The following is a 288,358-nucleotide window of genomic DNA, read 5'->3' as shown; positions in this document are numbered from 1 at the left end:
AACATGATCGAATTTAAGTCATTTTAATAACAATGAATAGTCACCTATGCGTTACAATATAAACATTTATATTGATTTAAATTGCGTTTAATCGCCTTTATTTAAAACCCATAAATAAAGCTGATACTGTTTAGACTTTTAATTATTTAAAATTGTATTACAGCAGCACAATGCACAATGCAATGTAAATCGCTATCTTTGTCTTCTGTGTAATAATGTTCACCTCTCTGTCCAGCAAATAGTAATAATAATGAACTTTATTGTATATGGTGCCTTTAAAGGTGGCTCCTCAAAGTGCTTTACAGGTTAAAAACAATAACAACAATACTGTTAGGCTGGGCAAACTATTTTTTTTAAGAAATACAAAATGAGATATAATGATGTGTTCCGGCTTAGAAATTAACGAAGAGCATAACACGTGGACGGCGTAGTGGTCGGCTCTGGCTACTGTATACCGATGCACTGCAAATACAACCCCCCTCTCTGCGGGAGTGCTGGCTGTGATGAATTAAACCAGTTTCACAGGTATCTTCAAAGTAGAAGGGGGCGGGATTTCCAGAGAAAGACACCTCCTCCCTTCAAAAACCCAGTAAGTACAGTACTTACTCGTTAAGAAAGCTAGGCTCCTCAATGAAATTGGTGTAACAGTCCGGGCGTGGCAAGCTTCTAATGTCAACTCGACTACAGCGAAAGGAACCCTTCTTTCATTGGAAGACAATGAACATATTCTAGCCCTAAATGAAGCCTTTGTCACTAATGAAACCACTAAATAAAGACATAAATATAGAAATCTTAAGATTTTTAAAATACATGACTTTGCTAAAATTTATTTAAAAATAAAAATGATAACAAACGCCAGCGGAGAGAGAGAACAGGGAAGGGATGTTGGTTTTGCATAAGGGGCGGGGCTATGGAAATGATGTCCGTTTGGAAATGTGGAGTTACATGTTCTGGCTGTTTGTGAATTATCGTTGTTGAGTATGGAGTGTTGAGGTATTGATTTTGTGTAATGCTTTATGTTGAAAATTGAGGTGGATTTTGTTTATAATAAAGAGGATAAACTGGGATGGAAGGAGTTTTTGGTTTTGCATAAGGGGCGGGATTTTGATAATTGGAGGAATTTGAGAGAGTTTAATGGTTTGATATATTTGATTTTGTATTGTGGTTGTTATCTATGTTTTTGGTTGGTATTATGTTTATATGGTTGTTTTTGTTGGTTGGTTGTTATTATGGTTATTAATAATACGATCTATAGTTGAAATCTGAGCCTAAATAAAAAGAAAAAGCATTTTCAGAGAGCAATTACGCTGTGTTTATGTAGAATAAGTGATTAGGTTTATGAGCAATCTAATTACTTATTAGTTTAAAACGCTATATAAAATAAAGTTTATTATTAATTTGCTGGACAGAGTGGTGAACATTATTATGCATAAGACAAAGATAACGATCCAGATCAGTTTAGAAATCTGTGTACGCTGTAAGGTTTTTACTTCTTAATTAATCTTTTAAAATACACGAATAGAAAGAAATCCTCTTCCTGGTACAGTATGTATAGCAAACCAGCACGTCTTTTTTCTCCAATCAGAGGGGTGTCAGATGGTGTCAGCCAATCACCATTCTGAAGCCCTACCATAATCTCTGGTATGGGGAGACCCCAGAATTCTGTCCGATAGTTTAAGTAGATAGATGATAGATACTTTTATTGATCCCGTGAGGGAAATAAAGTAAATCATTTTCATTTTAGGAAATTATTATACGCTTGGTTAAAAGCAAAGGAGATTGTCTGTTATAGTGGACATAAAAACAAGAGTTCGCTGGCATTATATCCTAGAAGACACAGACCGGCGCCAGACTGGGAGAATGCCCACAGCGTAAAAGAAATTCCTGATGAACTAGGGATTGGACAGTTTCCAAGTGCTTGTACAATCGATAGAAATGTTCAAATAAATGTGCAAAAGAAATAAACAAAATAATCATTTATTTCTTTATCATATTGGCTAGGTAATGTCCTCTTTTTGAAAGTTAGTGGCTGTGTTTCTGCGTTGGGTAGCAACAAGTGACTGTTCTCAGGCGGAAGATGTAAAAAGCTTAATTTTCGCGTTAAATATATTTTTTTTATTAAAATTCATTCTATACAGCAATCGCATATTTGGGTACCGTTTCATAAAACTTAAATGCTTAAAATGTTTAGGGAGAAATTGAAGACTGGTGTGTATTTTTTCTTTAAAGACCAGCCATACACAGTACAGTTTACGTACATACAGTAATGTTTATGTTCCTAAATTAATATCGTTTATGACTTTCAGATGCGTTATGCTCCTCTTCTTTTTATGCTCAGCTACTAAAATTTCCCTTTAGTGGTAAAATTCCATATAAATATTCAAAACTAAGCGGATTAAAATGTGCACAGTAAAGAGATTAAATTATTAAATCTTTTCACTACCAACCAATGCACCACGAGTGCCCCTGTCGGTCATTTTGGCCAGCCAATCACTTACTGCGGTGCCCTGCGGTGGCTTGTGAGTAGTTTACTGTACCGCGGGTTTGTACCGTGCATTTTGAATGGCTGCATCTGTAATTGTACAAACAATCCCATTATTTGGAGCACTTTACTGTTATTATTTGAGACACACCTTGATTGTTCAGTGTAACTAAAAGGAAAAGTGAACTTTAGCAAACTTTTATATTTACATAGAAACATGGAAAAGTACCAGAAAATTGGATTATAATGTCACAGTGTATTAAATTGATTTATGGATTGTTTAAGAGTGAGATCTGCTCTACCATTCATTAGTGAAAAATAATCAAACAAGTTATCAAACAGTTTTCCGTAAAAGTCTGTGAGTTACGAAATAAAGCACACCAGACACTTTGCTTGCTTTGTGAGGGAGGTGATTTATATTTTGTTTTTATGATAATTGTATAACAGATCTAGCCAGTCAGAATGAGCGGGGGATATTTCAGTACTTTGCAGTTCAGTGGCTGTGGGGTAACACAGCCTTTTTTTAAATTCTCAGTTGTACTTTGTAAAAATGCCAGGTGGAGCAGCGAAAGCATAATACACTCCTAATGTACACACAGTAGATGGTAGTTGTAGCTAAATATAAAAATATATAACAATATTCCACCTTCTTCATTATATTTTATGCATATATAGAGTATATAAAACAGTTATAGCTTGTTTGTGAATGTGATGTGCCTTTTCCAGGTTTACAATCAAATTGAGAAAATCTATATTTTGTCTTAATCCAAATTTCAGAAGCCAGTAATCAGCCAACATTTTAACTTTAAATTTAAAACTTTAAACCGTATATTGTACTGTACAGTACTGTGCAGTCCAAAGACTTACTGAGTGTGTATATATGGATGAATATTATTCAAGTCATGTTTTTATGATTAAGGATTTCTTCATGGAATTCTTTAAGTTAAACAAAGGAGGGAAGAAGGGTTATTCTAGGGTAACGTAACTTGATTACATGTTATTTATGTTATGTTATTAAATGTTACTGTTATTGCTATTGTGTTACTGTCTATTGTCTTATCTTCTGTCCTATTTATATACTGCACCTGAGTGACTAATGAGAAACACTTTTCATTATATCATGCACCTGTGTAAGTTTAATGACAATAAAGTTGAATTGAATTGAATTATTTTTACAATTGCTAGTAACCGGAGACCTTCTTATCAGTATGTTATATCTGTAAACTGAAGAGTTATAGAGAAGACACGTAGAATCTTTTTCTGCTTGGAATTAACCCTTAGTGTGATTTAGACCATTAATCGGCTATATAAAGTTTATTATCATACATAGCTTGTTGCGAAAGCAATGTGCCTCTTTCAGATTTAGATCTGCATTAAGAAAATCTATATTTTGTCTTAACACAAATTTCAGCAATGAGAAATTTAACTTTAAAATTTGATTGAGAAAATATTTCACACATACTGCACTGTAGTGACTTTGAAATCATATGGTATCATACTGTATATAGAGTATATTGATACAGTATATGAACACACTGCTGTCCATTGCCATGTATGCTACTGTTATATCTGTGGATCTGACTTTATGGGACTCGCATGTTTGGGGGGGGCATGGGGTTGTATTGATTTTATATTCTGAATGAGTCCCTGAGGCATATCATCCAAGTTACATAAATATAAAAATAAACCTTTGATGAGTTTGCATAAGAGAAAAGGGTACCTTTTTAGAGGCTGTGTACTGTGCAAAGTACTGTATGTGAATCTGACAAACAGCTAAAGTTGCTTAAATAATTTTAAAGTCTGTCTGATTTTACCATAGCTTTCATGTAATTAAGCGGAAAGTCACCTTGCTCTTACAAGTGGCTCTGACTTTTTGATTGGATTTTTTCACCTTTATCACCTTTGTCTGTTTGGGGGTGGGGGTTGTCAAATTCCTCAATTTCACATCTGATACGTCCCCAGCAACCCGAGAGACTAAAACCCAGTATCGATAAAACATCTTCCTTATTTTTAAAATGTATGCAATAGTTCTAAAACCACTCCAAAGTCGGGCACAGAGTAAAATCCTCTAAACATAAAGACACTATGGACACCACAATTACCTGTTATACAAAGGACTATTACAAACTAAAACCACCCCAAGAGCAGCACGCGTGAATCAAGAAAAAAATATCAGGTTCACAAACCAGATCAAAGATCCCAAACAAGCCCCCAGATATATTACATCCCCACTATAGTTATGGCAAGGTGAAATTGGGAAGCTGATTTTTTAAACACAATTTTAAAAAAATCATAAATAAGAAACAATGGCAAGTCCCTGCCTAACTTAGACATTGCATAACTTAAAAGCTGACATTTTAAACAGTAGAACCTCAATTATATTCGCCATTATATTAACAGTTACAACAGACACAAATCTTCACACAAATTGGGGCGGTGCGGTTGCTCTATAGCTGGAAGGTTGCCGGTTCATATCCCGTGGTTGGCAGAGGAATCCTACTCCATTTGGCCCCTGAGCAAGGCCCTTAACCTCAACTGCTCCAGGAGTGCTGTATAAATGGCTGACCCTGAGCTCTGACCCCATGATTTTCTCCCTTTCTGTGTGTCTCATGGAGAGCAAGTTGGAGTATGTGAAAAGGACAAATTCCTAATACAACAAACTGTATATGGCCAATAAAGTGATCTTATCTTATCTTAAATCCAAAACATTTTTAAACAGAAGCTGTTATTTCTACTTCACACCTGCATGTCAAGATGCCCAGCAGCTGTTTTGTTTGGATTGCACTATGAATGAGTCCCTGAGGCATACCATCCAAGGTTTAGAAATTATAAAAAAAACTTTTGGATGAGAGAAATGGATGTCATTTGAGAAGTCCTGTATTGCTTGCAAAGAATTTGATTTTGACAAATATTAGAGAGCTAATTTTGCTACTGCAGCTTATATCATTAAACTTTTCAGACACCTACGGAGATATCCAATCTAAATTTAAGTTCGGCTTCTTTCACAGTTATGCTAATTGTTTTTTTACAATTATTAAACTCTGGGATCCTGAATGACTTTAAAGAAGCCATTCTGTAGCTTATCTTTTTGGGATTCGATATATTATATTATTTGTTAATAATTATTATTGTTAATAATAATGATTATTATATTATTTATTATAAAATCACTAGCACCAACACAGTTGCTGCTGCTGTTCATATTCTCACATTAATATACAATGCGCTGAAATCTGCAACAGGCACCCCTATGAATTTTTAACACCTTTATCACCTTTGTGTGTGTGGGGGGATGGGATGGGACCAGTACCCTGCTATGAGAACATGAATGTGAATTTAACATTTAAATTCTGTGATATATAAAATTAATACCCTTATACAACCAGCTAAATACATATATCTGTAACATTAAAAGAATATTGTTAACCGCGCTCAGAAACTTATTGGTAGCAAATTCTTCTAAATTAAGAATCTTCATATTTCAGAAACCTTGTGATTGTTACACAAGTTTATGAAACATGACAATTTGTTACAGTTATGATCAGGAGAAAGAAAAAGTTTATTTTTTAATTTATTTGTGGCTGCTGCTATTGCACCTTTTGCAATGGATGGATAGTTAATCCTTCCAAATTGCTTTGTCTGTCTGTCTGGGTGGGAATCTCCTTGGCATCTGACACTCCTCTGTATATTTAAGTGACCATGAATATCAAGTAAATTATACTATGATATATATACTGATGGAAAAAATAATGCAACACCCCCTCCTCCACACTCTGTCCCTCCCGTCTGCGTGGAACAGGCTGAAGAGTGACTTGATGCCACTGCTGACGAGTCCATCGCAGCCTCTGATAGGTCGCCTTGCTGTAAAGCTAGCAGCATGGAGCCTCACTGTCCTGTCACTAATGCAGGCATTGTGTCTGCTGGCAGTTTCAGCAGCAGTAAGGGTGGCATATCTGAAATGATGTCTCAGATGGACCAGTCTGATGTGTTGGTCCTGCTCTGGTGTGGTCACTCGAGGGCAACTGGATCTTGGTCTGCAGATCCTGCTGGTCTGCTGAAACCTTCTCTGCAGTCGGGACACAGTGGAGAGGCTTACTCCATAGTGTCTGGCAATGCTGACACATGACATGCCTGCCTGCAGCATGCCAATGGCCCTCCCCCATGCTTCTGATGACATTTGAGGCACTATGGAATGCACAGAAAACTGACAAAGTGTGGCCTTTTTCTTTCAGTGTCCTAAGCTTTGAATTAAGGCCTTTTTAAAGGTGACCTGATCAGGCATCGTTCCACCTGGTCCTAGCTGGGTAAAAGTGCACCTAACGAGCTCTCATGTGATTGGCAAATTGCAATAGCTCTCTGCACAACCTGTATTGATGGTCAGAGGGCTTTAAACAAATTGACAACTTTTGTGAAAGTACAAAAGCTATAACTATAATATTCTCATTCCAGAAAATGTTGTATTTCTTTTTTCCATCACTACATATAAAATTAATAAATACTCCATCACAGAGGAAATAAAAATGAAAGTAAAGTCAAGAACTGAGAGTTCAAGTAGGGAGCTGAGTCAGCATGCATAGGCTGCAAAGGAACAAGTAAAAGTTTATTCCATGCTGAAATAGGAAGAAAAGATACACAATGTTTTGGCTGTAAATGTTTCTTTCAGGTGTAAAGAATAGAGAGTCCCAATTCAATTGCAGTCTAAACCTTCCCCCACAAACCCTCCCCCATTGCGATTAGGAAATACACAAAGAAAGCACTGAAAGCACTCCAAGGGACAATTTGTTAAAAGTATAGTCTGTTTTTTTGGCTACGATTAAACGCAGACCTTTTCACATGCTTCAATGCATGTCTCAGTGACCTTTTTAATACCACTTTTATATTCTAGATCAATGGTTTTCAACCTGTGGGCCGTGATCCCCCAGTAGGGGTACTGCAGGAGGGCCGTGAAATGATTGTTGTAATCAGGGCCGGCGCTATGGGAGGTGCAATGGGTGCAATTGCACCTGGGACCAGATCTAAGGGGGCCCATTGCTAACTTCATTAAAATAGTTTTTTTTCCGAAAAGACCATCTGTAAAATAAACGAACGAGAGTTCGTATATCTGGGGCGAGGAATGCGATGTATTTTCCAATAGCAATATTAGTCGGGCATATTTAAAATCAAAACATGGCTGTGTGGATGATTTGTAATTGGTCATTGGCATATTCATACCAAAATATGTAGAAATGGATAAAGTGACCTGTTCCCTTGCAAGACTGAGCCACAGACAAGCTTGCAGTTAACTAAGCTGTGTTCGTTAGTGTGCAACTTGAAAGCGATCAAGAAATGTAACTTGGGCAGCGAGAAACACAAAGAACAGAAAAGACCATTAGAGAGGAAAAGTTTAAAGTGGACTTTATCAACTGCTTACTGGACACTGTTATCAGAAGGACGTTTTTCTTTCTGGAGCAAATTCAGCCGTCTTTTGGGCATTTTGTTTGACATTCTAAATACTGGAGATAATTCAGCTGAAGCTGCAACGAACTTGCCTTGTTTTTAGGACACATTGCGGAGATCTGGCAACTGAATTAAAGTTTCTGTCTCATCTGCGCCCCAATAAAGTTGAAGTACTGTGGTATTTGGTCACTAAAGATATGAAATCCGCATTTCCAGACACAGTGATGGCATGTCAAGTGTTTTTAACAATTCCAGTTGGTGTTGCCAGTGCTGAACACTCGTTTAGCAAACTGAAATTGATCAAAACATATCTAAGGTCCAGCATGTCACAGGATAGACTCAGCTCTGGCTCTGCTGTCTATAGAGAATAGCACCACAAGGCAGGTGGATTTTACTAATATCATTGCTAAATTTGCTGCGACAAAAGCTCGACAAGTCAAATTGTAAACTTTTAAATAGCTCGTTAATAAGTACCAAGTTCAATATGTTAGCCTGTTTTAATTCTGCTCTCTTGCTCTGTGTGCACTGGTGGAGGGAGAAGGAAGGCTTTTGTATTTACTTGCACCCGGGCTCAAGTATGGGGTGTGCCAGCCCTGGCTGTAATTGTAAAACAATTAAAAATGTAATAAATATATAACATTATAACATTATATATATAATAAAAATAACACAATAAAAACATTTGTATATATTATGGCTTAGCATGCTGGCATGACGTGACCGCCATTTAACGTTATTATATGTGACATGACAAGAAAGCGAATGCAGAATGTAGTAATAACTGCCTAATTACCCTTCATGTCATGAATAAGTGGCTTGCGTTTGGTTCTCTTACAAGGAAACCGCTTCAGTGTCTTGTACCGATAACCCAAAATCCAAACCCAAACTAAAAAAGAGAGAATGGGAACTGAGAATGAGCCGCTGCCGCTGTGTGTTGTGTGTTCTGAAGTGTTATCAAACAAGACTTTAAAGCTGGACAAAATCCGTCTCTGCAGCCCGACATCCAGCATTTGGTATGTGTCAAAGAGAACCAGCCTTCTCACTAAGTGAGCCAGAAAGAAGGTTCTGTTTCCTGCCGGGTGTTTACTGCCAGGCTAGTTGCAAGCTATTGAGTGACTGTGCATTCATGCGTCCATTGGAAAATCTACATGTTGAATATAATGTAATGGATAGGGAGTTAACATATACTTCTGATTTATAATTGTTCTGATAGTTATTGGGCATATTTTTGTTTCTCACACTCTTCATAAGTTCATTGGCACAGAAGGCTACCCCATACTTGTGTAAAAATATTCAGTTCCTTTTGATTCCACTGGTTCAGTTTTGTATGACAAGGCTAACGTTAAGTAAGAGGGATATAATTAAGAAAGAGCTGTACTGGTGCCTTAGTTTTTACAATATTTTTTTTTATTTTTATTTAAATTTATTTATTTTTTGTGAGGTGCTGACTGAATGCCTTCTGTAATCAATAAAAGTCTTTGTAAAGCCATGTCTGTAGCTTGTATATGCATATTTTCTCTGATTACCGGTGTCGATTAGGCTACCGTTGAGTTATAAAGCTAGCCCATTGTGAGGATGGCCTGGTCCTTGTATGGGCTGTGGAAGTTTTCATGGTCGGTCATGTGAGCTGTGAGCTGTAATAGGTTGGGAACCTCTGTTCCAGATTAAAATTATAAAATATATTTACGATTTTGTTTTAAAGCTTGTTTTTACCTTACCATTGACGGTATCCACACTAGCAAACTCTTTCATGTTTATTATTGATATAATTAATAATAGCTTCCGTATTGCATTTAAATTGGAACATTTTTACAAGTATAAATTCACCAGTCCATCCATTTTCTAACCGCCTTATCCAGGACAGGCAGGGGTGCGACCTGTAAGTAACGCAGCATGGTACATTATGTGATTCACTGGCCAAAGACCATCAATAGGTGGCAGTTTTGGTGCATTAGATATTAATGAAAGGATTGCTTCATTTAATGTTTCCCTACTGTTTATCATCTTTAAATCCAGTTAATATTAAATACTTACATGTAATTTTGTAACTAAAGGGAAATTGTGGTAGCTGACAATAAAAACAACAAATGAATAACATATCTGAATGAATTAAATGATAGACCTGGAACAGAAGGACAGAGGAAAGACAAAATAGAAAGAACAGATTACGGATGTTCAACATGAGATTTGGTGATCTGCATACAATCAATGCTCAAGTAACTCTCACTGGTCTGCCTACTCTTTGAGAGTCCCCAGACTTTCCGTCCCTCATTCAAAACCTGCAGTTCTGGCCAGAATGTCTAAACCTTGGTCAGCGAAAGTAGGGGGCCTTGAGGTGATCGCTCTCCCTTATCCTGTTTTAAAGTCAAAGTCAACTTTATTGCCAAACCAGCCCTTTTGGGCTAGTTTATTAGGATTTTGTTATGGCATGCTAAAAATAACAAAGATACAAAAAAGAAACAAGAAGAGAAAGAAAAATAACAATAATATGCACATATCATATGCAAAATAATATCTGATGCTACATTAGAGCGAAGATAGAATCCACAATTTACCAATACACAACTTAATAAATACTTTTATAACAGTGTTGAGTTAAGAGACTGAATATCCTCTCGGTATGTGCTCTTCCGGAACCACTCTGTTCTAGATTTAATAAATCTTTCATTTCAAGATGAAAGATATTGTGCCAATCTAGAATCCAGAAACACATTGATTGCTTTACACCCATGTCAATTAAACTCTTAATGCCTACAGATGTCACATAAGAGAAAAGCTGCCTTCTAACTAAATACAATGCAAGTTAAATATCTCTCTCTGCACCCCAGATGCAACAAAACAAATGGGAGCCAATATCCCATTCTAACTGCGCTATTTTTTACCCAGGAAACCCAAGCTTCCTAAAAACACAGAATAGCACACTCCCTTTAAAAAGGTTGAAATACTTAGCTCCAGTCAGGTTTGGTTTCAGTGATCATGAAGTAGAGGCTCTCGCCTGGCGAAAGCTTGAGGTTCCTACTCCTCCGGACTCTTCTCTCTTTCCTTGATCCCTGCTTATTGTTTCTTCCTTCTTCTCCCCACTATGCTTTTAATGTGATCTTATATTGTGTGTCTCTGTACTGCTCCTTAACAATCATTAACCAACATCTTACCTAGGTATACTAAGGTAAACTTTACAATTGTTCCTGCTCAAGGGACACCCCAGACCTCCAGAAAACATCCTCTCAGCTTTGAAGCTATAAGTGTTTACTCTGCCAGGTCACTTTAGTCACTTTAAGCTGGAACAGCACCTTTAAAATCATTAGGTGGTGTAATCTGCTATTGTACCTGTATATATCTATGACTGTGACACATACTCAATAAATCAATAAAGACTGCCTTCCAATCACAAGGTTTAGCTTCCCTTAATCCCATGAGATTTGGATACCAGTAATGCATTATTTGGCCTAGCAAGTCAATTAAGTCCTCTTTTCATAGAATAAGAGATAACATAAAAGACAAATGGAAAAAAGACTAATTGGGATACTTTTTAGGTTTTAAAAGATGCTACAGCTGGGAAATCTGTTCTCTATATAAGCTCACTTGTGTTTACATATCTTTCCAAAATTTTTGAATTTGAATAGATACAGTACTACTGTTAAATGCTATAGTAATTCTCAGACTCAGGACTTGGAGGTCGCCAGCGTGTAACCAAAGGATCCACCTGAGGTTAGCCCAGCAGCAAGCCTCGTTAACCCATCGGGAATGCTCACCTGATCAACAAGTGAACTACGGTCGGAACCGTGGACAGATGAATATCAGTATTCAGGACTAGCACTACATCAGGAACGAACAGGTCTTCTTCCTGTCTAAAGAGTATGACCTGCTTGGACCCCAAGTCTCATGTGCATAAACTCTCGCTAGTAAAGCCAGAACCAACTAACTGGTCTTCAGAGAGTCACTGTCAGCGCGTTGCAGCAGACATCTCTTCATCCTTCTCCCCCACTCCACGTCAAACCAGAGAACGCCGATTGGACACAGCAACAGCCTGCAACTGTTTCTTTGTGTCCGCGGGAGTTCTGAACCACACAGATTGGATGAGTATTCAACATTCTGCATTACAGCTCGAGAATTCAATTGTTACCTCAACCCCAGTTGATATCAATTTAATTCCTATGAGTGATGTACTTGCTTTTCAGTATCTAGTGTAGAAGTTGTAATCCAAGTTCATTTACGAAAGAGTCTAAATGAATATGGTATACTGAATGTATGTCCCTCTTGGTTTGTAACTCTTTGTGATTGTATATATACCTTGTATTTGTATTCTGCTAACCCTCACTATAAGATCTGTTATGTTTATATGCACATTTTATGTATTAATAAATGTATTGTTGTGTATTAGTATTCGTGTGTGTGCGTTGCTGTTATCCCACAAGGTCGGTCTTCTAATAGCCATCAAGGAATCATTTTGTGACTCACTGCTACAATTAATAATTGTCCCAGTAAATGCAAAAAAAACCTATATTTATTGGTGCCTTGTGAAAGGATGCCTACACTAGTCACTATAGTCATGGAACGCTTGTCACGGATTCAATTTCCTTATTAATGTGATAGTTTAAAAAAAAACCTTAAAGACAAATTCTAATTTGAAGCTTTCCAGGACTCACGGACACAGTCAAAATACGTATCAGAGCTTATTCTGAAAGTATTGTAGTGGCAATGCTAGTTAATAAGACAGAATTAAGTGTTGCTGTGTTTTCCCAAATGAGCCCCATCTCTCTCTTCATCTCTGTGGTGAAGCCACAGAGAAGCTATTAATGCAGGCTGATTTAAAGATGTTTTCTTTTGATAAGGGACAGCTCCCAAATGGGGATGCACTTAGCTAAGCCTGGCTATCATGATCAATGGTCATCCATTGGCGCCTATCTGTCTAGGGAGTGCCAGATGGACATCTGGACTGCATTCCTAAGTGTCAGGAGTAAGTGACTCATATCTCACCTTGATCAACCAATCAGAGACTGGTAGGGCCGAGTAACCCACGTGGGACTCTGATGCCCATTAAACTTTCAGCCAATGAACGAGCTGAAGTTCCTCCAGGTAAAAACAGGCAACACAGAGCTCCAAGAACTATTCTAAGGACTATTCCAGTAGGAGAATTCTAAGGAGAATTCCAGGGGTGCGAGACAATTCCAGGTCAGGACGGCCCAGGAGCAGAAAGGCTCCCAAGGGCAGGCCATTCTCGCAGCGCACCTCCTGACCATCCTGAGACTCAGCCCGGACAACCATGGAATGGCCAGTGTGTCCGAGTGCCAGAACTTTCCTCTGTTCTAAGAGTCGAGAGCGGAGGTTGCCACGAGTAACCAGAGGATCCACCCGAGGTTAGCATCAGCAGCAAGCCTCGTAAACAGGTCGGAACTGTGGACAGCTGAATCAGTATTCAGAACTAGCGCTTCATCAGGAACGAACCGGTCCTCTTCCTGAACTGCTGGGACCCACAGTCATCTTTTCTCCTGTGCACAAACTTTGCTAGTTTCAGCCAAAACTAACTAGCCGGTCTTCAGAGAGCATCAGCAGCGCACCGTCGCAAGCTGCAACAGCACAGCTTGGCACCGAGCCACAGAGCGCGGATTGGACAGCAACAGCCTGCAACTGTTTCTTTGTGCCCGCAGGAGATCTGAATCCCCAGAGATTGGATGAGTATTCAACTTCAATGCATTACAGCTCGAGAATTCAATTGTTATCCCAACTAGTTGATATCAATTTAATTCCTAAGAGTTATGTACTTGTTTTGAGTATCTAGTGTAGAAGTTGTGACCAAGTTCATTTACGAAACGGTCTAAATGAATGATATACTGAACTTATGCCCTCTTGATATGTGTAACTCTTTGTAACTGACTGAATATATACCTTTTGTATTCTGATAACCCTCACGATAAGATCTGTTATGTTTATATGCACATTTTATGTATTAATAAATGTATCATTGTGTATTAGTACCCGTGTGTGTGTGCGTTGTTTGAGTTATATCGCAAGGTTGGATTCTAAAGCCATTAAAAGAATCATTTTGTGATTTACGGCTACAATTAATAATTGTCCCCGTAAATGCCCAAACCCCTACAGAACTGGTGCTTCAGAGAGCACACTACAGTATGTTTATTATTTTACTGTCACAATCAATCCATAATATTACTGTGCAAATCAAGACATCGTAATATCTCTAGCATTTGCATTGAATACATTATTTTGTGCTTACATAATATCCCCTTGCTCTCCACATTGTTCATTCTGTAAAACTCCAAAATAAACATTTTATGGAGCATTTTATGGTCAAGGTTTTAGAGGCTTGGTTTGAGGCAGTTGTATCTTGTACAAATCTCATTGGATGAACCCCATAAACACTGTTCACAAAAATTCACTTATCATCTCATTTCAGTCAAATGCTCTTCAGTCTTCTATTTGATTAATTTCAGCTGAACTCTGCAGTGAGGTGCCCTAAACCTTATGGAGCTCTAATGACTTTATTATCAGTGAATGATTCATTCAGGCTAAAAAATAAATCATAAATATGCCCCTTCAAAAGCTGTGAGGAATTTAAGTGCTGCAGCTGTACACATTCTGTCATCCTATTCATCCAGAAAGAAATGGTGGTCCTACTGGTGATTAAAATGGTCCAAATAATCTTTTTATTAACGAAATGACAATTATTTTGTCAATAAAGATTGTTTTATTAAAAATATGTCATTCTTGTTTTTAGTATACTTGTATGGTCAATCAAACACTACCTAGTTTCTTATTTACTCTGCAAAACAGTGATCCTTTCGCCTGTCTCTACATATCCACACTCCTACAAAAAACTCAGACTCCTCAATGAGTACACATACATTTTGAGTGTGCAGTACTTTAAAACAGTTACATTTGCCGCCAGTTAATTTGATATGATTTCAATCAAGCCAAGAAGAGCTCAGGTAGAATAGAAAGCGGAAGATCCTGAGGCTGACCAGGTGTGGTTGAAACAAATAATCATCTTTATTGTTTTTTTTCTCATACAGTAGTCATTTAACCTTTATGTTTAAAGTAAACTGTGAATGGTGATACAGTAGTTATTTTTGGATAGTGGCTGACTTTTATCTCCAAAAATATATGAACTCAATTTAATCATACTTATTACTTTCACATTCTCCCTGTAGTATGAAACACCACACAAGAGCACATCAACAATAATTGACCATAATAAAATGCAGATTTAGTTATTCTGGTAGAAAATAACTGACATGAATAGCTTAATGTAAATTCACAGTTCTTATATTTACTGTGTATTGTGTTTTGTATTATATGGTGTTCCAGGTGGTAATTTTGAGTGAAAGGGCTGTCTTATAGCTTACAATTAAAAGGGATGGGCCCTGTGTGGTTTCAACTGTCAAAAAACTCCAAACAAAACACAATCCATAGTCAAGGTCTAGAAACAACCCAAAATCCAGAACCAGGAAGGTAATCCCAGATTAGAACTAAAACACAATCCAAAGGCAATGTCTAGAAACAGGCCAAATTCCAAACCCAGGTAAGTAATCCAGGAAAAATAAAACACCAAGAGCAGGAACAACACCTAGAAACAATCCAAGAAACAATAAGGGAAAAAAACACAAGTACAAAAATCGAGGAGTAAAAAACAAGAGAAGGAACTAGGGCAAGAAGGAAAAATACTAGAATAGGAAAACTTCAGGACTGTCAGAATCTGGAGCTCAATGGAGAGATGAACAATACTGAACACAGCATGGTTAGGGAACAGGACTTAAATAGGCCTGAGGAGGGAAGGCATGGAGATCTAGGGACACAAGGCAGCTAGGAATTGGCTACAGATATCTGCATAGTCTGCTGCACAGAGCTGGAGTAGCAACTAAAGTTTGAGGTGCCCACTGGTGTCAAGATAGTGGAACCATAACATTGTAGAATGTATGAAAATAGAAATGCAAATGATTCTTTATCAAGAATTCCAGTTCAACACTGGCTGTATTGTTCAGTGTAGGGAATTTCAAACCCCTGCACTTGCTTCATGACAGTACAAGCTAAGGCCAAAGTTGATCTTTTTGTGTCTGAAGAAATGTACTTGTATATGTATGAATCCTTGACAAATGTTTCATTAATAAGTTATTTTCCACTTACGTAATAAGCTTTAATAACAAACTTACATGAAATACTTTAACATGACTGAAATTAAATGAGCACACTTTGCCATAAGAGGTTGTACTGTCAGACATCTCGGAAGCTAAGCATCTCCAGGAAATTATTATCTGATGGCAGCCTGTCTTCATTACTGCTCATAAAATGAGAAAATTGCTGTCTTGCCTGGTAGTTTAGGATTTTTGTCAAATTGAACTTGCTTCTCAGCCTGCAATTTGGGTTTCATTTTCTCAGTAGAACTGTATACCCCTCAAATGTGACAATTAATGTCTGTGTAAAACTATGGCCTACAGTCATTGATGCAGTACAGTCACATTCTGTTATTGAAATGAAAGCAGTTCATCCTTGTAGTTTATAGACAGAGCTGCAAGGAATTTCAAGGTTGCACTATTCTGGGGGCTTCTTGTAGAAGGCAAATCTTAAACAGGTCATATAAGGGAGCATGTTTTTATCTTGTCAGGTGGTTTGGATCTTTCAGAGGTATTGATCTTCCCTAAGGAGTAGGCCCCTGGACCTCAGTTTTCAGGACTTGACTGTTTATTCTTCCAACATTACAATACTGTTTCCACAACTAATAGTATTTGATCCCGGCAATCATCTAAAAGAAGAATATATTTAAATACCAATTACAATCATTGGAACAACAGTGTATTTATTTCTGTATATGATACATAATTCTGTATATTTCTCAATCAAAAATTAATTATATGTCATTTAAAGTGAAGGACTGAACACTGTTCCTTTTATTACACATATACAATACGTGTATGAAAAATTAAGATATGTGATTAACTCTTACATTCACTTATGTAATTATAATAATAATCATTTATGAATTGTGTTTTAAAGAATTATTAAATGTTAATTCTTAAATTATTATTTAAGAATGTTAATGTCCATACCCATTTCTTAATTTTAATTTAATCTGCAAATATGCAGAGTTGGAAAGGATTAATATACTGAGAATAAAGTAATGGTATGTAGTGGTTTTGTGATTTTACTGAGACAATTATTGATTGTAGCAGTAATCACGAGGTGGTTCGTTGTGGCTTTTAGAAAATCAATCGTCAGAACAACTAACAACGCACACACATGGATTCAATACACGAGATACATTTATTAAACATAAATTGTGCACCAAACATATACCAGTCTGCCTGGATACAGGCAGCAGACCTTACTGTGAGGGTTATCAATATACAAGGTATATAATCTCGAAGGGATGCAAACACAAATACACAACAGAGAATACACTTCAATATATCGTTTGACTATACCAAATCGCTTATCAGTGTTATTACCCACTGTTACACTAGACTCGGAAGAAAATACATTACTCATGAATTAAATTGATGACAACTTGTGTTGAGGTAACAATTAAATTCTCAAGATGCAATGTAGGACATGGGGTTTACTTATCCACTGTGTATGGATTTGGGATTTCCCGGCACGAACACCAAACCAGCTGACAGGCTCTGTTGCAACCTCTTTTCCAGCGGTGGTCCAATAGGCATTGTCCCGGAGTCCTCTGGCTACTGGCCAACCAGTCGAGGTGCAGCTCGGAGTAGGACAGGTGGAGGAATCTAACTGCAGTGCGCAGGGCAGTCATTGCTCCCAGGGGTCTACCAGCAGTCTAGTCTAGTTTGACTAGTAGAAAGTCTCTATGCACAGAGTGGGACCGCGGGTCCTCGCAAGTCACTCTTTTGCACTGGAAGAAAACTGGTTCGTTCCCGGTGCAGCGCTGCTTCTGAATAAGCTATTCAGGTTGTAGATGAGGGTCCAACTGTAGGCTGCCGTTGATCAAGCAGAGCATTCACGTTGGTAGAATTTTGAGTATGTACGGGATCCTCGGCCTCGCGCTTAGAACAAAGTCCAAGTCCCAGTGCATACAACACCGGTTGTCACGTGATGGTCTCTGAGGGTGCGCGAAAATGGCCAAGGTGAGCCCCAACCTGAGCGTGTGCTACCTTTTTGACCAAGACACAGATGTGTGCTGATTGGTTGAGAGTTTGGCGGGCATGGGAGACCATGCCCTGCTAGTCCCTGATTGGTTGATCAAGGTGAGAGATGAGTCACTTACTCCTAACACTTAGGAATACAGTCCAGATGTCCATCTGGCACTCCCTAGACAGATAGGTGCCAATGGATGACCATTGATCATGATAGCCAGGCTTAGCTAAGTGCATCTCCATTTGGGAGCTGTTTCTTATCAAAAGAAAACACCTTAAATCAGAATGCATGAACAGCTTCTCTGTGGCTGCACCACAGAGATGAAGAGAGAGATGGGGCCTCATTTAAGAAAGCACAGCAACGCTTAATTCTGTCTTATTAACAAGCACTGCTGCTACAGGTATGACTAGTGTCAGATTGTTACTTAACTCAAGTGGATATTACAGTAAATTCATGTTATGTGATAGGTATATCAAGGGTAAACAGGTCACAGAAAAACAGACAATAAGCACTTGTACTCTAATAACAGTGCTTAGTGTATGCAGGAGGGTGAATTTTATTACATATTCCTAAAAGAGAATTTTAGGAATTTTAGGGAGACATGAGTCAAGACTGTCAGGATTGATAAGACTGGTAAGGCTCAAGCATACTGGTCTTGGAAGGCATGACTAATTGCTACATAACTCCACTTTTAGTAGTTGATGGCAGCCTAAATGCACACTGATATATTATTCAAGTCCTGAGAACTAAATTGCTGACCATATGATGGTCCACCCGGACATATCAGCATCTCAACAGGTTAACAGTTGTCCTCATGCTACTAGTGTAACAATGGATTTTATTGTAAAATAAGACTGTGGCAATTGCTGTGGATGACCTGCTCACCAGACTTAAGATATTCTCAAAGGACTCAAAGGTTTAAATCTTAACCACACTATACAAAACCTCACAAAATAGCATCTGAAACAAGGTGGAATGTATTAATCACTGATGTACAGTTAGTATTGCTTCCAAAGGTAGGCAAATATTATAAATCTATTAAATCTATGAGTAGTAGATGTTGATCAACCCTGTTGATGATAAATGATAGTCATTATAAAATGTGTGATGTTTAATATATAATCTAAATGTTAGTACACCCACTACAGCCATCCTTTTCCTCCTAACTTTGCAAATTTGTTGCAGTTGTGTGGTGTTTATTTTATTGCTCAGGAAAGAATAGTGCACAAAATTATCACTTTTAACAGTTAATAATTTTCTATTTTTTTATCGATTTTGATTTTTTCCAGCAAAATATAAAGAAATCAAGTACATACAAGTTTTTCCATCACACATAAAACCTCCTCATCAACTTCCCTAAGTGGTACCCAATTCCAGCTTTTTGCAAAAGGACACCTTCAAGACTGTCAAACACCACCAATGGAGCTGCAATACTAAAATACTAAGATCTGACTGTAACATCAGTAGTACTTCAAACCTAAAATGTATTCCTTCTGATACCATGGATACCAGCAAAGTTTCATATAAAAATCATAATAAGCCATGTTTTATGTTATCCCATGTATTGTCTCAGGAAATAATTTCATCTGTGACATTCAAGTCCATAGTTCATATGAAAGCATATCAAAGCAGTGGCTGAATTTGTATATGAAATAAAATATAATAAAAAGACATAAAGTACATAAAACCAAGTGAGGAACAAACATTTATTTATATAATGGAAGTGTGATCTTGAAGAGAATTACATACATGATTTAATCAATTAAAGTCATTATCATATTATTTAAATTGTATTCTGTGATGCCACTTTGTTATTTTTTTTTCTTTGATGGAAAGAAGTAGGAGATGGAGTGAAAATGTTCCATGTCTCCACCATCTCTTAAAGTATTAAATCTAATTAAGCCAGCCATACAAATAAAACATTATTATCATTTTTATTATAGAATGTAGCACAAATTAAACATATTTCAATGGTCATGGTTGTCTCCTGTTGATGGCATTGGAAAGTTGGACTTTTTGTCACAAACTCACGTCACGTATTAGACTCACATCAGAAGGTAAAGTATAATAGGACTTCAAAATGTTTTAACACATTTATGTCATTGTAATAATAACACAGTATTTTGCCAAGATTATCATACTGGATAAAATTATACTTCTAGGTTGAAATGGAGACTCCTGCATACATCATTAAACTCCCAATGCCTCACTTTTTAATTTGAACAACATCTGCATAAAACTCTGCATAAAGCTAACTATGACATGTCTTTATATTAAATCTTCTAGCAGGTCTGCCAAGAACAAAGTGGTATTCATTGAAGAATAAAACACTCCACTGCTCTTCCTTTTTCCACCTAATATGTTATCTGGCTCACAATGAAAGCATTTTCATTTATCATCTGTCAGCATTTTATCTCTAGATGGCCTCTGATCATATTTCCTATTATTTCTTCCTTCCAACCATACTTCATAGGGGGTATTGTGTGGTGGCTCTGTGGCTAAGGATCTGCGCCTGTGGCTGGAAGGTTTCAAATCCCACAGCTGGCAGAGGAATCCTACTCCGTTGGGCCCCTAAGCAAGGCCCTTAACCCCACCTGCTCCAGGGGCGCCAAGCACTCTGACCCCAAGCATCTCTCCCTGTCTGTGTCTCATGGAGAGCAAGTTGGGGTATGTGAAGACAGATATAAGATATAAGATGTGAAGAAGGGATTAACTGATTCCTTTCTGCACAAGGATGGGACTTCTTGTGACACAAGACATTCCAGGCTCTACGTTATGGCAGGAAAGGGGGATAACTGATAAGGATTCCAGATGCCAGCTAAGAAACCCCCAGGGAAGGAAATCTAACAAGGACCATTAAGAGTGACCAACGTCTGTGAACTGGCCGGACACTGTGACCTCCCCCAATTACCATGGTAATGAGCTACGCCAGAAGCGGCAGAAAAGGGCTATATAAACTGGAAGTCTTGTACCGGTACTTCAAACAACACTTTGGTTTTATTGTTCCTTGCATGCAATAAAACTCATCTGTTTAACTGAAATCTTGGGATCCAGAACATATTTGTCTGTTACAACAATTTTTGGCGTCACAAACAGGATTCTCCAGAAGGCACAGGGCTTCCCATCGGCAGGAGAGACGGTCAGCGGACATAATATAAAGAGGTAAGGACTCCTCTTTTATTAAAAGTCCCAAATCTCTTGTCTGACCGATTGGGAAGTCTCTGCTCCCTGTGAGGATTGCCCGAGATGATGGAGTAAACGTGAGTTTCTGGATACCTCTGGCCCACGGATTGGCGTGGTGTGGTTTTTTGTTTTAAAGGGAACAGGAGGGAAGTAGATTATATCTATGTATGTTTTAATGTGTTTTCCTTATTTGTGAACATACACACACGCACAACACACCTCATATTAAAAGAGCAAAGCACTAAGTAGCAGGATTTAAAGGACATTGAGATCTGAGAATAGCTCTGACTGGAGCCCAGTGCGTAAGTCCACCCTGGGGCAAAAGCAGCAATGCTGGCATTCTGGGGATGGTGAATTACTGATTCAGGAAGAGAGTACTCGAGCCCTTAATTGCATAAGTGCAGGAATGCACAGGATTTCCAAGTGAAAGCATCCTCCTATGAGCCAGCCGGACTGGCTAAAGACTTAACTAAAGTGACTTGACAAAAACAAATGATGAAAAGCAACTTAAAGTGACCGGAAAATATAAGATCGTCTGAAATGTATAAGTACGTATGAGTACAGTACAGATAGACCTAAATGAGTTAGATAAACAGTTTTTGTATTTATATACAATTAGCAGAAACAAAAATTGAAATATATGGAGACAGTACAGTCCCGCAGTGGTTAGCATTTATGCTTTATACGGCTCAAGTACAGGGGTGATTCCTCATCAATAACAAGCGGATTTATTTGAATGGCTTGAAACCAGATACCGCTGAAATGCTGTAGATTTAGAGTTATGACTGGTGGACAACACTGTGAAATTTGCAGAACTGGATAATCTCTGCCGAAAGATATGGATTAATATGTACATGAAGGTGTGGGCAGTTTACATGGGGTGTATTCTACAGAAATTGGATAAATCTCAGAAACAAAACAGACAGGCTGACTGTGGGGAAATACAATTTACAATTAGTGTTAACAAAATATACACAACTTTTTAAGAGAAACTGCAGAAAGCGCATGCAGATGGCTGGAGGCCACAGGAGTAATGGGGCAGCTAGTTTTACTTGCTGAGTACCAGATTTTAACATTGACGTGCACTTATCACCATTTACAAGGAATTATGTATCAGAACATGTGTATCACGTGGCTTCACTGACCTCTGTGATCATTCAATATGTTGATAATATTCTGATTGCTTCCCCTGACGAGGAAACCCACAAGTCTGAGCTGCTTCAGGTTTCTAATATTAAGCAGTTATGATAAGGCCCTTGTGTGTCTAGGATTGTGTAATTTTAACAGGGCCTGGGTGGAATGTTTTTACGGGATTAGCACAACTCTTAAGAGATCTGCTTAAGGGGGGAGTGCAGTCCAAGGACAAGGACAAGACTGAGCCCAGTTGAGATCATCACAGATCAAACTCACTGGAGGGCCAAATTTGGCTAATGGATTGTGGAGTGCTAACTAATTCTCTGTTACAGTATTATATGTTGTTAACTGAAGCAATGCACAGGGCTCGTGAACAGGTGCTGTACGCTTGGGGACCTCCAGTAGAGGGAAGACATGACCTGATACCTGGCGAGTGGGTATGGGTGAAGAAGAGATACCCTGCCAGATGTTGCAACCCCGCTGAGGAGGGACCATATCAAGTGCTACTGACTACCGACTCTGCCATCTGAGTGACAGGAGATCGCTGGATCCACGCATCGCACTGTCACCGAGCCACCACACCAGAGACTGAGTGTGCAGAAAGAATGATGTTGTTACTGTTTGTGAAGATGTGAAGAAGGGGTTAACTGATTCCTTTCTGCACAAGGACAAGACTTTTTGTGACACAAGACATTCCAGGCTCTAAGTTATGGCAGGAAAGTGGGATAACTGATAAGGAATCCAGATGCCAGCTAGGAAACCCCCAGGAAGGAAATCTAACACAGACCATTAAGAGTGACCAAAGTCTGTGAACTAGCCGGACACTGTGACCTCCCCCCATTACCATGGTAATGAGCTATGTCAGAAGCGGCAGAAAAGGGCTATATAAACTGGAAGTTTTGTACCTGTATTTCGAACAATACTTAGGTTTTATTGTTCCTTGCATGCAATAAAACTCATCTGTTTAACTTCATCTTGGGATCCAAAACTTATTTGTCTGTTACAACATATGCAAAAAGACAAATTCCTAATACACAAAATTGTATATGGTCAATAAAGTGATCTTAAAGATCTTCTATAAAACATGTCATGTTAATTTGTCTGACATTTGTAATTTAAGTTAAAACATATATTTTTCAATAGCTCTTTCTACATATTCTTAAACAGCTATTTTGGAAAACAAAGCACTGAGCACCTGTGATTTTTACATATGTAGCCATTCAAAATGATTGGTAAAACCCCGTACCATGGGAAATTATCTGCAGAATACCACAGAATACCACAGTGTGTGATTGGCTGGCCAAAATGACCAACAGCTGGCACTTGTGGTGCATTAGTTGTTAGAGAAACAGTTGTTTCTTTTAATTTCTATACTGTGCATGTTTAAATCCATTAATATGGAAAGTTACAACTAAAGGGGAAGTTTGGTAACTGAGCATAAAACTAACAGGAGCATAACAGCACGAGCAGCATACAGGGCCGAAAAAGTCTTCTCCACTTTAAAGGTACTCTTCTCGTGGAAGAAGTTTCACCTCGAACGTTTACCCACCAGCTTACACACAGACATAAACTGAATAACAATACAAAAATTATTTGCAAGAATAGCGATAACAAACGTTTATAAAAAAACGTACTTGCAAGATTATAGTGATACTCTGTTATATTAAAACTATAGGCACTATAGTTTGAGGGACGCTGCCCACTAAACCCCTTTTCCAAACATCACAGCTGATACAATTTTATCTTGCCTCATGAAACCAAAATTCCATCTCAGTAATTGCACTGTGCGCCCCGTAGCTCACTCAATTTTCACACTCACAGTATAATAAAAATACAATACAATGATGAAAATAATTGTGATTCTCTCACATAAAATACCGTGCAAACTATATTAATGATTCTGATAACGAAATCAAATATTAATATTAATAATAATGTAATAACATGAATGAACCTCCAGACCATCTCCAAGATGTTCTGAAAGAGCTTGGGAATGCCCGCCAGCGCATTATGACCTTGTCATAGGGAGAAGGGAAAAAAACTGGTAGTGCTTGCGGTCATTTATTTCAGTCTCCATCACTTTGCCCAATCCCTACCCCCCGACAGACAAAGGTGATAAAAACTCATTAAAAAGCTTAACAGAGCCACTTGTAAGAGCAAGGTGTCTTTCTGCTCAATTAATTAAAGCTTCTGCATAAACATTTTTTAAATTCTTCAAGCAAAATTAGCTGTCAAAATTCAATTTTTATATATCACAACGTGTTCAATAAATAGAAAATATGAATGAGCAAATGTGAATACTGTCAGTGGTGGGTGTGAAAACAGTTCAAATGGTTTAAATCAATTAAAAAAACTGCATCCCAATGAAACAATTCAAGACGAGCCTTTACAACAAGTCTTAAGACTAAATAGTATATATTACAATAATAATAACAAAATTATATTAAAAACCACTGAAACCGAACTATATATTTTTTTGCAATAACAGAAGGGGTGTTCTTACTATGTATTCACAGAAAAAAATAAAATGTTATAACTTTTTATAAAGTACAGTGTATACATTTTATTATGTTAGAACAAGAATGTTAAAACCATAACCCACTGCAAGTTACCAAGTTAAAGACTTTGATACGTAAAATAGTTATGAAGAGGGTAAAATACTGTGTATGTTTTCATATTTAGCTATCAGTACCATCTACTGTGCGTACATTAGATTACTGTTTGCACAGTATTGCATTACAGTACTGTTTTCATTTTCAAAATTTACCTTTGGATTTTCTCTATGTGAATGTAAACCTCAAAAAGGCACATCACGTTCACAAGCTACAGTATAATAACAGTTTAAAATTAATGAAAGTCTAAAAATTGTACCACTTAAATTCTAAAATTAGAAAAAGATTGTCCCACAGAATTGACCAGGATTCGAAACCAGGCATTTTCTGGTAACAGCCCCAATGCTCCTCATACCCTGTTAAGCTTTTACAGCTGTAGTCGCATTCCTGAAAATTTCTAAAATGCTGTGGTCTTCTGCAGTCTACCGCAAACTCATGCAGCCGCTAAACCACTAACTACTGCAGTATGCCTAGCAAATTCTGAATGGCTGGATCTGTATATAGTAATATGTCCTGAGCTTAGTATTTTGTTATCTCAAGGAACAGCTATACTCAAACAATGAACAAATGTACCTTCTGGTTAGAAGATGCAAATGGCATTATTTCATTATGATTCAACAATGTTAAACTGTTGAATTAGATTAAAATTAGATGCTGTTGAATTCGAAAAAAAAACACAAAAAATTGTAATTATTCTATTTAATGCCTGACCTTTGAAATGTACCACACTCTGTGATTACAGTTCTTTCATTAAACCAGTTAAAGCTTGCAGTACTGAATTAAAGGTCACTAAATAACAAAATGTTTCTGATAAGAGATCTTATTGAAGAACACAAGTTTGATTTTATTTTTTTAACCGAACTTGGATATGTCCAAATGGCTCAGCGATTTACTTGAGGCCCCTCCTGACAACTATAGATTTATGCACATCGCTAGACTGGGAAGGCGAGGAGGTAGAGCGGCATGTAACTATAGTGATGATTTTAACTGTAAAAACATCTCTATTGGTCAGTTTTTATAATTTGAGTATGTGGCACTCACTCTTATATGTGAGACTTCTGTGCTGTTTGTTCCTATTTATAGACCTCTGAAATATAATGGTGATTTCTTGGGAGAATTTGCTGAACTACTATCATTTGCATCTACCAGCTATGATAAAATTCTTCTCACTGGTGATTTTAACTTGCATATTGATAACTCCTCAGACACTAATGTTATGGAATTCATTAGGATCTTGGAGACTCTTGACTATAAGCAGCATGTGGATAGTTCTATTCACCAATGTGGTCACATCTTGAACTTGGTTGTCAGTTAAAGTCTAGACACAAGGGTGTTACTAATATCTGATGTACTGATATCTGACCATCTTCGTGTATTCTTTCAAGTGAATTTACAAGTCAGGAAGAAAGTATCTGAATCTTATGTTAATAAACACTACGTAAATGCAAAAACAGATGAAAAGTTTAAAAGCATTTTAAATGTTTCATGGACAGCTCCCTCTTGCAACGATCTGGTTCATGCTCTAAATATTAAACTCAGGGAAACTCTTGACACTGTTGCACCAGCCAAATGGAAGAAAATCTCACTCACTCATAACAGTCCTTGGATGAATGAGGAACTACTTCAGCTTAAGAGAAATTGTCGCAAATCAGAGCACTTATGGAGAAAAACTAAACTGCAGGTTCATTATGAAATTCTGAGAGAACAGATTTCCACCTTCAATACTTCCATAAAAAGGGCAAGACAGTTGTACTTCTCTAATGTAATTAACAAACACAAAGATAATACCAAAGTACTTTTTTCCACCATAGACTGCTTAATAAACCCTACTTTTTCTAATATTTTTCTTATGATGTATCTTCTACAAAATGTGAAGAGTTTGCAATTCGTTTCCAAGATAAAATAACTTTGATTAGACAGAATATAGCTCACAATGAGTTTCCCCTATTGTCCTGATCAGCCACCTACATCTGTTATGAGATCTTTCTCTGTTATTAATCTTCAGACACTTAAAACTGTTACAGACAAATTCAAGTCTTCCACATGTGAACTTGACCCTATTACTACAACTCTTTTTAAGAAGGTTTTTGATTGCATGCAAGATAATGTTTTAACTATTGTAAATTGCTCTCTGTCAACTGGTTTTCCCAAATGCTTTCAAGACTGCCTCGGTAAAGCCTTTACGAAAAAAGATCCTGCTGTTAGCAATTTTAGACCTATTTCAAATTTTCCTTTATTAAGTAAAATTTTAGAGAAAGTTGTTTTTATTCAATTAAATGAATATCTGGTTTCTAACAATGTTTTTGAGAAATTTTAGTCAGGTTTTCATTCTAACCATAGTACAGAGATGACATTGGTCCATGTTGCGAATGACCTAAGACTGAGTGCCGATGTTATGACCCCAAGTGTCTAGGGGTAAAGGGGTGTAACATTTAGGATAATTATTTTGGAAGCAGGTGGGTTCTGGTGAGGGACTAGGAAGCGTGATAACAAAGGTGGGTGCAAAAGTGATGATTTTAAGTTGAATAAGTGACTGGTAAGACACGATAACACACAGGGGTAAGGAACTAGAGTGGTGCCAAAGGAAAAAAAAATAACGAACAAAATGGAGCTGGCTACGAAATGAAGGGAAAGCTAACCTGTCTACAAAAGAAAACCCGAAACACACGATCTTCGGCGTCTTCAACACCCTAGCTAACCTCTACTGACTACCCAAAACCATATGAGACAAATGGCACTCACCCGTACTAAACTAGTGTACTAATACAAAATCAACTAAGTGTGTAGAATGTACCCAACAACCTAAACTAACCTTATACACAAAAGTTCACACAAAAACACAAGTGAACTTGGAATACAAATAAGGGAAAACGAGAGTAATCAACAGGAACGGGGTACAAAAGAACACAAAGGTTGAACATGTAACACGTTAGGGCAAGGTAATGGCAAAACAAGGATAAACACGAAAAGTACAAAGAAACTAACAGAAACCAACAAAACAACAAAGCCGAAGCTATATGAAAATACACACACACAAAGCAAAACAACAAACCAACAAAACCGAAGCAAAAGCGAAGTGATAACCAAAGCGATATGCAGCAAAGCAAAACAAAACAGGACCGAAGTCAAACGAATGGCCTCTTTCCTGAAAACCTCCATGTAATATAGTAAATAAGATGCAGTCTGATTGGCTGAGAGGCTGATTGATTATGATGTCATAGGGAACAGAGTTGTAATGGTGGGCCAATGGGGAAGGGAGAACAATCAAAGGTCAGCAGTGTGGAATATAACAAAAAAAACACACAGACCACACACACTAGGACGTAACAGCCGATTAACATAATGCCTCTGTTTTGGTTTTACTTGATCTTAGTGCAGCTTTTGATACAGTTAATCACAAGATTTTCATCGACCAACTTGAAAACTGCATAGGTCTTTCAGGGACGGTTTTAGAATGGCTTAAATCTTATTTGATGAGTAGACAGTTTTTTGTTACTTTGGGAAATCAATCATCAAAAAATGTTGACATTTCTTGTGGAGTTCTGCATGGTTCCATTTTAGGACCTCTGCTCTTTTCATTAAATATGTTACCTTTAAGTAATGTAATTAGGAACCATGGGATCAATTTTCATAGCTATGCAGATAGTATATATACAACTGTATATCTCTATTCCATCTGAATTCCATCTGAAAAACTCCGTCAACAGACTAATTGGCTGTGTGTTAAATATTTCTCAGTTGATGTCCCAAAAGTTTCTACAGTTAAATCAAGACAAGATTGAAATGTTGATATTGGGTATTAAAATTCAGAAAAGAACTCTTGCAGGATAAATTGGGCTCCTTTGCTTCGTGTGTTAAATCTGAAGTATGAAACCTAGGTACAGATGCAGCCATTCAAAGTGCACGGTACAGACACGTACCGGAGGTAATTGGCTACGGCGTCGCGCATCGAGACGCAAGATGACGCGGGGTACCGCGGTACGTGATTGGTTGACCGACAGGGGCACTCGTGGTCTGTTGGTCTGTCGTAGAAAGATTTACAGTAAACATCTTTACTGTGCCCGTTGTAGTATTGAATATTCATATGGAATTTTACCACTGAAGGGAAATCTTAGTAGCTGAGCATAAAAAGAATAGGAGCATACTGCAACGCGTGTGAAGGCCATAAACAATATTAATTTTGGAACATAAACATACAGTATATGGCTGGTCTCGGTACTTTAAAGAAAACATACATGAAACACGGTTTCATTATGACCAGAATCGGTCTTGAGATATTTTTAACTTGATTTACAGTATTTGAGAGGTATGTCTTGACACCGATACTACGTAAATACTGCTCACGTATATGTATCTAGGTTTATATTATGCATTTCATACAGTCAAATTACTTTTGAGCAACTGATAAGAAGCGCGAAACGGTATGCCCAGGGCGTTTTAGTTTTCGTTTTGTTTTAATGCAGTGCAGTGGATTGATTAGAGATATCAAGTACATACAAGTCATTTTTTAAATGTTGTAGTTCGTCTTGTAAAAATGTTACGAGTACATCATCTGTCAACAATTACACAGGTTCTGTTTCCATATTGCGGATTTTGGTTACGTAATATTATTTTCTATTTTCACGTTGTGAATATATGATTTGGGCAAACAGAGCCGCAAAGAAGTACATTATGGGTTGTTGTTTTTTTTTTGCAGTTTTATCTAGAACAAGCGATGCTTAAACCTTTGTCTGATTCTTGTGAAACTATCCACACGACAGTTACAGTACCTAGGAGTTTACTTCAGTGATGTCACTGATGGGATGTTTCTAAAAATCCATCCTCTGTAAAACGTCTTCTCTAGTTGTCCTGCATATGTATTCGCTAATGAAGCTGTGTGTTCTGAGCCTGGTTCTCTACATTTCTGTATGAACCAGCTTAGAGGGCTAAAGACAGCTTGTGTTTAAATTGAGTGTAAGGTAATTTATGCTTCTCATGGTCATGGTCATGGTCAGCATTTATTATTTTACTGTGCTGTAAACTTGTTCTGTGCCTAGTTACATAATTTTATGTGTATTTTATGTAGTAGTTAATGTAGTTAGTCCATAGTCAGCAATCTAAACTTTATTGTTAAGCTTTAATGATTGATGTTGTACCAGTAACCTTTAGAAATACTATAGTACTTCACAAATGCTTTGTGTGTTTGGAAATCTTTTGAGTAAAAGCCTTATAAAAATAGGTTTAGTTTTCACAGGACATCACAAAGAAATAGGATGGTATAATTCTTATAATTGCTTAGTGATTGTATTTGGAAGATTATGAACTAAACAGACTTCAGGGATGCCAGTGGATCATTGTGCTATTTGGAATTATTCCAAAAATTAAGTGACCTCTTTGAACTTGAACTTGAACTTGAACTTTATTGCCATATGTAACCGGTACTGGTACAATGGAATTCTTACTTACAGAAAGTAAAACAAGTGTAAAAAACAAGACAAAGTGCAAACAGTGCATCAAGACAATGTACAAACAAACAATAGACAATGTGCAAGTAAACATGTAGACAGTTTGAATGTAAACAATACAGACGTGTAAACAATGACTGGAGATGTGCAATAGATAAGAAATCATAAAGGGGTAGATGGTGATGGTGTACGTGTGGTCCGAGGGGGATGGCTAAATGTGCTGTAGTATCTTTAGTATTATTTATTTAGTATTAATTAAGAATAGATTTATTAAAGTCGTGCAATGTGTAAGCGGGATATGTAAAATAATGTAAAATAAAGTTTTTTATTATTGTTATAGAGAAACATGATCAGATTTTCCCTGGTTCAGAAAAAAGACGATTAAAATCTGTAATCTTTCCACTTGTATGTCATCGGACATTAACGAGTACAACCCCCTCTCTGCCGGAGTGCTGGCTGTGACGAATTAAACCGGTTTCACAGGTATTTTCAAAGTAGGAAGTACAGTGTTAACTAGTAGCTAGGCTCCTCAATGAAATCGTTTTAACATGCTAATGCATTGGTGTAACAGTCCGGGAATGGCAAGCTTCCAATGTCAACTCGACTCGATTGGAAGACAATGAACGTATTTTAGCCCTAAATGAATTAATAGCAAACATGGTTTACATAAAATACATTTTTCCAAGAAAGTTTATAATAATACGATCTATAGTTGAAATCTGAGCCTAAATATAAAGGTAAAGCATTTTCAGAGCGCAATCACGCTGTGTTTATGTAGAAAAAGCGATTAGGTTTATGAGCAATCTAATTACCTATTCGCTTAAAACGCTACATAAAATAAAGTTTATTTAAAGATGAATGATAAGTGTCGCAGTTTAAATAATTTTCGTAGTAGGGCTTGGACAGATTCCAAGTGCATTTTTGCAATTTACGTTGCATTGTCCAATGTGCTGTTGTAATACAGTTTAGAATACAGTAAGTCTAAACTGTATCAGCTTTATTTATGGGTTGCAATTTAGAAAAAGTCAAATACCGCACTCAAAATGCAATTTAGAGCTTACACTCAATTTAAACACAAGCTGTCTTTAGCCCTCTAAGCTGGTTCATACAGAAATGTAGAGAACCAGGCTCAGAACACACAGCTTCATTAGCGAATACATATGCAGGACAACTAGAGAAGACGTTTTACAGAGGATGGATTTTTAGAAACATCCCATCAGTGACATCACTGAAGTCAACTCCTAGGTACTGTAACTGTCGTGTGGATAGTTTCACAAGAATCAGACAAAGGTTTAAGCATCTCTTGTTTTAGATAAAACTGCAAAAAAAAAACAACAACCCATAATGTACTTCTTTGCGGCTCTGTTTGCCCAAATCATATATTCACAACGTGAAAATAGAAAATAATATTACGTAACCAAAATCCACAATATGGAAACAGAGCCTGTGTAATTGTTGACAGATGATGTACTCGTAACATTTTTACAAGACGAACTACAACATTTAAAAAATGACTTGTATGTACTTGATATCTCTAATCAATCCACTGCACTGCATTAAAACAAAACGAAAACTAGAATGCCCTAGGCATACTGTTTCGCGCTTCTTATCAGTTGCTCAAAAGTAATTTGACCGTATGAAATGCATAATATAAACCTAGATACATATACGTGAGCAGTATTTACGTAGTATCGGTGTCAAGACATACCTCTCAAATACTGTAAATCAAGTTAAAAATATCTCAAGACCGATTCTGGTCATAATTAAACCATGTTTCGTGTATGTTTTCTTTAAAGTACCGAGACCAGCCATATACTGTATGTTTATGTTCCAAAATTAATATCGTTTATGGCCTTCACACGCGTTGCAGTATGCTCCTATTCTTTTTATGCTCAGCTACTAAGATTTCCCTTCAGTGGTAAAATTCCATATGAATATTCAATACTTAAACAGGCACAGTTAAGACATTAAATATACATATACATACTGTATACAGTACAGTTTGCATACGGTAATATGTTTATGTTCCTAAATCAATCTCTTTTATGAGCATGTGAAAGGCATGGTGAATCGATTCTCAAAAATTACTGTACTTTGCATGATTGGAAAAAAATGCGTGATTGCGAAATGCTGTGGTGTTACTTTTACAAAGACGGTCAATGAAAAAAGGAATGTGGACCAGGGCAATACTTTGAGTTTATACTTACAGCTTGTCCAAGGTCATTCATTATTAATACTATTAGTAATATCTTCGTTAAAGACTTTGATGGCGACAGCTCAAACATGAGAGGTTGAGCTTTATTAGCTCCACCTTATGGAAATTCCGGATACTATTATTTTGCTAGCGGTATTTACCGGTAACTCGCGGTAGACTGCGTACAGCGTACCGGAAAATAATGCGGTATCGCCCGCGCATTTTGAATGGCTGCATCTGTATAACCTAGATTCTGATCTTTGTTTTCTCCCTTACATAAATAAGGTTACTAAAGTTGGATTCTATCATTTAAGAAACATTGCGAAAGTTAGGCCTTTTTTATCGCAGGGTGATGCAGAAAAACTTGTCCTTGCATTTGTTCAAATCGATTATTGAAATGCTCTTTTTAGTGGGCTTCCCGGGAAATCAATAAATCCCTTACAAAATGCAGCAGCACAGATCCTAACAAAAACAAGAAAGAAAACACACATCACTACTGTTTTGAAAGAACTTCACTGGTTACCTGTATTATTAATAATAATAATATAATAATAAACTTTATTTTATATAGCGCCTTTAAAGGTGGCTTCTCAAAGCACTTTACAGGATGACAACAACAATAAATAAGAATAATACACAAGATAAAACACAATTACAATACAAAGAGGATATCATGGATGGTGGTACTAAGAAAAGCAGAGGGGTGAAGAATGAAACCAGTTAAGTAAAGGCTTTTCTGAAGAAGAGGGTTTTGAGTCTGGATTTGAAGGAGTTTAGAGAAGGTGACTGTCTGATATCCTTGGGGAGAGAGTTCCAGAGCTCGGGGGCATAACAGGGGAAGGCCCTGTCACCCATACAATGTAGACAGGCTTGGGGGACAGTAAGGAGAGCAGAATTAGAAGAGTGAAGGTTGCGAGGTGGGGAGTAGGGCGATAATAGTTTAGACAGGTACTGAGGTGCCAAGCCATACAGACCCTTATAGGTGAACATGAGGATTTTAAAGTCTACACGGAATTTGACCGGAAGCCAGTGCAAGGATTCCAGGATATGAGTAATGTGAACACTTGCACTAGACCTGGTCAGGATTCTGGCTGCTGAATTTTGGACAAACTGCAGTTTGTTCAGAGTAGATTTAGATACCCCAGCGAGTAGAGCATTACAGTAGTCAATTTGAGAAAATACAAATGTGCTGATCAGCTTTTCAGCCACAGTTAGTGATAGCATAGGGCGTAGTCTAGCGATATTTCTGAGGTGAAAAAAAGATGTTTTGACAGTATGCTGCACATGTGTGTCAAATGTTAAGCCAGAATCGAATATAACCCCAAGGTTTTTCAATTTTGATTGAAGCTCAAGTACAGAACCATCTACAGATAGGGTTACAGGACTGGGTGTGCCAATACGCATGACTTCGGTTTTGTCGCAGTTAAGATGAAGGAAGTTTTGAGTTATCCAAATTTTTATGTCAGAGATGCAATAAGATAGAATAGAGACAGTCAAATCAGTGTCAGATTTGGTATGGATGTATATTTGAGTATCGTCAGTGTAAAAATGAAAGCTGAGGCCATGTGATCTTAAAAGCTGACCAAGTGGAAATATGTAAATGTTGAAGAGCAAGAGGCCGAGTATTGAGCCCTGAGGAACACCAGACTTAACAAGACCAATTTCAGACCTGTACCCATTGAGAGATCCAAAGTGACAGTGATCAGTGAGGTAAGATTTGAACCATTTGAGAGCAGTGTCAGAAACTCCAAACACAGTCTCAAGACGAGAAAGTAAGATGTTATGGTCAACAGTGTCAAAAGCAGCACTGAGATCAAGAAGGATGAGTATAGAAAGAGAACCAGAATCAGAAGCTATTAGGAGATTATTAGTGACTTTGACCAGGGCAGTTTCTGTGCTGTGAAGTTGACAGAAGCCAGATTGGAGGGGTTCGAAAAGGTTGTTTGTCATGAGGTGGTTATGTAACTGAAGTGTGACAGCACGTTCTAGAATTTTAGAGAGAAAGGGTAAGTTGGAGATGGGGCGAAAGCTGTTAAGATTGTGGAGAGCCATGTTAGGCTTCTTTGGCACAGGGGTAATGGCAGCAGTTTTGAGGACCGTTGGTACAATGCCAGTGCTCAAGGATTCATGTATAATATTGAGGACAATGGGACAGAGAGAAGAGAAACTGGAATAAAGTGGCGGGAATGGGATCTAAAATAGATGTGGTAGGTTTCATGCGTGTAACTAGTTTGTTTAGGGATGCTGAGTCAAGAAGAGAGAAGCTGGAGAGATGGGAACCAGAGAAGTTGGATGAGGAGAGAGGAGGTATGGAAATGATATCCATAGTGGAGAGAATGTGATGCCGGATGTTGTCAATCTTAGAACTAAAGAAATCTTAGAATGTGTTGCAAAGTTGTGATGAGGCACATAATGTGGTAGGGCAGTTTGGCTTGAGCAGTCTATAATTCTTGAGAATCTTCGATTCACACTGCCTTTCACATGGTCATAAAAGATATTAATTTAGGAACATAAACATATTACTGAATGTAAACTCTACTGTATACAGATGTAGCCATTCAAAGTGCGCGGTACAGACACGTACCGCAGGTAATTGGCTGCGGTGTCGCGTATCATGACGCAAGATGGTACGTGATCGGTTGACCGACAGGGGCACTCGTGGTTACTGTAAACGTCTTTACTGTGCCCGTTGTAGATATTGAATTTTACCACTGAAGGGAAATCTTAGTAGCTGAGCATAAAAAGAATAGGAGCATACTGTAACGCGTGTGAAGGCCATAAACGATATTGTAACGCTTACGGCCGACAGGCACTGTGTAAGAGCCGGCGTACCAGAGCAGGTGATGTCACCGCCCTTCCCTGTGATAGCAGGACTACAGCTACTGGGCTGCGGAGAGATCTCTCTTTAGCTCACGGGGCTAGGTTGCTGCAGAGAGACGCGGAAGTCCCGGGTTCGAGCCCCGGACGGTGCAGGGGAGGACCAGATGTGGCAAGGGCGCCTGCCTGAGCCCCCGTTGCGTTACATTGGTGTCAGAAGCGGGGTGGGATAGCCCTTCGCCGGGGACGGCGATTTAAGCGGGGGAGAGTGTAACGCTTACGGCCGACAGGCACGGTGTAAGAGCCGGCGTACCAGAGCAGGTGATGTCACCGCCCTTCCCTGTGATAGCAGGACTACAGCTACTGGGCTGCGGAGAGATCTCTCTTTAGCTCACGGGGCTAGGTCGCTGCAGAGAGACGCGGAAGTCCCGGGTTCGAGCCCCAGACGGTGCAGGGGCGGACCAGATGCGGCAAGGGCGCCCGCCTGAGCCCCCGTTGCGTTACAATATTAATTTTGGAACATAAACATACAGTATATAGCTGGTCTTGGTACTTTAAAGAAAAAAATACACACCAGTATTCCATTTCTCCCTAAACATTTTAAGCTTCGAAGTCTTTAACTAACGTGATACCGGAGTCAACAAGCATACTTTTAGAATTTGATTAATAGGGAATATAATATGGAATCGTGTATCTAAAGAATTTAATAATGGTATGATTATATTCGTGTACTGCGACGGGGCTGTGTAGGGCTGTTTCGCCTCCCTGTTCATGCGAGTTGTCTTGTAGCCTACTGGTCTACGTGCGTGACTAACAACGCACAAGTTGTGTGTTTGAATCCAGCTGGTGCTCGACTTTTCTTTTAACAAACATTTCTTAGAAAAAATAGAATAGCGATATTATGGACAATCAATTGACTTTTATATTTCAAAATATCGCAACATGATCGATTCTAAGTCATTTTTGATAACAATGAATAGTCACCTTCTTCCCTTCTGGCAGCGGTTCCTGCTTCTATTGTGTGTGTGTGTGCAACAGAGTAAATTTTTATAGAGAAATGGAGGCTGGACAGTATGCATTACAATATAAACATTTATATTGATTTAAATCGTGTTCTGATTTAAATCGCAAACGCGTGTTTAATTATGTGTTTTTTAATCATAATCAGGCTAATGCATTCTACATTTTCTGTATGAACCAGCTTAGAGGATCATACAGAAAGACAGCTTGTGTTTAAATTGAGTGTAAGGTAATTTATGCTTCTAAAGTCATGGTCAGCATTTATTATTGTACTGTGCTGTAAACTTTTTCTGTGCCTAGTGTAGCGGCAATGCTTGTTAATAAGACAGAATTAAGCGTTGGTATGCTCCTAAAAGAGGCCCCATCTCACCTTCCATTTCTGTGGTGCAGCCACAGAGAAATAATTCATGCAAGCTGATTTAAGATGTTTTCTTGTGATAAGAAACAAACTCCCAGACGGGGATGCAATTAGCTAAGCCTGGCTATCATGATCAATGGTCATCCATTGGCGCCTATCAGTCTAGGGAGTGCCGAATGGACATCTGGACTGCATGCCTAAGTGTCAAGAGTAAGTGACTTATATCTCACCTTGACCAACCAATCAGGGACTGGCAGGGCGTGGTAATACCACGTGGGTCTCCAATGCCCGCCAAACTCTCAACCAATCAGCACACATCTGGGTCTTGATCAAAAAGGGAGCGCAAGCTCAGTTCTGGGCTCTCCTTGGCCATTTTCGCGCATCCTCAGAGACAATCACGTGACAACTGCTGTTGTCTGCAAAAGGACTTGGACTTTGTTCTAAGCGAGAGGCCGAGGATCCCGTACGTACTCAGAATTCTACCAACGTGAATGCTCCGCTTGATCAACGGCAGCCTACAGTTGGACCCTCGTCGACAACCTGAATAGTTTATTCAGAAGCAGCGCTGGACCGGGAACGAACCAGTTTCTTCCCAGGCAAAAGAGTGACTTGTGAGGACTCGCGGTCACACTCTGTGCATAGAGACTTTCTACTAGCCAGCCGGACTGCTGGTAGATCCCCTCGGAGCAACGACTGCCCCGCAGTTAGATTCCACCGCCCGTCCTACTCCGAGCTGCACCTCAACTGGTTGGCCGGTAGCCAGAGGACGCCGACACAACGCCCATTGGACAACCACTGGAACAGAGGCTGCAACAGAGCCTGTCAGCTGGTTTGGTGTTCGTGCCGGGAAATTCCAAATCCAAACACAGTGGATAAGTAAACCCCATGTTCTACATTGCGTCTCGAGAATTCAATTGTACCTCAACACAAGTTGTTATCAATTAAATTCATGAGTAATGTATTTACTTCCGAGTTTAGAGTAACAGTGGGTAATAACACTGATTAGCGATTTGGTAACCGAACGATATATATTGACATATATTCTCTGTTGTGTATCTCTTTGTGTTTGCATCTCTTCGAGATTATATACCTTGTATATTGATAACCCTCACAGTAAGGTCTGCCGCTCGTATCCAGGCAGACTAGTATATGTTTGGTGCACAGTTTATATTAATAAATGTATCCCGTGTATTGAACCCGTGTGTGTGCGTTGTTAGTTGTTCTGACGATTGATTTTCTAAAAGCCCTAACGAACAACCTCGTGATTACTGCTACAATTAATAATTGTCTCAGTAAACCCATCAAACCACTACACTAGTCACATTATTTTATAGCGTTTTTATTGTGTTATTAAATCCGGTGGCGCTGTGTGTTAGTTTCCTGACTCCCATGTCACATGGTCTGTGATTGAATCCCATGGAACTATGACTTTATTTTTTAACAAACATTTCTTTGAAAAATAAAACGTTTCCCTTGGTCAGAGATTGAATAAAACCTCACTCGCACCAAACAAATTTATATTTCTAAATATCACAACATAATCGAATTTAAGTCTTTTTAATAACAATGAATAGTCACCTATGCGTTACAAAATATACATTTATATTGATTTGAATCGCGTTTTGATTTAAATCGTAAACGCGTGTTTAAATATATGTGTTTAAAGGCGATATACTGTATAAAAGCGCTGATTCCTATGGAGTATGTTCCACCGGGGATTCAAAAAAATTATTTTAAATAGGCTGATAAAGCTTAGACTACTGTAACTATATTCTAGCCTGTATTACAACAGAACATTGGACAATGCAACATAAATTGCAAAAATGCAATTGGAATCTGTCCAAGCCCTCCTACAAAAATTATTTAAACTGCGACACTGATCATTCATCTCTAAATAAACTTTATTTTATATAGCGTTTTAAGCGAATAGGTAATTAGATTGCTCATAAACCTAATCGCTTTTTCTACATAAAAACAGCGTGATTGCTCTCTGAAAATGCTTTTCCTTTATATTTAGGCTCAGATTTCAACTATAGATCGTATTATTATGAACTTTCTTGGAAAAATGTATTTTATGTAAACCATGTTTGCTATTAATTCATTTAGGGCTAAAATACGTTCATTGTCTTCCAATCGAGTCGAGTTGACATTGGAAGCTTGCCACACCCGGACTGTTAAACCAACGCATTAGCACGTCAAAGCCCATTGAGGGTATTGAGCCAGTATTGGCTTTAGTATTCCCCCCCTCTCCCCGCAATTCAATTCAATTCAAGGTGTTTTATTTGCATGACAGATGGGTACAAGCAGTGTTGGGTATGTATATTGTAACGCTTACGGCCGACAGGCACTGTGTAAGAGCCGCCGTACCAGAGCAGCGCACCGAGGGAACGTCTGCATTTATAACTTAGTTTTTAAAATTAGTCAAGCAATATGAAGCATTTCCTTTTACTTTTAAGTCCCTTAAATACATTGAGCACAGCTTTCTCACCACTTAAGATTGCTTTTGATACCATCCTTACACAAAGCAGAAGGGAAAAGAATAGGAGCATACTGCAACGCGTGTGAAGTCCATAAACGATATTAATTTTGGAACTTAAACATACAGTATATGGCTGGTCTCGGTACTTTAAATAAAACATACACACCAGTATTCCATTTCTCCCTAAACATTTTAAGCATCGAAGTCTTTAACTAACGTGATACCGGAGTCAACAAGCATACTTTTAGAATTTGATTAAAAGGGAATATAATATGGAATCGCGTATCTCAAGAAATTAATAACGATATAATTATATTCATGTTCCAAAAGAACTGCAACGGACATAAAAACTCCCTTGCTTTTAACAGAGCGTTCCATAATTTCTAACTACGAAAATGATTTAAACTGCGACACTTATCATTCAACCAGAGCTCGAAATATCACAAGGATCCTCTTGAGCACAGCAAAGACTGTATTAAAAGAATCGCGTATCTCAAGAAATTAATAAGATATAATTATATTTGTGTAATTCGTATAATTATATAATGCCAGCGAACTCTTGTTTTTATGTCCACTATAACAGACAATCTCCTTTGCTTTTAACCGAGCGTTTAATAATTTCCTAAAATGAAAATGATTTACTTTATTTCCCTCACGGGATCAATAAAAGTATCTATCATCTGTCTAAACTATGGGACAGAATTCTGGGGTCTCCCCATACCAGAGATTATGGTAGGGCTTCAGAATGGTGATTGGCCAACCAACAAAAACAACCATATAAACATAATACCAACCAAAAACATAGATAACGACCACAATACAAAACCAAATATATCAAACCATTATACTCTCGCGAATTCCTCCAAATATCATAATCCCGCCCCTTATGCAAAACCAAACCCTCCTCCCATCCCAGTTTATCCTCTTTATCATCCTCAAAATCTACCTCGATTTTCATCTTAAAGCATTACTGCTTACTGGGTTTTTTTTTTGGGGGGAGGTGTCTTTTGCTGGAATTAAACCGGTTTCACAGGTTTTTTCAAAGTAGGAAGTACAGTGTTAAGTGGTAGCTGGGCTCCTCCCTCTATAGAATCACTTTAACATGCTAATGCGTTGGTTTAAAAGTCTGGGAGTGGCAAGCTTCTAATGTCAACTCGACTCGATTGGAAGACAATGAACGTATTTTAGCCCTAAATGAATTAATAGCAAACATGGTTTACATAAAATACATTTTTCCAAGAAAGTTTATAATAATACGATCTATAGTTGAAATCTGAGCCTAAATATAAAGGAAAAGCATTTTCAGAGAGCAATCACGCTGTGTTTATGTAGAAACAGCGATTAGGTTTATGAGCAATCTAATTACCTATTCGCTTAAAACGCTATATAAAATAAAGTTTATTTAGAGATGAATGATCCATGTCGCAGTTTAAATAATTTTTGTAGGAGGTCTTGGACAGATTCTAAGTGCATTTTTGCAATTTACGTTGCATTGTCCAATGTTCTGTTGTAATACAGGCTAGAATATAGTTACAGTAGTCTAAGCTTTATCAGCCTATTTAAAATATTTTTTTTGAATCCCCGGCGGAACACACTCCATAGGAATCAGCGCTTTTATACAGTATATCGCCTTTAAACACATATATTTAAACACGGGTTTACGATTTAAATCAAAACGCGATTCAAATCAATATAAATGTATATTTTGTAACGCATAGGTGACTATTCATTGTTATTAAAAAGACTTAAATTCGATCATGTTGTGATATTTAGAAATATAAATTTGTTTGGTGCGAGTGAGGTTTTATTCAATCTCTGACCAAGGGAAACGTTTCATTTTTTCAAAGAAATGTTTGTTAAAAAATAAAGTCATAGTTCCATGGGAGTCAGGAAACTAACACACAGCGCCACCAGATTTAATAACACAATCAAAACGGTATAAAATAATGTGACTAGGTACAGAAAAAGTTTACAGCACAGTACAATAATAAATGCTGACCATGACTTTAGAAGCATAAATTACCTTACACTCAATTTAAACACAAGTTGTCTTTCTGTATGAACCTCTAAGCTGGTTCATACAGAAAATGTAGAAATGCATTAGCCTGATTATGATTAAAAAACACATAATTAAACACGCGTTTGCGATTTAAATCAGAACACGATTTAAATCAATATAAATGTTTATATTGTAACGCATACTGTCCAGCCTCCATTTCTCTATAAAAATTTACTCTGTTGCACACACACACACAATAGAAGCAGGAGCCGCTGTCAGAAGGGAAGAAGGTGACTATTCATTGTTATCAAAAATGACTTAGAATCGATCATGTTGCGATATTTTGAAATATAAAAGTCAATTGATTGTCCATAATATCGCTATTCTATTTTTTCGAAGAAATGTTTGTTAAAAGAAGAGTCCAGCACCAGCTGGATTCGAACACACAACCTGTGCGTTGTTAGTCACACACGTAGACCAGTAGGCTACAAGACAACTCGCATGAACAGGGAGGCGAAACAGCCCTACACAGCCCTGTCGCAGTACACGAATATAATCATACCGTTATTAAATTCTTTAGATACGCGATTCCATATTATATTGGCAGAAAAGCTTAAAACTACCACTTTTTCACACGCTATTTCACATGCTAGTTAAATACTTCGATGCTTAAAATCGTTAGGGAGAAATGGAATACCGGTGTGTATTTTTCCTTTAAAGTACCGATTCCTGGAATCTGACTGGCTGACACCCTTCTGAAGTGGTTCCATAAAATCTGGTATACGGAAAAGAAAGTGTTGATAAATACAAGTGTCTTTTAATACACTCTTTGCTGTGCTCTTGAGGATTCTTGTGATATTTTGAGCTCTAGTTGAATGATAAGTGTCGCATTTTAAATAATTTTTGTAGTAAGAAATTATGAAACGCCCTGTTAAAAGCAAGGAAGTTTTTATGCCCGTTGAAGTAAAACAAAATGCCTGACAAAGTATGGCTTGGACAGATTCCAAGTGCTTGTACAAATGTGCTAAAGAAATTATACTTTGAGTATACAGCTTGTCCAAAGCCATCCATTATTAATACTATTAGTAATATCTTCAGTAAAGGCTTTGATGCATAAATATTTCTGATAAAGGTAGGTTGTGTACTTTTGTCCAACTGAGCAATCTTGCTTTCATAAAATATACCAACATTTTAATGACTGATGATTAACATGCTGTAATACACAGTTCCAAATTAAAGGCTCAAATGCTGTACATGAGAGGTTAAGCTCCCCCTGGCGGTTTTACAAGGTGATGCCGGATAGTTTCCGGCAGAGCGTCAAATGACGCGCGATTAACCACGTGATACCGCGTGATACCGCGACACGCCCACCGGGGTATGCCGCGAAATACCTCACCCATTTTGAATGGCTGCATATGTATGACTGGTCTTGGAACTGTATTTTAAAGAAAAAATACACACCACTATTTAATTTCTCCCTAAACATTTTAAGCATCAAAGTCTTACATGTAGTTATTTCGGAAACATGCTCCTTGTGCCTTCTGACCATGTCACTGTACGTTTATACAGTATTTAGTATTACAGTATACAGTATTTTTAAGCTTTTCTGTGAATACGCTCAATATCGGAGTAAACAAAAGCATACTATTCGAATTTGATTAATAGAGAATATAATATGGAATCGCATTATCTAACGAGCATACTTGCCAGCGTGGTGATGTCGCGGTATCACGCAGTATCACGGGGTTAATCGCGTCATTTGACGTCATGCTGGAAAGTATCCGGCATCACCTTGTAAAACCGCCAGGATTAGCCAATAAAGCTTAACCTCTTATGTACAGCATTTGAGCTTTTAAATTTAAACTGTGTATTACAGCATGATAATCATCAGTCATTAAAATGTTGGTATATTTTATGAAAGCAAGATTGCTCAGTTGGACAAAAGTACACAACCTACCTTTATCAGAAATATTTATGCATCAAAGCCTTTACCAAAGATATTACTTATAGTATTAATAATGAATGACTTTGGACAAGCTGTATACTCAAAGTATAATTTCTTTAGCACATTTGTACAAGCACTTGGAATCTGTCCAAGCCCTACTTTGTCAGGCATTTTCTTTTACTTCAACGGACATAAAAACATAATTTCTAACTACGAAAATTATTTAAAATGCGACACTTATCATTCAACTAGAGCTAAAAATATCACAAGCATCCTCAAGAGCACAGCAAAGACTGTATTAAAAGATACTTGTATCAGATACATGAGAATCCAGGCTTTTTTATCAACGCTTTCTTTTCCGTATACCAGATATTATGGGACCATTTCAGAAGGGTGTCAGCCAGTCAGATTCCAGGAATCGGTACTTTAAAGGAAAAATACACACCGGTATTCCATCTCTCCCTAACGATTTTAAGCATCGAAGTATTTAACTAGCATGTGAAATAGCGTGTGAAAAAGTGGTAGTTTTAAGCTTTTCTGACAATATAATATGGAATCGCGTATCTAAAGAAATTAATAAAGATATGATTATATTCATGTACTGGACAGGGATGTGTAGGGCTATTTCGCCTCTCTTTGCATGTGACTTCCCTAGTAGCCTGCTGGTCTACGTGTCTGATTACCATCTCACGGGTTGTGTGTTCAAATCCAGCTGGCGCTGTGACTTTTCTTTTAACAAACATGTCTTCGAAAAAATAGAATAGCAATATTGTGGACAATCAATTGACTTTTATATTTCAAAATATCACAACATGATCGAATCTAAGTCATTTTTGATAACAATGAATAGTCACCTTCTTCCCTTCTGACAACGGTCCCTGCTTCTGCTTCCTGCTTCTATTGTGTGTCTGTGTGTGGGGGGATCCCTTCAGATCTCCCTTCAGATTTAAAAGGTTATTAATCATATCTTCGGTGTCGCATCTTACCAGTGCAGCTGATCTTTTGCTGCCTGGGTGGGTCAACTATCACAAAGCTTTAGAGAACCTAACATTTCTATTATCAACAAATTGTAAATTTGTAATAGAGTAAATTTTTATAGAGAAATGGAGGCTGGACAGTATGCGTTACAATATAAACATTTATATTGATTTAAATCGTGTTTTGATTTAAATCCCAAACGCGTGTTTAATTATATGTGTTTTTTTTAAATCATAATCAGACAAATGCAACATAAATTGATACAGTATCTTTGTCTTCTAAGTATCTTAATAAACTTTCAGCATAGCTTTCTCCCCGTTTAGATTTATTTTTCTTGGGATTTTGGGATCAAACGTGGAAAGATTTGATTGTAATCGTTTTTATTTTTCAAATACGTTTTAGAAAAGTGTAATCTATACTAAAAAGCTGTTCACCACCTGCTATACAGATACATATAGTAATACTTTCGGGTTTGGATAGGACAAACACAAGAACTCAGACTTGCGGAGTTTAAGCAAGTTAAAGCCTTTATTTTTCTTCTCCGTCACCACCTGCTAGCCCGGCTCTCCCACGCCCCCGCCTGCCAACAGCGCGAGCCAACACACCGCCTGCGCGCCTGAGAGAGAGAGAAGAGAGAGAGAGAGTAAGACCGAGGGGTGCAGAAGCAGGGAACTATTTACAAGGAAAACGGATACCTCCCCAGACAGTATGCCCGCTTCACTGTGGGACAGCCGCACTGGTCGGTGGCCTTCCTAAACCCCGCCCTGACCACTTTCACTCCTGTCCTGCTCTTCCCTGCGCACCCCAGCCGGGCGCTCTTCAGCCTCTGCCCGGGGCGAATGTATATTTAGATATTTACACCCGGCGCGGCACCAAGGGAGCGTCTGCATTTATAACTTCGTTTTTAAAATTAGTCAAGCAATATGAAGCATCTTCTTTTGCTTTTAAGTCCCTTAAATACATTGAGCATAGCTTTCTCACCACTTTGATTACTTTTTGATACAATCCTTACACAAAGCAGAAACTTCTTGTATTTTCCGATGACATACAGTACAAGTGGAAAGATTACAGATTTTAATCGTCTTTAATTTTGTTACGTTATACGTTTTAGGAACGTTTCATCTATACAAACACCACAAAACTATTCTCGATTGTATTTCTGAATGTTATTTTACACCTACAGTAGTTCACTGCTTTAAATACATCGAATTAAGAAAGTTAGGTGTAGCACTTTAGATCTTTTTTTCTGAACCAGGGAAAATCTGATCATGTTTCTCTATAACAATAATAAAAAACTTTATTTTACATATCACCTTTAAAAGTGGCATCTCAAAGCAATACAGTAGATGGAAAAAAACACATATATTAAAACACGCGTTTACGATTTAAATCAAAACACGATTTTAATCAATATAAATGTTTATTTTGTAACGCATAGGTAACTATTCATTGTTATTAAAATGACTTAAATTAGATCATGTTGTGATATTTAGAAATATTAATTTTTTTGGTGCGAGTGAGGTTTTATTTAATCTCTGACCAAGGGAAACGTTTCATTTTTTCAAAGAAATGTTTGTTAAAAAAAAGGTTGTGGCTTCAGTGGGAGTCGATCACAGACCGCATGACGTGGGAGTCAGGAACCTAACCCACAGCGCCACCAACAAGGTCACATGCAGAGGTCTGAAAAAGCACTACAGAAACATTACCAACAGACAATGTACAGCGTGTACTATTCTTGTGTTGCGGTACATGAATATAATTATATCATTATTATTTTTTTTAGATACGCGATTCCATATTATATTCCCTTTTAATCAAATTCTAAAAGGATGCTTGTTGACTCCGGTATCTCTTTAGTTAAAGATTTCGAAGCTTAAAATGTTTAGGGAGAAATGGAATACTGGTGTGTATTTTTTCTTTAAAGTACCAAGACCAGCCATATACTGTATGTTTTATGTTCCAAAATTAATATAGTTTATGGCCTTCACACGCGTTACAGTATGCTCCTATTCTTTTTATGCTCAGCTACTAAGATTTCCCTTCAGTGGTAAAATTCCATATGAATACTCAATACTAAAACGGGCACAGTAAAGACATTTACTGTAAATCTTTCTACGACAGACCAACGGACCACAAGTGCCCCTGTCGGTCAACCAATCACGTACCGCGGTACCGCTCGTCATCGTGCGTCACAATGCGCGACGCCTTAGCCAATTACCTCTGGTACGTGTCTGTACCGTGCACTTTGAATGGCTGCATCTGTAAATAGGCAGTGTAAACATTTGTCTGTCTTTCTGTGGGGGGAAAGGGGACTGGACTGTCTTTCATTGGAAGGTACGCCTATTCTACTCTGAGAATGCCCGTGGTCTTTTCACTGATAAACTTGTGTTAACAAAAACTACAGTATGCTTAAGAGTTGTTAAACCAGTTTTTAGTTTTAGTTTTTCGGCACAGCCAGCTGGCTGTCGAGTGGTATTAAATACAACTTTTTTGTATAGATGACTTTTCTAAAATGTATTTAAAAATAAAAATGATTACAATTGGCATGCCTGTATTTTTTTCACAAAACCTCCTAGAGTTACAAAAACACTTGCTGTGTGTACAAAGTACATTTTGACTGTTTTCACAGCCTTCACTATGTCATTTTTAAGCCATTGTTTTGACCACGCTAGAATATTCTCCTGTCCATATCTTTGGAAGGGAAACACAGAAAGCCTTCAAACCAAATGGATTTTAAAGACCTCTACTTGTGAAAATGTTCACAGCCTCCACATAAAACTATCAGTGAGCTAATCCTCTTTTTTTAAACCTTTTAATTGATGTGTAATTACGCACTAACTGGAACCCGGGGGGACCGCTATGTACACACATTCACAACGCAAGAAATACTGCACCCCCTCCAAAAACCCTTTTTTTTTGCTTACAGGAATACTTCTCGCATTAAGAAAGTTAGGTGTCAGCATAAACTATTAGTAATCAATAATATTCATTATTAATTATTACTTTTAATTATTTGAAGCTGTATTATAGCATCATACACATGCTTAAAAGAGAACAAGCAAACGCAACATTTCGGCTGTGAACTCTTCTTCAGGTGTGAGGGTCAGCTCAAAATGAAACGCTAAAATGTAATGTAAGCTCTGAAAAGGTTCAACTATGATTTGGGCTTGATTGAGGTCACTGCCTTTCATCTGAAATCCTGCTTGAATCCTGCTAAACTAAAAATTAGACACAAGAAGAGAAGAGGCTCTGGTGAGATTTCTCTGTGAACTGAAGAGTTAAAGTGTAAAGTGTCTCCTCCTTTTAACAGGAAGAGACGTGGTGCTTTAAACAAGAGAATGTGGCGTTACTTTTTGTCAATGAACAGTGTGGGTGTTTTTTTATACTCCCTGGCGGAAACAGGCATCAATAAGAATCAAGTATTAGGTTTATTCCATGCTGAAAAAAAGAAGAAAGAAAACACATTCCATAAGAATCAGTATACTGTAGCTTCTGGGAAATACATTTTTCCTGCATTAAAGTTTAACCTGTCCAGAGCACCCTACATAACAAACTCCAAGCGTTTCACCCTCACACGTGAAGAAGGATTCACAGCCGAAACGTAGCAGTATTGTATTGCAGTAAATGTTTATATCATTATATCTATATTTTTTATTTCTTTTTTATAAATTAAAAATAAAATCTTTTGCCCAGCCAAAGAGGGGGGGGTCTGCTTTCTTTGACAGCTGACATTCCTCTATACACTCAAGTGAAAAATTAAAAACGCCAATGTAAACGTTGTATTTACAATTTGTTGATAATAAAAATGTTAAGTTCTCTAAAGCTTTCTCAGTCAAGTATGATAATTTACCCAGGGAGCTGTGTAAGCATGTGTAGGCAGCAAAAGATCAGCTAAACTGGAAAGATGCGACACTGAAGATATTATTAATAACCTTTTAAATCTGAAGGGGGATCTAAAGGGATCTTAATACCCTTATTACCCTTTATTAATAGGGATCACGTGAATTTGCGCCCTACCGCTGTGTACATACAGTATGAACATGTTGTGATATTTAGAAATATAAAAAATGTCAATATAATGCCAATAATAGTTATTTTAGTTTTTCAAAGAAATTTTTATTTGTTAAAAGAAAACTGATGGCAACTGCTGGGTTTGAACACTCAACCTCAGGATTACAAGTCAGTCACTTAAGCGATCACACCACCAAGGCAGTCATATGTCAAGTAGATCTCAATGGAAAGTCTTATACTACTGTTTGTGCAACAGTAAATGAATATAGTTATACAGTTATTAATTTCTTTAGATACGCGATTCCATATTATATTCCCTATTAGTCAAATTCTAAAAGTATGCTTCTGTTTACTCTGATATCGAGCGTATTCACAGAAAAGCTTAAAAATACTGTATATTGTAATACTAAATAATGTATAAACATACAGTGACATGGTCAGAAGGAGCAAGTAGCACGTAAAAATGTTTCCTAAAGAACCACATGTAAGACTTTGATGCTTAAAAGGTTTAGGGAGAAATGAAATACTGGTGTGTATTTTTTCTACAGTTTACATAATATGTTTATGTTCCTAAAGTAATATCGTTTATGACCTTTGGATGAGTTATGATCCTATTCTTTTTGTGCTCAGCTACTAAAATGTTCCTTAAGTGGTAATATTCCATATAAATATTCAATATTAAGCGGATTAAAATGTGCAAAGAGATTAAATGATTAAATCTTTCCACGACCGTCCAACGAGTGCCCCTGTCGGTCATTTCGGCCAGCCAATCACGTACCGCGGTAGGGCTTGGTGGGGCATGCGTAGATGCCCGCGGTAGGGATTTGTACCGTGCATTTTGAATGGCTGCATCTGTATATTTCTTCATATTGTTATCATTCTACAATTATTCATAATAATACTAAATTGTAAATTATGTGTAATGATCACACTCAGGTATGCTCCAGTAACACCCTAGCCGGTGAGCAATATACTGAATCACCCAATCTGCTTGTTCCCGTGACAACACAATCTGAGTGGGTGTCTATGCTACCAGCCTGTAAATAAACTGTGCTCACCTAATTTCGAGGAGGGTATTTATTCCCTTTCAGCTGACCTTGCACTGCTCAGTTTTGGCACTTTTGTTGCTCCCGTGCTGTGCTAAGTCTTCCTCTCCCTGCTTGACTCTTTGATTCATTTCTAGACCCTTGATCCCTGGATTCTCCTTGTTTTATTTTGTTTCTCATATTGACTCATACTGCCAACTGTGTTTCTTCCCTCCAACAGTTTGACTTCCAGCCTGTGGACCATTCACTGTGGATTTCTTCTTGGTACCTTTGTCTGAAACTCTGTGACCTCTGGGGGGTTAGGGTTAGGGTTAATCAGCACCATCTTTTTCCTGCACAGATTGCCGCCCCCTTCAGGTGCATTTAGCAGTCCATTAGAACATGAATGCAAATTGTGTAGAAAAAGAAAATGAGTGACAGCTTCAAGCCCTGATATTCATACACAAATAATAAATACTGTATATCCCGTAACAAGTAATTTGTGGTAGTAATTTTCTAATTGTAAGTACAACAAGCCTCGTCAACTGCATTGGCTTGTTCTGGTCATATGAAGCCCTAGGACAGCCAGTGGTAATGAATTCAACCACAATGGAAACAAAAACATTCTGGTAAAGTAGAATTCAGTGCTGTTTGAAAAAGGACTATGGTATGTGTAGCTTGTGCCTAACCAGAAAATTATCACAATCTTTCACCTGAGTCTCATGACGCCAGGGGACAATTTTACTTAAACACTGAAGTCACTCAGAATAAAGTTGTTTGCCAAGCAAATAAATAATAATAAAATTAACCAACAGTAGAGTGTTCAGTTATGCTTTAACAGCTTTAGATGCCAAAGTCTTAATCATTTTTCCAAATTCAAATCTCAATAATCCAAATGGCATTTAAAACAAAGATGTACATGAGTTTGTTTCTTTAAAATTAAATTAAGGCTACTACGGTATTTAAAGATTTTTTTCCTTGATGCCCTTTACGTTATAAAAACCTGCTTCTAAACTGTGCAGTTTAATAATCAGAACCATCTTAGGACCAAGTATCAGTTCCAGCTTGATATTGATATTCTGATTTATACATCTGAGGGTCAAAGCAATTTCAGTTGGCTGACTCATATCTAATGGTTCTCTAACAGGGCTGTGAATTTGTTGGAAATGGAACTGTTAGATTCCAAAATAGACACAGAGGTAACCCATTTACCCTAGTTTTAATTAAACATTAAAGGGTAAATTAAATTAAAAGTATTTCAAATGTGTTTAATTTACACCTTTTCCTCTTTTTAACCTAAAACCTAATGGATAAAGCAGTAGCAGCTCCACTGACATCATGAATGTCCTCAGTGTGAACAATTCATTAAAAGCTGTGAAATTCAAAAATCAGTATGTTGAGAGAGTGCATTCTAAAACAAGTGCTAATCATTCTAGTTTTTCTCCCTTAAATTGAAATGCCTGTGTAAACATATTGATACATACAATACTTTTGTATGGTACAGTAATGTACGGTAAGTTTTTTTGTTTGCATTTCTATTTACTGTAAACCATAAAACAATATAAACAAATGAGTGTAGAATGAGTTAATTTGTTTTTGACAACTCATCTAACTGTTCCTTACTGGACCAATAATTTAAATTGTGTAACTCCTACACATCAAATTTGTTTTAACTTTTAAACACAAATATAACATTATGTTATAATCTTTTTTGCTGACTTATTTGTCTACTTGTGTTAAAGTGCTTGAATGTTTGTAGGGAGTCTGGTGAACTACAGTAAACGGACATGTTTGCTTTGGGAAACATTCCTCTTTTCTGTATATTAAGCTCTCTCTCATTCTATTTTAAGACAACTGTAATTAATTAGGCAGGAGGAAGATGATGGCAATTAATACACTCTATACACGCTGTATAGTGCAGGTGTCATCAGAACATACATTATATTAAAGACGTTCGAGTACAGTAGGTAGGTGTCTCAGCATGCATAGGCTGCAACATACTGTACATTATATTGTATCTCTTGTGACAAAATGGGGTTAACACTTTAAACAATGGAACAGGCAAAGGCCATGCCCTTCACAATTTGTTGGGGAACTTTTTCTGCCTTATTTTGACCAATTTACACCGGCTCTCCTCTGAGAATGTAGAGAGTGGTATTGTTATACAGCCCCCTTGTTGGGGTAGTAAAGACACAAGGCGTGCCCTACTATTTCTCTGAGCCTTTGGCTTCAGGCCACTCTGGCTCAGGGTCTCATACTCATACCCACCTCAGTCCTCAATGGCTACTGACTAGCATTCTCACTCCGTCAGCCTTTGACTTCCTGGTTGGCTTCCAGTCACTGACATCTCTAACTTACTCCACCTGTTAGGGATTCGGTAAGAGAAACCGAAACCAGTGAATGAACCCACTTGCAGGAGCTGATAAAGCCTAGCCGTGATCCAAAGAAAGCCGTAGTCGAAGAAACAAGCAGAGAGTCCAGGGGAAGCCAGAGATCCAAACAGGGAACGAGTTACCGAAGCCAAAGTGTGATCCGAAACCGTAGACAATAGAGCAATCCGAGAGTCCAGGGGAAGCCAGAGATCCAAAACAGAGCGTGAGTACCGAAGCCAAGCCGTGATCCGAAAAACCGTCGTCAAAGGGGGAAAAACCGTAATCCGAAAACCAAGAATAACACAAAGCAGAAGAAGGAGTAGCGCAACTAGGAAGCTCGAAAGGAAAACCAATACTGAGCGATGAGGTAGGAAAAGACAGGTGTTTAAGTACAGGATGAGACGGGGGTGTGGTGGTGAATAAGAAAACTGATAGGTAGACTGATGAAGTAAGGCTACGCCTTCTTCTGCCTCTTCCATTGCCGGGAGGCAGGGATCGTAACATTACCCCCCCTCTACGGGCGGCTCCTGACGCCCTAGCGGGACAATCAGGGAAGTTGAGGTGGAAGTCTCGGATGAGGTTGGGATCCAGAATATCCTTCTCTGGAACCCACGAACGCTCCTCTGGACCGTAGCCTTCCCAATCAACTAAATATTGCAGGGATCCACAAGTCCATCGGGAATCCAGGATCTTATTGACAGTGTAGGCAGGGAGTCCATCAATTACTCGAGGCGGTGGGGGTTTTTGTTGTGGTTTAGACAGGTTGGATCTGTGAAAGGGCTTAAGGAGGGAAACATGGAAAGTAGGGTGGATCTGAAGGGTAGGAGGCAAGGCCGGCCGATAAGTTACTGGGGTAATCTGGGTGAGGACACGAAAAGGACCAATGTACCTGGGAGCAAGCTTGCCAGAAGGTTGCTTTAGAGGAAGGTTATGGGTAGACAACCAAACAAATTGACCACGTCGAAATCTGGGTGGGATTCGATGGCGCCGGTCAATCACCTTCTTCCTCTGAGCTGCGGTGCGAAGAAGGGTGGCTTTGGCCTTTATCCAGAAGGTCTGCAGGTTTGTGATATAGTCCTGAACAGCTGGGACCTCCGTGTCGGGATGGGAGTCTGGGAGAAAGGGAGGCTGATAACCTAAGGCAAACTTAAAGGGAGACACACCAGTAGATGCAGTATACAACGAATTGTGTGCATATTCTGACCATGGAAGCAAGGACACCCAAGTATCATGGGTAGAGGAGATATAGGTCCATAAGTAGGTCAGCAGTTTTGATTCATGCATTCCGTCTGACCGTTGGCCTGAGGTTGATAAGCTGAAGTAAGTGAAACTGAAGCGCCCAGCGACTTACAGAAGGCCGTCCAAAATCGGGAGACAAACTGAGGGCCCCTATCTGAAACAATATCTTTAGGGATGCCATGCAGACGGAAGATATGCAGTACGAACAATTCTGCTAGTTCTCGAGCCGTAGGTAAAGAAGGCAGGGGAATAAAATAAGCAGATTAGGAGAAGCGATCTACCACTACCATAATAGTCGTGTGTCCTTGGCTAGGTGGAAGGTCAGTAATGAAATCAACTGAGATGTGGGTCCAAGGACGGTCAGGGATGGGCAAGGGTTGAAGAAGGCCTGCCGCCCTCATCCGGGAAGACTTCATTTGAGAACAGATAGAGCAGGCCTGGGCATACTCCTTGACATCTTTGGCCATAGTTGGCCACCAGAAGTCTCTGGAGATGAAATCCAAGGTATGTTGGAATCCAGGGTGTCCAGCGAAACAGGAGTCATGTCCCCATTGTAAAACTGCAGATCTGACTGGATTCGAGACGAATAATTTGTCCTGAGGGCACTGAGGAGGTACCTTCTGTCCAACCAAGGCTCGTCGAACTATTACCTCAATGTCCCATCTTACAGCTGCCAGGAACTTACCAGATGGGATGATGTATTCATGAAACAATTCGGCCTTTAGGAGGGTCTTGGATCTGTGAGAGAGCGTCTGCTTTGATGTTCCTGGAGTGTAGGTGATAAGGAAATTAAATCTGGTAAAAAAAGGGACCATCTGGCCTGGCGAGGACAAAGACGTTTGGCTGATTGTAAATACTCCAGGTTTTTGTGATCAGTGTAAATCAAAAATGGATGATGAGCACCCTCTAGCCAGAGCCTCCATTCCTCCAATGCCAACTTAATGGCCAAGAGCTCACGGTTACCAATGTCATAGTTCATCTGTGCAGGGGATAACTTCTTAGAGAAGAAGGCACAGGGGTGAAGAATCTGTTTTTCTCCATGACTTTGAGAGAGAACAGCACCCACACCATGGCCAGAAGCATCCACTTCGACAACAAAAGGCAAGGAAGGATCAGGGTGTTTTAGGATGAGGGCTGTTGTGAATAGGTGTTTCAGGCTCTGAAATGCCTCTTCTGCTTGAGGGGTCCATTTACCTTGTCTTGGTCCTTTTCGAGTTAAAGAGGTTACTGGGGCGACTACCGAGCTGAAGTTTCAAATAAACCTCCTGTAAAAGTTAGCAAAGCCGAGAAATCGTTGTATGTGTTTGAGATTCTTGGGTGTGGGCCAATCAGTAATTGCGGAGACTTTATTCAAATCCATTTCCACCCCCTCTGGAGAGATGATGTAACCTAGAAAATGAATCTTAGAAGTATGGAAGGTGCACTTCTCCAGTTTGACATAAAGTTTATTCCTAATGAGCTGGGAGAGTACTTCTCTGACATGGAGAACATGATCCTGGAAGGAATAAGAAAAAATTAGAATATCATCCAAATACACCAAGACAAATCTTTGTAGCAGATCACGAAGAATGTCATTAATAAAAGTCTGAAACACTGCTGGGGCATTAACCAAACCAAAAGGCATGACCAAATATTCGTAATGTCCATGGGTAGTCATGAATGCTGTCTTCCACTCATCCCCTTCCCGAATGCGGAATAGATTATAGGCCCCTTGTAAATCCAGTTTGGTGAAGATCTTGGCCCCATGCACAGACTCAAGTGCTGCTGGAATTTGAGGCAAAGGGTACCGATTCTTGATTCTGATCTCGTTGAGGCCACGATAATCAATGCAGGGATGGAGCCCACCATCCTTCTTTTCCACAAAAAAAACTGGCACATGCAGGTGAAGTGGATGGACGTATAAATCCAGCCTTCAGAGAATCTTGTATGTATACTTTCAAGGCCTCAGATTCAGAATTGGAGAGCGGAAATATACGACCTTTAGGAGGGATAGTACCTGGCAAAAGGTCAATGGCACAATTCATATGGTCGATGAGGTGGGAGGGCCAAGGCCTCCAGCTCATTAAATGCTTCCTGTAGATCAGAATATTGAGGGGGTATGGTAAGAACACCAGAAGGGGACGTCGCCGTGAGTGCAGTTCTTACGGGTAGATGACAGCAATTCCCAATACATCGGGGTCCCCAAGTTAAAATTTCTTTACGCACCATGAACCATGTTAGGGTCATGCTGTTGTAGCCAAGGAAAGCCTAGTACAAGGGGATGTGTTGGGGTCTCAAGGAGATAAAACCAGATGTCTTCCACATGGGTGGCGCCAATCTGCAAGCTTATAATTTCCGTTTGCCACCTAATAAGTCCTGGAGATACTGGGGAACCATCAATAAATTGAACACGAAGAGGTGGAGTCACCAAGGTCAAGGGTAAGTTCCAAGTTTGAGCGATGGAGGCGTCTATAAAGTTTCCTGCCGCCCCTGAGTCAATAAAAGCTAGAAGAGGCATCCGTTTATTACCCCAGAAAAGTGTAGATAGAATAGAAAATCCTGAGGAAAACTGAGGGGATTGCGTTATCTCACTCACCTTAGGATCTTGAGAAGGTGGGCGGCGCCTCAAGGATGAGTATGAAGCAGGGTAGTCAGCTTTAAAGTGTCCTAATTTTCCACAGTACATGCAGCGACCCTCTCGTTGGCGTCTCTCTTTCTTCAGGAGTTAACCGGGTGCGGGCTATTTCCATAGGTTGTTCTGAGTCTAAAGTTCTGGTAGGTGATGGCCGAGGAGCCTCTAGTATTGGTGTCCGAGATCTTTCTGTAATCTTCTGACGAATTCTAAGCTCTAATTCCAAGACCTGGGAAATTACTTCCTCCAAGGTTCTGCCCAACTGCGGCATATTTACCAGGTGGTCCTTTATTTCTTCACAAAGTCCTTGATGAAAAAGAAAAATAAGGACCTCATCATCCCAGTGAGTCTCCGCTGCTGCTACTCGAAAATCTATGGCATAATCTTGTGCAGACCTGCGGCCCTGGCAGATGGAGGAGAGGCGGAAGGCGGAGTCTTGACCAACGAAGGGACGACAAAAAACCACCTTAAATTTTCCTAAAAAGAGATCATAATCCTTAACTTCGGTGGCCCCACAATCTAGCAGGGCAGTAGCCCATTCCAAAGCACCGCCGGTAAACAGTGAAACTATGAAGGCAATCTTGTCCTGAGGAGAAAAAAAAGTTTCTGGATGGAGCCTGAAAACCAGCGCACACTGTGCTAAGAAGCCCCGACATTTCGTAGGGTTGCCGTCAAACCTATCAGGTGGAGTAAGTGGAAGAGGTCGAGGGGCAGGTGTAGGAGCTGGTGGGAGTGGAGCCGAAGCGGCAGCTCCAGCGTTGCTTTCTCGATTGCCGGTAGGCAGCATTGCCGACAGGTGTGCGGAAATCTGTTGGACGGAAGCCTGTAACTGGAGTAAGGCTTGCCAGTGCTGATCCAAAACCGAGTGAATCTCTTGCTACGCTGGGTCCATGTTAAATGGCTCAGTATTCTGTTAGGGATTCGGTAAGAGAAACCGAAACCAGTGAATGAACCCACTTGCAGGAGCTGATAAAGCCTAGCCGAGATCCAAAGAAAGCCATAGTCAAAGAAACAAGCCGAAAGTCCAGGGGAAGCCAGAGATCCAAACAGGGAACGAGTTACCGAAGCCAAAGCGTGATCCGAAACCGTAGACAATAGAGCAATCCGAGAGTCCAGGGGAAGCCAGAGATCCAAAACAGAGCGTGAGTACGGAAGCAAGCCGTGATCTGAAAAACCGTCATCAAAGGTGGAAAAACCGTAATCCGAAAACCAAGAATAACACAAAGCAGAAGAAGGAGTAGCGCAACTAGGAAGCTCGAAAGGAAAACCAATACTGAGCGATGAGGTAGGAAAAGACAGGTGTTTAAGTACAGGATGAGACGGGGGTGTGGTGGTGAATAAGAAAACTGATAGGTAGACTGATGAAGTAAGGCTACGCCTTCTTCTGCCTCTTCCGTTGCCGGGAGGCAGGGATCGTAACACCACCAGGTTGGGTCTCACATTCACAACACTAATAATTCACAAAACTAATGACACAGTCTCCAGTTCCTCACCTTCTTGCCCAGACTAATAACACTCATATTTACAGAACCTCCTGATGCCTTATCCTTGTATTCCTGGCTGTACACTTGCATCTGGTGCACAGGTCTAGTGCCCAGCCACCATGACCTTTTCTCACATTTCACACTTATGCCAGAGGCCTGCAGACAGATAGACCCTTTATCGCACCTTGTATTGCCAGGGTGAGGGCCCCACTATCGCAGTCCTGCCCTCTGTGCTTCTATTCACCTATAACTCACATAAGTCACAGCCTCTGGCACAACTTTCATGCTCAGCCTCATCGTCTTTAAACTAAAACTCACAGATACAGTTTCTGACACACATTTCCCATGTCCAGACCTTGCTGTCTTCTCACATACTTAAATCAGTGCTGCCCTCACACTGTTATGACATCATGTATACCAACAGAAGTCAGCAGCCAGATAGACCCTTTTTCTCCACCCAATACCTCATATTGCCAGAGGGTTGGTCCCTCTACTACACTTACTATCTGGTGCACACACTAACTCAAATTAAATCACAGACAGCAAACATTTCACTGACAGCCCTGTTCTCTCACTCCAAAATAGGATGTTAAAATTCAATAGATCTTCTAAACTCCCATTTCCCTCTGGGGACTCTTACCAGGTCCCTTCGGTGTACACACAGCGCTACAAACATTTTAGTTTCCCATTCTCCTTCAAATTTGTTCTCACTCTTCTCCCCTTCAGGATATTAAAACAGGAACGTGGTAGTCTGCTCTCACAGAGTGGAGACACTGATCTCTCTCAAAACCGACAACAATGGCACCTCATGTCTAACATGAGGTCAAACAGTGACCTGTTTCCTCCCTCTCATTGCTTTGTCTTGGCACACTCACTGCCACTGCACTTGTTAGGTGGACGCATTATTCAACAGACACCAGTGCTCACTCACTCTGCTATACTGGATTTGCCACTCATGTTTGTGCTTGGTAAACGTGAGATATGATCTTATGTATTCTATGCCCTAAAGCTAGCAAGCTGGCTTGTTCTCCTCACAAGAAAGTACAGATGCAGCCATTCAAAACGCGTGAGGTACACCACGGTACCATGCTGTGGGCATGTTGCATCCTAACGCGGCATGACGCAGATCACGCATCATATGACGTCAAATTGGAAAGTATCCGGAATCACCTTGTAAAACCGCCAGGAGGAGCCAATAAAACTTAACCTCTCATGTACAGCATTTGAGCTTTTAAATTTAAACTGTGTATTACAGCATGTTAATCATCAGTCATTAAGAAGTTGGTATATTTTATGAAAGCATTATTGCTCAGTTGGGCAAAAGTGCACAACCAACCTTTATCATAAATATTTTAATTACGCAGAAATATTTTATGCATCAAAGCCTAAACCGAAGATATTACTAATAGTATTAATAATGAATGACCTTGGACAAGCATTACGTTTTCCACATTATTTGTAACCGTCATTTTAAATGAAAAAACTTTATTTTTTCATCGACAAAAAGTAACACCACAGCATTTCATTGATCTAACTAACAAGGACAGGACATTAGCTAGCCAATAGGATAAAGGAATAAATGACTTTTTTTTGTTTATTTCTTTAGCACATTTATTTGAACATTTCCATCGATTGTACAAGCACTGAAAAACTGTCCAATCCCTAGTTCGTAGGGCATTTTCTTTTAGTATAACAGACATAAAAACTCCCTTGCTTTTAACAGAGCGTTTCATAATTTCTAACAATGAAAATAATTTAAACTGCGACACTAATCATTCAACCAGAGCTCAAAACATCACAAAGATCCTCAAGAGACAACAAAAGATACTTGTATCAGATACATTAGAATCCAAGCATTTTTATCTACTCTTTCTTATCCATGCAAAGAATTAGTCTTTAAAACTTATCACACAGTAAAAAGTCAAATTTCTGGGGCGTCTGTATACCAGAGGTTATGGTACCGCTTCAGAAGGGTGTCAGCTAGTCAGATTCCTGGACCGGAATTATCTGTTTTATAATCGAGAATATGTAATCACGTATCTAAATAAATTAATAATGATATTAATTTAAGGATCTAAATATCTAAATATATGTATCTATATAGCTGGTAGTATTACTGTATTTCACTTTCTTGGTAAACACGTTTTGTTAATACCCGAATCACAAGTGGATTCTGTTTTTTGGTCTGTTATGGTCTGTAGCTCAAATCCTGCTTAACTAAAAATTAGACACGAGAAGAGTATTATTGGACAATGTTGTGAGGCTCTGGCGGATTTTCTCTGTAAACCGAAGAGTTATAGAGGAGACAGGTTGTGTATCGCTTCTTTTGATACTTGTAAAAAAAACATTCCAATGTTAATGCGACATGGAAGATAATGTGGTGTATTGGTTGGTGAAAAGATTTTATCATTTAATCTCTTTACTGTGCACATTTTAATCCGCTTAGTATTGAATATTTATAGGGAATTTTACCACTAAAGCGAAATTTTAGTAGTTAAGCATAAAACGCAGAGGAGCATAACGAAGGTCATAAAGGTCATAAAAGATATTAATTTAGGAACATAAACATATTATGTAAACTGTATGTTGCTGTTATTGGTATTTAAAAGAAAAAATACACACCAATACTCAATTGGTGTGTATGTATGTACAGTACACAGCGGTACCGCAGGTTGAACTGTAGGGTGCAAATTCACTCGAACCCAAAAGCCCATCATATTAATGTGCATTCGCCTGGCGCTGCGTGGTTTTCATCACCTCTGCGGGAGTGCTGGCTGTAAAATAGAAAATATTATGGACACTACAGTATATTGACATTTTTTATATTTCAAAATTACACATGTTCATACTGTATGTACAGAACACCGCGGTACCGCAGGTTGAACTGTAGGGTGCAAATCCACCTGAGCCCAAAAGCCCAACATATTAATGTGCATTCTCCTGGTGCTTCACTCTCTGCGGGAGCGTTGGCTGTGACGAATTAAACCGGTTTCACAGGTAAGTAGAAGGCGGCGAGTCTTCCAGCGAAAGACACCTCCCCCCCTCCAAAATCCCTTTTTTTTGCTTACACTAGTAGTTCTTAAGTACAGTACAGTAAGTACAGTAAGTACTTACTATACAGTACGTACGGTTGTACTTCTCGCGTTAAGAAAGCTAGGTGTTAGCATAAACTATTAGTAATCAATAATATTAAATTTAGCACTGTAATAAATTGTGCTAATAATAAATTATATTCTACTCTGAGAATGTAGGGGGGAGGAAGAATGCCCGTGGTCTTTTCATTGATAAACTTGTGTCAAGATGTCAACTAAACCAGCTGTCAAAACTTGTGGAGTTAAAAACTTTGCTTTATTTCTTCTCCATCACCACCCGCCAGCAGCCCAGACGAGAGAGAGACACAAGACAAGCCCGCCAAGAGCGCGGGCCCGAGAGAGAGAGAGACCGAGAGAGAGACACCAAGGGCTGCGGAACCAGGGAACTATTTACATGGAAAATGGGAGATCTCTCCAGACTGTACGCCCGTTTCACTCTTACCTGGATACCTCTTGGGGGATATCCTCTATATCCTCTTGGGGGGAATATCCTCTTGGGGGATATTCTAACAACAAGTGATTATAAGACAATCTGTCAAAGTGCAATGAAATACAATATGCTGGACAGTATGCTTCTTAAAGCGCTTTACGGGATAACAACAATAACAACAACAACTTTACAAGTCCTGGGAGTAAGAATATCATCAATATTAATAATAATAAACTTTTTTTTATATAGCGCCTTTAAAGGTGGCTTTTTTAAAAAAACTTTTTTTATATGCATTTGCATTTGCACACAGAGCAGTGTTTACTTGAACATGGAGATGCCGTACTGAATAATTCCTGCACACAACCATTGCAGCAGACTTTGCATCGTTTGGCAGGGCTATGATTCATACAAGTGGTGGTGGATTTGGAGACAAAATGTATTTACATTGGGTTGCTGTAAGTGGAGCACTAATAAGCCCAAAGCTCTACTTATTATTTTACAAGAGAATACACCTGACAAGCTGGACAGTATGCTTCTCAAAGCGCTTTACAGGATAACAACAACAATAACAACAACAATTGACAAGTTCTGGGAGAAAGAAATATGATAAATATTAATAATAATAATAGTAAACTTTATTTTATATAGCGCCTTTAAAGGTGGTTCCTCAAAGCGCTTTACAGGATAACAACCAATGAAACAACAGTGGCTGGGGGTTGAAAATACCTGTGAAACTGGCTTGTTTACAATATACTGTAGACACAGAGTGTTACACTAACGCATTAGCATGTTAAAGCAATTCCATTGAGGAGCAGGGCGCGATAATTGTTTTGTTCCTTGATATCTGATCTGCAAGGCCATTGGGCTGCAGCGAATGTGAATTCTGTCTGAAAAAATAAAAGTATTTTAATCAAGATTCCCCGTATAAAATTAACGTGAAACAAAACAAAAAACTAAAAATAAGATACAATCTACAGACATTCACAACAAACATATCTTAAAACATTTACATATATTGTTAAATTATTACTTTAAATATATACTTTAAGTTACTGAAACAGCCAGTTAATAAAATCGTTGCAATTTAGTTCTTGTTTGGAGGTGGGTATATTCTGACAACAATTGATTTAAAGACAATCTGTCAAAGTGCAATGAAATACAATATTACGGGGGTACCTTTAAAGCGGAGACAACAGTGAGGTGAACATTATTATGCAGAAGACAAAGATAACAATTTACGTTGCATTGCCAGATTGTGAATCAATACAAATATTTAATTAAACACGGGTTTGCGATTTAAATGGAAATGGGGGTGATGGGAACTCTTAATCTAAATAAAAATAAAATAAATAAAACAGATTTCGATAGTTAATAACCACTTTTTATGTGCGAAACATTTTTCTTCCTCCTGATCCGTTTAGAAATCTGTGTACACTGTAAGGTTTTTACTTCCTAATTAAACTTTTAAAATATGCATTTCGAATAGAAGCAGCATATTCTCATGTCTTCTTGTTATGTAGAATAGATCAGCAAGTTTTCTTTTCCCCAGTCAGAGGGGTGTCAGATGGTGTCAGCCAATTACCATTCTGCAGCCTACCGTAATCTCTGGTATAGGGACACCCCAGAATTCTGTCGCATTTTCATTTTAGGAAATTATTAAATGCTCGGTTAAAAGCAAGGGAGATTGTCCGTTATAGTGGACATAAAAACAAGAGTTTGCTGTGGCGTTATTGGAAACCCAATTTTAACACAAATCGCCGGCATTATATCCTAGAAGACACAGACCGGCGCCAGACCAGGAGAATGCCCGGAGCATTAAAGGGATTGGACAGTTTCCAAGTGCTTGTACAATCGATGGAAATGTTCAAATAAATGTGCAAAAGAAATAAAAAAATCATTTATTCCTTTATCATACTGGCTAGCTAATTTCCTCTCTTTGCTAGTTACCTGTGGCTGTGTTTCTGCGTTGCGTAGCAACGAGTGACTATATTCTCATATATATAAACAGCTTAATTTTCGTGTTAAATATTTTTTTTAATTAAAATTCATTCAATACAGCAATCGCATATTTGGGGGCCGTTTCATAAAACTTTGATGCTTAAAATGTTTATGGAGAAATGGAAATGGTTATGAGATGTTAATGAAGCCGTTATGCACTAACATTGAAATAAATTGTTACTCTACTTTTCTTATTTGTTTGAATGACTGTATCTCAGAAGGGTTTTAATGCCAAATTACAGTATATACATAAAGTCAGTATATACATGAATTTTATAATAAATATATTTTCTTATGGAGTGATGTGCAATATATTTTTCAGTGAACAGCGTGCAGTGCTTGAATAAAAAAAAAAGCATTTGATGACCTGAAAACTACTACCCAGGCTTATCCAATTGTAGTCCTCTACCTTCTTTAGTTCCCTATAACCTTGCCCAGAAGATCAACTCAATCATAATGTTTACCTTGGATTACCTTAGATTACCTTAGTTCAGAGGTGCCCAACCTTTTTTAATGTAAGATCTACTTTTTTATTTGCCAGTCCAGTGTGATCTATCAGTGTGAATTTGAAGCTCTAATATAGGAAAAACAGATTGTGGGCACATCAGTACAATAACAATACCCATCAATAAAATGCCAGCAAATAAAAGCAAGTGACTCATGCTACAGTGAATAAGTAATGTTCCCCATTTTAGAATAAAAAATCCTACCTTTATGTGAGCATTGGCACTGAGAAGCTTACTTGAGAACACTTTTTTGAATGTGTTGACAGTGCTGACCATGTCGATTACATTTTTATTTTGTCCCTGCAGCTCGACATTCAGCTCATTCAGAAGTTCAGTCAAGTCTATTAGGAATCCACTGGTCATCCTCTAATTGGGCATATTCACCATGTTTAGACGACTTGAGAAACTCTTTGATTTCAGGCAACAGCTGTCTGAAAACGTTTGTTTTTTAAATCTCCAAACAGCAAGTCAGCAGCCTCAGCAAACACTTTTTTTTTACTTCTCAATCCCTGAATTACTTTTTGTGTTCAGCCAGGATCTGGCTCACATGGTACAATGCGATGATTGCTGCTTTCCCTCTTGTATTAGGCCTCATGAAAACCAACTGCTGCTAGTTGAGATTTTAATTTTTCCTCTTTTCTTTTCCATAACTCACTTTTAGCAGGAAAGTCCACATCATACGTTTTCAGTGCAGTTTTGAAATATTGTTGTATATTTCCCTTTTTTGCATAGACACTAGTATTGCATATTTGAATGCGAAAGTACAAAAAATAATCATGCTCCCATTCCTTGTATAACGGTAAGTTTTTGGTCTCTTTGCTTCATCATTTTCACTCAAACACTACAACTATTAAATAGGCAGTCAAAGTTATCAAATTGTTGGCAAATTTGTTCCACTCCACTATGCACTGTAGCGAATGTGGGGTTTCTGTGGCAATAACCAAGAGAACGTTCTTGGGTAGCACACACAACACTCTTTATTTATGGAGCTCCTGTAGCCTCTTTTTCAGTGTTAGCCAGCACTAGGAGAAGAGACTTTTACAACCCATTCGACAAGGGTTAAACAAATACAAAGGCAGTAAAATGTATGACATTACATGCACATGACATTACATTCTGAATGAATTTTTAGGCTATCGAAAAAAAGTAAATAGTCAAACAGACCATTTATTTTATGCCAAGAATTCTTGCGATCGATAGACTGGCAAGTGATCGAGATCCACTGGTTGGGCACCCTTGTCTTAGTTAGTTCTGGGTAAATGATAAAGTGTCAATCAGCAGTTCAGAAATACACCATAAAGGATCAAATGAGGAAAAGGAAAGGGAACAAGAAAGCGAAAAAGGTCAGATGACAAGAGAAAGAGAAGAAGAGGAGAGGGAACTTGAAACTTGTGCCACGCGAGTGTCCCTACTTCAAGATCATCAAAAAACTGTTGGAGCAAAGTATTTGAATCTTGCCAAGAAAGCTTGTTCTTCTGTAGCTTTTAGGAAACCTGAAGTCCCACAGTTTAAAACAGCCTCTCCTACATAGTGGGTGCATTTTAGAATAGGGAGATGGGCTCCCATTTATTTTGTGGCTTCTGGGTTAGAGAGAGAGAGATTAAGCTGCAGTTTGTTTAGGTTGTAGGTTGTTTATATTTATATTAGAAGCCAGCTTCCACTTCTCTGACTTTTATAGGCATTATTTAAGAGTTAAATATCTGGTAGCAGTCTGGGATATTCTGGGTGGACTACATCTCTGAAACGCCTTGTCTGAAAACTTGAAAATACATTATCTTTTGTGTTGTATCTTTATGTTGTAGTTGTACATTTATGCAGTGTGTCACTGTCATTGTGAGAGTGCCAAGATTATTACTCCTTTCACCAAAGCTTGCCAGGGAACAAAAAACTCACATGCCTCCAACTATACCAAACTCTGATTTATATTCTGGCAAAATCCTTACAATTTGGGGGTTAAGATAGTTTATTATTGACAGATCTCCTCGGTCAGTTCCTGATTTTCTCTATTTTTATAAACCGTGATTTGAAACTGTAATGTCCCAACCATGCTGAGGTGGTATGGTAGCATACCTACAAAGACAGGACACAATAATGAGGAAGTAGCTACAGACTGGTTCCTCATGTGACAGGCAATTTAGCAAATCAACTGCATGTTTATGAGATGTGGGGGGAAACTGGAGTGCCTGAACCAAACCTATGTAAGCACAACAAGAAAACTCAAAGTCTGCAGAGAAGGCTCCTCTGCACCCTAGAACTGAGAGACTTTAGAGGAGTATTAGCAAGCATTCTATCATGTCACAAAATGTATTATTATATACTGCATTTTCTAATTGTACTTTTAGCCAGCAGCCAAATCACTCTGCAACTCACAACTGGCAACCCACTGAAGCTAAGCAGGTGTGAGCCTGGTCAGTACCTGGACAGGAGTCCTCCTGGGAAAAACTAAGGTTGCTGCAGGAAGAGGTGTTAGTGGGGCCTGCAGGGGGCGCTCACCCTGCGGTCCATGTGGGTCCTAATGCCCCAGTATAGTGACGGGTACACTATACTGTAAACAGGCGCTGTCCTTCGGATGAGACGTAAAACTGAGGTTCTGACTTTCTGTGGTCATTAAAAATACCAGGGAGTTTCTCAAAAAGTGGAGTGTCCATCAAAGCACTGTATAAGTATAAGCAATTATAATTATTATTATTTAATGGTGATTTGCTTTTTAAAAAGGCATCAACCAAATTAATAAAAACCAGCAGAAATAACAGGAAGTGGTTCCATTGTGAATGGATTTAATCAAAAGATTATTGTTAGTGCAAGGAAAAAGAAAAAAATGTCATCTTTGTTCTACAAGTGCACACAAATTTACTTAGCCTGAGTCTTTGACTGCTATGTTCTAATCATAGATCAAATTTCACAGTAAGACAGTACTGTCTTAAACAGAACACTAAACAGGCTCTAGGTGCAAAGAAGCATTTCCATTATCAAATGAATTTCTTTAAGATTTATAATTAATGATACTATGTTCTTGTTTTACTAAGGAGAATTAATCAGTCCCCTGCATTAATCCTAGCTATACATCATAGGATCCTATATACAACCTATGCATATATGAAAATGGCCTGAGACTAAAAAACATTATTTTTGCTCGTCATTGAGCTCTTTCTAAGTCATATAATCTTAGTAGACTTTATGAGTTTTTTTGTGGTATAGTGACCAAAATTGTATACAATGTACTAAACTATGTCCTACTAATACATTTTAAAGCTTTAGCATAATGTTTCAAGCATTCTATTAGCAAAAAAGTCATTTGCTAGACTTGCTATACAGTACATCGCTGTACACCATATAGTTGCTTTGACAATTGCAATCACAAATCACAAATTTGCACTATTTAACATTTCTTTTAAGATAAATGTACCAGTTTGTACCAGTTCCCAGGAAGCTGGACATCCCCCAGACCCAAATCAACCTCAACCGCTTTTACCGCAGGATCCGGCTCAGAGCACATTTTACTGACCACTCCTCCTCACAGGCACCTGACAATCCAGTTACTGATGCCATCAACAATATTAATCCCAAACAGAACTGTTGGACTCCCCACTCCATCCGTTTTCAACCAGTCGATTATTTAATTAACCAATGCACCAATAAAGCTCCCAAGACACTCTCTATACACAGTAAACACAGGTCTAACCTCACCCAAGGAGAAATTCAGGTGCTCCAATCTCTTCGCAACAGGGGTGATATCGTCATTAAACCAGCGGACAAAGGAGGCGCTATTGTTGTGTGGCATAAGGACCTATATATTTTTGAAGCCTCTAGACAACTAACTGACACTTCTGCCTACCTCCCTCTCGAACAGGACCCTACCACTGACTACCAAAAGGAAGTGGTATACACCATCTCCCTTCTTATCAGCAGTAAGGAGTTCCCCAAGGAGGCGAACCGGCTCATCGTTGAACATCCCCAAGTATCTCAATTTTACCTCCTCCCCAAAATCCACAAATCGGACATCCCTTGATGCCTAATCTCAGCCTTTCTTGACAGCCTTATGAGACTTTATGAGACCGCTGGTTGAAGGACTTCCCTCATACATCATGAATACCAACCATGCGCTCCAACTATTTAATTATTTCCAATTTCAGGGCCCTAAATGCTACATTTTTATCATGGACATCACATCTCTTTACACTACCGTTCCCCATAATGACAGTCTTACAGCCCTCAAGCACATGCTGAACAAACGCACAATGCTTGATCCACCCACCCACACCCTGGTACAACTTGCAGAATTGGTTCTTACACTGAATGCTTTTTCATTCAATAACCTTTTTTATCAGCAGGTTAGTGGAGTCACCATGGGCACAAGAATGGGACCCAGCTATGCCAATATTTTTGTTGGCTGGACACTTCTTCGCTTCCTACACTGGCTTTATTCCTGACCTCTACAAGCGATACATTGATGACTGCGTCAGTGCTGCCACATGCTCTGACGACTAGCTTGAGCACTTTCTGCATCATTTCACCATCTTCCACCTGTCCTTCAAACATACAGTTAACATATCTTTCACTACTCTTCCATTTCTAGACATCAACTTCTCAATTAACTACCCCTGACTCTCTACTTCGGTCAATTACAAACCCACGGATTCATTCAAAAATTGTGAGGTACGCTGAGTTAAAATGCAGTGGGCGTGGCACAATATACCGTATCATACCGCATGTTAATTGAAATATGATTACAACTCTGCAGCAACGACATCAATTTTCAGAACCTAACCCTCAAAATGTACTAATTTTTCATCAACAGAGGATACCCTAGCAGTGTTATTGACAGGGCCCTTGCAATTGCAAAAACACCCCTCGGACCATCAACTTGAGCAGTAACAACCGGATTCGTTTGGTGCTTCCCTACCACCCCAAAACACTTCCTATCCCCAGGACTATTAACAACAACTTTTACATCCTACAGGAGGATCCCTCCATTGGGCCCCTCTTTTCTGACCACCCCATCATCTCATATCGCTGACCACCTAATCTGTCTAACCTTCATGTTCACAGCTCCCTTGACCTCCCTCAGCAACCATCCACACCAGGCTCTTTCCTTGCAACAGAGCTCGCTGTATCACCTGCAAGTACATATCTAACACCACACTCATTCAAGGCCCCTCAGGACAATTTTGGATCACTCAAATGATATCTTGTACCTCCAGCAACCTTATTTACTGTATCTCTTGCAGTAAATGCCCAGCCATCTACATTGGGGAAACAGGAAGGAGACTAGGAGACCGTTTCAGAGAACATGTTAGGGCTGTGAAGATTAAGATTTCTCCAAGCCTATTGTTTCTCATTTCATCTCTGACGGCCATGAGCACACTAATCTCTCCGTCTGTATTCTCAAAGATGGTGTTCCTAACTCCCACATCAGGAAGACTACAGAAACTAAAATTATCCTGCAGCTAGGATCACACATTTCCCCTTCTCTCAACGACAGACTCATTTTCTTCTAAATTCTCTCTATTCATTGTAGGTTTCATTTCACACCTCTTTTCACCTACCATGACTCCACACTACCTGATTGGCCACTCTGTCTTTTCCCTGCTCCCGCCTCTCGCCCCTCCTCTCTCCCAGCTTTTGTTCTCCTATGCTACATTACCTTTGCTTACTGCCCTGTCTTTCTCACACCTGAAGAAGGCTTCATGGCTGAAACGTGTTTTCTCTCTTTTCTTTTCAGAATGGAATAAACCTATTACTTATTCCTGCAAATGTACAAGATTTGAGCTGTTGCCAGAAAACACCTGGTTTCGAATTCTGGTCATTGCTGAGGTACAATCTTTTTCCAATTAAGAATTTAAATTGTATACTCTTTAGACCTTTAATTTTAAACTGTGTATTACAGCATGTTAATTATTAATTATTAAAATGGCTGTATATTTTATAAAAGCAAGATTGCTCATTTGGACAAAAGTACACAACCTTCCACCTTCATCATAAATAATATTATATACATAAATATTTTTTGCATCAAAGTCTTTAACTTGATGCTCATGTGCAGCAGATTGTCAAGACATCTTTTTTCACCTCAGAAATATCGATAGACTACGCCCTATCCTATCACTAACTGTGGCTGAAAAGCTGACACATTTGTGTTCTCTTGAATTAACTACTGTAATGCTCTACTCACTGGGGTATCTAAATCTACTTTGAACAAACTGCAGTATGTCCAAAATTCAGCAGTCAGAATCTAGTGCAAGTGATCACCTTCTCTAAACTCCTTCAAATCCAGACTCAAAACTTTCATTTTTAGAGGAGCCTTTACTTAATTGGATCCATTCTTCAACCCTCTGCTTTTCTTAGTACTGTAGTGTGCTCTCTGAAGGCACCAGTTCTGTAGGGTTTGGGCATTTACTGGGACAATTATTAATTGTAGCAGTAAATCACAAAATTGATTCTTTTGATGGCTTTAGAATCCAACCATGCGATATAACTCAAACAACGCACATGCACAGGTACTAATACACGAGGATACATTTATTAATACATAGAATATGCATGTAAACCTAACAGATCTTATCGAGAGGGTTATCAGAATACAAAAGATATATATTCAATCAGTTACAAAGTGTTACACATATCAAGAGGACATACCTTCAGTATATCATTCATTTAGACCGTTACGTAAATGAACTTGGTTACAACTTCTACATTGGATACTCAAAACAAGTACATAACTCTTAGGAATTAAATTGATATCAACTGGTTGGGATAACAATTGAATTCTTGAGCTGTAATGCATTGAAATTGAATACTCATCCAATCTTTGGGGATTCAGATCTCCTGCGGGCTCTCTGGCTCCGTGCCAGGCTGTGCTGTGCGGCTTGCGACGGTGCGCTGCTGACACTCACTGACCGGCTAGTTAGTGTTGGCTTTAACTAGCACAGTTTGTGCACAGGAGAAAAGATGACTGTGGGTCCCAGCAGGTCAGGAAGAAGACAGGTTCGTTCCTGATGAAGTGCTAGTTCTGAATAGTGATTCAGCTGTCCACAGTTCCGACCTGTTCACGAGGCTTGCTGCCGGTGCTAACCTCGGGTGGATCCTCTGGTTACTCTCTGGCAACCTCCGCTCTCGATTTTTTGAACAAAGGAAAGTTCTGGCACTCAGACACACTGGCCGTTCCGTGGTTGCCTGGGCTGAGTCTCAGGATGGTCAGGAGGCGCGCTGCGAGAATGTCCTGCCCTTGGGAGCCTTCTGCTCCTGGGCCGTCCTGCCCTGGAATTCTCCTTTGAATTCCCTTTAGAAAAGTCCGAAATAGTCTCTCAGGCCCTCTGTGTTGCCTGTTTTTACCTGGAGGAACTTCAGCTCGTTCATTGGCTGAAATTTCCATGGGCATCAGAGTCCCACGTGGGTTACTCGGCCCAACCAGTCCCTGATTGGTTGATCAAGGTGAGATATGAGTCACTTACTCCTGACACTTAGGAATGCAGTCCAGATGTCCATCTGGCACTCCCTAGACAGATAGGCGCCAATGGATGACCATTGATCATGATAGCCAGGCTTAGCTAAGTGCATCCCCATTTGGGAGCTGTCCCTTATCAAAAGAAAACATATTTAAATCAGCCTGCATGAATAGTTTCTCTGTGGCTGCACCACAGAGATGAACAGAGAGATGAGGCCTCATTTGGGAAAGCACAGCAACACTTAATTCTGTCTTATTAACAAGCATTGCCGCTATAGTACCACCATCCGTGGTCTACTCTGTATACTGTAATTGTGTTTTATCTTGTGTAGTCTTTTTATTTATTGTTGTTGTCATTCTGTAAAGTGCTTTGAGAAGCCACCTTTAAAGGCGCTATATAAAATAAAGTTTATTTTTATTATATTATTATTTAACTTGGTAACTTAAAGTGGGTTCTGGTTTTAACGTGCTTGTTCTAACATTATTAATCTTATATTCATACGTCATAAAAAGTTATAATGTTTTATCCTTTTCTAAGAATACATAATAAGAACACCACTTGCTGTTATTGTAAAAAGATAAATGTTGTAGTGATTTAATATCACTTAGTTATATTAATATGGAATCGTGTAACTAAGCAGCTAAAGTATCACAAGTGCACGATTTGGAAACATTTTAACATTCGTTTAAAAAAACTTCTGTTGTCCTTGTAGTGGTATTGATCACTGTAATGTAGCGAGCTGCACACAGGCGGTTCAAAGCACGATCAGAGCATTACTTTCAGTTGTTTCTCATAGATCTGAATGCATAAAAATAGTCCTCTCTTATAGCTTGTTGTTGGGTCTGGCGTGAATTCATGTACCTGGATAAATTAAGTGATGTTATTGTGATTAAGAATTTCCTCGCAAAATTATTTCAGTTAAACAAAGGAGGGAAGAAGGGTTATTTTTACAATGTGCACTCTGAAATTCTGACTGATTTAAATCCCCTCATTTAGCTGAAATGGATGAAGAAATCATGCAGTAGTTATATATATTAGAAGGTGCTCTGTTTTATTAACAGACACTCCAACTCAAACCTGTGTCATACAGTGATAAACAGTAGACTTGGGTAATGTCATCCCCATTAAACAATGTGCTTATTGTGCAAATCCTGCTAAATAATAAATATTGCAGAAGGCGATATACTGTACATTATTTACTGGAGCGCAGTTGAGTTCAAAGAAGGAAGTCTGTGAAGCCCCCTGTTTATTGGTACCAAGCATTGATGAGACGTCAATGTACAAAGGTTCTGTACAGATTACAGAAAAGCGAATGCTGAAACTCCACCAGACATCGTGTGTACTAACCATAGTCAAGGATCGATGCGCTGTTCCCATTTGTAACAGGATTAATCCCTGGAAATTAGTTCCTTTTAACTCTGAGTTTAGAATGTTGGGCGCTCTGAACAAGTTAAGCTTTGATTCAGTATAAATAAATGTATTTCCCACAAGCTATACTGTAGTGGCTTTAAAACTATACAACATCGCACCGTTTGCATGGCTTGTTTTAAAACTACAGTATGGAAAAATGAGTGTTAAGAAAAAACAGGACATTTGATTGCTGGTTGCCTTATGTGAAACAGCAACAATGACAACAGTGCATGCTACTGAAAATTTCTTCCCATCCCCCAGAACTGTCTATTCTACATAACATTACACAGTGGGATATTAACACTCCTAGCCTTTGTGAGAAGTATGTAGCTGTGTTACATAAAGTGGCTGCAATGGAATATACCAGTAGGTAAAAGTTAATTCCAAGCTGGAAAGAAAAGACACATTTCTCCTCTATAAATCTTCAGTTTACAGACCGTCACAGGTCATTTATTAATATTAATATCTTCCATATAGCATTAAAATCGGAACGTTTTTTACAAGTGTAAATCCACCTATTTTCTAACCGCTTTATCCAGGACAGGTAACAGTTTCACCCCTCCCCCTTCCCTTTGCCTGCCTGACCTGTTCCCATTTTTAACCATTTTGTGTCCAAATCGCAGCGGGTAAGAGAGAGTAGGGAGAGGCAGAAAAAAACTGAACCCTGGTTTTCTGATAGTCAGATTTAATGTATGTTTGAACACAGTTTTGCAAATTAATGCTTTTACAAGATGTGGAAGTGCAACAATTTATCACAGTGAGAATTTTAATACTAATTATTCATTAAAATTAAAAATTAAAATTAAATCGTTTAGAAAGAAAGTGGATTACAGTAATACTACCAGCTATATCAATATATATATTTAGATCCTTAAATTAATATAGTTATTAATTTCTTTAGATAAATGATTCCATATTATATTCCCTATTTGGCAGATTCTAAAAAGCATGAGGTTTTTTTACTGTGATAATGAGCACAAGTATTCATAGAAAAGGTTAAAACATGGAATACAGACGGAGTTTCAGAAATTAAATAATGGTCTGGAACACGCTGTCTCAAAAATAGACATTTAATAAATTGAAGTTTGTGAAAACAATGACAAATCACCCCAAACAATTTTTTTTAAAATACAAGCAGTTTGAAATGATCAGCTGTTATTAATAAATTGTTTTGACTGTGTTGTGATTTTTAGAAATACTACATTCAATAGAATATTACATTCCCAAATTCTAAAAAGTATGCATTTCTTTTAATGCGATAATGATTGTAAGTATTCATAGAATAGGTTAAAATGTTATAACTTTTATAAAAGTATATGAATTTAATATAGTTAGAAGGAGCATGTAAAATCTTTTCCAAAATAACAACAGTATACAACCGAATGAAGACTTTGAGGAAGTGGAATACTGGTGTGTATTTTTTATTTAAACTACCAAAACCAGCCATATACAATTTACATAATATGTTTATATTCCTAAATTAATATTGTTTATGACCTTAAGACAAGTTATGCTCCTCTTCTTTTTTATGCTCAGCTCCTAAAATTTCCCTTTAGTTGTAAAATTCCATATTAATATTCAATATTAAGCAGATTTAAACATGCTCAGTAAAGAGATAAAATGAAGCAGTCGTTTTACTAACAACCAATGCACCACAAGTGCCACCTGTCGGTCATTTTGGCCAGCCAATCGCGTACTGCGCTAAACTGTAGAAAATTTCACGCGGTAGAGGGTGTTACGGTGCATTTTAAATGGCTGCATCTGTAGTTGGGTAGTTTGCTCCATATACCCAAAACTAAAAATTAAGTGCCCATTCTCAGTTTTAAATACACTTTAATGCTGTTTCCACTTGTCCTCAGCTTTATTTTTCACTGTTCATTTTCAAGAAGTCTGTGACATTGACTTTATCACTGCCTATGAAGATTTTGAATAATGTCAAATCCCCTCATAGTCCTCTCTGTTCAAGACCAAAAAGGTGCAGTTTGTTCAATCCAACAATGTTTCACTCTTTTTCTCACTCTCTTAGGAGTGTTATTTAGTCAGTATACACACTCTCTTCCTAATTTGCACCCTGCTTTGTTCATACAGGCAGCCATCAATATATAGGCACATCTGGACCTCGTTAGTTACCAATTAACATTCTGCACATGATGCTCTATTTAAACCCTCATCAACCGGCACTTCAATGCGTGGTATTGAATAGCCTGCTGTTTTCCTGAGCTCTTCCTCCTCCTGAAGACCTTCAATGAACAAGCCCTTCTACTGTTCTGGATCCAGACACTGCTTTAATAACCGACTTTGACTTCACCTAGCCCCTTTGAATTTGTTTGCCTTTGTCCACGGAACCGACCTGCACAGTGTTCTTCCTGGCGCTCCAAAACAATTGTATATCTTAAAACTAGCTGCTTAAAATCAGTTCTTACACTTGTTTACTCATGTAATGCATTGTCTGAAACACATCCATAATAAGATCATTCAAGCCATGCACAAATGTAGGCCTTTGTAAAACATGAAAAATATAAGCTATTCTGCAATAAAATCTGGAGCTATAAGAAATTTCAATTTATACAAAAATCTGATCTACATGTCCAAATCCAAGCATAAAACCACACTTTGTATCCCACTTCTTTGCACTCCTATTTTTAATAACTTGCTTAGTCACAATTCTTGTGTGTTCTTTATCAACAATCAAAATCAAACAATGTTCTGTGGTTCTTATATTGGATCTAGTACAATTGAAATGAGCAATGTAATTCAAAGCTCCTGCATTCAATATCTTAACTGATAACATTTTTCAAATCCATTACAAGCTCCTGTACCTCTATTTTCCTAAAGGTATTCACATATCACTCCTTGATAATTAAACTCATACATAAATGCATTCACCTTATTCTTATCTCTCGTATGAAACAAAAGTTGCAATATATTCTTTATATTTCTCAACAGCCACTTTCTGCTCCCACAATACCCCCGTTTTCTGCTTGCACATTATTTACAGTTTCACACTTGCCAAAATTCTCTCATCTCACAACCTTTCTCAAGCCTTCAACAGTTTTTTTTTTCTCTTTTCTCATCTCTTTGGCCGCTTTCTTACATCTGCTTAATATTGGGTTTCATGTTGCAATTACTGTTATGTATATTCACTGTTTTCATGACAACATTTAAATATACACAGCTAAACTTTACAATATCTTAGGCACGCAAGGTCATTGTTGAAATTAAAAAAAAATCCATACAAAATAAGTCTTTATTTCAAAGCAAATTAGTTTCAAAACCTATTAATATTTTTTGTTTTGTACAGTATATGAAAGAAATTAGCTATAATGGACAATAAATGTAGAAAAAACATTAAACGCTAATTAATTAAAATGAATAGAAAAGAAATGCAAACCTTCTTTTTTGTATAGCCCTTTTAAATAATCCCTGAATTGAACATGTACAATCCATGTGGTTTGTACATGTATTAAATGCTGAATTTATAACAGAAACTGTTTATACTTTTCCAGAAAATAAAGTTTTATACTTGACAGTACCACATTGTGTGGAACAGTAGATAACTTGCATAGCGGCTCTGTTCTTAGTAGAAGAATAATTTATCTTTTAGGTTTTATGTTGAAAGCCATTTGTTGCATTATTTAATTTACATATTAAAAGTTTGTTTTTGCTATTGTTTGATTATTTTTTGGTATGATTAGTGATATGTTTTGAAAAGATTGTACAGTATGTAGTATGTAGTATGTAGTATGTAGTATGTAGTATGTAGTATAGTATCTTTTTTTAAATTATTAAATCATGTATTAGCATAATTAGTTATATATAGCTCTTATAGATGTCTCAATAAACATTACAATTTGGTGATAATATGTACAAGTAAAAAAGAAAAATAAACATCTTATCTAAAAAACAACAAGATTTAGCCATTACTTTTGCTGTTTGTACATTCAATTTATTTATGGACATACAGATGCAGCCTTTCAAAAAGCATGTACAACGCAGAGGGTGTGTCATACCAAAACGCGGTATAACGCGTCATTTGGCGTCATACCGGACATTACCATATGCAAATGCGATTATGTTAATAATATCTGGAATCACCATGTTAAACTGCGAGGAGGAGCCAATAAAGCTTAACCTCTCATGTACAGCATTTGTGATTTTAAATTTAAAATGTGTATTACAGCATGTTAATCATCATTCATTAAAAAGTTGGTATATTTTATGAAAGCAAGATTGCTCAGTTGGGCCAAAGTACACAAATTACCTTTATCATAAATATTTTAATTATGCAGAAATATTTTATGCATCAAAGCCTTTACCGAAGATATTACTAATAGTATTAATAATGAATGACTTCGGACAAGCTGTAAACTCAAAGTATTATGCTGGTCCACATTCTTTTTAACCATCATTTTAAACGAAAATACTTTATTTTTTCATTGACAAAAAGTAACACCACAACATTTAGTTGATCTAACTAACAAGGACAGGACATTAGCTAGCCAATATGATAAAAGAATAAATGACTTTTTTTGTTTATTTCTTTAGCACATTTATTTGAACATTTCCATCAATTGTACAAGCACAGAAAAACTGTCCAATCCCTTGTTCATCAGGAATTTTCTTTTACTATAACAGACATAAAAACTCCCCTTGCTTTTAACAGAGCGTTTCATAATTTCTAACAACAAAAATGATTTAAACTGTGACACTTATCATTCAACGAGAGCTCAAAATATCACAAGGATCCTCAAGAGCGCAAGAAAGACAAAAGAAAAAGATGTGTATCAAATACATGAGAATCCAAGCTTTTTTATCTATGCTTTCTTATCTAAGAAGTAGTCTTTAAAATGTCTTTATCACACAGTAAAAAGTCAAATTCTGGGGTGTGCGTATACCAGAGATTATGGCATGGCTTCAGAAGAGTGTCAGCCAATCAGATTCCAGGACAGGAATTATCTGTTTTATAATTGGGAATATAATATGGAATCACGTATCTAAAGACATTAATAATGATATTAATTTAAGGATCTAAATATCTAAATCTATGTCTCTATATAGCTGGTAGTATTACTGTATTCCACTTTCTTTGTAAACACGTTCTGTTAACACCCGAACCGCAGGTGGATTCTGTTTTTTGTTATGGTCTGTAGCTCAAATCCTGCTTAACTAAAAATTAGACACAAGAAGAGTATTATTGGACAATGTTGTAAGACTCTGGTGGAATTTCTCTGTAAACTGAAGAGTTATAGAGGAGACAGGTTGTGTATCGCTTCTTTTTACACTTGTAAAAAAACATTCCAATGTTAATGCGACAAAGAACATATTATTAATAATATATATAATACACAATATTACACACCTGAAGAAGGCTCCACGGCCGAAACGTTGTGTTCTCTTTCTTCTTTTTTTCAGCATGGAATAGACCTATTACTTGTTCCTTTGCAGCCTACACATGCTGACGCAGCTACCCACCTATTATTAATAATGTTGCACTTTCGGGCTTGTGGTGTATTGGTGTTAGTGAAAAGATTTAATCATTTAATGTCTTTACTGTGAACATTTTAATCCACTTAGTATTGAGTATTTATATGGAATTTTACCACTAAAGGGAAATTTTAGTAGCTGATCATAAAAAGAAGAGGAGCATAACGCATCTGAAGGTCATAAACGATATTAATTTAGGAACCTAAACATTACTGTATGTACATAAATTGTACTGTGTATGGCTGGTCTTGATAGTTTAAAGAAAAAATACACACCAGTCTTCCATTTCTCCCTAAACATTTTAAGCATGAAAGCTTTATGGAACGGTACCCAAATATGCGATTGCTGTATAGAATGAATTTTAATTAAAAAAAATTATTTAACAGGAAAATTAAGCTGTTTACATCTTCCGTTTGAGAACAGTCACCCGTTGCTACCCAACGCAGAAACACGGCCACTAACTAGCAAAGGGAGGACATTAGCTAGATGATAAAGGTATACATTATTTTTATATTTCTTTTGCACATTTATTTGAACATTTTCATCGATTGTACAAGCACTTGGAAACTGTCCAATCCCCAGTTCATTGCGCATTTTCTTTTACGCTGCAGGCATTCTCCCGGTCTGGCGCCGGTCTGTGTCTTCTAGGATATAACGCCAGCGAACTCTTGTTTTTATAAGTAATTAGATTGCTCATAAACCTAATCACTTGCTTTTTCTTTTTATTAAGGCTCAGATTTCAACTATAGATCGTATTATTAATAACCATAATAACAACCAGCCAACAAAAACAACCATATAAACATAATACCAACCAAAAACATAGATAACGACCACAATACAAAATCAAATATATCAAACCATTATACTCTCGCAAATTCCTCCAATTATCATAACCCCGCCCCTTATGCAAAACCAAACCCTCCTCCCATCCCAGTTTATCCTCTTTATCATAAACGAAATCCACCTCAATTTTCAACATAAAGCATTACACAAAATCAATACCTCAACACTCCATACTCAACAACGATAATTCACAAACAGCCAGAACATGTGACTCCACATTCCCAAACAGACCTCATTTCCATAGCCCCGCCCCTTATGCCAGGCGTCCCCTGGCGTTTGTATTCGTTTTTATTTTCAAATAAATTTTAGCAAAGTCATGTATTTTAAAAATCTTAAGATTTCTATATTTATGTCTTGATTTAGTGGTTTCATTAGTGACAAAGGCTAAACTTTCTTGGAAAAATGTCTTTTATGTAAACATATACTGTATGTTTCAAAAATTCAAAAAATTCCAAGTTCCAAAATTAATATCATTTATGGCCTTCACACGCGTTACAGTATGCTCCTATTCTTTTTATGCTCAGGTACTAAGATTTCCCTTCAGTGGTAAAATTCCATATAAATATTCAATACTTAAACGGGCACAGTTAAGACATTAAATATACATATACATACTGTATACAGTACAGTTTGCATACGGTAATATGTTTATGTTCCTAAATCAATCTATTTTATGAGCATGTGAAAGGCATGGTGAATCGATTCTCATAAATTATTGTACTTTGCATGATTGGAAACAAATGCGTGATTGCGAAATGCTGTGGTGTTACTTTTACAAAGACGGTCAATGAAAAAAAGAATGTGGACCAGGGCAATACTTTGTTTACAGCTTGTCCAAGGTCATTCATTATTAATACTATTAGTAATATCTTCATTAAAGACTTTGATGGCGACAGCTCAAACATGAGAGGTTGAACTTTATTAGCTCCACCTTGCGGAAATTCCGGATACTATTATTTTAATTGCGGTATTATAGGAGAATTTACGGTAACTCGTGGTAGACCGCGTAAAGCGCACCGCAAAATAATGCGGTATCGCCCGTGCATTTTGAATGGCTGCATCTGTACATACAGTACGAACATGTTGTGTTATTTTGAAATATAAAAAATGTCAATATACTGCAGTGTCCATAATATTTGCTATTTTAGTTTTTCAAAGAAATGTTTTTGTTAAAAGAGAACTCATAGCGATTGCTGGATTTCAACACCTGACCTCAGGCTTATACTGTAAATTGGTCACTTAAGTCATCACGCCACCAATGCCAGGTGTGTGATGTGTACTGAAACAGCAACACAGATAGAGTAATATGGTCAGAAGGTCAACCACATGTAAGACTTTTATGCTTAAAATGTTTAGGGAGAAATTTAATATTGGTGTGTATTTTTTCTTTAAAATACCAATAGCAGCAACATACAGTTTACATAATATGTTTATGTTCCTAAATTAATATTGTTTATGACCTTCAGATGCATTATGCTCCTCTTCTTTTTATGCTCAGCTACTAAAAATTCCCTTTAGTTGTAAAATTCCATATAAATATTCAATACTAAGCAGATTAAAACGTGTACAGTAAAGACATTAAATGATTATATCTTTTCCACAACCGACCAACGCACAACGAGTGCCCGTTGGTCATTTTGGCCGGCCAATCACGTACCGTGGTATGAAGCATTATGACGTAGGGAAATGCCTGCGGTACATGTTTGCACCATGAACTTTGAATGGCTGCATCCGTATTCTCGAGAATGCTTTTATGTGTGTAGATGGAAAGCTGTGTGTTTGTGTGTGGTCTTGTCTTCTAGGTTTACACCACTGTGTTATGACACAAGTGCAAGGATTTCAAAGATCTCTTTTCTTTGGCACTTGTATACTGTATACTGCACATATGAAAAAATAATATGGTATACTGGGGTTGACTTTTACTTTTCAGTACCCAAAGGAGAAATTCTGTGTGGAGCTTGTTCCCAAAACACTATCATAAATGGAAGACAAAATTTTATAAGTATAATTACTAATAACATATAAAATCACTACTGCAAAGAAGAATGCTTACTGTGGGAAGTTGTGAAATCCTTTTATGCACTACAGTTTTCTTGTTCTTAAAAGTAACACTAAAATGTTTACAAATGCTTTTATTTGTTTCCTTTATACATGGAGTTTTTATTTTAAAGAATTACAATGTGTTTATAGAAGTTTCTTTTGGTGCACAAAGAATATCTTGGATAGTATTCTTTTCTTTACGATCTCATTCTTTCATTCTTTCATCAAGGAAAAAACTTAAATCCTGACTCAGACTGCTTGCAACATACCGTATGTGTCTGGGAAAGCCACAGTGACAGGTTAGTTGGAGAGAGAAGATTTGCCAGTTAACCAAAGCAATTAGTTGGTTACTACTACATAAAGCAGGAAATCGCAGTCTTAGTATCCACTCTGCGGGTTCCTCTTTAGTTGTTCTTCCTTTCTGTGATGGATACTGATATCTGAGCCTTTGTCTTGCACAGAATGGGAATAGAAGACTTGGGAGAACCTTGCTGCACCATATGTTATGAGGTTTCTGAATATTTACAATTCAAGTGTCTTCACATTAGGAGAACAGAAACCTATTAGATATGGAAAGGTTCAGTCCATGAAGTTTAAGTTTTCATCTTAAAATAAAAAAATGACAAATTCTTGCTTTTTACAGATGGAGCCATTCAAAACAGGCAAGGCACGCTGCGGTGCGGTGTGGTTTCGCAACAAAATTAGTTTAGCAGGATTTATGCGATAAGCACATTGTTTAATGGGGATGACTTTACCCACGTCTATTATCACTGTACGAGACTACTTCAGCCTGCGTAGTCTGCAAAGGAACAAGTAATAGGTTTATTCCATGCTGAAAAGAGATGAGAGAAAACGCAACATTTTGGCTGTGAAGCCTTCTTCAGGTGTGAGGGTCTTCAGCTCAAAATGAAACAGTAAAATGTAATGTAGGCTCTGAAAGGGTGAAACTTTGATTTGGGCTTGCTTGACCTCACTGCCTTTCACCTGAAATCCTGCTTAAATCCGGCTAAACTAAAAATTAGACACAAGAAGAGAAGAGGCTCTGGTGAAATATCTCTGTGAACTGAAGAGTTAAAGTGTAAAGTGTAAAGTGTCTCCTCCTTTTAAACTTTTTTTAAACCCTGCGGTACTGCTGTGTACATACAGTACGAACATGTTGTGATATTTAGAAATATAAAAAATGTCAATATACTGTTGTGTCCATAATATTTGCTATTTTAGTTTTTCAAAGAAATGTTATTTGTTAAAAGAAAACTCAGAGCAATTGCTGGATTTGATAACCCGACCTTATGCTTATAAATTAGTAACTTAAGCTATCACACCACTGATGCAGTCATGTGACAGCCACTGAAACAGCAACACACATATCAATGGAAAGTTTTATACTGTTTGTGCTACAGTACCTGAATTTCTTTAGATACGCGATTCCCTATTATATTCCCTATTAATCAAATTCTAAAAGTATACTTTTGTTTATTCCAATAACAAGTGTATTCACAGAAAAGGTTAAAACGATCAATTTTCACAAAGTATATAAACATACAGTAATATGGTCAGAAGGAGTATGTAAAAACATTTCCGAAATAACCACATAAAAGACTTTGATGCTTAAAATGTTTAGGGAGAAATGGAATACTGGTGTGTATTTTTTCTTTAAACTACAGATGCAGCCATTCAAAGTGAGCAGTACAGACACATACCGCAGGTAAGATGACACGGGGTACCGCGGTGCGTGATTGGTTGACCGACAGGGGCACTCGTGGTCCGTTGGTCTGTCGTAGAAAGACTTACTGTAAACGTCTTTACTTTGCCCGTTGTAGATATTGAATTTTACCACTGAAGGGAAATCTTAGTAGCTGAGCATAAAAAGAATAGGAGCATACTGTAAGGCGTGTGAAGGCCATAAACGATATTAATTTTGGTACATAAACATACAGTATATAGCTGGTCTTGGTACTTTAAAGAAAAAAATACACACCAGTATACCATTTCTCCCTAAACATTGTAAGCTTCGAAGTCTTTAACTAACGTGATACCAGAGTCAACAAGCATACTTTTAGAATTTGATTTAAAGGGAATATAATATGGAATCGCGTATCTCAAGAATTTAATAACGGTATGATTATAGCCGTGTACTGCGACAGGGCTGTGTAGGGCTGTTTCACCTACCTGCTCATGCGAGCTGTCTTGTAGCCTACTGGTCTAGGTGCGTGACTACCAACTGGCAGGTTGTGTGTTCAAATCCAGCTGGTGTTGGACTTTTCTTTTAACAAACATTTCTTCGAAAAAATAGGTAAGCGATATTATGGACAATCAATTGACTTTTATATTTAAAAATATCGCAACATGATCGATATTTGCAATATTTTGAAAATATCTTCCCTTCTGACAGCGGTTCCTGCTTCTAGTGTGTGTGTGTGCAACAGAGTAATTTTTTATAGAGAAATGGAGGCTGGACAGTATGCGTTACAATATAAACATTTATATTGATTTAAATCGTGTTCTGATTTAAATCGCAAACGCGTGTTTAATTATATGTGTTTTTTAATCATAATCAGGCTAATGCATTTCTACATTTTCTGTATGAACCAGCTTAGAGGTTCATACAGAAAGACAGCTTGTGTTTAAATTGAGTGTAAGGTAATTTATGCTTCTAAAGTCATGGTCAGCATTTATTATTGTACTGTGCTGTAAACTTTTTCTGTGCCTAGTCACATTATTTTATAGCGTTTTTATTGCGTTATTAAATCCGGTGGCGCTGTGTGTTAGTTTCCTGACTCCCATGTCACATGGTCTGTGATTGAATCCCATGGAACTATGACTTTATTTTTTAACAAACATTTCTTTGAAAAAATGAAACGTTTCCCTTGGTCAGAGATTAAATAAAACCTCACTCGCACCAAACAAATTTATATTTCTAAATATCACAAAATACGTTCATTGTCTTCCAATCGAGTCGAGTTGACATTGGAAGCCTGCCACACCCGGACTGTTAAACCAACGCATTAGCACGTCAAAGCCCATCGAGGGTATTTAGCCAGTATTGGCTTTAGTATTCCCCCCCCTCCCCTCAATTCAATTCAATTCAAGGTGTTTTATTTGCATGACAGATGGGTACAAGCAGTGTTGGGTATGTATATTGTAACGCTTACGGCAGACAGGCACTGTGTAAGAGCCGGCGCGCCAGAGCAGCGCGCCGAGGGAGCGTCTGCATTTATAACTTAGTTTTTAAAATTAGTCAAGCAATATGAAGCATCTCCTTTTACTTAGTGCCTGAGCATAAAAAGAATAGGAGCATACTGCAACGCGTGTGAAGTCCATAAACGATATTAATTTTGGAACTTAAACATACAGTATATGGCTGGTCTCGGTACTTTAAAGAAAACATACACACCAGTATTCCATTTCTCCCTAAACATTTTAAGCATCGAAGTCTTTAACTAACGCGATACCGGAGTCAACAAGCATACTTTTAGAATTTGATTAAAAGGGAATATAATATGGAATCGCGTATCTCAAGAAATTAATAACGATATAATTATATTCATGTTGCAAAAGAACTGCAACGGACATAAAAACTCCCTTGCTTTTAACAGAGCGTTCCATAATTTCTAACTACGAAAATGCCAGGTGAAAGGATTTGTAAACATATTTTGTTAAAGCAAGTCAGTTTTTTCCGCAACACATAAAAGACATTTTTCCAAGAAAGTTTAGCCTTTGTCACTAATGAAACCACTAAATAAAGACATAAATATAGAAATCTTAAGATTTGTTTTATTTAATGTTGGTAGCAGGATGAACTGTCAGAGTGTATATTTTGTCGCAGAGTTGCTGCAAGATGTTAACAGTGAAAAAGGTATTTAGAAATGAGTTATTTCAAGATGAAAATTTTCAGAATAATTGCAAGTTAGATTGATCAGATTAGTATGAAAAGTCATTTAGAAAAGGGAATGAGAAGAGTGACAAACTAGTATACTTTAGATCTTTTTTTCTGAACCAGGGAAAATCTGATCATGTTTCCCTATAACAATAATAAAAAACTTTATTTGATATATCACCATTAAAGGTGGCATCTCAAAGCAATACAGTAGATGTAAAAACAGATAAAAGGACCACAGATTACAAAGTAAATGCATATAAGAAAGACAAGCAGTTAGAGGTGCTACCAAAATTAGAAAATGAAGCAGATACAGGAACTAAGTCTTCTGAAAAGAAAGGTTCTGAGGTTAGATTTAAACTGGCCCTGGTGTGTGTGTGTTTGTGTCTGTCTGTCCTGTGATGGACTGGCGCTATGTCCAGGGTGTATTCTGCCTTGTGTCCGTCGCTTACTGGGATAGGCTCCAAATCCTCTGTACTGGATAAAGAGATTAGAAATGGATGGAAGTAAAGGCACTGTGTGGATGGAACTATACACAGTGTTAGAAACCCACTATGAAATGGCAGCATCTCACTGAGAATAAAACATTTTATAGTGCTGGCTTAAGGAAACAGCCTTTCCACCTCTCTTGCACATCAGTATCCATACCTAGTTATTTAAACAAATTGCCTCTAATTATAAACATCTTAATATGCTGGCTCTGTGGATCCGCATCAGCTATGTTTGCCCATTCCTTCAATTCATGTGCATCCAACACACAGTTCAACGCTAGCAACTACACAAAATCTAAAATATGAGCTCTACTTGCCACTCACAATACCAACAGTACCAGCTAACTTTAGTAGTGACATTTTCATGGATCTTTTTAACAATAAAATTTACAACATCAGACTTCAGACACAATTAAACAGGCCTCAAAAAAGTCTGGTACAAACATTTTCAGCATGGAATAAACCTTTACTTTAATGGTATAAACCTTAAATGGATTCATATTCTCAATAAGATTTGGTGCTCAGTAACATGACTTAGAAAATGACAGAAGACATACGTATCATGCTTATCCTTCTATTTTTCAGAATCGTAAACTCCTTAAGGCAGTTACATTTTCTCTGTTCTGACCTGGAGTTACAGAGAAATTTAAATTCTAATAAGAGATTTGTAATGAGGAAAGTCATACCAATCACTCATACCAGGATTTGCAATTACAATACAAATACTTTCTTTCTGTATGTGTTTATTTTGCAGTTTGAGTCTATGGCATTCCTTTGGGGGTCTATACTCCAAGGCATGACTTTTTTATGGGAACATGACATTTTTTTAAAGTCTTTTAATGCAAGCTTCATATAAACCCTTAGCAGTGGTTACTGTCTGGAGCAGGTACTTGAATGACACAGATTCATTGAAATGATTCAATTTCTTTTGAAAATATTTGGGATAATACATATTCCAGAAATCACAGCCGTTGAATTATCCAGAAATTAATTTCTCTCAGGGTGTATTTAACCCCTCATGGATGGCATTGTATGAAATGAGTTTGTAGTTCCCCATTTGCCTCTATTATGAGATGCTGTGGACACTATTTTATACATTTTAGGAGTGTCCATAGGAAGGTATGTTCTAGAAAGAGTGAACTTCTGTTTTGCCATTATTTTTAATAGGGACGTTACATGTTTACACTTGGTGCTCTTACTAGAGGAGAGGATATGATTAATCTAGGCTTATCACAGAAACTGAAACACATCTGGTTGGTGAGTCTACTGTGGGTAAAATATTACTGGTACCGCATGTTGTAAAGCTCAGTATTTTCTCTCTTGGCCTGACTTTTTTAATGTCTGAGTGTTAGAATCCATGTTGTTGCTGGTAAGGGAACGGTAGGTGCTGTGATTGACACAGTCAAAGCCTTGTACAGAGATACCATTGTAGCTGTTTGACAGTATTTTAGATGTCCTTAGTTAAAAGCATGGGAGGAAGTACTGCCAAGGGGGGGGGGGGGAGCAAGGATTTTTTCTTTGAGTTTGTGAGGTTATTTTTTGTTATATTGTGTTTCAGAAAGCAAGAAAATAAAATGTACTGTATGATAAAAAGAGAAAGAGCTGGAGTAGATCCTCAGATCAGTTTGCTACCAGCAATCAAACAAAAAAATGGAAAGAATTGTCTCCTCCTGATTGGAACCTTTCTTACTGTCTTATAATTTATCAGGCTACCTTTTAATTTCCACTGAGAGAAGGAAGTCACTTGTCATGCAGCTATTTTATTCTTCATTGCACAATATGCTCTAAGTTAGCAAATGAAACATGAACACTTATTGAAATAAATCAAGAATACGATTAACATGAATGTATAAACATCCAAACTATACTTTATCACATTTAATTATTGGGTTAGCTTTTTATTGAGCCGAAATGTTCTAAATGTGTGAACGTCTGTAAAATGGAAATATTTATATTTTTCTCTTTTCTGTTACCTGCCTGACAGCATTTTGTATGCCATTCTGTATATTACTGGAAAATATTAGACCCAACCTAAAGAATTCATGGGGGTAGTGGGACACAGTACTGCAAGGAGTCTCCTAAATGGACAGAGCTATTAGTACTTATGTGTTTGAGTCTGGAGAATATAGTAAACTCTAAACATTAAGGGAATGCATGGAATCTGAAAATATAAATTGCATAGTACACAAGACTTAACTGGTTTTATTCTAGGAAAGCAGACAAGACTGAGTCATGGGACTCAGAGGATCCAAGGCTAGACTGAGTATAATAGGCTTCGGGCTTCTATTGTGACATCTACTGTAAATTACAGAAATGTTAAAAGTAAACAAAATAAAGTAACTAAAATGTGGTCTGAAATCACCCCTTTAGACACCCCTTTTACTTCACTGGTGTCAGATATGAAAGGCAATAGTCTCCCGTTCTGTCTGCTGTGTGTTGCAGCCGAGGGACTCCCTGCAGCTGAAAGGGGCAGAGTAACTTGCATGCCCTCTAGTACAGTTTACACATGCACGACTTTAAAAGCTAGCAAGACAGGTTTTGATTCACATTAGCTGGCGAGCCTTGTTAAGAAAACTAATGATAATGTAACATGCCTCTGTTCATGAACAAAGTTATACTGAGATTTCCTAAGAAACGCGATTAAAAAATAAATAAAAATGTGAATCTCCTGCGGAACACATTCCATAAGAATCAGCGGTTTTACAGTATATATCGCCTTTAAAGGTGGCTTCTCAAAACGCTTTACGTGATAAAAACAACCAGAACAGCAGCAACAACAATATTGTATTTCATTGCACTTTGAAAACCAAGTAATAACTTAACTATACAGTACGTGCAAACGTTTCGTATGTTGCTGTCGTGAATGCCTGCGTACACATAAGTATCTTATTTGCCTTGAGTCTGTCTACAGTATCTCTGTCCCACTACCCCCCTCTCTCCCTCAATTCAATTCAATTCAAGGTGTTTTATTTGCATGACAGATGGGTACAATTCTTGTTGGGAATGTATACTTTGATATTTACACCCGGCGCGGCACCGAGGGAGCGTCTGCATTTATAACTTGGTTTTTAAAATAAGTCAAGCAATATGAAGCATCTCCGTTTACTTTTAAGTCCCTTAAATACATTGAGCACAGCTTTCTCACCATCCTTACACAAAGCAGAAACTTTCCGATGACTCACAGTACAAGTGGAAAGATTACAGATTTTAATCGTCTTTAATTTTGTCTTTAATTTTGCCTGTGGAGTGTATCTTATTAAGCTCTAAATTGCATTTTGAGAGCGGTTTTTGACTTTTTTTAAATTGCATTTTGGGCGCGGACAGCACATACAAGGGTTAATGAACTGCGCCAAGAAATTTAAAATAGTATTCTTTAGGTGTGAGGGTAGGAGTGGACCGCAGCAGGCATAATCAGCAAACCAGGAAAACAAAGAACAGGACAGGTGAGATGTGTATCCAGAAAGCGAGTGATCAGAAAAAGGAAATGGAAAACGCAGAAAAAGGAAACGCTTTACAGGATAAAAACAATAACAACAGTAGTGGCTGGGCAAACGATTTTTTTTATCGAAATACAAAATGAGATACTGTATAATAATGTGCATGAACAAAGGTATACTGCAATTTTCCTTAGATACGCGATTAATGCTTCGTAGGAGGAGCCGGTCTTTTCCTCTTGTCTAACAGTCTGTCCACAAACAAAACATTCCTGTTAGACAAGAGGAATTGAAAAAAAACAATTTTGTCAATGAAAACCGGTGTGTGTGTCTCTCTCTGCTGGATGTCCCTCTCACAAACTGCTGAATGAATAAAATAATTATATTGAAAACGCGTTTGCGATTGTCTGGTATTTAATTTGGTCCCTTTTAACTGTTTTTCGATCTACTGTATTGCTTTGAGATGCCACTTTTAAAGGCGATATGTAAAATAAAGTTTTTTATTATTGTTATAGAGAAACATGATCAGATTTTCATTTTTTAATACCAACAAATAATTTCAAACTGCTACTGATATTATTACTGATAATAAATATTATTGACGCTATATTGAATTTGTTGGTATTTCTAAATAGCACAAAAAGCATTTTAAAGACCTCGACTTAAGCAGAAGAATAAAGTTTTGTTTGATTTCTGAAACCCTTTCTTTATTTCCTGTTTTCATTCAACAGGAAAATTCCTATTCTTTACTCAACAGCCTTTTAAAAACAGCACCCATGATGTTCAAATCACGATGCCCATGATTTTTTTTTACACAGAAGAGTGACACAGCTATATTCGGCTAGTGTGTATTGTCTGTTTAGGGTTCTGTAACATTCCAGTTTATGTTGTGTTTGTGTGTGTGTCCCAGTGTGTTAGATATTACTGTTTGATCTGTGCTGTGATGTGGTTAAGTGTGAGTTGTGGTGCTCTAGCAGTGCTGTCCTGAGGCTAGCTGGTGTCTGTGTGGCTTGGGCCGTCTGGCAGTGCCAAAAAATAAAAGCGCTCAACGAGTGTCTGAATCACTGTGCCCGTCCTCATATATAAAAAAGATGTAACCATATAAAAAAAGAACAAATTGGAATAATTCTACTGAGTTTAGATGCAGAAAAAGCTTTTGACTGTGTGAATTGGAAATACTTATTTCAGGTGTTAGAGAGGTGTGGTTTCACAGAAGAGTCAGTTAAGTTTTTTAAAACTCTATACACAAACCCCATAGCTAGAGTATGGGTAAATGGTAGTCTCACAGGCAACATTGCTTTAGAAAGGGGCACATGTCAGGGATGCCCACTATCTCCCCTTTTATTTGCTCTATACGTTGAACCTCTTGCCCAAGCAATTAGGCAGGATCAGGACATAAAGGGGACATAAAGCTCCTTTGTGCTGATGACGTTCTGGTATATCTAAGAGATCCAGATATCTCCCTTCCTTATTTATTTAATCTTCTTAAGAGATTTGGACAGTACTCAGTATAAAAACTTAATGTGCAAAAAAACACAGATCCTGTCTTACAGTTGTAGTGGCAATGCTTATTAATAAGACATAATTAAGTGTTGCTGTGCTTTCCTAAATGAGGCTCCATCTCTCTTTCTCATGGCTGCTCCACAGAGAAGCTATTCATGCAGTTCTGATTTAGGGTGTTTTCTCTCAGATAAGTAGCAGTTCCTAAATGGGGCTGTGCCCAGCCATGCATGGCTATCATGATCAATGGTCATTCCTGGCACCTGTGTGTCTGTGAGATTCTTGAGAACATCTGGATTGCAGTCCTAGATGTCAGAGGTCATTATGACTCATCTCTCACCTTGACCAACCAATCAGGAACCTGTAGGGCGTGGTAATCCCACGTGGGTCTGAAATGCCCGCTAAACATTCGACCAGTCACCACCTGTCTTAGTCCTGGTTTAAAAGACACTCCACAGCTCAGAAACTCCGGCCACTTTTCACACCCTCAGAGACAATCACGTGACGGACGGTGTTGTCTATATAGATACTGGAACCCTGGGGAACGCCCGTACGTAAATCACTAGCCAACGCCAACATGGACGCTTTGTTTGCTCACCGGAGTATATGTTTGGTCTCTTTTCGACAACCTGAATAAGTTTTTATTCAGCAACAGCGCTACACCAGAAGCAAACCAAGTTTCTTCCCCCTAAAGAGTGACTTGCTCTGACCCGTGGTCACCCTCTGTGCAAAGAGACTTTCTAAAAGTCTAAAAGTACTAGAAGGTTCCTGCGAGAGACTCTGCGGATGCGTCGCCGCAACAGAAATTGCTCCACCTAATTCGTCCAACTCCGAGCTGCACTACGACTGGTTGGCTGGGAGCCAGAGGATGCCGGGACAACGCCTATTGAACGCCACAGTGATTGGACGCAGCCACTAGCTGGTCATTGGTGTCTGTGCCGGGAAATAAGAATCCACATCTGGATAAGTAAAGCCAATGTTCTACATTGCATCTTGAGAATTCAATTGTTACTTCAACACAAGTTGATATCAATTCAATTCACATGAGTAATGTATTTACTTTTGAGTAGTTAATGTAGACTGATTAACGATAGTATAGCTGAACAGTATACTAAAGCATATTCTTTGTATCTCTTTGTGTTTTGCGTCTCTTCGTGATTATATACCTTGCACTTTGATAACCTTCAGAGTAAGATCTGCCACCTGTATCCAGGCAGACTGTTATATATTAATAAATGTGTCTCATTTATTGAATCCATGTGTGTGCGTCGCTGATCGATTGATTTTCTAAAAGCCATAACGAGCCACCTCGTAATTTCTGCTACAATTAATAAACTGTCCCAGTAAATTCACAAAACCCCTACACAGTTATACCCCAACAATATAATTAAAGCAAAGGTTTAACTTTAATTGGAGTATAAATGCAATAAAGTATTTAGGCATATTGGTAACAAAAGACCTTATCCCTCGGGAGGGGGATCAGAATACCTCCTGGGTATCCCTGCCTGTCGTAAGAGGCGACTAAAAGGGTTGTGTCAGGAAGGGCATCCGACGTAAAACCATCTTGCCAAAACCATGGTTGCAAAGAACACAAAGCACATACCGGATCGGCCGGGGCCCGGGTTAACAACATCCGCCATTAGTGCTGTGTCCCAACAGGGTACTAATGGAAATTATGCTACTGTGGGGAAAACTGTAGAGTGGGGGCTACAGAAAAGAAACAAGGTGAAGGGGCCTGGAAGGAATGTTAAGTCAATGAGAGTGGGGAGTTGGAATGTTGGCACCATGACAGGGAGAGGGAGAGAATTGGTTGAAACTATGGCAAGGAGAAAAGTGGAGATCTTGTGTGTGCAAGAAACCAAGTGGAAAGGAAACAGCTCAAGACACCTAGGAGAGGGATACAAGATTCTATATGCTGGAAAGAGTACCAAAATGAATGGAGTGGGTGTGATAGTGTGCAAAGACCTAGCAGACAAGATAGTGAGGGTGGTTAGACACTCAGACAGGATTATCAATGTACAGGTGGCTTTTGAGAGTGGGTTATGGAATATCATCTCTGTATATGCACCACAGGTAGGAAGACCACAGGAGGAAAAGGATAGCTTTTTGGAAGATCTCGAAGAAGTGATTAGCAGAATCCCAGGAAATGAAATGGTGGTAATTGGAGGAGACTTCAATGCACATTTAGGAGAGAAATGCCCAGATTATCCAGATGAACATGGTCAGAGAGGGCTAGGAGAGAGAAATGAAGAAGGAGGAAGGCTACTAGAAACACTCCAAGCTCTTGAATTGTTTGCAGTGAACACAGGGTTCACGAAGAATTATGAGCAAAAGGTGACATACAGGAGTGGTGGCCATGATACCCAAATAGATTACATATTAGTGAGAAGAATTGATAGAGTGAAAGTCCAAGATGCTAAAGTCCTGCCCTATGAGGCTGTTACCAGACAACACAGGCTACTGGTGATGGACATCACAATATTGAAGGAGCGAAGAATAAGGCAGAGGAAACACCCAGCACGAACGAAAGTGTGGAAACTGAGAGAAAACAAAGTAGATTTCAACAGGCTGGTGAAAGAAATGAAAAACAACACAGAGGAAGCAGAGGAGCCTTCAGTTGAAGAAGAGTGGACTGAGATGAGCCACATCCTAGAAGAGGCTGCTACCAGGGTTTGTGGAAAGACAAGAGGAGGCAGACCGAGGGAAAATGAAGAGTGGTGGTGGGATATGGAAGTTCAGGAAACACTGAAGGAAAAGAAAAAAGCATACAAGGCACTGAAAGATGGCACTGGAGAATTACAAGAATATAAGAGACTAAAGAAGGTAGCAAAAAGAAGTGTAGCAAGAGCAAAGGAAAGAGCCTGGAAAGAATGGTATGAGAAACTTGAAACAAAGGAAGGAGAGGACCAAATCTACAAGATTGCTAAACATAGAGCGAGACAGAAAAAAGATATTATCCGGGTGGCGGTACTCAAGGATGGAGAAGGCAGAGTCTTGATTAAAGAAGAACAGATCAAGCAAAGATGGCTGGAGTACTTCAAAAATCTGTTAAATGTAGAAAATGAGAGGGAGAACCTAGTGGAGGCAGACGTAGTGTGTGGACCAATCCAAGAAATTTCAGTAAAGGAAGTGACAGAAGCTATCAAAGAGATGAAAGTGGGCAAAGCAACTGGACCATCAAGAATAGCAGCAGAACACTTTAAGAACCTCGATGAAGAGGGGATTCAGTGGCTGACGAGATTGCTAAACAATATTGCAAAAGAAGAGAGAATTCCAGAAGAATGGACAAAAAGCAGTATGGTTACCATCTACAAGGAGAAAGGAGACCCAATGGAGTGTAAAAACTATAGAGGAATAAAACTTCTGGAACATGGATTGAAAATCCTGGAAAAAATTCTGGACAAGAGACTCAGGAAGATAATTAGGATCCACAACTCACAATTTGGATTCTCAGTGGGGAAAAGCACAACAGATGCCATTTTTGTGATGAGACAGTTACAGGAGAAGACACTAGAGAAAGGGAAAAAGCTGTATGTGGCCTTTCTGGACTTGGAGAAGGCATATGACCGTGTGCCCAGAGAGGTGGTGTATTGGTGCTTGAGGAAGAAAGGAGTACCAGAAAGCATGGTGAAGTTAGTTCAAGCAACCTATAGAGATGCAACTACGAAGATGATAACACAACAGGGAGAGACAAAAGAGTTTGAAATCACAGTTGGAGTACACCAAGGATCAGCACTAAGTCCTTTCCTTTTCATAAACATTATTGACACACTGACAGAGGAGGTAAGAACAGAAGTGCCTTGGAAACTCATCTTTGCTGATGATGTGGCACTGATGGCAGACTCAGAAGTAGAACTACAGGAGAAAGTGTTCAAATGGCATAGGAGTCTGGAAAAGGGTGGACTGAAAATGAATGCAGAAAAATATGAAATAATGGTAATGGAGAGAAGAGGAGATACTATGACCAATGTTGAGGAGACAAATGGAGGAAAACTGAAACAAGTTGATGACTTTAAATACCTTGGATCAAAACTGGTAAAGGGAGGAGAAACAAGATAAAAACAAAATCCAGTTCAAGTTATTATTGGTGATCAAACCAGATTTCAACATGATAAATTAGATTCCTTAACAACATTTACATAAAAAATGTGGTTTAAAATAGTTAAAAAATTAAAATAAAAAAACAGATCAGGGTACTGAGCTGGTTTTCTTATGATTCAGCATTTTTGCCAGATCTATTAAGTTTTCAGACTCTTAAAGATAAATATGGTTTGGCAAACCAGGACTTTTTCTGATACTTATAGACGAATCAGTACTTTTTAAAAGAGATCAAGGAATATGATTCAAATGTTCAACTAAATCAAGTCATACAGATCATTATCCAGGCTTACAATAAGGACACTAGTAAAACAGTATCAACACTCTATCAGGGTATAATAATAATAATAATACTTATAATAATTGCTTACACTTATATAGCGCTTTTCTGGACACTCCACTCAAAGCACTTTACAAGTAATGGGGACTCCCCTCCACCACCACCAATGTGCAGCATCCACCTGGATGATGCGACGGCAGCCATAGTGCGCCAGAACGCTCACCACACATCAGCTATCAGTGGGGAGGAGAGCAGAGTAATGTAGCCAATTCATAGATGGAGATTATTAGGAGGCCATAATTGGTAAGGGCTAATGGGAAATTTGGCCAGGACACCGGGGTTACACCCCTACTCTTTTTGAGAAACGCCCTGGGATTTTTAATGACCACAGAGAGTCAGGACCTCGGTTTTACGTCTCATCCGAAGGACGGAATAATGCGTTCTAGAAAACAAACGACAAATTATATTAAGACAAAATGGGAAGAAGAATTAAATATTGCCATCATTAATGAGGAATGGAAGAATATGTGCAAAACACAATACACTTCCACAAACTCACATAGATTGTAAGAAGTTTGCTGGAAGATTTTAACTTCTTTATATTTCCACAAACAAAATTGTCTTGGCTTGGTTTGCCACAACCACTTTGGAGAGACTGTGGTAATGGAGACACGGGACAGTCCCATATATTTTGGCAATGTCCAAGAATTAAATCGTATTGGAAAGAAGTGTGGTCTCAGATTCAAGATATTTTATGTTTAGAAATTCCAAAGTCTGGTTCAATTCTGTATCTGGGTAATCTGCCTGATGAGTTTGTGGGAAGAGATAAATACTTGCTAAAAGTTTTCTTGGCAGCAAGTAAGAAAGCTATAGCACGTAAATGGTTACAAAGCGACCCCTCAGCCAAAGAACTTTGGATTATAATTGTTTCAGAGATCTATGAAATGGAAAAAGTGACCTTTCAGTTAAGACTCCAGAAGGAATTTTTTAAAGAGATACTGGGAGAAGTGGATTTCTAGAACCTAATGAGAATGACTTTACGCATTATACCCTCTGTAAAGATGCAAAAGTATGATACATAACAGACTTTATACTCATTTATATTTGTAATACTTAAGGTTTTGAGATGACTGGCAACTCCTTTTATCTAAGATAACTCCGGGTTATCTTTGTATGTTAATGAAAAACAATAAAAACCAGAGGGCAAAAATAAAAGCACTCCTTTATTTTATGGTGGACTCAGAACCTTATTGTGGTTGGCAATTTAGCACCCAAACTAATTGGAAGAGGAACCCCATCAAGAGGCTTGAGACAGGTGTTGTGGAGATTAGGATTTTTGTTCTGACTACGATTGAAACCTCTAAATGCACCCTTAATCACCATACTGTACTTGTACTATAACCATATCAGTAGCACAGACAATAGCAAAAGCAGGGTCAGAAATTATAGTTTGTGCCTGCTACAGATGCAGCCATTCAAAGTTCACGGTACAAACTTGTACCACGGGCAACTATGCTTGCGCCACTGCGCCGTACTGTGGTACATGATTGGCTGGCCAAAATGACCGACAGGGGCACTTGTGGTGTATTGGTCGTTAGTGAAAAGATTTAATCATTTAATCTCTTTACTGTGCATGTTTTAATCCGCTTAGAATAAATTGAAAATTTATATGGAATTTTACAACTAAAGTGAAATTTTTGTAGCTGAGCATAAAAAGAAGAGGAGCATAACATATCTGAAGGTCATAAATGATATTAATTTAGGAACATAAACATATTATGTAAACTGTATATTGCTGGTCTTGGTAGTTTAAAGAAAAAATACACACCAGTATTTCATTTCTCCCTAAACATTTTAAGCATCAAAGTCTTACATGTGGTTATTTTGGAACTGTTTTTACGCACTCCTTTACGTATTACTGTACGTTTATATACTTTGTGAAAAGTGATTGTTTTAACCTTTTCTGCGAATACGCTAGTTATCAGAGTAGACAAAAGCATACTTTCAGAATTTGATGAATAGGAAATATAATATGGAATTGCATATTTAAAGAAATTAATAACGATATTGTAACGCCCTCGCCTGGTGGTGAGGATGAAGCGCCCCTAGGCGCTCGTAGTACCGCTGGGCATGCTGGGAGTGGTAGCCGGGGAGAGTCTGAGGGTCAGCACGATGACCAGCGGCTGACCCTACCTGTGTAAATAATGTCCTAGTAGTTCTAGTGCCCTGTGTAGTCTTATAAAAGTATAGCGTGTTGTTAAGTAATTACCACCCTAAAGATGTGTACGTGTTCCGTCAGTCTCCTCATGTGCATGTATATCCTGTGTCTGGTTTTGAAACTAGCACTTAGTTTGTTAATCGCGTCTCCACTGGTCCTTTGTTCTGAAAAGAACCTGTAAACGCTACATTGGTGTTAGCAGTGGGATGGATGGATAAATCGTGGCAGACACTACCCGATTCTGTTAAGCGCCGGCTGATGCTGAAAGAAACAGACCCATCGGCAGCGCACATAGGGAGCCTGGGCAACTCCTGGGTGTGATAGGTGGCCACAGCCCTTACCAGGGCTACCCAGTAGTGGTCCCACCGGTAGAATTGGGGCGACTTGCCGCTACTCCTGGTCAGCGGCTGCCCCAGAGAGAGGATACCCTCCCTGCCGGAGCCGATCAGCGATTCCCACACCCATAGGCGCGGGTGCGACTAGGTCGCTACGATGGGGAAGCGCCTTGAGAAACCTACGAGGCGCAGTTCCAGCTCGCGACCCAGACGAATGGCTTGAGCCAGGCGGAGATGGCTGGCCACCTGGCGGCGGCGCCGGAAGACGCGGCCTGCCAGGTGCTCCTGGACGTCCCAGGGGAGGACAAAGGCGAATACACGGCGCTGGCAGCAGCTCTCCAGCTGTGCTTCGGTGTGGAGGAGGCACCGGACTTGATGCGGGAGAGGCTGGCCCTGCGGCGGCGCCGACCAGGAGAGTTGCCGCTGATGTCACATTCCTCGCCCGCCGAGGATACCCAACTTTTCCCCGTGAGGCGCAGCGGGAGATGGCTCTCCAGGCCTTTCTCAAGACCCTCTCACCCAAGGAGCTGCGGCGCCACGTGCAGCTGGCCGCACCAACATCGCTGGAGCAGGCCTCGCCCCTTGCTACATGGGCTGAGGCCGTGTTCGGGGTGGCTGGAAGTGCCAGCAGACGCAGTGCGCCCTGGCGGCTGACTGAGGCGGCGATGGAGGAATCCAGAGATGGGGAAGAGGAGCCAGCCCGTGCAGCGACCCCCGCGGAACAGCCCTGAATGCTGATTTGCAACCGCTGCGGGAAGAGGGGACACCAAGCCCGGTTCTGCTGGGCACCCGAACCGCGCACTCCTCGATCGGCATCGGGAAACGGGAATGGAGCGGCTCAGCGCAACACCTCAACCCCCGCTCCGGGGAGCGCTGTTAAGACCGGCGCCCCTCACGCCACCGTGGGGCGAGTCGGCTGTAGCCAGGGCCTGTACCTACACTGCCAAATCGAGGACCAACCCTGCCTGGCCCTACTTGACACCGGTTCATCGGTAACCCTACTCCGGCCGGGCGTCCTCCCCGAGGGCACCAACCCTCCAGGATGGGAGGCCTCCAGCCTGCGGCTGAGGACCGTGACGGGACAGCTCGCTGCAGTCCGGGGGAAATAGGTGCTTGCCTTCCGTCTAGGTGCAGTAACAGTGCGCCACCCCTGCTACCTCGCACCCATCCAGGAGGACTGCATTCTGGGGCTGGACCTACTGCAGAGAGTGTGGGCCAGTTTGGACTTGAGCCGGCAGGAGTTGGTGTGGCAGGGGGAGTGACTTTGCCTGGTGGAGGGCAGGCCCGGCGAAAGCCAAGGGACGCGGGTTTGCCGGAGCCGGGGGAAAAAGAGGCAGTGGTGGCGGCGGCTGAGGCAGTGGCGGCGGCGGCTGCGGCAGTCGCCAGGGCAGACCAGGCCTGCGAGCCGGGGAGCGAGCGTGCCGGATCCTGCCCCCGAGTCAGCCTTGGGGCCAGACAAGGCAGCGGCGGGGGCCGAGCGTTGCGTGGAAGCGAGGCGCGCCATTGAGGACCTCTACCAGCGGAGCTGCGAGGGCCTCGATCAGGACCGGCGGCAGCGGCTCCAGGAGCTACTCACCCAGAACGAGGATCTCTTTGCGGCGAGAGATGAGGACTGCACCCGCACTGCCCTGGTCCAACACGAAATCAACACCGGCGACGCTCGGCCCATCCGCATCCCACCGGGACGCATGGTTCACATCAAGCGGACTGCAGCCGAGGAAAAGATCCGGGAGATGGCCGCAGCGGGGGGGATTGAGCCCTCCGCGAGCCCGTGGTCGGCGCCAGCTGTACTGGTAAAAAAAAAACGGCTCGTGGAGGTTCTGCGTTAACTACCGCAAGCTGAACAAGGTCACCCGGAAAGATTCCTACCCCCTGCCGAGTATAGATGAGAAACTGGACTACATCACCGGGTCGACCTGGTTCAGATCCCTGGACCTCCGCTACGGCTACTGGCAGGTACCGCTTGCTCCCTATGCTCGCCTGAAGACAGCCTTTTCCATCGGCCAGGGCCTCTGGCAGTTTACCGTCATGCCTTTTGGCCTGTGCAATGCTCCGGCAACGTTCGAGAGGCTGATGGGGAGGGTGCTGGCATCGGTCCCACGGAACCAGTGTGTGCTGTATCTGGACGATCTGCTGGTTCATGCCCGGGGTTTCGACCAGGCCTTGACGAACCTCCAGGCGGTGCTGGTCTGAGGCTCAACCCCCGCAAGTGAGAGCTCCTGCGGCGGGAGGTGACCTTCCTGGGACATGTTGTTGGACCGCGAGGGGTGGCTACGGACCCAGGTAAGGTCGCCGCAGTGAGGGGCTGGCCGACTCCACGCACCGTCGCAGAGCTGCGCAGCTTTCTGGGGTTGGCCTCGTACTACCGGAGGTTCATCCGGGACTTTGCCAGCATCACTGCCCCGCTGCACCGCCTCACCGACAAGGGCCGCCGTTTCGACTGAGACTCGGGCTGTGAGATGGCCTTTGGCTGGTTGCGTGAAGCTCTGGTGGGGGCCCCCGTGCTGGCCTACCCCGACCCGCGGTTACCGTATGTTATCGAAACTGGCGCGAGTAACTCGGGGGTGGGTGCGGTGTTGGCGCAGGAGGAGCCAGATGGGGAGCACGTAGTGGCCTACTATAGTCGGGCTTTGACTAGGGCTGAACGGAACTACTGCGTGACCCGTCGCGAGCTGCTGGCGGTGATGGCGGCAGTCCACCACTTCAGGCTGTACCTGTTCGGGACCCGGTTCCGGCTGAGAACCGACCATGCGTCCCTCACCTGGCTGCTCCACTTTAAGAAGCCGGAGGGGCAGATGTCGCAATGGATAGAGATCCTGCAGGAGTACGACTTCACTGTCGTGCACCGTGCGGGGTCTCGCCATCTCAATGCCGACGCTCTCTCGTGGCGCCCCTGCGAGGCCGCAGACTGCCACCACTGCGCCCGGTGGGGGTGGGCCTGTCAGACCTGGTGCAGCGTCAGGCAGCTGATCCTGACGTGGGGCCGGTGCTCTGCTGGAGGCTAGCAGGAGTGCGGCCTATGCGAGAGGAGCTCGCCCCGCACCCAAAGTCCGTCAAGGCCCTCTGCACCCTATGGGAGGCCTTGGAGGTAAAGGACGGGGTGCTGTGCTGGGGGTGGCGGGTACCCTCCAGTGGCGAGGTACGGTGGCAGCTGGTGGTGCCACGGTCGCTCCGCGGGGCGGTGCTCCGAGCAGTGCACAGCAAGCCGGGCGTGGGGCACTTCGGAGGTAAAAAAACCCTGCAGCGTCTCCGAGGCCATTTTTATTGGGGTCTTTGCCACTGGGACGTGGAGTGGTATTGCCGAACGTGTGCGGTGTGTGTGGCGCAGAAGGGCCCCCCCGAGTGCTCTCGGACCCCCTTCCAACAACACCAGGTGGGGGCTCCTATGGACCGGGTGGGGGTGGACGTTTTAGGCCCGTTTCCGCGCACCGAGGCCGGGAACCACTATGTCTTGGTTGCCATGGACTATTTTACGAAGTGGCCGGAGGCCTACGCCCTCCCGGACCACAGTGCCCCCACGGTGGCCGATGCACTGCTGGAGGGGATGTTTGCCAGGTTGGGGGTGCCGGAGGAGTTACACGGTGACCAGGGGCGTAACTTCGAGTCCCAGGTCTTCGCCAGGGTGTGCCAGTGCCTGGGGATCACTAAGACGTGGACCACACCGCTGCATCCCCAAAGCGACAGGTTGGTGGAGCGGTTTAATCGGACGCTCGCCACCCAGCTGGCCACCCTGGTGTCCCGGCACCAACGGGACTGGGACCGCCACCTCCCCCTTGCGCTCTGGGCGTATAGGACCGCGATCCAAGAATCCACCGGGTGCACCCCGGCCTCGCTCATGCTGGGCCGGGATATGCGAACTCCGGTGGACCTGGTCTTCGGCCCCCTGCCCGGAGACGGGTCAGAACTGCTGGCTGGACCGGACTACGAGTGGGACCTGCGGCAGCGGATGCGGCGGGTGCACAGCTTTGCACAGACCCACCTGACTCAGGCGGGGGTCCGGCAGAAGCGGCACTACGACCTGCGCTGCAGGTGGCCTGCCTTCCAGCCCGGGGACTCGGTTTGGGTGTACAACCTGCGCCGCTGCAAAGGCCTCAGCCCTAAGCTGGCGCCGTCGTGGGAGGGGCCCGCTTAGGTACTCGGGGTGGTGGGCGAAGTCTGCTACCGTGTCCGGTTGCGAACACGGGGGAGAGTGGTGGTCCTGCACCGAGACCGCCTGGCCCCCTACCGGCTGGAGCTGGCCGATAGTGGGGCGTCCATGGGTCACCAGTCGTCACCGCGGCGCAGCGGTCGCTCACGCAGGGTTCCACAGCAGTAAGCCGAGTACGAGTACAGCCTGAGCGGGGTGTTCGACGTCGACGAGATGCCAGAGGCTTCAGGTGGAGGCAGTGTAACGCCCTCACCTGGTGGTGAGGAGGAAGTGCCCCTAGGCGCTCGTAGTACCGCTGGGCATGCTGGGAGTGGTAGCCGGGGAGAGTCTGAGGGTCAGCACGATGACCAGCGGCTGACCCTACCTGTGTAAATAATGTCCTAGTAGTTCTAGTGCCCTGTGTAGTCTTATAAAAGTATAGCGTGTTGTTAAGTTATTACCACCCTAAAGATGTGTACGTGTTCCGTCAGTCTCCTCATGTGCGTGTATATGCTGTGTTTGGTTTTGGGTGGTTGTTAATGAATAAAGCTAGCGCTTGGTTTGTTAATCGTGTCTCCACTGGTCTTTTGTTCTGAAAAGAACCTGTAAACGCTACAATATAATTATATTCATGCACTGTAACAGAAACGGTAGTATATGTGTATGGCTGTTCCACTGGTTGTCATGCGCCTGCATCAGTGGCGTGATGGTTTAAGTGACAGACTTTTAAGCGAGAAGTTGGGTGTTCAAATCCAGCTGAGTTTTCAAATCACCATGAGTTTTCTTTTAACAAACATTTCTTTGATAAACTAAAATAGCAATATTATGAACACTCTATTGACTTTTTAATATTTCTAAATATCACAACATCTTTGAATCTAAGTCATGTATTAATAACGAATAGTTTCAAACTACTACTGATATCATTATCATCAATGTGTGAAAAAAGTGAATCATGTTTTTTTATGGTCTGTAGCTGAAATCCTGCTTGACTTAAATTAGACACAAGAAGGGTATTATTGGACAATGTTGTGAGGCTAAAGAAATCAATTACAACATTAATTCAAGGATCTAAATATATTTAACGTATACGCCTGACATTAGAGTGTGTGTCTGCTTGCCTGCGCGGTGACGTCACCGTCTTTCCCTCTGAATAGCTTCAGTAGCAGGGACCTGTACCATGTGGATCCCTTTAGATCTCCCTTCAGATTTAAAAGGTTATGATTAATATCTTCAGTGTCGCATTAACATTGGAATGTTCTTCCAAATGTAAAAAGAGGTGATATGCAATGTGTCTTCTTCATACATTTTCAGTTTACAGACCGTACAAGATCATTTTTTATGAATAATGTCTTCTGTATCGCATTAAAATTGGAATGATTTTCACAGGTGTAAATCCATTTATTTTCTAACCATTTTATCCAGGACATGTAACAGTTTCACAACTAACCTTCCCCCCTGCCTGTCTGACTTTCTTTTTAAGGTGCGAGCGTGAGTCCGACATTGATAAAAAGAGTGCGCAGAGGGCTTGGATGGAGATATAACAAACCCAACACATGGTCCATGATAAGGATAAAAAATAAAGTGGAAAGGCTCAAACAAGTGCTTCAATGGATTCAACAGGGAGAGACATTTCATGATGTACTTTTCACTGATGAAACAACAGTGGCTCTGGAACAGTTTTCAACCATGTCATTTTATAAAAAGGGGAGATATGTAAACAAGCCAAAGCCAAAACATCCACTGAAGGTTCACGTCTGGGGAGTATATCTAGAACAGGCCCAGGACCACTTCTTATTTTCGGAGGAATTATGGATCGTGAATTTTTTGAGGAATCGTGGTCAAACAGCATGCCACCCCATATATCAGGGAGGACTTTGAATCAAGGCACCGTTTCTTTCAGGGAAATGATCTGAAACACACAGCAGCAAAGGCGAGGCTTATAGCAAAAGGAGTCAACTGGATGAAAACTCCAGCTGAATCCCCAGATTTAAATTCAATAGAGATGGTATGACATTCCCTGAAAGACTATATTTGGAAAACTGCTAAACCCAGCAAAAAGCAAGAACTGATCAATGCGATTTCCAAGTTCTGGGAGGAAGAACTGACAACAAAATTGCAACAATTTTATTAACAGGGTGTTTCGTGTTCTTCCTAGGATTGTTGAGTGGGGTGGGGGGCACTTGGGAATGTGAATTATGTGAGTCAGATTAATAATGAATAAAAGCATTTTATTAAAAATGTGTTTGCGTTTGTTTGGGTGCTGTACCATCTGTACCGTAAAATAAAGTGCCCTTTTTCTTTCAACGAGTGTCTGAGTCACTGCGTCCATCCTATATAATAATGCCACAATATGTCTTTTATGTGTCGCAAAAAACTGACTTGCTTTAACAAAATACAGATGCAGCCATTCAAAATGCACGGTACAAACTCGTACTGCACGCAACTACCCACAAGCCACCGCAGTGTACTGTGGTACGTGATTGGCTGGCTAAAATGACCGACAGGTGCACTCACGGACCGATTAGTTTACAACTAAAGGGAAATTTTAGTAGCTGAGCATAAAAAGAAGAGGAGCATAGCACATCTGAAGATCATAAACGATATTAATAAACATATTACTGTATGTAAACTGTACTGTATATGGCTGGTCTTGGTAGTTTAAAGAAAAAATAATTTTAAGCATCAAAGTTTTATGAAACGGTCCCCAAATATGCGATTGCTGTATAGAATGAATTTTAATTTAAAAAAAAATATTTAACATGAAAATTAAGCTGTTTACGTTCCTCCGCCTGAGAATATAGTCACTCGTTGCTACGCAATGCAGAAACACAGCCACTAACTAGCAAAGAGAGGACATTAGCTAGCCAATATGATAAAGAAATAAATGAGTATTTTGTTTATTTCTTTTGCACATTTATTTGAACATTTCCATCGATTGTACAAGCACTTGGAACCTGTCCAATCCCTAGTTCATCAGGCATTTTCTTTTACGCTCCGGGCGTGCTCCCGGTCTGGCGCCGGTCTGCGTCTTCTAGGATATAATGCCAGAGATTTGTTGTTAAAATTGGGTTTCCAATAACGCTGCAGCAAACTCTTGTTTTTATGTCCACTATAACAGACAATCTCCCTTGCTTTTAACCGAGTGTTTCATAATTTCCCAAAATGAAAATGATTTAAACTGTGACAGAATTCTGGGGTGTCCCTATACCAGAGATTACGGTACGGCTTCAGAATGGTGATTGGCTGATACCATCTGACACCCCTCTGATTGGGGAAAAAAGACCTGCTGATCTGTTCTACATACCAGTAAGACAACAGCATATGTTGTTTCTATTCAAAACGTGAATTTTAAAAGTTTAATTAAGAAGTAAAAAGCTTACAGTTGTAGTGTTTCATAGCCGTTCAGGGACGCCAAATATGTAACGTTGCCATAGCCAAAATGTAATGTAGTGGCTCTCTGAAGGCACCAGTTCTGTAGGGTTTGGGCATTTACTGAGACAATTATTAATTGTAGCAGTAAATCACAAAGTTGATTCTTTTGATGGCTTTAGAGTCCAACCATGCGACATAACTCAAACAACGCACACACAGGTACTAATACACGAGGATACATTTATTAATACATAGAATATGCATATAAACCTAACAGATCTTATCGAGAGGGTTATCAGAATACAAAAGATATATTCAATCAGTTACAAAGTGTTACACATCAAGAGGACATACGTTCAGTATATCATTAATTAAGACCGTTTCATAAATGAACTTGGTTATAACTTCTACATTAGATACTCAAAACAAGTACATAACTCTTAGGAATTAAATTGATATCAACTGGTTGGGATAACAATTGAATTCTCGAGCAGTAATGCAGTGAAGTTGAATACTCATCCAAACTTTGGGGATTCAGATCTCCTGCGGGCACAAAGAAACAGTTGCAGGCTGTTGCTGTCCAATCCGCGCTCTCTGGCTCCGTGCCAGGCTGTGCTGTGCGGCTTGCGACGGTGCGCTGCTGATGCTCACTGTTGGCTTTAACTAGCAAAGTTTGTGCACAGGAGAAAAGATGACTGTGGGTCCCAGCAAGTCAGGAAGAGGACCGGTTCGTTCCTGATGAAGAGCTAGTTCTGAATAGTGATTCAGCTGTCCACAGTTCCGACCTGTTCATGAGGCCTGCTGCTGGTTACTCTCTGGCAACCTCCACTCTAGACTCTTAGAACAAAGGAAAGTTCTGGCACTCGGACACACTGGCCGTTCTGTGGTTGTCCGGGCTGAGTCTCAGAATGGTCAGGAGGCGCGCTGCGAGAATGTCCTGCCCTTGGGAGCCTTCTGCCCTGGGCCGTCCTGCCCTGGAATTCTCCTTTGAATTCCCTTTAGAACAGTCCACAGAATCCTCTCCAGAATCTTTTCCTTCTGAATCTCACTGAATCTCTGTGTTGCCTGTTTTTACCTGGAGGAACTTCAGCTCGTTGATTGGCTGAAAGTTCCATGGGCATCAGAGTCCCACGTGGGTTACTCGGCCCTACCAGTCCCTGATTGGTTGATCAAGGTGAGATATGAGTCACTTACTCCTGACACTTAGTAATGCAGTCCGGATGTCCAACTAGCACTCCCTAGACAGATAGGCGCCAATGGATGACCATTGATCATGATAGCCAGGCTTAGCTAAGTGCATCCCCCTTTGGGAGCTGTCCTAGGACCTTAAATCACCCTGCATGAATAGTTTCTCTGTGGCTGCACCACAGAGATGAACAGAGAAATGGCCTAAGTTGGGAAAGCTCAGAAACACTTAATTCTGCCTTATTAATAAGCCTCGCCGCTATACAGTGCACATAGATTTCTAAGCTGATCAGGAGGAAGAAAAATCACCTGTGTTTCGTGCATAAAAAGTGAAAAGTTATTAACTATCGAAACCTGTTTTATTTATTTTATATAGCGCTTTTAAAGGAGGCTTCCTTAAAGCGCTTTACAGGACAAAAACAACAATAACAACAATACTGTTAGGCTGGGCAAACGATTTTTAAATAAAAAAAAGAAATAAAAAATGAGATATAATGGTGTGTTCCGGCTTAGACATTGCAGGACTTTAAAACCTATAAAAACAGATTTCGAGAGTTAATAACCACTTTTTATGCGCGAAAAAGGGGTGATCTTTTGCAGCTGTCATTTCACTGTTTTAAATGAATAAGAAATTAGATTGCTCATAAATCTAATCACTTATTCTACATAAACACAGCGTAATTGCTCTCTGAAAATGCTTTTTTTTCTTGTTCGTTTTGGAGAAACTGATTTGAGATGTCAGAACGGATTTATTTTCTGTGTATTTCTGTGTGCATTTCCTACATTGCTTTGTCTTTCGAGATTTTAACTTTATATTTAGGCTCAGATTTCAACTATAAATCGTACACAAATTACTAGCAGTAAGTACTGATGTTTTGCTCCCTCTTACCACAAATATATATATGTATTGTAGCTCGGATTAACTTTTTTTCGTAGGTATCTCTACATACTGCGTCTCTGACACGGAACGGTTAAAGATGGCGACAAGTCAGGCACCCAGGGGGGGAGCGTCTTTCTGCCTCCATAACTAAAAAGCCAAATAGGAGTGGCCTAAGCGACATACACAGTTGTGTAACTGATAGTTTGAGGAAGCCTATCATGTACATTTCGCTTTGTTGCTGATAGGTTAAGCTTTCTAAACTCAGCACCAAGACATATGAAGATTTATTCGCCCTGTTTCGTTGGTTAAACGCAATGATCACAAGCACCACCATGGTAACTGTGATGTGTAGTTTTTAATTCAGTTTGAATTATAACTGTACGTACTGTCTTTGTATTTGGCCAGGGCTATAAAGAGAGGGCGTGCCAAAATTTTTCAGTGCCGTCGTCTGCGCTTTAAAGGTACCCTTGTCGCGGAAGAATTTGATCTCGGAACGTTTACCCAGCGTAATATTATATTTCATTGCACTTTGACAGATTGTCTTTAAATCAATTGTTGTCAGAATATCCCCACCTCCAAACAAGAACAAAATTGCAACGATTTTATTAACTGGCTGTTTCAGTAACTTAAAGTATATATTTAAAGTAATATTTAACAATATACATACATGTTTTAAGATATGTCTATGTTGTGAATGTCTGTAGATTGTATCTTATTTTTAGTTTTTGTTTTGTTTCACGTTAATTTTATAAGGGAGAGTGTCATAGAGACGACTCTCTTACCCCCCATCTTGATTAAAATACTTTTAATTTTTCACAATCTGGAAGTGCCAGACATAATTCACATTCGCTGCAGCCAAATGGCCTTGCAGATCAGAAAATCAAAGAACAAAACAATTATCAATTAACAATTATCCTCAATGGAATAACTTTAACTTCCTAATGCGTTGGTATAACAGTCCGGGTGTGGCAAGCTTCTAATGTCTCCCAACTTTGGCGAAAGGAACCCGTCTTTCATTGGAAGACAATGAACATATTCTACCTGTGCATGAGAATATAATGCTGGCGTGCTGGCACGGTGGGGTGCTGTACCAGCTGTCAATAAAAAAGTTTTTTAAAAAAAAGTAAATTGAGTGTCCATAATGTAGCGGCGAGGCTTATTAATAAGAAAGAATTAAGTGTTCTGAGCTTTCCCAAATGGTCCCATCTCTGTTCATCTCTAGAGAAACTATTCTCTAGAGAAACTATTCATGCAGGCTGATTTAAGGTTTACTTTGATAAGGTTTCCTAGAACAGCTCCCAAAGGGGGATGCACTTAGCTAAGCCTGGCTATCATGATCAATGGTCATCCATTGGCGCCTATCTGTCTAGGGAGTGCCAGATGGACATCTGGACTGCATTCCCAAGTGTCAGGAGTAAGTGACTCATATCTCACCTTGATCAACCAATCAGGGACTGGTAGGGCCGAGTAACCCACGTGGGACTCTGATGCCCATGGAACTTTCAGCCAATCAACGAGCTGAAGTTCCTCCAGGTAAAAACAGGCAACACAGAGAGCCTGTAGTAAGATTCAGGAGAATTCTGTGGACTTTTCTAAAGGGAATTCAAAGGAGAATTCCAGGGCAGGATGGCCCAGAAGCAGAAGGCTCCCAAGGGCAGGACATTCTCGCAGCGCGCCTCCTGACCATCCTGAGACTCAGCCCGGACAACCACGGAACGGCCAGTGTGTCCGAGTGCCAGAACTTTCCTTTGTTCTAAGAGTCTAGAGCGGAGATTGCCAGAGAGTAACCAGAGGATCCACCCGAGGTTAGCACCAGCAGCAGGCCTCGTGAACAGGTCGGAACTGTGGACAGCTGAATCACTATTCAGAACTAGCTCTTCATCAGGAAAGAACCGGTCCTTTTCCTGACCTGCTGGGACCCACAGTCATCTTTTCTCCTGTGCACAAACTTTGCTAGTTAAAGCCAACACCAACTAGCCGGTCAGTGAGCATCTGCAGCGCACCGTGGCAAACCGCACAGCACAGCCTGGCACGGAGCCAGAGAGAGATTGGACAGCAACAAGCCTGCAACAGTTTCTTTGTGCCCGCAGGAGATCTAAATCCCCAGAGATTGGATGAGTATTCAACTTCAATGCATTACAGCTCGAGAATTCAATTGTTATCCCAACCAGTTGATATCAATTTAATTCCTAAGAGTTATGTACTTGTTTTGAGTATCTAATGTAGAAGTTATAACCAAGTTCATTTATGAAACGGTCTAAATGAATGATATACTGAACGTATGTCCTCTTGATATATATGTAATTCTTTGTAACTGACTGAATATATATATCTTTTGTATTCTGATAACCCTCTCGGTAAGATCTGTTAGGTTTATATGCATATTCTATGTATTAATAAATGTATCCTCGTGTATTAGTACCTGTGTGTGTGCGCATGAGTTATATCACATGGTTGGATTCTAAAGCCATCAAAAGAATCAATTTTTTGATTTACTGCTACAATTAATAATTGTCCCAGTAAATGCCCAAACCCTACAGAACTGGTGCCTTCAGAAGGCACAGCCCATTACAATAATATTGCTATTTTGCTATTGCTAATTGCTATTGCTACTGAGTCTCTGTGTCTACAGTACATTGTTTGAAAACAAACCGGTTTCAAAGGTATTTTCAATCCCCAGCCATTGTTGTTTCATCAGTTGTTATCCTGTAAAGCACTTTGAGAAGCCATCTTTAAAGGCGTTATATAAAATAAAGTTTATTATTATTATTGATATTGATCATATTTTTCTTCCCAGAACTTGTAAATTGTTGTTGTTATTGTTGTTGTTATCCTGTAAAGCGCTTTGAGAAGCATACTGTCCAGCTTGTTAGGTGGATTCTCTTGTTAAATAATAAGTAGAGCTTTGTGGTTATTAGTGCTCCACTTACAGCAACCCAATGTAAATATATTTTGTCTCCAAATCCACGCCCCCTTCTATTTTGAAAATACCTGTGAAACTGGTTTAATTTGTCACAGCCAGCACTCCCACAGAGAGTGATGAAAACTGCACTGCGCCAGGCAAATGCACATAATGTTGGGCTTTTGGGCTCAGGTGGATTTGCTCCCTACAGTTCAACCTGCGGTACCGCTGTGTACTGTACATACAGTATGAACGTGTTATTTTGAAATATAAAAAATGTCAATATACTGTAGTGTCCATAATATTTGCTATTTTAGTTTTTCAAAGAAGTGCTTTTGTTTAAAGAAAACTCATGGCAAGTGTTGGATTTGAACACCCAACCTCACACTTACACTATAAATCAGTTGCTTAAGCTGTGACGCCACTGAGGCAAGTCATATGATTCATACTGACTCATTCATCGTGGCAGGTCAACCACATGTAAGACTTTGGTGCTTAAAATGTTTAGGGAGAAATGGAGTATTGGTGTGTATTTTTTCTTTAAAATACCAATAACAGCAACATACAGTTTACATAATATGTTTATGTTCCTAAATTAATATAATTTATGACCTTTGTTATGCTCCTCTGTGTTTTATGCTTAGCTACTAAAATTTCCCTTTAGTGGTAAAATTCCATATAAATATTCAATAGTAAGCGGATTAAAATGTGCACAGTAAAGTGATGAAATGATTAAATATTTTCACTAACGACCAATATACCACATTATCTTCCGTGTCACATTAACATTGGAAAGTGTCAAAAGAAGCGATACACAACCTGTTTTCTCTATAAATCTTCAGTTTACAGAGAAGTTCCGCCAGAGCCTCACAACATTGTCCAATAATACTCTTCTTGTGTCTAATTTTTAGTTAAGCAGGATTTGAGCTACAGACCATAACAGACCAAAAAACCGAATCCATCTGCGATTCGAGTGTTAACAAAACGTGTTTAGAAAGAAAGTGAAATACAGTAATACTACCAGCTATATAGATTCATAGATTTAGATATTTAGATCCTTAAATTAATATCTTTATTAATTTCTTTAGATACATGATTACATATTATATTCTCGATCATAAAACAGATAATTCCGGTCCTGGAATCTGACTGGCTGACACCCTTCTGAAGCGGTACCATAATCTCTGGTATACGGATACCCCAGGAATTTGACTTTTCACTGTGTGATAAATTTTAAAGACTACTTCTTAACGTAGATAAGAAAGCCTAGATAAAAAAGCTTGGATTCTCATGTATCTGGTACAAGTATCTTTTAAAACAGTCTTTGTTGTGCTCTTGAGGATCCTTGTGATATTTTGAGCTCTGGTTGAATGATAAGTGCCGCAGTTTAAATAATTTTCGTTGTTAGAAATTATGAAACGCTCTGTTAAAAGCAAGGGAGTTTTTACGTCCATTATAGTCAAAGATAATGCCTGACAAACTAGGGATTGGACAGTTTTTCAGTGCGTGTAGAATCAATGGAAATGTTCAAATAAATGTGCTAAAGAAATGAACAAAAAAAGTAATTTATTCCTTTATCATATTGGCTAGCTAATGTCCGGTCCTCGTTAGTTAGATCAACTAAATGCTATGGTGTTTGTCAATGAAAAAAAGTATTTTCATTTAAAATGACAGTTAGAAAGAGTGTGGCCCAGCAGGCAGAGTGGTGGCTCTCTGGCTAAGGATCTGCACCTATGGCTGGAAGGTTGCTGGTTCAAATCCCGCAGCCGATAGAGGAATCCTACTCTGTTGGGCTCCTGAGCAAGGCCCTAATACCCAACTGCTCCAGGGTTGCTGTACAATGGCAGAACCTGTGCTTTGACTCCAGGCTCTCTCCTTGTCTGTGTCTCATGGAGAGCAAGCTCAGGTATGTGAAAAGATAATTCCTCATGCAAGAAATTGTAAAGGGTTCATAAAGTGATGTTAATATTTTGAGTTTACAGCTTGTCCAAAGTCATTCATTATTAATACTATTAGTAATATATTCGGTAAAGGCTTTGATGCATAAAATATTTCTGCATAATTAAAATATTTATGATAAAGGTAGGTTGTGGACTTTTGCCCATCTGAGCAATCTTGCTTTCATAAAATATACCAACTTTTTAATGACTGATGATTAACATGCTATAATACACAGTTTAAATTTAAAAGCTCCAATGCTGTTCATGAGAGGTTAAGCTTTATTGGCTCTTCCTGGTGGTTTTACAAGGTGATTCCGGATACTTTCCGGTATGACGTCAAATGACGCGTTACACCGATTGATACTGCGTTTTGATGCAACACACCCACCGCGTTGTACCGTGAAGTACCCCACTCGTTTTGAAGTGCATCTGGCTGCATCTGTACATTTACTAAACCTTTCGCCTGGCAATCTACCTGAATGCCCAACTATCTGAGAAGCCCTCTGTGAAACCAAAAGAACCACAATTGAACGAGTGTTGATAATAAGAGAGAGAGATCCCTGTTACCCCCATTTTGATTTAAATCGCAAGCATGTGTTTAATTAAATGTCTTTATCGATTCACAATCTGACAAATTCAACGTAAATCATTATCTTTGTCTTCTAAGTATCTTAATAAACTTTCAGCATAGCTTTCTCTCCATTAAGATTTATTTTTTTAGGATCTTGGGATCAAACGTTGAAAGATTAGATTGTAATTGTTTTTACTTTTTAAATACATTTTAGAAAAGTGTAATCTATACTAAAAATCGGTATTTATTTAATACCACTCGATACTTATATAAATAGAGATAAGTTCTCTATTAAAGCTCAGATCACGCATCAAACAGCAATATCTCATTGCTGATTGAGATAAGAATGCGGTGCCCACACTGGGGTAAAGTTAGCTTGAAGTTCGAAAAATGATATTGGCACTCCTGTAGCTTTTTCACGAAACCTCCTAGAGTTACGAAAACACTTGTTGTGTGTACAAAGTACATTGTGACATTTTTCACAGCCTTCACTATGTTGTTTTTAAGCCATTTTTTTGACTACGATCAAATATTCTTTTGTTCATATCTTTGGAAGAGAAACACAGAAAGCCTTCAAACCAAATGTATTTTCAAGACCACGACTTGTGAAAATGTGCAGAGCTTGCACATAAAACTATCAGTGAGCTAATTCTCTTTTTTTAAACCTCCGGTTTTTCATCGATGCGTAATTACGCACTAACTGGAAGCCGGGAGACCGCTGTGTACACATGTTTACAACGTGAGAAATACTGCTCAATACAGCTTTGTGCTGAAAATCTGTATATCACCATAGGAAGCATAACAGCGTAGCCTCCAATTACCCAGACTGTAAGCACAGGAACAAAGCTTTGTTTGATTTCTGAAACCATTTCTTTATTTCCTGTTTTCATTCAAGTAAGGGTCAAATATATACACGATACTGCTGACAGCAGGACAATTCCTATACGTGACTCAGCAGCATTTTAGAAACAGCACCCATGGTGTTTAAACCGATTTTTTTTTACACAGAAGACTGACACAGCTTCGCATTGTGAATGCGTTTTTCTAAGAAAACGTGTCCGTGGGGGAAGATGGAGTGTGTGTCTTTCATTGGAAGACTTGCCCTGTTCTACTTTGAAAATACCTGTGAAACTGATTTGTTTACAAACAAAATAGACACAGAGACTCAGACAGTGGAGTGAAATTCAGCACAGGTGGCACTCCCGGTGGGGGGGGGGTGGAGAGAGAGAGATAGAGAGAGAGAGTGAGAGATGTGAAAACCGCGCAGCGCCAGGCAAATGCACAATATTAATGTAGGGCTTTCAGGCTCACGTGGATTTGTGCCCTACACCCTAAGTACTGCTGTGTACATACAGTACAAACATGTTGTGATATTTAGAAATATAAAAAAGTCAATAGAGTGTCCATAATTTTGCTATTGCTATTTTAGTTTTTCAAAGAAATGTTTGTTAAAAGAAAACTCATGGCAATAGCTGGATTTGAACACCCAACCTCTCGTTTATAAGTTAGTTACTTAAACCATCACACCACTGACACAGTCACACGCCAACCACTGGAACAGCCGTACACATATACTACTGTTTGTGTTACAGTGCATGGATATAATTATATTGTTATTAATTTCTTTAGATAAGCGATTCTATATTATATTCCCTATTAATCAAATTCTGAAAGTTTGCTTTGTTTACTCCGATAATGAGCGTATTCGCAGAAAAGGTTAAAATTATCACTTTCCACAACGTATATAAACATACAGTAATATGGTCAGAAGGAGCACGTAACAACGTTTCCGAAATAACCACATGTAAGACTTTGATGCTTAAAATGTTTAGGGAGAAATGGAATACTGGTGTGTATTTTTTCTTTAAAATACCAATACCAGCAATATACAGTTTACATAATATGTTTATGTTCCTAAATTAATATCGTTAATATCGTATGACCTTCAGATGCGTTATGCTCCTATTCTTTTAATGCTCAGCTACTAAAATGTCCCTTTAGTGGCAAAATTCCATATAAATATTCAATACTAAGCGGATTGAAATGTACACAGTAAAGAGATTAAATGATTAAATCTTTTCACTACCGAGCAATGCACCACGAGTGCCCCTGTCGGTCATTTTGGCCAGCCAATCACGTACTGCGGTACGGTGTGGTGGCGCACGCGTAGTTGCCCGCGGTACGGGTTTGTACCGTGCATTTTGAATGGCTGTATCTGTATCTTAACATGCTATTTATTTTAGCTGAAAACCCAACACATAAATACTTTTATGTGCATCACATAAATGGCTACCCAAAACATAAATACATTTATGTGCATCACATTCTTGGTTAACAGGATAAGAGTGCAGTTCTTCACAAATGCTAAAATTAAAATATTTCAAGTTGCAGATATTGTATCCTGAGACATTTTATTAACATAAAAGTATTTGCACTAAGAGTCTGGAGTCTGGAATATATCTAACCTTCTACCAAGCTGTCAATTGTGTATTAAAGACCCACTGTATTGCTTTGTTATTAGATTACTTTTGCATCCAAGAACTGAAGAGCTGTCATCAAACACTATAAGAAAATAATAATTGTTTTAAACAGGATGTAATTAATCTCATCTGGTTTGTTTTGTTTGTAGCTAATTGATCCAAGGATCTTATTCAACATACCCAAGTAGCTTGTTCTACACCCAGGGTGAAATTGTAACACATGGTGAAAATTTAAATCGTAGTTGGCTGTGAGCCACCGACAAAGAATTTAAAATAAATTGGAAAAACAAAATCAGCAACCTGATTTTGTCAAATTTCATTAACATCTTAAAACTTTTAAGCATATATTTACAAGGAGAATCGAAAGGTTTTTCTGTGGATGAAGTTATACCTCCCTTGTTCCCTCAGTGTTGTCACAAATACTGAAGATTCTACTATAGGGTGCACCTTATTGTAAAATGCTACCCTTTTTTTCAATAAAGGGATCCCTCAATTTTTGGAAATTTGTAAATCAAAAAATATTTCCCATAAAGAAATTTTGCTAGCAGCCATATCACCCTGCAATTCACAACTGGCAACCCACTGAAGCTAAAGAGGTGTAAACTTGGTCAGTACCTGGATGGGAGACCTCCTGGGAAAAACTTAGGTTGCCGCTGGAAGAGGTGTTAGTGGGGCCAGCAGGAGGTGCTCACCCTGCGGTCCATGTGGGTCCTAATACCCCAGTATAGTCATGGGGACACTATACTGTAAACAGGCGCTGTCCTTCGGATGAGACGGAAAACTGAGGTCCTGATTCTCTGTGGTCATTAAAAATCCCAGGGCGTTTCTCGAAAAGAGTAAGGGTGTAACCCCGGCATCCTGGCCAAATTTCCCATTGGCCCTTACCAATCATGGCCTCCTGATAATCCCCATCTTGAATTGGCTACATTACTCTGCTCTCCTCCCCATGGATAGCTGATGTGTGGTGAGCATTCTGGTGCACTATGGCTGCAGTCGCATCATCCAGGTGGATGCTGCACATTGATGGTGGAGGGGAGTCCCCATTACCTGTAAAGCACTTTGAGTGGAGTGTCCAGAAAAGTGCTATATAAGCGTAAGCAATTATTAATTATTATTATAAGATTAAATGTAAATCTCTTCCATTTGGTTACAGAATCCTAGAAAAATCTAAATAATTTTCAAACTTATTTTTGTGTAGTACAAAAGCAGGACCACCTTAGTATCCTGGGTCACCCAATATGATCCCTCGCTGCCGGATCCTCCACCATGACTCTTTTTTTCTCCCAGGACTTTTGTTGAAAAGGTGCAGGAATTCAGGAGATTCAGGTATACTCTGTGTTTGTCTCCTCCTCTTTCATGGCGTACCATGTACACAGGTAGGGTTCCTACCTGTGGTTCCTATATAACCATATAGGATGCTGGCTCATCCTATATGGTTCCTCTTCTGATTTTTATTTGCCACCAAGACTCAGTCATCAGGTTGTAATGACAACAGTATTGTCATGTATTGACAATACAACAACAGTATGATAACAGAATGGCTGTCAGAGGAGACAACAGTTCACCTCTGGCAGCCATGACCACTCTAATCTCTCCATCTGTGTCCTCAAAGATGGTTTTCCGAACTCATACATCAGAAAGACTACAGAAACCAAAATTACCTGCAGCTAGGATCACACCTTCCCCCTTCTCTTAACAACAGACTACTTTTCTTCTAAATTTTTTCCATTCATTGGAGGTTTAATTTCACACCTCTCTACACCTATTCTGATTTCACACCATTTGATTTGCTTACTGCCTTGTCTTTCTCACACCTGAAGAAAGCTCCACGGTCGAAATGTGTTTTCTTTCTTCTTTTTTCACCATGTAATAAACCTATTACTTGTTCCATGACAATAGTATTACTTTTAGATGTTAAATACTGATCATTATGGCTTAGATAACATAACAGACATTTTTGCAGTAGTTATGACATTTAAAGTAGTAAGCAAAATTTACTAGCAAAAACAGGTTAGTATTTTATCAAATATGTATACATTTTTACAATTAACTGTAACAAAATTTGTACTATGAAGGTAATGGATGATGGAGGATCGTCTGATCCCCAGATCCTCTGATTGTACATCTTCTTTTAATAGGTCTTGGCATACTTGGAATTAAGGCAGCTTTGCAGTATGGATCCTACAGTAAACCCAGAAGCTGGTCTTCTAGCTCAGGATCTTCATCCTGGATTGGTTCTCCTTGCATATGTTTCACTGGGATCCCCAGGAACAGGAAAATTTAATCAATTACCTGTTTTTCATTTTACTCAATGATGATGAAATGCTCACAAAAATAATCCAGTGATGATGAAGATTATGTAAAGCTTCAGGGTTCACGTGGGCACCCTCGCCGCTGCCGCATCAGGTCGGCCCCCCACCTTCAGGGACTCGAACCCAGGCCTCCGGCACCACTCAACAGGGATCCAGCCTCTTGAGCCAAAAGGAAGTCTCCCATCAGCTGTGGTCCTTGCTATCCACAGGGAAGGGCAGTGACATCACCATTCTGGTAAGCCAGCTCTCGCAAGCAATGGAGGCCATATGCGTTACACACTCCCCCACTTAACTCACCATCCTCTGCAAAGGGCTATCCCACCCAGCTTCTGACACCAATGTAACACTTCAGGGTTCACATAAGCACCCTCGCCACTGCCGCATCAGGTCAGCCCCCCACCATTGGGGACTTGAACCCAGGTCTCCACCGTCACTCAACAGTGACCCAGCCACTTGAGCCGAAGGGAAATCTCTTGTCATCCCAGTGGCTGCGGTCCCTGCTATCCACAGGGAAGGGTGGTGACGTCACCGCTCTGGTAAGCCAGCTCTCGCAAGCAATGGAGGCCGTATGCGTTACAGTTACATTCTTTTTGTATTGAGTAAATTAAGACAACATGAAATGAATTGACTAAAACTCGTGGTGAAATTAATTTTGTCACATCCAAGTTGCCATTTCTGGCTGAGGCCTTTTGGGTTATGTATATTGCCTGAACATCAGTAAACACCACCCCCAGAACCAATGGGTCCTGATGTCCCTGATCTATGCAGGGTCCTCTCTGTTCTTCATGGATCCAACATGGGAGTTTAGTTTGGATCATTCTTTGTCTGGCCTCTCACCTTAGAGAAATTTGCCATGAGTAACCCTCCTCTGAGCACAAAGCTCCCAACAACATAGGTTCCTTGGAGCACTCAAGGCCCTCCATCACGACAAGATCATGATCCCAGGATAGAGTGCTACATTATGTTTACCTAAATCTTGTTTTTAACCAAAGAATGTTTAATGTTGCTCACAAGACAATGAAATAAATAAGTAATCAGAAATTATTTAACCATCTAACCTACAACACTCTCACATACGAAGTTGGATAAGAGTGCTCTACAAATTATACCATTCATTAGCTGCAACATACTGAAATGGATTGTGCACAATATCAGTAGCTTTTCATTAAACTGAAATACTACATCATAAATTGTATGGTAGCAGAGAACTGCAAAAAGGTAGCAGAGAAGGCTGATCAAAAAATAAATATGACGATGTACAGATGCAGCCATTCAAAATGCGCGGTAAAAACCCGCGGTACGGTAACCTACCCACAAGCCACCGCGGGGCACCAGAGGGTACCGCAGGGCAAGTGATTGGCTGGCCAAAATGACCGACAGGGGCACTCGTGGTGCATTGGTTGGTAGTGCAAAGATTTAATCATTTAATGTCTTTACTGTGCACATTTTAATCTGCTTAGTTTTGAATATTTATATGGATTTTACCACTAAAGGGAAATTTTAGCAGCTGAGCATAAAAAGAAGAGGAGCATAACGCATCTGAAGGTCATAAACGATATTAATTTAGGAACATAAACATTACTGTATGTATGTAAACTGTACTGTGTATGGCTGGTCTTGGTAGTTTAAAGAAAAAATACACACCAGTCTTCCATTTCTCCCTAAACATTTTAAGCATGAAAGTTTTATGAAACGGTACCCAAATATGCGATTGCTATATAGAATGAATTTTAATTTTAAAAAATTATTTAACACGAACATTAAGCTGTTTACATCTTCCGCCTGAGAACAGTCACCCGTTGCTACCCAACGCAGAATGGTGATTGGCTGACACCATCTGACACCCCTCTGATTGGAGAAAAAAGACGTGCTGGTTTGCTATACCAGGAAGAGGATTTCTTTCTATTCAAAACGTGTATTTTAAAAGTTTAAGAAGTAAAAACCTTACAGCGTACACAGATTTCTAAACTGATCAGGATCGTTATCTTTGTCTTATGCATAATAATGTTCACCGCTCTGTCCAGCAAATTAATAATAAACTTTATTTTATATAGCTTTTTAAACGAATAAGGAATTAGATTGCTCATAAACCTAATCACTTGCTTTTTCTTTTTATTTAGGCTCAGATTTCAACTATAGATCGTATTATTAATAACCATAATAACAACCAACCAACAAAAACAACCATATAAACATAATACCAACCAAAAACATAGATAACAACCACAATACAAAATCAAATAATCAAACCATTTTACTCTCGCAAAGTCCTCCAATTATCATAATCCCGCCCCTTATGCAAAACCAAACCTTCCTCCCATCCCAGTTTATCCTGTTTATCATAAACAAAATCCACCTCAATTTTCAACATAAAGCATTACACAAAATCAATACCTCAACACTCCATACTCAACAACGATAATTCACAAACAGCCAGAACATGTAACTACACATTCCCAAACATACCTAATTTCCATAGCCCCGCCCCTTATGCAAAACCAACATCCCTCCCCTGTTCTCTCTCTCCCCTGGCGGTTGTAATTGTTTTTATTTTCAAATACATTTTAGCAAAGTCATGTATTTTAAAAATCTTAAGATTTTTATATTTATGTCTTTATTTAGTGGTTTCATTAGTGACAAAGGCTAAACTTTCTTGGAAAAATGTCTTTTATGTAAACCATGTTTGCTATTAATTCATTCAGGGCTAAAATATGTTCATTGTCTTCTAATGAAAGAAGGGTTCCTTTCGCCGTAGTCGGGAGCCTAGCCTTTACCTAGTAAGTACTGTATTTACTGGGTTTTTGAGGGGGGGGTGTCTTTCGCTGGAAATCTCGCCTCCTACTTTGAAAATACCCGTGAAACCGGTTCAATTCGTCACAGCCAGCACTCCTGCAGAGAGTTGGGTTGTACTTGCAGTGTATACAGTACACGCGTTATGCTCTTCGTTAATGTCTGTGAAGTTTTATTTAATCTCTGAGCCATACTGATTCTTCTGGAAGCCAGTTTCCGCCAGGGAGTAAAAAAAAAAAACACACTATGGCATTCTCTCCAATGCAGTGCAGTTAAAAACATACCTCTGATGCTGCTCCTAAAAGAATATCGTTTATGACCATCAGAAGCTTTATGCTCCTTTTCTTTTTTCCAGTGGATTGAACAGGGAGAGGCATTTAATGATGTACTTTTCACTGATGAAACAACAGTGGCTCTGGAACAGTTTTCAACCAAGTCGTTTTATAAAAAGGGGAGATATGTACACGTTACTGAAGCTAAAAGTTTGAACTTTTCACTAATGTAAACACTAAATAAAGACATATAGAAATCCCTACGTTACAGACTGTATATGGCTGGTATTGGTAGTTTAAAGAAAAAATACACACCAGTATTCCACTTTCTCCCTAAACATTTTAAGCATCAGAGTCTTACATGTGGTTATTTCGAAAACGTTTGTATGTGCTCCTTCTTACCATGTTACTGTTTACTGTTACTGACCATATTAAGTTTAAGTGCCTGTGGGCACTTTTCCTGTCCGTGGGGGGTGGACCGTCTTTCATTAGAAGGTTAGTCTGTTCTACTCTGAGAATGTAGAGGGGGTGGAAAGTGCCCGCGGTCATTTAATTAGTATTAAAATCTTAGCTATCTTTCTAGTTCACAGGTTTGCATGCATAATTTAATTTTGAAAGCCACTGAGACATCAGGTACTACTGTTGTATTTATGAAAAAGAAACAAAACAAAAAACATACTAACAACTGTGCCATCCTACTCCTTAGTTAATACATTTTATTATTCATAAACAGTTAACATTGTTAGCAAAATATTTTGAATTATATTTAACCCTATTTTTTCTTTAGTTTTGTATTTAACTTATTATATGATAGTCAGACGTAATGTATATTAATGTATATTTGAACAATGAAAATATATTTTTTAATATGTCATTTTTTAAATGTTGTAGTTCGTCTTGAAAAAATGTTACGAGTACATCATCTATCAACAATTACACAGGTTCTGTTTCCATATTGCAGATTTTGGTTACGTAATATTATTTTCTAGATTTCACGTTGTGAATATGATGGGATGTCTAATGGGATGTTTCTAAAAATCCATCCTCTGTAAAACGTCTTCTCTAGTTGTCCTGCATATGTATTCGCTAATGAAGCTGTGTGTTCTGAGCCTGGATCTCTACATTTCTGTATGAACCAGCTTAGAGGGCTAAAGACAGCTTGTGTTTAAATTGAGTGTAAGGCAATTTATGCTTCTAAAGTCATGGTCAGCATTTATTGTTGTACTGTGCTGTAAACTTGTTCTGTGACAAGTCACATTATTTTATAGCGTTTTTATAGCGTTATCAAATACGGTGTTACTGTAGTTTCCTGACTCCCATGTCACATGGTCTGTGATTGAAACCTGTAAAACCGGTTTAATTCGTCACAGCCAGCACTCTTTAGGTGTGAGGGTCTTCTGCTCAGAATGAAACGCTAAAATGTTTGTGTATATTCTAATGGTAGTGGGGGCAGGGTGTGTGGGAACAGGTTTGGTTGAAATTGCATTGGAGATCTATGTTCTTCACACCTGAAACATTTTCTCTGAAAGCATTTTCTTCACAGTTTAACCGATCTTGTTACAGCATGTTACAGTTTACTATTATTAACCATATTAATTTTAAGTGCTAAATGTAAAATCTTGTAAAAATATATTTTCATTGTTCAAATATACATTACGTCTGACTATCATATAATAAGTTAAATACAAAACTAAAGAAAAAATAGGGTTAAATATAATTCAAAATATTTTGCTAACAATGTTAACTGTTTATGAATTATAAAATGTATTAACTAAGGAGTAGGATGGCAAAGTTGTTAGTATGTTTTTTGTTTTGTTTCTTTTTCATAAATACAACAGTAGTACCTGATGTCTCAGTGGCTTTCAAAATTAAATTATGCATGCAAACCTGTGAACTAGAAAGATAACTAAGATATCCATCCATTATATTCCATAATATCCATGAAATATATGGCGCTGAAATATGTGTGACGCAGTGGTGGCCTGACATGGTGAGGTGCCCTGGCAGCTGTATGATGCAGTGGTGGCCGGGCACGGTCAGGTGCGCTGGCAGCTGTGTGGTGTGAGCAGAAGACCCTCACACCTGAAGAGTGCTGGCTGTGACGAATTAAACCGGTTTTACAGGTTTCAATCACAGACCATGTGACATGGGAGTCAGGAAACTACAGTAACACCGTATTTGATAACGTTATAAAAACGCTATAAAATAATGTGACTTGTCACAGAACAAGTTTACAGCACAGTACAAAAATAAATGCTGACCATGACTTTAGAAGCATAAATTGCCTTACACTCAATTTAAACACAAGCTGTCTTTAGCCCTCTAAGCTGGTTCATACAGAAATGTAGAGATCCAGGCTCAGAACACACAGCTTCATTAGCGAATACATATGCAGGACAACTAGAGAAGACGTTTTACAGAGGATGGATTTTTAGAAACATCCCATCAGACATCCCATCATATTCACAACGTGAAATCTAGAAAATAATATTACCTAACCAAAATCCGCAATATGGAAACAGAACCTGTGTAATTGTTGATAGATGATGTACTCGTAACATTTTTTCAAGACGAACTACAACATTTAAAAAATGACTTGTATGTACTTGATATCTCTAATCAATCCACGGGTTCCAGCACAAAACGAAACTAAAACGCATACCGTTTCGCGCTTCTTATTAGTTGCTCAAAAGTAATTTGACCGTATGAAATGCATAATATAAACCTAGAAACATATACGTGAGCAGTACTTAAGCACTGTAGTATCGGTGTTAAGACATACCTCTCAAATACTGTAAATCAAGTTAAAAATATCTCAAGACCGATTCTGATCGTAATGAAACCATGTTTCGTGTATGTTTTCTTTTTCATCTTGAAATAACTCATTTCTAAATACCTTTTTCACTGTTAACATCTTGTAGCAACTTTGCGACAAAATATACACTCTGACAGTTCATCCTGCTACCAACATTAAATAAAACAAATCTTAAGATTTCTATATTTATGTCTTTATTTAGTGGTTTCATTCGAAGCTTACAATGTTTAGGGAGAAATGGAATACTGGTGCGTATTTTTTTCTTTAAAGTACCGAGACCAGCCATATACTGTATGTTTATGTTAAGATTTCCCTTCAGTGGTAAAATTAGATATGAATATTCAATACTTAAACGGGCACAGTTAAGACATTAAATATACATATACATATTGTATACAGTACAGTTTGCATACGGTAATATGTTTATGTTACGCGATTAAAAAATAAATAAATAAAACTGAAAGGTCCAGCACCAGCTGGATTCAAACACACAACCTGTCAGTTGGGAGTCACGCACCTAGACCAGTAGGCTACAAGACAGCTCGCATAAGCAGGTAGGCGATACAGCCCTACACAGCCCTGCCGCAGTACACGGATATAATCATACCGTTATTAAATTCTTGAGATACGCGATTCCATATTATATTCCCTTTTAATCAAATTCTAAAAGTATGCTTGTTGACTCCGGTATCACGTTAGTTAAAGACTTCGAAGCTTACAATGTTTAGGGAGAAATGGAATACTGGTGTGTATTTTTTTCTTTTCATGGTAGGTGTCGCATTTTAAATCATTTTCGTAGTTAGAAATTATGAAACGCCCTGTTAAAAGCAAGGAAGTTTTTATGCCCGTTGAAGTAAAACAAAATGCCTGATAAGTATTGAAGAAAGATGTGAAGACGGGGGTTTGAATTTAATCTTTTCTGTAGGGGGTTTAGACTTCCAAGTCACAAGCAGGGGTTTATGGCAGGAAAGGGGGTTAACTGATAAGGATTGCAGATGCCAGCTAGGAACCCCCCTGGGTGTAATGTTAAACTGACCATTTGCCCAGAACATCGTAAACTGGCCAAATACCATGAACCCCCCTCTTTACCATCATACCGAGTGACGTCAGAAACGGAGAAGAAAACACTATATAACCCAAAAGTTTGTAACAGTACGTGGAACAATACTTCGGTTTTGTTGTTTCTTGCGGGAAACAAGACTTCGGCTTTATTGTTCCTTGCATGCAATAAACTCATCTGTTTCACTTCATCTCGGGATCAAGAACCTTATTTCTTCTGTTACAACAAATTTGGCGTAGTCGGCGGATGCTCCAGAAGGCGCAGAACTTCCCATCGGCAGGAGAGACGGTCAGCGCTCACATTACAAAGAGGTAAGGACTCCTCTTTTTAAAAAAAAAGTCCCGACTCTCTCTGACCGATTGGGAAATCTCTGCTCCCTGCGAGAATCGCCCGAGATGACGGAGTAAACGTGAGTTTCTGAATTCCTCTGGCCCGGGGAAGGCACCGGTGTATGTAATGGGTTGTTTGCTGTAAGCCCAGAATTTGGTCTGGCAGGGGTTCCGCGGTATTGTGTACAGGCGTTCGAAGCTGGTGTATGCCTTAATTGCGCGTGGAGTTTTGAACGGGTTTTGGACCCTTACCGTGAAGTCAGGACTGGTGTGGGTCTTAATTGCACCCGGAGTTCTGAAGGTCAGAACTGGTTTGGGTCTTAATTGCACCCGGAGTTCTGAGGCTCTGAATCGGTGTGGGCCTTAATTGCGCCCGGGGTTCTAGAGCAAGTGGTGCATTAAATGCACGTAGTTCAGGACTGGTGTGGGTCTTAGTTGCACCCGGAGTTCTGAAGGTCAGAACTGGTGTGGGTCTTAATTGCACCCGGAGTTCTGTGGCTCGGGATCGGTGTGGGCCTTAATTGTGCCCGGGGTTCTGGAGCTGAGTGGTGCATTAAATGCACGTATAATCCAGGATTGGTGTGGGCTTTAATTACGCCCGGGGTCCTGAGATTAGCTACGCCTTGATCGTGCACAGATTGGCGTGGCGTGTTTTTTTTTTGTTTTAAAGGAAGCAGGAGTGGAGGAGATATATGTATGTATGTTTTTGGTGTTTTCCTTGTTTGTGAAATACATATACACACGCACGACACTAACATAAACACACCTCATAATAAAAGAGCAAAGCATTAAGTAGCAGGATTTAAAGGACGTTGAGACCCGAGAATCGCCCTGATTGAGCTCAGTGCGTAAGTCCACCCCGGGGCAAAAGCAGCGATGCTGGCGTTCTGGGGATGGTGAATTACTGATCAAGAAAGGGGGTTTTCGAGGTCTCGTTTCTTACCTGTGAACAGTGCGGTGTAAATCCTCTCTAAAGTCTCTGAGAGGTATTTAGATCCGGAGGTAACAGACGCCCTTGGCTGAATGAGTGCAGGAATGCACAGGTTTTTCAAGTGAAAGCATCCCCCTACTGAATGAGCTGTTACCTCACACACGACAAAAGTAAATCGTAAAGAGACCGAACATGTGTGCTAACTGATGGTTTGAGAAAGTGGTGGAAGGGTCCATTTAAATATCGGAAAAGTGTAAGTTGACGGAAAAGAAGGAGAAAAATATGGAAAAAGCTGAGTTTGTCAGAGGGAATTTGGGGCGAAGACGCCTGTAAAGAAAGCATATATGAGTATTGATTGGCAAAAGCACAAGCATGTAGCTCCCACCCTGGTGCACGGCCGGCACCAGTAGTGGCAGATACATGACGAAAAAGAAAGAAATTGGGATGTGACTTAAAAGTGTGTTTACGGGGAAAATAAAAACCCGGAAAAAAAAAATATACTTTACTCACTACGAAAGAGTATAGGAAAAAAAAAGCTAAAAGAGGCAGTACAGGAGAGTGAGAAACGAATTAGGAATTAACTCCTGGTCACGCTGCACTGGTAAATGTGCTGCAGCCAGCGACTAAGTTATGTCCTGCTCTCCCACAGGGGAACAAACAGGCAGGAAACGAAAATAATTGGGATCAATTCCCTCAGTGGCCATATGGAGAAGGGGGGTCTGATTGGGATAACACTTGGTATGAGTGTGATAAAGACGGATCAGGGTCTCCCCTGTTAGAGGGAGGGCGCCCGCAGGTCTGTACTCTCACTCGAAGTGGGAAAGGACTTGATGTAGCAGGGGCTGGCGCCGTTGATGACAGCGCCACTCTAACACTGTCTCGCACCCCGTCGAGGGGGTCTGCAATCGCACCTACCTTCCCTGATTTCCCCCATACGATCAAATCCAAAACCGTAAGATATTGACCGGTGGGCTAAAGTACCGCACCCGAAATTAGAAATGCAGCGAACCTGGAGTGCGCTTCAGGAATTAAAAGGATTCATGTAAAAGTAAAACAAGAATACAGCACATTGTATTACGAAGAGAAAAATATATTCTCGATGTGTATGTGTGTTTTATGAATTTGTGTGCCGGCATGTATGTGTGTAACTGTGAGTTTTGGTCTACTAAATGACGGTGTGAGTGTGTTTAGCCAGCGGGACTGGCTAGAGACGTAACTAAAGAGACTTGACGAAAATCAACTTAAGGAGATTGGAAAATATAAGAGCGTCTGAAACGTATAAGTACAGTACAGGTGGACGTAAAAGTAGTTAAACAGTTTTTGTATTATTATAAATTATTATAAATTGTAATTTATACAATTAGTTGTAATAGTGGAAACAATTTGGTTTTATTCGAATGTCTCGAAACCAGACATGCTGAAACGCTGTAGGTTTAGAATCGAGACTGGGGAGAATAACGTCTTGTGAGAAAATCTGTTTACCTAACGATTAGATCCTGTAAATCCCTTGTAGCCTCCCTAAGTCTGTCCCAGTCCAGTGAATAAAAATGTACTGTTAATGGAGTGTTGGTTTCTCTGTTAGGGGATACTGGAGCACTACTGTCCTGCTTGTTTCACTCCTCTGTTCAACAGTGTACTATAGAGCAATGTATATGGGAAGATGGCAGGAGGCCACAGGAGTATTGGGACAGCAAGTTTTACTTGCCGAGTACCAGATTTTAATGGGTGGTTTGATCCCAGATCTATTGGGTTGAAATATTATGCATTACAAAGAATGACTATGCAGAACAGGGTATCACGTGGCTTCAACTGGCTGTGATCACTCAGTATGTTGATGGTATTCTGAGTGCTTCCCCTGACGAGGAAACCCACAAGTCTGAGTTGCTTCAGCTTTAGAGTGTCTAATAGAAGCAGTTATGATAAGGCCCTTTTGTGTCTAGCATTGTGGAATTTTAACAGGGCCTGGGTAATATGTTTTTTACAGGGTGAGCACAACTCTTAACAGATCTGCTTAAGGGGGGAGTGCAGTACAAGGACAAGATTGCCTTGGTTCCTGCAGCAAAAGCCGCCTTTAATAATTTGAAACAAGTTCTCTTACAGGTGCTGAGACTGGGGTTTCCTCAGAGGGATCAACCATTCCTTTGTATTATTGCAAGTAGCTGACAGAGGCCACCCAAGGAGCCCGCGAGCAGGTCCTGGAGGCGTGGGGACCACCACCTGAAGGAGGGCACAACCTCATCCCAGGAGAGTGGGTGTGGATCAGGAAATTTCCTTCACAGGTTCTCCAGCCCAGGTGGGATCCAGATCCTGTTGACAACCGAGTCTGCGGTTCGAGTGGAAGGAAAAGATCGCTGGATCCACGCGCCACACTGCCGACGAGCCTCATCCCCATTTACAGACTCAGAATGAAATCATTTCTGTCAATAATGATAATTGTTGCTGTAGAACTATGTTCCGCAGGGATTAATGATCATCTCTCCCACAAAGGAGAACATGGAATTAATTCCTTTTTAGGCCTCTCCTATCTGACAGCTAAGAAAACCAACCAAAGTGCCTGCTGGGTGTGTGCCATATTACCCAAATATGTACAGGGAGGACTTCCTATGGGAGCCATTACTTGGCGTCGCGAGGAAGTCATAGGCATGATCATTTGGAGGGATAATTTAGGAGATTTTAATATGACAAACTATGGGGGTTGCCATAACACGACTTTAACCTGCAAAACATTACAATATCTACAGGAGCGAGGCTTAGAGCCCACGAGTTTCACAGGCTCTTATGCTCCTAAATATAACAGAAGCCATACACCACCATACCTGACTCTAAATAAGGAACGTGAGGGAAACATATGTTTTCAGCACACTAATGGTCTGCACTTGGTTGGATGGAGTCGTTGCAACCTTACCATCTCTGCAAATATATCCACCTCTACCTTCCAAATTCCAGGATGGGATCGGCACACCCCACAATTCGGTATAAGTTTCTTATTTTCAGAGGCATGGGGAGCGCCAAACGGAACATATTTCATTTGTGGAAAACGAGCCTACCCATGGTTGCCAGCCCAGTGGTCTGGCTCATGTTATTTAGGATATGTGGTTCCTCATATCCGTGTTCAAACCCACACCCCCTTCGGACCTAACCACAGACCACAAAGAAAATTGGCTGATTGGGAATATTATTTAGGTATAATATTTCCACAAGCCGGCATGAACTTTCTGAGTCGAGAGTTAATTCAAATGGCTTCGACTTTAGAAGAATTAGCAAATTCTACCTCATCTAGTCTGAAGGCTGTTAATGATGAGATGGTAGCCCTCAGAACAGTGGCCATGCAGAACCGACTAGCTTTAGATTATGTACTGGCGGCCCAAGGAGGAACTTGTGCAGTAATTGGCACTGAATGCTGCACATATATCCCTGATAATTCTGAGCACATCTCAGATCTGGCCCAACACATTTACAATGAGGGACAGAAATATCAGGACTATTATACTGAAAATTGGGGAATTGGGTTTTGGGTAAAGTCTGTGTTTGGGGCCTGGGGTGGAACCTTTTTATAGTGTTTATCTGTAGGAGTAGTATTGTTTATATGTATAATTGTAATCATCACGTGCACAAAAACATGTATCACATCTTGCCATAACCGTGGAACGTACAATGTCATGGCAATACATACCTGTTCGCCAAGAAAGGAAAGATCTGCCCTGACATTGTATGTATAAAAATAGGCTACACTGACGTATGCCATATTTTATAAGGGGGGAATGAAGAAAGATGTGAAGACGGGGGTTTGAATTTAATCTTTTCTGTAGGGGGTTTAGACTTCCAAGTCACAAGCAGGGGTTTATGGCAGGAAAGGGGGTTAACTGATAAGGATTGCAGATGCCAGCTAGGAACCCCCCTGGGTGTAATGTTAAACTGACCATTTGCCCAGAACATCGTAAACTGGCCAAATACCATGAACCCCCCTCTTTACCATCATACCGAGTGACGTCAGAAACGGAGAAGAAAACACTATATAACCCAAAAGTTTGTAACAGTACGTGGAACAATACTTCGGTTTTGTTGTTTCTTGCGGGAAACAAGACTTCGGCTTTATTGTTCCTTGCATGCAATAAACTCATCTGTTTCACTTCATCTCGGGATCAAGAACCTTATTTCTTCTGTTACAACAGTATGGCTTGGACAGATTCCAAGTGCTTGTACAAATGTGCTAAAGAAATTATACTTTGAGTATACAGCTTGTCCAAAGTCATCCATTATTAATACTATTAGTAATATCTTCAGTAAAGGCTTTGATGCATAAATATTTCTGATAAAGGTAGGTTGTGTACTTTTGTCCAACTGAGCAATCTTGCTTTCATAAAATATACCAACATTTGAATGACTGATGATTAACATGCTGTAATACACAGTTCAAAATTAAAGGCTCAAATGCTGTACATGAGAGGTTAAGCTCCCCCTGGTGGTTTTACAAGGCGACGCCGGATAGTTAGTCACGTGACACACGTGAACTGCGTGATACCCCGGTGGGCGTGTCGTGGTATGCCGCGAAATACCTCACCCATTTTGAATGGCTGCATCTGTACCTTTAATTGATCAGGTATAACGCCTGATGCAAGGGACATGATCATCCTACTAATCATAGGTCCTGCCAGTACGTCTAGAGAATCTTTGACTAGTTGAGTGGGGATGGAATCTAGCTGACAGGTGGTTGACTTTGTCTAAATAATTAATTTCTTGAGTTCTTCTTCATTAACTAATTGAAACCCACTAAAGAGGTGCTCATATTGTTTCTGTACCAGACTTCTTTGCGGCTTATTTGATTGTGTTCGAAGTCTGATGGTGTTAATTGTATCATTAAAGAAGTTCATTAAATCATCACTACTAAAGTTACATGGTGCTATAGAATTAGAAGTTTTATTTGTTAGATTAGCTATTGTCTTAAATAGGTAGTGAGGGTTATTTTTATTGCTTTCTATAAGTTCAGAGTAGTAAGCTAACTGTATATAGGGTTTTCTTATATTGTTGCAGGCTGTATCAGTCCATGCCGATTTGAATACTTGCAAACCAGTAGACCTCCATTTGCGCATTATTTTGCGGCACTTTTGTTTAAGGGATCGTGTGTGATGATGACATCTATGAATGTCATAAACAACATTAATTTATGTATTTTAATATATTATACATACTGTATACTGCTGGTAGTGGTAGCTGAAAATAAAAAAAAAATACAGTACAGTATTTAATCATCTTCATAAACATTTTCTGCATCAACGTCTTTAACTCAGTCACGTATTGTGGTTGTTTTGGTCAAGTGCTCATTCTGACTATACTGTATTAGTTTATCTTCTGTTTTTACTCAGATAAGAATAAACTGCATATGTATATATTTTGACCGGAGGAAATATGTTCTGTTCTCATAGTCTGTGCTGTTGCAGTAGACAATGAAATGCTCATAGTTCAAAATGTTGTGACCGTACATTTAAAAATAGTATAGTAAAAATAAATATGTTTCACACATACTGTACTGTAGTGGCTATAAAACCATATGGCATCATGCTGTATTTACTTTTCATTCAGTATATTTATAAATTATTTATATATTATACTCTCCGTTAAATGTATGGTATTGGTTTGGCATATCTATAGATATGACTTCATGTGATTTGCGTGTGTGGCATGTCAGGAATGTAGTCTTTTTTCACATTTCAAAACTACAGTACACACACTAAGTAAAAGCTAGTGTATTTATAAAACAGGCCATTTAAATGTTGACTGCCTTCAAGCGCAACAAACAGTGAACAGGGTAGGAGACTATAATTTCAGCCCCATCCCCCCAAAAAACTGCCTATTCCAAATAAAAAATACATTGGGACATAACACACCCATCCTTTGTAACAATCATATTTCTTGTTAAAGAACTTCTGAGTATGAAGCTGCGTTGCATGCTGTAATGGAACAAGTGAAGGTTAATTCCATGCTGAAAGGAAAAGAAAAGAGACAAAAGTGTCTAATGCTTAATCTTACAAAAAAATCTTCTTTGTGCCCTTCTTGTTTCTAATTTTCAGGGAATAACCCTGTTACATAAGGGAACAGGACATCAATTGTTGATTATGATTATACATTACTGTATGATGTCTGATGGAGTTTCAGCATTTGCTTTTCTTTAATCTGTACAGTACCGTGACTCCTCATCAGGTTTTGTACGAATAAACAAGGTGAATTCCATGGACTATTGCTTGTCTGAACTAAACAGTTCTCCAGCAAATAATCGATCTCCTTTTACCTCCTTAATCTACACCTCTAATTTAGCAGAATCTAAACAGTATACATTAGTAAACAGAGTGAGTAACTGTCTCATTTAAATGTGTAACACATTTGTCTTCTATGTCATGGTACAGTTTCATTGGTGATAAACTGCTCACTAGTTACTGGCAATTGTAAAATTAACCTGTAGCGGCGAGGCTTATTAATAAGAAAGAATTAAGTGTTCTGAGCCTTCCCAAATGAGGCCCCATTTCTCTGTTCATCTCTGTGGTGCAGCCACAGAGAAACTATTCATGCAGGCTGATTTAAGGTTTCCTTTGATAAGGACAGCTCCCAAAGGGGGATGCACTTAGCTAAGCCTGGCTTTCATGATCAATGGTCATCCATTGGCGCCTATCTGTCTAGGGAGTGCCAGATGGACATCTGGACTGCATTCCTAAGTGTCAGGAGTAAGTGACTCATATCTCACTCATATCTCACCTTGATCAACCAATCAGGACTGGTAGGGCCGAGTAACCCACGTGGGACTCTGATGCCCATGGAACTTTCAGCCAATCAATGAGCTGAAGTTCCTCCAGGTAAAAACAGGCAACACAGAGAGCCTGTGAGATTCAGTAAGATTCAGAGGGAATTCTGAGACTGTTCTAAAGGGAATTCAAAGGAGAATTCCAGGGCAGGACGGCCCAGGAGCAGAAGGCTCCCAAGGGCAGGACATTCTCGCAGCGCGCCTCTTGACCATCCTGAGACTCAGCCCAGACAACCACGGAATGGCCAGTGTGTCCGAGTGCCAGAACTTTCCTTTGTTCTAAGAGTCTAGAGCGGAGGTTGCCAGAGAATAACCAGAGGATCCACCCGAGGTTAGCACCAGCAGCAGGCCTCATGAACAGGTTGGAACTGTGGACAGCTGAATCACTATTCAGAACTAGCTCTTCATCAGGAACGAACCGGTCCTCTTCCTGACTTGCTGGGACCCACAGTCATCTTTTCTCCTGTGCAAACTTTGCTAGTTAAAGCCAACACTAACTAGCCGGTCAGTGAGCATCAGCAGCGCACCGTCGCAAGCCGCACAGCACAGCCTGGCACGGAGCCAGAGAGCGCGGATTGGACAGCAACAGCCTGCAACTGTTTCTTTGTGCCCGCAGGAGATCTGAATCCCCAGAGATTGGATGAGTATTCAACTTCACTGCATTACTGCTCGAGAATTCAATTGTTATCCCAATCAGTTGATATCAATTTAATTCCTAAGAGTTATGTACTTGTTTTGAGTATCTAATGTAGAAGTTATAACCAAGCTGATAACCCTCTCGATAAGATCTGTTAGGTTTACATGCATATTTTATGTATTAATAAATGTATCCTCGTGTATTAGTACCTGTGTGTGTGCGTTGTTTGAGTTATGTTGCATGGTTGGATTCTACAGCCATCAAAAGAATCAATTTTGTGATTTACTGCTACAATTAATAATTGTCCCAGTAAATGCCCAAACCCTACAGAACTGGTGCCTTCAGAGAGCACACTGCAAGCCTAACAGTATTGTTGTTATTGTTTTTATCCTGTAAAGCGCTTTGAGGAGCCTTTAAAGGTGCCATATACAATAAAGTTCTTTATTATTACTATTGTTAATTTGCTGGACAGAGAGGTGAACATTATTACGCAGAAGACAAAGATAGCGATTTACGTTGCATTGTGCATTGTGCTGCTGTAATAGAGTTGGCGATAGAATACAGGCGATTTAAATCAATATAAATGTTTATATTGTAATGCATAGGTGACTATTCATTGTTATTAAAATGACTTAAATTAGATCATGTTGTGATATTTAGAAATATAAATTTGTTTGGTGCGAGTGAAGTTTTATTTAATCTCTGAGCCAGGGAAACGTTTTATCGTACAGCGTGTGCAATTCTTGTGTTGCGGTACATGAATATAATTATGTCGTTATTAATTTCTTTAGATAGGCGATTCCATATTATATTCCCTTTTAATCAAATTCTAAAAGTATGCTTGTTGACTCCGGTATCACGTTAGTTAAAGACTTCAATGCTTAAAATGTTTAGGGAGAAATGGAATACTGGTGTGTATGTTTTCTTTAAAGTACCGAGACCAGCCATATACTGTATGTTTATGTTCCAAAATTAATATAGTTTATGGCCTTCACACGCGTTACAGTATGCTCCTATTCTTTTTATGCTCAACTACTAAGATTTCCTTTCAGTGCTAAAATTCCATATAAATATTCAGTACTTAAACGGGCACAGTAAAGACATTAAATATACATATTGTATACAGTACAGTGTGCATACAGTAAAATGTTTATGTTCCTAAATCAATCTCTTTTATGAACATGTGAAAGGCATGGTGAATCGGAGATTCTCAAAAATTACTGTGCTTTGCATGATTGGAAACAAATGCGTGATTGCGAAATGCTGTGGTGTTACTTCTACAAAGACGGTCAATGAAAAAAAGAATGTGGACCAGGGCAATACTTTGAGTTTACAGCTTGTCCAGGGTCATTCATTATTAATACTATTAGTAATATCTTCGTTAAAGACTTTGATGGCGACAGCTCAAACATGAGAGGTTGAGCTTTATTAGCTCCACGTTGCGGAAATTCCGGAAACAACTATTATTTTACTTGCGGTACTATAGGAGAATTTACGGTAACTCGCGGTAGACTGTGTAAAGCGCACATTATTACGGTATTGCCCGCTTGTTTTGAATGGCTGCATCAGTAGCTTATTCTAAGTAAAAACAGAAAATACAAAAAGAGTTTTTCAAGTTTAAGGAGAGGTTGAACCTAATGAGTTTGAGTCATTCTGATTTATATGGTCAGATTCAAAGTGCTCGGTGCAAACCTGTACTGCACGCAACTACCTACGTCATTCCGCAGTATATAATTGGCTGGCCAAAATGACCGACAGGGGCACTCATGGTGCATTGGTCAGTAGTGGAAAGATTTAATCATTTAATCTCTTTACTGTGCACGTTTTAATCCACTTAGTATTGAATATTTACATGGAATTTTACAACTAAAGGGACATTTTAGTAGCTGAGCATAAAAAGTAGAGGAGCATAATGCATCTGAAGGTCATAAATGATATTAATTTAGGATCATAAACATATTAAGTAAACTATATATTGCTGGTATTGGTAGTTTAAAGAAAAAATACACACCAGTATTCCATTTCTCCATAAACATTTTAAGTATCAAAGTCTTTCATGTGGTTATTTCGGACACATTTTTACATGCTCCTTCTGACCATATTACTGTACATTTATATACCTTGTGAAAATTGATCGTTTTAACCTTTTCTGCGAATATGCTTGTTATCGTAGTAAACAAAAGCATACTTTTAGAATTTGATTAATAGGGAATATAATATGGAATCATGTATCTAAAGAAATTAATAACGATATAATTATATTCATGTACTGTAGCACAAACAGTAGTATAAGACTTTCTACTGATATATGTATGGGTGTTTCAGTGCTTGTCAAGTAACTGTGTCTGTGGTATGATGGCTTAAGTAACTGACTTATAAGGTTGAGAGTGGGTGTTCAAATCCAGCTGTTGCCTTGAGTTTTCTTTTAACAAATCAACATTTCTTTGAAAAACTAAAATAGCAAATAGTATGGGCACGATATTGACCTTTTTTATATTTCTAAATATCACAACATGTTCGAAGCTGTCATTTATGAATTTATTAATAACGACAAACAATTTCAAACTGCTACTGATATTACTGACAATAAATATTATTATTTAATAATCATAATAATAATAATAATATTAAGAGCTTTGAGAAGCCACCTTTAAAGGCGCTATATAAAATAAAGTTTATTATTATTATTATTGTCAACACTATATTGAATTTATTGGTCTTTCTAAATATCACAAAAAATTCAAAGCTAAGTGATGGAACAAAGAATAGGTTTATTCCATGCTGAAAAAAAAGAAAGAAAACACAACTTCTCAGCCATGGAGTCTTCTTCTTATTCTTATGTCGCGAAATGACTCGTTTTGACCAACACAAAACTTTTGTTAAATTGATAAATAGGGATGCAGTATTTTGAATTGAACAAATTTAAACCAGTTGAACTGGTTTTTACTTCCACTGTCGGCAGTATTCATGTTTGCTCATTCATATTTTTAATTTATTGATGTCATTTAACATTATACACATTATAAAAATAATAATTATAATATAGTGCACATACTATTTGTTATTTTTTTAAATACTTTATTAAAAGAAAAACATTTTTTTTAATTTAAAAAATGTACTAAATTCGAAAATGAATTTTAACTTATCCGAACATGAAGAATTTGTACCTTGTAACTGTTCTAAGTCAAGGAAATAAAACTGGTTAGTGAAATGTATATTAGTTCTAGGTATTATAAATTTATGGAGTTTGAAGTAAAATGAGCATAAGTGGTAAAAATAATACCGTTAAGAAAAAAGTAGTAAAACAAAACCAGAATCTATTTTTTAAATAATTAAAACATCTGTCAAATAACAAAAAAAAACTGGTAATTTTTACCATATGGGACATTATCTTTGTAAGTTAGCTGATGTTTCTAAATTCACCCTATGTGCCTGCTTGTGTTATACGCACAGTCCCACTATGCGGCCTTTATATGCTAGTTTAGACTCTGGCTCACTGTTACCTTCTATAGAATGAAGCGGGTAATGAATGATGCATAAATATATGTGGACAGGGAGTGACTTACGAGCCACACCTTACAAAGTGGGAGGACAGCTTTCTCAAGATGATTGGGTGATTGTAATTCTGGCCACATCCCCTGCTTTATTTCAATATGCTAGTTTTTTTTTCCTTTCGTTTCTTTCTTCAAGTCTGTTGAATTTAAAAGGAAAACTGAAACCTTAATCCAACAAAAATTTGTATTTTTTTCTTTTAAAATACAAATCTTGCACAACTCAGAACTAAAGCAAAATCTTATAGATGTAGCCAGTCCTGAAGCTTTGTCAAAATAGAAGAAAAAGCTGGGTAGACAGGGAGTAAAAGAGTTGATCATTTTTTAGAAACAACAAAAATGTGGGGATTGATTTGTCATCCTATTTTTCAAGTTAATATCAATTTAATTAACTGTCCAATGAATTGAGAAAATTAGTACAGCTGGTGCCATACCTGTAAAACTGTTTGTATGCTTTGCTACTGAAAAGGTCTGAAGAACTGTCTGTAGTAAGTCAAATAACTAATTTTTAACAGTTCCTCTTGATAAGTTTTAATGTCAAAGGAGATTGTTATTAACATCATGATAATTTGGGAATTTTTAAGCAAAGACTCAAAACAGACTGCAATAGCAAACAGGATACAATCTCACAGACACAGGATAATTATATGAATATTTTCCACCCCAGCAGGTACATAACAAATCCTAAGGCTCAAAGGCTACATGATTTCTGATTACAAAGGAATCCAGTTAATTGAAGAAAATGTGCTTCTAGACTATTTGCTAATTAAGGAATGTTTTACCACAAAAATAATAAAACAATTTTATATTTACAGATAACAATATCTGGTGATAATGTGAACACATGTAAATTTACTTTGAAGCAGTCATGTGTCTCATTCTAAGAAAGAGATCACTTTTTGATTTGGGCTCACCTATTTAGACTACCTTACATAATACTGGAAACTAAAAATATAAAATCCACAAGTTGTGTTTTGAACTTTACAGTACAAGTTATATTCAGTAAGACTACTTGTAGCCAGTGGATCATAGAAACTGTGCTCCGGAATGAATGAAAGCCATTCAGCAAAAGTTAAACCTGAGCAGAATTGAAACTTTTGCTGCTGGCAAACCTGTCAGGTTAGATTAATGTTAAGAAAAGTTAGAAACTTTTTAAGTGACAATAGGATTTAAGGAATGTTAATAGAGTGTAACAGTTGTTGGGGTTTCTGCCCTTGCCGCTTCTACCCTGCCAGTTCACCCCTCAGTGCCTGGGCACAAACCCAGGTCCCCAGTGTCACACAACAGAGAACTTGCCAGTGGAGCTGAAGGAGAACTCCCTCAACCCTGGTGGTTGAGATCCCTGTTATATGTATAGGTATATTCGTTACATTTCTTCTACCCTGCCCACGGCATCACGGTATAAATCACGCCATAAATCAGGGCACCATTGTAACAGACTTGCTTTACTGCATGTTAGTCTTCTGCGTTGTGTTCTTATTCGGACATCCGTTAGACCGACATGAAAAATGAACAACCGGACGACAATCTTGATCTGGCAATTCTTTAATGAAGCTGTCTGTATAATAACAAAAATAAACATGAAGCTGTAGACATGTATAAAGCTGCTTCTTAAATACATGTTGTCAGTCCCCTGAAGTAAAAAGATCACTTATTGGAAGACCCGCAGAAAGCTCATGTCTCACACAAAACTCACAAAGGTGGTATTTCCTTGCAATATGCCAGAGTAACTAAAATATCGCTTAGCTCTACAGTTCACAAAGTATTGACTGAAAGGTTTGCGATAATGACATCACCAACTACCGAAGTCTCTTAAAGTGACAGAATAGCCATCAACAAAGTTCTTCAGCGTAGCTGTAGAACCAACATCACAAACATGAACAATGCAACACAAATAAAACTATTTACATACAGCGAGTCAGTATTTGGTGAAGGTTATTTTTTTTTAACTTGGTTACAAGAGCATTTACCTAAGTAAGTATACCTTGCTTTTTGACAAACAAAATCCATTCCCCAAAGCACTAGTGTGAAAGGTAATAATAATTGCTTACACTTATACAGATGCAGCCATTCAAAATGGGTGAGGTATTTCGCGGCATACCGCGACACGCCCACCGGGGTATCACGCGGTTCACGTGTGTCACGTGACTAACTATCCGGCGTCGCCTTGTAAAACCGCCAGGGGGAGCTTAACCTCTCATGTACAGCATTTGAGCCTTTCATTTTGAACTGTGTATTACAGCATGTTAATCATCAGTCATTAAAATGTTGGTATATTTTATGAAAGCAAGATTGCTCAGTTGGACAAAAGTACACAACCTACCTTTATCAGAAATATTTATGCATCAAAGCCTTTACTGAAGATATTACTAATAGTATTAATAATGGATGACTTTGGACAAGCTGTATACTCAAAGTATAATTTCTTTAGCACATTTGTACAAGCACTTGGAATCTGTCCAAGCCATACTTTGTCAGGCATTTTTTTTTACTTCAACGGGCATAAAAACTTCCTTGCTTTTAACAGGGCGTTTCATAATTTCTAACTACGAAAATGATTTAAAATGCGACACCTATCATTCAACTAGAGCTTAAAATATCACAAGGAAAAATACACACCGGTATTCCATTTCTCCCTAAACATTGTAAGCTTCGAAGTCTTTAACTAACGTGATACCGGAGTCAACAAGCATACTTTTAGAATATGATTAAAAGGGAATATAATATGGAATCGCGTATCTCAAGAATTTAATAACGGTATGATTATATCCGTGTACTGCGGCAGGGCTATGTAGGGCTGTTTCGGCTGCCTGCTCATGCGAGCTGTCTTGTAGCCTACTGGTCTAGGTGCGTGACTACCATCTGGCAGGTTGTGTGTTTGAATCCAGCTGGTGCTGGACCTTTCAGTTTTATTTATTTATTTTTTAATCGTGTAACATAAACATATTACCGTATGCAAACTGTACTGTATACAATATGTATAAGTATATTTAATGTCTTAACTGTTCCCGTTTAAGTATTGAATATTCATATCTAATTTTACCACTGAAGGGAAATCTTAACATAAACATACAGTATATGGCTGGTCTCGGTACTTTAAAGAAAAAAATACACACCAGTATTCCATTTCTCCCTAAACATTGTAAGCTTCGAAGTCTTTAACTAACGTGATACCAGAGTCAACAAGCATACTTTTAGAATTTGATTAAAAGGGAATATAATATGGAATCACGTATCTCAAGAATTAATAACGATATAATTATATTCATGTTGCAAAAGAACTGCAACGGACATAAAAACTCCCTTGCTTTTAACAGAGCGTTCCATAATTTCTAACTACGAAAATGCCAGGTGAAAGGATTTGTAAACATATTTTGTTAAAGCAAGTCAGTTTTTTCTGCAACACTTAAAATACATTTTTCCAAGAAAGTTTAGCCTTTGTCACTAATGAAATCACTAAATAAAGACATGAATATAGAAATCTTAAGATTTGTTTTATTTAATGTTGGTAGCAGGATGAACTGTCACAGTGTATATTTTGTCGCAAAGTTGCTGCAAGATGTTAACAGTGAAAAGGGTATTTAGAAATGAGTTATTTCAAGATGAAAAAGAAAACATAGACGAAACATGGTTTCATTACGACCAGAATCGGTCTTGAGATATTTTTAACTTGATTTACAGTATTTGAGAGGTATGTCTTAACACCGATACTACAGTGCTTAAGTACTGCTCACGTATATGTTTCTAGGTTTATATTATGCATTTCATACGGTCAAATTACTTTTGAGCAACTAATAAGAAGCGCGAAACGGTATGCGTTTTACTTTTGTTTTGTCCTGGGACCCGTGGATTGATTAGAGATATCAAGTACATACAAGTCATTTTTTAAATGTTGTAGTTCGTCTTGAAAAAATGTTACGAGTACATCATCTATCAACAATTACACAGGTTCTGTTTCCATATTGCGGATTTTGGTTAGGTATTATCAAATCCAGTGGCGGTGTTAGTTTACTGAGTCAATGTCACATGATCTGTGATTGAAATCTGTAAAACCGGTTTAATTCGTCACAGCCAGCACTCTTCAGGTGTGAGGGTCTTCTGCTCAGAATGAAACGCTAAAATGTTTGTGGATATTCTAATGGTACTGGGGGCAGGGTGTGTGGGAACAGGTTTGGTTGAAATTGCATTGGAGATCTATGTTCTTCACACCTGAAACATTTTCTCTGAAACCATTTTCTTTGCAGTTTAACCGATCTTGTTACAGCATGTTACAGTTTACTATTATTAACCATATTAATTTTAAGTGCTTAATGTAAAATCTTGTAAAAATATATTTTCATTGTTCAAATATACATTAATATACATTAAGTCTGACTATCATATAATAAGTTAAATACAAAACTAAAGAAAAAATAGGGTTAAATATAATTCAAAATATTTTGCTAACAATGTTAACTGTTTATGAATAATAAAATGTATTAACTAAGGAGTAGGATGGCACAGTTGTTAGTATGTTTTTTGTTTTGTTTCTTTTTCATAAATACAACAGTAGTACCTGATGTCTCAGTGGCTTTCAAAATTAAATTATGCAATAAATAACCACATGTAAGACTCTGATGCTTGTTTAGTGATGTTTAGCGAGAAAGTGGAATACTGGTGTGTATTTTTTCTTTAAACTACCAATACCAGCCATATACAGTCTGTAACATAGGGATTTCTATATGTCTTTATTTAGTGGTTACATTAGTGACAAAGGCTAAACTTTTAGCTTCAGTAACGTGTACATATCTCCCCTTTTTATAAAACGACATGGTTGAAAACTGTTCCAGAGCCACTGTTGTTTCATCAGTGAAAAGTACATCATGAAATGCCTCTCCCTGTTCAATCCACTGGAAAAAAGAAAAGGAGCATAAAGCTTCTGATGGTCATAAACGATATTCATTTAGGAGCAGCATCAGAGGTATGTTTTAAACTGCACTGCATTGGAGAGAATACCATAGTGTGTTTTTTTTTTACTCCCTGGCGGAAACTGGCTTCCAGAAGAATCAGTATGGCTCAGAGATTAAATAAAACTTCACTCGCACCAAACAAATGTATATTTCTAAATATCACAACATGATCGAATTTAAGTCATTTTAATAACAATGAATAGTCACCTATGCGTTACAATATAAACATTTATATTGATTTAAATCACGTTTAAATCACCTTTATTTAAAACCCATAAATAAAGCTGATACTGTTTAGACTTTCAATTATTTAAAACTGTATTAAAGCAGCACGATCCACAATGCAACGTAAATCACTATCTTTGTCTTCTGTGTAATAATGTTCACCTCTCTGTCCAGCAAATTTACAATAGTAATAATAATGAACTTTATTGTATATGGCGCCTTTAAAGGTGGCTCCTCAAAGCGCTTTACAGGTTAAAAACAATACTGTTAGGCTGGGAAAACGATTTTTTTTTAAGAAATACAAAATGAGATATAATGATATGTTCCGGCTTAGACATTAACGAAGAGCATAACGCGTGTACTGTATACACTGCAAGTACAACCCCCCTATCTGCAGGAGTGCTGGCTGTGACGAATTGAACCGGTTTCACGGGTATTTTCAAAGTAGGAGGCGAGATTTCCAGCGAAAGACACCTCCCCCCCCTCAAAAACCCAGTAAGTACAGTACTTACTAGTTAAAGGCTAGGCTCCCGACTACGGCGAAAGGAACCCTTCTTTAGAAGACAATGAACATATTTTAGCCCTGAATGAATTAATAGCAAACATGGTTTACATAAAAGACATTTTTCCAAGAAAGTTTAGCCTTTGTCACTAATGAAACCACTAAATAAAGACATAAATATAAAAATCTTAAGATTTTTAAAATACATGACTTTGCTAAAATGTATTTGAAAATAAAAACAATTACAACCGCCAGGGGAGAGAGAGAACAGGGGAGGGATGTTGGTTTTGCATAAGGGGCGGGGCTATGGAAATTAGGTCTGTTTGGGAATGTGTAGTTACATGTTCTGGCTGTTTGTGAATTATCGTTGTTGAGTATGGAGTGTTGAGGTATTGATTTTGTGTAATGCTTTATGTTGAAAATTGAGGTGGATTTTGTTTATGATAAACAGGATAAACTGGGATGGGAGGAAGGTTAGGTTTTGCATAAGGGGCGGGATTATGATAATTGGAGGACTTTGCGAGAGTAAAATGGTTTGATATATTTGATTTTGTATTGTGGTTGTTATCTATGTTTTTGGTTGGTATTATGTTTATATGGTTGTTTTTGTTGGTTGGTTGTTATTATGGTTATTAATAATACGATCTATAGTTGAAATCTGAGCCTAAATAAAAAGAAAAAGCAAGTGATTAGGTTTATGAGCAATCTAATTACTTATTCGTTTAAAACGCTATATAAAATAAAGTTTATTATTAATTTGCTGGACAGAGCGGTGAACATTATTATACATAAGACAAAGATAACGATCCTGATCAGTTTAGAAATCTGTGTACGCTGTAAGGTTTTTACTTCTTAAACTTTTAAAATACACGTTTTGAATAGAAAGAAATCCTCTTCCTGGTACAGTATGTATAGCAAACCAGCACGTCTTTTTTCTCCAATCAGAGGGGTGTCAGATGGTGTCAGCCAATCACCATTCTGCGTTGGGTAGCAACGGGTGACTGTTCTCAGGCGGAAGATGTAAACAGCTTAATGTTCGTGTTAAATAATTTTTTAATTCAATTAAACGGGCACAGTTAAGACATTAAATATACATATACATACTGTATACAGTACAGTTTGCATACTGTAATATGTTTATGTTACGCGATTAAAAAATAAATAAATAAAAATGAAAAGTCCAGCACCAGCTGGATTTGAACACACAACCTGCCAGTTGGTAGTCACGCACCTAGACCAGTAGGCTACAAGACAGCTCACATGAACAGGCAGGCGAAACAGCCCTACACAGTCCTGTCGCAGCACAGGGATGTAATCATACCGTTATTAAATTCTTGAGATACGCGATTCCATATTATATTCCCTTTTAATCAAATTCTAAAAGTATGCTTGTTGACTCCGGTATCACGTTAAAGACTTCGAAGCTTACAATGTTTAGGGAGAAATGGAATACTGGTGTGTATTTTTTTCTTTAAAGTACCAAGACCAGCTATATACTGTATGTTTATGTTCCAAAATTAATATCGTTTATGGCTTTCACACGCGTTACAGTATGCTCCTATTCTTTTTATGCTCAGCTACTAAGATTTCCCTTCAGTGGTAAAATTCAATATCTACAATGGGCACAGTAAAGATGTTTACAGTAAGTCTTTCTACGACAGACCAACGGACCACGAGTGCCCCTGTCGGTCAACCAATCACGTACCGCGGTATTTTGCGTCATCGCGCGTCATGATGCACGACGCCGTAGTCAATTACCTCCGGTACGTGTCTGTACTGCGCACTTTGAATGGCTGCATCTGTATAGCGCTTTTCTGGACACTCCCCTCAAAGTGCTTTACAGGTAATGGGGACTCCCCTCCACCACCACCAATGTGCAGCATCCACCTGGATGATGCAACGGCAGCCATAGTGCGCTAGAACGCTCACCACACATAAGTGTATTTGGCAAGAACTTCAGTGAATTAAGCCTAGGCTAAGAAGGCTCTTGCACTGTAAACTGCTACAGTATGTTAGCTATGGAACATTGTCAACATCTGTCAGTTAATGAAGAATTAAGCTAATTATTTAGTTATATTGGGAATTATCTAGTAGGGAATCAAATACAAATTATTCCTTTTTGCTTACATTACCTGTATGCCTTTGAATCTTATAGTGATATCTCCTGTTCCATATAGAAATTTGGCTCTGGCCTGGGGTCATTGACACAGACTCCCAACCTGGCTTGAGAGAATTTTGAACAGATATGTGTTGTTATACAGATACAGCCATTCAAAATGCGCAGTACGGTCTTGCACGAAATTATCTGCAGATTAGTGTGGAATACTGCAGTATGTGATTGGCGACAGGCGGCACTCATATCACATATATATATATATGTTTGAAGCTAAGTCATTTATTTATTTTTATATAACGACAAATAATTTCAAACTGCTACTGATATTATTACTGACAATAAATATTATCAACATTATATTGAATTTGTTGGTCTTTCTAAATATCACAAAACATTCAAAGTTAAGTGATGGAACAAGTAATAGGTTTATTCCATGCTGAAAAAAAGAAGAAAGAAAACACAACGTCTCAGCCACGGAACCTTCTGAGACATATGACACGAAATGAAGCAATTTGACGCGTTTTGACCGACACACCCACCACGTTGTACCACAGCATACCCCGCTCGTTTTGAATGACTGCATCTGTACTATTTATACTGGGGTATTTTCAAGTTGTATATACCAATGCGCATTTTGCACATATTTTATTGTTTTACAGTGGCTATTAGCATATTCTGCACAAACGTAACTCTATTTTTCTTTTATTTTGTATTGCTGTACTTATTTTAATTTTTAGTCCATTCTGATGTCTGTTTTTGCTTGTCTTGGTCTGGGCTGCTGTAACATCTCAATTTCCCTTTGGGATCAATAAAGTCTTATCTATCTAACAACCTATCTAATCTATCTATTACCGTAGACCACTTTCTTTGTAAACATCTGCATTAATTTGACTCATTCACCTGTGATCACTTGAAAACATTTTGCCTACCCTTTTCAGCTATGACATAAGTTGTCAAGCGGCATGTTGGTATAATGGCTTTGGCATGTGACTTGAATGATGGAAGTTGTGGGTTCAAACCCAGCTCCTGGCATGTGTTTTCTTGTTTAACAAATAAACATTTCTTTGAAAAAAGTAAATATTATGGACACTATATTGATTTTTTGTGTATTTCTAAATATCACAACATGTTCAAATTTAAGTGATTTGTTAATAACAACTAATAATTTCAAACTGTTTGTATTTTAAAGTTGTATTTTGATCGGGGTGATTTGTCACTATTTTCACAACTTTCAATTTATTAAACATCTATGTTTGAGACAGGGTGTTCCAGACCTCTCTTTAATTTCTGAAACTCCCTTTCCCTGTTTTCACACAGATAAGAATAAACTACATATGCAAATCTTTTCACAGGTGGAAAGATGTTGTGTGCTCAATAGTTCTTTCGCCACAGTACACATTATGGTACATTTTTAAGCATCAGTCAAAGCATTCTGAAGTCTGTCAAAATCGTAAAAAACGTTCCCAAATAGTATTGGTGAAACTGTTACCTGTCCTGGATAAAGTGGTAAGAAAATAGATAGGTGGATTTACACTTGTAAAAATATTTCCAATTTTAATGCGATACGGAAGATATTATTAATAATAAATTACCTTGGGCGGTCCGTAAGCTGATGATTTTTAGAGGAGACACCTAGAGTCTTTTATTTTGAGCCTGGAATTAACTTTCACCTACTATAGTGTATTCCATTGCAGCCAATTTATGTAACGCACCTCCGTACTTCTCACAAAGTTTAAGCTAGGTGTTACACCCCGCTGTGTTTATGTAGAATAGACAGCAATCAAATGTCCTGTTTTTTCTTAACACTCATTTTTTCATACTGTAGTTTTAAAACTTGAACAAAGACGTACCACATGCATACAGCGCAATGTTGTATAGTTTTAAAGCCACTACAGTATAGCTTGTGGGAAAAACATTTATTTGTCCTGAATCAAAGTTTAACTCGTTCAGAACACCCTACATGAAATTCCGAGCATTTCATTGTCTATTGCAACAGTATCAACAGCAATGTAGTTTAAAGGAACATTTCAAAGTGTTTTCAAATGTTTCCTGGGAGGAAGAGCTGACTGAACAAAGTTTGCAAAAATTGAGTTTATAACAAAAGTTCGGGATGGATGACAACAACCAAACTCAACCAGACTCAGTTATCAGTAATTAGCAATCGCTCCTGACAATCCATTCCTCTCCCAAACACTATGAATACCTATGAGATCTATGAGATGGATAAGAGGATACAGGTTAACAGGTTTATACGCCTCAGCATAACACACTCACTCCATTTGCACAGGAGACTCTTATCAAATTCAATGGTTATAGAAGGCCAAGATGTTGTCATTTTACCTACGTCCCTCATTCTATTTACAAAATCAGCAAACGAGTCTTCATTTTCCATTGCTGCTTTTTGGGGTACAATTGGAAACTTGGGCCCTTATCCATTCAGATAACATCACCATTTTTAGTTCAATTTAATTATACCAGTGACTTCCTTTCCCGTTTATATGTTCTCGCAAATCCAGAGCTATTGCGGACATTTCTTCTTTAGGGGGTTCTGGTCTCCTTGTCCTATGGCTGGGAGGCCAGCTCTCAGCCAAGCAGGTTAAGCCACTATTTCACTCTATGATGCTTTCATCTTGGGTGTTTGTCATTCTTCGTGAAATGGAGTTTATAACAAAAGTTTGGGAGGAATGACAACAACCAAGCTCAATCAGACTCAGCTGTCAGTGATAAGCAATCACTCCTGACAATCTATTCCTCTCCCAAATGCTATAAATACCTGCAAGATCCCTATCTCTCTCTCTCTTGCAGGTCTCTTGCATCCCACCTCCACCTCATCTCCACCTCTGCAGCTACCACCCTGCATGGGGATCCTGGTCTCCTTGTCCTATGGCCGGGAGCCCAGGCCTCAGCCAAGCGGGTTAAGCCACAATGTCACTCTATGACCCTCCTTTCATCTTGGGTGTTTGTCATTCCTTGTGAAATTTTATTAATAGGCTGTTTCATGTTCTTCCTAAGATTGTTGAGCGCAGTGAGGGACATTTGGGAATGTGATTTCATGAATGCTTTTGTTCTGTCCTGTACTGTAAGATTGTGAATCAATAAAAGCATTTTAATTAAACACGCATTTGCGATTTTAATCAAAAATAAATTTGACTACTTGGCCCCCGTGGATAATAATGGGGATTCTCCATTATAAACATAAATATAAAGCCCGAAAATAAACACACAGTAATAAATAATGTGTTCTACATGAACCTTTTTATTAAGTAGACAAAAAGCAGGGCAATGACATTCTCTGCAAGCTAGTCGAAGAAGTAAATAGGTGACTCAAAGCTTGAATACAGTGTGTATTCTCCTGTCACAGTACAAAATATAACAATGTGGTTATGTGTCAGGAATGTTTGCAAATTTTGTGATAATTGTACAGTTTATGCTTTTGGGAGCACATTCATTTTCAAGCAGGTAATTGCTCATTTCAGCTGCCATAGAGTGTTCTGGAATCTAAATGCTCTGCATAGTTATCGACAATGAAAATGTCTAGGGAATAGGCTCCCACTCCCCGACAAAAGGGTGTGAACTGTGCTTAACACAAACTCTGCTTAACAGAGTAAGTAAGGTGTAAGGTGGCTTTCTGTTCAATTAAATAAAGCTACAGTACAGTACAAAATCAGCTACTTTGCAAGCAGTACACAGCCTCTCAAAAGATACTTTTTGTCTCTCATGTAAACAAAACAAAGGTTTATTTTTTATCATTCTTGAAATCTGAACGATATGCCTCATTCATATTACCCTGCCCCCCAACCCCTGCCGAGTCTCGCCTCCCGCTGTTCCACACACTCAAATCAGATCTAAAGATGCCTTGCAAAAATATTCTCGCTACGTGCTCAATTTTGCCGTTTTAAGAATAATCTTTCAGTGAAAGGCATAATATTTCTATTGGATGATTCAGCTGGAGTTTTCACCCAGTTTATTCTCACTGCTTAAAGCTTCGCCATTGCTGATGTGTTTCACTTCATGGACTTCCTTCTTTGAATTAAACAGCCGTTTTCAGCCAAAACGAACAAGAAAAAGAGTATTTTCAGAGAACAATTACTTTGTGTTTACATATTATAAGTGATTAGATTTATGAACAATCTAATTTCTTATTAGTTTAAACTGTGAAATTTCAGCTGCAAAAAGATCGCACCAGAGACTAGAGCACTAGTTCTCTTTGTCATAGACGTTCAGGAAAGGGGGTGAATTTAGCAATGTCAACTGCAATAATTCAGTGATCACTAATAACAACTTAAAAATTAAATCAGAATGTATTTATCAAATGCACAACAATACAGCATGTAGCAGTAATTGCTGACAATGAAATGTCTTTTCTGCAAGCTTGGGGGTATCATAAAATTACAAGTAACAAAATAAAGTTACACAAGGATAGAGCAATAAAAATTGAATTTAAATTAAAATAAACTCAATATAAATAGAACTGCTATATGTCCAGGGTGTACATTACCTCCAATAGATTATGTCCAAGTAGTGCAGTATGCCAAATACAAGGAAAACTTTATATCCAAATGGTTACCTGACCATTTAATAGAGCAATGTAAAAATGCTGGGAACTTTAATTAAAGAGCTCTGTAGGGCAAGAAACAAAATAGAGAACCTTAAACTTTTTTAAAGCTGAACCTAAAATTCAGTTTAACAAAATTAAGACAAATGAAAATTTGGGACATTAGAGATGTAAATAACAGTGAAAATACAAAAATGCACATGAGCAAAAAGTTTTAGAATTGTAGCAGGTGTTACCTTGAAATAACCAAACAAAATAACCAAACAGAAAAAAAAGCCATGACCAGACAATGCAGGAGAGGGATGCAGGAACACCTGCAAAAGCTTAGGTGTACAAAAAATTACAAAAAGGTGTGTGTTACAAAAGAACATGTGAACCTGAAGCAGATTTGGCAGAGAGTTAGGGGCTTGAATAATCAGATGCATTTTTAGTAGGGAGACTTTGAAGGTTTGATAGGATAGAGAGTCAGAAAATTAGTACACATGGAAAATGGAGCTATTCAGTAAGAGAACCCTTATATGAATTAAAAGCAAACATGGTTTCATGGGCAGCTACTCAAACAGTTGGGCATTCAGGTAGATTGCCAGGGGAAAGCTTTTGTAAATATATTTTGTTAAAGCAAGTCATTTTTTGCAATACATAAAATACATTTTTTCCAAAAAAGTAATTTAGCCTTTGTCACTAATGGAACTACTAAATAAAGATATAAATACAGAAAAATCTAAAGATTTTTCATTCACTGCTGGTAGCAGGATGAACTAAGGACTCAGCAGCTGTCAGGTTGAACTCAGTGTATATTTTGTCACAGAGTTTGTGCAAGATGTTAACAGTGAAAACAGGCATTTAAAAATGACCCATTTCAAGAAGAAGATTTTAAATCGAATCAAAATAATTATAAATCAAGCAGGATAGGGAAAGCACAGAAAATAGGTAGTTAGATTGATCAGATCCAGAGAAGTGGAAAGGCTGACTCCTTAAACCAGCACTATAAAATAATTTATCCTCAGTGAGATCCTTGAACTTGAACTTGAACTTTATTGCCATATGTAACCGGTACTGGTACAATGGAATTCTTACTTACAGAAAGTCTCTCGATTATAAAACAAGTGTAAAAAACAAAACAAAGTGCAAACAGTGCATCAAGACAATGTACAAACAAACAATAGACAATGTGCAAGTAAACATGCAGACAGTTTGAATGTAAACAATACAGACGTGTAAACAATGACTGGAGACGTACAATTAATAAATTACAATGAGGTAGATGGTGATGGTGTAGGTGTGGTCCGAGGGGGACCTGCCATCTCATACTGGGTTTCTATCACTGTTGTAGCGACGAGGCTTATTAATAAGAAAGAATTAAGTGTTCTGAGCGTTCCCAAATGAGGCCCCATCTCTGTTCATCTCTGTGGTGCAGCCACAGAGAAACTATTCATGCAGGCTAATTTAAGGTTTCCTTTGATAAGGGACAGCTCCCAAAGGGGGATGCACTTAGCTAAGCCTGGCTATCATGATCAATGGTCATCCATTGGCGCCTATCTGTCTAGGGAGTGCCAGATGGACATCTGGACTGCATTCCTAAGTGTCAGGAGTAAGTGACTCATATCTCACCTTGATCAACCAATCAGGGATTGGTAGGGCTGAGTAACCCACGTGAGACTCTGATGCCCATGGAACTTTCAGCCAATCAACGAGCTGAAGTTCCTCCAGGTAAAAACAGGCAACACAGAGAGCCTGTGAGATTCAGTAAGATTCAGAGGGAATTCTGAGACTGTTCTAAAGGGAATTCAAAGGAGAATTCCAGGGCAGGACGGCCCAGGAGCAGAAGGCTCCCAAGGGCAGGACATTCTCGCAGAGCGCCTCCTGACCATCCTGAGACTCAGCCCGGACAACCACGGAACGGCCAGTGTGTCTGAGTGCCAGAACTTTCCTTTGTTCTAAGAGTCTAGAGCGGAGGTTGCCAGAGAGTAACCAGAGGATCCACCCAAGGTTAGCACCAGCAGCAGGCCTCATGAACAGGTCGGAACTGTGGACAGCTGAATCACTATTCAGAACTAGCTTTTCATCAGGAACGAACCGGTCCTCTTCCTGACCTGCTGGGACCCACAGTCATCTTTTCTCCTGTGCGCAAACTTTGCTAGTTAAAGCCAACACTAACTAGCCGGTCAGTGAGCATCAGCAGCGCACCGTCGCAAGCCGCACAGCACAGCCTGGCACCGAGCCAGAGAGCGCGGATTGGACAGCAACAGCCTGCAACTGTTTCTTTGTGCCCGCAGGAGATCTGAATCCCCAAAGATTGGATGAGTATTCAACTTCAATGCATTACTGCTCGAGAATTCAATTGTTATACCAACCAGTTGATATCAATTTAATTCCTAAGAGTTATGTACTTGTTTTGAGTATCTAATGTAGAAGTTATAACCAAGTTCATTTACGAAATGGTCTAAATGAATGATGTACTGAACGTATGTCCTCTTGATATATGTAACTCTTTGTAACTGACTGAATATATACCTTTTGTATTCTGATAAGCCTCTCGATAAGATCTGTTAGTTTTACATGCATATTCTATGTATTAATAAATGTATCCTCGTGTATAAGTACCTGTGTGTGTGCGTTGTTTGAGCTATATCGCATGGTTGGATTCTAAAGCCATCAAAAGAATCAATTTTGTGATTTACTGCTATAATTAATAATTGTCCCAGTAAGTGCCCAAACCCTACAGAACTGGTGCCTTCAGAGAGCACACTACACTGTGTATACAGTAGATACACAGTGACCTTTGTTCCACCCATTTTCTAATCTCATTATCCTTTACAGAGTAGCTGGAGTCTATCCCAGCAAGAAATGGATGGAAGGCAAAATATAGCGGGGACATAGTGTCAGTCCATCACAGCGCAGACAAACAGACCCAAACACACACTTAAACCAGGGTCAGCATTCTCATAAGCCAATTAACCTACCAGTATGTTTTGTTCTGCAAGAGAAAATTAGATTACTTGGAGAAAACCCACAGAAACCCAGAGAGAACATGCAAAGTCCACACATATAATACCTCAGGAATTTAACCTAGGGCCTCAGTATGGCAAGATAGCAAAGCTAATCACTGCACCACCATTAAAATGGATGGATATCTTAGTTATCTTTCTAGTTCAAAGATTTCAATGTATAATTTAATTTTGAAAGACTCAGAGACAACTGGTGCTGCTGTTGCATTTATGAAAAAAATGTACAAAAGGCATGCTAACCAATGTGCCATCTGATTCCTTAGGTAATTTAATTTTTATAAAAAGTTAAGATTGTTATTAATTGTTGATTGTTAGCAAAATATTTTAAATTATATTTTAACCTATTTTTTCTTTATTTATTTTGTATTTTACTTATTATCTGATTGTCAGATTTAACGTTCATTTGAACATGATTTGTAAATTAATATTTTTACAAGATGTGGAAAAAGTGCAACAATTTATTCGTGCTAATTTTAATATTATTAATTACTTATCGTTTATATTCACACCTGACTTTCTTAAGATTTTTAAAACGTTTACAGTTAAAGATACATACTGGTAGCTAAGCAAATTAAATTACTATGGAAGATTTTAAAAAGTTAAAGAAAAAGCCACAAATAACACAGAACATGCAAATCAGCCTGGCAGCGTATAATGGTCGAAGAATTGACATAGTTGGTATATTTTATGAAAGCAAGATTGCTCAGCTGGGCAAAAGTACACAACCTACCTATATCATACATATTTTAATTATGCATAAATATTTTATGCATCAAATTCTTTACAGAAGATATTACTTATAGTATTAATAATGAATGACCATGGATTCAAAGTATTACCCTGGTCCACATTTTTTGTAACCATCTTTGTAAATGAAAATTTTTTTTTTTTCATTGGCAAATAGTAACACCACAGCATTTCGTTGATCCGATCACGTATTCGTTTCCAATCATACAAAGTAAGTTTTGAGAATCTCTGATTCACCATGCCTTTCACATGCTCATAAATGATATTAATTTAGGAACATAAACATATTATGTAAACTGTATATTGCAGGTATTGGTAGTTCAAAGAAAAAATACACAGCAGTATTCCATTTCTCCCTAAACATTTTAAGCATCAAAGTAGTATTGTTAACCGCGATAACTAGTGTATATGTAGAAAAGGTTAAAACGATCACTTTTCACAAAGTATATAAACGTACAGTAATATGGTCAGAAGGAGCACGTAAAAACATTTCCGAAATAACCACATGTAAGACTTTGATGCTTAAAAAGTTTAGGAAATGGAATACTGGTGTGTATTTTTTCTTTAAACTTTTCATTAAATAATATTTTTATGTTCCTAAATTAATATCGTTTATGACCTTCAGATGCGTTATGCTTCTATACTTTTTATGCTTAGCTACTAAAATTTCCCTTTAGTTGTAAAATTCCATATAAATATTCAATTCTAAGCAGATTAAAATGTGTGCAGTAAAGAGATTAAATGATTAAATCTATTCACTACCGATCCATGCACCACGAATGCCCGTCGGTCATTTTGGCCAGCCAATTATGTGCCGCGGTACGGCACGGTGGTTCGTGCGTAGTTGCGTGCGGTACAGGTTTGTACCACAATCTTTGAATGGCTGGATCTGTATGTCAGCTAGAGCTGAAATATAAAGATATAGTTAAAATATTTCTCTTTGTAGTAGTGCCTAAGGGCAAAGAGTCACCATTAGGAGATGTGGCCAGTGAAGCCATGGGACTAGTGAAACGTCTTTATGGTAGCACAAAATGATAGTGACCTGGCAGAGGCAGCTTGTAGAGCTGAATATTGGAATCAGAAATTTCCAGGAATATTTGAAGGCATAGAGATGCAGCCATTCAAAATGCACGGTACAAACCTGTACTGCACGCAACTACCCACAAGCCACCGCAGTGCACGGCGGTAAGTGATTGGCTGGCTAAAATGACCGACAGGGGCACTCGTGGTGCATTGGTCAGTAGTGAAAAGATTTAATCATTTAATCACCTCACTGTGGACATTTTAATTCACTTAGTATTGAATATTTATATGAAATTTTACCACTAAAGGGAAATTTTAGTAGCTGGGCATAAAAAGAAGAGGAGCATAACGCATCTGAAGGTCATAAACGATATTAATTTAGGAACATAAACTGTATGTAAACTGTACTGTGTATGGCTGGTCTTGGTAGTTTAAAGAAAAAAAAACACACCAGTCTTCCATTTTTCCCTAAACATTTTAAGCATGAAAGTTTTATGAAACGGTACCCAAATATGCGATATGCTGTATAGAATGAATTTTAAAAATTATTTATAAATTAAAAACACGAACATTAAGCTGTTTACATCTTCCACCTGAGAATATAGTCACCCATTGCTACCCAACGCAGAAACACAGCCACTAACTAGAAAAGAGAGGACATTAGCTAGCCAATATGATAAAGAAATAAATAATTATTTTGTTTATTTCTTTTGCACATTTATTTGAACATTTCCATCCATTGTACAAGCACTTGGAAACTGTCCAATCCCTAGTTCATCAGGCATTTTCTTTTACGCTGCAGGCATTCCCCCGGTCTGGTGTCGGTCTGTGTCTTCTAGGATATAATGCCAGCAATTTTTTGTTAAATTTGGGTTTCCAATAATGCCGCAGCAAACACTTGTTTTTATGTCCACTATAACAGACAATCTCCCTTGCTTTTATCCAAGCGTTTCATAATTTCCTAAAATGAAAATGATTTACTTTATTTTCCTCACAGGATCAATAAAGTATCTATCATCTATCATCTATCTATCTAAACTATGGGACAGAATTTTGGGGTCTCCCTATACCAGAGATTACAGTAATGCTTCAGAATGGTGATTGGCTGACACCATCTGACACCCCTCTGATTGAGGAAAAAAGACGTGCTGATCTGCTCTACACACCAGGAAGTCAACAACATATGTTGTTTCTACTCGAAACACGTATTTTAAAAGTTTAATTAAGAAGTAAAAACCTTACAGCGTACACAGATTTCTAAGCTGAATAGGAGGAAGAAAAATCACCCGTGTTTCGTGCATAAAAAGTGGTTATTAACTATCGAAACCTGTTTTGTTTATTTTATTTTTATTTAGATTAAGAGTTCCCGTCACCCCCATTTCCATTTAAATCGCAAACCCATGTTTAATTAAATGTCTTTTAACGTAAATCGTTATCTTTGTCTTCTGCATAATAATGTTCACCACTCTGTCCAGCAAATTAATAATAAACTTTATTTTATATAGCGTTTTAAACAAATAAGTAATTAGACTGCTCATAAACCTAATCACTTATTCTACAAAAAAACACAGCGTAATTGCTCTCTGAAAATGCTCTGAATTTGACCTTGGAACGTTTACCCAGCGTAATTATTGTATTTCATTGCACTTTGACAGATTGTCTTTAAATCAGTTGTTGTCAGAATATCCCCACCTTCAAACAAGAACAAAATTGCAACGATTTTATTAACTGGCTGTTTCAGTAACCTAAAGTATATATTTAAAGTAATAATTTGAAAATATATGTAAATGTTTTAAGATATGTTTATGTTGTGAATGTCTGTAGATTGTATCTTATTTTTAGTTTTTGTTTTGTTTCACATTAATTTTATAAGGGAATCTTGATTAAAATACTTTTATTTTTTCACAATCTGGGAATGCCAGACAGAATTCACATTCGCTCCAGCCAAATGGCCTTGCAGATCAGAAAATCAAGGAACAAAACAATTATCGCGCCCGGCTACTCAATGGAATCGCTTTAACATGCTAATGCGCGGTGTAACACTCTGTGTCTACAGTACATTGTGAACAAACCGGTTTCACAGGTATTTTAAACCCCCAGCCATTGTTGTTTAATCGGTTGTTATCCTGTAAAGCGCTTTGAGGAGCCACCTTTAAAGGCGCTATATAAAATAAAGTTTATTATTATTAATATTGATCATATTTTTCTTCCCAGAACTTGTAAATTGTTGTTGTTATTGTTGTTGTTATCCTGTAAAGCGCTTTGAGAAGCATACTGTCCAGCATATTGTATTTCATTCCACTTTGACAGATTGTAGAGGATATCCCCCAAGAGGTATCCAGGTAACAGTGAAACAGTGTACAGTCTGGGGAGATCGCCCGTTTTCCATGTAAATAATTCCCTGGTTCCGCACCCCTTGGTCTCTCTCTCTGTCTCTCTCTGGCCCGCGCTCTTGGCGGGCTTGTCTTGTGTCTCCCTCTCGTCTGGGTGCGGGAGTGCTGCTGGCAGGTGGTGACGGGGAAGAAATAAAGCACAGTTTTAACTCCACAAGTTTGAGTCTCTGTGTTCGTCCCCAACGAACCCAAATTCATTACATTGGTGTCAGAAGCGGGAGGATGGACAGTGAACGGCTGATGATGTTGGACTCGGAGAACTGCTGGTTCCCCCAGCCCCGGGGACTCCGGAGGCCGTTGGGAAATGGGAGCGGGGCGGCCTAAAGGGGGGAAGGCCACCCTTGAGCGACGCTACCCCCGTTCCGGAAAGCCAGAAGGGGCGCTTCAGCCTGCCTGCTGTGGGAAGAGTTGGCCACAGCCGGGGCTTTTTCCTTCCCTGCCTCACCAAGGGCAGACCCTGCCAGGCCCTCGTTGACACTGGTTCGACCATCACCCTGCTGCAACCTGGTGTCAGGCCGGGCACTGAGGCAGCTGGACCCCCAGGGCGCTCAAAGTGCACTTTGGGGCTGCAAGGGTGACACACCCCTTCTACCTTGCCCCAGTCCACGAGGACTGTATCCTGGGGTGGCGGGTGCCCTCCAACGGCAAGTTCAGATGGCAGTTTGTGGTGTCGCGGTCGCTCCGTGGGGCAGTTTTCGAAGAGATACACAACGTGTCTCCTCTATAACTCTTCAGTTTACAGAAAAATTCCGCCAGAGCCTCACAACATTGTCCAATAATACTCTTCTCGTGTCTTATTTTTAGTTAAGCAGGATTTGAGCTACAGACCATAACAGACCAAAAAACAGAATCCACCTGCGATTCGGGTGTTAACAAAACGTGTTTACAAAGAAAGTTAAAAGCAAGGGAGTTTTTATGTCTGTTATACTAAAAGAAAATGCCCGACGATCTAGGGATTGGACAGTTTTTCAGTGCTTGTACAATCGATGGAAATGTTCAAATAAATGTGCTAAAGAAATAAACAAAAAAAGTCATTTATTCCTTTATCCTATTAGCTAGCTAATGTCCCGTCCTTGTTAGTTAGATCAACTAAATGCTGTGGTGTTACTTTTTGTCGATGAAAAAATAAAGTATTTTCATTTAAAATGACGGTTACAAATAATGTGGACCAGCGTAATACTTTGAGTTTACAGCTTGTCCAAGGTAATTCATTATTAATAATATGAGTAATATCTTCGGTAAAGGCTTTGATGCATAAAATATTTCTGAATAATTAAGATATTTATGATAAAGGTAGGTTGTGTACTTTTGCCCAACTGAGCAATCTTGCTTTCATAAAAATATGCCAACTTTTTAATGACTGATGATTAACATGCTGTAATACACAGTTGAAATTTAAAAGCTCAAATGCTGTACATGAGAGGTTAAGCTTTATTGGCTCCTCCTGGAGGTTTTACAAGGTGATTCCGGATACTTTCCGGTATGACGTCAAATGTCACGATACACTGCGTGATAGTGCATGAAACTGCTTTTTGATGTGACACGCCCACCCCAGTGTACCTCTAAATACCCCACCCGTTTTGAATGGCTGCATCTGTAGGTGTCTTACCTTTTTCATATCGTATAAGACCGAAGAATTCAGCTTGTCCAGTAGTTCGCTCTCCATGCAAGTTCCAGTACCCACATGAATGGAGCTGCGTAAGGAGCTGGATAGAATGGAAGCTCTGAAAATGATTAAAAGAATTGGGGAACCTACAGAATGGATCAACTCAATGGTCTGTGTGAAGAATGGTAATGGTGCTTTGCACATCTGCATGGATCCAAAAGACCTCAATGAGTGCATACTGAGGGAACACTTTCAAATTCCTACGCGGGAAGAAATTCTTAGTGACATGGCAGGAGTGCTGTACTTCACCCAAGGAGATGCATCACACAGATTCTGGCAATTGAAATTGGAAGAAGAAAGTGCTAAACTATGTACTTTAAACACGCCATTTGGAAGGTACAGCTACCAGTGTCTTCCATTTGGAATAAGCAAGCTCCAGAAATATTCCACAGAGCAATGGAAAATGTCTTTGAGGCACTACAAGGAGTCTGAGTGTACATACAGTAGATGACATCATAATATGGGGAAGAACACTACAACAGAGTTGAGAGGGCTTTGGAAAGAGTTAAAAATTATGGACTCAAGCTCAACAAAGAAAAGTGCCAGTTTCAGAAGAAGAAAGTGACCTTCCTTGGTGATAGACTGACACCAGGTGGGATTAGAAGCAGACGGGACTAAAATCAAGGCGGTGAGTGACATGCCTAGGCCGAAAATATAAAATATATATATATAAAAAAATATATATAGAAAAATGATTCAGAGAGCATTAGCCATGGTAAATTATATGGGCAAAGTTGTACCCAACCTCACAGCTGCAATCAAAAAGTGAATGGTACTGATGGCAAGAACATAAGAAAGAATGGAAACAGTTAAATCAAATTTTAACAACAGAGCCTGTATTGGCTTTCTTTGACCCTAACAGAATGACTAGAATATCAACAGATGCCTAAAAGAATGGGCTTGGAGCAGTTTTATAACAGGAACATTGTAGACACTGGAAACCTGTAGCTTATGCAGCCAGATCCATGACAGAAACAGAACAAAGATATGCCCAGATAGAAGAGTGTTTGGATCTCATATTTGGCTGTGAAAATTTTCACTCATAAATGTTTGGACCCTCACAAATAGAAATGGAAACTGATCACAAACCCTTAATTAATATTAGGAAGGAAAGCCTAAATGAAATGTCAGTTCGGATCCAAAGAATGATGATGCGATTACAGAAATATGATTTCAAACTGATGTTCAAATCAGTGAAGTTCCTAATAGTAGCAGATGCATTGTATAGAACATGTGTAACTGAACCAGCAACCAGAGAAGACCTGAATGAGACTGAGGTAACAGCTCATGTTTGTGCTGTGACAGATGCGATACCTGTGTCAACTGCAATGAAACAAAAAATAGCAGTTTAGACACAGAAAGATCCACGGTTGCAAAAAGTGACTTGGCACATGCACAATGAATGGCCAAAGCAGGTATGTCCACAGTTTTATGCATTTAGAGAGAGTCTGTCAGTTGTAAATGAAATGTTACTAAACAAGCACAGGATAGTGATTCCAACAGTCGTGAAGGAAGAGCTCCTAAAGAGACTTCATCAAGGGCATCTATGCATCAAGAAGACAAGAAGATTGGCCAGAGAAACCGTCTATTGGCCTGGACTGAACAAAGATATCACCAATATGATACAGAACTGTAGTGTTTGCATACAAAACTAACGCAAGCAGCAGAAAGAACCTCTGAAGCCCAGTGAAGTACCAGAAAATCCTTGGGATAAGGTAGGGACTGATTTGTTCCATTACAATGGCAAATATTATCTGCTAGTAATTAATTATTATTCAAAATATCCTGAGATAGCAGCATTGAGTAGTACAACTACCAGTACTGTAATAATGCATATGAAGTCTGTTTTTGCTAGACATGTCACACCTAAAGTAGTAGTGTCAGATAATGGACCTCCATATGCTAGCCTAGAGTTCAAAATGTTTGCCTCTAACTATGAGCTTGAGCATGTTACAGTAAGCCCCCACTACCCACTGTCACACTCTTAATCTCCTCCTCTTAAGCATGCCCCAGCCCTTCCTAGTTTTATTTTTGATCCCCTGCACCCGCCTCTGGTTCCTGCCCCCATCCTATAAAAGCCAGGCGTTCCTGCCAATCTGGGCTCAGCTTTGAAAGATGGACGCCCGGAAGCCAACCTATCCGCGAATCCAGAAGTGACTCTACGGCACAGGCTTCATCACGGCGTCCTGACCTTCCGGGATTAAGGAGATCCACCGGATCCCGCTCCAGCTTTTAACTTTGTTCATCTTCGTCAGGATGGATCACCTGGTCTTGGACTATTTCTACTCATGGATTTGCCTCGGACTCCCTTTGATTGTTTGCCTTGGGCACACCTCCCCTGAACACCAGTGCACAGTGGACATGCCCCCTGTTTTCCTTCCAGCCCCATTGCATGCTTTTTCCCCCGTGTTTTTCTCACTCCTCCCCGGATTGTGTTGTCTGCAGAGGGTCCTGAAAGAACGCTTCGTTACACCCACAAGCAAATAGGAAGGCGGAGAAGGGCGTACAGCTGATCAAAAGCATGCTGAAAACAACATCTGAGAACAGTGAGGATCCATAGCTTACATTACTGGCTTACCGGGCAGCACCATTGACATGTGGACATTCATCAGGTGAGCTGCTCATGAGTCGCACCTTGAGGACACGAGTTCCCAGAGTTCAGAGACAACAACGCAACTCAGCACTTTGCAGATGGATGAAACTTCTGAAAGACTAGCAGAAGGTATACTTCGATCGATCTGTAGAGCTAGACCAGGTGAGAGTCTGGAGAGAAGGAACACTGGACGCGGAAAGCAACAGTGCTACAAGAAGTAGTCCCACACTCGTATGCAGTGGAATCTGAGGATGGCAAAATTCTCAGACGTAATGGATGAGATCTGATTAAAACATCAGACCCTGTCACACAGGACGAGAGAGAGGAAAGCACCTCACCGACACCAGAAAAAGGAGAGGAAGAGGATGCTGAGCCGACTGTTCCAGTAGAGCAGTAACATAAGGACAGCTCAGGCAGTAAGGAGAAATGGCAATACTCAGGAGATCATCAAGGAATATTAAACATCTACAAAGACTGAATTTATAGCCTGAGTAAAGAACTGTACATATAGTGTATAATGTTTAATTGAACTTAATTTTGTTTAAAAAAAGGAAAGGAGATGTAAGGATATTGGTGAGTGTGATCCTTATAAAAAGATATAAAAAGTCTACACACCCTTATTGAAATTGCAGGTTTTTGTGATGTAAAGCCAGAAATCAAGATAAATCATATCAGACATGTTTCCATCTTTAATGTGACCTTGCAACCAACAAAATTCAAGAGAAAAACAAATAGATAATTATTAGGAAAAATCATTTAACCATTCAGTGTCCGAATCGCAGCAGGTGAGAGAAAGTAGAAAAAAAGTTAGTTTTAGTTTTTACTTAGTTTTTACATAGTCACAAAGCATAATGCATAAATATAGCATAATGCCTTCTCGCGTTATGAAGTCACTTGCACCTGGGATCCGCTTTATTCAAACTAAGGTTTCTAAAAATGCAACCAGGTACAGTGCCTTGCGAAAGTATTCGGCCCCCTTGAACTTTTCAACCTTTTGCCACATTTCAGGCTTCAAACATAAAGATATAAAATTTTTATTTTATGTGAAGAATCACCAACAAGTGGGACACAATTGTGAAGTGGAACGAAATCTATTGGATTTTTGAAACTTTTTTAACTAATAAAAAAATGAAAAGTGGGGCGTGCAAAATTATTCGGCCCCTTTACTTTCAGTGCAGCAAACTCACTCCAGAAGTTCAGCGAGGATCTCTGAATGATCCAATGTTGTCCTAAATGACTGATGGTGATAAATAGAATCCACCTGTGTGTAATCAAGTCTCTGTATAAATGCACCTGCTCTGTGATAGTCTCAAGGTTCTGTTGAAAGCGCAGAGAGCATCATGAAGACCAAGGAACACACCAGGCAGGTCCGTAATACTGTTGTGGAGAAGTTTAAAGCCGGATTTGGATACAAAAAGATTTCCCAAGCTTCAAACATCCCAAGGAGCACTGTGCAAGCGATCATCTTGAAATGGAAGGAGTATCAGACCACTGCAAATCTACCAAGACCTGGCCGTCCCTCTAAACTTTCAGCTCAGACAAGGAGAAGACTGATCAGAGATGCAGCCAAGAGGCCCATGATCACTCTGGATGAACTGCAGAGAACTACAGCTGAGGTGGGAGAGTCTGTCCATAGGACAACAATCAGTCTTACACTGCACAAATCTGGCCTTTATGGAAGAGTGGCAAGAAGAAAGCCATTTCTCAAAGATATCCATAAAAAGTCTCGTCTAAAGTTTGCCACAAGCCACCTGGGAGACACCCCAAACATGTGGAAGAAGGTGCTCTGGTCTGGTCATTTATATCAAAATTATTTAAGAAATAAAAACAATTTTGGCCACAATGCAAAACGATATGTTTGGCGTAAAAGCAACACAGCTCATCACCCTCAACACACCATCCCCACTGTCAAACATGGTGGTGGCAGCATCATGGTTTGGGCCTGCTTTTCTTCAGCAGGGACAGGGAAGATGGTTAAAATTGAGGGGAAGATGGATGCAGCCAAATACAGGACCATTCTGGATGAAAACCTGTTGGAGTCTGCAAAAGACCTGAAACTGGGACGGAGATTTATCTTCCAACAAGACAATGATCCCAAACATACAGCAAAATCTACAAAGGAATGGTTCACAAATAAACGTATCCAGGTGTTTGAATGGCCAAGTCAAAGTCCAGACCTGAATCCAATCGAGAATCTGTGGAAAGAGCTGAAAACTGCTGTTCACAAACGCTCTCCATCCAACCTCACTGAGCTCGAGCTGTTTTGCAAGGAAGAATGGGCAAGAATTTCAGTCTCTCGATGTGCAAAACTGATAGAGACATACCCCAAGCGACTTGCAGCTGTAATCGCAGCAAAAGGTGGCTCTACAAAGTATTAACGCAAGGGGGCCGAATAATTTTGCACGCTCCACTTTTCATTTTTTTATTAGTTAAAAAAGTTTCAAAAATCCAATAGATTTCGTTCCACTTCACAATTGTGTCCCACTTGTTGGTGATTCTTCACATAAAATAAAAAATTTATATCTTTATGTTTGAAGCCTGAAATGTGGCAAAAGGTTGAAAAGTTCAAGGGGGCCGAATACTTTCGCAAGGCACTGTACTAGATATTGTTTAAATAAAAACTGTGAAATGTTTCACAAATTGCGATCTTTAAACTTATAGGTTGCAGGCTCTGTGTCATTTGTTCACAAAGTTATTAACATCTTAAACATTGTGTCTCATAAATAGGTATTTTGATTACCAAAGGTTATGAAAACTGACAAAAAAAATAACTCTGAAAAAGATACAATAAGCTTGAAATTATTATTATTAAAATAATACTCTTAATAATGACCAGACCAAAGCATAGTTTCAGTTTATACATTCAGTATATTTTCAATACCACACTGTTATTCTCAATTCCAATTACAATATATACGATTGGGTTTTAAGGCTTGATGTGTCTGTTAAATTTCCCCACTTAATAAAGTGTTTTGAATTAAAGTATTCACATTTGCTAATCCGCATTTTTATATCATTATTAATATAAATTAACATTGAATATGTTATAATATATATACATAAAAAAACTAAAACATGTTAATATAGTGTGCATAATACTTACTATTTTATTTTTTAAAAAGCGTCAGAAGAAATACTTGTGCCATAAGCAGGTGTTAAACCTCGGATCATCAAGGGCTGCATGGAAACACGGCTAAACAAACAGTTTAAAAATATTTCAAAAGTAATCATGCATGAATGAGTCAAATAAAAAAGAAACCATTATTAAAATGACAGTGGATTTGAGTAATACTACCAGCTATATAAATACATGTATTTAGATCCTTAAATTAATATCATTATTCATTTCTTTAGATAAGCGATTCCATCTTATATTCCCTATTTAGTGGATTCTAAAAAGTATGACATTTTTTACTGTGATAAAAAGCACAAGTATTTATAGAACAGGTAAATCACTTAACTCACTAAACTTTGAACATGTTGTGATATGTAGAAATACCAACAAACTCAATATAGTGTGGATAATATTTACTATTTTAGTTTTTCAAAAAAATGTTTATTTGTTCAAAGAAAACTCATGGCGAGAGCTGGGTTTCAAACCCCGACTTCCAGCATGCAAATCAGATGCCTAAGCCATTATACAGATGCAGCAATTCAAAACAAGCGGCGATACTGCATTATTTTGCGGTGCGCTTGACGCAGCCTACGCAGTTACCGTAAATTCTCGTATACCATGTGGTACCACAAGTAAAATAATAGTATCAGGAATTTCCGCAAGGTGGTGCTTATAACGCTCAACCTCTCGTGTTTGAGCTGTCGCCATCAAATTCTTTAACGAAGATATTACTAATAGTATTAATAATGAATGACCTTGGACAAGCTGTAAACTCACTTGCAGTGCATCGGTTTAGATGGGAAAGCCAGAGCCGACCGCTACGCTGCCCCTGTGTTATGCTCTTCGATTTCTTAGCCGAAACACATCATTATATCTCATTTTGTATTTCTTTAAAAAAAAAAAATCGTTTGCCCAGCCTAACAATATTGTTGTTATTGTTTTTATCCTGTAAAGCGCTTTGAGGAGCCACCTTTAAAGGTGCCATATACAATAAAGGTCATTATTATTACTATTGTTATTTTGCTGGACAGAGAGGTGAACATTATTACGCAGAAGACAAAGATAGCGAATTACGTTACATTGTGCATTGTGCTGCTGTAATACAGTTTTAAATAATTAACAGTATCAGCTTTATTAATGGGTTTTAAATAAAGGTGATTTAAACGCAATTTAAATCAATATAAATGTTTATATTGTAACGCATAGGTGACTATTCATTGTTATTAAAATGACTTAAATTCGATCATGTTGTGATATTTAGAAATATAAAATTTGTTTGATACGAGTGAAGTTTTATTTAATCTCTGAGCCATACTGATTCTTATGGAATCCAGTTTCCGCCAGGGAGTAAAAAAAAAAACATTGTTTATGACCATCAGACGCTTTATGCTCCTTTTCTTTTTTCCAGTGGATTGAACAGGGAGACGCATTTCATGATGTACTTTTCACTGATGAAACAACAGTGGCTCTGGAACAGTTTTCAACCATGTCGTTTTATAAAAAGGGGAGATATGTACGCATTACTGAAGCTAAAAGTTTAGCCTTTGTCACTAATGTAACCACTAAATAAAGACATATAGAAATCCTTACGTTGCAGACTGTATAAGGCTGGCATTGGTAGTTCAAAGAAAAAATACACACCAGTATTACACTTTCTCCCTAAACATTTTAAGCATCAGAGTCTTACATGTGGTTATTTCGGAAACGTTTGTAGGTGCTCCTTCTGACCATGTTACTGTTAACCGTTACTGACCATACAGATGCAGCCATTCAAAGTGAGCGGTACAGACATGTATCATGACGCAATATGACGCGGTGCGTGATTGGTTGACCGACAGGGGCACTCGTGGTCCGTTGGTCTGTCGTAGAAAGACTTACTGTAAACGTCTTTACTGTGCCCGTTGTAGATATTGAATTTTACCACTGAAGGGAAATCTTAGTAGCTGAGCATAAAAAGAATAGGAGCATACTGTAACGCGTGTGAAGGCCATAAACGATATTAATTTTGGAACATAAACATACAGTATATAGCTGGTCTTGGTACTTTAAAGAAAAAAATACACACCAGTATTCCATTTCTCCCTAAACATTTTAAGCTTCGAAGTCTTTAACTAACGTGATACCGGAGTCAACAAGCATACTTTTAGAATGTGATTAAAAGGGAATATAATATGGAATCGCGAATCTCAAGAATTTAATAACGGTATGATTATATTCGTGTACTGCGACAGGGCTCTGTAGGGCTGTTTCGCCTGCCTGTTCATGCGAGCTGTCTTGTAGCCTACTGGTCTAGGTGCGTGACTACCAACTGGCAGGTTGTGTGTTCGAATCCAGCTGGTGCTGGACTTTTCTTTTAACAAACATTTCTTCGAAAAAATAGGTAAGCGATCTTATGGACAATCAATTGACTTTTATATTTCAAAATATCGCAACATGATCGATATTTGCGATATTTTGAACATATCTTCCCTTCTGACAGCGGTTCCTGCTTCTATTGTGTGTGTGTGTGCAACAGAGTACATTTTTATAGAGAAATGGAGGCTGGACAGTATGCGTTACAATATAAACATTTATATTGATTTAAATCGTGTTCTGATTTAAATCGCAAACGCGTGTTTAATTATATGTGTTTTTTTATCATAATCAGGCTAATGCATTTCTACATTTTCTGTATGAACCAGCTTAGAGGTTCATACAGAAAGACAGCTTGTGTTTAAATTGAGTGTAAGGTAATTTATGCTTCTAAAGTCATGGTCAGCATTTATTATTGTACTGTGCTGTAAACTTTTTCTGTGCCTAGTCACATTATTTTATAGCGTTTTTATTGTGTTATTAAATCCGGTGGCGCTGTGTGTTAGTTTCCTGACTCCCATGTCACATGGTCTGTGATTGAATCCCATGGAACTATGACTTTATTTTTTAACAAACATTTCTTTGAAAAAATGAAACGTTTCCCTTGGTCAGAGATTAAATAAAACCTCACTCGCACCAAACAAATTTATATTTCTAAATATCACAAAATACGTTCATTGTCTTCCAATCGAGTCGAGTTGACATTGGAAGCCTGCCACACCCGGACTGTTAAACCAACGCATTAGCACGTCAAAGCCCATCGAGGGTATTGAGCCAGTATTGGCTTTAGTATTCCCCCCCTCTCCCCTCTCCCCTCAATTCAATTCAATTCAAGGTGTTTTATTTGCATGACAAATGGGTACAAGCAGTGTTGGGTATGTATATTGTAACGCTTACGGCAGACAGGCACTGTGTAAGAGCCGGCGCACCAGAGCAGCGCACCGAGGGAGCGTCTGCATTTTTATAACTTAGTTTTTAAAATTAGTCAAGCAATATGAAGCATCTCCTTTTACTTAGTGCCTGAGCATAAAAAAATAGGAGCATACTGCAACGCGTGTGAAGTCCATAAACGATATTAATTTTGGAACTTAAACATACAGTATATGGCTGGTCTCGGTACTTTAAAGAAAACATACACACCAGTATTCCATTTCTCCCTAAACATTTTAAGCATCGAAGTCTTTAACTAACGCGATACCGGAGTCAACAAGCATACTTTTAGAATTTGATTAAAAGGGAATATAATATGTAATCGCGTATCTCAAGAAATTAATAACGATATATTTATATTCATGTTGCAAAAGAACTGCAACGGACATAAAAACTCCCTTGCTTTTAACAGAGCGTTCCATAATTTCTAACTACGAAAATGCCAGGTGAAAGGATTTGTAAACATATTTTGTTAAAGCAAGTCAGTTTTTTCCGCAACACATAAAAGACATTTTTCCAAGAAAGTTTAGCCTTTGTCACTAATGAAACCACTAAATAAAGACATAAATATAGAAATCTTTGTTTGTTTTATTTTATGTTGGTAGCAGGATGAACTGTCAGAGTGTATATTTTGTTGCAGAGTTGCTGCAAGATGTTAACAGTGAAAAAGGTATTTAGAAATGAGTTATTTCAAGATGAAAATTTTCAGAATAATTGCAAATCTAGCAGGATAGAGAAAGCACAGAAAACTGGCAGTTAGATTGATCAGATTAGAATGAAAAGTCATTTAGCAAAGGGAATGAGAAGAGTGACAAACTAGTATACTTTAGATCTTTTTTTCTGAACCAGGGAAAATCTGATCATGTTTCCCTATAACAATAATAAAAAACTTTATTTGATATATCACCATTAAAGGTGGCATCTCAAAGCAATACAGTAGATGTAAAAACAGATAAAAGGACCACAGATTACAAAGTAAATGCATATAAGAAAGACAAGCATTTAGAGGTGCTACCAAAATTAGAAAATGAAGCAGATACAGACACTAAGTCTTCTGAAAAAAAAGGTTCTGAGGTTAGATTTAAACTGGCCCTGGTGTGTGTGTGTTTGTGTCTGTCTGTCCTGTGATGGACTGGCGCTATGTCCAGGGTGTATTCTGCCTTGTGTCCGTCGCTTACTGGGATAGGCTCCAAATCCTCTGTACTGGATAAAGAGATTAGAAATGGATGGAAGTAAAGGCACTGTGTGGATGGAACTATACACAGTGTTAGAAACCCACTATGAAATGGCAGCATCTCACTGAGAATAAAACATTTTATAGTGCTGGCTTAAGGAAACAGCCTTTCCACCTCTCTTGCACATCAGTATCCATACCTAGTTATTAAAACAAATTGCCTCTAATTATAAACATCTTAATAAGCTGGCTCTGTGGATCCGCATCAGCTATGTTTGCCCATTCCTTCAATTCATGTGCATCCAACACACAGTTCAACGCTAGCAACTACACAAAATCTAAAATATGAGCTCTACTTGCCACTTACAATACCAGCAGTACCAGCTAACTTTAGTAGTGACATTTTCATGGATCTTTTTAACAATAAAATTTACAACATCAGACTTCAGACACAATTAAACAGGCCTCCAAAAAGTCTGGTACAAACATTTTCAGCATGGAATAAACCTTTACTTTAATGGTATAAACCTTAAATGGATTCATATTCTCAATAAGATTTGGTGCTCAGTAACATGACTTAGAAAATGACAGAAGACATACGTATCATGCTTATCCTTCTATTTTTCATAATCGTAAACTCCTTAATGCAGTTCCATTTTCTCTATTCTGACCTGGAGTTACAAAGAAATTTAAATTCTAATAAGAGATTTGTAATGAGGAAAGTCATACCAATCACTCATACCAGGATTTGCAATTACAATACAAATACTTTCTTTCTGTATGTGTTTATTTTGCAGTTTGAGTCTATGGCATTCCTTTGGGGGTCTATACTCCAAGGCATGACTTTTTTATGGGAACATGACATTTTTTTAAAGTCTTTTTATGCAAGCTTCATATAAACCCTTAGCAGTGGTTACTGTCTGGAGCAGGTACTTGAATGGCACAGATTCATTGAAATGATTCAATTTCTTTTGAAAATATTTGGGATAATACATATTCCAGAAATCACAGAAGTTGAATTATCCAGAAATTAATTTCTCTCAGGGTGTATTTAACCCCTCATGGATGGCATTGTATGAAATGAGTTTGTAGTTCCCCATTTGCCTCTATTATGAGATGCTGTGGACACTATTTTATACATTTTAGCAGTGTCCATAGGAAGGTATGTTCTAGAAAGAGTGAACTTCTGTTTTGCCATTATTTTTAATAGGGACGTTACATGTTTACACTTGGTGCTCCTACTAGAGGAGAGGATATGAATAATCTAGGCTTATCACAGAAACTGAAACACATCTGGTTGGTGAGTCTACTGTGGGTAAAATGTTACTGGTACCGCATGTTGTAAAGCTCAGTATTTTCTCTCTTGGCCTGACTTTTTTAATGTCTGAGTGTTAGAATCCATGTTGTTGCTGGTAAGGGAACGGTAGGTGCTGTGATTGACACAGTCAAAGCCTTGTACAGAGATACCATTGTAGCTGTTTGACAGTATTTTAGATGTCCTTAGTTAAAAGCATGGGAGGAAGTGCTGCCAAGGGGAGGGGGGGGGGGGGAGCAAGGATTTTTTCTTTGAGTTTGTGAGGTTATCTTTTGTTATATTGTGTTTCAGAAAGCAAGAAAATAAAATTTACTGTATGATAAAAAGAGAAAGAGCTGGAGTAGATCCTCAGATCAGTTTGCTACCAGCAATCAAACAAAAAAAATGGAAAGAATTGTCTCCTCCTGATTGGAACCTTTTTTTACTGTCTTATAATTTATCAGGCTACCTTTTAATTTCCACTGAGAGAAGGAAGTCACTTGTCATGCATCTATTTTATTCTTCATTGCACAATATGCTCTACGTTAGCAAATGAAACATGAACACTTATTGAAATAAATCAAGAATACGATTAACATGAATGTATAAACATCCAAACTATACTTTATCACATTTAATTATTGGGTTAGCTTTTTATTGAGCCGAAATGTTATAAATGTGTGAACGTCTGTAAAATGGAAATATTTATATTTTTCTCTTTTCTGTTACCTGCCTGACAGCATTTTGTATGCCATTCTGTATATTACTGGAAAATATTAGACCCAACCTAAAGAATTCATGGGGGTAGTGGGACACAGTACTGCAAAGAGTCTCCTAAACGGACAGAGCTATTAGTACTTATGTGTTTGAGTCTGGAGAATATAGTAAACTCTAAACATTAAGGGAATGCATGGAATCGGAAAATATAAATTTCATAGTACACAAGACTTAACTGGTTTTATTCTAGGAAAGCAGACAAGACTGAGTCATGGGACTCAGAGGATCCAAGGCTAGACTGAGTATAATAGGCTTCGGGCTTCTATTGTGACATCTACTATAAATTACAGAAATGTTAAAAGTAAACAAAATAAAGTAACTAAAATGTGGTCTGAAATCACCCCTTTAGACACCCTTTTTACTTCACTGGTGTCAGATATGAAAGGCAATAGTCTCCCGTTCTGTCTTTAAAAGACTTTAAAAGCTAGCAAGACAGGTTTTGATTCACATTAGCTGGCGAGCCTTGTTAAAAAAACTAATGATAATGTAACATGCCTCTGTTCATGAACAAAGTTATACTGAGATTTCCTAAGATACGCGATTAAAAAATAAATAAAAATGTGAATCTCCTGCGGAACACATTCCATAAGAATCAGCGGTTTTACAGTATATATCGCCTTTAAAGGTGGCTTCTCAAAACGCTTTACGGGATAAAACAAACCAGAACAGCAGCAACAACAATATTGTATTTCATTGCACTTTGAAAACCAAGTAATAACTTAACTATATAGTACGTGCAAACGTTTCGTATGTTGCTGTCGTGAATACCTGCGTACCCATAAGTATCTTATTTGCCTTGAGTCTGTCTACAGTATCTCTGTCCCACTACCCCCCTCTCTCCCTCAATTCAATTCAATTCAAGGTGTTTTATTTGCATGACAGATGGGTACAATTCTTGTTGGGAATGTATACTTTGATATTTACACCCGGCGCGGCACCGAGGGAGCGTCTGCATTTATAACTTGGTTTTTAAAATAAGTCAAGCAATATGAAGCATCTCCTTTTACTTTTAAGTCCCTTAAATACATTGAGCACAGCTTTCTCACCATCCTTACACAAAGCAGAAACTTTCCGATGACTCACAGTACAAGTGGAAAGATTACAGATTTTAATCGTCTTTAATTTTGTCTTTAATTTTGCCTGTGGAGTGTATCTTATTAAGCTCTAAATTGCATTTTGAGCGCGGTTTTTGACTTTTTTTAAATTGCATTTTGGGCGTGGACAGCACATACAAGGGTTAATGAACTGCGCCAAGAAATTTAAAATAGTATTCTTTAGGTGTGAGGGTAGGAGTGGACCGCAGCAGGCATAATCAGCAAACTAGGAAAACAAAGAACAGGACAGGTGAGATGTGTATCCAGAAAGCGAGTGATCAGAAAAAGGAAATGGAAAACGCAGAAAAAGGAAACGCTTTACAGGATAAAAACAATAACAACAGTAGTGTCTGGGCAAACGATTTTTTTTATCGAAATACAAAATGAGATATTGTATAATGATGTGCATGAACAAAGGTATACTGCAATTTTCCTTAGATACGCGATTAATGCTTTGTAGGAGGAGGCGGTCTTTTCCTCTTGTCTAACAGTCTGTCCACAAACAAAACATTCCTGTTAGACAAGAGGAATTGAAAAAAAAAAATTTGTTAATGAAAACCGGTGTGTGTGTCTCTCTCTGCTGGATGTCCCTCTCACAAACTACTGAATGAATAAAATAATTGTATTGAAAACGCGTTTGCGATTGTCTGGTATTTAATTTGGTCCCTTTTAACTGTTTTTCGATCTACTGTATTGCTTTGAGATGCCACTTTTAAAGGCGATATGTAAAATAATGTTTTTTATTATTGTTATAGAGAAACATGATCAGATTTTCCCTGGTTCAGAAAAAAGATCTAAAGTGCTACACATAACTTTCTTAATTCGATGTATTTAAAGCAGTGAACTACTGTAGGTGTCACATAACATTCAGAAATACAATCACGTATTTGACAAATAAAAACGATTATAATCTAATCCTTCCACGTTTGATCCCAAAATCCCAAGAAATATAAATCTTGACGGGTAGAAAGCTATGCTGAAAGTTTATTAAGATACTTAGAAAACAAAGATACTGTATCAATTTATGTTGCATTAGCCTGATTATGATTAAAAAACACATATAATTAAACACGCGTTTGCGATTTAAATCAGAACACGATTTAAATCAATATAAATGTTTATATTGTAACGCATACTGTCCAGCCTCCATTTCTCTATAAAAATTTACTCTGTTGCACACATACACACAATAGAAGCAGGAACCGCTGTCAGAAGGGAAGATATGTTCAAAATATCGCAAATATCGATCATGTTGCGATATTTTGAAATATAAAAGTCAATTGATTGTCCATAATATCGCTATTCTATTTTTTCGAAGAAATGTTTGTTTAAAGAAAAGTCCAGCACCAGCTGGATCCAAACACACAACCTGCCAGTTGGTAGTCACGCACCTAGACCAGTCGGCTACAAGACAGCTCGCATGAACAGGCAGGCGAAACAGCACTACACAGCCCTGTCGCAGCACACGAATACCGTTATTAAATTCTTTAGATATGCGATTCCATATTATATTAGCAGAAAAGCTTAAAACGACCACTTTTTCACACGCTATTTCACATGCTAGTTAAATACTTCGATGCTTAAAATCGTTAGGGAGAAATGGAATACCGGTGTGTATTTTTCCTTTAAAGTGCCGATTCCTGGAATCTGACTGGCTGACACCCCTCTGAAGTGGTTCCATAAAATCTGGTATACGGAAAAGAAAGCGTTGATAAATACAAGTGTTTTTATTACACTCTTTGGTGTGCTCTTGAGGATCCTTGTGATATTTTAAGCTCTAGTTGAATGATAAGTGTCGCATTTTAAATCATTTTCGTAGTTAGAAATTATGAAACGCCCTGTTAAAAGCAAGGAAGTTTTTATGCCCGTTGAAGTAAAACAAAATGCCTGACAAAGTATGGCTTGGACAGATTCCAAGTGCTTGTACAAATGTGCTAAAGAAATTATACTTTGAGTATACAGCTTGTCCAAAGTCATCCATTATTAATACTATTTATAATATCTTCAGTAAAGGCTTTGATCCATAAATATTTCTGATAAAGGTAGGTTGTGTACTTTTGTCCAACTGAGCAATCTTGCTTTCATAAAATATACCAACATTTTAATGACATTTTAATGATGATTAACATGCTGTAATACACAGTTCAAAATTAAAGGCTCAAATGCTGTACATGAGAGGTTAAGCTCCCCCTGGCGGTTTTACAAGGCGACGCCGGATAGTTAACCACGTGACACCACGTGAACTGCGTGATACCACGACACGCCCACCGGGGTATGCTGCGAAATACCTCACCCATTTTGAATGGCTGCATCTGTATTAAGTTTAAGTGCCTGTGGGCACTTTTCCTGTCCATGGGGGGTGGACCTTCTTTCATTAGAAGGTTAGTCTGTTCTACTCTGAGAATGTAGAGGGGGTGGAAAGTAATTCCGTGTCGCATTAACTAACCTCTTCAGTTTATTCCGCCAGACAGTACTGGTTTTTTAACATATGTGATTTTTTATTCACAATCAGACAAATGCAAATTAAGAACTAAGATCTAAAGTATACTAGTTTGTCACTTTTCTCATCCCCTCTTTGCTAAATGGCTTTTGAATAGAGTCACATGAAGAGAGAGGTGAAACAGCCCTACACAGCCCTGTCGCAGTACACGGATATAATTATATCTAATTAATTTCATTAGATATGCGATTCTTTTAATACAGTCTTTGCTGTGCTCTAGAGGATCCTTGTGACATTTCGAGCTCTGGTTGAATGATAAGTGTCGCAGTTTAAATAATTTTCGTAGTTAGAAATTATGAAACGCTCTGTTAAAAGCAAGGGAGTTTTTATGTCTGTTGCAGTAAAAGAAAATGCCTGACAAAGTAGGGCTTGGACAGATTCCAAGTGCATTTTTGCAATTTACGTTGCAACAGACAATGTACAGCGTGTACTATTCTTGTTTTGCGGTACATGAATATAATTATATCGTTATTAATTTCTTTAGATACGCGATTCCATATTATATTCCCTTTTAATCAAATTCTAAAAAGTATGCTTGTTGACTCCGGTATCACGTTAGTTAAAGACTTCGATGCTTAAAATGTTTAGGGAGAAATGGAATACTGGTGCGTATGTTTTCTTTAAAGTACCGAGACCAGCCATATACTGTATGTTTAAGTTCAAAAATTAATATCGTTTAGGCCTTCACACGCATTACAGTATGCTCCTATTCTTTTTATGATCAGGTACTAAGATTTCCCTTCAGTGGTAAAATTCCATATAAATATTCAATACTTAAACGGGCACAGTTAAGACATTAAGTATACATATACATACTGTATACAGTACAGTTTGCATACGGTAATATGGTTATGTTCCTAAATTAATCTCTTTTATGAGCATGTGAAAGGCATGGTGAATCGATTCTCAAAAATTACTGTACTTTGCATGATTGGAAACAAATGCGTGATTGCGAAATGCTCTATAAAAATTTACTCTATTACAAATTTACAATTTGTTGATAATAGAAATGGAATCATTCATTCCATTCCATTCCGTTATCAGTCTTCCATTTCTCCCTAAACATTTTAAGCATGAAAGTTTTATGAAACGGTACCCAAATATGCGATTGCTGTATTGAATGAATTTTAATTAAAAAAAATTATTTAACACGAAAATTAATCTGGAAATCTCGCCCCATTCTACTTTGAAAATACCTGTGAAACCGGTTTAATTCGTCACAGCCAGCACTCCCGCAGAGAGGGGTGTTATACTCGTTAATGTCTTAGCCGGAACACATCATTATATCTCATTTTGTATTTCTATAAAAAAATCGTTTGTCCAGCCACTATTGTTGTTATTGTTTTTATCCTGTAAAGCACTTTGAGGAGCACAGCTTTCTTACCACTTTTTGATACCATCCTTACACAAAGCAGAAACTTATTTTATTTTCCGATGACATACAAGTGGAAAGATTACAGATTTTAATCGACTTTTTTCTGAACCAGGGAAAATCTGATCATGTTTCTCTATTACAATAATAAAAAACTTTATTTTACATATCACCTTTAAAAGTGGCATCTCGAAACAATACAGTGGATGTAAACCACAGATTACAAAGTAAATACCCAGACAAACGCAAACACGTTTTTAATTAAATGCTTTTATTCATTCAGCAGAGAGAGAGCTAAAACCTGGGCGTAACAGCTGTTCCTTTTTCTGATCACTCGCTGATGATGCCTTCTGCGATCCACTCCTGCCCTCACACCTAAAGAAGATTATTTTAAATTTCTTTGCGCGGTCCATTGTGCAATTAACCCTTGTATGTGCTGTCCTTAAGGTGATATCACATAAAGGTGATATGTAAAATAATGTTTTTTTATTATTGTTATAGAGAAACATGATCAGATTTTCCCCGGTTCAGAAAAAAAGATCTAAAGTATACTAGTTAAGAAAAATAAATCTAAACAGGGAGAACGCTATGCTGAAAGTTTATTAAGATACTTAGAAGACAAAGATATCAATTTATGTTGCATTTGTCTGATTGTGAATCAAAAAACACATATATTTAAACACGCGTTTACGATTTAAATCAAAACGCGATTCAAATCAATATAAATGTTTATTTTGTAACGCATAGGTGACTATTCATTGTTATTAAAATGACTTAAATTCAATCATGTTGTGATATTTAGAAATATAAATTTGTTTGGTGCGAGTGAGGAATCTCTGACCAATTTTTTTTTTCAAAGAAATGTTTGTTAAAAAAAAGTCACAGTTCCAGGGGGATTTGATCACAGACCATGTGACATGGGAGTCAGGAATCTAACCCACTGTGCCACCGGCAAGGTCACATGTAGAGTGCTGAAAAAGTACTACAGAAACATTATCAACAGACAATGTACAGCGTGTACAATTCTTGTGTTGCGGTACATGAATATAATTATATCGTTATTAATTTCTTCAGATACGCAATTCCATATTAAATTCCCTTTTAATCAAATTCTAAAAGTATGCTTGTTGACTCCGGTATCTCGTTAGTTAAAGACTTCGATGCTTAAAATGTTTAGGGAGAAATGGAATACTGGTGTGTATTTTTTCCAAGTACCAGGACCAGCCATATACTGTATGTTTATGTTCCAAAATTAATATTGTTTATGGCCTTCACACGCGTTACAGTATGCTCCTATTCTTTTTATGCTCAGCTACTAAGATTTCCCTTCAGTGGTAAAATTCCATATAAATATTCAATACTACAACGGGCACAGTAAAAACGTTTACTGTAAATCTTTCTACGACAGACCAACGGACCACGAGTGCCCCTGTCGGTCAACCAATCACGTACCACGGTACTGCGCGTCATTGTGCATCACAATGCATGACGCCGTAGCCAATTACCTCCAGTACGTGTCTGTACCGCGCACTTTGAATGGCTGCATCTGTATGTCCAGATAATCCTGTTCTAGGTCGAAGTCCTAGTCCTAGTTTTTTACCAAAATCATATGGCAGTAGTGCCAAAGGTTGCACTTAGGTCTAGAAGAATGAGATTGTAGTTGCAGTCCTCATTGGAAACTTGACTGTTCTTTTTCATACATGTGACTACCTCCTACTAATTTCTTAATGCTCTGAGGAAGGCATTTATCAAATTTGAGGCAGGGGCCAAAGGACTAGGTTTACGGGTGAATGAAAAAAACACCCACCACATGAAAACTTCTTGAGATCCAAGAGAACCAATCAATTTAAAAGTAGGACAGCACTCTTTCCGAGGCATGAATGAGTTTAAGTATTTAGGAGCAATCGTCATAGCAGACAATAAAATCAGCACGGAGGTGAGCTCCAGACTGGGAGCCGGCAATAGGAGCTATGGGGCATTATATAACCAACTTAAGAGTTGTAGCCTATCACGGGATCTCAAGAAGGTTCTGCACCAAACTGTTATTAGACCTGTGGTTACATATGGTGCAGAAATGTGGACCTTAACTAAAGCTGACAAATGCTGTCTAAACACCTGGGAGAGGAAAGTTCTGAGAAAGATATATGTGCCTGTGAGGATAAGAGAACCGTGGAGAATAAGAACAAATAATGAACTTAGGAGACTGTACCAGGACCAAGATGTGGTTTCGACGATTAAGGCAGGATCACTATGATGGTTTGGGCATGTCCAAAGGATGAAGTGGGGTAGAGGCACCCAAAGAGCTATAGAGCAAAACCCCGGAGGAAGGAGGAGAAGAGCACAGCCAAGATGGAAATGGCTGGAAGATGTGGAGGCAGATATAAGAGAGCTGGGTGTGATGAGAAGGAGGATTAAATCAGCAGATCATACACGGTCCTTGAAGGACCATGGAGTAAGTAAGTACTAGAAATAAGGCTATTTCATCATAACTGGAAAAAAATGGAAAGAAATTGTGACTGTGCTTGATATTGGGAATGATGACACAAGATGATGTGATAGATTGAATGATAAATGTGATAAATTGAATCTGTGTTTTTTTGTCATTATTGGGTGGTAAGGTTGCACAGTAGTTAGCATTGCTTCCTCACTTTGCTGGGGCACTGGGTTCAATTGCAGGCTGTTATCTGCATGACGTTTGTATGTTTTCCCCGTGTTTGCATGGGTTTTCGCCTGGTGCTTCATTTTATTTTAGTTTAGCTGTTGTGTTCCACACAGAGTAATAAGCTGACTGAGCCAGGGAAAAGGCATGGTTATACTTTCTTACACTTTTCACATGATTTGAAAAAGCTACTAATCTAGTGTTTCTCCATTTACATTTTACACCAGTTTAGATTAAGAGAGCAAGTTGAGTATTAAAATAATGGGATAACTTTTTGGAATGTACTTTTTTAAGGGTATTTGTTATAGTTCTTAAGTAGTTGGTCTACAGTAACAGACTTGTCAAGGTGCAAGCTAGCGATTACTGTATATTATACAGCTTGTCTACATTGGAATTGATGTTAAAACCCCTTATATGATGTTAAGCACCTGTTTGAGACTTGATGTCTTGAGTGGGGATAGAAGGATTAATACTTTGGGGTTATCAAGTGGGCAACTTTTTTCCTTGACATTTTGTTTTTAAGCCCACTACATCTCCAGAGAGCTCAACAGTGATACCTGCATCCCAGAAACACACCCTCAGTATCTTCCCATCCTTGAGGTCACTTATGAGGCCACTTTCTCTTTACCTTTAGTCAGTGGCTGCTTCTGTCAGCAGCTTGTGAAATCATCTTAGAGCTTGTCATGAGCCTGGCTTCTAATTCCTGCCTCTAACAGTTTGGTGGCAGAAATTGCCAACCATTTACCGGTGTTTGGCAAAGTGAGCATATTGAATCTTCTCTAACGCACTGGTTCAGATAGTTGGCAATGGGAAGGACATCAATGGTAGCTCTAGGGATGAAGCTGACTCTACATGCTTAGTTATCCCTTCTCGCTAATTTTCCTCTTCTTAACACTCTACTACTTCATCAACTGGCCGTGTTTGGTTTGAGAAACAGCCATTGCACATTTTCCTCCCTCCTCCTGCTGGCACATAAGCTTCAACCATAAGCTTTTGCTGCTCTGAAGGTGTTGCTTTGTGCCAGGTAGGTCTACTTCACTTCATTTCAATACAGTTCAAGACTTTAAACTTTTATAGTACACTCCCAACATAACAACGATGACAGACAAAATTTTACCATCCAAGAAATCATTTCAACAGTGTTGCAGCAACATAAAGGAGACAATATCACTTTGACAGAGATACTGCAGTGGGCATGAAAGATTTCCTAAGTCTATTACAGAAAAGTGTTAGGATGGTTCTACCTTGAAATAGCTTAGTTTCCTTAGAAAAAAGAGTCTATGGTGTCCTTTTTTATAAATGGTATCACAGAACAAGTCAGGTTGTCTATGACCACTCCTAAGTACTTGTAATCATTGACAATTTCTACCGTTTAACCATTAATTACAATAGGTTGGAGGAGTGTTGGATTTTTCCTAAAATCAATGACCATCCCCTTTACTTTTAAAACATTTAACTTACAAGTGATCATTTAGTAAAATCATTTAGAATGGGTCTATAATGGTTTTCTGATAAACTGATAAACTGATAAACTGACCAGGGCTGTGTCAACTTAACGTAATTACTATTTGTGTGTTTGCTTTTAAAATCATTATCATAGAAAATGTACAGTAAGGGGGACAAAACACAGTCCTGTGGTAATCCAGTGGAAGTATAGAGAAGTATATGTTTAATGTCAGATAAACAGTTCCAGAATTTGACCTGTTGAGTCCTATTTCTCAAAAAGCTTAAGACCCGTGTTATCCTTAGCTTGTTAAGCTTGAAGTTCTCTGAGAGTTTCTGTGCAAGCATGGTAGTTTTGTGTTAAAAGCAGAGGAAAAGTCAACAAATAATATCCTTACATATGACCTTGTCTGGTCAAGATGCTGATAGACCAGATTTAACAATGTAAGTACTGTAACATCTACCCCCCTCCTTTGTCTGTAGCAGACTGCAGGAGGTCAGTAAGGTCCTGTGTGTTCTTTGTAATGTATTGCTTTAAAGGTCTCTCCAGACTTTTCATTGGGAGAGATGTAAGTGCAACTGGCCTGAAGCTGTTAAGCTCAGTTGGGCTGGCAGTTTTTGGAATAGGGTTGATGGATTTCTTCCACAGAGAGGGGATTAATTGTGGATTTAAGGACATTTGGAAAAGCAAACTGGAAATACAGCACAGCTGATATGCACAAGATTATAGAACTCTTCCACATACATTATCGGGACCTATACTCTTTCTACCACTCTTTCTAATTTTCCTAAACTGCTTACATACCTCTGCTTAATCAATGTAAATAGGCTCACCAGTACTGGGAGGTCAGCACAATAGATTGGAGTGGTTGTGGATTTCATTTCAACATGGGAGTAAAAAACTATTAAATAATTTCCCAACTGTCGTTCATCCATGCTATTTAACACAGGAAAAGTACAGATGCAGCCATTCAAAGTACGCGGCACAGACACGTACCGCGGGTAATTGGCTACGGCCTCGTGCATCGTTAAGCAAAATACCGTGGTATGTGATTGGTTGACCGACAGGGGCACCCGTGGTGCGTTGGTCAGTCATAGAAAGATTTAAATGTCGTTACTGTGCCAGTTTTAGTATTGAATATTTATATGGAATTTTACCACTGAAGGGAAATCTTAGTAGCTGAACATAAAAAGAATAGGAGCATACTGTAACGAGTGTGAAGGCCATAAACGATATTAATTTTGGAACATAAACATACAGTATATGGCTGGTCTCGGTACTTTAAAGAAAAAATACACATCAGTATTCCATTTATCACCAAACATTTTAAGCATCGAAGTCTTTAACTAACGTGATACCGGAGTCAACAAGCAAACTTTTAGAATTTGATTAAAAGGGAATATAATATGGAATCGCGAATCTAAAGAAATTAATAACGATGTAATTATATTCATGTACCGCAACACAAGAATAGTACACGCTGTACATTGTCTGTTGATAATGTTTCTGTAGTGCTTTTTCAGCACTATGCATGTGACCTTGCCAGTGGCGCTGTGGGTTAGGTTCCTGACTCCCATGTCACATGGTGAGTGCTCAAATCCTGCTGGAACCATGACTTTTTTTTTAACAAACATTTCCTTGAAAAAATAAAATGTTTCCCTGGGTCAAAGATTACATAAAACTTCACTCGCACCAAACAAATTTATATTTCTAAATATCACAACATGATCGAATTTAAGTCATTTTAATAACAATGAATAGTCACCTATGCGTTACAATATAAACATTTATATTGATTTAAATCGCGTTTAAATCGCCTTTATTTAAAACCCTTAAATAAAGCTGATACTGTTTAGACTTTTAATTATTTAAAACTGTATTACAGCAGCACAATTCACAATGCAATGTAAATCGCTATCTTTGTCTTCTGCGTAATAATGTTCACCTCGCTGTCCAGCAAATTAACAATAGTAATAATAATTAACTTTATTGTATATGGCACCTTTAAAGGTGGCTCCTCAAAGCGCTTTACAGGATAAAAACAATAACAACAATACTGTTTCTACCTTGAAAATACCTGTGAAACTGGTTTAATTCTTATTTAATATCTGACCCACGGTAACATTTTATTTTTTCAAAGAAATGTTTGTTAAAAAAAGTCATGGCTTCAGCTGGCTTTGAACACACAACATGTGATGGGGGAATCAGGAACCTAACCCAAAGCGCCACCGGCAAGGTCACATGAGGAGTGTTGAAAAAGCCCTACAAACATTATCAACAGACATCGTACAGAGTGTACTATTCTTGTGTTGCGGTACATGACTATAATTATATCGTTATTAATTTCTTTAGATACGCGATATTATATTCCCTTTTAATCAAATTCTAAAAGTATGCTTGTTGACTCCGGTATCACGTTAGTTAAAGATTTCGATGCTTAAAATGTTTAGGGAGAAATTGAATACTGGTGTGCATGTTTTCTTTAAAGTACCGAGACCAGCCATATACTGTATGTTTATGTTCCAAAATTAATATAGTTTATGGCCTTCACACTCCTTACAGTATGCTCCTATTGTTTTTATGCTCAGCTACTAAGATTTCCCTTCAGTGGTATAAATCCATATAAATCTTCAATACTTAAACGGGCACAGTAAAGACATTAAATATACATATACCTACTGTATACAGTACAGTTTGCATACAGTAATATGTTTATGTTCCTAAATCAGTCTCTTTTATGAGCATGTGAAAGGCATGGTGAATCGGAGATTCTCAAAAATTACTGTACTTTCCATGATTGGAAACAAATGCGTGATTGGATCACCGAAATGCTGTGGTGTTACTTTTACAAAGACAGTCAATGAAAAAAAGAATGTGGACCAGGGCAATAGTTTGAGCTTACAGCTTGTCCAAGGTCATTCATTATTAATACTATGTGTAATATCTTCGTTAAAGACTTTGATGGCGACAGCTCAAACATGAGAGGTTGAGCTTTATTAGCTCCACCTTGCGGAATTTCCGGATACTATTATTTTACTTGCGGTACAATACGAGAATTTACGGTAACTCATGGTAGACTGCGCAAAGCGCACTGCAAAGTAATGCAGTCTCGCCCGCTTGTTTTGAATGGCTGCATCTGTACATCACACGTTGGGTGTTCGAATCCAGCCGTGAGCCATGACTTTTTTTTTAACAAACATTTCTTTGAAAAAATAAAATAGGGTTAGTGTTAGGATTACTGTCAAACTTTAAATCAACAATTGATTTAAGGACGATCTGTCAAAGTGCAATGAAATACAATATTGTTGTTGTTGTTATTGTTGTTTTTATCCTGTAAAGCATTTTGAGAAGCCACCTTTAAAGGCGCTATATAAAAGCGCTGATTCTTATGGAAAATGTTTTCTTTCTTCTTTTTTTCAGCATGGAATAAACCTATTACTTGATTCTTATGGATGCCCGGTTCCGCCGGGGATTCAAAAAAAAAAACATGGAATCGCGTATCTAAGGAAATAGCAGTATAACCTTATTCATGCACAAACAGTGGCATGTTACATTATTAATTTGGGTGTCTCCTCTTGCCAGAAAGCTCTAAATTGCATTTTCAGTGTGGTTTTTGACTTTTTTTAAATTACAAGCCGGATACTATTATTTTACTTGCAGTACCACGTGGTATAATGAGGTACTATACGAGAATTTACGGTAACTCGCGGTATGCTGCGTCAAGCGCACTGCAAAATAATGCGGTATCGCCTGCTCGTTTTGAATGGCTGCATTTGTATAACCCTTACTCTTGGGGTGATACTGGCCATGGATTTAATACCCTGCAATGCTAACCTGATAGCCTTGGTATTTTCTATTTTTTCCCTATACTGTTCCTTTTCATACCTTTCATTTTCACTTTTTTCTGTGTTTCCTTCCTATGTTATGTGTCTTCTTGAGAGAAAGCAAGTTCCTTTTTAAGCTGTACATATTTAAGATACTTGGTTACCCAGGGTTTGTAATTGAGGTAAACCTTAAACGTTTTGGTAAGAATGATGGAATCTACACAGAAGGAAATTCAATACCACCTCATGAGCTCATGAATATCCTTTGATGTGTCTTTAAACACATGCCATTGCATGCAGTCGAAACATCCCTGTTGCTATTCAAGAGTGCTAGTTGTTGTTTCTGGTTTGTTCATCTTGAACAGTGTCTGATAGATTGGCCTGAAATACATTGTGTTATGATTAGAGTTGCCCAGTGGGGGTTTTGACAGGGAGGAGTAGGTTTTTGGATTTGTTCCATATGTAGCGGCGAGGCTTAATAATAAGAAAGAATTAAGTGTTCTGAGCCTTCCCAAAAGAGGCCCCATCTCACCCTCCATCTCTGTGGTGCAGCCACAGAGAAACCATTCATGCAAGATGTTTTCTTTTGATAAGGACAGCTCCCAAAGGGGGATGCACTTAGCTAAGCCTGGCTATCATGATCAATGGTCATCCATTGGTGCCTATCTGTCTAGGGAGTGCGAGTTGGACATCTGGATTGCATTCCTAAGTGTCAGGACTAAGTGACTCATATCTCACCTTGATCAACCAATCAGGGACTGGTAGGGCCGAGTAACCCACGTGGGACTCTGATGCCCATGGAACTTTCAGCCAATCAATGAGCTGAAGTTCCTCCAGGTAAAAACAGGCAACAGAGAGAGCCTGAGAGATTCAGATTCAACAAGATTCTGTGAGAATTCCAGGGCAGGACGGCCCAGGAGAAGAAGGCTCCCAAGGGCAGGACATTCTCGCAGCGCGCCTCCTGACCATCCTGAGACTTAGCCCGGACAACCACGGAACGGCCAGTGTGTCCGAGTGCCAGAACTTTCCTTTGTTCTAAGAGTCTAGAGTGGAGGTTGCCAGAGAGTAACCAGCAGCAGGCCTCGTGAACAGGTCGGAACTGTGGACAGCTGAATCACTATTCAGAACTAGCTCTTCATCAGGAACGAACCGGTCCTCTTCCTGACTTGCTGGGACCCACAGTCATCTTTTCTCCTGTGCACAAACTTTGCTAGTTAAAGCCAACAGTGAGCATCAGCAGCGCACCGTCGCAAGCCGCACAGCACAGCCTGGCACCAAGCCAGAGAGCGCGGATTGGACAGCAACAGCCTGCAACTGTTTCTTTGTGCCCGCAGGAGATCTGAATCCCCAAAGATTGGATGAGTATTCAACTTCAATGCATTTCAGCTCGAGAATTCAATTGCTATCCCAACCAGTTGATATCAATTTAATTCCTAAGAGTTATGTACTTGTTTCGAGTATCTAATGTAGAAGTTATAACCAAGTTCACTTTACGAAACGGTCTTAATGAATGATATACTGAACGTATGTCCTCTTGATATGTGTAACACTTTGTAACTGATTGAATATATACCTTTTGTATTCTGATAACCCTCTCGATAAGATCTGTTAGGTTTATAGGCATATTCTATGTATTAATAAATGTATCCTCGTGTATTAGTACCTGTGTGTGTGCGTTGTTTGAGTTATGTGGCATGGTTGGACTCTAAAGCCATCAAAAGAATCAACTTTGTGATTTACTGCTACAATTAATAATTGTCTCAGTAAATGCCCAAACCCTACAGAACTGGTGCCTTCAGAGAGCCACTATGATTACATATTTGGCGTCCCTGAACCGGTTTTCCCTACACATATGTGATTGATAATTCTGTTCAACTACGCAGGGCAGGTCACATATTGATAATATGTACAAAGTTTATTTGACAGTGTACAAATGTTAAAATTTAGGGGCATCTGGGGATGCAGCTTCCAGTTTCTGAAAGAAATGGTTTCCGATGCCTTTTCCATGTTTGCTTTGGAGTGGAGATAAACAATTGTTAGAAAAAAACTCCCAAGGGTTATAGAAGGGGCACAGTCAAGGCCAGTTAGCTCAGTTGGTTAGAGCATGGTGCTAATAACGCCATGGTCGTGGGTTCGATCCCCATACGGGCCACTGTCCCACCTTTTGTCAATTTCCATACGGGATTAATAAAGTACTCTCTATCTATCAGGAGAGATGGACACAGTAGTTTGATGTTAGGCATGCCCAGACTCCCAAGGACATTAATAATTTGAAACTGGCTGTTATTAATCATCAGATAGACCCCTCCACAGTTGAGCACAGGTGATATTTACCTGTGCTTACAGTGTCTCTGTCCAGTTGGTGTAGAAAGAACCCCTCATGCTTGACCACATAATCTTTTATTGCCTCATCGAGCCAGGGCTCTGTAAAATCAAGTGTGCAGGCATCACAAAATTTGAGCAACAATTACACACTGGCATCCAGGTTGGTGCCTTTCAAGGATGGAACATTAGAAAGAATCATTATGGGCAGGGGGAGTTTATTCCTCCTCTGCTAGAGTCTCTGTCTGAAATCTCCAGTGTATTTTCAAGACACCATTACCATAAAGACCTATGCATTTTTCTCACATATAAGCTGACCATTTTCTCTATCTTTTCGATCATTGTGATGGAAACCTCGTAGCTCGTTAACAGTCATGTCAAATAGGGCAATGGCCCAAATTGCAGGCACCAGAACTTCAATTTGGCAGGCAATAGGGTCTTATCAATGCTCTCAAGGCCACCTTGGTCACCTTGCACCTAAATTAGTATACCTGTGTCTTTGAGGCTTGCATCATAACATTACCACAGGCTTTTAATTGTCTCCTCCGATGAAATTATAATAGATTTTTTAAAAACATATTACGTCCCCAATATGGCTCAGTCTATGGGTGAATTGGGACTAACATATGAGCCAGGGTTTAACAGACGGAAATACACAAAGCGTTTTCGCCGTTTCTTCTTCTTACACCTCTCTTCCCAAACTCTCTGGATGTCCTGTACAGGCATTTAAAATCAGACTGCTCTCTTCAACCAATCCAGAGAAAAACACAATTTAAGGACACATCCACCTCCAAAAAATGGACCCCCAGACGGGAAGGAAGTAAAAAAAACAGAATGTAACAATAGAAATTGCAAAATTCCACATCTTGGAAGCAAACTGTAACAAGATTTATAATGGTCTCCAGTCTTGAATTGAAGGCTGTCCAGATGAGGTTCTTCAGATTATTTCAAGTTATACTCTATATAAAGTCCTTTCAGAAATTTGAAGGGGTCCTTTTATAGACGTGTGTTCCGTTCCTTCCTTTTTCACCGCCTCCTAAGATTTTTGGCTCTCCACTCTGTATCTTTCTGCCCATAGCTGTAAATCAGGTCACCCATTCTCTCCAACTTCTTTTCAACTGTGCATCCATGTCTTTCAAGGATATTGCTCAGGTCTATGTTGACGATCTTGCACTCTTTCTTATTATAGGACTTTGGACACTTTGATCAATGTGTCACATCTGAAGCTCCCAAGAACTTGACACAGTCAGGTGTTAACCATTGTATCAAAAGTCTTAAGATACCTCAATAGCCACGTCCAAAAATCATAACAGAATAAATAACAAAAGAATATCGCTATCTCGAGTATTTAGAAGACAAAAATTGGAATTATAGATTTTCCATTTGTAGCGGCAATGCTTGTTAATAAGACAGAATTAAGTGTTGCTGTGCTTTCCCAAATGAGGCCCCATCTCTCTCTTCATCTCTGTGGTGCAGCCACAGAGAAGCTATTCATGCAGGCTGATTTAAAGATGTTTACTTTTGATAAGGGACAGCTCCCAAATGGGGATGCACTTAGCTAAGCCTGGCTATCATGATCAATGGTCATCCATTGGTGCCTATCTGTCTAGGGAGTGCCAGATGGACATCTGGACTGCATTCCTAGGTGTCAGGAGTAAGTGACTCATATCTCACCTTGATCAACCAATCAGGGACTGGTAGGGCCGAGTAACCCATGTGGGACTCTGATGCCCAGGAAACTTTCAGCCAATGAACGAGCTGAAGTTCCTCCAGGTAAAAACAGGCAACACAGGGCTTCTAGGACTATTCCAGTAGGAGAATTCTAACGAGAATTCCAGGGGTGCGAGACAATTCCAGGGCAGGACGGCCCAGGAGCAGAAAGGCTCCCAAGGGCAGAACATTCTCGCAGCACACCTCCTGACCATCTTGAGACTCAGCCCGGACAACCACGGAACGGCCAGTGTGTCCGAGTGCCAGAACTTTCCTCTGTTCTAAGAGTCTAGAGCGGAGGTTGCCAGAGAGTAACCAGAGGATCCACCCGAGGTTAGCACCAGCAGCAAGCCTCGTGAACAGGTCAGAACTGTGGACAGCTGAATCACTATTAAGAACTAATGCTTCATCAGGAATGAACCGGTCCTCTTCCTGACTTGCTGGGACCCACAGTCATCTTTTCTCCTGTGCACAAACTGTGCTAGTTAAAGCCAACACTAACTAGCCGGTCAGTGAGCATCAGCAGCGCACCATCGCAAGCAGCACAGTACAGCCTGGCACGGAGCCAGAGAGCCTGCAGGAGATCTGAATCCCCAGAGATTGGATGAGTATTCAATTTCACTGCATTACTGCTCGAGAATTCAATTGTTATCCCAACCAGTTGATATCAATTTAATTCCTAAGAGTTATGTACTTGTTTTGAGTATCCAATGTAGAAGTTATAACCAAGTTCAATTACGAAACGGTCTAAATGAATGATATACTGAACGTATGTCTCTTGATATATGTAACTCTTCGTAACTGACTGAATATATACCTTTTGTATTCTGATAACCCTCACGATAAGATCTGTTAGGTTTACATGCATATTCTATGTATTAATAAATGTATCCTCGTGTATTAGTACCTGTGTGTGTGCGTTGTTTGAGTTATATCGCATGGTTGGATTCTAAGGCCATCAAAAGAATCATTTTGCGATTTACGGCTACAATTAATAATTGTCCCCGTAAATGCCCAAATCCTACAGAACTGGTGCCTTCAGAGAGCACACTACACATCCCAAACAAAGAAAGAAATTAATTTCATTTATATTTTATTAATTAATTAATCTCTATAATTTAAAAGGTGGCTCAATAAAACATTGTACATTTCTTGACATACTGAATAAAGTATTGTTTTCACAAATCGGTACTACAGTACATATACTAAACTTCACTATATCTTAATTAAATCAAAGTAAAACTCTTCTATCTTCTTTTATTCTTGAGACCTGCTATTTTTCAGTCATTATACAATCTATATTCAATGGTTTTTAGCTGTCTGAAAGTTTTATCTGTTTAAAATCATTATTTGCATTTAAAAATAAAATAATATTCTCCAGGTTAGTAACACTTTATAGGGCATTCTGGCATAAATATACTTTATATTCCACAGTCCATCGTTCCTAATTTACAGTGTCTAAATACTTTAACGTCAATACTGAGTTACTGCATTAATTTATTTTCTCTTCTGTATTTGAGGATATCCAATGTCATTGGCAAGTTATGGACATTTCTGACCTTTGCAGTGCATGTCATAGGGTTTTTTGTTTAAGAAAGGATGTATCATTGCTTACTTTATTATTCCATCTGCTTATCTGTTTCTGTTATGCTTTTCTACAATAGTTTGCTCCAGAGTCTCTGGCTTTTTTTAACTCATGCTTATAAAAGAAAACAAACAAGAAAAAAGTTTTACTTTGGTTCAATGTTTTATATTTGCTTCACTTACTTAAGAAAACATAATATCAACACTATTTCACATAACGTATACAGGGTGAACCATTTATATCTGACTCATTTTAATATCTCAGTACAATGTGTACAAAAACAATACTCAGTACCAGTACATTTGACAAATGTTATTTTTTGGCATTTGCAAGCTAGCCCTCGAAGATTTGAATGATGGATCAATACAATGTTAAATTAAAGTTATTAACTGTACAGACAGTAGAGTTATTGCTACTCACAGAGCTTTAAGATGGGAATTATTCCATAAATATCTTTCTGTGCCATATCCTTTTTAGAGTAGAGTAAAACAAAATCCCATGTTTGTACTTCAATGTAATTTAATAAATTTGATGTTTTCTTTGGCAACTTCTGTTTTATCACACAAATAAATGTGTTAGATATAAATGATATACCCTGTGTGTAATCTAGTTATCACTATTCTACTTAACACAGAAAAAAATATAAATGGTCAAAGCAACATTGACTGTGTTGCATATGTGCCTGCTTGTAGTTTTATGATCTGATGGCCTCATCCAGTAATTTCTTGAAAGATGAAGTAATAGTGCCAAAATGTTTTTTCTAGACTTCTACTATACATCTCTGTGTACAGAAATTATTCTTGTTCTCTGTTTCAAATGAAATACCACTAAATTTGCATATGGGCATATTAGCATTTTAAGGTTAAGACCTATTATTTGCTTGTTTATACATAGACTGGTTTGTCCCTCATTTAACAACCAATGTGTGCTTGTAAGATACAAAAAAACTCTTAAAAATACAATCAACTACAAAAGAGAAATACATAGGAATAAAATAAATATAACTTAAGCACTTCTACCACCGTTTTTTAATCATGTAACATGGGAGATTTTAGCGCACTACTATAATACCTTTGAGTGTAATAGAGCCACTTAATCAAGTAATTTAATGCATTGTTAAACACATTAAAGTAGAGCTGTTCACAATACTTTTTGGTAATTTACCAGATGAAGGTTTGAAGAGTTACTGTGAAATTAGGCATTGAAAATAGAATAATTAGGAGCAATGAAATTGCTTTGCTTTTTATTTGATCATTATTCCATTTATGTTTTTTTAAACCTAATATTTTATGGCACATTAACTAACCTTAATTGACCTCTTCTTTGTAGGATTCATCTTTTCTGAAAGCTCAAAATTGGAGTTTTCAAATCAGTGTCACCGTAACTTGGAGTCTTTGAAAATAAATAGGGTATTTAGCCTAATAGAAAACAGCTGGTCCCTTGATTGTATTCATTCATTAAAACTGCATTTCCCCAGTTTATAACTATTAATTATATTTCAATCTTGCTGTCTCTTAATATGCACTTTGTACATAGAATGACTGAATGTGGTAGAAACCTTTTCCTGTTTAAGTCTTAAAGAAATTTGCTGAAAACATAATCATAATGTGAAGCTGAGGTTCAGGTGTTGTGAATATTGATTTTCAATTAATGTGTAGCCTTATTACAATGTACTGCTCCCATTAATACAGCTTAGATGTCACACAGAATTTGCTTTTGTGACATCTTAAGTGGTTTTCTTACTGTTTCTTGTGGAATTTTTCAGATGAATTTGAGTGCATTACCATGAATATAAATCTTTATCTTCATGGTTCAACTATAGTTTGTTCACTCATACTTATCATCTCTAGATCTCAATAAACATTCTTGAATGTTTCCTATCATGTTATTGATTGATTCATACAGATGCAGCCATTCAAAGTGCGCGGTGCAGACACGTACCGGAGGTAATTGGCTACGGCGTCTCGCATCGTGACGCCCGATGACGCAAAATACCGCGGTACGTGATTGGTTGACCGACAGGGGCACTCGTGGTCCGTTGGTCGGTCCTAGAAAGATTTACAGTAAATGTCTTTACTGTGCCTGTTTTAGCATTGAATATTTATATGGAATTTTACCACTGAAGGGAAATCTTAGTAGCTGAGCATAAAAAGAATAGGTGCATACTGTAACGCGTGTGAAGGCCATAAACGATATTAATTTTGGAACATAAACATACAGTATATGGCTGGTCTCGGTACTTTAAATAAAAAATACACACCAGTATTTCATTTCTCCCTAAACATTTTAAGCTTCGAAGTCTTTAACTAACGTGATACCGGAGTCAACAAGCATACTTTTAGAATTTGATTAAAAGGGAATATAATATGGAATCGCGTATCTCAAGAATTTAATAACGGTATGATTATAGTCGTGTGCTGCGACAGGGCTGTGTAGGGCTGTTTCGCCTGCCTGTTCATGCGAGCTGTCTTGTAGCCTACTGGTCTAGGTGCGTGACTAACAATGCACAGGTTGTGTGTTCAAATCCAGCTGGTGCTGGACTCCTCATTTAACAAACATTTCTTCGAAAAAATAGAATAGCGATATTATGGACAATCAATTGACTTTTATATTTCAAAATATCGCAACATGATCGATTCTAAGTCATTTTTGATAACAATGAATAGTCACCTTCTTCCCTTCTGGCAGCGGTTCCTGCTTCTATTGTGTGTGTGTGCAACAGATTAATTTTTATAGAGAAATGGAGGCTGGACAGTATGCATTACAATATAAACATTTATATTGATTTAAATCGTGTTCTGATTTAAATCGCAAACGCGTGTTTAATTATATGTGTTTTTTAATTATAATCAGGCTAATGCAACATAAATTGATACAGTATCTTTGTCTTCTAAGTATCTTAATAAACTTTCAGCATAGCTTTCTACCTGTCAAGATTTATATTTCTTGGGATTTTGGGATCAAACGTGGAAGGATTAGATTATAATCGTTTTTATTTGTCAAATACGTGATTGTATTTCTGAATGTTATGTGACACCTACAGTACTTCACTGCTTTAAATACATCGAATTAAGAAAGTTATGTGTAGCACTTTAGATCTTTTTTCTGAACCAGGGAAAATCTGATCTTGTTTCTCTATAACAATAATAAAAAACTTTATTTTACATATCACCTTTAAAAGTGGCATCTCAAAGCAATACAGTAGATCGAAAAACAGTTAAAAGGGACCAAATTAAATACCAGACAATCGCAAACGCGTTTTCAATACAATTATTTTATTCATTCAGCAGTTTGTGAGAGGGACATCCAGCAGAGAGAGACACACACACCGGTTTTCATTGACAAAATTGTTTTTTTTCAATTCCTCTTGTCTAACAGGAATGTTTTGTTTGTGGACAGACTGTTAGACAAGAGGAAAAGACCGCCTCCTCCTATGAAGCATTAATCACGTATCTAAGGAAAATTGCAGTATACCTTTGTTCATGCACATCATTATACAGTATCTCATTTTGTATTTCGATAAAAAAAATCGTTTGCCAAGCCACTACTGTTGTTATTGTTTTTATCCTGTAAAGCGTTTCCTTTTTCTGCGTTTTCCATTTCCTTTTTCTGATCACTCGCTTTCTGGATACACATCTCACCTGTCCTGTTCTTTGTTTTCCTGGTTTGCTGATTATGCCTGCTGCGGTCCACTCCTACCCTCACACCTAAAGAATACTATTTTAAATTTCTTGGCGCAGTTCATTAACCCTTGTATGTGCTGTCCGCGCCCAAAATGCAATTTAAAAAAAGTCAAAAACCGCGCTCAAAATGAAATTTAGAGCTTAATAAGATACACTCCACAGGCAAAATTAAAGACAAAATTAAAGACGATTAAAATCTGTAATCTTTCCACTTGTACTGTGAGTCATCGGAAAGTTTCTGCTTTGTGTAAGGATGGTGAGAAAGCTGTGCTCAATGTATTTAAGGGACTTAAAAGTAAAAGGAGATGCTTCATATTGCTTGACTAATTTTAAAAACCAAGTTATAAATGCAGACGCTCCCTCGGTGCCGTGCCGGGTGTAAATATCAAAGTATACATTCCCAACAAGAATTGTACCCATCTGTCATGCAAATAAAGCACCTTGAATTGAATTGAATTGAGGGAGAGAGGGGGGTAGTGGGACAGAGATACTGTAGACAGACTCAAGGCAAATAAGATACTTATGGGTACGCAGGCATTCACGACAGCAACATACGAAACGTTTGCACGTACTGTATAGTTGAGTTATTACTTGGTTTTCAAAGTGCAATGAAATACAATATTGTTGTTGCTGCTGTTCTGGTTGTTTTTATCCCGTAAAGCGTTTTGAGAAGCCACCTTTAAAGGCGATATATACTGTAAAACCGCTGATTCTTATGGAATGTGTTCCGCAGGAGATTCACATTTTTATTTATTTTTTAATCACGTATCTTAGGAAATCTCAGTATAACTTTGTTCATGAACAGAGGCATGTTACATTATCATTAGTTTTTTTTAACAAGGCTCGCCAGCTAATGTGAATCAAAACCTGTCTTGCTAGCTTTTAAAGTCTTTTAAAGACAGAACGGGAGACTATTGCCTTTCATATCTGACAACAGTGAAGAAAAAGGGGTGTCTAAAGGGGTGATTTCAGACCACATTTTAGTTACTTTATTTTGTTTACTTTTAACATTTCTGTAATTTACAGTAGATGTCACAATAGAAGCCCGAAGCCTATTATACTCCGTCTAGCCTTGGATCCTCTGAGTCCCATGACTCAGTCTTGTCTGCTTTCCTAGAATAAAACCAGTTAAGTCTTGTGTACTATGAAATTTATATTTTCCGATTCCATGCATTCCCTTAATGTTTAGAGTTTACTATATTCTCCAGACTCAAACACATAAGTACTAATAGCTCTGTCCGTTTAGGAGACTCTTTGCAGTACTGTGTCCCACTACCCCCATGAATTCTTTAGGTTGGGTCTAATATTTTCCAGTAATATACAGAATGGCATACAAAATGCTGTCAGGCAGGTAACAGAAAAGAGAAAAATATAAATATTTCCATTTTACAGATGTTCACACATTTATAACATTTCGGCTCAATAAAAAGCTAACCCAATAATTAAATGTGATAAAGTATAGTTTGGATGTTTATACATTCATGTTAATCGTATTCTTGATTTATTTCAATAAGTGTTCATGTTTCATTTGCTAACGTAGAGCATATTGTGCAATGAAGAATAAAATAGCTGCATGACAAGTGACTTCCTTCTCTCAGTGGAAATTAAAAGGTAGCCTGATAAATTATAAGACAGTAAGAAAGGTTCCAATCAGGAGGAGACAATTCTTTCCATTTTTTTTGTTTGATTGCTGGTAGCAAACTGATCTGAGGATCTACTCCAGCTCTTTCTCTTTTTATCATACAGTAAATTTTATTTTCTTGCTTTCTGAAACACAATATAACAAAAGATAACCTCACAAACTCAAAGAAAAACTCCTTGCTCCCCCCCCCCTCCCCTTGGCAGCACTTCCTCCCATGCTTTTAACTAAGGACATCTAAAATACTGTCAAACAGCTACAATGGTATCTCTGTACAAGGCTTTGACTGTGTCAATCACAGCACCTACCGTTCCCTTACCAGCAACAACATGGATTCTAACACTCAGACATTAAAAAAGTCAGGCCAAGAGAGAAAATACTGAGCTTTACAACATGCGGTACCAGTAACATTTTACCCACAGTAGACTCACCAACCAGATGTGTTTCAGTTTCTGTGATAAGCCTAGATTAATCATATCCTCTCCTCTAGTAGAAGCACCAAGTGTAAACATGTAACATCCCTATTAAAAATAATGGCAAAACAGAAGTTCACTCTTTCTAGAACATACCTTCCTATGGACACTCCTAAAATGTATAAAATAGTGTTCACAGCAGTGAACTAGTGAAGTGAAGTGAAGTGAACTGCAGTGAAGCAGTGAACTTTGCCTCTATTATGAGAAATAGTGTTCTCATAATAGAGGCAAATGGGGAACTACAAACTCATTTCATACAATGCCATCCATGAGGGGTTAAATACACCCTGAGAGAAATTAATTTCTGGATAATTCAACGGCTTTGATTTCTGGAATATGTAATAATAATAATAATAATTGCTTACACTTATATAGCGCTTTTCTGGACACTCCACTCAAAGCGCTTTACAGGTAATGGGGACTCCCCTCCACCACCACCAATGTGTAGCATCCACCTGGATGATGCGACGGCAGCCATAGTGCGCCAGATCGCTCACCACACATCAGCTATCAGTGGGGAGGAGAGCAGAGTGATGTAGCCAATTCATAGAGGGGGATTATTAGGAGGCCATGATTGGTAAGGACACCGGGATTACACCCCTACTCTTTTCGAGAAGCGCCCTGGGATTTTTAATGACCACAGAGAGTCAGGACCTCGGTTTTACGTCTCATCCGAAGGACGGCGCCTGTTTACAGTATAGTGTCCCCATCACTATACTGGGGCATTAGGACCCACATGGACCACAGGGTGAGCGCCCCCTGCTGGCCCCACTAACACCTCTTCCAGCAGCAACCTTAGTTTTTCCCAGGAGGTCTCCCATCCAGGTACTGACCAGGCTCACACCTGCTTAGCTTCAGTGGGTTGCCAGTTGTGAGTTGCAGGGTGATATGGCTGCTGGCCGTATGTATTATCGCAAATATTTTCAAAAGAAATTGAATCATTTCAATGAATCTGTGCCATTCAAGTACCTGCTCCAGACAGTAACCACTGCTAAGGGTTTATATGAAGCTTGCATTAAAAGACTTTAAAAAAATGTCATGTTCCCATAAAAAAGTCATGCCTTGGAGTATAGACCCCCAAAGGAATGCCATAGACTCAAACTGCAAAATAAACACATACAGAAAGAAAGTATTTGTATTGTAATTGCAAATCCTGGTATGAGTGATTGGTATGACTTTCCTCATTACAAATCTCTTATTAGAATTTAAATTTCTCTGTAACTCCAGGTCAGAACAGAGAAAATGTAACTGCCTTAAGGAGTTTACGATTCTGAAAATTAGAAGGATAAGCATGATACGTATGTCTTCTGTCATTTTCTAAGTCATGTTACTGAGCACCAAATCTTATTGAGAATATGAATCCATTTAAGGTTTATACCATTAAAGTAAAGGTTTATTCCATGCTGAAAATGTTTGTACCAGACTTTTTTGAGGCCTGTTTAATTGTGTCTGAAGTCTGATGTTGTAAATTTTATTGTTAAAAAGATCCATGAAAATGTCACTACTAAAGTTAGCTGGTACTGTTGGTATTGTAAGTGACAAGTAGAGCTCATATTTTAGATTTTGTGTAGTTGCTAGCGTTGAACTGTGTGTTGGATGCACATGAATTGAAGGAATGGGCAAACATAGCTGATGCGGATCCACAGAGCCAGCTTATTAAGATGTTTATAATTAGAGGCAATTTGTTTAAATAACTAGGTATGGATACTGATGTGCAAGAGAGGTGGAAAGGCTGTTTCCTTAAGCCAGCACTATAAAATGTTTTATTCTCAGTGAGATGCTGCCATTTCATAGTGGGTTTCTAACACTGTGTATAGTTCCATCCACACAGTGCCTTTACTTCCATCCATTTCTAATCTCTTTATCCAGTACAGAGGATTTGGAGCCTATCCCAGTAAGCGACGGACACAAGGCAGAATACACCCTGGACATAGCGCCAGTCCATCACAGGACAGACAGACACAAACACACACACACCAGGGCCAGTTTAAATCTAACCTCAGAACCTTTCTTTTCAGAAGACTTAGTGTCTGTATCTGCTTCATTTTCTAATTTTGGTAGCACCTCTAACTGCTTGTCTTTCTTATATGCATTTACTTTGTAATCTGTGGTCCTTTTATCTGTTTTTACATCTACTGTATTGCTTTGAGATGCCACCTTTAATGGTGATATATCAAATAAAGTTTTTTATTATTGTTATAGGGAAACATGATCAGATTTTCCCTGGTTCAGAAAAAAAGATCTAAAGTATACTAGTTTGTCACTCTTCTCATTCCCTTTGCTAAATGACTTTTCATACTAATCTGATCAATCTAACTGCCAGTTTTCTGTGCTTTCTCTATCCTGCTAGATTTGCAATTATTCTGAAAATTTTCATCTTGAAATAACTCATTTCTAAATACCTTTTTCACTGTTAACATCTTGCAGCAACTCTGCAACAAAATATACACTCTGACAGTTCATCCTGCTACCAACATTAAATAAAACAAATCTTAAGATTTCTATATTTATGTCTTTATTTAGTGGTTTCATTAGTGACAAAGGCTAAACTTTCTTGGAAAAATGTCTTTTATGTGTTGCGGAAAAAACTGACTTGCTTTAACAAAATATGTTTACAAATCCTTTCACCTGGCATTTTCGTAGTTAGAAATTATGGAACGCTCTGTTAAAAGCAAGGGAGTTTTTATGTCCGTTGCAGTTCTTTTGCAACATGAATATAATTATATCGTTATTAATTTCTTGAGATACGCGATTCCATATTATATTCCCTTTTAATCAAATTCTAAAAGTATGCTTGTTGACTCCGGTATCGCGTTAGTTAAAGACGTCGATGCTTAAAATGTTTAGGGAGAAATGGAATACTGGTGTGTATGTTTTCTTTAAAGTACCGAGACCAGCCATATACTGTATGTTTAAGTTCCAAAATTAATATCGTTTATGGACTTCACACGCGTTGCAGTATGCTCCTATTCTTTTTATGCTCAGGCACTAAGTAAAAGGAGATGCTTCATATTGCTTGACTAATGTTAAAAACTAAGTTATAAATGCAGACGCTCCCTCGGTGCGCTGCTCTGGTGCGCCGGCTCTTACACAGTGCCTGTCTGCCGTAAGCGTTACGATATACATACCCAACACTGCTTGTACCCATCTGTCATGCAAATAAAACACCTTGAATTGAATTGAATTGAGGGGAGAGGGGGGGAATACTAAAGCCAATACTGGCTCAATACCCTCAATGGGCTTTGACGTGCTAATGCGTTGGTTTAACAGTCCGGTTGTGGCAGGCTTCCAATGTCAACTCGACTCGATTGGAAGACAATGAACGTATTTTAGCCCTAAATGAATTAATAGCAAACATGGTTTACATAAAATACATTTTTCCAATAAAGTTTATAATAATACGATCTATTGTTGAAATCTGAGCCTACTGTAAAAATAAAGGAAAAGCATTTCCAGAGAGCAATCACGCTGTGTTTATGTAGAAAAAGCGATTAGGTTTATGAGCAATCTAATTACCTATTCGCTTAAAACGCTATATAAAATAAAGTTTATTTAGAGATGAATGATCAGTGGCACAGTTTAAATAATGGAAGTCAGGAAACTAACACACAGCGCCACCGGATTTAATAACGCAATAAAAACGCTATAAAATAATGTGACTAGGCACAGAAAAAGTTTACAGCACAGTACAATAATAAATGCTGACCATGACTTTAGAAGCATAAATTACCTTACACTCAATTTAAACACAAGCTGTCTTTCTGTATGAACCTCTAAGCTGGTTCATACAGAAAATGTAGAAATGCATTAGCCTGATTATGATTAAAAAACACATATAATTAAACACGCGTTTGCGATTTAAATCAGAACACGATTTAAATCAATATAAATGTTTATATTGTAACGCATACTGTCCAGCCTCCATTTCTCTATAAAAATTTACTCTGTTGCACACATACACACAATAGAAGCAGGAACCGCTGTCAGAAGGGAAGATATGTTCAAAATATCGCAAATATCGATCATGTTGCGATATTTTGAAATATAAAAGTCAATTGATTGTCCATAATATTCCTATTCTATTTTTTCGAAGAAATGTTTGTTAAAAGAAAAGTCCAGCACCAGCTGGATCCGAACACACAACCTGCCAATTGGTAGTCACGCACCTAGACCAGTAGGCTACAAGACAGCTCGCATGAACAGGCAGGCGAAACAGCCCTACACAGCCCTGTCGCAGCACACAAATACCGTTATTAAATTCTTTAGATATGCGATTCCATATTATATTAGCAGAAAAGCTTAAAACTACCACTTTTTCACACGCTATTTCACATGCTAGTTAAATACATCGATGCTTAAAATCGTTAGGGAGAAATGGAATACCGGTGTGTATTTTTCCTTTAAAGTGCCGATTCCTGGAATCTGACTGGCTGACACCCCTCTGAAGTGGTTCCATAAAATCTGGTATACGGAAAAGAAAGCGTTGATAAATAAGTATCTTTTAATACACTCTTTGCTGTGCTCTTGAGGATCGTTGTGATATTTTAAGCTCTAGTTGAATGATAGGTGTCGCATTTTAAATCATTTTCGTAGTTAGAAATTATGAAACGCCCTGTTAAAAGCAAGGAAGTTTTTATGCCCGTTGAAGTAAAACAAAATGCCTGACAAAGTATGGCTTGGACAGATTCCAAGTGCTTGTACAAATGTGCTAAAGAAATTATACTTTGAGTATACAGCTTGTCCAAAGTCATCCATTATTAATACTATTAGTAATATCTTCAGTAAAGGCTTTGATGCATAAATATTTCTGATAAAGGTAGGTTGTGTACTTTTGTCCAACTGAGCAATCTTGCTTTCATAAAATATACCAACATTTTAATCCTGATGATTAACATGCTGTAATACACAGTTCAAAATGAAAGGCTCAAATGCTGTACATGAGAGGTTAAGCTCCCCCTGGCGGTTTTACAAGGCGACGCCGGATAGTTAGCCACGTGACACACGTGAACTGCGTGATACCGCGACACGCCCACCGGGGTATGCCGCGAAATACCTCACCCATTTTGAATGGCTGCTTCTGTACATTCAACTCCATAAAGGGTCAGCCTTCAGAAAATCGAGAATCTTTTCAACAAAGAACTAAGAGACATTCCCACTATGTTAAAACAGACCCCTTAAGAAACACCCTGTTACTACAATAATATTTGTGCATATAGCACATAAAAGCTGCTGAAATAGCAAGTGTGCTTTTATGCAAAAATGTGAAGCTTAAGTATCCCTGCAGTGCGTACTAAAGCCATTGACATGTAAATTAAATAAAATTGTAAATATCATACTGTGTACTTGATAGTAGCTTATTAATTCTGTAGTGGTTTTGTGATTTTACTGAGACAATTATTAGTTGTAGCAGTAATCACGAGGTGGTTCGTTGTGCCTTTTAGAAAATCAATCCTCAGAACAACTAACAACGCACACACACGGATTCAATACACGAGATACATTTATTAAACATAAATTGTGTACCAAACATATACCAGTCTGTCTGGATACAGGCGGCAGACCTTACTGTGAGGGTTATCAATATACAAGGTATATAATCTCGTAGAGATGCAAACACAAAGAGATACATAAAAGAAAATATACTTCAATATATCGTTCGGCTATACCAAATTGCTAATCAATGTTATTACCCACTGTTACACTAGACTTATAGTAAATACATTACTCGTGAATTGAATTGATCACAACTTGTGTTGAGGTAACAATAAAATTCTCGAGACGCAATGTAGGACATGGGGTTTACTTATACACTGTGTATGGATTTGGGATTTCCTGGCACGAACACCAAACCAGCTGACAGGCTCTGTTGCAACCTCTGTTTCAGCGGTTGTCCAATAGGCGTTGTCCCAGCATCCTCTGGCTACTGGACAACCAATCGAGGTGCAGCTCAGAGTAGGACGGGCGGAGGAATGTAACTGCAGTGTGCAGGGCAGTCGTTGCTCCCAGGGGTCTACCAGCAGTCCGGCTGACTGGTAGAAAGTCTCTATGCACAGAGTGTGACTGCGGGTCCTCGCAAGTCACTCTTTTGCACAGGAAGAAACTGGTTCGTTACCAGTCCAGCGCTGCTTCTGAATAAGCTATTCAGGTTGTCGACGAGGGTCCAACTGTAGGCTGCCGTTGATCGCGCAGAGCATTCACGTTGCTCGTTGCAGAATTTTTGAGTACGTATGGGATCCTCGGCCTCGCGCTTTGAACAGAGTCCAAGTTCCAGTGCAGACAACACCGGTTGTCACGTGACGGTCTCTGAGGGTGCGCAAAAATGGCCAAGGAGAGCCCCGACCTGAGCTTGCTCTACCTTTTTGACCAAGACACAGATGTGTGCTGATTGGTTGAGAGTTTGGCGAACTTGGGAGACCCACGTGGTGTTACCATGCCCTGCCAGTCCCTGATTGGTTGATCAAGGTGAGAGGTGAGTCACTTACTGGAATGCAGTCCAGATGTCCATCTGGCACTCCTTAGACAGATAGGGGCCAATGGATGACCATTGGTCATGATAGGCAGGCTAAGCTAAGTGCATCCCCATTTGGGAGCTGTTTCTTATCAAAAGAAAACACCTTAAATCAGCCTGCATGAATATGAAGAGAGAGATGGGGCCTCATTTAGGGGCCTCATTCTGTCTTATTAACAAGCATTGGCCCTATAATTGAATAGGAATCCACCGATTTTTTAAGAAAACCAAATAATTTACTATAACCACATGAATAGATAGCTTGTTCTATACACAGGCAATCCTTTAGGTAAAGAAGTGCCTGCAGTTATTGGTTATGTCAAATATAAATAAAATTATGTGTGTGCTCAATGAACTGGTGATATCTATATATAAACATAATATAGCTGTTATTAACAAGATTTATAAATTATTAATAAATTCATACAGTGCTGAGGAAAGTATTGTGAACTTCCAATATAATTATGGAATTAAATTAAATAATTAAGAAACTTACAAATTTGATGTTTTTGGAGACTCGGTGGTGTAGGATGTAGAAATAAAAGGACAATTATTAAACAGTGTACATGTATGTGAAATAATAAGTGATCCACTAGTTTACACAATTATGGGGTAAGATAATCAGGTGGTTAAATAATTCTATAACAAGTAAACAAGGACTGAGCTTAGATAGCCTTGTCCTAGATAATGGTCAGAAACTTTGTGAGGTAGAAAGTCAATGCCACTCAGCTGACTTGATACAGGACCTCAGAAAGGGAGTTGATGCTCATCAGTCCAAAGATGGTTTTCTAAGCAATTTCTAAGCAACTGGGACTGTCCATTCACAGTCCGAAAGTTAGGAAAACCATCCACAAAATCAGAATGAATCCCAGAATACATATAACAATGGGCAGGTCTCCCTTTCTGTAGCTAATGTGAGTTATACCTCAACTTCAGAAAAAGACTTAATGGGAGTGGTTTCATGAGAATATAGCAAGGAAGAAACCATTACTCTCTCAAAAGAACACAAAGAACTTTCCTGACTGTACAACAAAGAGAACTTGTAAAATGCACATAACTAATGGGAATATGGGAAGCACTTTACAATAAGGTTGCGATATTAAGGGTTTATAAATGCTCTATTAATGATGAACTGAATTGAAAATGAACAAAGTATTAATTAAGGGTTAACAAAGGTGTTCTTAGGCCTTTATTAACTATGGTTTTCATGCTTTGTAAATGTTTTTTTAAAATGGATCTAACACAAACTCATACTTTATAAAGAGTGAACAACAAATTAACAGATGTCAATTTTTGTTTTACTAAATGTGAATTCTCTGCTCTGTGGAAGAGCAATACAAGCTGTCTCTGGTGCACCTAAGTGCTTTATAGAACACAATTTGAAGAGATCCATAGCTTACTCATCTACAAGATCACAACTGAAGGTATACTAGATATTTTTGGTAAATGTAGATGTGTTGAAGAGAGTGTACATGCAGCTCGAGGCTTTTGACTCCTTTCATCCACGACAGTTGTAGAATTGCAGTATGTTCTTTTATGAAGGTGCTGGTCAGTATTCTCTCACTTATAACCATAGACCATATTCAGACTAAGCGTTATGAGCAACCTTCCTATTTACTTACCCCACATTTGGTTAATATATATATCATTAACAGGCATTTGTAAAGGCTTTATAAGCCTTTTATATATATTCTTTGCAGCACCTCATGTAAAGTGTGAACCTATTCATTCTTATTAATGCAAAATTATGTTGCAGTGAACTATTAATAGACATTAGTAAAGCCTTTGTAAACCACACATTAAATGTGCCAATAATACAGACCACATTTTCAAAACTTCTTTTAATGACAATAATTGTAACCTCTGCATTAGTTATAAAAATATTTGGCAAATACAAGTACAAAAACCAAATTCTTAAACAAAGTAACTTGTAAACTTACAGTTTGTTAATGGAAATGTATTTTTACACAGAAATTAAATTGAACAAATATCCTATATTTTCAATAACAACACTGAGGCATGGTAACAAAGTAAATATTACTATTAATATAGCAAAAAATAGATACAATTAAATAAAAAGTCGGTTAACAAATATAAAAACTGAAAGAATAGAAAAATCTTCCTACAGGAAAGGTGAGCTTAATAATTTCAAAGCCATGAAAAACTTTCAGTGCTTCAGATTTCCTTTTGTTGTCACCAATTTACAGGTTATTTTCGTACAGATCTCAAAAGTGGCATAAAATGAGAAATACTGTCAGAAACAATAATGTGATAAATGTAAAATGTAAAAGGCAACATAAATGCAGTGAAACTGTCACGCCCACTACACCTAGAGGGAGCCCTACTTTTCTCCCGTTCCTAGTTCCCTGTGATTATTCATGTCTTTCTGGTGTGTCTTGTTGTGCAGCCTATTTACTTCCTGCTTCTGCTCTGTTACTCACTCAGCATTGAGGCTTGGATGTCCTGAAACCCGCCTAGCACCAAGTCACTCCTGTCCATGGCCTGAGGGCATAGGTTTCTATACAGTATTTCCTGAACAGCTGAGCCCCGGCTAACCCCCGTCTCACTGCTACACATAGGGTCTTTTTTGCTCTCCTGTCATTCCACGGTTCGTCCTTTCCGACATCCATGACAGAAACACCTTTAACTTTTGACCTAATTCAACACTTAACAGCAAGTATCCTTCTTCTTCAGAGGAAGCAACCTGCTTTCATTTTCATGTGTTCAATTTTGGATTTTATTTCACAATCTATTACTGCTGAACAGAGCTTTCCAAAATCGAGCAGCCTCATAACCTTCCGTATGAGACTGTAAACCCCATTGTATTTCTCAGGTGCACTTATTGCTAGCTCTGCAACGGCAGCTGTTGAAACAATTGTGTTCCTGTCCACATTCATCGTGTGGAATGCTTTCTTCATCGTCCCCTTCCTTCTTAATAATTTCAGCACCTTCTTGTATCATAGCACAACACTGGAAGGAGCACTTACTGCAACACAAAGTTGGAAGGTGATGTATTTACCAGGTAGGATAGAGAAATCTTACACAGAGAAAAACAATTAATTCATAAAGGAATTCTATCTAGTAGGTTTCTGTCATGACTGGTTCTAAGAGACAACACTGTTACTGCAACCAATATTTTTTTCCTTCTTTCCATAACTTTCACTTATATTCAAAATGATCCTGAAATTATCTTTAAATAATTTTGACTGTTTTAATTGAAGACTGTTACAGGCACTGACAGAATAGTCCTGTTACAGGTGCAGAACATCCCCCTAGAGGTCTTAGTTGAGGTTTTTAAATGATTCCTAAAAAAATGGCTATTGGTGTTTTGTAATCCACCATAAATGGAAAAAAAACACTAATACAGTGAACAAAGTAAAATATAATGGCTAGAAAAAAAATAGAAAAGCACACATGAGCTAGCAAAGCCCCCATCTGTTTTAGTGTCTATGTGTTTCTGTTAGTAGGTTGGGAGCCCAAGATATCATTAGATAGGTGTGGTATCCAACGTGAGGAGTCAGCTGAAATATTGCAATTTCAGTGTAAACATAATAAGCTGACACCTCCACATGTTGGTCGATGTTTCAATCATCCTTGCCCAGGGAAATGGCACTTACACTACTAGTAAAAAAATAAAAGTCATGTACAAACAAACTCATTTTTGTATACAGCGGCCACATTAGTATTTACCTCTCTTATTGCCTCTATGAACTTCATTCTTCCTTTTCTTCCTAATGGTCTTTTTCTTGTGAGAGGAATCAGATGATAGTGAAAAACTTGATCCATCTTCATCTTCCAATAAAGATGACTCAGATGAAAGAGCTGACATTCTTCTTTTTTGCTGTGAAAAGCAACAAATGTTATTTAAAGTGTTACTAACACCAAGTGTCTAGGGGTAAAGGGGTATAACATTTAGGATAATTCTTTTGGAAGCAGGTGGGTTTTGGTGAGGGACTAGGAGGCGTGATAACAAGGGTAAGGAACTAAAGTTGTGCCAAAGGAAAGAAAATAAACAAAATGGAGCTGACTAGGACAGTGAGGGAAAGCTAATCTGACTACAAAAGAAAACCGGAAACAAACGGTCTTCGGCGTCTTCAACACCCTAGCTATCCTGCACTGACTACCCAAAACCAAACAAGACAAAAGGGACTAACCTAGTGTACTAATACAAAAATCAACTAAGTGTGTAAAGTGTACCCAACAACCTAAACTAACCTTATATACAAAAGTTCACACAAAAACACAAGTGAACCAGGAATACAAATAAGGGAAAACAAGAGTAATCAACAGGAGCAGGGTACAAAAGAACACAAAAGTTGCACATGTAACACTGGGGCAAGGTAATGGCAAAACAAGGATGAACACAAACAAATGAAAGTACAAAGAAACTAACAAAAAAACAAAGCCAAAGCTATACGAAAATACACACACACAAAGCCAAAGCCAAAGCCAAAGCCAAAGCCAAAGCCAAAGCCAAAGCCAAAGCAAAGCAAAGCAAAGCAAAGCAAAGCAAAGCAAAGCAAAGCAAAGCAAAGCAAAGCAAAGCAAAGCAAAGCAAAGCAATAACCAAAACCAAACGGGACCGAAGTCAAACAAAAGGCCTCTCCTTGCTGAAAACCTCCATGTTATATGCTGAATAAGATGTGTTCTGATTGGCTGAGAGCTAATTGATGATGATGTCATACGTAAAGTGTGGTGTAATGGTGGGCCAATGGGGAAGGGAGAACAATCAAGGGTCAGCAGTGTGGACATAACAGAAAAAACACACACAGAATATATTCTAATTTAATATTAAAAATATTAAAAGTAATAAATATACGAAGGGCAAAAGCTGATTGAAATTCAAATTAAATCTAAATTGTGATGCATTTATTGAAACAGACTTTAAAGTGCAATTGTACATCAATTACATATGTCTTCTAACTGTATTAAATAGGTATTTTTGGTAAAGCCTTGTCCTCATCAGCTACTGGCACGGTACATTAATAATAACCTCACCTACATGACATAGAAAAAAGCATTACTTACATTCCATCAACTGGTCTCTTAAAAAGTTCTATATTCTTTTCTTCTTGCCACTGCAGTTTAAGCTTTAGTCTTTCCAGTTGTACCTTGTATCTTTCAACTGCTAATAGTGTCATGGAATAGAATCACAACCCTTTCCCCCTAAATAAATTAGAGAGAGTGATTAAGTGAGCATGTTTTCTGTATGAGCAACACCAAAAATAATGAAGTACTACATACATGCCACATAAGTACGCTGTTAACCTTTATCAATGGTCCATCAACGTGCTTTTTAGCTACACCATACAGTATTATTTGCTTTATCTTTTTAAGTTATATTGTTTTTAATTTTATTGGGGAGGTGCGGTCATGGGGGGGAAATTCCAATTTCATGTATAGAGTAGAGTGAAACAGCTGTAAGAAGTGATTCTCAGGGTCTAGTTTGTCATTACAACAACAATTGGCATTAAGTCTCAAATAGCGTTGGGCCATATTTCTAAAAATGCTTTATAACTTCGCATACGTCCAAAAATGTTTTTACTTATTGCCTGCTGAATCGAGAGATGCCTGTGATGTATTTTCCATCGCCCTTTCTGGCACACTGATACTTGCAGGGATTTCTTCTGCATTTTCAAAGACACATTCTTGAACCTTGACCTGTACCCAGTCTATGAGCACTGTAATTATTCCCCCGATGCATGCGAATAATGGTTCCATTTGTCAATTAGTAAAACAGTAATTAAGATTTCATACGTGAAAATAAGATCTTTGTTAACAATTATGATCTCTATATACTATATTAATGAACATTACAGGTGTCTTTTAATTATAATATGGATGTGGAATGATATTTTACCAGATGTGCCGTTTTATGCAGGACTTTTATCATTGTGGGAATTTCGCAAAAGTTCTGTGATAAATAGACCACGTGAAGATTAGGACAATGAAAGGTCAGAGTTTGGAATTGTGCAACAGAGAGGATTTAACCAGAGACACCCAGCTGTCCACTGTATCTGGGTAAATTTATAAATTTATACTGCTTATTTATATTTTGCTAAGTTTATTAACAAAAATTATGGAAAAAGGTGACTCTTTTTAGTCGAGTACAAGAAGATACTACAGGTTTGTACTGTAACTGTACAGATGCAGCCATTCAAAGTGAGCGGTACAAACACGTACCGCAGGTAAGATGACACGGGGTACCGCGGTGCGTGATTGGTTGACCGACAGGGGCACTCGTGGTCCGTTGGTCTGTCGTAGAAAGACTTACTGTAAACGTCTTTACTGTGCCCGTTGTAGATATTGAATTTTACCACTGAAGGGAAATCTTAGTAGCTGAGCATAAAAAGAATAGGTGCATACTATAACGCGTGTGAAGGCCATAAACAATATTAATTTTGGAACGTAAACATACAGTATATAGCTGGTCTTGGTACTTTAAAGAAAAAAATACACACCAGTATTCCATTTCTCCCTAAACATTGTAAGCTTCGAAGTCTTTAACTAACGTGATACCGGAGTCAACGAGCATACTTTTAGAATTTGATTAAAAGGCAATATAATATGGAATTGCGTATCTCAAGAATTTAATAACGGTATGATTATATCCGTGTACTGCGGCAGGGCTGTGTAGGGCTGTTTCACCTGCCTGTTCACACAAGCTGTCTTGTAGCCTACTGGTCTAGGTGTGTGACTACCAACTGGCAGGTTGTGTGTTTGAATCCAGCTGGTGCTGGACTTTTCATTTTTATTTATTTATTTTTTAATTGCGTAATATAAACATATTACCGTATGCAAACTGTACTGTATACAGTATGTATATGTATATTTAATGTCTTAACTGTGCCCGTTTAAGTATTGAATATTCATATCTAATTTTACCACTGAAGGGAAATCTTAGTAGCTGAGCATAAAAAAATAGGAGCATACTGTAACGCGTGTGAAGGCCATAAACGATATTAATTTTGGAACATAAACATACAGTATATGGCTGGTCTCGGTACTTTAAAGAAAAAAATACACACCAGTATTCCATTTCTCCCTAAACATTGTAAGCTTCGAAGTCTTTAACTAACGTGATACCGGAGTCAACAAGCATACTTTTAGAATTTGATTAAAAGGGAATATAATATGGAATCGCGTATCTCAAGAAATTAATAACGATATAATTATATTCATGTTGCAAAAGAACTGCAACGGACATAAAAACTCCCTTGCTTTTAACAGAGCGTTCCATAATTTCTAACTACGAAAATGCCAGGTGAAAGGATTTGTAAACATATTTTGTTAAAGCAAGTCAGTTTTTTCCGCAACACATAAAATACATTTTTCCAAGAAAGTTTAGCCTTTGTCACTAATGAAACCACTAAATAAAGACATAAATATAGAAATCTTAAGATTTGTTTTATTTAATGTTGGTAGCAGGATGAACTGTCAGAGTGTATATTTTGTTGCAGAGTTGCTGCAAGATGTTAACAGTGAAAAAGGTATTTAGAAATGAGTTATTTCAAGATGAAAAAGAAAACATACACGAAACATGGTTTCATTATGACCAGAATCGGTCTTGAGATATTTTTAACTTGATTTACAGTATTTGAGAGGTATGTCTTAACACCGATACTACAGTGCTTAAGTACTGCTCACCTATATGTTTCTAGGTTTATATTATGCATTTCATACGGACAAATTACTTTTGAGCAACTAATAAGAAGCACGAAACGGTATGCGTTTTAGTTTCGTTTTGTGCTGGGACCCGTGGATTGATTAGAGATATCAAGTACATACAAGTCATTTTTTAAATGTTGTAGTTCGTCTTGAAAAAATGTTACGAGTACATCATCTATCAACAATTACACAGGTTCTGTTTCCATATTGCGGATTTTGGTTGTGTGTTACTGTAGTTTCCTGACTCCCATGTCACATGGTCTGTGATTGAAACCTGTAAAACCGGTTTAATTCGTCACAGCCAGCACTCTTCAGGTGTGAGGGTCTTCTGCACAGAATGAAACGCTAAAATGTTTGTGTATATTCTAATGGTAGTGGGGGCAGGGTGTGTGGGAACAGGTTTGGTTGAAATTGCATTGGAGATCTATGTTCTTCACACCTGAAACATTTTCTCTGAAAGCATTTTCTTCACAGTTTAACCGATCTTGTTACAGCATGTTACAGTTTACTATTATTAACCATATTAATTTTAAGTGCTAAATGTAAAATCTTGTAAAAATATATTTTCATTGTTCAAATATACATTAAGTCTGACTATCATATAATAAGTTAAATACAAAACTAAAGAAAAAATAGGGTTAAATATAATTCAAAATATTTTGCTAACAATGTTAACTGTTTATGAATAATAAAATGTATTAACTAAGGAGTAGGATGGCAAAGTTGTTAGTATGTTTTTTGTTTTGTTTCTTTTTCATAAATACAACAGTAGTACCTGATGTCTCAGTGGCTTTCAAAATTAAATTATGCATGCAAACCTGTGAACTAGAAAGATAACTAAGATATCCATCCATTATATTCCATAATATCCATGAAATACATGGCGCTGAAATATGTGTGACGCAGTGGTGGCCTGACACAGTGGTGCCCTGGCAGCTGTATGATGCAGTGGTGGCCTGGCACGGTGAGGTGCGCTTGCAGCTATGTGACGCAGTGGTGGCCTGGCACGGTGAGGTGCGCTGGCAGCTGTGTGATGCAGTGGTGGTCGGGTATGTAGAGGTGCACTGGCAGCTGTGTGTTGTGACGCAGTGGTGGCCTGGCACGGTGAGGTGCGCTGGCAGCTGTGTGATGCAGTGGTGGCCGGGCATGGTGAGGTGCGCTGGCAGGTGGGTGATGCAGTGGTGGCCTGTTACCGTGAGGTGCGCTGGCAGCTGTGTGGTGTGACGCAGTGGTGGCCTGGCACGGTGAAGTGCGCTGGCAGCTGTGTGGTGTGACGCAGTGGTGGCCTGGCATGGTGAGGTGCGCTGGCAGCTATGTGGTGTTACGCAGTGGTGGCCTGACACGGTGAGGTGCCCTGGCAGCTGTATGATGCAGTGGTGGCCTGGCACGGTGAGGTGCGCTGGCAGGATGGTGATGCAGTGGTGGCCTGGTACAGTGAGTGGGTTTCTAACACCGTGTATAGTTCCATCCGCACAGTGCCTTTACTTCCATTTCTAATCTCTTTATCCAGTACAGAGGATTTGGAGCCTATCCCAGTAAGCAACGGACACAAGGCAGAATACACCCTGGACATAGCGCCAGTCCATCACAGGACAGACAGACACAAACACACACACACCAGGGCCAGTTTTCCCATAAACCAATTAACTTACCAGTATGTTTTGGAGTGCGTGAGGGAGTCATATCACACATATGGAGAAAAACCATGTAACCCAGAGAGAACATGTAAACCCCCCACACACAGGATGGCAGGAATTGAACCTAGGACCCCAGTGCTGCAAGATAGCAATGCTAACCACTTTGCCACCATTATAAATGGATGGATATCTTAGTTATCTTTCTAGTTCACAGGTTTGCATGCATAATTTAATTTTGAAAGCCACTGAGACATCAGGTACTACTGTTGTATTTATGAAAAAGAAACAAAACAAAAAACATACTAACAACTGTGCCATCCTACTCCTTAGTTAATACATTTTATTATTCATAAACAGTTAACATTGTTAGCAAAATATTTTGAATTATATTTAACCCTATTTTTTATTTAGTTTTGTATTTAACTTATTATATGATAGTCAGACGTAATGCATATTTGAACAATGAAAATATATTTTTACAAGATTTTACATTTAGCACTTAAAATTAATATGGTTAATAATAGTAAACTGTAACATGCTGTAACAAGATCGGTTAAACTGTGAAGAAAATGCTTTCAGAGAAAATGTTTCAGGTGTGAAGAACATAGATCTCCAATGCAATTTCAACCAAACCTGTTCCCACACACCCTGCCCCCACTACCATTAGAATATACACAAACATTTTAGCGTTTCATTCTGAGCAGAAGACCCTCACACCTGAAGAGTGCTGGCTGTGACGAATTAAACCGGTTTTACAGGTTTCAATCACAGACCATGTGACATGGGAGTCAGGAAACTACAGTAACACACAACCAATATCCGCAATATGGAAACAGAACCTGTGTAATTGTTGATAGATGATGTACTCGTAACATTTTTTCAAGACGAACTACAACATTTAAAAAATGACTTGTATGTACTTGATATCTCTAATCAATCCACGGGTCCCAGCACAAAACGAAACTAAAACGCATACCGTTTCGCGCTTCTTATTAGTTGCTCAAAAGTAATTTGACCGTATGAAATGCATAATATAAACCTAGAAACATATCGGTGAGCAGTACTTAAGCACTGTAGTATCGGTGTTAAGACATAACTCTCAAATACTGTAAATCAAGTTAAAAATATCTCAAGACCGATTCTGGTCATAATGAAACCATGTTTCGTGTATGTTTTCTTTTTCATCTTGAAATAACTCATTTCTAAATACCTTTTTCACTGTTAACATCTTGCAGCAACTCTGCAACAAAATATACACTCTGACAGTTCATCCTGCTACCAACATTAAATAAAACAAATCTTAAGATTTCTATATTTATGTCTTTATTTAGTGGTTTCATTAGTGACAAAGGCTAAACTTTCTTGGAAAAATGTATTTTATGTGTTGCGGAAAAAACTGACTTGCTTTAACAAAATATGTTTACAAATCCTTTCACCTGGCATTTTCGTAGTTAGAAATTATGGAACGCTCTGTTAAAAGCAAGGGAGTTTTTATGTCCGTTGCAGTTCTTTTGCAACATGAATATAATTATATCGTTATTAATTTCTTGAGATACGCGATTCCATATTATATTCCCTTTTAATCAAATTCTAAAAGTATGCTTGTTGACTCCGGTATCACGTTAGTTAAAGACTTCGAAGCTTACAATGTTTAGGGAGAAATGGAATACTGGTGTGTATTTTTTTCTTTAAAGTACCGAGACCAGCCATATACTGTATGTTTATGTTCCAAAATTAATATCGTTTATGGCCTTCACACGCGTTACAGTATGCTCCTATTTTTTATGCTCAGCTACTAAGATTTCCCTTCAGTGGTAAAATTAGATATGAATATTCAATACTTAAACGGGCACAGTTAAGACATTAAATATACATATACATACTGTATACAGTACAGTTTGCATACGGTAATATGTTTATGTTACGCGATTAAAAAATAAATAAATAAAAATGAAAAGCCCAGCACCAGCTGGATTCGAACACACAACCTATCAGCTGGTAGTCAAGCACCTAGACCAGTAGGCTACAAGACAGCTCGCATGAACAGGCATGCGAAACAGCCCTACACAGCCCTGTCGCAGTACACGGATATAATCATACCGTTATTAAATTCTTTAGATACGCGATTCCATATTATATTCCCTTTTAATCAAATTCTAAAAGTATGCTTGTTGACTCCGGTATCACGTTAGTTAAAGACTTCGAAGCTTACAATGTTTAGGGAGAAATGGAATACCGGTGTATATTTTTCCGAGTATACAGCTTGTCCAAAGTCATCCATTATTAATACTATTAGTAATATCTTCAGTAAAGGCTTTGATGCATAAATATTTCTGATAACGGTAGGTTGTGTACTTTTGTCCAACTGAGCAATCTTGCTTTAATAAAATATACCAACATTTTAATGACTGATGATTAACATGCTGTAATACACAGTTCAAAATTAAAGGCTCAAATGCTGTAAATGAGAGGTTAAGCTTCCCCTGGCAGTTTTACAAGGCGACCCCGGATAGTTTCCGGCAGAATCTCAAATGATACGTGACACCACGTGATACCGCGTGACACCGCGACACGCCCACCGGGGTATGCCGCGAAATACCTCATCCATTTTGAATGGCTGCATCTGTATATTCTATGCTCTGTCAATACAGGTTTTGATGTGGGCATTTGATGGTTTTTCACTTGTAGCACCCTGAAAAAGCTATACTATAGATATGTATGTAATTGATAGATCAATAACTTAAGCACTAATGTAGGTGTAAGAAAATAAGTGAAAAATGTGTTTTTCATCCTCTTGCATACATCTCGTTTATCGTATTGGTAGGCACAAGAAATTGGCAAGTAAAAGAAACAATTATTACATTCGTTTTAGATGCTTTTTTGTGTTTTTAACTTGTTAGTGTTTTATTCATGGTTTCTCTGTATTTTTTTATTTTTTGCATTATGACATCTTGCAGATAAAACTATTTAAAAAGATAAGTGGCGGCCCAACAAAGAAAAACACTTTGAATTTGATATAGTGGCTTCAATGAAGATATATTTAAAAAAACAAAATTAAGTGCCAACTTTGCCAACACAATAGGCATTTGAAGGCCAGGAGGATAAAAACTGATGTACTGACTGATAAGTGCAGTAGTACCTTTACTTGTTGTCGAGTTTTGACTTTGTTATATTAATTTAATAACTTTGAAAAATAACGTTATGTTCTGTATGGTTAAGATGTTTATTTATCCTCCCTTTTTGCTATGAAGGGTTTGTCAACATTCACAGCACCATGGAAGAACCTGTGTGAAATCATTGACATGGATCTTTGTTCACGAAATCAAAACTCTCACTGTTTCAGTGGATGAAAGTTTTACACAGGTAAGTTTCACAGAAGCAAACCACACAAAACAGGTATGAACCAAGAGTTCCACGACACAGGGATCAGGGGGACCAGAGAGAAGGGGAAACCAGGAAGCGAAAACCCAAAACACCAAAAAAAACAAAACAAAGTATCAACACAAAACTCGTGAATAAAAAATAGAAAAACACTGTAAGCTGGGCAAAAAACACATTCAACATTTTATCACTGATATCGGAGTAGAAAGCCTGAAGAAAACCAGGCACTAGACCTGCTCACAGGCACAGATGTCAGGAATGATATCCAGCAATGAGAATAGGAGAGCAGAAAAAAAGCTCAACATCCTATCACTGATATCGGAGTAGACAACCCAAGGAGAGCCAGGCAAAAGGCCCACTCACAGGCACGGACGTCCAGAGTAATATCCAGCAATGAGGATAAGAAAGCCAGATCAACATTAAATCACAGATTCCAGAAGGGACAACCCGAGGAAAGCCAGCTATTCGTACGCTGATGTCGGAACGGCATACCACTGAATGACCCGCTCACAGGCACGAATGTCGGGAGTAGCATCCCACGATTAGAATAGAAGAACTGAATAAAAAGCCCAAAACACTGCAGAAAGACAAAAGGCGCCACTCGCGGGGTCAGTAGATGGCTCAGCATTTTGTTATGGATGTTGTGCTTGGCAGGTGATATTTTTATTGCAGACAATAAAATGTGATTATGAGTTAAACATATAGTTAAACCACACAGTTAAAAAAAATCAATTTGCAGAAACATGTAAAAATCTCCTTTTTGTCACTCCCAGATAGGCATCAGGGAGTCCCACAATAGCCATGGGGGAATGCAATTGTTCCCCATATGAATGCATTCTTCATGGAGCTCCAATTATTACACACTCGGATCGTGTACCAATTCACCCCTAATTCTATCAAGCCGGCTCCTCATCCAATCAACCTTGACCGTCTATAAAAGACCTGAACTGCCATGGGGTAGACTCTCTGTCATTTGAGCTTCCAGAGAGTGTAACACTATTCTGTCATTGTGTTTCTCGGTTCTTTTGAATGAAACTTAGAAAAAACCTTGTTTTATGAAATTAAAAAAACTTCAAGTCCTGAACGCCCGATGCCTGAATTATCCCTGACTCTGTTCTGCCTGAATAATTTTCCTGCCCGTAGAACCAGCCTTTTCCCTGCCTAGATTCAGCTCTGTCTGCCTGCTCATTCAGACCTTCTTCTTTTCGCCTCCTCTTTCCCCTCTCTGTTCTCTGCAATCTCCGACAGTTTCCGGAAATCACTGAGAATCTGAGGTTAGATTGCCTGATTAAGATGCGACTGTCAGCCCAAGCAACCACGGCATAACCCTATTCAGATATAATACCTTTAAACTCTATAAGTGCCTACTATATTTCTTTCACTTAATTTTAAAATTTGAAGTGAATTTGAAACCTGATGGGCTTTCAATTATTTTTTAAAACCTTATTTTGTCTCAGGATCCCAATAAAACCATCAAAATATCTTAGCACCTCTTCTGAATTCTGAATACCTTATGATAACAAATGTAGTGTGCTCTCTGAAGGCACCAGTTCTGTAGGGTTTGGGCATTTACTGGGACAATTATTAATTGTAGCAGTAAATCACAAAATGATTCTTTTGATGGCCTTAGAATCCAACCATGCGATATAACTCAAACAACGCACACACACAGGTACTTATACACGAGGATACATTTATTAATACATAAAATATGCATATAAACCTAACAGATCTTATCGAGAGGGTTATCAGAATACAAAAGATATATATTCCGTCAGTTACAAAGATTTACATATATCAAGAGGACATACGTTCAGTATATCATTCATTTAGACCGTTTCGTAAATGAACTTGGTTATAACTTCTACATTAGATACTCAAAACAAGTACATAACTCTTAGGAATTAAATTGATATCAACTGGTTGGGATAACAATTGAATTCTCGAGCTGTAATGCATTGAAGTTGAATACTCATCCAATCTCTGGGGATTCAGATCTCCTGCGGGCTCTCTGGCTCCGTGCCAGGCTGTGCTATGCGGCTTGCGACGGTGCGCTGCTGATGCTCACTGACCGGCTACTTAGTGTTGGCTTTAACTAGCAAAGTTTGTGCACAGGAGAAAAGATGACTGTGAGTCCCAGCAAGTCAGGAAGAGGACCGGTTCGTTCCTGATGAAGAGCTAGTTCTGAATAGTGATTCAGCTGTCCATAGTTCTGACCTGTTCACCAGGCCTGCTGCTGGTGCTAACTTCGGGTGGATCCTCTGGTTACTTTCTGGCAACCTCCGCTCTAGACTCTTAGAACAAAGGAAAGTTCTGGCACTCAGACACACTGGCCGTTCCGTGGTTGTCCAGGCTGAGTCTCAGGATGGTCAGGAGGTGCGCTGCGAGAATGTCCTGCCCTTGGGAGCCTTCTGCTCCTGGGCCGGCGTGCCCTGGAATTCTCCTTTGAATTCCCTTTAGAAAAGTCCACAGAAGTCTCCAGAATTCTCTCAGGCTCTCTGTGTTGCCTGTTTTTACCTGGAGGAACTTTAGCTCGTTCATTGGCTGAAAGTTCCATGGGCATCAGAGTCCCACGTGGGTTACTCGGCCCTACCAGTCCCTGATTGGTTGATCAAGGTGAGATATGAGTCACTTACTCCTGACACTTAGGAATGCAGTCCAGATGTCCATCTGGCACTCCCTAGACAGATAGGCGCCAATGGATGACCATTGATCATGATAGCCAGGCTTAGCTAAGTGCATCCCCCTTTGGGAGCTGTCCCTTATCAAAAGAAAACATCTTTAAATCAGCCTGCATGAATAGTTTCTCTGTGGCTGCACCACAGAGATGAACAGAGAGATGAGGCCTCATTTGGGAAAGCACCGCAACACTTAATTCTGTCTTATTAATAAGCCTCACCGCTACACAAATAATGATGACCAAATAGAGAATGTTAATTGCATAAATGTAAATGATTACTGACTATGTAGTTCACTGTTTTAAAGTGTCAGCGATCGAATAATTGATCAATTGATAAATATGGATAATCAATTGATTAAACAGTCAAATCTGTTCTGTGTCACATTTTTCATAATTAACTTTGTATAAGTTCATAATGATCTTCAGAAATCAAGATGATTTACACCAGACATTGTTATGATGACCCATCATATCTGAAATGTATTTTGAATCCATTCAAGTAACCCAGAAAAATACATTGTGGAATGCTAGTCCGTCATGGTGCACATACAGACAGAAATATGCATGTAGTCAAACTAGGGCCTATTTTCCCAATTAGACAATTATCCTACCAGTATGTCTTTTGATTGTGGAGGGAAATTGGAGCACCCCAGTGTTTATTTAGTCACCAGTTTTTGATTTAGTCATAGTCTTAGTCAAGTTGACAAAAGTGTCTGTTAGTCATAATCACTTTCTAGTCACTCTCTTTTAATTTAGTGTAGTTGACTAAGTTTTGACTATAGTCTTACTTTAAGTTGACTAAAACAATTGGTTTGTCACATTTTAGTCACGCAGTTTAATTTATTTGTATAATAAAATCTATTTCTAATAAAATATTTAACACGTCAGATAATTTATTCAACAGGGGCTCATGCTAATACTGAATTTATAATACTTTTAGGAGAATTACTGCATGAGTAACATAAATATTAAAACTGGCTGTAATAATACCATCAAGTATTGTTACAGGTTTAGGTCACTGAGAAGTGTCTCTTAGATTTTAGATAAAGTAAGTGACACTTGAAAGAGTAAACACTTCTAGCTTCAAAGCAGAGAGAATGTTTGCTGAGGTCTGGGGGGTCCCTTCAGCATTAAACAATTGTAAGTTTTACCTTAGCATACCTAGATAAGTTGTGGCTTAATAATAGTCAATGAGGAGTACAGAAACACACAATATAAGATCACATTTAGAGTACAGAGGGGCAACAAGAACAAGAAAGAAGAAACTTGGAAGGAAGAGAGAGATGAGAGAAGAGAGGAGTTGGGACTTAACAATTGCCCCATGTGAGAGCCCCTACTTCATGATCATCCAAACCAAACCTGACTGGAGCTAAGTACTGGAACCTTGCTAGAGAGAGCGTGCTTTTCTGTGTTTTTAGGGAATTTGGGTTTCTTGGGTAAAAATAACATCGGTTAGAGACATCTTTCTTGCTTAGGGTGCATTTTTAGAATAGAGAGATGGGCAATAGTATTTTCTCTGTTAGCTAAACACCCAAACACATAAACAAACTAAATGTACAGATGCACCCAATCAAAATGCACAGTACAAACTCATACTCAGGCATCTACGCGTGCGCCACCGCAGCCTACCGCGGTACATGATTGGCTGGCCAAAATGACTGACAGGGGCACTCGTAGTCCATTGGTCAGTAGTTAAAAGATTTAATCAGTTAATCTCTTTACTGTGCACATTTTAATCCGCTTAGTATTGAATATTTATATGGAATCAGGAGCATAACGCATCTGAAGGTCATAAATGATATTAATTTAGGAACATAAACATTATGTAAACTGTATATTGCTGATCTTGGTGTTTTAAAGAAAAAATACACATCAGTATTCCATTTCTACCTAAACATTTTAAGCATCAAAGTCTTACATGTGGTTATTTCGGAAACGTTTTTACGTGCTCTTTGCTCCTTCTGACCATGTTACTGTACCTTTATACAGTATACAGTACTTTGTGAGAAAAGTGATAGTTTTAAGCTTTTCTGCGAATACGCTCGATACCGGAGTAAACAAGCATACTTTTAGAATTTGATTAATAGGAATCGTGTATCTAAAGAAATTAATAACGATATAATTATATTCATGTACTGTAACACAAGCAGTAGTATATACACATATCTATTGATATGTGTACGTCTGTTTCACCAGTTGCCATGTGACCATGTTAGTGGCGTGATGTTTTAAGTGCCTGACTTATAAGTGAGAGGTTGGCTATTCAAATCCAGCTATTGCCATGAGTTTTCTCTTAACAAACATTTCTTTGAAAAACTAAAATAGCAATATTATGGACACTCTATGGACTTTTTTATATTTCTAAATATCACAAAACTTTCGAATCTAAGTCATTTTTTAATAACAATGAATAGTCACTGTCTTTCCCTCTGAATCACTCCAGTAGCAGGAACCTGTATCGTGTGTATCGTGGGGATCCCTTTTGATCCCCCTTCAGATTTAAAAGTTTATTAGTAATATCTTCAGTGTCGCATCTTTTGCTGCCTACGCATGCTTACACATCTCCCTAGGTAAATTATCATACTTGACTGAGAAAGCTTTATTACAGTAACTTTAAGTATATATTTAAGTAATAATTTAAAGTAATAATTTAACAATATATGTAAATGTTTTACAATATGTCTATGTTGTGAATGTCTGTAGATTGTATCTTATTTATAGTTTTTGTTTCACGTTAATTTTATAAGGGAGAGTGTCATAGAGAAGACTCCCTTACCCCAATCTTGATTAAAATCGCAAACGTGTGTTTCCGCCAGACAGAATTCACATTCACTGTGCCCAAATGGCCTTGCAGATCAGAAAATCAAGGAGAAAACAATTATCACGCCTGGCTTCTCAATGGAACTGCTTTAACTTGCTAATGCGTTACTGTAACAGTCCGGGTGTGGCAAGCTTCTAATGTCTCCTGACTTGGGCGAAAGGAACCCGTCTTTCATTGGAAGACAATGAACATATTCTACCCGTACCCTTTTTCATTCAACGAGTGTCCAAGTCACTGTGTCTGTCCTATATGATAATGTCACAATATTATAAACGCCCCTTAAGCTGGGCAATCGAATTTTTTAATTTAAAGAAAAATAAAAATTAGATGTAATGATGTGTTCCTGCTTAACTTAGAAATTGCATGACTTTAAAAGCGATAAAAGCAGGTTTCGATAGTTAATGACCACTTTTTATGCAAGAAAAACAATTTGGGCACAGAAGGGTTAAAAAGAACGTCAGACAGGCAGGGGGGATGATAATGATATGAGAGTGCCCTACATTACAAACTCCAAGCGTTTCATTTTGAGCTGAACACCCTCACACCTAAAGAAGGATTCACAGCTGAAACGTTGCAGTATTGCATTAAATGTTTATATCATTATATCTAATTTTTTATTTCTTTTTAAAAAACAAGTCAATTGAGTGTCCATAATATTGCTATTTTGCTATTGCTAATTGCTATTGCTACTGTCTGAGGCTCTGTGTCTACATTGTTTGTAAACAAACTGGTTTCACAGGTATTTTCAACCCCCAGTAAATTTCAAAAGTCACAAGATTTCGAAACATGAGGGCGGCGCAGCGGTCGGCTCTGGCTTTCCCATCTATGCCGATGCACTCCAAGTCCCCGTTTCCCCCATTTTGATTTAAATCGCAAACGCGTGTTTAATTAAATGTCTTTATTGATTCACAATCTGACAAATGCAATGTAAATCATTGTCTTTGTCTTCTAAGTATCTTAATAAACTTTCAGCATAGCTTTCTCCCCATTTAGATTTATTTTTCTTGGGATCTTAAGATTAAACGTGGAAAGATTAGATTGTAATCATTTTAATTTTTTAAATAAATTTTAGAAAAATGTAATCTATACTTAAAAGCTGTATTTATTTAATGCCACTTGATAGTTATACTAATAGAGATAATAATTCAAGTTGATACTGTTTAAACTTTTAATTATTTTAAACTGTATTACAGCATCGTACACATGCTTAAAACAGAAGAGAGAAAACACAACGCTGTGAAGCCTTCTTCAGGTGTGAGGGTCAGCTCAAAATTAAACACTAAAATGTAATGTAGGCTCTGAACGGGTTCAACTACAGTATGATTTGGGGTTGCTTTAGGTCACTGCCTTTCATTTGAAATCCTGCTTGAATCCTGCTAAACTAAAAATTAGACACAAGAAGAGAAGAGGCTCTGGTGAAATTTCTCTGTGAACTGAAGAGTTAAAGTGTAAAGTGTCTCCTCCTTTTAATGGGAAGAGACGTGGTGCTTTAAACAAGTGAGTGTGGCGTTACTTTTTGTCAATGAAAAAGTGTGTGTGTGTCTCTTTCTGTCTCTCTCTCATGAAATGCCTCTCTTATGGGGAAAGTTCCACTGAACAAAAGACAGGTTCACTCAAAAACTACCCTAAACATATAATACCATATAGACCATTATAGCAAGCTTAGTAAACAACAGTTCTAATCAAATAAGCCAACTATATTTGTAAAAGAATTAATCATACAGATCCAGCCATTCAAAATGAGCGAGGTATCCTGTGTTAAAATACTGTGGATGTGGCGCAATGTACTGCATCCTACCGTATGATTTTTAAAATAGGATAATAGTATCTGGAAGCACCTTGTAAAACTGCCAGGTGTAGATAATAATGCTTAAAGTCTCATGTACAGCATTTGAGCTATTGCCAGAACACGCCTGGTTTTGAATCCTAGTCACTGCTGAGGGACAATCTTTTTCCAATTAAGAATTTAAGTTGTATACTATTTTGACTTTTAAGAATTTTAAACTGTGAATTGCAGCATGTTAATCAATAAACATTAAAAAGTCGGTATATTTTATAAAAGCAAGATTGCTCAGTAGGACACAAATACACAATCTCCCACCATCATAAATAATGTAATTATTCATAATTTTTTTATGCAAAGTCTTTAACTTGGTAACTTACAATGGATTCTGGTCTTACATTATTAAGCTTATATTCTATACTTCATAAAAAGTTATAACATTTTATCCTTTTCTAAGAATATGTAGTAAGAACACGACTTGCTGGTATTGTAAAAAGATAATTGTTGTAGTGATTTAACATCACTTGATAGTTATATTAATATGTAATCATTTAACTAAGCAGCTAAACTATCACACGTGGAAGGTTTGGAAACATTTTCACATTCGTTTCTTTAAAAAAAAAACTTCTATTGTCCTTGTAGTGGTAATGAGCACTGTAATGTAGTGAGCTGCACCCAGGCAGTTCAAAGCGTGATCAGAGCTGAATGCATAAAAATAGTGCACTATTATAGGTTATTCTGAATATGATGTGTCTCTTTCCGAATTGAGAAAATCTATATTTTGTCTTAATCTAAATGTTAGCAGTCAGTAATCAGACAACAATTTAACTTTGTCACAATTGTAATTCCTCTTAATGGCACACCAGCTCTTTCTCTCTTTACTTGATCGTGTGCACCTGCCTCCAATCCAGCACCTCCTTATAAGCCAGATGCTCACTCTATTCCAGGCTCTGCGGTGTAAGACGCAGTCTATCACCTAGTCGCCCTACGCCCGCGACTTGAGGGCATAGGCCTCCTATCAGCATCCTGACCCAGCTGAATCTGGGGCTCAGAAAGCCTGGCCTCATCACTCCCGTTTTTATTCCCTGTCCCTGCACTGGATCCCATTCCGGTTTTTAACCTCTTCTAGTTTTTCCTTGGATGGATCACCAGGTACAGGACTTTTGGACTGCTTCTGGTTTCCCCTTTCGGATTGTTTTGGACTAGTTTGATGGACCATGCCCCCGAGCACCAGCACACCATCGTCACACCCCCCTATTCATCAACCTGCCCAGTTCCTCGTTGTCTCCTCCCCGTGTTTGTTGCACTCCTTTCCAGATTCTATCATCTGCATAGGGTTCTGATTAATGCTTCGTTACAAACTTGGAATTTTAAAAAATGTTTAAGCTGTACTATATAGTACACCGCCTGGAATTGAATCGGGTCCATCAGCGTCATTCAACAGGGATCCAGCTGGAGGAATTATTATACGCGATGGTTTTGTGTTTAAGGATTTCTTCACGGAAATCTTTCAATTAAACGAGGGAGGGGGGAAGGATTATTTTTTACAATTGTCAGTATTCGGGGAACATCTTATCAACACAATGGACTAATGATTTTTTTATTTAAAAAAAAAGATACAATGATGTGTTCCTGCCTAACTCAAACATTGCATGACTTTAAAAGCTGTAAATAACTGGTTTAAAAAGTTAAGAACCGCATTTTATGCGTGGCAAATGGGTGATTTTACTTTCTTGTGATCAGCTTAGAAACTTTGTGTATGCTGTAAGATTTTAATTTAACATTTAAAATACTTGAATTTCATAAAATTTGTACTGATTTAATACCTCTTGATAGTAATATTAATGTGGAGTCGTGTAACTAAGCAGCTAAAATATCACAAGGGGACATTATGGAAACATTTGACATTTGTTTTTAAAAAAATATATTATTGTCCTTATAGTGGTAATAGGCAATGGACTGTCATGTACTGTAGTGCACTGCACCCAGGCAGTTCAAAGCCCAATCAGATAATTATTTTGTTTCTCATATAGCCAAATATATAAAAATAGTCCACTATTATAGCTTGTTGTTGGCTACGGTGTGAGTGTGTGTATCTGAATGAAATATTATAAGTGATGGTTTGTGATTTAGGATTTCTTTACGGAATTCTTTAAGTTAAAGTTGGGGAAAGGGTTATATTTAAACTTTGTGTATCGCCTCTTCTTATATTTGTAAAAACATTCCATTTAAAATGCAATAAGGAATATATTATTATTAATATTGTAATGAATTTGGGTTCTTGGGCTTGTGCACTCTTTACTCCTGTCCTGGTTCATCCTTCACTACATGAGCTTGATCCCAGGTGTTCTGCATCCCTCAACAGAGGTTTTGCCGGCTGAGCTACAGAAGACCCTCTTCAGCCTATACAGCCAACATCCCTGTTATGCGCAGGGGAGTAGAGGGCTGTACTGTCACTGCGCTTCAAGCAGCTTGTACCATCTGTATGCCTGCCGTTCATTACAATATTAATAATGATTGACCATGGATGAACTATAACCTGAAGAGTTAGAGAAGACACATTGAGTCTTGTCCTTTCAGCTTGGAATTTAACCTTTACAGTGATCCTTTTGGCTATATTTTCTACATAGCCATAGGACTAAAATTGCTTGGATTAATGCTTGGATTAATAACTGGAGTAAGAATAGATATTTCACACATACTTTGAAACCATACGACTTTGGAACAGTGGGAGGTGAGACTCGGAGGGGGGTGTTAATTTGATTTTCTTGCAGGAACAGTATTCGCTACAATACTATAATGAGATCCTGGTGCATATCGTTCAAATTTTGGAATTATAAAAATAAACCTTGTTGAGTTTGCATGAGATACAAAATGTACCTTTTGAGAAGTCATGTACTGCTTGCAAAGTAGCTGATTTTGACAAACATCTAATTTTGCTTGAAGAATTTAAAATCTGTCTGTACTGTAGCTTAATTTAATTGAGCAGGAAGTCACCTTGCTCCTACAAGTGGCCCTATTAAGAAGAGGTTCAGGTGGGTAGCTGCTTCAGGATGCGTAGGCTGCAAAGTAATAGATTTATTCAATGCTGAAAAGAGAAGAAAGAAAACACAATGTTTTGGCCATGGAGCCTTTTAAGAAGAGTTTGTGTTAACACACCACACCCTTTTGAATGAGTTTTAATCAACTTTGTCTGTCCAGGGAGTTGGGAAGAGTGATGGAGAGTGAAATAATTAAATGACCAGCACTTTTCGTTCCCCCCTGGTGCGAGGTGATAATGAGGAAAATGTTTTTTTTTTTTTTAATTTTACTGGGAGTGTTAACATTGAGTGAGCACTGGGGCATACAGTGAGATTAACACAGTGACATTACTGAGGTGGATAGTTTTAGTAAATAAACAAGTTATAGGTTTAATCCATGCTGAAAAGAGAAGAAATAAAACACAACGTTTCAGCCGTGGAGCCTTCTACAGGTGTGAGAAAGAAAGGGCATTAAGCAAAGGTAATGTAGCATGGGAGAACAAAAGTTGAGAGAGAGGAGGAGCAGGAGGCAGGAGCAGGGGACAGACAGAGTAGCCAATCAGATAATGTGAGGTCAGGATCCTAGAGAACACAGACAGAGAAATTAGTGTGATCATGGCCGAGATTAGAGATCATAGATCATAGCCGAAATGAGAAACAATAGGCTTGGAGAAATCTTTAATCTTCACAGCCCTAACATGTTCTCTGAAGCGGTCTCGGAGTCTCCTTCCTGTTTCCCTAATGTAGATGGCTGGGCATTTAATGTGAAATATACAGTAAATAAGGTTGCTGGAGGTACAAAATGTCACAAAATGAGTAGTCCGGAAGGGTCCTGAGGGTCCTCAGTGTGGTGTGGTGTGGTGTTAGACATGTACTTGCAGGTGGTTACTGAGGGCGGTCAAGGGAGCTGTGAACAAGAAGATTATGCAGATTAGGTTGTAGGTGATAAGAGATGATGGGGTGGTCAGAAAAGAGGGCCCAATGGAAGGATCATCTTGTAGGATGGAAAAGTTGTTGTTAATAGTCCTGGGGATAGGAAGTGTGTTGGGGTGGTAGGGCAGCACCAAAGGAATGCAGTTGTTACGGCAGGAGTTCCTGATCGAGTTGATGGTCCGAGGCGCGTTTTTTTATTTTTTATTTTTTATTTTAATTTTTAATTTTTTAATTTTTTATTTATTTATATAAAATACTGAACTGTGACATAACATTCAGATACACAATCGAAAATAGCCTGTGATATTTGTGTAGACTTAAAGTTTCTGCAATTTTTTTAAAAAAATTAAAAAAGATTAAAATGTATATTCTTTCCATGTGTAATGTCATTAGAAAGTACAATAAGCCCCTGCTTTGTTTAACGATGGTTTCAAATATAAAACTAATTGGTGAGAAAGCTATGTTTAATGATAATTAAATGATTTTAAGTTAAAATAATTATTTACAATTCCATTACTAAGTTTTAAAGGGAGACAAGCTCAGTGCTCGCCTGTTCTCTGACTGTATTCAGTGGGCGGTGCACTATTTTCTCAGCTACCTGCTAATTTGCTTCATACCACAGGAAGACGGGAGTACTGTATCTGTATGAAATCCGTGTTGAGTTTACAAAAGTGTGTAGGCGTCCTTCCACGAGGCACCAGTAAATGTAGGGGTTTTGTGCTTAACTGGGACAATTATTAATTGTAGCAGTAAGTCACAAAATGATTCTTTGATGGCTATTAGACTCAACCTTGCCAGATAACTCAAACAACGCACACGGATACTAATACGTGACAATACATTTATTAATACATAAAATATGCATATAAACATAACAGATCTTATCGTGAGGGTTAGCAGAATGCAAAAGGTATATATTTGATCACAAAGAGTAACAAACCAAGAGAGACATACATTCAGTATACCATTCATTTCGACTGTTTCGTAAATGAACTTGGATTACAACTTCTGCACTAGATACTCAAAAGCAAGTACATCACTCATAGGAATTAAATTGATATCAACTCAGGTTGAGGTAACAATTGAATTCTCAAGCTGTAATGCAGAAGGTTGAATACTCATCCGATCTGTGGGGATTCAGATCTCCCTGGGACACAAAGAAGCTGTGCTGTTGTGGCTTGCGACGTGCTGGGAGATATTCCTGCTGCGATGCTCTAGCAGTGGGCTCTCTGAAGACCGACTTGTTAGTTCGGGCTTACCAGCTAGTTTGTGCACAGGAGAAAAGTGACTGTGGGTCCAAGCAGGTCACACTCTTTAGACAGGAAGAAGACCGGTTTGTTCCTGATGTAGCGCTAGTTCTGAATACTTAGATTCAGCTGTCCACAATTCCGACCGTAGTTCACTTGTTGATCAGATTAGCCTTAGCGGTGGGTTCACGAGGCTTGCTGCTGGGCTAACCTCGGGTGGATCCTTTGGTTACGGACCTCCGTTCTTGACTCTTAGAACAAAGGAAAGTACTGCTGCTCGGACACACTGGCCGTTACGTGATTGTCCGAGCTGAATCTTAAAAGGTCCAGGAGTAGCTGAGTCAGAGAATGTCCAGGAGGCGCTGAGTTGAGAATGTCCAGAGACGCTGAGTCGAGAATGTCCGGAGGCACTTGGAGGGGCTCTGTGCTGCCTGTTTTACCTGGAGGAACTACGGTCGTTCATTGGTTGAAAGTTTCATGGGCATTCGAGACCCACGTGGGGTCACCCTGCCCTACCAGTTCCTGTTTGGCTGATTGAGGTGGAGGATGAGTAACAATGCTCTCAGACCTTAGGGTTGTAAACAGCTTGGGATGAGACTCTCCCTTGGAATCTTCCAGACAGTAAGGTGTCAGAGATGACCATTTATTAGGGTTACTGGAGAATCTCAGTATTGGGAGTTGTTCCTTATCTGGACACTCGATCAGCTAAAAAACACCTTAATTGTGAACCAAATGGAATGGCCTCTCTGTATCAAGCACCACTTGAGATGAAGGAGAGAGGGACTGGAAAGGGAGCAACAAACTTACTGTATTTTTATAAGTCTAGCCGCTACAAATGTGTAAAATGTTTAATTAAAAAGTTAAAAAAATCTTACAACTTACACAAAGATTCTAAGCTGAACACAAGGAAAATCACCCATTTTTTCTGGATTTATTTTTCTGGTTTCTAACTAAACCCATTTTGTATGGGTTTAAAAACATGCAATGTCTGTTTTAGGCAGATGTTATTTTTTCTTATTTTTGATTTTATTTAAAAGATTCAGTTGCCCATTGTGCCTCACAATATTATGTTACATTTTTATTTATTTTTTTGAAAGACTTCAGAAGGCTTCAACTCATATACATATAAAACATATAACATTATGCCATCTCGCGTTATGAAGTCACTTGGACCTGGGATACACTTTATTCAAACTAAGGTTTCTAAAAATGCAACCAGGTAGTAGATATTGTTTAAATAAAAGCTGTGAAATTTTTCACAAATTGCGATCTGTAGGTTGCAGGCTCTGTGCCATTTGTTCACAAAGTTATTGACATCAGAAACATCGTGTCTCATAAATAGGCATTTAAATAAGTGAATCTTTTGAAAACTGAAGACAAAAATGACTCTGAAAAAGATACAAGAAGCTTGAAATTATTGTTATGAAATTAATACTGTTAATAATGACCAGACACATTATTTTAGTTTCAGTGGTATTTTAAATACTGCTTTGTTATTCTCATTCTAATTATTCTAATTACAATATATATACATGATTTGGTTTCAAGGCTTGAGGTGTCTGTTAAATTGCCACACTGAATAAAGTGTTTTGAATTAATCCATTTGAACAGTTGACAGTATTTACATTTACTAATTTACATTTTTATTCCATTATTAATATAACTTAACATTGAATATGTTATAATATATTTAAAAAAAACATGTTAATATAGTGTACATTATATTTACTATTTTTTAAAGTATTTGGTAGGAGAAAAAACTTGTACCCTATCCAGGTATTGAACTTGGATTGCCTAGACAGAACCCCTATTGGTAAAACTGCTGTACCAACGGGCTGCTCGGGGAAACAGCTGGGACGAACAGCTTAAATTTTTTTCTAAAGTATGCATGAATGAGTCAAATTAAAAATAAAACGTTTACAAATAAAGTGGATTACAGTAATACTTCCAGCTATATAAACATATTTAGATCCTTAAGTTAATATAGTTACTAATTTCTTTAGTTACACGATTCCATATTATATTCCCTATTAATCAAATTCTAAAAAGCATGCATTTTTTTTACTGCGATAACTAGCGCAAGTATTCATAGAAAAGGTTATATAGTCAAAAGGTGCACATAAAAACTTTTCCAAAATAACCACAGTATGTAACCGAATGAAAGAATGTAATGCTTAAAACGTATATGAAGAAAGTGGAATACTGGTGTGTATTTTTTATTTGAACTCCAGTACCAGCCATGATATGTTTATATTCCTACATTAATATAGTTTTTGATGTTCAGACACGTTATGCTCCTCTTCTTTTAATCCTCAGCTACTAAAATTTTCCTTAAGTTGTTAAATTCCATATTAATCTTCAATATTAAGCGGATTTAAACATGCAGAGTAAAGAGATTAAATTAAGCAATCGTTTCACTAACAACCAATGCACCATGAGTGCCATCTGTTGGTCATTTTGGCCAGCCAATCACATACTGCGGTTCATGCTCTAAAATGCAGATAATTTTGCTCAGTACAGGGTTTTACCGCACATTTTCAATGGCTGCATCTGTATTTACATTCCTTATTCTTTCGTATTAGATCGCTATCCAAGAAATGGGCTAGAACGATGTGCATACTGTTGTTGGCTATTACGCTACTGAATCTTTTTCTCTTCCATACTGAACAGCAACTACAAAACAAACACTAAAAATCATTTTTAAGCACTGCTGCTTCACTGTGTCCTTAACATAAATGTCTAATGCCCACACAGAAACAATCAGCTGTTTGGTGGCGTTGAATGAAACTGTTCGCAGAAGGTTCTCGGCCAAAATTGATCTTCAAAATTCGGATTCGCGAAATTTCCTTCTTTTAATGAATTACAAGGTACAAATTCTTCATGTTCGGATTTGCAAAAATTTGTATACCAAACTTTCTTATACCGGGGTATAAGTGTAGATGATTTTAATTTTAAACCATTACAAAAAAGTTTTCAACACATGCAAAAGGTAACTTGTAATGTTTCATTACAGGTTAGATGTAATGAAAGATTTAAAGAATTGATTTATGTTTACTACTTTCCAAAATTAAACAAACATCATTTAGTGTAGCAGCACCCAAAACCGCACTTAAAGTGAAGATGCACACTTACAGTCATTTATTACATTGACAGTGAAATAAACTGCAACACTTACATTCACAACTAATGATATTATATTTTATAACTAACACTAACAGCCTAGATTAGCACAGCAGCAACAAGCAACAGAAAAAAAAACAGTGGAGGGAATTCTTGGCTCGCATTTGAATTACAGTTTTTTACAATTGCCAACAAGTGTTTTTCAAAACCAAGTTCACTTTTTCAAAACTCTTCATTCAATGCTCTATGCCAAAACAAAGCTTGCCACAACTGTTCATTTCACGCCAAAATGTATTAAAGCTATCAAAACACTGCAAACTTGTCTCAAAATAAAATACTCCTATCAAAACACCAGAATCTTTTTTTGTATCACAATTTAACGTGTCATAACGCCTCATAACGCGTCATATCGTGTCATACAGTATTGTATCGCAGTTATAATAGTATTCGGAATCACCGCCAGACGGAGCTAATGAAGCCTGACCTCTCAGCATTTGAGCTGTTGCCAGAAAATACTCAGTTTTGAATCCTGATCACTGTTTAGGGACAATATTCAATTAAGAATTTAAGTTGTATACTCTTTAGACTTTTCAATTTAAACTGTGTGTTACAGCATGTTAATCATTATACATAAAAAAGTTGGTATATTTTATGAAAGCAAGATTGCTCAGTTGGACAAAAGTACACAACCTACCACCTTTATCATAAATATTTTAATTATGCATAAATATTTTATGCATCAAAGTCTTTACCGACGATATTACTAATAGTATTAATAATGAATGACCTTGGACAAGCTGTAAACTCAAAGTATTACCCTGGTCCACATTCTTTGTAACCCTTTTTGTAAACAAAAATACTTTATTTTTTCATTGACAAAAACCACAGTATTTCGTTGATCTGATCACGTATTTGTTTCCAATCATACAAAGTAAGTCTTGAGAATCTTCGATTCACCATGCCTTTCACATGATCATAAACGATATTAATTTAGTAACATAAACATATTATGTCAACTGTATATTCCATTATTTCTATTATTCCATTTCTCCCTGAACATTTTAAGCATCAAAGTCTTACATGTGGTTATTTCAGAAACGTTTTGACGTGCTCCTTCTGACCATATTACTGTACGTTTATATACTTTGTGAAAAAAAAACTCATACTTTTCAGAATTTAGTTATTATTTTGGAAACTTTTTTACGTGCTCCTTCTGACCATATTGTTTATATACTTTGTGAGAAAAGTGATAGTTTTAACCTTTTCTGTGAATACACTCACTATTGGAGTAAACAAAAGCATACTTTTAGAATTTGATTAATAGGGAATATAATATGGAATCGCATTATCTAAAGAGCATGCTTGCCAGCGCGGTGATGTCACCGCTTTTCCCTCTGAATAGCTAATCAAATAATAAGCAGTGAAAATATCCATGGGGGGAAGGGGGGCTGTCTTTCATTAGAAGGTACGCCTATTCTACTCTGAGAATGTAGGGTGGGAGGAAAAGTGCCCTTGGTGTTTTCACTGATAAAGTTGTTAACAAAAACTACAGTATGCTTAAGAGTTGTTAAACCGTTTTTTATTTGTTTTTCGGCACAACCAGCTGGCCCAATCCACACAGACACCAGCTACCCTGCTAGAGCGAAACTATTCACACTCAACCACATCACAGATCACAGATCTGTCCCAGTGTGTGAGATATTGCTGTTTGATCTTTGATCTGAGCTTTAATAGAGAGCTTATCTCTATTAATATAACTATTGAGTGGTATTAAATGCAACTTTTTGTATTGATGACACCCTAAAGCTCTGTTTAGGGTTCTGTAGCATTCCAGTTTATGTTGTGTTTGTACTTGCAAGAATAGCGATTACAAACATTAAAATCATACTTGCTTTATACTGTCCAACTGAGCAATCTTGTTTTTATAAAATATTCAGACTTTTTCATGTTTAATGTGTATGATGCTGTAATACAGTTTAAAATAATTAAAAGTCTAAACAATATCAACTTGAATTCATATCTCTATTAATATAACTATCAAGTGGTATTAAATAAATAAGACTTTTTAGTATAGATTACATTTTTCTAAAATGTACTTTAAAAATAAAAATGATTACAATATAATCTTTCCATGTTTGATCCCAAGAGGAAATACAATACACTCCTGCTTTGTTTAGCGATGGTATGAAAAATAAAGCTAAATGGATAGTAAGCTATGCTGAAAGTTTATTAAGATACTTAGAAGACAAAGATAACGATTTACATTGCATTGTCAGATTGTGAATCAATAAAGACATTTAATTAAACACGCATTTGTGATTTAAATCAAAATGGGGGTAACTCTCTTATTATTTCTCTCTTCACTCTCATATTATCAAAACTCATTCAATAGTGGTTCGCTCAACAATCCTAGGAAGAACACAAAACAGCCTGTTAATAAAATTGTTGCAATTTTGTTCTGTCAGTTCTTCCTCCCAGATATTGTAAATCACATTGATCAATTCTTGCTTTGTGCTGGGTTTAGCCATTTTCCAAATATAGTCTTTCAGGGAATGCCATACCATCTCTATTGGATTTAAATCTGGGGAATCCGCTGGAGTTTTCACCCAGCTCACTCCTTCTGCTATAAGCCTCACCTTTGTTGCTGTGTGTTTTGGATCGTTGTCCTGAAAGAAACGGTGCCTTGATCCAAAGTGCTCCCTGATATATGGGGCGGCATGCTGTTTGACCACGAGTTCCTTGAAGAATTCACAATCCATAATTGCTTCGAAAATAAGAAGTGGTCCCGGGCCTGTTCTAGATATACTCCCCCGAGATGTGAACCTTCAGTTGATGTTAATTGTGGATTTAAATAACCCAGTGAACAGGATGTTGTCACGACCACCAGCCAGCGGAGATCATCTCGCAAAAGAACTAACCAGTACCAGCACCAGGTTAATAATAACAAGCGCCACCGTACGTGTTAATCCATCAGCACACGCTCTACCGTGCGGCGAGCAGCACTATTTAAACCATCCTAACCCACATCCCGCTGCTTGGTATTGAGTTGAGCTCTACCTGGCAATTACTAAACCTTGTGTCACTCTGAATTTTGGAATACCCCTCTCTTGCCTTTTGACTTCGTACTTTGCCTCTCGACTTGGATAGTTTGCCACCTGTGTTTGTCCTAGATTGTAACCTGCCTTCCTCCCATTGACCACGATCTCGCCTCTCGATTCGGATTGTTTATTGTCGTGTCTGCGGGCTGCTCCTGCGGCTGCACAGGATCCATATCAACTCATTAGGGTATCCCTACAGATGTGCATTTATTAATTTTATTGGAAAAAGCCTTTCTTGATTTCTCTAGTTCCTAGTTTCTCTATGTTCCCTTTAAAATAAACCTTTATTCCACAATGCCGTGTACTACATGGCCGGTATGGAAACTAAAGGGAAATTTCAGTAGCTGAACATAAAAAGAAGAGGAGCATAAAGCTTACGATGGTCATAAACGATATTAATTTAGGAACTGCATCAGAGATATTTTTTGAACTGCACTGCATTGGGGAGAATCAGTATAGCTTCTGGGAAATACATTTTTCCTGCATCAAAATTTAACCCATTCAGTTTAACACGGAGGTGATCTTCTCCAGTCATGTGTGCACGCAGACCCCTGTATAATCCATATTGCAACTGAATGAGTTTTGACAATAAGAGAGAGAAGAGAGAAATAACAAGAGAGTCCCCATTAGCCCTATTTTAAATTAAAACATAAACGCTTGTTTAATTAAATGTCTTTATTGATTCATGATCTGACAATGCAACGTAAATCGTTATCTTTGTCTTCTAAGTATCTTAATCGACATTCAGCATAGCTTTCTCTACATTTAGATTTATTTTTTCACACCATCGCTAAACAAAGCAGGAGCGTATTGTGATTCCTCTTGGGATCAAACGTGGAAAGATTAGATTGTAGTCATTTTTAATTTTTAAATACATTTTAGAAAAGTGTAAACTATACTAAAAATCTGTATTTATTTGATACCACTTGATAGTTATATTAATAGAGATAAGAATTCAAGTTGATACTGTTTAGACTTTTAATTATTTTAAACTCTATTACAGCATCATACACATCAAACATTTTTAGTTAAGCAGGATTTGAGCAACAGACCATAAAAAACAGGATTCACTTTTTTCACGTATTGATGATAATGATATCAGTAGCAGTAGCAGTAGCAAACTATTTGTTATTAATAAATGACTTTGATTTGAACATATTTGATTGTGATATTTAGAAATATAAAAAAGTTAAGTATCCATAATATTTCTATTTTAGTTTTTCAAAGAAATCTTGATTTGTTCAAAGAAAACTCATGGCGATAGCTTGATTTGACCACCTGACCTCAGGGTTATAAGTCAGTCACTTAAGCCATCATGATACAGTCACATGCCAAGTAGTGAAACAACCATACACATATTAATAGAAAGTCATATCAATAGAAAATACTACTGTGTGTGCTACATGAATATAATTTTATCGTTATTAATTTCTTTAGATATGCAATTCCATATTATATTCCCTATTAATCAAATTCTAAAAGTATGCTTTTGTTTACTCCAATATCGAGCATATTCGCAGAAAAGCTTAAAACTGTCACTTTTCTCACAAAGTACTGTATATAAATGCACAGTAACATGGTCAGAAGGAGCACGTAAAAACGTTTCCCACATAACCACATGTAAGACTTTGATGCTTAAAATGTTTAGGGAGAAATGGAATACTGGTGTGTATTTTTTCTTTAAACTACCAATTCAAGCAATATACAGTTTATATAATATGTTTATGTCATATCGTTTATGACCTTCAGATGCGTTATGCTCCTATTCTTTTCATGCTCCACTACTAAAATTTCCCTTTAGTTGTAAAATTCCATGTAAATATTCAATACTAAGCAGATTAAAATGTGCACAGTAAAGAGATTCAATTATTAAATCTTTTCACTACCGACCAATGTACCACAAGTGCCCCTGTCGGTAATTTTGGCCAGCCAATCACGTACTGCGGTACAGCGAGGTGGCTCGTGCATAGTTGCATGCAGTACGGTTTCATACCGCGAACTTTGAATGGCTGCATCTGTATGTCCTCTCTTGCTATACACCGGGGAAAGAATCTTTTTTGCATGCCTGATCCATCCCTGGCAGTCTCCAGTTGTTATGTCCAGGCATCTGGCATCCATTGCTTCCATGAGGGACATCAGATCATGTGGACGATAACCATACACTTTCCACTTCCATGAGGAAAGGAATTCCTCTGTAGGGTTGAGAATGAGGAATTCTTGAGAGAATACTTGTGACCCAACTTCATTCGTATCTGGATTCAAATAATATACTTGAGAAATTTCAGTCTGGTTTCCACCCAGGTCACAGCACTGAAACTGCAATAACAAGAGTTGTAAATGATATTCTGTTAGCTACTGATGTAGGGAATGCAACAGTGCTTGTGCTTCTAGATCTTAGTGCTGCCTTTGACACGGCTGACCACTCTGTTTTGTTACACGGGTTTGAGTTTGAGGTTGTCTTATGTGGAAGTGGTTTACTTCATATTTAACTAATCATTTTCATTATGTTCAAATATCAAATATCTACTTCGTCAATGTCACCAGTTCAATTTGGGGTACGACAGGGATCAAAGCTGGGACCAATATTGTTCTCTCTCTACATGCTGCAGGTAGGTAGTATAATACGAAAACATAACATTAACTTTCATTCATATGCTGATGACACTCAAATATACATATACATGTTTACACCTCATGACAACTCTTCTATTATCACTTTAGTTAATTGCATTAATGAAGTAATGACTTGGATGTGTGAAAACTTTTATGTTACTCAACTCTGATATAACTGAGGTTTGCCTCAAAGACTCAGCATGTAACCTAGGCTTCATATTAGACACAAGGCTCTCATTTAACTCTCATGTTAAAACAATATCAAAAACATGCTTCCTACAGTTATGAAGTATTGCAAAACTAAGGCAGTTTCTCTCCACTCAAGACACAGAGAAATTAAAACATGCTATTGTATACAGCAGGTTAGACTACTGCAATGCTCTACTATCAAGGAGCACCCACCACTCTTTCAATATCTTACAGCGAATTCAGAAAGCAGCAGCTAGAATTGTTACTAGGAGCAGAAAGTATGACCATATAACCCCCATACTTAGCTCTCTTCATTGGCTTCCTGTCAGGTACAGGGCGGACTTCAAAATCCTTCTACTTACTTACAAGGCTCTCAGAGGTCAGGCACCTGTCTATCTAATGGAACTTCTTAATGTATACCATCCAAGTCGCCTGCTTAGATCACAGAATGCAGGTCTTCTTCATATTCCACGCATTAATAAAAAAACAGTTGGCGGTAAAGCCTTAAGTTACAGAGCCCCTAGCTTATTGAACTGTCTCCCACCCCATATTCAGGATGCAGAGTCAATCCCAGAATTCAAATCCAGACTGAAGACCTATTACTTCAGCCTAGCCTACTCACACCTTGTGCCTGCTGCAACCATGGCTGCTGGTGCTGCTGTACATGCCATTGTGTGTCTCTATGTCGGCCCACCAGGTAGATACATCCGTTCTGACCAAACTATCCTATTCTCCTCCCCACATGTCTGGATGGTGCCCGGGCATTCTGAAGCACTTGGTTGTTGTGCCTTGCCTTGTTGTGAAAGGTGCTATATAAAAATAAATTGAATTGAACTGAATAGTGAAAAAGGTGGAAGAAAAAGGGAAACCATCCTTTCATGGGCTGAAAACCAGTCCGTGACTGCACAGGAATGGTAAAAGGCTACATTGTCCTATGTAATCACAAATGTTTGCATGTTTGGCCTCACCTGTCCCCTTTCCTCCTCAGACACAAGCCTTCTATATAAATCATCCAGGAATGAAATGAGGCACTGTGTCTTGTTCTGCCTGATTTGGGACCCATGTAACAGTAAGCCAGTGGATGACATAGCAGCAAACATAGTGATATTGCCACCCCTCAGACCCGAAACATCTACATTGGTGCATTTTGCTAAATTGAAGCCAGCCTCATCCAAATAAATGATTTCATGGGGTGTTGGACTGGCCTCCAGCTCCATGGCTCTCAAGCAGAAATCAAATAGATTAGACTATATGGTAAAAGCATTACTGTGTACCTACAGTAAAAACAATAAGGCAGTGTGTTCTATGTCCTACAGTGCCCTAATTGTTGTTCAAAACCATTACTGTTGAATAGACAACTTACCTGAACATACTGGTGCCTGAGCTCCTTGATATGATCAGTGTTCCTCTCAAAAGGAACAGTGTACAACTGCTTAATGCTGATGTGATGTTTAGTCAGGGTCCGAGGTATTGTTGTGTGGCTGACACTTTGAAAATTCTGAAAAACAGTCTTGTCTGCCAGCACTCTGGCCTGAATTTCTCTATGTTTGATTGCATTATCAGTAATGACCATGTTTACAATGGCCCTGTCCTGCTCAGCATTGAACGTCTTTCCTCTTCTCCCTGAGGGAGGTAGTCATTGGGTCCTATAGAACAAATCCAATTACACATTACCAGTGGTTCTAGAGGCTAATAGTTACTGCATGCATTTCAGTGTAAGCCTTCGTAAAATGCATAACCTACCTGTTGGTTTCCTGGAAAGTTCTTACTATAGATGTGACAGTTGAATGGTTGAGATTTGGCTGAGCTCTTAGACCAGCCTACCTCAATGACATACCATGATTTATGACATTATTATGGTAGCTCTTATCTCATCAGACATAATAGCTCATGGTCTTCCTCTGTAGCGAATGCCACCACGCGTTCGAAGTCCCCTCTCTCTTCCTCTCCATCGTCCTGACATTTTTCTTCACCCACTCCTGTGTTTCTTGCTGTGTCCATGTTGAGCAAAATCATTCCAAAGATTTCCTCTTTTTCGTAAGATGGTCATGGAATTGAAAATCTCTTCGCACCTGGGTAGGTTTTCAACTGAAACTTCAATCAGCAGTTTGTCTCAGTAACCTTCATCAAAACTTTGTTGTGGACTTTGAACGTGTTCAAATATATTTGTAAAATCCCCTTGGATTTTACTGTATATGTTAGGTTTTGAAATTTAGTGTTATCGGTTTTGAGGCAGAGTATGCAAATTGGGCTGTTAAAATACAGAGTTTTGCTGCTAGTGGAGCTTGAGTGAGAAGTGAATTGAAGAATTTTGAAAACTATGTTCACCTAATGCATTTTGTATCTAGGCAATGAAAATATCATTCATGGTTTGGCCCACACAGAGGGCTGTTGTGCTCATTGTGTGAAGAGTTTTGAAAAAGTGGACTGGGTATTGAAAAACACTTGTTAGCAATTGTAAAAAAGCTGCAAAATGCCAATTAAAAATATATATTGTGTTATATATGAGTGGCCTCATTGCACTAGGCACTCGCCTAGTTCGCCTAAGCTGAGGACCAGCCCTCCATGCATCATATTTGGTTCTCATTCACTCCACACCAAGAAGTACATTCTCCAAATCATGCTACTCCTAAGTCTAAGATATCAAACAAAGCTCACACACCAATAGCTCCCTAATTAAAGAAATCTGTCACAATGCCTATGCAGACGGTAGAATCAGGAAGTTACTGGAATAAGACTTCAAAGGAAACATAGCAGTAGCAGGACAGGATGGCAGACAGTGGGGCATGACGGCTGAGATCTGGTGCGCAGGGGGCGTGGCACAGGCGAACAGGTTCAAAACGGTCCAAATAGGGAACCAGGGCACAGTCCAATATCCAAAACCGGGAGGTCCATTCACAACAAAGGCAAGAGTTAAAATAAGGAAATGGGACATGGAACAAGGAAGTTAAAAATAGATTCTGAGCCTCAGCTGGGTCTGGACGCCAATCGGAAGCCTAAGCCCTCAAGCAGCGGACATAGGGTGACTTGATGGTAGGCGGACCTCCAGACTTCCAATGCAAAGCGCTGAGGTTCTGGAGCACCAGGTGTAAATAAAGAACAGAACAAGGGGCAGGTAGACGTGATAATGAAATATGCACAAAAAAGGTCGGACCGCCCTCTAGAAGAGGGATGGCAATCGTGACAAAATCTCTTTTGGTATTTTGTGGTTCCTTTAATCCTTTGGGGGTTTGGTCAGTCTTGACCTAACAGCCAAGACTGTCAATTTCTCAACCAGAGAATGTGAGTTAATGCCAAACATTTAAAGATTAAAAATGCTATTCACTTATCCACTTTGTTGTTTTGTAACGTTAATTGGATTTTGACTAAACTATCTGTGTGACATACACAGATTAGCTTGTGCCAGCCGAGAGCCCCTACTTCATGATCATCCAAACCAAACCTGACTGGAGCTGAGTATCTGAACCTTATTAGAGTGTGCTATTCTGTGTTTTTAGGGAATTCGGGTTTCCTGCTTAGGGTGCATTTTTATGGATAGGCATATAGGCTCCCATTTATTTGTTTCATCCTGGCTGCAAAAAGAGAGATTTAACTGCAGGTTGCTTTGTATTTAGTTAGAAGGCAGCTAATCTCTTATGTGGCCTCTGTATGCATAAAGAGTTTAATGCTTAATAGCAGTCTAAGGTTTTCTGGGTGACCAGAATGTTACACCTTGTTTGTAACAACTTGTGTGTTGTATGTTTTGTGGTGTGTAGTGTAGTTTGTGTCCTGTCATTGTAATAAATAATTGTTTAGCCAAGTGTGTCTGGATTATTACTCCTCTCACCGAAGATGTGCCAGAGAACAAAGAATGTAGGTGCCTCTAATTATACCAATCGCTCTGTTAGATTGCTAGAAATAACTTACAAGTTGGGGATTATGAATACTTATTTCACTTATTGACTAATTCACTCAGCCAAATCTTAATTTTCACAATTTTCATAACTCCCAAAAGCCTTGACTCTGGGATCTGGATAAAGGTAAGATGCCATTTAATAGGTAGTAGAGGTATAATCCCTATCCCCAACAAGAAGCCTGTAAAATTGAACTGAAAAGCAGATGAATGGAACACAAAATAATTGCTTTACAACACTTTAAACTTAAGAGCAATGATTGTACTTGTACAATATCTTGCTCAATCAATATATTTTTTATTAATGTTATATATTACAGTATTTTAAATATTAGGAATAACATAGAATATAGCTACTGTAGCAGACCTGACACTCTGGAGTGGATTCACAGAGCAAGATAACTAAGCAGGATATAAAAAATAGTTAAATGTATAATATGATATGAATGTGATGTGTTCTTTTCAGGTTTGCAAACACATTAAAATAATTAACAGAAGTTCTAATAGGTAGATGCGTCAGCATGTGTAGTGTAGAAGCCAAGAGATTCGAGCCTGAGGTGTCCATTCTCCAAGCCAGGCTTTATTGTATACATACAAGGAACCACAACAAGAAATTCCATTTCTCCCTAAACATTTTAAGCATTAACTAACATGTGAAATAGCGTGTAAAAAGGTGGTAGTTTTAAGCTTTTCTGCTAATATGATATGGAATCGCGTATCTAAAGAAATTAATAATGATATGATTATATTCGTGCACTGCGACAGGGCTGTGTAGGGCTGTTTCGCCTCTCTCTTCATGCGACTTCCCCAGTAGCCCACTGGTCCATGTGCCTGATTGCTTGTGTGTTCAAATCCAGCCGGCACCATGACGTTTCTTTTAACAAACATTTTTTTGACAAAATAGAATAGCAATATTATGGACAATTAATTGACTTTTATATTTCTAAATATCACAACATGATTGAATTTAAGTCATTTTTGATAACAATGAATAGTCACCTTCTTCCCTGACAACGGACAATGGTCCCTGCTTCTGCTTCCTGCTTCTATTGTGTGTGTGTGTGGGGGGTGGATCCCTTTAGATCTCCCATCAGATTTAAAAGGTTATTAATCATATCTTCGGTGTCGCATCTTGCCAGTGCAGCTGATCTTTTCCTGCCTGGGTCAACTATCACAAAGCTTTAGAGAACTTAACATTTCTATTATCAACAAATTGTAAATACAACGTTTACATTGACATTATTAATTCTTCACATGGGTGTATGGAGGATTGTCAGCTGTAACTAACAGTGGACCCCCCCTCTTAGGCTGAGCACACGATCTTTTACATTTTTATAGAGAAATGGAGGCTGTACAGTATGCATTACAATATAAACATTTATATGGATTTAAATCGCATTTTGATTTAAATCGCAAACGCGTGTTTAAGTATATGTGTTTTTTTAATCATAATGAGACAAATGCAACATAAATTGATACAGTATCTTTGTCTTCTAAGTATCTTAATAAACTTTCAGCATAGCTTTCTTCTCATTTAGATTTATTTTTCTTGGGATTTTGGGATCAAACGTGGAAAGATTAGATTGTAATAGTTTTTATTTTTTAAATACGTTTTAGAAAAGTGTAATCTATACTAAAAAGCTGTACACCACCTGCTATAAAGATACATATTGTAATACTTTTGGGTTTTGATAAAACGGACACAAGAACACAGACTTGTGGAGTTAAAGGAAGTGAAAGCCTTTATTTTTCTTCTCCATCACCACCTGCTAGCCCGGCTCTCCCGCGCCCCCACCCGCCAACAGCGGGAGCCAACACACCGCCCGTGCGCCCAAGAGAGAGAAAGAAAAGAGTGAGAGAGTAAGATCCAGGGGTGCAGAAGCAGGGAACTATTTACAAGGAAAACGGATACCTCCCCAGACAGTACGCCCGCTTCACTGTGGGACAGCTGCACTGGTCAGCGGACTTCCTAAACCCCGCCCTGACCACTTTCACTCCTGTCCCTCCCCGCGCACCCCAGCCGGGCACCCATCGGCCTCTGCCCGGGGCGAATGCGCTGCAATATGTTTAGATATTTAGATATTTAGACCCGACGCGGCATTGAGAGAGCGTCTGCATTTATAACATAGTTTTTAAAATTAGTCAAGCAATATGAAGCATCTCTTTTTACTTTTAAGTCCCTTAATTATCATTAAGCACAGCTTTCTCACCACTTACAGATGCAGCCATTCAAAGTGCGCGGTACAGACACGTACCGCAGGTAATTGGCTGCGGTGTCGCGTATCATGACGCAAGATGACGCTGGTTACCGCCGTACGTGATTGGTTGACCGACAGGGGCACTCATGGTTCGTTGGTCTGTCGTAGAAAGACTTACTGTAAATGTCTTTACTGTGCCCGTTGTAGATATTGAATTTTATCGCTGAAGGGAAATCTTAGTAGCTGAGCATAGAAAGAATAGGAGCATACTGTAACGCGTGTGAAGGCCATAAACGATATTAATTTTGGAACATAAACATACAGTATATAGCTGGTCTTGGTACTTTAAAGAAAAAAATACACACCAGTATTCCATTTCTCCCTAAACATTTTAAGCTTCGAAGTCTTTAACTAATGTGATACCGGAGTCAACAAGCATACTTTTAGAATTTGATTAATAGGGAATATAATATGGAATCGCGTATCTAAAGAATTTAATAACGGTATGATTATATTCGTGTACTGCGACTGGGCTGTGTAGAGCTGTTTCGCCTCCCTGTTCGTGCAAGTTGTCTTGTAGCCTACTGGTCTACGTGCGTGCCTACCAACTGGCAGGTTGTGTGTTCGAATCCAGCTAGTGCTGGACTTTTCTTTTAACAAACATTTCTTCGAAAAAATAGAATAGCGATATTGTGGACAATCAATTGACTTTTATATTTCAAAATATCGCAACATGATCGATTCTAAGTCATTTTTGATAACAATGAAGAGTCACCTTCTTCCCTTCTGACAATGGTCCCTGCTTCTGCTTCCTGCTTCTATTGTGTGTGTGTGTGTGCAACAGAGTAAATTATTATAGAGAAATGGAGGCTGGACAGTATGCGTTACAATATAAACATTTATATTGATTTAAATCGTGTTCTGATTTAAATCGCAAACGCGTGTTTAATTATGTGTTTTTTAATCATAATCAGGCTAATGCATTTCTACATTTTCTGTATGAACCAGCTTAGAGGTTCATACAGAAAGACAGCTTGTGTTTAAATTGAGTGTAAGGTAATTTATGCTTCTAAAGTCATGGTCAGCATTTATTATTGTACTGTGCTGTAAACTTTTTCTGTGCCTAGTCACATTATTTTATAGCGTTTTTATTGCGTTATTAAATCCGGTGGCGCTGTGTGTTAGTTTCCTGACTCCTATGTCACGTGGTCTGTGATTGAATCCCATGGAAATATGACTTTATTTTTTAACAAACATTTCATTGAAAAAATGAAACGTTTCCGTTGGTCAGAGATTAAATAAAATCTCACTCGCACCAAACAAATTTATATTTCTAAATATCACAACATGATCGAATTTAAGTCTTTTTAATAACAATGAATAGTCACCTATGCGTTACAAAATATACATTTATATTGATTTGAATCGCGTTTTGATTTAAATCATAAACACGTGTTTAAATATATGTGTTTAAAGGCGATATACTGTATAAAAGCGCTGATTCCTATGCAGTGTTTTCCGCCGGGGATTCAAAAAATTTATTTTAAATAAGCTGATAAAGCTTAGACTAACTGTATTCTAGCCTGTATTACAACAGAACATTGGACAATGCAACGTAAATTGCAAAAATGCACTTGGAATCTGTCCAAGCCCTCCTACGAAAATTATTTAAACTGCGACACTGATCATTCATCTCTAAATAAACTTTATTTTATATAGCGTTTTAAGCGAATAGGTAATTAGATTGCTCATAAACCTAATCGCTTTTTCTACATAAACACACCGTGATTGCTCTCTGAAAATGCTTTTTCTTTATATTTAGGCTCAGATTTCAACTATAGATCGTATTATTATAAACTTTTTCGGAAAAATGTATTTTATGTAAACCATGTTTGCTATTAATTCATTTAGGGCTCAAATACGTTCATTGTCTTCCAATCGAGTCGAGTTGACATTGGAAGCTTGACACTCCCGGACTGTTAAACCAACACATTAGCATGGTAAAGCGATTCTGTTGAGGGAGGAGCCCAGCTACCACTTAACACTGTACTTCCTACTTTGAAAATACCTGTGAAACCGGTTTAATTCATCACAGCCAGCACTCCGGCAGAGAGGGGGTTGAGTAAAGTGGAAGCAGGCGAGATTTCCAGCAAAAGACACCTCCCCCCCCAAAAACCCAGTAAGCAGTAATGCTTTAAGTTGAAAATCGAGGTAGATTTTGAGGATGATAAAGAGGGTAAACTGGGATGGGAGGAGGGTTTGGTTTTGCATAAGGGGCGGGATTATGATAATTGGCGAGATAATTGCGAGAGTATAATGGTTTGATATATTTGATTTTGTATTGTGGTCGTTATCTATGTTTTTGGTTGGTATTATGTTTATATGGTTGTTTTTGTTGGGTGGTTGTTATTATGGTTATTAATAATACGATCTATAGTTGAAATCTGAGCCTAAATAAAAAGAAAAAGCAAGTGATTAGGTTTATGAGCAATCTAATTACTTATTCGTTTAAAACGCAATATAAAATAAAGTTTATTATGAATTTGCTAGACAGAGCAGTGAACATTATTATGCATAAGGCAAAGATAACAAAATCTGTGTACGCTGTAAGGTTTTTACTTCTTAAACTTTTAAAATACACGTTTCGAACAGAAAGAAATCCTCTTCCTGGTACAGTACTGCATGTATAGCAAACCAGCACGTCAGAGGGGTGTCAGATGGTGTCAGCCAATCATCATTCTGAAGCCCTACCATAATCTCTGGTATGGGGAGACCCCAGAATTCTGTCCCATAGTTTAGACAGATGATAGATACTTTTATTGATCCCGTGAGGGAAATAAAGTAAATCATTTTCATTTTAGGAATATATTTTTCATTTTAGTTATAGTGGACATAAAAACAAGAGTTCGCTGGCATTATATAATTATACGAATTACACGAATATAATTATATCTTATTAATTTCTTGAGATACGCGATTCTTTTAATACAGTCTTTGCTGTGCTCTAGAGGATCCTTGTGATATTTCACATTGAATGATAAGTGTCGCAGTTTAAATCATTTTCGTAGTTAGAAATTATGGAACGCTCTGTTAAAAGCAAGGGAGTTCTTATGTCCGTTGCAGTTCTTTTGCAACGTGAATATAATTATATCGTTATTAATTTCTTGAGATACGCGATTCCATATTATATTCCCTTTTAATCAAATTCTAAAAGTATGCTTGTTGACTCCGGTATCACGTTAGTTAAAGACTTTGATGCTTAAAATGTTTAGGGAGAAATGGAATACTGGTGTGTATGTTTTCTTTAAAGTACCGAGACCAGCCATACAGATGCAGCCATTCAAAGTGCGCGGCACAGACACCGCAGTACAGTACCGCAGGTATGATGACACGCGATACCGCGGTACGTGATTGGTTGACCGACAGGGGCACTCGTGGTCCGTTGGTCTGTCGTAGAAAGACTTACTGTACTGTAAACGTCTTTACTGTGCCCGTTGTAGATATTGAATTTTACCACTGAAGGGAAATCTTAGTAGCTGAGCATAAAAAGAATAGGAGCATACTGTAACGCGTGTGAAGGCCATAAACGATATTAATTTTGGAACGTAAACATACAGTATATGGCTGGTCTCGGTACTTTAAAGAAAAAAATACGCACCAGTATTCCATTTCTCCCTAAACATTGTAAGCTTCGAAGTCTTTAACTAACGTGATACCGGAGTCAACAAGCATACTTTTAGAATTTGATTAAAAGGGAATATAATATGGAATCGCGTATCTAAAGAATTTAATAACGGTATGATTATATCCGTGTACTGCGGCAGGTCTGTGTAGGGCTGTTTCGCCTGCCTGATCATGCGAGCTGGACAGTTTGCGTTACAATATAAACATTTATATTGATTTAAATCGTGTTCTGATTTAAATCGCAAACGCGTGTTTAATTATGTGTTTTTTAATCATGATCAGGCTAGTGCATTTCTACATTTTCTGTATGAACCAGCTTAGAGGTTCATACAGAAAGACAGCATGTGTTTAAATTGAGTGTAAGGTAATTTATGCTTCTAAAGTCATGGTCAGTATTGTTGTACTGTGCTGTACTGTGTCACATTATTTTATAGCGTTTTTATTGCATTATTAAATCCGGTGGCGCTGTGTTAGTTTCCTGACTCACATTATTTAAACTGCGACACTGATCATTCATCTCTAAATAAACTTTATTTTATATAGCGTTTTAAGCCAATAGGTAATTAGATTGCTCATAAACCTAATCACTTTTTCTACATAAACACAGCGTGATTGCTCTCTGAAAATGCTTTTCCGTTATTTTTAAAGTAGGCTCAGATTTCAACTATAGATCGTATTATTATAAACTTTCTTGGAAAAATGTATTTTATGTAAACCATGTTTGCTATTAATTCATTTAGGGCTAAAATACGTTCATTGTCTTCTAATCGAGTCGAGTTGACATTGGAAGCCTGCCACACCCGGACCGTTAAACCAACGCATTAGCACGTCAAAGCCCATTGAGCCAGTATTGGCTTTAGTATCCCCCCCTTCTCCCCTCAATTCAATTCAATTCAAGGTGTTTTATTTGCATGACAGATGGGTACAAGCAGTGTTGGGTACTGTATGTATATTGTAACGCTTACGGCAGACAGGCACTGTGTAGGAGTCGACGCACCAGAGCAGCGCCTGCAATTTTTATATTTATAACTTAGTTTTTAAAATTAGTCAAGCAATACGAAGCATCTCCTTTTACTTAGTGCCTGAGCATACTGCAACGCGTGTGAAGCCCATAAACGATATTAATTTTGGAACTTAAACATACAGTTTATGGCTGGTCTCGGTACTTTAAAGAAAACATACACACCAGTATTCCATTTCTCCCTAAACATTTTAAGCATCGAAGTCTTTAACTAACGCGATACCGGAGTCAACAAGCATACTTTTAGAATTTGATTAAAAGGGAATATAATATGGAATCGCGTATCTCCAGAATTTAAAGACCAGACAATCGCAAACTCGTTTTCAATAAAATTATTTTATTCATTCAGCAGTTTGTGAGAGGGACATCCAGCAGGGAGAGACACACACACGGTTTTCATTGACAACATTGTTTTTTTTTCAATTCCTCTTGTCTAACAGGAATGTTTTGTTTGTGGACAGACTGTTAGACAAGAGGAAAAGACCGCCTCCTCCTACGAAGCATTTCGTTGATCCGATCACGAATTCTTTTCCAGTCGTACGCAGCAAGGGTTGAGAATCTCCGATTCACCATCGTACTAATGGTTTCCCGGAGATTGCAAGGCAAGGCACTTTTGCCTCTGGACCCATCGAAATTTACAGACGTGGTCCACCCCCAGTAAATTTCAAAAGTCACAAGATTTCGAAACACGAGGGCGGCGTAGCGGTCGGCTCTTGCTTTCCCGTCTATGCCGATGCACTGCAAGTACAACCCCCCCTCCATCTCCTGGGTGATGGGTAGCAGTTGGACATCTGGGAGAATTATTCGTCCCACTGGCATCTGTGAATTCCGCTGTGCTTCCTGGGGGGAGATAGCCGGCGGGGACAGCATCAACAGATTCCTGCGCGGTGGTGAACTGAGAGGCCGGGATGGAGTGTCCGGAGGCGGTGTGTGCTCTGCAGGCTACGAAGAAATAATGAAAGAAAGAAAAGAAAGAAAATATAATTATCGAACGTGAGACTGTCTTTCTCCGACTTACATTCCCGAATGTCCCCCGCCCCGGTCAACAATCCTAGGAAGAACACGAAACAGCCTGTTAATAAAATTGTTACAATTTTGTTCGGTCAGTTCTTCCTCCCAGAATTTATAGATCGCATCGATCAGTTCCTGCTTTGTGACGGGCTTAGCGGTTTTCCGAATGTAGTCTTTCAACGAATGCCAAACCATTTCTATCGGATTTAGATCTGGGGATTCGGCTGGAGTTTTCACCCAGTTCACTCCTTCTGCTATAAGCCTCGCCCTTGCTGCTGTGTGTTTCGGATCGTTGTCTTGAAAGAGACAGTGCCTTGATCCAAACTGCTCCCTGATATATGGGGCAGCATGCTGTGTGACCACGACTTCCTCGAAGAATACACGGTCCATAATTCCTTCGAAAATAAGAAGTGGTCCCGGGCCTCTTCTAGATATACCCCCCCAGACGTGAACCTTCAGTGGATGCTTGGGCTTTGGCTTGTCCACATGTCTCCCCTTTTTGCAAAATGCCATTGTTGAAAACTGTTCCAGAGCCACTGTTGTTTCGTCGGTAAAAAGTACATCCTGAAATGCCTCCCCCTGTTCAATCCATTGGAGCGCTTGCTTGAGTCTTTCCTCTTTGTTTTTTAGCCTTATCATGGGGCATGTGTTGGTTTTTCTGTATCTCCATCCAAGCCTCCTGCGTACTCTTCTTATCGATGTCGGGCTTATATTCGCACCGAGGTCAGCCCATAGCCGTCTTTGGACTTGCATCGCCGGTAGCTCATCATTTTCATCGGTCAGTTTGTCGATAGCTCGCACAATAGGACTTGAAAAAAAAAGAGATCAGCAGTTAGTTTTAAAAATAATGTGCGTAGTTGTATTTACATGCAAGAAAAGTATTTTTAGAAATTTATTTACCTTTGAATCGTCCTCGGTTTAGATTCTCTTTGCCTCCTCTCCCCTTTATAATGCCGTCTCACTGTGCTTTCAGAAACGAAGATGTCCATCGAAGCCAACTGCTGTACAATGTCCCGTGTTGACTTCCCATTTCTTTTCATCCTCATTATTTGGTGTGAGAGAGTCTTCGTGATTTTGGTCATTGTCCGTCCCCTTACCAAAGCGATACAGTGGTGCAGCTTGAATTCTGTACCTATATACTGTATGGTATGGTACAGATAAAACTTACACCATACCGATGAGCTAATGCCAGGGAAAGACACTCCAATTTTATTTAAAACACAATACGCCAGGAAATGTGTCTGATGCATTAGCAAGTTAAAACAACTGGGTCGAAAACCTGGGCGTTACACCATTTCCTTTTTCTGATCACTCGCTTTCTGGATACACATCTCACCTGTCCTGTTCTTTGTTTTCCTGGTTTGCTGATTATGCCTGCTGCGGTCCACTCCTACCCTCACACCTAAAGAAAACTATTTTAAATTTCTTGGCGCAGTTCATTAACCCTTGTATGTGCTGTCCGCGCCCAAAATGCAATTTTAAGAAAGTCAAAAACCGTGCTCAAATGCAATTTTCAAAGTGCAATGAAATACAATATTGTTGTTGCTGCTGTTCTGGTTGTTTTTATCCCGTAAAGCGTTTTGAGAAGCCACCTTTAAAGGCGATATATGTTGTAGAACCGCTGATTCTTATGGAATGTGTTCCGCAGGAGATTCAAATTTTTATTTATTTTTTAATCGCGTATCTAAGGAAGTCTCAGTATAACTTTGTTCATGAACAAACAGTGGCATGTTACATTGTCATTGTTTTTTTTAACAAGGCTCGCCAGCTAATGTGAATCGAAACCTGTCTTGCTAGCTTTTAAAGTCGTGCATGTGTAAACGACAATTGAAATAGAGCACACACCGCCTCCGGACACTCCATCCCGGCCTCTCAGTTCACCACCGCGCAGGAATCTGTTGATGCTGTCCCCGCCGGCTATCTCCCCCCAGGAAGCACAGCGGAATTCACAGATGCCAGTGGGACGAATAATTCTCCCAGATGTCCAACTGCTACCCATCACCCAGGAGATGGAGGGGGGGTTGTACTTGCAGTGCATCGGCATAGACGGGAAAGCAAGAGCCGACCGCTACGCCGCCCTCGTGTTTCGAAATCTTGTGACTTTTGAAATTTACTGGGGGTGGACCACGTCTGTAAATTTCGATGGGTCCAGAGGCAAAAGTGCCTTGCCTTGCAATCTCCGGGAAACCATTAGTACGATGGTGAATCGGAGATTCTCAACCCTTGCTGCGTACGACTGGAAAAGAATTCGTGATCGGATCAACGAAATGCTTCGTAGGAGGAGGCGGTCTTTTCCTCTTGTCTAACAGTCTGTCCACAAACAAAACATTCCTGTTAGACAAGAGGAATTGAAAAAAAAACAATGTTGTCAATGAAAACCGGTGTGTGTGTCTCTCCCTGCTGGATGTCCCTCTCACAAACTGCTGAATGAATAAAATAATTTTATTGAAAACGAGTTTGCGATTGTCTGGTCTTTAAATTCTGGAGATACGCGATTCCATATTATATTCCCTTTTAATCAAATTCTAAAAGTATGCTTGTTGACTCCGGTATCGCGTTAGTTAAAGACTTCGATGCTTAAAATGTTTAGGGAGAAATGGAATACTGGTGTGTATGTTTTCTTTAAAGTACCGAGACCAGCCATAAACTGTATGTTTAAGTTCCAAAATTAATATCGTTTATGGGCTTCACACGCGTTGCAGTATGCTCAGGCACTAAGTAAAAGGAGATGCTTCGTATTGCTTGACTAATTTTAAAAACTAAGTTATAAATATAAAAATTGCAGGCGCTGCTCTGGTGCGTCGACTCCTACACAGTGCCTGTCTGCCGTAAGCGTTACAATATACATACAGTACCCAACACTGCTTGTACCCATCTGTCATGCAAATAAAACACCTTGAATTGAATTGAATTGAGGGGAGAAGGGGGGGATACTAAAGCCAATACTGGCTCAATGGGCTTTGACGTGCTAATGCGTTGGTTTAACGGTCCGGGTGTGGCAGGCTTCCAATGTCAACTCGACTCGATTAGAAGACAATGAACGTATTTTAGCCCTAAATGAATTAATAGCAAACATGGTTTACATAAAATACATTTTTCCAAGAAAGTTTATAATAATACGATCTATAGTTGAAATCTGAGCCTACTTTAAAAATAACGGAAAAGCATTTTCAGAGAGCAATCACGCTGTGTTTATGTAGAAAAAGTGATTAGGTTTATGAGCAATCTAATTACCTATTGGCTTAAAACGCTATATAAAATAAAGTTTATTTAGAGATGAATGATCAGTGTCGCAGTTTAAATAATGTGAGTCAGGAAACTAACACAGCGCCACCGGATTTAATAACGCAATAAAAACGCTATAAAATAATGTGACACAGTACAGCACAGTACAACAATACTGACCATGACTTTAGAAGCATAAATTACCTTACACTCAATTTAAACACATGCTGTCTTTCTGTATGAACCTCTAAGCTGGTTCATACAGAAAATGTAGAAATGCACTAGCCTGATCATGATTAAAAAACACATAATTAAACACGCGTTTGCGATTTAAATCAGAACACGATTTAAATCAATATAAATGTTTATATTGTAATAATAATAATAATAATAATTGCTTACACTTATATAGCGCTTTTCTGGACACTCCACTCAAAGCGCTTTACAGGTAATGGGGACTCCCCTCCACCACCACCAATGTGCAGCATCCACCTGGATGATGCGACGGCAGCCATAGTGCGCCAGAACGCTCACCACACATCAGCTATCAGTGGGGAGGAGAGCAGAGTAATGTAGCCAATTCATAGAAGGGGATTATTAGGAGGCCATGATTGGTAAGGGCCAATTGGAAATTTGGCCAGGACACCGGGGTTACACCCCTACCTTGTAACGCAAACTGTCCAGCTCGCATGATCAGGCAGGCGAAACAGCCCTACACAGACCTGCCGCAGTACACGGATATAATCATACCGTTATTAAATTCTTTAGATACGCGATTCCATATTATATTCCCTTTTAATCAAATTCTAAAAGTATGCTTGATGACTCCGGTATCACGTTAGTTTAAGACTTCGAAGCTTACAATGTTTAGGGAGAAATGGAATACCGGTGTGTATTTTTCCTTGTGATATTTTAAGCTCTAGTTGAATGATAGGTGTCGCATTTTAAATCATTTTCGTAGCTAGAAATTATGAAACGCCCTGTTAAAAGCAAGGAAGTTTTTATGCCCCGTTGAAGTAAAACAAAATGCCTGACAAAGTATGGCTTGGACAGATTCCAAGTGCTTGTACAAATGTGCTAAAGAAATTATACTTTGAGTATACAGCTTGTCCAAAGTCATCCATTATTAATACTATTAGTAATATCTTCAGTAAAGGCTTTGATGCATACATATTTCTGATAAAGGTAGGTTGTGTACTTCTGTCCAACTGAGCAATCTTGCTTTCATAATATATACCAACATTTTAATGACTGATGATTAACATGCTTTAATACACAGTTCAAAATTAAAGGCTAAAATGCTGTACATGAGAGGTTAAGCTCCCCCTGGCGGTTTTACAAGGCGACGCCGGATAGTTAGTCACGTGACACACGTGACACACGTGATACCGCGTGATACTGCGTGATACTGTGACACGCCCACCGGGGTATGCCGCGAAATACCTCACCCATTTTGAATGGCTGCATCTGTATACTGTATGTTTAAGTTCCAAAATTAATATCGTTTATGGACTTCACACGCGTTGCAGTATGCTCCTATTCTTTCTATGCTCAGCTACTAAGATTTCCCTTCAGCGGTAAAATTCAATATCTACAACGGGCACAGTAAAGACATTTACAGTAAGTCTTTCTACGACAGACCAACGAACCATGAGTGCCCCTGTCGGTCAACCAATCACGTACGGCGGTAACCAGCGTCATCTTGCGTCATGATACGCGACACCGCAGCCAATTACCTGCGGTACGTGTCTGTACCGCGCACTTTGAATGGCTGCATCTGTAAGTGGTGAGAAAGCTGTGCTTAATGATAATTAAGGGACTTAAAAGTAAAAAGAGATGCTTCATATTGCTTGACTAATTTTAAAAACTATGTTATAAATGCAGACGCTCTCTCAATGCCGCGTCGGGTCTAAATATCTAAATATCTAAACATATTGCAGCGCATTCGCCCCGGGCAGAGGCCGATGGGTGCCCGGCTGGGGTGCGCGGGGAGGGACAGGAGTGAAAGTGGTCAGGGCGGAGGCACTAAGATTTCCCTTCTGCTTCCCTTCTGCTTTGTGTAAGGATGGTATCAAAAGCAATCTTAAGTGGTGAGAAAGCTGTGCTCAATGTATTTAAGGGACTTAAAAGTAAATGGAGATGCTTCATATTGCTTGACTAATTTTAAAAACTAAGTTATAAATGCAGACGCTCCCTCGGTGCGCTGCTCTGGTACCCCGGCTCTTACACAGTGCCTGTCGTCCGTAAGCGTTACAATATACATACCCAACACTGCTTGTACCCATCTGTCATGCAAATAAAACACCTTGAATTGAATTGAATTGAGGGGAGAGGGGGGGGAATACTAAAGCCAATACTGGCTCAATACCCTCAATGGGCTTTGACGTGCTAATGTGTTGATTTAACAGTCCGGGTGTGGCAAGCTTCCAATGTCAACTCGACTCGATTGGAAGACAATGAACGTATTTTAGCCCTAAATGAATTAATAGCAAACATGGTTTACATAAAATACATTTTTCCAAGAAAGTTTATAATAATACGATCTATAGTTGAAATCTGAGCCTAAATATAAAGGAAAAGCATTTTCAGAGAGCAATCACGCTGTGTTTATGTAGAAAAAGCGATTAGGTTTGTGAGCAATCTAATTACCTATTCGCTTAAAACGCTATATAAAATAAAGTTTATTTAGAGATGAATGATCAGTGTCGCAGTTTAAATAATTTTTGTAGGAGGGCTTGGACAGATTCCAAGTGCATTTTTGCAATTTACATTGCATTGTCCAATGTTCTGTTGTAATACAGGCTAGAATACAGTTAGTCTAAGCTTTATCAGCTTATTTAAAATAAATTTTTTGAATCCCCGGCGGAACACACTCCATAGGAATCAATGCTTTTATACAGTATATCGCCTTTAAACACATATATTTAAACACGCGTTTACGATTTAAATCAAAACGCGATTCAAATCAATATAAATGTATATTTTGTAACGCATACGTGACTATTCATTGTTATTAAAAAGACTTAAATTCGATCATGTTGTGATATTTAGAAATATAAATTTGTTTGGTGCGAGTGAGGTTTTATTTAATCTCTGACCAAGGGAAACTTTTCATTTTTTCAAAGAAATGTTTGTTAAAAAATAAAGTCATAGTTCCATGGGATTCAATCACATACCATGTGACATGGGAGTCAGGAAACTAACACACAGCGCCACCGGATTTAATAATGCCATAAGAACGCTATAAAATAATGTGACTAGGCACAGAAAAAGTTTACAGCACAGTACAATAATAAATGCTGACCATGACTTTAGAAGCATAAATTACCTTACACTCAATTTAAACACAAGCTGTCTTTCTGTATGAACCTCTAAGCTGGTTCATACAGAAATGTAGAAATGCATTAGCCTGATTATGATTAAAAAACACATAATTAAACACGCGTTTGCGATTTAAATCAGAATACGATTTAAATCTATATAAATGTTTATATTGTAACGCATACTGTTCAGCCTCCATTTCTCTATAAAAATTTACTCTATTGCACACACACACAATAGAAGCAGGAACCGCTGTCAGAAGGGAAGAAGGTGACTATTCATTGTTATCAAAAATGACTTAGAATCGATCATGTTGCGATATTTTGAAATATAAAAGTCAACTGATTGTCCATAATATCGCTATTCTATTTTTTTGAAGAAATGTTTGTTAAAAGAAAAGCCCAGCACCAGCTGGTTTCGAACACACAACCTGTGCGTTGTTAGTCACGCACGTAGACCAGTAGGCTACAAGACAACTCGCATGAACAGAGAGGTGAAACAGCCCTACACAGCCCTGTCGCAGTACACGAATATAATCATACCGTTATTAAATTCTTTAGATTATTGATTCCATATTATATTGGCAGAAAAGCTTAAAACTACCACTTTTTCACACGCTATTTCACATGCTAGTTAAATACTTCGATACTTAAAATCGTTAGGGAGAAATGGAATGCTGGTGTGTATTTTTCCTTTAAAGTACCGATTCCTGGAATCTGACTGGCTGACACCCTTCTGAAGTGGTTCCATAAAATCTGGTATACGGAAAAGAAAGCGTTGATAAATACAAGTGTCTTTTAATACACTCTTTGCTGTGCTCTTGAGGATCCTTGTGATATTTTGAGCTCTAGTTGAATGATAAGTGTCGCATTTTAAATAATTTTTGTAGTTAGAAATTATGAAACGCCCTGTTTAAAGCAAGGAAGTTTTTATGCCCGTTGAAGTAAAACAAAATGCCTGACAAATTATGGCTTGGACAGATTCCAAGTGCTTGTACAAATGTGCTAAAGAAATTATACTTTGAGTATACAGCTTGTCCAAAGTCATCCATTATTAATACTATTAGTAATATCTTCAGTAAAGGCTTTGATGCATAAATATTTCTGATAAAGGTAGGTTATGTACTTTTGTCCAACTGAGCAATCTTGCTTTCATAAAATATACCAACATTTTAATGACTGATGATTAACATGCTGTAATACACAGTTCAAAATGAAAGGCTCAAATGCTGTACATGAGAGGTTAAGCTCCCCCTGGCGGTTTTACAAGGTGACGCCGGATAGTTTCCGGCAGAGCGTCAAATGACGTGTGATTAACCAATTGACACCGCGTGATACCGCGACACGCCCACCGGGGTATGCCGCGAAATACCTCACCCATTTTGAATGGCTGCATCTGTAGATTACTTTTTGATACCATCCTTAGACAAAGCAGAAACTTCTTGTATTTTCCGATGACATACAAGTGGAAAGATTACAGATTTTAATTGTGTTTTTTCTGAACCAGGGAAAATCTGATCATGTTTCTCTATAACAATAATAAAAAACTTTATTTTACATATCACCTTTAAAAGTGGCATCTCAAAGCAATACAGTAGATGTAAACCACAGATTACAAAGTAAATACCCAGGAATGTTTTTTTTACATTCCTCTTGTCTAACAAGAATGTTTTGTTTGTGGACAGACTGTTAGACTAGAGGAAAAGAACACCTCCTTCTTTGAAGCATTTCGTTGATCCTATCACAAATTCTTTTCCAGTTGCACGAAGTAAGTGTTGAGAATCTCCGATTCACCATGCTACTAATGGTTTCCCGGAGATTGCAAGGCAAGACACTTCTGCCTCTGGACCCATCGAAATTTACAGATGTGGTCCACCCCCAGTAAATTTCAAAAGTCACAAGATTTCGAAACACGAGGGCGGCGTAGCGGTCTTGCTTTCCTATCTATACTGATGCAGTGCAAGTACAACCCCCCCTCCTTTTCTTGAGTGATTGGCATCTGGGAGAATTATTCGTCCCACTGGCGTCTGTGAATTCTGCTCTGTAAACGGTGCTTCCTGAGGGGAGATAGACAGCGGGGACAGCATCAACCAATTCCTGCGCGGTGGTGAGCGGAGAGGCCGGGATGGAGTGTCCTGAGGCGGTGTGTTCTCTCCGGGGGGCAGAGCTTCCGCCAGGCATTGCAACCTGTGCGGCGGGGAGAGGCACTTTTTGGGAGACAGCTGCTCAACTGTTTGACTGCCGGAACATACTGTCTCCTTCTTCTGCATTTTCAGGAGTGTCTCTAGCCTCCCAATCCTCCCCAGTAATGCGTCGTACTGCTCCCACTGCTGCCGAAAAGTCTCCATACAGGTGCTGCTTCTACAGGTTGGCACCCTGGCCGGTGGCCGAGAGCAGAGACCCACGGCCTGTGGCAAAATAACATAATTCATGTAAGAAATAAAGTCACACAGTAGTATTCATCAGTTGCGGAACAGACGTCAAAATAAACTTTTCTTTTTATCCGTCTTACCGCTTTCTTTTTTACTGTCCTGGTGGTAGATTTCGAAGATCGTTTCGCCCGTGTGGTGTTTTCTTGAAGAACAGGCTACGAAGAAATATTTATAATTGAATGTAAAATTCAAAACGGCAATAATACCTTGTAAGATGCGCTATAATCGCGTATTTTAGATGAAGCCTGTTGTATTTGCTTACCCTTCGCTCTTTGGAAGCTGGGGCGGCAGAAGCACCTCTTCTCTTCCCGTAAAAAGACTTGGTCTCCATACTGTACTATGGTCGCTGTAGTGCAGGCTTGCAGTTTTTTTTTGTGATGGGAGCTCACCCAATCCCTTGGTGTATTTATGCTATATTCTCATGTACGGCTAGAATGTGTTCATAGTCTTCCAATGAAAGGAAGGTTCCTTTTGCTGAAGTCGGGAGACATTAGAGGCTTGCCACACCCGGACTGTGAAACCAATGCATTAGCACGTCAAAGCCCATTGAGGAGCCGGGTGCAATAATTGTTTTGTTCTTTGATTTACTGATCTGCATTAATTACAGAAATCTGCTCTTTGCAGACGAACTGGTCCTGCTGTCGCCCACAGAACAGAGGTTGCGGCAGAACCTGGCACTGCTGGAGCAGCACTGTCAGACCTGGGCGCTGACAGTCAATCTGGACAAGACCAGAGTTATGGTTTTCCAGAAAAAAAGCCAGACCTCAGGGAAACAGGTACAAATTCACACTTAACAACAACACATCAACACCTAACAACGGGTGCAGGGCTGAATTAGGCCAGTACCCACTATTGTTAAACATACAGAAAAAGAATATTAAAGTATCGGCTTTAATATTAGCCGTACAGAACATTAACGTGCCCCTTTCCATTCAGCTGGTGTCTGAGCCGCTGTGTCCTATCTTCTGACAGTCGCTGTTGTGAATGTCTGTAGAGTGTATCTTATTTTTAGTACTATATTTTTATATTATATTCCCCATTAATCAAACTCTAAGAGTATGTATCGGCTTGTCCCCCCCTCCCGCCCCTCTATGTGTACAGTAGAGCCTCCTGTCCTGGATGGTGGAGCCCCTACAGCTGTTTCGGGAGAGAATCCTGGGTATCAGCTTCAACCACACGGCTCTGCAACTTGTTCCCCCCTCCTGCCCCTCTCTGTGTACAGTAGGCTCTACTGTACGAGAGGGGTAGGAGGGAGCAACAAGCTGTCCAGCCGTGTGGAATGCTACAGAACCCTAAACAGACAATACACACTAGCCGAATATTTGACCGAGATATCCAGACACAGCTGGATGAGCTCCACCAGCCAGGACAGGCAAATAAGATACACTCCACAGACGTTCACAACAGCGACATATTCTAAAACTTGTGCACATATTGTTAAATTATTACTTGTTTTTCAGGAAGTTAAAAAAAACGCTTGAATTACTTATCCAGTCTCTCGAAATAAAATTATTTTTCAAGCAATGCAACTAACGTCGGGCAACGTGTTTTTTTTTAATCCAACATTGACAGCCACATCTTAAATCTTGTCAGTTAGCTCTTTTTTCTCTATTTGAATTGTGGCGATTCAAACAACTTGGGATAACAAGTGGTCTCAAAGTCACCGAGCTCACAGAGCTTCAACAACAGATGACAATTCCCTTAGTCCTTCCTTAGTCTTCCTGAAAGTGTCAGATTATGAGTGAATAAAAGCATTTTATTTAAAACACGTTTGCGTTTGTTTGGGAGCTATATTATGTTTTTTTTTTCATATGTAAGATATAATGATGTGTTCCTGCTTACATATCGCATGACTTTAAAAGCTAGAAAAACAGGTTTCGATTCACATTATCTGGCGAGCCTTGTTTTGTCAAAGGACAGCACATACTTTGAAAAGACCGCAAATGTATTAGCAAGGGTTAATTGCACTATGGACCACACAAAGAAATTTTAAATAGTCTTCTTTAGGTGTGAGGGCAGGAGTGGATCGCAGCAGGCATAATCAGCAAATTAGGAAAACAAAGAACAGGACAGGTGAGACGTGTATCCAGAGAGCGAGTGATCAGAAAAAGGAAACAGCTGTTATGCCCAGGTTTTCGACGCAATTGTTTTAACTTGCTAATGCATCAGACACATTTCCTGGCGTATTGTGTTTAAATAAAATAGGAGTGTCTTTCCCTGGTATTAGCTCATCGGTATGGTGTAAGTTTTATCTGTACCATACTATACAGTATATAGGTACAGACTTCAAGCTACACCACTGTATCGCTTTGGTAAGGAGACAGATTATGGCCAAAATCACGAAGACTCTCTCACACCAAATAATGAAGATGAAAAGAAACAGGAAGTAAACATGGGACAGCATTTGTACAGCATTTGGCTTCGATAGACATCTTCGTTTGTGAAAGCACAGTGAGACGACATTATAAAGGGGAGAGGAGGCAAAGAGAATCTAAACCGAGGACGATTCAAAGGTAAATAAATTTCTAAAAATACTTTTCTTGCATGTAAATACAACTTCGCACATTATTTTTAAAACTATCTGTTGATCTCTTTTTTTTTCAAGTCCTATTGTGCGAGCTATCGACAGACTGACTGGTGAAAACGATGAGCTACCGGCAATGCAACTCCAAAGACGGCTATGGGCTGACCTCGGTGCGAGTGTTAGTCCGACATTGATAAGAAGAGTGTGCAGGAGGCTTGGATGGAGATACAGAAAAACCAACACATGCCCCATGATAAGGCTAAAAAACAAAGAGGAAAGACTCAAACAAGCACTCCAATGGATTGAACAAGGGGAGGCATTTCATGATGTACTTTTCACCGACGAAACAACAGTGGCTCTGGAACAGTTTTCAACAATGTCATTTTGTAAAAAGGGGAGATATGTGGACAAGCCAAAGCCCAAACATCCACTGAAGGTTCACGTCTGGGGGGGTATATCTAGAAGAGGCCCGGGACCACTTCTTATTTTCGAAGGAATTATGGATCGTGAATTCTTCGAGGAAGCCGTGGTGAAACAGCATGCTGCCCCATATATCAGGGAGCACTTTGGATCAAGGCATTGTCTCTTTCAAGACAACGATCCAAAACACACAGCAGCAAGGGCGAGGCTTGTAGCAGAAGGAGTGAACTGGGTGAAAACTCCAGCCAAATCCCCAGATCTAAATCCGAAAAGGATGGTTTGGCATTCGCTGAAAGACTACGTTCAGAAAACTGCTAAGCCGGTCACAAAGCAGGAACTGATCGATGCGATCTATAAATTCTGGGAGGAAGAACTGACCAAACAAAATTGCAACAATTTTATTAACAGGCTGTTTCGTGTTCTTCCTAAGATTGTTGACTGGGGCAGGGGGACATTCGGGAATGTGAGTCTGAGAAAGACAGTCTCACGTTTGTGGACAGTCTGTCCACAAACAAAACCTTCCTGTTAGACAAGAGGAATGTAAAAAAACAATTACTTTTTGTCAGTGAAAACCGGTGTGTGTGTTTCTCTCTGCTGGATGTCTCTCTCTCTCTCTGCTGAATGAATAAAAGCATTTTATTAAAAACGCGTTTGCGTTTGTCTGGGTATTTACTTTGTAATCTGTGGTCCTTTTAACTGTTTTTACATCTACTGTATTGCTTTGAGATGCCACTTTTAAAGGTGATATGTAAAATAAAGTTTTTTTATTATTGTTATAGAGAAACATGATCAGATTTCTCTTTCCTTTAAAATAAACTATTATTCCACAATGCAGGATATTACATAACCAGTATCACACGCCAGTTCACAGGTTTGCATGCATAATTTAATTTTGAAAGCCACTGAGACAACAGGTATGTAGTGATTCATAGCCGTTCAGGGACGCCAAATATGTAAGAAAACTGGCTCTCTGAAGGCACCAGTTCTGTAGGGTTTGGGCATTTACTGAGACAATTATTAATTGTAGCAGTAAATCACAAAGTTGATTCTTTTGATGGCTTTAGAGTCCAACCATGCGACATAACTCAAACAACGCACACACACAGGTACTAATACACGAAGATACATTTATTAATACATAGAATATGCCTTAAACTAACAGATCTTATCGAGAGGGTTATCAGAATACAAAAGATATATATTCAATCAGTTACGAAGTGTTACATATATCAAGAGGACATACGTTCAGTATATCATTCATTAAGACCGTTTCATAAATGAACTTGGTTATAACTTCTACATTAGATACTCGAAACAAGTACATAACTCTTAGGAATTAAATTGATATCAACTGGTTGGGATAACAATTGAATTCTTGAGCTGTAATGCATTGAAGTTGAATACTCATCCAATCTTTGGGGATTCAGATCTCCTGCGGGCACAAAGAAACAGTTGCAGGCTGTTGCTGTCCAATCCACGCTCTCTGGCTCGGTGCCAGGCTGTGCTGTGCGGCTCGCGACGGTGCGTTGCTGATGCTCACTGACCGGCTAGTTAGTGTTGGCTTTAACTAGCAAAGTTTGTGCACAGGAGAAAAGATGACTGTGGGTCCCAGCAAGTCAGGAAGAGGACCGGTTCGTTCCTAATGAAGAGCTAGTTCTGAATAGTGATTCAGCTGTCCACAGTTCCGACCTGTTCACCAGGCCTGCTGCTGGTTACTCTCTGCCAACCTCCACTCTAGACTCTTAGAACAAAGGAAAGTTCTGGCACTCGGACACACTGGCCGTTCCGTGGTTGTCCGGGCTGAGTCTCAGGATGGTCAGGAGGCGCGCTGCGAGGATGTCCTGCCCTTGGGAGCCTTCTGCTCCTGGGCCGTCCTGCCCTGGAATTCTCCTTTGAATTCCCTTTAGAACAGTCCACAGAATCCTCTCCAGAATCCCCTTCTGAATCTGAATCTTGTCGAATCTGAATCTTGTTGAATCTGAATCTGAATCTCTCAGGCTCTCTGTGTTGCCTGTTTTTACCTGGAGGAACTTCAGCTCATTGATTGGCTGAAAGTTCCATGGGCATCAGAGTCCCACGTGGGTTACTCGGCCCTACCGGTCCCTGATTGGTTGATCAAGGTGAGATATGAGTCACTTAGTCCTGACACTAAGGAATGCAATCCAGATGTCCAACTCGCACTCCCTAGACAGATAGGCACCAATGGATGACCATTGATCATGATAGCCAGGCTTAGCTAAGTGCATCCCCCTTTGGGAGCTGTCCTTGGACCTTAAATCACCTTGCATGAATGGTTTCTCTGTGGCTGCACCACAGAGATGAACAGAGAAATGAGGCCTAATTTGGGAAAGCTCAGAAACACTTAATTCTGCCTTATTATTAAGCCTCACCGCTACAGGTACTACTGCTGTATTTATGAAAAAGAAACAAAACAAAAAGCATACTAATAACTGTGCCATCCTACTCCTTAGTTAATACAACTGATTATTTATAAACAGTTAACATTGTTAGCAAAATAATTTGAATTATATTTTACCCTATTTTTTCTTTAATTTAGTATTTAACATTATATGATAGCCAGATTTAATGTATATTTGAACAATAAAAATATATTTTTACAAGATGCGGGGGAAAGTGCAACAACTTATTACAGTGCTAAATTCAATATAATTGATTACTTATAGTTTATGCTTACACCTAACTTTCTTAATAAGATGTATTTAAAACAGTGAACTACTGTAAGTGTAACATAACTTTCAGAAATACAATCGAGAATAGTTTTGTGGTGTTTGTATAGATGAAACGTTCCTACAACATATAACGTAACAAAATTAAAGACGATTAAAATCTGTAATCTTTCCACTTGTATGTCATCGGAAAATACAAGAAGTTTCTGCTTTGTCTAAGGATGGTATCAAAAAGTAATCTAAGTGGTGAGAAAGCTGTGCTTAATGATAATTAAGGGACTTAAAAGTAAAAAGAGATGCTTCATATTGCTTGACTAATTTTAAAAACTATGTTATAAATGCAGACGCTCTCTCAATGCCGCGTCGGGTCTAAATATCTAAACATATTGCAGAGGCCGAAGGGTGCCCGGCTGGGGTGGACGGGGAGGGACAGGAGTGAAAGTGGTCAGGGCGGGGTTTAGGAAGGCCGCTGACCAGTGCGGCTGTCCCACAGTGAAGCGGGCGTACAGTCTGGGGAGGTATCCGTTTTCCTTGTAAATAGTTTCCTGTTTCTGCACCCCTGGGTCTTACTCTCTCTCTTTTCTCTCTCTCTCAGGCACACCGGCGGTGTGTTGGCTCGCGCTGCCGGGCTAGCAGGTGGTGACGGAGAAGAAAAATAAAGGCTTTCACTTCCTTTAACTCCGCAAGTCTGAGTTCTTGTGTGCGTCCTATCCAAACCTGAAAGTATTACAATATGTATCTGTATAGCCGGTGGTGTACAGCTTTTTACTATAGATTACACTTTTCTAAAACGTATTTAAAAAATAAAAACAATTACAATCTAATCATTCCACGTTTGATCCCAAAATCCCAAGAAAAAGAAATCTAAACGGGGAGAAAGCTGTGCTGAAAGTTTATTAAGATACTTAGAAGACAAAGATAATGTATCAATTTATGTTGCATTTGTCTGATTATGATTAAAAAAACACATATAATTAAACACAAGTTTGCGATTTAAATCAAAACGCGAGTTAAATCAATATAAATGTTTATATTGTAACACATACTGTACAACCTCCATTTCTCTATAAAAATTTAAAAGATCGTGTGCGCAGCCAAAGAGGGGGGGTCCACTGTCAGTGACAGCTGACAATCCTCCATACACCCATGTGAAAAATTAATAATGTCAATGTAAACGTCGTATTTACAATTTGTTGATAATAGAAATGTTAAGTTCTCTAAAGCTTTGTGATAGTTGACCCAGGCAGGAAAAGATCAGCTGCACAGGTAAGATGCGACACTGAAGATATGATTAATAACCTTTTAAATCTAAAGGGAGATCTAAAAGGATCCCCCCCACACACACACAATAGAAGCAGGAAGCAGAAGCAGGGACTGTTGTCAGAAGGGAAGAAGGTGACTATTCATTGTTATCAAATGACTTATCATGACTTAAATTTGATCATGTTGTGATATTTAGAAATATAAAAGTCAATTAATTGTCCATAATATTGCTATTCTATTTTTTCAAAGAAATGTTTGTTAAAAGAAAAGTCACAGCACCAGCTGGATTTGAACACACAAACTGCAGGTTGAGAAAGCGGACACGTAGACTAGTGGGCTACTAGGGAAATCACATGAAAAGAGAGGCGAAACAGCCCAACACAGCCTTGTCGCAGTACACGAATATAATCATATCGTTATTAATTTCTTTAGATACGCAATTCCATATTATTTTAGCTGGAAAGCTTAAAACTACCACTTTTTTACACGCTATTTCCCATGTTAGTTAATGCTTAAAATGTTTAGGGAGAAATGGAATACTGGTGTGTATTTTTTCTTCAAAGTACCGATTCCTGGAATCTGACTGGCTGACACCCTTCTGAAGTGGTTCCATAATATCTGGTATATGGAAAAGAAAGAGTTGATAAAAAAGCCTGGATTCTCATGTATCTGATACAAGTATCTTTTAATACAGTCTTTGCTGTGCTCTTGAGGATACTTATGATATTTTGAGCTCTGGCTGAATGATAAGTGTCGCAGTTTAAATAATTTTCATTGTTAGAAATTATTAAATGCTCTGTTAAAAGCAAGGGAGTTTTTATGTCCGTTGCAGTAAAAGAAAATGCCTGACAAAGTGGGGCTTGGACAGATTCCAAGTGCTTGTACAAATGTGCTAAAGAAATTATAGAGATGCAGCCATTCAAAATGAGTGAGGTATTTCGTGGCATACCCCGGTGGGCGTGTCGCGTTATCACGCGGTATCACGCAGTGTCACATGGTTAATCGCGCGTCATTTGACGCTCTGCCGGAAACTATCCGGCGTCACCTTGTAAAACCGCCAGGGGGAGCTTAACCTCTCATGTACAGCATTTGAGCCTTTAATTTTGAACTGTGTATTACAGCATGTTAATCATCAGTCATTAAAATGTTGGTATATTTTATGAAAGCAAGATTGCTCAGTTGGACAAAAGTACACAACCTACCTTTATCAGAAATATTTATGCATCAAAGCCTTAACTGAAGATATTACTAATAGTATTAATAATGGATGACTTTGGACAAGCTGTATACTCAAAGTATAATTTCCTTAGCACATTTGTACAAGCACTTGGAATCTGTCCAAGCCATACTTTGTCAGGCATTTTGTTTTACTTCAACGGGCATAAAAACTTCCTTGCTTTTAACAGGGCGTTTCATAATTTCTAACTACGAAAATGATTTAAAATGCGACACCTATCATGAAAAGAAAAAAATACACACCAGTATTCCATTTCTCCCTAAACATTGTAAGCTTCGAAGTCTTTAACTAACGTGATACCGGAGTCAACAAGCATACTTTTAGAATTTGATTTAAAGGGAATATAATATGGAATCGCGTATCTCAAGAATTTAATAACGGTATGATTATATCCGTGTACTGCGGGAGGGCTGTTTCGCCTGCCTGCTTATGCGAGCTGTCTTGTAGCCTACTGGTCTAGTTGCGTGACTACCAACTGGCAGGTTGTGTGTTTGAATCCAGCTGGTGCTGGACCTTTCAGTTTTATTTATTTATTTTTTAATCGCGTAACATAAACATATTACCGTATGCAAACTGTACTGTATACAATATGTATATCTATATTTAATGTCTTAACTGTGCCTGTTTAAGTATTGAATATTCATATCTAATTTTACCACTGAAGGGAAATCTTAACATAAACATACAGTATATGGCTGGTCTCGGTACTTTAAAGAAAAAAATACACACCAGTATTCCATTTCTCCCTAAACATTGTAAGCTTTGAATGAAACCACTAAATAAAGACATAAATATAGAGATCTTAAGATTTGTTTTATTTAATGTTGGTAGCAGGATGAACTGTCAGAGTGTATATTTTGTCGCAAAGTTGCTACAAGATGTTAACAGTGAAAAAGGTATTTAGAAATGAGTTATTTCAAGATGAAAAAGAAAACATACACGAAACATGGTTTCATTACGACCAGAATCGGTCTTGCGATATTTTTAACTTGATTTACAGTATTTGAGAGGTATGTCTTAACACCGATACTACAGTGCTTAAGTACTGCTCACGTATATGTTTCTAGGTTTATATTATGCATTTCATACGGTCAAATTACTTTTGAGCAACTAATAAGAAGCGCGAAACGGTATGCGTTTTAGTTTCGTTTTGTGCTGGAACCCGTGGATTGATTAGAGATATCAAGTACATACAAGTCATTTTTTAAATGTTGTAGTTCGTCTTGAAAAAATGTTACGAGTACATCATCTATCAACAATTACACAGGTTCTGTTTCCATATTGCGGATTTTGGTTAGGTACAGTATTATCAAATCCAGTGGCGCTGTGTGTTACTTTACTGAGTCCCAATCTGTGATTGAAACCTGTAAAACCGGTTTAATTCGTCACAGCCAGCACTCTTCAGGTGTGAGGGTCTTCTGCTCAGAATGAAACGCTAAAATGTTTGTGTATATTCTAATGGTAGTGGGGGCAGGGTGTGTGGGAACAGGTTTGTTCTTCACACCTGAAACATTTTCTCTGAAAGGATTTTCTTAGCAGTTTAACCGATCTTGTTACAGCATGTTACAGTTTACTATTATTAACCATATTAATTTTAAGTGCTTAATGTAAAATCTTGTAAAAATATATTTTCATTGTTCAAATATACATTAAGTCTGACTATCATATAATAAGTTAAATACAAAACTAAAGAAAAAATAGGGTTAAATATAAATCAAAATATTTTGCTAACAATGTTAACTGTTTATGAATAATAAAATGTATTAACTAAGGAGTAGGATGGCACAGTTGTTAGTATGTTTTTTGTTTTGTTTCTTTTTCATAAATACAACAGTAGTACCTGAAGTCTCAGTGGCTTTCAAAATTAAATTATGCATGCAAACCTGTGAACTAGAAAGATAACTAAGATTTTAATACTAATTAAATGACCGCGGGCACTTCCCACCCCCCTACATTCTCAGAGTAGAACAGACTAACCTTCTAATGAAAGACGGTCCACCCCCCACGGACAGGAAAAGTGCCCACAGGCACTTAAACTTAATATGGTCAGTAACGGTAAACAGTAACATGGTAAGAAGGAGCACGTACAAACGTTTTCGAAATAACCACATGTAAGACTCTGATCCTAAAAATGTTTAGGGAGAAAGTGGAATACTGGTGTGTATTTTTTCTTTAAACTACCAATACCAGCCATATACAGTCTGTAACGTAGGGATTTCTATATGTCTTTATTTAGTGTTTACATTAGCGACAAAGGCTAAACTTTTAGCTTCAGTAACGTGTACATATCTCCCCTTTTTATAAAACGACTTGGTTGAAAACTGTTCCAGAGCCACTGTTGTTTCATCAGTGAAAAGTACATCATGAAATGCCTCTCCCTGTTCAATCCACTGGAAAAAAGAAAAGGAGCATAAAGCTTCTGATGGTCATAAACGATATTCATTTAGGAGCAGCATCAGAGGTATGTTTTTAACTGCACTGCATTGGAGAGAATACCATAGTGTGTTTTTTTTTTTACTCCCTGGCGGAAACTGGCTTCCAGAAGAATCAGTATGGCTCAGAGATTAAATAAAACTTCACAGACATTAACGAAGAGCATAACGCGTGTACTGTATACACTGCAAGTACAACCCAACTCTCTGCAGGAGTGCTGGCTGTGACGAATTGAACCGGTTTCACGGGTATTTAGTATTTAATAATAATAATAATAATTGCTTACTCTTATATAGCGCTTTTCTGGACACTCCACTCAAAGCGCTTTACAGGTAATGGGGACTCCCCTCCACCACCACCAATGTGTAGCATCCACCTGGATGATGCGACGGCAGCCATAGTGCGCCAGAACGCTCACCACACATCAGCTATCAGTGGGGAGGAGAGCAGAGTAATGTAGCCAATTCATAGAGGGGGAGTATTAGGAAGCCATGATTGGTAAGGGCCAATTGGAATTTTGGCCAGGACACCGGGGTTACACCCCTACTCTTTTCGAGAAGCGCCCTGGGATTTTTAATGACCACAGAGAGTAGGAGGCGAGATTTTTAGCGAAAGACACCCCCCCTCAAAAACCCAGTAAATACGGTACTTACTAGTTAAAGGCTAGGCTCCCGACTACGGCGAAAGGAACCCTTCTTTCATTAGAAGACAATGAACATATTTTAGCCCTGAATGAATTAATAGCAAACATAGTTTACATAAAAGACATTTTTCCAAGAAAGTTTAGCCTTTGTCACTAATGAAACCACTAAATAAAGACATATATAGAAAAATCTTAAGATTTTTAAAATACATGACTTTGCTAAAATTTATTTGAAAATAAAAACAATTACAACCGCCAGGGGAGAGAGAGAACAGGGGAGGGATGTTGGTTTTGCATAAGGGGCGGGGCTATGGAAAGTAGGTATGTTTGGGAATGTGTAGTTACATGTTCTGGCTGTTTGTGAATTATCGTTGTTGAGTATGGAGTGTTGAGGTATTGATTTTGTGTAATGCTTTATGTTGAAAATTGAGGTGGATTTTGTTTATGATAAACAGGATAAACTGGGATGGGAGGAAGGTTTGGTTTTGCATAAGGGGCGGGATTATGATAATTGGAGGACTTGCGAGTGTAAAATAGTTTGATTATTTGATTTTGTATTGTGGTTGTTATCTATGTTTTTGGTTGGTATTATGTTTATATGGTTGTTTTTGTTGGTTGGTTGTTATTATGGTTATTAATAATACGATTTATAGTTGAAATCTGAGCCTAAATAAAAAGAAAAAGCAAGTGATTAGGTTTATGAGCAATCTAATTACTTATTCGTTTAAAAAGCTATATAAAATAAAGTTTATTATTAATTTGCTGGACAGAGCGGTGAACATTATTATGCATAAGACAAAGATAACGATCCTGATCAGTTTAGAAATCTGTGTACGCTGTAAGGTTTTTATTTCTTAAACTTTTAAAATACACGTTTAGAATTGAAAGAAATCCTCTTCCTGGTATAGCAAACCAGCACGTCTTTTTTCTCCAATCAGAGGGGTGTCAGATGGTGTCAGCCAATCACCATTCTGCGTTGGGTAGCAACGGGTGACTGTTCTCAGGCGGAAGATGTAAACAGCTTAATGTTCGTGTTAAATATTTTTTTTTAATTAAAATTCATTCTATACAGCAATCGCATATTTGGGTACCGTTTCATAAAACTTTCATGCTTAAAATGTTTAGGGAGAAATGGAAGACTGGTGTGTATTTTTTCTTTAAACTACCAAGACCAGCCATACACAGTACAGTTTACATACATACAGTAATGTTTTAAATTAATATCGTTTATGACCTTCAGGTGCGTTATGCTCCTCTTCTTTTTATGCTCAGCTACTAAAATTTCCCTTTAGTGGTAAAATCCATATAAATATTCAAAACTAAGCGGATTAAAATGTGCACAGTAAAGACATTAAATGATTAAATCTTTGCACTACCAACCAATGCACCACGAGTGCCCCTGTCGGTCATTTTGGCCAGCCAATCACTTGCCCTGCGGTATGCTCCGGTGCCCCGCGGTGGCTTGTGGGTAGGTTACCGTACCGCGGGTTTTTACCGCGCATTTTGAATGGCTGCATCTGTATATATCGCCTTTAAAGGTGGCTTCTCAAAACGCTTTACAGGATAAAAACAACCAGAACAGCAACAACAACAATATTGTATTTCATTGCACTTTGAAAACCAAGTAATAACTTAACTATACGTGCAAACGTTTCATACGTTAACTATAACTTAACTATACGTGCAAACGCCTCTGTACCCATAAGTATCTTATTTGCCTTGAGTCCTGGCTATGTCTCTCCCCTCAATTCAATTCAATTCAAGGTGTTTTATTTGCATGACAGATGGGTACAAGCAGTGTTGGGTATGTATATTGTAACGCTTACGACCGACAGGCACTGTGTAAGAGCCGGCGTACCAGAGCCGGTGACGTCACCGCCCTTCCTTGTGATAGCAGGACTACAGCTACTGGGTTGTAGAGAGATCTCTCTTTAGCTCACGGGGCTAGGTCACTGCAGAGAGACGCGGGAGTCCCGGGTTCGAGCCCCCAACAGTGGGGGGGCGACCTAATGCGCCAAGGGCGCCCGCCAGAGCCCCCGTTGCGTTACAATATTTTGATATTTACACCCGGCGCGGCACCAAGGGAGCGTCTGCATTTATAACTTAGTTTTTAAAATTAGTCAAGCAATATGAAGCATCTCCTTTTACTTTTAAGTCCCTTAAATACATTGAGCACAGCTTTCTCACCACTTAAGATTGCTTTTGATACCATCCTTACACAAAGCAGAAGGGAAGCAGAAGGGAAATCTTAGTGCCTGAGCATAAAAAGAATAGGAGCATACTGCAACGCGTGTGAAGTCCATAAACGATATTAATTTTGGAACTTAAACATACAGTATATGGCTGGTCTCGGTACTTTAAAGAAAACATACACACCAGTATTCCATTTCTCCCTAACCATTTTAAGCATCGAAGTCTTTAACTAACGTGATACCGGAGTCAACAAGCATACTTTTAGAATTTGATTAAAAGGGAATATAATATGGAATCGCGTATCTCAAGAAATTAATAACGATATAATTATATTCATGTTGCAAAAGAACTGCAACGGACATAAGAACTCCCTTGCTTTTAACAGACCGTTCCATAATTTCCAACTACGAAAATGATTTAAACTGCGACACTTATCATTCACCAAGAGCTCAAAATATCACAAGGATCCTCTAGAGCATAGCAAAGACTGTATTAAAAGAATTGCGTATCTCAAGAAATTAATAAGATATAATTATATTCGTGTAATTCGTATAATTATATAATGCCAGCGAACTCTTGTTTTTATGTCCACTATAACTACGCTGGACAAACGCCCAGTTCATCTGGCATTTTCTTTTACGCTGCGGGCATTCTCCTGGTCTGTGTCTTCTAGGATATAATGCCAGCGAACTCTTGTTTTTATGTCCACTATAACAGACAATCTCCTTTGCTTTTAACCGAGCGTTTAATAATTTCCTAAAATGAAAATGATTTACTTTATTTCCCTTACGGGATCAATAAAAGTATCTATCATCTGTCTAAACTATGGGACAGAATTCTGGGGTCTTCCCATACCAGAGATTATGGTAGGGCTTCAGAATGGTGATTGGCTGACACCATCTGACACCCCTCTGATTGGAGAAAAAAGACGTGCTGGTTTGCTATACATACAGTACTGTACCAGGAAGAGGATTTCTTTCTGTTCGAAACGTGTATTTTAAAAGTTTAAGAAGTAAAAACCTTACAGCGTACACAGATTTCGTTATCTTTGTCTAATGCATAATAATGTTCACTGCTCTGTCTAGCAAATTAATAATAAACTTTATTTTATATTGCGTTTTAAACGAATAAGTAATTAGATTGCTCATAAACCTAATCACTTGCTTTTTCTTTTTATTTAGGCTCAGATTTCAACTATAGATCGTATTATTAATAACCATAATAACAACCAACCAACAAAAACAACCATATAAACATAATACCAACCAAAAACATAGATAACGACCACAATACAAAATCAAATATATCAAACCATTATACTCTCGCAAATTCCTCCAATTATCATAATCCCGCCCCTTATGCAAAACCAAACCCTCCTCCCATCCCAGTTTATCCTCTTTATCATCCTCAAAATCTACCTCGATTTTCAACTTAAAGCATTACTGCTTACTGGGTTTTTGAGGGGGGAGGTGTCTTTCGCTGGAAATCTCGCCTGCTTCCACTTTACTCAACCCCCTCTCTGCCAGAGCGCTGGCTGTGATGAATTAAACCGGTTTCACAGGTATTTTCAAAGTAGGAAGTACAGTGTTAAGTGGTAGCTGGGCTCCTCCCTCAATAGAATTGCTTTACCATGCTAATGCGTTGGTTTAACAGTCCGGGAGTGGCAAGCTTCCAATGTCAACTCGACTTGATTGGAAGACAATGAATGTATTTTAGCCCTAAATGAATTAATAGCAAACATGGTTTACATAAAATACATTTTTCCGAAAAAGTTTATAATAATACGATCTATAGTTGAAATCTGAGCCTAAATATAAAGGAAAAGCATTTTCAGAGAGCAATCACGCTGTGTTTATGTAGAAAAAGCGATTAGGTTTATGAGCAATCTAATTACCTATTTGCCTCAAATGCTATATAAAATAAAGTTTATTTAGAGATGAATGATCAGTGTCGCAGTTTAAATAATTTTCGTAGGAGGGCTTGGACAGATTCCAAGTGCATTTTTGCAATTTACGTTGCAATTTAGAGCTTTCTGGCAAGAGGAGACACCCAAATTATAATGTAACATATCAGCATAAAAACAATAACAACAATAGTGGCTGGGCAAACGATTTTTTTTTATCGAAATACAAAATGAGATACTGTATAATGATGTGCATGAACAAAGGTATACTGCAATTTTCCTTAGATACGCGATTAATGCTTCGTAGGAGGAGGCGCTCTTTTCCTCTAGTCTAACAGTCTGTCCACAAACAAAACATTCCTGTTAGACAAGAGGAATTGAAAAAAAACAATTCTGTCAATGAAAACCGGTGTGTGTGTCTCTCTGCTGGATGTCCCTCTCACTCTCTGCTGAATGAATAAAATAATTATATTGAAAACGCGTTTGCGATTGTCTGGTATTTAATTTGGTCCCTTTTAACTGTTTTTCGATCTACTGTATTGCTTTGAGATGCCACTTTTAAAGGCGATATGTAAAATAAAGTTTTTTATTATTGTTATAGAGAAACATGATAAGATTTTCCCTGGTTCAGAAAAAAGATCTAAAGTGCTACACATAACTTTCTTAATTCGATGTATTTAAAGCAGTGAACTACTGTAGGTGTCACATAACATTCAGAAATACAATCACGTATTTGACAAATAAAAACGATTACAATCTAATCCTTCCACGTTTGATCCCGAAATCCCAAGAAATATAAATCTTGACGGGTAGAAAGCTATGCTGAAAGTTTATTAAGATACTTAGAAGACAAAGATACTGTATCAATTTATGTTGCATTAGCCTGATTATGATTAAAAAACACATATAATTAAACACGCGTTTGCGATTTAAATCAGAACACGATTTAAATCAATATAAATGTTTATATTGTAACGCAGACTGTCCAGCCTCCATTTCTCTATAAAAATTTACTCTGTTGCACACACACACACAATAGAAGCAGGAAGCAGAAGCAGGGACCGTTGTCAGAAGGGAAGAAGGTGATTATTCATTGTTATCAAAAATGACTTAGAATCGATCATGTTGCGATATTTTGAAATATAAAAGTCAATTGATTGTCCATAATATCCCTATTCTATTTTTTCGAAGAAATGTTTGTTAAAAGAAAAGTCCAGCACCAGCTGGATTCAAACACACAACCTGCCAGTTGTTAGTCAGGCACGTAGACCAGTAGGCTACAAGACAACTCGCATCAATAGGGAGGTGCAACAGCCCTACACAGCCCTGTCGCAGTACACAAATATAATCATACCGTTATTAAATTCTTTAGATACGCGATTCCATATTATATTCCCTATTAATCAAATTCTAAAAGTACGCTTGTTGACTCCGGTATCACGTTAGTTAAAGACTTCGAAGCTTAAAATGTTTAGGGAGAAATGGAATACTGGTGTGAATTTTTTTCTTTAAAGTACCAAGACCAGCTATATACTGTATGTTTATGTTCCAAAATTAATATCGTTTATGGCCTTCACACGCGTTACAGTATGCTCCTATTTTTTTATGCTCAGCTACTAAGATTTCCCTTCAGTGGTAAAATTCAATATCTACAACGGGCAAGTAAGTCTTTCTACGACAGACCAACGGACCACGAGTGCCCCTGTCGGTCAACCAATCACGTACCGCGGTACCCAGCGTCATCTTGCGTCATGATACGCGACACCGCAGCCAATTACCTGCGGTACGTGTCTGTACCATGCACTTTGAATGGCTGCATCTGTACTTTAAGTTTACAGCTTGTCCAAAGTCATTCATTATTAATACTATTAGTAATATCTTCGGTAAAGACTTTGATGCATAAATATTTCTGATAAACGTAGGTTGTGTACTTTTGTCCAACTGAGCAATCTTGCTTTCATAAAATATACCAACTTTTTAATGATTGATGATTAACATGCTATAATACACAGTTTAAATTTAAAAGCTCAAATGCTGTACATGAGAGGTTAAGCTTTATTGGCTCCTCCTGGCGGTTTTACAAGGTGATGCTACAATAAAAGAAAATGCCTGATGAAGTAGGGCTTGGACAGATTCCAAGTGCATTTTTGCAATTTACGTTGCATTTTGCATTGTGCTGCTGTAATACCGTTTAAAATAATGAAAAGTCTAAACAGTATCAGCTTTATTTATGGGTTTCAATTTAAAAAAAGTCAAAAACCGCACTCAAAATGCAGTTTAGAGCTTTCTGGCAAGAGGAGACAGCCAAATTAATAATGTAGCATGCCACTGTTTGTGCATGAATAAGGTTATACTGCTATTTCCTTAGATACGCGATTAAAAAAAAGTTTTTTTTGAATCCCCGGCAGAACTGGGCATCCATAAGAATCAAGTAATAGATTTATTCCATGCTGAAAAAAAGAAGAAAGAAAACACATTCCATAAGAATCAGCGCTTTTATATAGCGCCTTTAAAGGTGGCTTCTCAAAACGCTTTACAGGATAAAAATAACAATAACAACAACAACAACAAAATTGTATTTCATTGTACTTTGACAGATCGTCCTTAAATCAATTGTTGACTCTTTACTACTTGTATGGAGTGACTGAGCTCCGTTCTGTACCACACAATGACCCCCCCCAGAGTGTCAGCCCCGAGTGATTTGGGTTTTTTTTGACAGAGGGCAAAAAACTCTCTCTCTCGCTCGCTCGCCCACTCCCCCCCTCTCTCTCTCTCTCTCTCTCTCTCTCGCTTGCCCTCCCCCCTGTGTATTGTCTGTTTAGTGCAAGGGAGAGAGAGAGAGATACATACTAATCTGATCAATCTAACTGCCTGTTTCCTGTGCTTTCTCTATCCTTTAAAATAAACTATTATTCCACAATGCAGGGTATTACATTGCCAGTATCCTGGAATCTGACTGGCTGACACCCTTCTGAAGTGGTTCAATAATATCTGGTATACAGAAAAGAAAGCATTGATTAAAAAGCCTGGATTCTCATGTATCTGATACAAGTATCTTTTAATACAATCTTTGATGTGCTCTTGAGGATTCTTGTGATATTTTGAGCTCTAGTTGAATGATAAGTGTCGCAGTTTAAATAATTTTCGTAGTTAGAAATTATGAAACGCTCTGTTAAAATCAAGGGAGTTTTTATGTCCGTTGCAGTAAAAGAAAATGCCTGACAAAGTAGGGCTTGGGCAGATTCCTAGTGCTTGTACAAATGTGCCAAAGAAATTAGCAAAAAAAGTCATTCCTTTATCGTATTGGCTAGCTAATGTCCTGTCCTAAATAGTTAGATCAACGAAATGCTATGGTGTTTGTCAAAGAAAAAACTAAAAGTATTTTCGTTTAAAATGACGGTTAGAAAGAATGTGGACCAGATTAATACTTTGAGTTTACAGCTTGTCCAAAGTCATTCATTATTAATACTATTAGTAATATCTTCGGTAAAGGCTTTGATGCATAAATATTTCTGATAAAGGTAGGTTGTGTACTTTTGTCCAACTGAGCAATCCTGCTTTCATAAAATATACCAACTTTTTAATGACTGATGATTAACATGCTGTAATACACAGTTTAAATTTAAAAGCTCAAATGCTGTACATGAGAGGTTAAGCTTTATTGGCTCCTCCTGGCGGTTTTACAAGGTGATTCCGGATACTTTCCGGCATGACGTCAAATGACAGGATATACCGCGTGATACTGCGTTTTGATGCGGCACGCCCACCGGGGTATACCGTGAAATACCCCACCCTTTTTGAATGGCTGCATCTGTATCTTATTTGCCTGTCCTGGCTGTGCTCTCTCGCTCGACCCCCCCCCCCACTCAATTCAATTCAATTCAATTCAATTCAAGGTGCTTTATTAGCATGACAGATGGGTACAATCAGTGTTGGGTATTTACTTTGTAGTCTGTGGTCCTTTTAACTGTTTTTACATCTACTGTATTGCTTTGAGATGCCACTTTTAAAGGTGATGTACTGTATAAAATCAAGGCTTTAACTTGCTTTAACTCCGCAAGTCTGAGTTCTTGTGTCCGTCCTATCCGAACCCGAAAGTATTACAATATGTATCTTTATAGCAGGTGGTGTACAGCTTTTTAGTATAGATTACACTTTTCTAAGATGTATTTAAAAAATAAAAAGGATTACAATCTAATCTTTCCACGTTTGATCCCAAGATCCCAAGAAAAATAAATCTAAATGGGGAGAAAGCTATGCTGAAAGTTTATTAAGATACTTAGAAGACAAAGATATCAATTTATGTTGCATTTGTCTGATTGTGAATCAAAAAACACATATATTTAAATACACGTTTGTAATTTAAATCAAAACGCGATTTAAATCAATATAAATGTTTATATTTTAACGCATAGGTGACTATTCATTGTTATTATTAAAATGACTTAAATTCGATCATGTTGTGATATTTAGAAATATAAATTTGTATGGTGTATGTGAAGTTTTATTTAATCTCTGACCCAGGGAAAAGTTTTATTTTTTCAAAGAAATGTTTGTTAAAAAAAAAGTTCCGGCTGGATTTGAACACCCAACGTGTGATGTGTGAGTCAGGAACCTAACCCACAGCGCCACTGGCAAGGTCCCGTGATGAGTTTTGAAAAAGCCCTACAGAAACATCAACAGATAATGTACAGCGTGTACTATTCTTGTGTTGCGAATAGTACTATGAATAGTATTATGAATGTAATTATATCGTTATTAAGTTCCTTAGATACGCAATTCCATATTATATTCGCAGAAAAGCTTAAAACTACCACTTTTTATACACGTTATTTCACATGTTAGTTAAAGACTTCGATGCTTAAAATGTTTAGGGAGAAATGGAATACTGGTGTGTTTTTTTTCTTTAAAGTACCGAGACCAGCCATATACTGTATGTTTATGTTCCAAAATTAATATCGTTTATGGCCTTCACACGCGTTACAGTATGCTCCTCTTTTTATGCTCAGCTACTAAGATTTCCCTTCAGTAGCAAAATTCCATATAAATATTCAATACTTAAACGGGCACAGTAAAGACATTTAAATCTTTCTACGACCGACCAACGAACCACGAGTGCCCCTGTCGGTCAACCAATCACGTACCACAGTATTTTGCGTCAAGATGCGCATCTGTAGATACAGCTGTAGTTCATACCTTTTCATTATCTTGCAGATACACTCATCCCTGCAACCTTTGTAATGACACTGTACCATTTGTAATGACTGGAAATTATATTTAACCAGATGCTAAAAATATGAGTAAATTAGGAAACATGTAATAGAAAGACTGTGTGAGAAAGAAAATAAAATTTTAAAAAGAAAAGAACAATGGTTGCAAACTGCTCCAAAGTCATATATCCAGTTTTATAGCTGGTCTGGAGGTTAATTCATGTTATATAGGGGTGTAGGGGTGTAACCCCAGTGTCCTGGCCAAATTTCCCATTGGCCCTTACCAATCATGGCCTCCTAATAATCCCCATCTATGAATTGGCTTCATTACTCTGCTCTCCTCCCCACTGATAGCTGATGTGTGGTGAGCATTCTGGTGCACTATGGCTGCTGTCGCATCATCCAGGTGGATGCTTCACATTGGTGGTGGTGGAGGGGAGTCCCAATTACCTGTAAAGCGCTTTGAGTTTAGTGTCCAGAAAAGCACTATATAAGTGTAAGCAATTATTATTATTAATTATTATTTTTTATTAATTTCATTTTAATATTTAATATAATGTGATATATATATATAAATACAAAAGTCGATGTAATATACATACTATTTATTTTATTTTAGAAATAGACAGTCTTTATTATGCCCAAGGGACAATATTCGCTAAAGTACAACTTGTGTTTTGGCTGGGATCAAATCCAGATTGTTCTGCATGAAAGGCGAGAATTCTACTACTGACCTATCAATATGTTACTCTGATTTACATTTAATTTTCCATTACAACAAATGTAGTTACAACAAGCATGTCAAAAATTTCCCAAAATAACTATAGCAAGTAATAGAAATAAAATCTTTGATGCAGAAAATGTTTATGAAGAAGGTGGAATATGTCGTGTACCTATTTTTTTTTATCTACTATTACCATTTATACACAATAGGCATATTATATTTATATTAATTAATTAATATTGTTAATTTTGCTATTATTTCTTTTTTGTTTATTACTTCTGTAATTTTTTTAATTTCAGCTACCAAAATTCAATTCAATTCAAATCAACTTTATTTGTCATTATACTTACAAGGGTGCATAGTATAGTGAAAAGTGTTTCTCATTAGTCTCTCAGGTGCAGTATGTAATAGAACAGAAGACAATACACAGTTATACAATAACAGTGTAAACAACAGTATGGTGCCAGTGCAAAATCGTCAAAAACTGTCCAAATAAGCAAACAGAGGAAAGTATACAAACAGGACAAAAACAGTGCAAAAGTAATTTGGTGAACAGTGCAAAAATAAAACGGTGATTAACAAATAATACAACTAGTACAGTTTTAAGTAAAATTTTGGCTTATATTCAGTTGTCGTGTATGTAGTGGTGTTGGAGTACAGTCATTGTGGTCACAGGAAGAAGTGAGGAGAGATCATAGTATGATGCAAGGGAGTGGGGGCGTCACCAGCTTGACGGCTCTGGGAAAGAAGCTATTTTGGAGTCTAGTTGTGTGTGACTGGAGAGTACGGAACCTTCTTCCAGAGGGTAGGAGGACAAACAAGTAATGACTGGGGTGAGTGGGGTCAGACATAATTATGGTGGCTTTTTTCAAACTTCTGGTGTTGTAGATTTTCTGGATGGATGGTAAGGCACTGCCGATGATGTGTTGGGCAGTTTTGACCACCTGCTGCGGTGCCTTACGGTCGGATGTGGTGCAGTTGCCATACCAGACTGTGATGCAGGTTGTCAGTATGCTCTCCACTGTACATCTGTAGAAGTTGGTGAGGATCTGTGGATGTAGGTGTATTTTCTTCAGCCTTCTCAGGAAGTACAGCCGCTGTTGTGATTTCTTGATGAGACTGGAGGTGTTGAGTGCCCATGTGAGGTCCTTAGAGATGTGAAATACCTAGGAAGACCCTTCGAAGTAGATGGGGGAGTGTACTTTTCCTTGTCTCCTCTTTGGTTTTGCTGATGTTGATACATAGGTTGTTGGTTCGGCACCAGTCTGAAAGTTGTTTTATCTCCTCCCTGTAGGCAGTCTCATCATTGTCAGTGATCAGGCCCACGACTGTTGTATCGTCAGCATACTTCATGTGTTTGTGCTGAACTTAGAAGCACAGTTATGGATGACCAGGGAATAAAGCAGTGGGCTGAGAACACAGCCTTGAGGGGCACCGGTGTTAAGGGTGAGTGTGTTGGAGGTGAGGTGAAATGTCCCTTTAGTTATTTGATTAAACATGAATATTCCATATAAGGTGTTTTTAAAGATGTACAGTAGTAAAACAAGTTTCTGAAAGCAAGTTTCACTAGCATCTAATGCACTATAGGTGCCACCTATCAACTTATCTTATCTTTGGTCAGTGATAAGTTGAATTTGGTGTGCCAAATGATAAATGTCAAATGATTTTGGTATGTTGTGGCAAGTTTGCTGCAGACAAGACTTTTCCTTCACATTCTGTGTGGCTGCATCTGTAAATGTCCTCAAATAATGAAATAACCATTTAGTCCTACAAATGATTCAGATCACAACTAGTGAGAATTCGTGTTTCAAGACAAAGAATATTGGTGCACTTCCTTACCATATTTTGATTTTGAGTTTTGAAGTCTGTAAGGCAATGGTGGTAAAAGCTCTATTTTTTTCAAGTGAAATATTAAGCAATAGTGAAAGGCTTATAGAAGATCTAGCAAAGTTGGTGTAGTGTCACTGAAATTGGACGCTGAAAGAAAACTTTCTCCTGGCAGAGGCTAGAAGTTTCTGGAACCTTGGTAGCTGAAAATGGGAAATTTTCAAAAAGATCCATATTAAACCAAATCTGCTTCCAGATGGACCAATTAGAGGTTTTTTTTACATAATTACTTGAAACCTTTGGCAAACATACAAATCTGTGTGTCATGTCATACAAACTTGTTGGCTAGCATAATGATACAATAACATTTACTAGGACACAAGAGATAGCTGTGATGCATTCAAAGCAACATTACAGCCCATAAAAACAAACAAAAAAAATATTCATCATTCATCTTTGAAAAAAATATTATCTGTAAGTTTATTCCAATTGACAAATCAATTTAATGGGGCAGATGGACTTTTACAAAAGGTAAATTATCCCGGACTACATTGAACCATTACATCTGGCCTTTGGATGCTGTGTAATATAAATTACACACCTTGCAATGGACAGTTATGTTATCTTAAAGTAGAAATAGATAGCTTGAATCCTTTTAAGAACTGTATTCCTGCAAGTTTTACGGCTATGTTTGAGTCAGCATGCACAGGCAATTTCATATAGCAGCTGCGCTAGCAAGGTTTCATGAACCTGATACATCACTGACTTCTGGTCTTTCCACACTGGTTGCCATGGAAACGATACAAACTAAGATTTCAGAATACCTGGAATTGGTCTATGGCCTAGCTTGGCCAGGCACAGTGCTCAATAAAGTGCTAGATCCAGCTCTGTTTAGGGCGCAGTCATTCTGCCTTTCATTCTGCTGAGCTCCTTGAACATTCAGAAGTGTCTCCTTGCCTGAAATGCCTACCTGTTTGCCTGTTTGTCTCGGTCCGTTCTGGAACTTGGTCTGATCGCTGTGACGGACTCCTGTCAGCTTGGTAATTTGCTTCAGACCCCTGTAAGCCTGGAACAGGTTCTCCTCACCCTGGACATCTGTCTCGCACCCCTGTCAATCTAATATAGGTTCTTGACAGTCTAGTAGACTCTCTCAGATTTCATTCTTGTATCCTTGGATTAAGTCTCAGTCTGTCTGGTATTGACGCTTGTCAGTTCGGTATTGCCCTCTCCGACTACCTACCTTTTGGCGGGCCCAACATAGCTGTCCTATGCCTTTTCTGTCCTAAAATAAAATTTTGTTGAAGTTATTTGCAGATTGAGACAGATTTAATTGCACTTGATAAAAAAAACACATTTTAAAAATAGACTTTTAGGGATTTGAAAATTTGAAAATTGTTTGAAAAAAATATTTAATCATCTTTTTTTTCCCCAAATAATTAAAATACAATTAGTTGTTTTGGAGGTGTTTATTGTATTTTCAAATAAAGATATTTAAATATTCATGATACTCATAATACTGAAATACTCCTGTGTACCTGGAGTCCAGTGCTCTTTATAGTACTCAAATTACCAGGAGTGAATTTGGGTCCTTGTCTGGTAAGAAGAAGCATCTCTACCCACAGCACAGCTGTGGAGGTGATGATGATGACAAGTGAGAATGATGACGTGATAAACAGCTTGCCTCCCGGGGCATAATAAAGTCACCCTTTCTCACTGATAAAGTCTTTTATCACTTTTTCTTTTTCTATTCTTCCATTCTCTCCATGTATTTATGCTATGGTCCATTCCTTTGGATGCCACCTTCATAATCTTACTAGGAATGATCCTCTCACTGTTGCATACTTACTCTTTAGTTTGGCAGTCTGAAAGATTTATTGTAAAGTTAATTTACCTGAGTAAACTATTAGGAACACCCTTTGCTTATCTGCTCCTTCCTCCATATTTACTTTTCTCACGGTCCAAAGATGGCTACATAAATAAAGAAAAAAATATTTTTTCCAAACAAAAAGCAAGCAAAAATGTCTGAGTAAGGCAATAAACATTAAACTAGTGAGTGCAAACACTGTTGTGTTGAAACTCAGCTACCTCCACCCCTTTACCATTATATCTAATTTTTTAAAATAATTAATGAGCACAGGGAGTTGAAAACAAAGGGAAATTCTTGTTTTGTCTTGAAATAGACACACAATGGACTGGAAGTCAAACCACACAGCAAGAAGTTGGTTCTGGCATCTGGATGAAATAATGTCAAAGAATTATTCAATTAATCAGGACCTTCAATAAGGCATATATACACCTCCAATTAAGTTAATATTATGAGAAAAATATAGACCTTAAATTCAACTTAATATTCAAAATATTTTGTTATATTAATAACAAATGGAAATATTTCCAGAATCTATTTGTACATAAACTGCACAGTTCAATGACAAATAATCGACTCTGAATTTTATTTTTTCCTACAGTATTTTCAAAACCTTGAAACACAGTTTATCAATTTGTTCACTGGAGAAGAGACAAAGGGCAGCATATAAGTAAAAAGCATTGGGTTCTAAATTCAGTGTGGTTTCTGTTTTGGCTTTTGCATTTTTAACATGTTTTAAAATGGGAAGTAAATATATTGTTATTACATTGATGTTGATTGATTATATTTGATTCCAGCAAATGGCTGATTTGAACATTGAATCTATATTACAGAGTGGGTTCTATGTGATTGTGCTATTGCAATGTTAATGAAGAGTAAAATATTTACATTTAATTGAGATAATATAAAATGAGAGCCAGAACAAGCAAAGATAGGAACTGCAAGGCACACACTTTAGAGGTTATGGGTCCATGTATTCCCTACATACCATTATTAATACTTTAATCTACAGTAAGTAGATAAAAAGTCTGTTATCTTTCCTTTTCTACTATTATTATTTTCCATGTTATCTGTAAGAATGTAGTTTCATTTGACCTGACAGCCTCACCTCTTGTTTCCTTTTTAGATTTAAAAGCAGAAGGGAGGGGATTTCCTTTTAGCCCTTATCAGCATGAACCACAACCCTTGTAATGATTTTGTGTTGAAGCAAACAATGGTACTCCCTTTAAACTCCTCTTAAAACATAAAAACCCTTTTTTTGCTTTTGAATTACTTTAAGCAAACATGCAAAACTTTGTATTTTTGCCACTTCTGCTAAATCATAGTGGCTGAACTGGAACTTAAAAAGTCCTCATTCTGATTTAGAAACAATCTGTGTATCTATTTATCAGATTATAGGAATACAGAAACATAAGATTTTTTTATTATTTATTATTTAAATGTTTTGTTTATTTTTTCCTGTTATATATTTTTGTATATTACAGTATGATTTTTAATATACTGTATCAATACTCATATAATAATAATGCTCACTAATGGATCTTCTGTGTTGTATTTTAATCAACTTAAATAATGTATTCTTAGTACAAGTAGTAGTAATTTAGAGCTATTAATATAATTAGCAGACTTTATGGCAACATCTAATAAACCTAAATGCCCCATTATGTCTCTTGAAAGGATGATACTTCCTAGAGGGAACATAAAGGGATGGTAAATAAAGTGCTTCCAGTCTGGAGTTCATTAAAGCCACCATTAACAAGATTATTATATAGACCAGGTGATTTACGATGGACAATTGTACACACAATAATTAACTTAATGTTATCAGTTCTATTGGGTTATTATTATTATTATTATTATTATTATTATTATTATTATTATTATTATTATTATTATTATTATTGTTATTATTATTATTATTAGTAGTAGTAGTAGTAGTAGTAGTAGTAGTATTAATAATAATCCAGATGTGACAGATGTAGACACTCAAAATGCATAGTAAAACCCCATAATGCAGGACTGGGGCTGCAAATTGACACAGTACATGATCCGCTGGCAAAAGATGATCGACAGGTGGTACATGTGGTGCATTAGTGTGGTGTTAATGAAATGATTGCTTCATTTAATCTCTCTATTGTGCATGTTTAAATACACTTAATATAGAACATCAATATGGAATTTTACAACTAGAAGGAAAATTTGGTAGCTGAGCATACAGATGCAGCCATTCAAAGTGCGCGGCACAGAGACGTACACCGGGGTAATTGGCTACGTCATCGCCTGATGAAGTGCAATACCGCGGTACATGATTGGTTGACCGACAGGGGCACTCGTGGGTCATTGGTCGGTCGTAGAAAGATTTAAATGTCTTTACTGTGCCCGTTTTAGTATTGAATATTTATTTGGAATTTTACCACTGAAGGGAAATCTTAGTAGCTGAGCATAAAAAGAATAGGAGCATAATGTGTGTGAAGGCCATAAACGATATTAATTTTGGAACATAAACATACAGTATTACGTACTGAGACCATGGCTGGTCTCGGTACCTTAAAGAAAAAATACACACCAGTATTCCATTTCTCCCTAAACATTTTAAGCATCGAAGTCTTTAACTAACATGTGAAATAACGTGTATAAAAAGTGGTAGTTTTAAGCTTTTCTGCGAATATAATATGGAATAGCGTATCTAAAGAAATTAATAACAATATAATTATATTCATATACTGCAACACAATAGAACACGCTGTACAATGTCTGTTGATACTGTATGTGTAGGACATTTCACCTCTTCTCATGCGAGCGTGGGGGTGGTACTGTGGTCTACGTTCCTGACTTCTGAACCACAGATTGGGTGTTCAAATCCAGCTGGCGCCATGACTTTTCTTTTAACAAACATTTCTTTAAAAAAATAAAATAGCAATATTATGGACAATTAATTGACTTTTTCTATTTCTAAATATCACAACATGTTCGAATTTAAGTCATTTTTAATAACAATGAATAGTCACCTTCTTTCCTTCTGACAATGCTCCCTGCTTCTTCTTCCTGCTTCTATCCTGTGTGTGTGTGTGTGTGGGGGGTCCCTTTAGATCTCCCTTCATATCTTTGGTGTCGTATCTTCCCAGTGTAGCTGATCTTTTGCTGCCTGGGTAAACTATAACAAAGCTTTAGAGAACTTAACATTTCTATTATCAACAAATTGTAAATACGACGTTTCCGTTGGCATTATTAATTATTCATTTGTATTTATGGAGGATTGTCAGCTGTCACTGAGAGCAGACCCCCCCTCTTAGACTGATCAAACGGTCTTTTAAATTTTTATAGAGAAATGGGGGCTGTTCAGTATGCGTTACAATATAAACATTTATATTGATTTAAATCACATTTTGATTTAGATCGCAAACGCGTGTTTAATTAAATGTATTTTTTGATTCACAATCAGACAAATGCAACATAAATTGTTATCTTTGTCTTCTAAGTATCTTAATAAACTTTCAGCATACCTTTCTCCCTGTTTAGATTTATTTTTCTTGGGATTTTGGGATCAAACATTGAAAGATTAGATTGTAATCGTTTTTATTTTTTAAATACATTTTAGAAAAGTGTAATCTATACTAAAAAGCTGTATTTATTTAATACCACTCGATACTTATATTAATGGAGTTTATTTGATACTGTTTAAACTTGTAATTATTTTAAACTGTATTACAGCATTGTACACTTAAAAGAGAAGAGAGATAAGGCAAGCCTTCTTCAGGTGTGAGGGTCTTCTGCTCAAAATGAAACGCTAAAATGTAATGTAGGCTCTGAATGGGTTCAATTATGATTTGGGCTTGATTAAGGTCGCTGCCTTTCATCTGAAATCCTGCTTGAATCCTTCTAAACTAAAAATTAGACAAAAGAAGAGAAGAGGCTCTGGTGAAATTTCTATTTTTTTCTTGGAAAAACATCTTACCCGCTGCAATCTGGGCACAGAAGGATTAAAAGAAGTCAGACAGTCAGGGGGGAGAGTGAATTCTAAATAAAGAGGTATCCAGGTAACAGTGAAATGGGCGGACAGTCTGGGGAGATCGCCCGTTTTCCATGTAAATAGTTCCCTGGTTCCGCACCCTTTGGTGTTTCTCTCGCTCTCTCTGGGATCACCTGATCATTAGCTTGAAAGATTTCAGTGCTTTGTGTATATTCTAATGGCAGTGGGGGCAAGGTGTGTGGGAACAGGTTTGGTTGAAATTGCATTGGAGATCTATGTTCTTCACCCCTGAAAGATTTTCTCTGAAAGCATTTTCTTCCCAGTTTAGCCGATGTTGTTACAGCATGTTACAGTTTACTATTATTAACCATATTAATTTTAAGTGCTTAATGCCATTTTTTGACCACGCACGAATATTCTTATGTAGATATCTTCGCAAGGGAATCAGTGCAAATTGTAATACTAATTAAATGACCGCGGGCACTTTCCACCCCCTCTGACAGCAGGAACATTCCTATTCTCAGCTCAGCAGCTCATTACAATATAGGGTGTGACACAGTGTCGCGTTGTGAATCTGTTTTTCCATCTTTACAAAGAAATTGGAATACAGTGATACTACCCGCTATATAGATACATATGTTTAGATATTTAGACCCGGTGCGGCACCAAGAGAGGGAGGAGGCACGGAGCTCAGCAGTATAGAACGAACGTTGTGCTGTCTGGAGCGCTTAATGGCACCAATCGCATCTGTATTTATAACTTAGTTTTTAAAATTAATCAAGCAATATGAAGCATCTCTTTTTACTTTTAAGTCCCTTAATTATCATTAAGCACAGCTTTCTCACCACTTAGACTACTTTTTGATATCATCCTTAGACAAAGCAGGATCGTGTTGTACTTACTAATGACATTACAAGTAGAAAGATTACAGATTTTAATCGTCTTTAATTTTGTTATGTTATACATTTTAGAAACATTTCATCTATACAAACACCACAAAACTATTCTCGATTGTATTTCTGAATGTTATGTTACACTTAGTTCACTGTTTTAAATACATCTAATTAAGAAAGTTAGGTGTTAGCATAAACTATTAGTAATCAATAACATTAAATTTAGCACTGTAATAAGTTGTTGCACTTTCCCCGCATCTTGTAAAAATATATTTTCATTGTTCAAATATACATTAAATCTGACTATCATATAATAAGTTAAATACTAAATTAAAGAAAAAATAGGGTAAAATATAATTCAAAATATTTTGCTAACAATCTTAACTGTTTATAAATTATCAGTTGTATTAACTAAGGAGTAGGATGGCACAGTTGTTAGTATGCTTTTTGTTTTGTTTCCTTTTCATAAATACAACAGTAGTACCTGATGTTTCAGTGGCTTTCAAAATTAAAATATGCATGCAAACCTGTGAACTAGAAAGATAACTGAGATATCCATCCATTTCTAATGGTGACGAAATGGTTAGTATTGCTATCTTGCAGCACTGGGGTCCTAGGTTCAATTCCTGCCGTCCTGTGTGTGTGGGGTTTACATGTTCTCTCTGGGTAACATGGTTTTTCTCCATACTGTATGTGTGATATGACTCCCTCTCGCACTCTAAAACATACTGTTAAGTTAATTGGTTTATGGGAAAACTGGCCCTGTCGTGTGTGTGTTTGTGTCTGTCTGTCCTGTGATGGACTGGCGCTATGTCCAGGGTGTATTCTGTCTTGTGTCCGTTGCTTACTGGGATAGGCTCCAAATCCTCTGCACTGGATAAAGAGATTAGAAAATGGATGGAAGTAAAGGCACTGTGTGGATGGAACTATACACAGTGTTAGAAACCCACAATGAAATGGCAGCATCTCACTGAGAATTAAATATTTTGTAGTGCTGGCTTAAGGAAACAGCCTTTCCACCTCTCTTGGACATCAGTATCCATACCTAGTTATTTAAACAAATTGCCTCTAATTATAAACATCTTAATATGCTGGCTCTGTCGATCAGCATTAGCTATTTTTGCCCATTCCTTAAATTCATGTGCATCCAACACACAGTTTAATGCTAGCAACTACACAAAATCTAAAATACAATCCTCATTTCAGTATCTATGTAAACATACGTTCTGTTAACTTCATCATCTTCAAAAGTATGCCTAACCCCATTAGGAAGTGTTCTTGTTATCAGTATATTCCTCAACTTTCCCAAAATTATCTTTTTCTTACCAACATTTCTAGTCTTTTATCCTGCAATAACTCAGCCAACACTTAAATCCCCAAAAGCTGCTTGTGTTAATTTCTTTAAATCACAAATATCATATGTAAATACTGGCCATGTAATACTCTGGATTGTGAAATAATAGTTTATTTTAAAGGGAACTAGAGAAACTAGGAACTAGGGAAATCAAGAAAGTTTTTTTTAGAATTAATAAATGCACATCCCTTTCACTGGGGAAATTAAATCCACACTGAGCAATCCATAATATGTTCAGAATATGACAGCGAGAATCCTAACAGGGATACATTACACCTGTCTTCAAGTCCTTGCACTGGCTTCCTATCAGGTTTTGAGTCAACTTCAAAATCCTCATCCTCATTTAGTACCTACTGTATATGGCTTATTATCTGTCTACTCCCCACCTTTGTCCGTCTGAGTCTGGTCTTCTATCTGTCCTCAAGAACATCTACGTTCTGTGGGTTACAGGACCTTTTCTAGCTGCACCCCAGAGCTCTCGATTTGTATCCCCAGTGATATCAGTCACGTACCCTGAGTGCATTTAAATCTAACCTCAAAACCTTTCTTTTCAGAAGACTTAGGATAAAATTATCTAGTGTCTGTATCTGGTTCATTTTCTAATTTTGGTAGCACTTCTAACTGCTTGTCTTTCTTATATGTATTTACTTTGTAATCTGTGGTCCTTTTAACTGTTTTTACATCTACTGTATTGCTTTGAGATGCCACTTTTAAAGGTGATATGTAAAATAAAGTTATTTATTATTGTTATAGAGAAACATGATCAGATTTTCCCTGGTTCAGAAAAATAGATCTAAAGTATACTAGTTTGTCACTCTTCTCATTCCCTCTTTGCTAAATGGCTTTTCATACTGATCTAATCAATCTGCCTATTTTCTGTGTTTTCTCTATCCTGCTAGATTTGCATCTATTCTGAACATTTTCTTTTTGAAATAACTCTTCTAAATACCTTTTTTCACTGTTAACATCTTGCAGAAACTCTGCGACAAAATATGCACTTAGCTCAACCTGACAGTTCATCCTGCGACCATCATTGAATAAAAAAAAAATCTTAAGATTTCTATATTTATGTCTTTATTTAGTGGTTTCATTAGTGACAAAGGCTAAACATTCTTGGAAAAATGTATTTTATTTGTTGCGGAAAAACTGACTTGCTTTAACAAAATATATTTACAAATCCTTTCACCTGGCAATTTACCTGAATGCCCAACTATCTGAGAAGCCCTCCATGAAACCATGTTTGCTATTAATTCATTCAGGGCTCACTGACAGAATTGCTGTTTTTTATGCATGCTAATTTTCTGATTCCTCACTATGTTTCATGTTTAGAGATAGATAAGACTTTATTGATCGTGAAGGGAAATTGATGTACATGTTCATGTACATGATGAACATGTTTGCATTTTCTTTTGTAACATACACCTTTTTGTGATTTTTTTTGTATATCTAAGCAAGTGTTCCTGCATCCCTCTTCTGCACTATATATAGTCATGGCTTTTTTTCTGTTTGCTTATTTCAAAGTCACACCTGCTCCATTTCTAAAACTTTTTGCTCATGTGCATGTTTGTATTTTTTACACCTCTAGCACTTTAACGTCCTGAATTTTCATTTGCCTTAATTTGAAGAATGAATTTTAGTTTTAGCCTTAAAAAGCTTAAGATTTCACTAACTTTTGTTTCTTGTCGTACAACTGTTGTTGTTGATCACCGAATTATTGTACTTGATATGACTTTATTCACCCTTTCCTGAACGTCTATGACAGGCAGAGAGAGTGCTGTTTCTGGTGCGATCTTTTGCAGCTGACATTTCACTGTTTTAAACTAACAAGAATTTAGATTGCTCATAAATCACTTATTCTACATAAACACAGCGTAATTGCCTTCCGAAAATCCCTTTTTATCTTGTTCGTTTTAGAGACCTTGATTGAAACTGATTTTAGATGTCAGAAAGGTTTTATTTTCTCTGTATTTCTGTGTGCGCATTTCCTACATTGCTTTGTCGAGATTTTAACTTTATATTTAGGCTCAGATTTCAACCATAAATCATATACTAATTAATAGCAGTAAATCCCTCTTAACACAAAAATATATATGAATTGTAGCTGGGATGAACTTTATTTCGTACACATAGCTACTGCGATTCGTACACGGAACAATTAAAGATGGCGACAAATCAGGCACCCGGGGGGGGGGTGCTCAGCTACTAAGATTTCCCTTCAGTGGTAAAATTCCATATAAATATTCAATACTTAAACGGGCAAAGTAAAGACATTAAATATACATATACATACTGTATACAGTACAGTTTGCATACAGTAATATGTTTATGTTCCTAAATCAATATATTTTATGAGCATGTGAAAGGCATGGTGAATTGGAGATTCTCAAAAATTACTGTATTTCCATGATTGGAAACAAATGCGTGATTGTGAAATGCTATGGTGTTACTTTTACAGACGGTCAATGAAAAAGAATGTGGACCAGGGCAATACTTTGAGTTTACAGCTTGTCCAAGGTCATTCATTATTAATACTATTAGTAATATCTTCGGTAAAGACTTTGATATATATTAAATATAACTTTATTAGCTCCACCTTGCGGACATTCCGGATACTATTATTTTACTTGCGGTACCACGTGGTATCT

At 38.4% G+C, this 288,358-nt stretch overlaps 1 non-coding gene and 1 pseudogene across 1 annotated transcript; one reads left to right on the top strand and one right to left on the bottom strand.

The window, feature by feature from the left end:
• Positions 1 to 96,558: 96,558 nt before the first annotated feature.
• On the bottom strand, positions 96,559 to 235,667 carry LOC148676378 (uncharacterized; annotated as a pseudogene).
• Positions 183,754 to 183,827, top strand: trnai-aau (transfer RNA isoleucine (anticodon AAU)). The gene has a single exon. It is a non-coding gene; the product is annotated as a tRNA-Ile (tRNA).
• Positions 235,668 to 288,358: the final 52,691 nt, after the last annotated feature.

The sequence above is a fragment of the Lepisosteus platostomus genome, chromosome 2 (genome assembly GCF_059453375.1).
Source record: "Lepisosteus platostomus isolate fLepPlt1 chromosome 2, fLepPlt1.hap1, whole genome shotgun sequence".
In the NCBI taxonomy this organism is placed as follows: Eukaryota; Metazoa; Chordata; class Actinopteri; order Semionotiformes; family Lepisosteidae; genus Lepisosteus; species Lepisosteus platostomus.
Note: the sequence above shows the minus strand (reverse complement) of the source record. Positions and strands in the feature narration are given on the sequence as shown.